Source organism: Aquila chrysaetos, chromosome 9, assembly GCF_900496995.4.
Source record: "Aquila chrysaetos chrysaetos chromosome 9, bAquChr1.4, whole genome shotgun sequence".
Taxonomy (NCBI): Eukaryota; Metazoa; Chordata; class Aves; order Accipitriformes; family Accipitridae; genus Aquila; species Aquila chrysaetos.
In genome coordinates, this window is record NC_044012.1 from 28,525,605 (window position 1) to 28,790,928 (window position 265,324).

Sequence of the window (265,324 nt, forward strand, 5' to 3'; positions counted from 1 at the left end):
AAGCTAATACCTTTGGGATTCGGTTACCAGTGACTTTAAAAAGACCTGCATCATTACAGAGAAGATAATTCACTAGCTACTGCTTACACTGCAAATTAACTGTAATTGGTCTTTAGATAGAAATAGAAAACTTTTATCATTGAATCTTTCATCTTTTTAACATCCCACTATTGTTAGATTACATTTTTTAACTGCTTTGGTTGGATCCTTTCCCTGGGTTCTGACTATGCCCTGCTTTCTAATGAGATCTTAATTTTGAGCTCACTCATTTGAAGTCAACGTTTGAGCTGATGGCCCGTGTGTTCATCATTTTATTGCAGAAAGCTTTCTGAAGTTTCAGACCCTTATGTTTTTTCTATGAGATAGTAAGTTTGTGAGGTGTTATTAAATTCCACAAAGGTAAAGTGGCATCCAGTTTTCACTTAGACAAGAAATTGTTATTTCTTTACTATGTATTCTTCACAGCACGAGAGCCTCCAGCATAATCTGCTTGACTGTTCATTTCAACAGGCATGGGTCTCCAGCATTTAGAAGGCTTCAGTTTGGATGCTGGTTGTACAAATGCAATGAGGAGGCAAAGGATGAGCCCAGCAGTGCCTGGTAAGAGCAGTGCCATCAGTGCCCAGTGTCACTACCTGAAATCTGCAGAGGTGTAACGTGGAACCCCACTTACCCCTGAGCAGCTGTTACTGAGGCTGCCGCCACCTTTGGGAGATGGTCTTCCACCTTCATGCCAGTACAACGATTTCGGAGTTGTACTCCCCGCGAAGATGGGGCTCCGAAGTGCTCGTGGGGGCCGCGTCAGCTGAAGAGGCAGGCAGCTTGCTTTTTTTGTGTGGCCCTCGTGGAGGCCGGGGTCGCCCTCGGCCCCGCCAGGCCCCTGAGCGCCCGGACCTCCGGCAGAGAGGCGCAGGCTGCCTCGGCGGGAGCGGGGCACAGCAGAAGGACCCGCCTCGGGCGGGAGGCCGCCGCCGGCGCGGGAAGGCCAGGCTCCAGCCGCAGGACGTCCGGCGCAGGGCCGCGCCGGAGCGGGCCTGGCGCCGTCGGGCGGGGGGTGTCCGGGGTCCGACCGGAGCCCAGCCCCGGGGGCGGGGCCGGGGGCAGTGCGGTTCCCTCAGAGCCGGGCCCGGAACGTGGCGCCGTGGGCCGGGCGGCCGGAGCGGGATCGGCCCGGCGGGGGGCGGTGGCGGCCCCCTGAGGAGGAGGAGGAGGAGGAGGGGGAGGAGGAGGAGGAGGAGGGGGAGGAGGAGGGGGAGGAGCCGGAGCCGGAGCGCGATGGAGCAACAGGCGCTGCCGCCCGCCCCGCCGGGGGCCGTAGCGGGGGGCCGGGCTCGGCGGCGGCGGGAGCGGAACGCGGAGCCTCCCCGGGTGAGTTGACGCCAGACGGGCGGTGTGCTGTAGCGGCCCCCGGCCCGGCGGCTCTTTCCCGCCTCCTCGGCTGCCGGGCCGGGCGCGATCTCTGCCCGTGGGCGTCGGAGGGAAGTTGCGGGGCGCGGGCGGGCCGCTGCCCTAGCCCGGAGGGGGAGCCCGCGGCGCCCGGGGAGGGCGCAGGCCCCGCGGCCGGCGGCGAGGCGAGGTGAGGTGAGGTGAGGTGGGGTGAGGGGCAGGGCGGTGGTGGGGCAGCTCACCTGGCGGGCCGGGGGAAGCGGCGGCGGTCGGCGGGTGCCCGGCGGGACTCCGGGGCCGCCAGGCCTCGGGTGCAGCCGCGGTCGCCTGGCCGAGCGCTCGGCTCCCTTCGCGCTGGGCTCTTTGACGGGGCTGAGAGCGGCGGCGCCTTCCTGGAAGCCTCCGCCGCGGCCGGCAGGCCCGGGCCAGCCGCCCGCCCAGCCCCACCGCCGGCGGGCCCGGCGGGGCGCGGCGCTGCGGGCGGGGAAGGTCGGCCGTCCGGCGGTCCTGCCCGAGGGCCGGCGGTCGCTGTGGTGTCTGTGCGCGGTCCGCAGCAGCGGGGGAAGGCGCGACCGCGGCTGTGGGTGAACAGCCGAAGCTGTCGTCGCCCGGGGACAGTTACTTCCACGGACGCGTTTCAGCCCGCAGTTCGCTGGAGCGGTCACCCTTACGCAGGAGAGAGGACAGGCATCAGCGTGACAATTGTGTTCTCTCTGGGCTCCTGGATGAGCAAAAGCTAAGCTTACCGCGTTAAAATTTCTAAACCTTTTTGGTAAGTGTGTCAGATGTACTTTGTATCACTGCAGAGTTTGTTACCCTGTTGGAACTAACAGTACAGACATACCTTTTCAAGCAGACTGTACCTCTGCTGGGCATGCCAGCCATTGAAAAGGTTGTCAGTAACTCGATTTTAAGAGCCCTGTTACTGACAGATTTTGGAATCAGGAGACTGGATTCAGTCAGTGCATCTTGGATGACAGCAAATGTCGTTAATGCGGCTCTGGCGATTAAGGATGAGATGTGTTATCCCTCTCTCAGCAGCCCATGCTCCTATAGTTTGATGTTGCAGCCATAGGGATGTCCCTGGTTGTCCCCAGTAAATGCAGATTTGAAATGGCTAGGTGTCTATGCCTTCTTGTCCTTCCTCCTCTTCTTTCCTTGGAGCTGTTCATGTTTATTTTTGGATGTCTAATTTTTCTTGGAGGTTTGCACAATCTTAGACAATGTCATCCCTCTTGTGCTTTCTTCTGGTGTTGAACAAGAGCTCTTCAGGTGCTAGTGAAACACTTTATAGGTTATTTGAGAACAGTTTTTTGATAAATGAATGAGAGGGTATGCCTTGAACATTGAAAGATTATTGTCAGCATTAGGGTTGGTGGAAATCTTCCCTTTTTTGGGGAGGGGGGGTTGTCTGATCTAAACACACAGGCATGTGGTTTTTTGAAGTCCTAGGTCACACTAATATATGAGACTACTGATTATTATTAGTGATATCATCATTTATTATTATTATTACTGATACTCTGTACTACCTAAATCTTAATTTTCAAGACATGAAATCTACTGCTGCAACAGCATCAGTCTATGTATATATTTCTGCTGGATATTGATCAAGTCTTGTTTTCTGGCTGCTTCAGTGTATCACATTATCCCCCTCTTGACTGAAGTTAAAAACCTCTTCCCTGTCCATTGTGTATCCTTCCCTCCTTGCCTGGATACCAGTTACTCCCGTTCCCACTGGACAGGTCACTTAAGATGGGAATGCTGTAATGAAAGATTGCAGGTGAAGTACCTACCTCCCTGTGTATCAGTGAATGCTGTTACTGCCATTGTGCTGACAGACCTGCACTCCCAGATGGCACACATCCCTTCAGAGAAGACAACAGTTGTACTACAATAATTTAATGGTTTGTTGCAGACAACAAAATCCAGGGAGCATGTATACCTGCTGCCCTAACAAGTCTTTCTCAAGTGACTTTCCTGTTCAGACCTGGCTTTTGCTGTATTACTGATTTGTCAGTCGATGGTTATTGTGTCTGTCTGCGGCTAACTGACAGTTCAGAGGAAAAGGTTGGATTCCACATTGATAATTTATAATTTAATTATTATTCACAATAACTAAATCCAAGATTTTGTGCTCCCTTTAGCTTATACTAGATCTTTCTTTTATATTAATGGCAGATCTGTTGGATGGCAGTGGGAGCAAATGACTCTTTAGACTTAGGAGGTCAACTTTTATTTCTTTTCTATGTCTTGGTGCCATACTATCTCTTAATGAGAAAATGAGCTCCTTTCTGCTTTAATTTCTCATTCTTCTTCATCTCAATTTTTGCATTACTTTCCACTCCTTCTGTACCATTTTTTCACTCTGTTTCTCCTGTTCTTTAAGAATTTTGACTCTTTCATATTCTTCTTTGAAATGATTGACAGTAGCATACTGTATCTTGATGCTGAGGGACTGTTCCTGATCTATAAGGGCACTCTAATGAGATTAGCAAGGGCCTGGAAAATTTGAATTTCTGAGTTTGTTTTAGGCTTTCGGCATGCTCAGACACAAACTTGCATTTGCATTCATTAATTTACTTTTGAAGGTTATCTCTGAGACCAGTGAAGCTAGATTTTTGTTTTTCTGAGAAAAGGAAAAAGCTAAGTGTCTCCCGTTCAGTTTGAGTCTGTTTTGCAGGCTACATAAATGCATCACGCAAGGCATACGTGGCGTATGGCTTGTGTGTTTGATATCATTGTGCTAAAGTTTCAGTAAGTGTATGCCAAATTCCAGCTGCTCTTACAGTGGAAGTATTCTGAATACACAAAACTAAATAATCTATTTTTATCATATATAAATTAAAAAACACATTATGCAATATATATTACCTGTGTTTTTTTTCTAACTTCCAACTAACTTGCTGTCAGTGTTGTATGACTGTTGGTCTGTTTTAGGCATCTCTAATGTGTCTGTTATCATGGATCTAGCCATCTCTGGTACAAACATAACTTTTAGACAGAATCTTGTCTCTGTCTTTATTTAAAAATGAAAATCTTAAGAATTGAGGAGTATTTTATGTTTGCTTTCATTTGCTGTTAAATTATGATGAAAGCACTGTTCTTTATTTCAGAGTGAGTTTTTCTAAAAATTTAAATGTTCTTTACAGTACTTGAATTCAGTTAGAACTTACTGAACATTCAAGAGATGTATAATTTCAATTTCATGTTCAATAGACTTCTGTGAATTTCTTTAATGTTTTTAATTACTCTTTTTGAATCCATTATTACTATTGTAATTTGTAACACCTGGGATAATTCCGCATTTTAACTATACTGCATGTGTAAGGTTACTTCGGTTGGTTTTCTTTTATCTTCCACCTGTTTGATGCCTCTGTTTCTGTGAAATAGTGAATGTTTGTTCCCTTTACCTTCCCTGTGCTTTTCTTGACATTTATAGACCTTTGACTTACTCCCTTAAATTCTTTTCTAACTTTCATAGTCTATCTTAGTCTCTCTTTGGATGTGGAGGTCGATCCATATCTGGTTATCTGTAACCCATCTCTTACCTTTTCTACTTGGGTATCTTTATGTGCTTGTGTGGTGGTGGTGGGAACAAAACTGATCATGGTATTTAAAATGCGCTTCCTGTTGTAGATTTTTAGAATGGCATAATTGTTTATTGTTTCTTCTTTCCAAAAGATTCCTATTCTTTTATTTGTCTCTTTGACTGTTCAGAGCATGGAGACTGTTTCCAGGAGAATTTCTCCAAGGACTCTAAAATGTCTTTTGTGAGGGGTAAGGGTATGTTTGGGGCCAGTTATTGTGATAACAATGAAGGATTTCCCGCCCCCCCCCCCCCCCAATCACTTTGCATTTAGTGACATTGAGTGTTATCTGCTATTTATTTCCCAGAATATACTGAATATTCTTCTGTGCTCTAGGCAGTTAGTTTTATATTTGACTATCACTTTGCTTCATTAGCGTACAGTTTCAGTAGCTCACCTGCATACTGCACAAAGCAGTGTGCCTTAGGTCTGTGGGAAGCCCAGAAAGTTGTATGCCACAGTCAGAAAATGAGAAAGACAAATGTGTTGCCAATGTCTTGAATTAATTAGGCAAATTTGCCCAGAAATTTGTGAGTGACGCCCACAGGCATGAAGTCTCCTGTCTTCTCTCTTGCTAATGTCCTTGCCAATATAACTTTGTATATGTTTCCTAGTCTGATGGATGATATGACTGTGATCAAGAAACACCAGCAGACACCTGAGAAAGAGCCTGTGGGATATCATTTTAGAGTTTAGATAAATCGTCTTCAGCTGTTAGGTGGTTAATCCTTTAGAGTAAGGTAAAACCCGTCCTTTACCCTGAACATGCCTGACCAGTTGTGTGTCGGGGAAAATCCCTCTTAATAAGCCCTACATGTAACTGACTGAAGCTTTGAAACATTAACCTGCTTCCAATTTTCTCAGAAGTTCATGGAAGAAGGGTTTAATTATATCTAATAAAGAGTATATATAACGGAAAATAGAGTAATCCTGTGTTGAGAGACTGCTCACCTTATAAAAAGGACCATAATTTTTATTATCTTCTAGTACAATGTTGCCCAGAAGGATCAAAGACCTCATGGACCCAAGCGCTCATATGAGGAGACACCTAGTCTCAGTGAGCTTCCAGTTTGATCTGAGGTGCAATGTAACCAATAGGTATAGCAATCAGAAAACCAGGAGAGGGAGAGCAACAGTAACACAGGGTGGCTTATGCATGACTGAAGAGCTTTTATAAAAAGTTATATATAGAAAGATTGTCATGGTCTCTTTTGGCTATCTCCTTATTCATTGCCGGTTGGTGTAATATCATTACTTGAGGTGCTTTTTAAGGAAGGACTGAGAAGAGCTTTGAGGTCACCAATTTGAGGAAAGTGGGAATAAAGAATTTACAGTAACTTGATGCTCATACCTTTTCAATTTCTGTAAATAATTACATTAGGCACTAGATATATGAAAAGATTGCATTACATACATGATCCAAATAGTATTTTACAGTGTGTTTGCAGTAACAACAGGTTAGTTTCTCAATAGTATTTAAAAATAACATCTGTACACCTTAGTTCTTTCTTGGTTTTGGAATACTTACTTGAAAACAGAATTTTGTTTCTTAACTGAAGTATTTTGCAAAAGTATACGTGAGAGCATAATTTGGTCTGCATAATCTTTAGTTTTTAAAATTATGTATGAACCAAAAAGTGCTGTTTAAATTTAGCTGTGGATTGCATAGTTGTTACAATTTTTAGCAACATGTAGCATAGCTCAAATTAGAGTGGATCTAACTGATGTTATAATTGCAGATCTCTCCAAGTTGGTATTGGAAGCTCACAGTTGCTTCTCATTTGTAGAAAATTCTTTAGAAAATACATCTTTTTCTTTAGAAAATTTTGTATAAGCTCCAGTTAAAAAAAAAAACAACAAACATTTCCTTTCTGTTGTGAAGTTCATATTTAAAATATTTTGGTATCCAATTACAGTGAAAAACCAACATAAAATATTTGCAGAACAATATACTCCAGAAGCCTACATATATTGGATTAGGAAATTTACTAAAATGTGGTTGGTTTTTTTATAGAATAGTGCTGTAAGTTATGTTTTTATGTTCAAGGTATTTATTCCTTTTGATTTATTTATGCTTTTAGATAAGTTTTAGCTTTTTATGATATAAAAATAGATTTCCATGAACATCTAAAAATCCCTTCTAGAATTGTATTTAAAAATTTGGAAGTTTGACTTCTATTTTACCTATTGCTTTGTGAAAATCTAACTTGTTGGGGTTTTTTCCCTATAATGTAGATTTACCAGAGGAAATTAAAACCCTGTCTGTCAGAATAATATTTACTGATGCGTGTAGGAGTACTTTAGACTAAAGCAGATGTCAGGTTAGATACCCTGATAATTAACAGAGTAAATGCTAGACTTTAAAAAATGCAGGACATTGAAAATGACAGAAGCAACAGAATTTTATAGGATTTCCTTCATATTGCTTCTGCTAGATGGAAGGTAACTTTAGCAGTATGTCTGTTGGGTGGTGGCAGTGTTCTCGTTTTCATTGAGGCATCAAAATTGCATCGGCAGATTTGAGCCGGCAGTCCACAGAGCGAGTGTGTGTCTCCAGGGACCGTTCTGTAACTGACCATCGAGTAGTGCTTCTCTCATTCACTTACAGGTTTAAGGGGGGGGATAGTCTGAATCATTGTCCAGTTTACTGGTGTCCTGCTTATGGGGTGTATATATTATGCTGCTGAGATTTAAGGAAGTGTTTTCTTGTATCTGTGAAGATGTACTCCCAGTAATACTTCATAACAATTTGTGAACACAAAATACAGCTTAGAAAAATCTAGCAGCCTGGATAGCTGTTGTGCACATCCTGCAGTGGCTTAAACTTTCAGTTTCAGTGGCCTTTCATTTCTTTCCACACTATTTCTATTAAAATTCTGTTCCCACTGGGTGAAAGTTGCATGTGGCTTGGCAGGGTTTCATGGCTATTCAGAAGAGTAGCACAGACTAGCTGAAGTGCTAGCTGCTAGGAGCATGGAGGTTAGGGGGAGAAACCTCATATTCTTTATCTGTTCTTGGACTGTTGTTGAAGACAGTTTCTATTACAGAAAAACAATAATACCCCAGAATATGGAGTGAAAAAAACATAAAGCCATTTTACAGGTTAAAATACAAGATGTTGTATAGAAGTTTTCATAGAAAGAGAAGCTCAGCTACAGATTTAAGCTGATTTTGGAAACCCATATTTAGAATTAGTAACTGTCACTTTATTTCAGAATCCATTTGGAATACCAGTTTTTCTGCTTTCCTCTTTCTTTTAATTTTTTTCCTCTTTCTGCTGTTTCATTGAGTATCTTGAGCTATTTAGATATTTTAAAATATAAAAATGCTACATATCACACGTATTTTTTTTTGAAAGTTGTAAAGGATTTTTTTAAAAAGGTGTCTTAATTATGGACTTGTCACCCAAGACATCATCTATATAAGCCATATTTATTTGAATAGTGTATCATTAAGTAAGATGGATTACATACAAACTAAGAAGCTCTGAGGTATAAGATTTGTTGTTCTTTGATCAAGCATTCTCTTCATGCTGTTGTACCACATTGTTTTCCCTTGTCCTCTTGTCTTGGAGCAGAATTTGGATTTGCTGTTCTCTGTTCTCACTCATCTTACTGGAACTCAATGGGAATCTGCTCCCTACCATTTTCCAGATAGCGATGTGCTCAGACAGTCAGATCTTTCAGCGTGTATGGGCACTTACTTTATTTGCTAATGTTCTATCTCTATAGAGGACTAAGTTTAACAAGCTTGATCTTGGAAGATAAACATTCTTGTAATGTAGGTTTTTCTGTGTGTTTAACTTAGTGTTTGCTTTGAGGGGTTGGGAGTTTGTTCTTGAAAAGAAAAAGACCGAAGAAAATTGTGTGTGTTTTTAACACTCACCTTGAATAGTCAGTCAGGTTGAATCTTGAGCACCTTCTGCAAGAGGAGGAGGCTTTTTCACCAGTGAAGGGAATTAATTGCTGAGTCTAATCTGAAGCAGATACTGTGGGAGCTTCTGTCTTATGTGACTTCTTTAGTAGGAGCTGGTTTCTGGTGCCCTATGCTGGTTTGCAGAAGTGATGCTGAGAAGCTTATGCCATCTTCTTTATTAGAAATACATGAGCTCCTACATTAAATTGTCTGTTAGATCCTCTTCTGCTCTTCATTAGAATCTTTTTTGTTCCAGTGCACTGAGGAACTTTGGCTTCTTCTTTAGCTTTGGTTTAGTACATACGAGTACTTTCTATAACAAAGTGTTAGGCAGCCTAAAAATGTGCATTGCCATCACCTTCCATTATATTAGTAGGAGAAGAGCAGTCATGACTGGAAAGCGGGGATGGCTTTTTAATGAGTACTTTTTGAGTGTTGGTACTGTCAAAACAATCTTTTTTTATTTGTGGTCGGAGTGCCAAAGTGACTCAGTTTTGTTCTGTGGTTCTTTCTTTTACCTAATGGTGTTTTACTGCCTTACATAATTCTCATGATAGCAGGAATTAAATAATAACATATTCCAGAAATTACCATCATAGTTTCCTTTAAAATAGTTTCTTTTTTTTCATGAGATTATTTAGCTTCACAGGATATTAGAGGCAGAAACCACTCCACTTGGACTGAGAGCATGTCTCCTCATGGATTCTCCTCGTTGTTACAGACTCACAGTATGATTCTGGGAAGATCATTAACAGCTTTGTGTTTCATTTGTTCGTGCACAATAAACAGACAGAAAAGACAGCTGTCATTCAACTTGTGCATTCTTTAGTCTCACTAGTGCTCCTTGAGATTGTGCCTGATGAGACATGCCCTTGCAGAGGCCTCTCTACCTAGTGCTCAGTAACTCTTGGTAAGCTTCTGAAGGCTTCCAGGCAAGCAGCTTCTGTCATTGCAGCAACATCGGCCTCTGCGGTCAGGTGGAGGGAATGGGACAGATGCCACCCGCTGCTGGCGGCACTGAGCCAGAGGTGGGTTCTTCAGCATGACACTGGTTGTGCTTTCACTGCCAGGCTGAGCCTCCAGCTGGAGGTAGTTACAGCCATAGCTGTTAAGGAATCTATGTCTTGAAGTATTTATCTTTGAAGTAACATAAGTTCATGAGTAGTTCTGGTACTCCTGCATCTGGAAGATGCAGTTATTTGCTCTGATTATGATAAACGAATGGAAACTGCACAACATTGGGTATTTTTCATTGTCCTTGATGCAACCCAATCACCAGGAAATACAATGAGAGAGAGACAGGGGCCACCTTTAAAAATATGTCTGAGAAACTGGAGTAGTTTATTTGATATGTTGTACCCTTAAACATGGCATTGTTCAACAAAAGAACTGTGGTGTTGTACGAACAACAGGAGCAGCATTTAAGCTAGAGATCACCTCAGCTGAATCTGTTGTGTACTGTTACTGATAGGTTGAGCTCAACAGTTCAAAATAGTAAGTTCTGGAAGCAAAATTGTTTCCTTTGCAGTCTGCACTAGACACTGTAATAAAGGAGGAACCCGAAGACAATATTTGGGCTTTCTGCTGAGAGATTAATGTTTTCTAATCTGGTTATGTTTGTGACTAACTGATCAGATTAATTTATTCCAGTGTGTGCCCTGCTTCTTTTACTCTTAATGTTGACGGGAGTTGGCTGTATTTAACATATCACAATGAATTAAGTCACTTAGTGCTCAATGCAGCCAGTTTCGTTAAGGGAAGTTATAGTTGCAGTTGATTATTTAAGTTAAGGTAGCTATATAGTTTTTAAGAATTTGAAACATGTATGTACTCTGCCAAGATAATATCACCGATCTGTCTTAATACCAGTTCTCATGGAGTTCAGATATTCTCAGTGGAGCCCTTCCACCTTTAGAGTTGACAAAAATCTCTATGATGACTATGACAAAACATTTTTTCATGACCAATGTACTTACAAATGAATGCTATATAGTATGGCCACCTGGGAGGAAGTTGCAGTGACAATGTAGGTCTTATGACCAGACAGGAGAACAAAACAAATACGTTTTTTTGATCCTGTAACTGTGGTGCAAACAAAATATCATGTAGTTTAGAAACCAGGGAGAGAATCTTGCTTCAGTTCTAACTATGGAAGATGTCAAAAGAGAAGATACCTGTATCTTTTTCTTAGTGTGCTGTTCTGTTCCTTCTGATAGATTGACTTGGTCCTTGTGATCAATTAAGTGCATCATATAAATATTATCCATACTAGCTGTGCCAGAAATCTGAATTGTGCCGCCTGACCTACCTGTACTTAAATAAGTTGAATTTGCACTGCAGAAGTTTATTTTGCTTATGGAAATCTCAAGTTTTGTCAGAATTGTAGCAGGAAGTTATTGAAGCTAAGAACATAGCAGGATTCCAAAATGTTGTACTAGTACATGTACTTGTACATAGATTAAAGCAAACTCTATTGCTATTGTAGCTGACAGCTTTGAAAAGGTGGCATTTTAAATTGTGCGGGGGTGAGTGTGTGTTTGTGGGGTTGTTTGCTTGCTTGTTAACACAGTTTCCAAGGGTCATGGGTCAGGATGATCTCTGACTTCACAAACAGAGTATCACGGGAGTCCTTGCACTGGGTCTGTTGTTCACCCTCTGACGGTCACCCTGTGTTTGCCCTCTAATACTTTTCTTAATTTATGATTGTTCATTTCCTCAGATCCTTCTGAAAAATTATATATGAGAGTTCTTTAGACTGTTATCCCTGCATTTCCTTGAGTATTGCATGAAAATTCAGCTGCTTTCAGAAATTTTTGACATGTTTGAACTCATTTTAGGTCCCAGGTAAAGGTTATACCTTTTTTTTTTTTTGAGCAGAATATTGCTCAGGTTAAAATATTCCACGCTTCTTATATACAATGAGCATTTCTGTAAGACTGCATTGGATTTTCTTGCCTGTAGTGACTCTGAAGTGTTGGTTCTAAGTTGCATAAAATCAAGTTTTCCACTCTTCTGGTGATTTCCAGGAACAAAGGCTAGTGTGGAAATAAGAGCAGTGTGAAAATTCATTAGTTGCTCTGACTTTAATGGTTGGAAAAATTACACAGCAGTTTTTACGTTTGCCCACTGAGAAGAATCTTGCACAATGTCAGTGGGTGTGTTAACTTCAGCAGGTTTCAGGAGTAGGCAGAAATGTAAGTTCTTGGAATTAAAGAAGCTACTCAAACTACAGAGGAAAAAAGTAGGTGAAGATGAGAAGAAATGTGAGAAGAATGGTATTTCCTTTGGCTGCTTCTATCTTCCTACAGCAAATCAACTCCACATGTGAATCATGGTATCTCTGGGTAGTTACCTGTGCTGTCCCTGGCACTTGGGTACTCACCAACCCCATTTCCTTACTGTACCTCCAGCCATTTATGACCTTGTGGTGACTAATTAGCTTTGTCAAGGTTTCCTGATCTTTATGTTTGAACATCTACTCCTGTAATAGCTGCTGAATCTTCATATTGTGTTCTTGCAGCTTCTCAGGTCATGGCAGACTGACCACATGATGAAGTTTATGGTCAAATCCACACAAATGTGTGAGTTATCGCACTGCTTGGCATAAAGCAACGTGTTCAGCTTTAACTTTTGGGCTGTTGCTCCAAGTAGAGCAATTTTCCTGCCAGTACTTGAGAATATACGAAGTTGCTGTTTGTAAACTTGATTGGTAGCAAAGTAGTATGCCAGTGCATTTAAAGATGTACTGCATATAGAATGAATTTTCAAGGATGCAGAATTTTGCTTTTTATAGTGCTGTTCATAATAGTTATTATTATTATTATTATTATTTAAGCTACATATTAGCTTCTATTAGCAGGATTTCTATATAAAGGGCAACTACACAGATGACAGGAACATGTTTTTTGGTTTGGTCTACTGTAGACAGGACAAGAAACAGTACATTTACTGATAAAAGAGAATCTGAGGTACGTATCAGGGAAAATATTTTAATGATGAAAATCATGAAGCAGTGTAATGAGATTGCCCGAGTAGAACATGGAGTCTCCTTCAGTAGAGAAGTTTAGCAACAGTTTGCACAAACACCTGTCAGAAAAAAATTGGTATAATCAGAAGGAAAATAAGAGATCAGTAGTTTCTAATTTGATGCTTTTCTACTGTTGTTGACTTCAGAAACAAACAAAAAAAAGAAAAGTCTATAGACCATACTGATGCTTGAGACAGGATGTCAGTTTGCAGCTTGCTTCCCTTTCCACCTAAAAATATGCCTCAGCTTGCTCTGGTAATGTATTTAAGCCCTGCAATTGTTGTGTTGTGGTAACAATATATGATATTCTTAACCTTTTTCAGTCTGTAGGACTAAAAATGGATGACACCAATCTCAATTATAGTAGTCTAAGCCTTTAATGAATATTTCTAAGTACCTTGTATGTTACCATGTGTACCTCTTGCCAAATATGATTACTGCAGAATTCACAACTGCCTTGTAATCAGAGTTGTACAAAGATATTTTTGCTGAGATTTTGAGGGTCCTTGAGAAAGAGTACGGTACACGTGACAAAAACAGTTACTGACTGCAAATGACTGGCTGAGGAAAATAAGGAACATAGAATTTAAATGAGGAGAAAGGGTGTACCAGAATGAATGGAACTAGGACTTCCTACAGCTCACTTTAAATAATAATCTTCATAATTAGAAGGCATAAACCTGTTTTTCTTTGTTATTTTGTATTGCCTGAAGTTGACAATTGGGGAACGTGGCTCTCTGCCAATGATGACTGTTCTGTTGCTAAAATAAATTGTGTGCCCCACTAATTTTTGTGAGTATACCCAGTTCCAGAGTCATCTTTCTCTTCCCATTTATGAATAGTTTCCAGCCTGCAGGTGACTGGATATAGAGGTTTGTGAGCAGATGTACCAGTGCAAGTTCTTTGGTTTGAAGAGAATTTATACACTCTTCCATTGTCTGTGCACGCACGTCCTTCTGTGTGATCTATGTGTCCAACTTCGGATATACAGGCATCATCTTCACATTCACACCTGCCACCTATTCAGAAAAACTTCCTTACCTGGTGACTATGCTTTGTGTTGTAGAATCAAATAGTATGGCCCAGGAGGAAAAACTTGTGAATGTGTGGAGTGCAGCATACTAAAATAGACTACAACTAGTCTTATACCTGAAGAAGGCAGTGTGTCTTCTGGAAGACATCCTTCATAGGGAATGATATGTTTTATAAGGCTCTTTTGTGTTACTTCTGTATGCCCCAAGAAGTCAATAGATAAACAATTTACTTTTTTAAGAATCTGATTCTGAAATAATAATTTGTTCTGCAGTAACACTGGTGGCTTTAATTTTTGCTGTACAGTTTCTAATATTTTGATTTATTACTTTTTTTTTTTCTTTTTTGAGTAGCATTTCTTAACACTAACATATAATTCCCCCCCCCCCCCCCCCCCAGATTTCTTTCTTTGGATCAAAATCTTTTGGAAGAAGAAGTCCTGACAGTCCCATGTTGAGCAAAGCTGAATTTGTTGAAAAAGTTCGCCAGAGCAATCAGGCTTGCCATGATGGCGATTTTCATACAGCAATCGTGTTGTACAATGAGGCTTTGGGAGTTGATCCTCAGAACTGCATTCTCTACAGTAATCGTTCAGCAGCCTACATGAAAATCCAACAGTATGACAAGGCCCTGGATGATGCAATCAAAGCACGACTTCTAAATCCCAAATGGCCAAAGGTAAGAAAGTATATTTGTCTTCTGGGGAAAGAGTAACTCCTTTGGGATTATTATTCACATATGTAACACCTAATGTAAACAAGTGCATATATTTCTGTACTAAAGTCTGTTTTTGCTAAAAGCTCCAGATAATAATATCTTTTGTGTTTTAAAAGTTTTTTTACTTCAATTTCCTGTTGGGTATTAAACTGTTTTCTGTGTAAACATACTTTTCCCCAATGGGGATGTGGTACTATTTTACTAGTTTAAACCAGCATGGTTTCTGGGTTGTGAAGACCAGACATCTCTCTTAATGTTAAACTTAGTCAGCATTCAGTAGCATCCAGGAACATTTTCTTGCAGAACTTCTTGAGAGGTAGCATGGAGAGTCTTACTAGTAATGGAGTAATAAGGCCTTTCAAAATAGTGCTCAAAGAGTATTTCTCTCTAGTATATTTTGGATAAACATTTGAAGAAATGTGTATCTTAGCATTCTTGGTAAGATCTGACTATGCAAGGAAACATTTGTAAAGAGTAAATGGTGTTGGTTACCTGTTTCTTCTGGGGTTGCTTCCCACTAGCTGCAATTGATTGCTTCAGTAACTGACTCACCCTTGGCTAGCCCAGGGCCAGCCCTTTACATGCTAATCAATTTTAATAGCATCTGCTCCAGATTCCATTTCTGCCAATCCCTCACACAGTCTTACTAGCTACTTTAGCTAAAGATGGAATTTAAGAGCAGATTCATCACCCAGGTTCCTGTCCATAGAAATTACGGCAGGTCAGCTGGACTCCGAAGTTAAGTTTGAAGTTAAGTTTCCTTTTATTTCAAAGCAGATCACTATAAGTCTTGTGTCGTGTTTTTCAGTTGTTTATTGGCTTTTCTAAAAGCCTTATCATATGCTTGTTTAAGACTTTGTTAATTACTTTACCCATACTCTAAGCACAAATCCAAAGTCTGCTCGTTATCAGCTCCGTGTGTTGAGATTGTGCTGTATACCTTTAAATCAACATTGCCTGCTCTCCCTTTCCTCATTGGTCATTCCCTGTATCTTGTCTGGATATTTAGTAGTCCGTTAACTAAAAACATGAGGATTAGTCTAGTGGCCAACTGCTTAGCAGTTACATTTCCAAACTCCCCATCATTTCATTTGCTGTGCTGCAGTAAGTAGACACACTGTTTTTTTCATGCCTGCATAGTATATTTCCATATAGAAAGTGGAAGCTGTTGTATAAAAAAAAATTTATAAAATAGTGTTCTTTCCACTCAGAACACAGGATGTTTGCCCTAGATACATGTATATGGTTTGAGGATTCAGTGCTGTGAAAGCTTCTGCTGTTTCTGCAGCTCCTGAGACATCACCTTGCTAACTGAGGTATGTGTCTGCTCATTCCACCTCAGAAGGAATGATAGGGATTGCAAGATCTGAGTAAGTTTGAAGGCAGAAGACTGGTGGTATCTCTCCATCAGTACAATCTGTGTGCACAATGTCACTTTCATCTCAGCCTTCAATCTTGTGCAAGCCGTGACAGCTTGTCTACCAGACTGCTGGGCATGTCTTCCTTTGGTAATTCTCTCATTCTCTCACCAGGAGAGAGAGAATCCTGCAGGTATTTTAATTTGATGCATCTTTCTGAAGGAAAAGAGCCTGACTTTTCTTCCCTGCCCCCGAGTCAAAATTTGGTGTCTTAACTCTGGAATTTCTGGAGTCAAGAAACTGCAATTTTACAGAAACTTTCTCACTTCAAGTTTTTCTCTTTAGTGAGACCAGAAAACTGCTTTAGAAAAATTTTATTGAAAGTGTTTTCTAAAGCTCTACCCACTTATAATCACAAAAGGAAGACCATGGGCCAGGGGAGATCCTTCCCTTTTGTTGAAGCTATTTTTTGGAATTGCCATCTTGAATTGCAGCATTTAAATTATTGTTCTATTTTCACATTTTATTTTCACACTTAATTTTGGTACTTTCTTTTTCTTTTAACTTTTGTACTGCTGTTTAATCTTTCTTAAAGAGCTTTAATGTGTTCTCCCTGTTATTTTTTACTAAGCCTGTCTGCAATTTACTGTTTGTATCAGTCCACATTAGAAAGAAAGTCCTGCTTTGGCAGGAAGATGATTTATAAGCTTGTAAGCTTTTGTTTGCTTATTGGTTTTTTTGTTGGTTTTTTTTTGTCATTAACTTCTGTCTTGTATTACCAAATGTCATAAAAGATTTTGCATAGATTTGTGCGAAGGACTGTGTTTAAAAAAAGAAAATTGCATGCATTATTGTCATTAAACTCTTGATTTCCAGGTCAGTTGTCTGAATGCAGCGAGTTAAAGAGTATAAAAGCAAGGGTGCTTAGTTTTGTATCCTGTTTCTAAGAAGTCTGGAAGTGATTTACTATAGAGCTCACTTAGATGAAAAGTTATGAAAAGACTTCGTAAAAGAATACTTTTAAAATGCCAGTCACAGATAGAAGTATAACAAGACCTTTGCAATGAATCATTGGAATAGATTTGTGGATCAAAATAGAAAATAAGATGGAATAGAAGATTTACTAGCCAAAAGGCTAGCTGTGTTAAATGAAGGCATTATTATCAATCTGTTAAATACAGAAATAATAGACTATGTATTGATGCAGTACTAAGTGGAATAGTTTAAAAAAAACAACAACAAAAAACATTTTTAGTAATTGTCCTAGTTTCAGCTGGAATAGAGTTAACTGTCTTCCTAGTAGCTGGTACGGTGCTATGTTTTGAGTTCAGTATGAGAAGAATGTTGATAACACCGATGTTTTCAGTTGCTGCTAGTAGTGTTTAGACTAATGTCAAGGATTTTTCAGCTTCTCATGCCCAGCCAGCGAGAAAGCTGGAGGGGCACAAGAAGTTGGCACAGGACACAGCCAGGGCACCTGACCCAAACTGGCCAACAGGGTATTCCATACCATGTGACGTCCCATCCAGTATAGGAACTGGGAAGTGGGGGCGGGGAATCGCCGCTCGGGGACTAGCTGGGTGCCGGTCGGTGGGTGGTGAGCAATTGCACTGCGCATCATTTGTACATTCCAATCCTTTCATTATTGCTGTTGTCATTTTATTAGTGTTATCATTATCATTATTCGTTTCTTCTTTTCAGTTCTATTAAACTGTTCTTATCTCAACCCGTGGATTTGCTTCTTTTCCCGATTTTCTCCCCCATCCCACTGGGTGGGGGGGGAGTGAGTGAGCGGCTGCGTGGTGCTTAGTTGCTGGCTGGGGTTAAACCACGACAGTCCATTTTGGCGCCCAACGTGGGGCACGAAGGGTTGAGATAACGACAAACCTGACCAGAGCTCGTTAAAACAAAATTGTTATAAGCATTCATTATATTGGTCTAATAGTCGCTGGTCATTATGTTGATTTATGTGTTAGAGTTGTTGCTCTGGTTTTTAAAGTTCTGTTATGTATCACCTCGCTTGCTGTATGTAGTCCCTCTTCTGCTGCTTATCATCCGTGGGAGGTGGATTAAGGTTTTCGCTTTGATGTGTTGTATAACACTGGTTTATGGTATGATAAAGTCATCAGTTGTGGAATTAATCCGGTATTTGCACTCAGCATTGTCACCTTTATACGGCGGGAGCCATCTGTGGGAAACTATTAATAATTATACCATTTACCTTTCCTCCTTGGAAAACCAGTCTATGAGTGGGATACCTTTCTTCCCCTCTCCTTTCTCCTTCAGTCCAGTTACAATGGTGTTTGGGAATTTTGAAAAATTTGAATACTCTTGGGATGTTGATACCAGCACGGTCCTAGCCCTATTGCTGGGAATTAGCATGCTCCTGAATGTGGTTCAGCTCTTGTTTAAGGTTAAACAACTATTTAAGAAGATCACCCAGAGGTCTGCCCCGAGGCTGGATAATTATGAGTGGCAGGGTGTGTGGGGTAGTATGGGCAAGTACTTAGAAAAGTGGGCACCTCCAATGTTTTGGAAATTCACCCCTGAACAAGTGCAGAATCCAGAAGAACTAGTAAAATATTTGGAAAAGGTATGCTGTCACCCCGGCAGCTCCAGAGAGATACAAATCACTGCAACGTGCTGGGGCCTGGCCCATGCCTATCGAGCCCTGTTCGACACAACTCAGCACCCTCAAGGGGAAGAGAAGGTCTCTGGACCTAACAACAAAATGATGAGCATTGTGGCCACCCAGACCTTGGTGACAGGCACCGTGACCCCTCCAGCCCTGGCAACGAGAACTGTGGCTACCCAAACATCAGCAACAGGCACTGCAGCCCCTCCAGCCGTGGCAACGAGCACTGCTGCTGCCCAAACCTTGGCGACAGACGCTGCGGTTATCCACAACCCGGCGAGCGATACTGCAACTGAACCAGCGGATCAACCTGCACCAGTATCGGTTGCCCCCGTACAGAAAAAGAAATATACAAAAAAATCAGCTCGCTTAGCAAAGGATGAAGGTGAACCAGGGTCATCACGGGAACAGGAGGAAGAGGCAGAACCAGAGGTAATAACCCGGTCCCTATCCTTGAGTGAACTGCGGGATATGCAAAAAGATTTTGGCCGCCGTATAGGTGAGCATATTATCACCTGGCTACTCCGATGCTGGGACAATGGGGCTAATAGCTTGGAATTAGAAGGTAGGGAAGCCAAGCAGCTGGGATCACTTGCCAGGGAAGGTGGCATTGACAAGGCAATTGGAAGAGGTACACAAGCCATCAGCCTCTGGAGGCGACTCTTGTCAAGTGTGAAGGAAAGGTACCCCTTTAAGGAAGATGTTATATGTCAATCAAGCAAGTGGACCACCATGGAAAAAGGTATCCAATATCTGAGGGAATTAGCTGTGCTAGAGACGATTCATCATGACCCGGACAACCCACAATTACCCAAAGATCCAGATGAAGTCCAATGCACACGACCCATGTGGCGGAAATTTGTACGGAGCGCACCATCGTCCTATGCCAACTCACTGGCAATAATGACCTGGAAAGACGAAGAGGCACCGACAGTGGATGAAGTGGCTCGCCAACTCCGTCAATACGAAGAAAATCTCTCCTCCTCCCTACAAGCCTGCATTTCGGCTGTGGAGAAGCTGTCCGAGGATTTCCAACAATTCAAAGAGGATATGTCCTATTGCCCACCTGTAAGGACCAATGTCTCAGCTATTAGGAGTGAGCGCTCCTCTGCCCAAGAGAGAGAATATAGAAGGTACACACCGCGAGGTGCCCTGTGGTTTTACCTATGTGATCATGGAGAGGACATGAGGAAATGGGATGGAAAACCTACCTCGGTCCTAAATGCACGGGTACGTGAGCTGCAAGGAAAAACCACCACAAAAGGGGATTCTACTAGGAAAAATGCTGCTCCAGTTTCCAAACAGAGTAGAAGGGCTGATCTTATTTCTGATCCTCTTGAAGGGACTTCTGAGCCAATTTTATGAGAAGTGAATACCGGATACTCTGGCCAGAATTAGAGGGGCCCTGCCTCCAGCCAGGTGGAGGAAAGGGATAACCGGGTCTATTGGACTGTGTGGATTCGATGGCCTGGCACATTAGACCCACAGGAGTACAAGGCTCTAGTAGACACCGGCGCACAGTGCACTCTAATGCCATCAAGTTATAAAGGGGCAGAACCCATCTGTATTTCTGGTGTGACAGGGGGATCCCAAGAGTTAACTGTATTGGAAGCTGAAGTAAGCCTAACTGGGAATGAATGGCAGAAACACCCCATTGTGACTGGTCCGGAGGCTCCGTGTATCCTTGGCATAGACTATCTCAGGAGAGGGTATTTTAAGGACCCGAAGGGGTATCGATGGGCTTTTGGTATAGCTGCATTGGAGACAGAGGGCACTGAACAGCTGTCTACCCTGCCTGGTCTCTCTCAAGACCCTTCGATTGTGGGGTTGCTGAGGGTTGAAGAACAACAAGTGCCAATTGCTACCACGACGGTGCACCGGCGGCAATATCGCACCAACCGAGACTCTCTGATTCCCATCCACAAGTTGATTCGCCAACTGGAGAGCCAAGGAGTGATCAGCAAAACTCGCTCACCCTTTAATAGTCCCATATGGCCAGTGCGAAAGTCTAACGGGGAGTGGAGACTAACAGTTGACTATCGTGGCCTGAATGAAGTTACGCCACCGCTGAGTGCTGCCGTTCCAGATATGCTAGAACTTCAATACGAACTAGAGTCAAAGGCAGCCAAGTGGTATGCCACAATTGACATTGCTAATGCATTTTTCTCAATCCCTCTGGCAGCAGAGTGTCGTCCACAGTTTGCCTTTACTTGGAGGGGTGTCCAGTACACTTGGAATCGATTGCCCCAGGGGTGGAAACACAGCCCCACCATTTGCCATGGACTAATCCAGACTGCACTGGAAAAAGGTGAAGCTCCGGAACACCTGCAGTACATTGATGACATCATTGTATGGGGCAACACGGCAGAAGAAGTCTTTGAGAAAGGGAAGAAAATAATCCAAATCCTTCTGAATGCCGGTTTTGCCATAAAAGAAAGTAAAGTCAAGGGACCCGCACAGGAGATCCAGTTTTTAGGAATAAAATGGCAAGATGGACGTCGTCAGATCCCAATGGAAGTGATCAACAAAATAGCAGCTATGTCTCCACCGACTAATAAAAAAGAAACACAGGCTTTCTTAGGTGTTGTGGGTTTTTGGAGAATGCATATTCCAAATTACAGTCTGATTGTAAGCCCTCTCTATCAAGTGACCCGGAAGAAGAATGATTTTAAATGGGGCCCTGAGCAACAGCAAGCCTTTGAACAAATTAAACGGGAGATTGTTCATGCAGTAGCCCTTGGACCAGTCCGGGCAGGACAAGATGTTAAAAATGTGCTCTATACTGCAGCCGGGGAGAATGGACCTACCTGGAGCCTCTGGCAGAAAGCACCCGGGGAGACCTGAGGTCGACCCCTGGGGTTTTGGAGTCAAGGATACAGAGGATCCGAGGCTCGCTATACTCCAACTGAAAAAGAGATATTGGCAGCATATGAAGGAGTTCGAGCTGCCTCAGAAGTGGTTGGTACTGAAACACAGCTCCTCTTAGCACCCCGACTGCCAGTGCTGGGCTGGATGTTCAAAGGGGGGGTCTCCTCTACAAATCACGCGACTGATGCCACGTGGAGTAAGTGGATTGCACTGATCACACAACGGGCTCGCATAGGAAACCCCAGTCACCCAGGAATTTTAGAAGTGATCACGGACTGGCCAGAAGGCAAAGATTTTGGAATGTCGCCAGAGGAGGAGGTAACGCGTGCTGAAGAAGCCCCGCTGTATAATAAACTGCCAGAAAATGAGAGGCAATATGCTCTGTTCACTGATGGGTCCTGTCGCATTGTGGGAAAGCATCGGAGGTGGAAGGCTGCTGTATGGAGTCCTACACGACAATTCGCAGAAACTGCTGAAGGAGAAGGTGAATCGAGTCAGTTTGCAGAGGTGAAAGCCATCCAGCTAGCGTTAGACATTGCTGAAAGAGAAAAGTGGCCAGTGCTCTATCTCTATACTGACTCATGGATGGTGGCAAATGCCCTGTGGGGGTGGTTACAGCAATGGAAGCAGAGCAACTGGCAGCGCAGAGGTAGACCCATTTGGGCTGCCACACTGTGGCAAGATACTGCGTCCTGGCTAGAGAATCTGGTTGTAAAAGTACATCATGTAGATGCTCACATACCCAAGAGTCGAGCCACTGAAGAACATCAAAATAACCAACAAGTGGATCAGGCTGCCAAGATTGAAGTGGCTCAGGTGGATCTGGACTGGCAACATAAGGGTGAGCTATTTATGGCTCGATGGGCCCATGATGCTTCAGGCCATCAGGGAAGAGATGCAACATATAGATGGGCTCGTGACCGAGGGGTGGACTTGACCATGGACACTATTGCACAGGTTATCCGTGAATGTGAAACATGTGCTGCAATTAAGCAAGCCAAACGGTTAAAACCCCTGTGGTATGGAGGACGATGGCTGAAATATAAATTTGGGGAAGCCTGGCAGATTGACTATATCACACTTCCACAAATTCGCCAAGGCAAGCGCTATGTGCTCACAATGGTGGAAACAACCACCGGATGGCTGGAAACATATTCTGTACCCCATGCCACCGCCTGGAACACTATCTTGGGCCTTGAAAAGCAGGTCTTGTGGCGACATGGCACCCCAGAGAGAATTGAGTCAGACAACGGGACTCATTTCCGAAACAACCTCATAGACACCTGGGCCAAAGAGCATGGCATTGAGTGGGTGTATCACATCCCCTATCATGCACCGGCCTCTGGGAAAGTTGAGCGATACAATGGACTGTTAAAGACTACATTGAGAGCAATGGGGGGTGGAACTTTCAAACATTGGGATACACATTTAGCAAAAGCCACCTGGTTAGTCAACACCAGAGGATCTGCCAATCGGGGTGGCCCTGCCCAGTCAGAATTTTTACGTACTGTAGAAGGGGATAAAGTCCCTGTAGTGCACACAAAAAATATGTTAGGGAAGACAGTCTGGGTTACTCCTGCCTCAGGCAAAGGTAAACCCATTCGTGGGATTGCTTTTGCTCAAGGGCCTGGGTGCACTTGGTGGGTGATGCGAAAAGATGGGGAAGTTCGATGTGTGCCTCAAGGGGATTTAATTTTAGGTGAGAATAGCCAGAATTAACCTGTATGATATTAGTTGCTATATAACCCTGCTACTGTATGTTATCATTACTATAATTGTTATATGCTATATCCATAGTACTATAGTAAGAATCACTTAGATCAAACAAGAAAAACTGTGATAAAACTGAATGAAACGCAGTAGTGATGGAACCAGAACTGACTCCAGCATGCAACAATCCAACGGTGCACACCATCCTCCTGCTGCGTCCAATGTCAACTGCTCGTCACACTGCACTGAAGCCCAACTCTGCTCTACCGACTGAGAGGACTTTGCACCATTCCTCCTGCCCAGAAAGACTGGTATGACAGATGGAGCCTAGAGTCAGGAACTAAATAAACTCAACGAACATTTAATGAACATAACACATAAACTAAAGGGATGATATCTCTGTGTATGTATACATATATATATATCATTGTTCATATGTCTCAAAGGGATGGAAAAGCTGATAATGACTGACCAGGATGTAACTAAAGGTATGGGAACTGAGCATGACGTCAATGGTATAGAATAAGGGGTGGATACTGTCCTAGTTTCAGCTGGAATAGAGTTAACTGTCTTCCTAGTAGCTGGTACGGTGCTATGTTTTGAGTTCAGTATGAGAAGAATGTTGATAACACCGATGTTTTCAGTTGCTGCTAGTAGTGTTTAGACTAATGTCAAGGATTTTTCAGCTTCTCATGCCTAGCCAGCGAGAAAGCTGGAGGGGCACAAGAAGTTGGCACAGGACACAGCCAGGGCACCTGACCCAAACTGGCCAACAGGGTATTCCATACCATGTGACGTCCCATCCAGTATAGGAACTGGGAAGTGGGGGCGGGGAATCGCCGCTTGGGGACTAGCTGGGTGCCGGTCGGTGGGTGGTGAGCAATTACACTGCGCATCATTTGTACATTCCAATCCTTTCATTATTGCTGTTGTCATTTTATTAGTGTTATCATTATCATTATTCGTTTCTTCTTTTCAGTTCTATTAAACTGTTCTTATCTCAACCCGTGGATTTGCTTCTTTTCCCGATTTTCTCCCCCATCCCACTGGGTGGGGGGGGAGTGAGTGAGCGGCTGCGTGGTGCTTAGTTGCTGGCTGGGGTTAAACCACGACAGTAATGGAAAAAATGAGGCTTTTTTTCAGGTAGACTATATTATTGAGTTAAAAACATGAAAGAACTCTGTTTTGATTCTAGTTCTGCTATTAAATGTCCACCTGACCTTGAGCAAACTTTGTTTATTCTTTTTTTACAAAAAGGTGAGGAGTCACTTTTACAGAAGATTTTGAGCCTTATTGGTGGAAAATGTAGTGGAAGACTGTGGTGGGTTGACCCTGGCTGGACGCCAGGTGCCCACCAAAGCCGTTCTATCACTCCCCCTCCTCAGCTGGACAGGGGAGAGAAAATATAACAAAGAGCTTGTGGGTTGAGATAAGGACAGGAGAGATCACTCACCAATTACCGTCATGGGCAAAACGGACTCAGCTTGGGGAAAATTAACTCAATTTATTCCAAATCAACCAGAGTAGGGTAATGAGAAATAAAACCAAATCTCAGAACACCTTCTCTCCACCCCTCCCTTCTTCCCGGGCACAACTTCACTCCCGGATTCTCTACCAACCCCCCCAGCGGCACAGGGGGACGGGGAATGGGGTTTACGGTCAGTTCATCACACGTTATTTTCTGCTGCTTCATCCTCCTCAGGGGGAGGACTCATCACACTCTTCCCCTGCTCCAGCGTGGGGTCCCTCCCACGGGAGACAGTCCTCCACGAACTTCTCCAACGTGGGTCCTTCCCATGGGCTGCAGTTCTTCACGAACTGCTCCAGCATGGGTCCTTTCCACGGCGTGCAGTCCTTCAGGAGCACACTGCTCCAGCGTGGGTCCCCCACAGGGTCACAAGTCCTGCCAGAAAACCTGCTCCGTGGGCTCTTCTCTCCACAGATCCGCAGGTCCTGCCAGGAGCCTGCTCCAGCGCGGGCTTCCCACGGGGTCACAGCCTCCTTCGGGAACCCAGCTGCTCCAGTGTGGGGTCCTCCATGGGCTGCAGGTGGATATCTGCTCCACCGTGGACCTCCATGGACTGCAGGGGGACAGCCTGCCTCACCATGGTCTTCACCACAGGCTGCAGGGGAATCTCTGCTCCGGCGCTTGGAGCATCTCCTCCCCCTCCTTCTTCACTGACCTTGGTGTCTGCAGGGTTGTTTCTCTTACATGTTCTCACTCCTCTCTCCAGCTGCCCTTTTCCGTCTGTCCCAACTTTTTTTCCTTCTTAAAAATGTTATCACAGAGGCGTTACCACTATCGTTGATTGGCTTGGCCTTGGCCAGCGGTGGGTCCGTCTTAGAGCCAGCTGGTATTGGCTCTCTCGAACACAGGGGAAGCTTCCAGCAGCTTCTTACAGAAGCCACCCCTGTAACCCCCTCTGCTACCAAAACCTTGCCACACAAAGCCAATACAAAGACCTACATGTTATTATGATGACATAGCATCTGTTCTTGCTTTATTGGTTAAATCAATGTGTAAAGGATATCTTGCTCTGTGATACGAAATGTTTATATACTTAGAAAGTTACTATCAGTTATAAATAGAAGAGTCAAAGTAGATTTTGCAGGCTTTCTGTCCTGTATAAAGCTCATCCTCAGTCCCTGTTTGTATTTTTCCTTTTATCTTTTCACAGTGGTATGTTTAGTTTGTCAGATTTTCAGTGTCTCACACACTCTCCTCTTTTCTCCCAAACTACCAGAATCTCATTTGGAACCCTATCTTCTGGTTTTTAATTTTAATGACTGAGTGTCTTTTTGTTATTCTAGATTTGTTCCTACAATATATACTTTCTAAAATAAGTGAGTACCAGTAAAAAAAAGAAGTTCTGTTTTTCTTCAGCTGTATGTGGTACATCAGTGGGCATTATGCTTTTATAAAAAAAATATTCTAATTGACATGAGAAACAAAGCCAAAATTGAGCTCCTTTAGAACATTCCTATTTATACATTCTTGAGTGGCACCCTAATAAGAGAATATGTAGATGAATCAGAGCTGCTGTCTTGCAGCAGAAGTACTGTATGTCTACAGTTGATATTCAAGAAAAACATGCTTCTCTCCCTACCCTAGCACCATCACTAAAAAAAAAAAAAAATAATCTGAATTTTGGACATTTTCTGAACAAATTCCAAATGTTAAAGCATATTTTTCTGGCATCTATTTGACCTGAAGTGAAAAACATTATTTATAATAACTGCTGTTATTATAAACTTGTGCTGTAAAATAGTATAGACTTGGTTCACGATCTATGCTGGTCCTGACGCCATTTGTTAGATGACTTGTGTATTGATTCCACTGCTTCTTCCTGCTGTTCCAGCCCAAAGTTGGCTGATTGTATTTGTTTAGTGTTTTCCATGGCCATCAGCCAATAGTGTCCCACAGGTCCACTGCCAGCTGAACTTGAAACTTGGTGCGTCCCTCATGACAGAGCCATGAAATGGATTTGCCTCTTGCCGCCTGACCATTGGAAGGCAAGCATTTCCACGCTGCAGCACCAGCCAGTTCCCTTCAGTCTTGGAGCCCCCAGTTCATGGCTTTGAAGCCAAGCTCTTAGCAGAATTGAGGAATAAATCATGTGCACACAAGTATTTAGAATTGTTGGGTTTAAGCCTAATGAGTTTTGCAAGGGTTATATAATCATGTACATGATAGAAGCAGCTAGTTTAACTTTCAGAGACTGTAATGAGGTGTCCTGTGAATCATCAGATCATCCTGCATCATTTTATGGTAGCAGCTGAGTCTCAGTCATGTCCTCTGACAGTAGATGTATTTCAAGTCTGATCTGCAATGAGAGCTGATCTTGTATTGTCATGGTTCTTTTAAGCTTTTGCATGTAGGAACAGTTTGTGATTTCACTTGGGCCAGAGGTACAGTAATGGCATAAACATGAAATCCCTTCAAGGCCTTTCATTAGCTGGATTGAAGGTCAATAAGGTGTTGAACAGGAAATTATTTGTAGAGTTCAGAATTTGACTGCACTGTCTGCCTTCCTTTACACAGTTATGATAGAAGTCTCATAAAACTGGCTTGGCAGGGAGTGCATCTTGGCTTTTGAAAAGGAGCCATCATGCTACTCCAGTAATTGAGATAATGAAAACCCACAGCTGAATGGATTATTTTTTTATCGTCTGTGTGTTGATTCCATCTGGAATTGTGATTTTCACACTCTTTTACATAGTACTTCCCTTTTGCTTTGAATTGTTGTTTCCACAGAAATCATCTGTGATGACTTAGTTTTTAGAAGAAAATGAAAAATTTTGCCAAGCTTTGTCATTAATTTGGCTGCTCCACAATGAGGGTGACTGTTGGCTTAAGACATCTGTATCTACAAATTGAGGCCTGTTGCTGCCACTACATCTTCATTCAGTCTCATGAATTTGTGTTAGTTTGGTAAGGACTAGTTGCTTTAGCTGCTGAATCTCACTGTGCAAGTCTCATCCCAGGAGGAGTTCTCCATTAAATGTTCCTTTTAAAGCCTTCAGCCCTCTCTGTCTTGTTTCCTCCATTGTGGATTTGTTAATGTCTCTTAACATGCCCTTTCTTGTTGTTGGTGAGTGTCCATTTTTTCCCAGTTTCCCTGATTCTCCAAGTAACTTATTTAATAAATCAGCTTTTTTGTCTTAGACACCTAAATAATGTTTTCTTTCTTTCATATATCCACGATGAGCAAGGGTGTACTGGGAGCTGAAGTTAGGGAAAGTATGTGTCTTAAGGTAGAATGGGAATTGAAACTTATTTTTAGGATTTTTTGGTATGGTTTTTATGCTGAATGTCATTAGAAAGTTTACCTTTTATTCCTGAAAATGCCATGATACTTTTCAGCAGGTTGTTTTGTAAGAGGACAACATCATTGTATAGCTATGCCGATGAGAACCACTTCAGTGATAAAAAGCTAGGTGAACAGGCTTAAAATTCCTATTGGTGACAGAACAGAGTTTACTGCTAGAATAAATTCTATCTCCACACTTGCAATTATTTAACAGTGTGTTGCAAGGAGCCACCCAGAGACGTGAGCCGAGTAACAACTGGACACCGATACGGTTAAGGTTGTTCTCCCTTTATTGCCCAAATAGCGTGCTTATATACTTTATTAAGCAGAGCATCAGCTGTCCATGCGCCATAAGCTAAAACACCACTGGTCAATGTCTTTCTATCACGCTCCCGGCTCATCCTCCTGTTGGCTGCTCAAGCCTCTTCACGAGGTGTCCCGCGGTTGCTTATCTCATTCTTCGGCATCCAGGAGTTACTTGTCAGGCCCTTCTTATCTTCCTTTTCCCAGCGTACAAGGACACAGCATCCTTCTCCATTTCAGCACTTTGTATGTTTATGCTTCATTCTTGCTCAGCCAAGAACTCCCCAACAACATTGTAACTAAATTGACATTTCAATTAAAATATTAGCTAGGATGAATGGAACTGAAATACTGAAGTCTTTTGGTGATACTTTCCTGTTTAAAAATAATTCATGTTAATTCTGTTTCCATAAAATATCAGTAAGGGCAAAGAAAGGGATCAGTATCTAGAAAGCTCATTTGAATGTCCACTTAAAAGTGCAAGCCTAGTAACTTTGAAAACCACACCTATTAGCTAAGCTCTACTAATTTTTGGAGCTGTTAACAGAGACAGAGTGAAATTCTTTCTGCTTTCAACATACGAACTATAGCAACTGTCCTAGTGTGATTAACAATAAGTCAGTGCATAAGATAAATGCTAATTACATGTAATTCTTTTACCAGTATGAGATGGCTATTTATCTGCTTGTAGGGGATAATGAATTCTGCATGTCTCTAGACTGAACTGTATGTTACTTTTTTTTTTTTTTTTGGCATTTCCATGGAACAGTGACAGAAAACAGCAGTGCAGCATAGGGATTTTGGTGCTTACAGTAACTGGAGCTCTTGGGTTACTCTTCTTTCTTTATGGAGAAAGCACAGAGGAGCATTTGTTTCATTTTTATTTAGTTGAAGGACACAAATATAAGTGAGTTTTCTGACTGAACTGGAAAACACCTTCTGCTCAGATGAGGCAGAGGGGACGTTAGACCCCATCCTGGCTACTGGCTATTTTTTTTGTCCCTCTTCCCATTTTACTGACAGATAAATAGGGTAGTTACCCACCCCGATTACTTTGTGAAACGCAAGTCCTCTGTTGGGTGGTAACAATGGGAATGCTTGGTAGCGTTAGTGTCTTCCTCAACTGTTTCTGATTACTGGAGCCATGCTTATCGAAAAGAAATGCTTTGGAAATCACAGCAGAGGTGGGAAATCCTGGAAGGGAGGCAGCTTAAGTTTGAGTGGTATGTTTTCCTAATTTTCAACATTTACGTTTTCTAAAACGTGTATTTGTATTTTTATTACACAATTCTAATTTTAGCTAGAACAAGGAAAGGTGTACTTTGGGGACTAATTAACTAGTCTGATATGTTTTGAACACAGAAATTTTGGGTTGGATTGGATATCTGATATCAGAAAATATGCAGTGGTGTTTATAAACTTATTACAGGTCTAGATGGTTGGTTGTTAGTCAAGCTCGGTTTGCAGACCTATCCCTACGTAATACATGGATTATTTTGTGTGTGTGTGTGTGTGTAACTTGTCAGTGTGAGACAACAGGAGGGCAATGTCTAAAGTTGAACACTTATGTTGCATATTTCAATATCAGAGCTGCTTTATAGTTTTTTTTTAATAATGATTTGATTTTTATTGATAGAACATAACTGGGAAAATTGAAACTTATGCATACAAAATCTAAGCAATTTTATTAATTAGCCAGAAGAGGGAGCTTAACAGGTATAGCTGGTATTTTGTTTGAAAAGCCTGCGTTTTAAATACAGAACCCAGTTTCCTTTTACTTAGGAAGTTGAAAAATTAATTTGAATCCAAGTTTTCTGAGATTTAAGCTACTAGATGTAAATTTCTTTTTTTCTTTTCCTCCTTTATCTTGGGTATGCAATTTGTTAATTCTTACATTCTTTTTCTTTTTTTTTTTTTTTATCATGTGCATTTACAGTGCTAATGGGGAATATCACAATCTTTCATGTGTTTGAAATAAATGTATTTTCACTCTCTAACCAGGCCAATGCATTAAGCTGATCCTTTCTTCAGAGGATGGCAAACAAAACCAAAAAGTATTGTGAAATAAAGCTGTGAAATGAGACAGTGTAGAAAGTAAGAAAGTTGTTCTTGCTTTCATGCTTTCAAAGACAATTGTCTATCACTTTGAATTTTCATACAGCTTAAATTTTCATACATCTTACATTAATTTTCATACAGCTCATATTTCCAGTTAAGGCCTTGAGTTAATTTAAGTTCTGATCCCCCATCCTCTTCCCTCCAGCCCAGTTCTCTCAAGATACTTGTTTTAATTTTTTTTTTTTTTTTCTTTTGAATTCTGCAAATCTGAGCCATGTTCCTTTAAAGTAACATAACTTTGTTTCCCTTTTTTCTGCACTGGGGCACACTAGTGTACTGTATCCCCAAATGAGCTCCTCTTACAGGTGTGTGCTCCCACTGCAGTTACTGTCTTGTGAACTTAATTTAAAAAAAAAAGGCTGGATTATGAAAACCCGTGGCTGAAAGTCATCCTCTTAACATGGCTCCCCTCTTCACCCCAAAATCTGTCTTTAAAGCATTAATTCATGTTGAGTACTAAGCAAGTGTATTTATACAAATACATCTGCTTATCTACAGCAACTTTAAACCAAACATGAACAATGAGAAAATGATTGAAGTAAGAAATGTTCTGATCTGTTGCACATCAAAATAATTTATTGTGGGTGTTGTGTGACTGTAGCATGTTTATTACAACAGAATATAAAACTTTGTAGTGTTTGTCTGAGAGGGTTGGCTTCTATGTCCTGCTATTTAAAAAATATTTTGTGTACATATTACTGAGAAATGCAAAGATAACAGTATTTCAGGAATTAAATTGCGTTTTGGGAATACCCTACAGGCAAATCACATCAGGCTCATTTTTTTCTTTGATTTCCTACCAAACAGTTTTTGTTTTGCTGTTGATCAGGCTCTAGAAAATTTTTATTCAGTTTCTCTTCACAGCTGTGCAGCCTGAGCATCTTAGGCATGGTAAATGAAAATGGAGGGATATATATTCTGTGACTCTGACACTTGAACAGTCTCTTCTTGGTTCTTGCTGATTTTGAAATACAGGGTTTTTTAACCCTCACATTATAGAAAAAATATGCTGTGGCTTAAATGGTTTAAATTTGAGCCAAATTCTGTGCTAAAATGTAGATTTCACTAACAGTTGCAGATGTATACTAATCGGGCCTCAAGTACAGATAGACACTGGTCTTAGTGCTATGATAGCTAACACAAAGGTGCAAAAGGCCTGCTGCTAGTAAGAAAACAAAAATACTTACGTAAGGTGTGTTTTTTCACTAATCCCAAATAAAACCATTTCACTGCATGTTGTAGGGTTAGCTTTGGAGAGTCTCTGAAGACTTGCAGCATACTTACAGTTTGCCCTGTGCCTAACCAGACTTTTGTTGGATTTTGACTACTTGTTACTAATGGATGCTATAGGCAAACAAGTATGTTGAAAAGTACCACATAATTTTTGTATTTTTGGGATGATTTTCTATAGCTTCTGCAAGATGCTTATTTAAAACTGTTTATACTTACATGCCAAATTTTTCCAAATGTAATGCAACTATAAATGGAAGTATTTTGCTTTCTTGAACCTGGGTAGCCTTTCTAGATCTGGGTAGCCCTAGATTTAGCTGTGGGGACTTCCTTTCAAACATTGCAAAAACATTAATTTCATAATCTAACTAAAAATCTTTAGTTGCCGTCAATGTTTTTATCACTGATTTTTATTATTTTAAATGGATGGGCTGGAAAAACTGGGCAAATTGTATAGGAAGAACTGTGAGTTGCTCCAGAAAAAGAAATGCAGAGTGAATAAAGGAGGGTAGACAGCAACAGGAGTCAAAAATAGCAGCTGTTCTGCATATGCCAAGTTTCTACTTTCTCAGCAAGACCAGCTAAAACCTAAAGAATAACTGAAAGTATCTTCATATACCCTCTCTTTCTCATTAATTCTGGTGGTGATAGCTCTTTTTTCTTACAGAAGCAAGACCCACTCTGTGGTGGTAGTTTTCCAGAGCCTCTGGGGCAGTATTTTCCCTTGTTCTCATGCTGCTGTTCTCCCTATCTTGCTCCTGAAACCCCTGACGCACACACACGTGCATATGCTGCTTGATTCTCTCTCTTTCTCTCTTTACTCTTTCACTTACCCCTAAAATTCTCAGCCTTCTTTGTGTCACGCAGTCACTTATTGGCCAATTGATTGTTAGAGAATTAGCTAATGTTTTGCAGATATCTCCCATTTGGCTTTTGTGCAACTGGTGTAGGAACATCCACCTGCAGTTTTCATATTCGTTGTCAAACTAAACTGAAGTAGGTGGGGAACTTGGCAAAATATGGCGTGCAGATCTTGGCCTTTGATAACCTTTTGTGGTAGTGAAATTGTCAGAAACATAGCAGCCTGAGCGCGCCTCTAAAAATATATGAAGCATGGCTTGAGTGATCCAGCGTGCCTCTTTGAAAGTACCATGCTGTTTAAAACAGTGCTGTTTTGAATCTTCTATAAATGCTGAAGAAACATGGGGCACGTGCGAAGGTAACGCTTAAAATATTTTTTTCCAAAATATTCAAAGAAAAGCTTGAAGACAAATTTTTTTCTGATATTCAAAGAGGCTGTGCTGGTTTGGGCTGGGATAGAGTTAATTTTCTTCCCAGTAGCTGGTATGGGGCTATGTTTTGGATTTGTGCTGAAAACAGTGTTGATAACACAGGGATGTGTTAGTTATCGCTGAGCAGTGCTTACATAGAGTCAAGGGCTGTTCTGCTTCTCACCCCACCCCACCAGCGAGGAGGCTGGGAGGGCACAAGGAGTTGGGAGAGGACACACCCGGGACAGCTGACCAAAGGGATATCCCATAAGCTCAGCATATAAAGCTGGGGGAAGAAGGAGGAAGGGGGTGACGTTTGGAGTGATGGTGTTTTATCTTCCCAAGTCACCGTTATGCATGATGGAGCCCTGCTTTGCTGGAGATGGCTGAATACCTGCCTGCCAATGGGAAGTGCTGAATGAATTCCTAGGTTTGCTTTGCTTGTGTGCGCAGCTTTTGCTTTATCTGTGAAACTGCCTTTATCTCAATGCATGAGTTTTCTCACTTTTTACCCTTCTGATTCTCTCCCCCATCCCACTGTGAGGGAGGTGAGTGAGTGGCTGCGTGGTGCTTCGTTGCCAGCTGGGGTTAAACCACGACAGTGGCAATATTAAGTATGGTAAAAAGACCCATTATCATCAAAGATTTGTGTTCTGGCCTTCAAATGGACATAAAGTTTTGGAAATCCTCTTCTTCAGTTCAGTTACACTCCAAATGTCTGGGTCTGCACCTGTCAAAAATTCTTCAGATCCAACAGTTGCTTGGGTGTATTTGTTATATTTTATTGACTGGGCTTGACTGCGTCAGTCCAAGTACACAAGTGTACATACTCAACCTGTGTCCTGTGTTCATTGTTTTTGCTCTGCTAGACCCAGATACATAAAATAGTGTTTATCATATCTGTGGTCTCTGTTTAAATGAAAGATGCAGTCCTGTACAGTACGTTCTGCTGTACTTCTCAGATATTTTTACTTGAATCTGTATAATATCAAATAGATATATTAAATACTACAGTTTTTGTTTGGTAGAGCAACATTTTGGTGTTTATGTCTTCATATTTTTAAAAAAAAAAAAAAAGGAAAAAGGAATTTTTCATTAACCCTCCCCAAATCTTCCTTTCCCTAGCTGCTGTTTCTAATAACCCCTGTGGGAGGCTGGTTCCAATCTTCACATTCTCTGAGAATTTATGAAGCATTTTCTCAGTTCAGAGTTTCTTTGGGGGATGGGGAATGACAATGTCTTAGAGAAAAAAAACTTTCTAGTATTACAGAATTGCAGCATTGCTGAGGTTGGAAGGGACCTGTGGAGATTGACTACTCTAGCACCCCCTGCTCAAAGCAGGGTCAGCTAGATCAGGTTGTGTAGGATGTTGTAGCAAGACACCTAAATTATACAGAACAGCTCATTCTTATAATACAATAATAAAGCGGTATCTGAACAAATGGAAAGGTGACATATTTAAAATGGGTGCAAAGAAATATTATTTTCAGATAATCTGTTCTTGGTCTGTGGGAGTTGATTATCACAGTGTATTATTGAAACCATTAGTGCAGCCATACTTTAAAAGGACTGGAAACTTCCAGATTATGAGAGTATCAGAATCACAAACAAGTTCAGGATGGAATAGATGGATGAGAAATAAGCTTTAATTTCTGGGGAGGAGTCACTCATGAGTGCAAATTTTTTGGAGGAGAGTGAAGGCTAACTTGTATTTTCAGATTTCTGTTTCCTGTGTCATTCTCAGATGCCTCCATTGCAGACAGCTATTGGCAGGGACTAGCCTGGGTGGCACACTGATCTTACCCATCACTTGAGTTCCTAATGGTGTGTTTCAGTCTGTGCTAGGATGAAAACATTAAAGACTTGTAAGGTGAGGAGCAAACACTTCATTTGTTATATTAAGATGTGGTGGCTGAGATGCACTTTGTCTGAATCACATAGACATTTCCTCAGGCTTATAAGAACCAGGGTTTTGGGTGTTGTACTGCTTTTTTTGAAAACTTGTCTTTTATTCTTTTGCACTGAAATCTGAATTTGGTCTTCTTGATGAATGCCTAGATGGTTTGTTATTACATCAGCCAAACGTGCAGAAGGATGCCGAGACTGAGTACCTCTGGAGCCCCAGGAGCCGTCGGCACTCGCCTTGCCTGCTGGGGGGCTCCGGCCGTTTGGGACACAGCAGCCTCGTGTCCCCGGGGTGCCTGCTCTGGCTGCCTGGCCCCACGGCTCTGGTCATGGATGGCTGCGCTGCACTCGTCTGCGATTGGGAGTTTCGCTCTGCGTTTTGAGACCGCATCCGATGTATACTTAAGTATAATCACTCAGGAATTTGCTGCAAGTTTAAGTACTGCGACTGCTGCTGTAGCAAGCAATACAGGGATTTCCTGACCCTCTGCTTGGGCAATGCTTGATTTCCACAGTCTGAGTCACACAGAAATTGTCAGGGATGGTTTTGTCTTTAGAATTTGTCATGTTTAACTTTCTGCTTGGTTTTTTTGTTGATGACACTAAACCAAACTTACCAAACAAACCAAGCAAACTTTTTTGTCTAGTATGCACTTTGCAAGCCTCCAGATGTACACAGTCTAGAAGATACTCATACCAAAAGAATCATTCTGTAAAGTAACTTTAAAACAAAAACATCAACAGCAATGAAAGTATGGCATGCACAAGAGTTTAATAGTAAATGTTATTGTAGCATTGTCTAAGTATTGTGGAATTTTCTAACTGCAGAAGAGTTTTCTGCCTTTGACCAGCTGGGAAAGGAGATGTTCAAAAACCTTTCTATAATAGGAAAGTAGCAGCCTTGGAGGCATATGTGGGGATTTGATTAAGATAACCTGTGTCCAAGTGTCAGCACAGGAGGTAATACAACGTAGTGATGAGAGTATCTTTTCCTTTGGTTTTCTAAGTGCCTAACAGGAAAAAAAAGCTGGCTTTATTTAAAATAAATGTCTGAGCATTTGCATCATTCCAGTTCTCAGGCTACTGGAAAAGATTACGAACATGTGGCAGAAGAAGAATAAATTCATATGTGTCTTTATACCTAATTGGGGAGAACAGGAGGAGGTTTTAATGCTAACATTGCATGTAATACTGAGGAAAGATTACTCTCCTAACTTCTGCTACCAACTGATTAGCCTCTGTGACTTCAAGTTCTTCAGAAGTACAGAAAAGTTTTAGGTTTCCAATACCTTACACAGGGCAAAAAAGTAATTTAAGATACTTATTCTGTCTTTACCGTGTTAATGTGTGAACTTCTTAGTACTGAAAAACTTGAGTAATTAATAATTGAGCTTATCATGATGATTTATTTTCTTGGAGAATAAGTGTTTTGTCTTGACTGAGAAGGTTTGGGCCTAATTTTTGAAATTTCAATAAGGATCTTGTTTGTCTTATTTCTGGGGAGAAATAATTTTGACTAATTCACAAAAATAACTATAAACCTTGTTTTGGTTACAAGATGCCACAGATGGCCGTTTATAGTTTTATGTAACAGCTGTTGCCTATCTGCAGTTTTTATGGCATGCACAGGTTTATCACTGCTGCTTCCCATTGGCACAGGCCAGCGCAGCATATTTGGTTTTGTACCTTAGGATGTTGCCCCAGCTTTGCAGGCTCTCCACTCTCCATGAGGCTGGAGAGACTAGAGATATCTGATATGACTTATTGATGTGTTTTTTTTTTATAGCTTTCACCAGAAAATACGAAGACTTGTTCTTGGACTCTGGTCAAGTTTCTGCAGAATAGTTAGTAGTAACAATATTGGGCAGACAGCTTGTCAGAAGTCAAAAGACCACTTCCCATGCTGTTCCTTTTCTTGCTTTAGATATTCAGCTAGCTCTGCTAGTGTCAGTGGATACATGGGATTTTTTTCCAAGTACTAGGCTTGATTGCTGTTGCCTTACATCAGTTTCCTACTAGCATAAATCAGAGCATGAGCTTTACCACCAAATGGGTGCTGTTCACTCTAGCTTGCATGAAGACTCCTTTTTGTAACCTTTCTTACAGGCGAAGCTCAAAGCCTTTAAGCAACTTCATGTGTTTAATAAGAAATAATTCTGACTAAATCCGATTGTTAGACTTATTTTACTTGAGGAACGCTAGCTACTTCATAAGAACCTTTGACAAGTAACATTATGCAAAGTGATTCATAGGTAAATATTGAAGAGCCGTGTCCAGCCACATGTGGTTAGTTGTGAAATGTATGTGATGTAGAAACTCATATTTGTGTTTCATGGCAGTTCTTAGGTATGTGATATCAGAGGTGTTTCCATACATCACTATAGTTCTCATCATCTTGCAATGTGCCTTTTGGGGGTTTTTTAGGGGCGGGTTTTTTGAGTATCCAGTCTTCAAATATGCAATATTCTCTGAATTTTTTTTTTCTCCTGTTCCAGCTGATGCTATTACAAATTCAGCAATGATGACTTTGTCACCCTGAAGTCTTTACTGATTTCAGTTTTCCAAATCAGCACTTTGAACTACTTGGAATAAAAAGGTAAAGAATCAAGGCTAGACCTGATATAGAGAGTAAATTGAGGCAGATTATAAAACTGCTACCTAATAGAAATTATAACCTAACTCCAGCAAGAGCATGGATATTATTTACTTTTTTGGGTCATCAGTACAGTTATACAAGGATAATTTGTGAACTTATACAGAAGAATTAAAAAAGATACCTGATAATCTTTTGGAAACTGTACTTTCCCTGCTCTTGATTGGCATTTTCTTTTTTATCCTGCTGTCTTTCCTTGAATCAGAAAGAAAATCCCAGTGATAGAAGACTTTCTGCCATTTAATATAAAGAGATGTACTCATGGTAGTTGCTAGTAAAATCCTGACAAGTTTTAAAAACTCTCTTGAAATATGTCTGAGCAGTTGAACAGATGAAAGACTCTACTGGTACAGAGGGCACATTAGTTCTGGATTATCAACAAGTCACTGTGAAGGACAAGTAGGCTGATTTGTTCCACTGGGTCCTGGTACAGAAATGGAGACTGAGGGAACATCTTCAGTAATGATTCTGTTTTGACATGTGACAGACACTGAGCTTTTAACTTTGTGTTCGTGGGTTTTATTTTCGTTAGAAATGTGGATTATTCTGTTGAGCCCAAAGAAAGAGAAGCCACCAAATAGGTAGCTGTCATAAGTGAAGAACTGGTTTTGGAGCTTGGTTTCTGAATATTGAGTGACAAAGGTGGTGTGGGACTGAAAAGGAGCACATCAAATAATTTAATGCAGTCCCATTTAGACAATTGTCATACAGTCCTTTTTCATAAATTGATCAAGCTCTATTTTAAAACAAGGTGGGTTTTTAAATTCCTATTCTTCGAATTGGAGGTTGTTTTAGTATTTTAGTACTCTAATGGAAGTAGGTTGTCAGACAGCTGTAAATGGTATACAGACATATTTATTTTGTAGGGTTTTAAGTTAGTTTGAAATCCCTAATTATGGAGCTTGTAAAACCAGAACTTCTGTTAAACAGGTGATGTTTAATTTATTTGAAGTTTACCTGAGAGATTGCATAGTGAAATGAAGCAGGTGATGCAGATAGCAAGCAGCCTCCTCTGGTTAATATAAGATCTTTTTACATACAAAAGGAAAGCCAAATGTGACCTGAGCAAACTGTATCACATTCAATTTAAAATACTTTCATAGCAAGGTAACTCGTTTAGCAGTAACTAGATAATAGTTTTGATTGCATGAGAAAACAGGCCCCTTCACAGGTGGCACCAGTTTGACCAGGCCCTTGAGAAGAGGTCTAGTGATTTTAAAAAACATACAAAACAACCAAACGAAACCAAACCTCCCAATTTCTTTCTGAGCATTGTGCAAAAAACAGGAGTTAATTGAACCTTGACCAAATTAAGAAATGTGTTAATTTCCTCAATTTTAATAAGTAACCATGCCTTTTTGCTTCTTTATATAGCTTGTAGTGGCTGTGTTTGTCTTGTTACTTAGCATGGTTAACTTCTATATTGCTTTGAGGTGTTTGGCAAACATTTTGTACCGTCTGAGCTCAAAAATATTGAGACTATGCTCCCCAGCCCACCCTCAGATGTTGTGAGGAGAAAAATCTCTGGTCTTGAGTGATAATCAACAAGTATGAATGTAAATGTGGACTATGCCTAGTGGAATTCTATTTAAGAACTAAATAACCTCTTTTAATCTAAGATTTGGTCTTTGGGAGAGAGCAGGCAGTATTTGGGTGAGAATAGTTAACTGGTTTTTTGCATTGATTTATGGTCTTAATCTCCCTACAGAAAAGTTATTCATTAACAGGAGATGAAATGACTTTGTCACATGTAGCAGTGCTACATATCAAGGTGCCGCGATTAGATCACTGGTCGGCCCGGACCAGGGAAGAGACAGATAACACACATGGTGTGAGTGCCAACTCCGTCCTTTATTGCGCAGTTAATTCCTTTTATACTAGCAACAGTAGGTGGGATTACTGATATGTCATAGGGAGGCGACGACTAGCCTTCTACCTTTCCGTGACATCGCGAGATCTTCCGAATGCTGTACCCTACATCTCCCCCTCCTCATGTCCAACTAGCTCCCATTGGTTACACACACTATTCATGCACTGTCCACGCGTCCAGTTGCACTCAATGATTGGCTGCATCAACACTGCACACGCGCATAAACATAAAATATAATTGGTCATACTAACTAAACATACAAGACTTATCTCAGTCTAATTGGTCAAGATAAACTGCCGAATTGAGGTTGGTTGTGCCAAGTTCTCTTTATCGTGGAATATGCACCTGTGTTTTTCTAATTGGTATCTTTCTTATTTTTGTCTTCTTGTTTATTCTGTTCAAGGCCTTCTAAAGGCATCTGGAATGCTCTTGTGACCGTTAGCTGAAAATGTTCCCACAACAATTCCCCCTCCCTTTTTCTATAAAAAGAGCATTAGCAGATCTAGTCACCACCATCCGCGAACTCAGCTCAGCAATCGGTAGGTGCCAGCTTTACGTGGGCGTCCCCACAGAGGCAACAATGGCCTTGCCGTACACCAGCCCGATGCTCTTCGGAGAATCCCGGTATTTGTACATTTGCAGAGGAACAGATTTTAGCATGCGTGGCCAGCGGGTGCCAAAATTTGCCTCAGTTGAAACATAGGGAGCCTATGGCACATGCGGTCGCTGGCCAGACGTGCCGCACGAGTCATAGCCATCGTGTCTATTGGTTCACGGGCTTAGTGATGTGGTTGCAGTGCACAGAGAATCTTGACCTGTTATGTCGGCTAAGGTGACCTACAAGATATATGAACACAATTAATTAAACACAGTAAAAGCAACATTATACCTAATAAAATACACAAGAATAAAAGAAACCCCGATTTTTAACAAAGATACAAACCAACTCCTAAGTCCCCATCCCGCAGCTAAATGTTCTAAGCCGAAATGACAGTTTTCTTAATTGCTATAAAGGTCTTGCAGCGCCTTCTTGCTTCTGCAGTTCTGTTATCTTGTTTATTAATTGCTCCAGCGTCAGAAATTTGTAGCAGATACCCAAGACGTCACAAGCCAGGAAAGGATAACAGCAATCTGTAAAGAAAAACACTCAAACACTACAAGGTAAGGGCAGGACGAACCATACGACTAGGGACCCATTTCAGTAGCCCTTCAGGTGTCTGTACACAGGCGTACCCCCACCCGAGGCAACGCAGCTCAAACGGTCCGTCCCATTGGCGTGTCTGGGGATCACGCACACGGACCAACGGGTAGGGACCTTTCTCTTCCGTACTCGTAAAATGTCGTTGCGCCGTCATCTGGTCCAGGTCCCCCCGAATTGTCTGATTTAATGAAGTTAACGCAGTTAACAGGAGACGCTGTGTACGGAGAACAGGTGAATTATCCCGTAAGCAGGAGGGCTCCGCCTGGTCCCCCTCCCTAAGATGATTTAGCAGGGTCTTTAAGGTTCGATGTGCTCATTCTACAATGGCCTGGCCGGTGCTGTTATAAGGAATGCCATGTACAAGGGCTATACCCCAGATTGCACAAAATCGTTTCACCTTTTCCGCAGTATAAGCTGTACCATTATCCATCTTGATCTGTCGTGGAATCCCCAGCTGGGCTATGCAAGCACGCCAGTGTTGTACAACCGCCAAGCTATTCTGCTTCCTGTGCGCTGTAGCGAGAATATATTTACTATAGGTGTCTACGGTAACATGCAAATACTGTAGTGGCTTAAAGGGAGCGTACTCCGGTCCACTCATGTTGACTGCGGGCTACTTATGCTAACTCTAAATAATCAGGCTCAAAGAAATGTTCCCCCATTTTCTATGAAATCTCCCACAATTTGCCCTTTTCTTTTTCTTTTTTTTTTTTTTTTCCGTGCAAGATTCCCTTTATTTCACAAAAGAATCCAACTTATATATGTTTCAACAAAGATCCAGAAAGTACTAATGACTCACAGCCAATACTACTAGCACAGGAGGGCATATCTGACCCAGCTGGGATGTTTGCCAGTCCTCAGAACAGTTAAAGATAAAAACATTCCATAGACATACTCGTGACTGTCTTCAGCCACATCTTCCCAGGCCTACACAAGGCCATCCTCCAACCTGACCTTGTAAAACTAGTTCTTCAAGGCTTGGCAAACATGCAGCACAACAAATTCTAACGGTCACTCTTGAAAACAAATGCCAGGTGTTCCAAGCTGCTCCCACATCGCCCCCTTTTTTGTTTAGGAACATCAGATTCATGAGGAAGGCAGCGAGGACTCTAGCTTCGAACTGACGCAATCCTCGTACTGCTCCTCAGGTGATTCTGATTGCTGCAAACACACAAATTATTAATAATTCTCCAATAGCAATATAAATTCAGATACACAAATTTAAACCTTCAAATCATGTTTTTGGATTTAAGCATTCAACAGTATTAGACAATTCTTTGAAAAACACCTTATTCTGCTAATTTCGTATATTTCCCATTTGATCTTGTAATATCTGTGCAAGGTCTTAGGTCTCTCCTGCAATATTAGTAGCAAATGCACCTTGCAAATGTGCCTTCACCTAATTCCAATCACATACACTTTCATTCCCTTGTAAAGGAGTTACACAGAGCCCTTGTTTTTGAAATTCCCAATTGCAATGTAATTTCATTCTATTTTATAATGCATTTTGTCTATGTGATGGGTTGATCCTGGCTGGACACCAGTTACCTACCGTAGCTATCCTATCAGTCTCTCCTCCACAGCTGGACAGGGGAATGGGAAATGAGGTTTTGCGGTTAGTTCATCACACATTATCTCTGTCACTTCATCCTCCTCAGTGGCAGCACTCATCACACTCTTCCCCTGTTCCAGCGTGGGATCTCTCCCACAGGAGACAGTCCTCCACGAAGATCTTCAGCATGGGTCCCCTCCATGGTGTGCAGTCCTTCAGGAGCACACTGTTCCAGTGTGGACCTCCATAGACCGCAGGGGAACGACCCGTCTCACCATGGTCTTCACCACGGGCTGCAGGGGAATCTCTGCTCCGGCGCCTGGAGCATCTCCTCCCCCTCCTTCTGCACTGACCTTGGTGTCTGCAGGGTTATTTCTCTTAGATGTTCTCACTCTTCAGCTGCCATGTCTGTGTGTTCCGCAACCGCATCTCTCTTCCCCCTCTCCAGCCATTTGTTTTCATTAATCTTTTTTTTCCTGTCTCTTCCTCTCTCTCTCTTTTTTTTTTTTTTGAGTGCCAAGTTACATGAAATGCTTTTGCAATCATACGTTCAACTATTTTATGATACGTGGTACAATCATTACAACAGCTAATATTACAATTAAAATAACTAAGCCATGCATAAGCAAATCTTTTAATCATCCCATAATTCTCAAACTTGTTAGCCATCCATTTAAAGCTGTGTCAGTTATCGTGAGCCTTTTACTGTGAATCATATTAATATCGGGTGTTAGTAACGTAAGTCGTCCGAGGCTACGTGGCCTCCCGTTAAGTTTCAATGGAATTCCTCTCCCACGCTCTATCTCCACAAATTAAAAACATCCCCGTAGGTAAAGCAGCTGGAATAGAAAAAAGAGTGTGATATTCTGGAATAGATATAGTTACACCAAGCTGTAGCATTTCTATATACAGGCAAAATAGCATTTATATTCTGACCCTTTCGAGTGGTGTTATGGGTGTAATTAAACATCACACAGGGATTCATGATGACTGATCCTAAGAACTCTAACTCTTGAGGTTCTTGCATTTCTTGAGGCAGGTGTGCATACAACAGGAAAAGTAAACATGGTATCTCCTTGCCGTAGAGCTTTTCCTCGACAGCGTTGCGTCAAACTATGTGTATTTTTTCCCATATTATTAAGTGAATCGTCATGGATTAGACAGAGGCACAGAGTTAGAGGGATTAGCAGGAGAAGGAGATACAGGCAGTGCAGCAAAGCCAGGTTCCGTTGTAAGTTCTGCAGATCCTGGAGAGGGAGTACCAGGCGATTGGGGTGGGGGGGTGGGGGACGGCGGCGGCACTGCAGCGGTCCCGGCCGCGCAGAAGCCGTGGGAGGCAGCGGCGGGACGGCCGCGGCAGGCGGCGGTGGAGGTAATGAGGGATATAAATCCGGCTCTTTTTCAGAGTCCACCCTGCCTGATACAAAAGAATTATTATCAGAATCAGAATCCTGCTCATTAGCGGCCTGCTTACAGACTGCCTCCTCAAAAGCAGTATCAGGTTGTACCCGCCTGCAAAACTTGTTGCAAGGCCGCCACTATCGGACGCGCTTCCCGGTGTTGCTCTCTCTCCAGTACATGGCGTATCATGTTACCTAGGGACGAACCCGCTGGCAAATGAGAGACAAGCGCTGCGCTCTGTGGGTTAGCTTGAGCCCTAGCACATTCAAGCACCATCGCCTCTTTAGCCGCCTCCGGGAGGTTTGCCGCCTACACAGCAAGCTGAAGCCGATCTAAAAAGGCAGTAAACCTCTCGGCAATCCCCTGCGGAACTTTCACGCAAGGGGGGTCCGCTCTATCCATGGCCGCGACACGCCCAAGTGCGGCCAAGGCAGTTGTTGCAACTGCCGTAAAGTCACGCCCGCGTATGCCCTGTGCCTGAGGCGTTGCAAATCGTCCCTCCCCCATGAGCTGCCGAACCACCCGCCGCAACTCCTCTCGTGGATACTGGGGGGGGGGGGCGCATCAGGTCCTGCTGGTGCCGCCTCTGCAGGAAAAACCTCCGTCTCCGCCGCACCCTCCGTGCCCATGTCCGCAAAGACGGACCACTCTGCGAGCCCCGCTCCACGGCCGCCCGCTCCGTCTGAGTCCGACCCGCTGTTCCCGAGGGCACTGTCCCCGCTGTCCCCGAGGGCACTGTCCCCGCTGCTCCCGAGGCGGCGCTGCACCCGCAGACGCAGCAGCTCGCGCCGCCAACCAGCACGCCTCAGCCTCCCGTCCCGCCGCGACCACCTGCTCCACCTTCCCCCAACTCTGCGATCGTTCAGCAGCTCCGCACTCGGATCGGAGCAAGGACTCCCGAATCTCTCCCCAATTTGGGGGGCTCAAAACTCATCTAGGAAACTCAATGTCCCCCCGGCGCAGCATCCATTGGATGCATTCGCCCGTGGGGCCCCTCCTAATCGAACCGCGGGCACCCACCTCATCAGCTAACACCTTTAATACCTTAATCACTTGCGCAAGCTCCATCGTCGCCTGTGCGACCGATCACGTCGGGGTCACCACTATGTAGCAGTGCTACATATCAAGGTGCCGCAATTAGATCACTGGTCGGCCCGGACCAGGGAAGAGACAGATAACACACATGGTGTGAGTGCCAACTCCGTCCTGTATTGCGCAGTTAACTCCTTTTATACTAACAACAGTAGGTGGGATTACTGATATGTCATAGGGAGGCGACGACTAGCCTTCTACCTTTCCGTGACATCGCGAGATCTTCCGAACGCTGTACCCTACAGTCAGACTTGAATACATTTGGCTAATAGGACATTCACAACCAAAGTCTAACATGGAAGCAAGAACCACAAAGATGAATGTTTTCAGCACTCTGAGGGTACCTTGATTTTATTTTATTTCTTTGTTCTATGTGAGTAGAAGGATGCTGACTGAACAATTTAGTAACACTGTGCTATTTGAAGCCCCAGGTACTGGTGTTTGCATAGCAGTGTTCCCTGAAGAGCACAATAGGTTACTGAATGAGAGGGAGCCAAGCTGGCTAACAGACTTGAAAATCAGGGTTCAACAGTGGTCTGTGATTATGTGCAACTGTTTCAGCCACAGAGCAGGTAAAAATGTTATTTCTTAAAACAGGGACACTTTTTCATATCAAACTGTTTTTGAGCTGCAACACCTTTTAGAGAAAAGGTGAATAGTCTGGAGAATTGAGTTGATGCAAAAGGAATGCCCTGTGCATATGTAATCTAAAAGTAACTAGAATGAATTACTACCACTTTTCATCAGGTGCAAATTTCTCTTATGATCTTTGTCTATCTTGTCCACTTCATTTAAAAATGTGGCTTTGTATATGTAGATGGAGAAGAAATCTGAAAGAACAAAAAGAAGGGGGGATTTTGAGCCATGAGGCCTTTGGGTATTTGAAATGCAGGAGCAGTTTAGATGTTGTCATGTAGCTGTAGGGGAATTCAACAAAATAGCTTGGACTGGTATTTTTGTGAAGTGACTCCAGCTGTTAGTCATGTGACTAGTCCTTTTAAAAGGAAAAGGGACATTTGCTCATCCTTTTGTACTTCTACTGACTGCTTGGATATCTTTATAAACGTACGTTCCTGTGCCGTAGCAATCTGTAACAATCTAGAAGTTTCTCAATGAATTGCGAATGCCCACCCTCAGTTGCATGTAAAACTTTTGAGCAAAGAATGTGACTTGACCACGTAACTTTTTTCATGAATAGGCCTCTTGTTTTTAATTTGATGAGCAAGGAACTTTCCAGTCCTGTCCTCCAGCTTACAATCTGTCTTTAATTTGCAGAAAGATGCATTCCAGTGTTTCAGGCATAAAACTGTTTAACAGATTTTTTTGGCTTTGCTAGGACTTGCTGTGTTATGTTATCCTGAGATTTGTGCATTTGTTTCTATCTTTTCATCTTGCAGAATCACAGCATAGTTGAAGTTGGATGGGACTTCTGGAGATCATGTAGTGCAGCCTCCACTGCTGAAAGCAGGGTCAGCTAGAGCAGGTTGTCCATGACCTTGTCTACTCCGGTTTTGGATATCTCCAAGGATGGAGAGTCTACGACCTCTCTGGGCAACCTGTTCCAGTGTTTGACCACCCTCACCAAAAAGTTTCTTCTCATGTTTAAATGGAATTTCTTGTATTACAATTTGTGCCCATTGCCTCTTGTCCATTCACGGGATACCACTGAGAAGAGCCTGGTTCCGTTCTTTTATTGTCTCCCATCAGGCATTCATACACGTTAGTAAGACCCCACTCCACTGAAACCTTCCCTTCTCCAGGTTAAACAACTGAAGGTGTCTCAGCCTCTGCTCGTATGACTGATGCTTCAATCCCTTAATCATCTTTGTGACCTTTTCGTTGACTTGGTCCAGTCTGTCCCTCTCTTGTATTGGGGAGCCCAGAACTGGTCATAGCACTCAAGATATGTTTTTCTCTTTTATTCTCATTATATATAAATTTACTTGTTAGGGGGTTTTGTTGCTGTTGTTTTCAGTGCCTTCTTCCCATCTCTTCCCTTTTCTCCTCTTCTTTTTTTTTTTTTTTTTTTTCCTGGTAGAGTCAAGCTCAACCATGTACCAAAGTGAGCATCACTAATCCAGTGGCAGAAGAATGCTCTGTTTCTTTGCCTATTTACTTATATTAAGATGCTTTTACTTGCCTTTTTTTCTTTCTTTCTTTTTGGTCTGTGTTGGGGTGGATCTGCAAATTAATAGAGTGTGTTGTTTATTGTGATTAAGGGACTGCAGTTGTCTCAACTTTCTGTACCCTCCCTCCTCCTTAATGCTGCTTTGTGATAATACTCTTGAATATAATGGCAAGTTCATGTACCCTTTATAGTAGGATGTGTACATCATTTTCTCCCTGCATTTCATGTAACACATTCTTATTGTCTGTAAAGTGGCTGGGGTAGTTCTGTTCTCATTTTACCAGTTGGGAATAGAGAGAGGGAGAGTATTCATTCTGTTGTTTAGCGATAACTTGTGTTAGTGCCAAGCCATGTTGTTGCATCCATGTAACATGGTCTTGCTAGTGTGGATCTGAAAGCAGCACAGCTGCATGACTGCAGTGCTGTAACATGAGCTAATATATCTGGCCTTGAGCATTACATCACATTGATGTGGCTATGTTGCTCTTGGTTCTGGACCTAGGATAGCTGGACACACTTTAAGCATTTTCAAAGGTCAGGCAGGGAGTCTGTGAAATACTAAGTTTAACCCAGATCCTAGTCACAGGATCATCCTTTTCTCTGTGTCAAGTGTTTTTCTAATTAGATATTTAAATAATGAGTATCATGTAGTGTTTTGACAGCTTTATGGAGTTAACATTTTTCCTAACACTTAAGTTCACTGCAGAAGTATTCCATTACCTCCTCAGCACCAGAAGTGATGATTATGGTATTGCTAGGGGAAAGCTGTTGTGCAGATATACTGTATAGGTGCTCCTTTCCCTAAATTCTTAAAATCATAGAGCAGCAGCAGTAAAACATTGGAACAGTGGGTGGGAGGGACAACGGACAGATAACACTATAGTTATGTCATCCTAAAAAAAAAAAAATAATCTTTTCCCACATAATTGTCATCTTTCTGAGACGAATATACAGGAAAAACTGCTCCTTTGTAAGAAATCAGCTTACTGCCTTAGAATTTGAAAACCTTACAGAGGTACTTGAGTCTCAGCATGCAACAAATCAACACAAAATTTCGAAGCGTTTACTGTAGGCTTTCATTATTCCTTTCTGCATTTTCTGGAACCTGTTTGTATAGAGAAGAAAACAACTTAAAATTTTCTTTTATAGAATTGAACTGCAATTTTTCTGCTTAGTCTAAATGCTGTAGTGTAAATTCCTGTCCTAGTTTCAGCTGGGATAGAGGTAACTGTCTTCCTAGTAGCTGGTACAGTGCTATGTTTTGAGTTCAGTATGTGAAGAATGTTGATAACACTGATGTTTTCAGTTGTTGCTAAGAAGTGTTTAGACTAATGTCAAGGATTTCTCAGCTTCTCATGCCCAGCCAGCGAGAAAGCTGGAGGGGCACAAGAAGTTGGCACAGGACACAGCCAGGGCACCTGACCCAAACTGGCCAACAGGGTATTCCATACCATGTGATGTCCCATCTAGTGTAGGAACTGGGAAGTGGGGGCGGGGAATCGCCGCTCGGGGGACTAGCGGGGTGTCGGTCGGTGGGTGGTGAGCAATTGCACTGCGCATCATTTGTACATTCCAATCCTTTCATTATTGCTGTTGTCATTTTATTAGTGTTATCATTATCATTATTAGTTTCTTCTTTTCTGTTCTATTAAACCGTTCTTATCTCAACCCGTGGGTTTTGCTTCTTTTTCCCGATTTTCTCCCCCATCCCACTGGGTGGGGGGGGAGTGAGTGAGCGGCTGCGTGGTGCTTAGTTGCCGGCTGGTGTTAAACCACAACAATTCCTCTTCTGGAAGGTGATAGTTTTTTACTCCACAGTTTTCTTCTTGCTGGAACTAGTTATACTAATGTTTAGGAATGGTATAGTGCTTTTTGTTTCTCATACATCTGAATATCCAATGCACAAATGCAGAAATAATTCTGAATTTCAGAAATTAAGCTTGATCTGCAAGGGTGGCAGTTAAGGAAAAGTATCTTGCTACCTGCTCATTTAGAGTCAAGCACGTAGCCACCAGATACCATTTTAAGAGATTTGGATTGTCTTCATCTACTTACATAATACTGGATTTTGTACCCAGTAGTTTTAGACTAAAGCTTTAGCATGTCTTTTTACCTCTTTTTCTCACTTCTGCAGACCCTGAGGAGTTAGTTGCCAGATGACTTTTCTGATCAGTTTTCAGCTCTTCAGTGATTTCTTTTTTCAATTTGCTTATTTTTAAAAATGAGATATTTATTCCTCATTTTTTCTCAGCATACAAGGATTGAGTTTCCTCATCTTGGACATTAATTTCTTTCTTAATATTATCATAATGGTGACCCACAGTCTGAAGTTGAGGAATTGTGAAGAATTATAACGAACAAAGCACACATAAGAGGGCGCTCTGTGCTTAGGTATTTCAGAAGTAGGGACTAGGATCTAATTTAAATTATATATAGATACTAGCATTATTCTAAAAAGTATTTAATTAATTTTTTTTCAAAGTCCATACTGTTCATACTGCCTTTTCTTTTTCTGTGACATCAAACTGGATATGGCTGGCACGAGAGTGCTAATAAATCAGGCTCCCTGAGATTGTAATTTGTATCACTGATGCAGAGCAATGGAAGGAGAGCAACTATGTCTTACACGTGCTTTCTAGAATGGTTTGCTTTACATTATGTGTACACATTTGTTTTTCCTTGCATTTTTGTTTGCTCTATTTTTTGTTAACATATAGTGTCTGTAAGCCCCTTACTCCCCTTTGTTGTTCCTTTTGCTACATTTATGTTGCTGCTTTGATTAATCAAATCACAAACTGTGCCTCAGATTTTTTTTTTCGTTCTGCAGCAAATAGTCCTATTTTTGTTAGGTGTTTAGCATCCTGAATTTATACCAACTCTCCAAATTTGTCATGTAGTTCTGGCTGCCCAAGGGTTAGAATTTGAGCAGCACAAGGGAGAGTGTCTTAGACATTGTGGATTAAAAGGACTGCAGTGAGACTTTCTATTTTTTTGAGAGCTACCAATAGGTGGCTGTATGGCAATAAAGAACAGGAGGGGATTCTAGGATGCTGGGCCTGGATTCTTCTGTTAATAGACAAGAATGCCCTTGGAAACCCGCATTTCTTGTTTGGGTATACAGTCTGATACATCACGGCATGTCTGGACATCACTGGATCCTCATCACAGACCTGCAACCTCAACCAGTCTCAGAGGAAATTAAATGAAATGGACAGTTTGGGAGAACAAGTAGACAAGAGAAAATATTAAAATGGAGAAAGCAGAAAATCACCTTGACTAACATGTCAGTAGGAAACACTTAAGTATACCATTTACACAGTATACTGCACTGTGCCAAGATCAAGAAAACCCAACTAATTAGAGGTGGGGCTTGCTAAGAGCTACATAACAACTGAAAGTATGTGCATGGCTTAACAGTTTTGCCTTACTGGCCTTTCAGCATGCACCAGGGGTTTATTCAGGTAACATTATTCCTACCATCTCACTTCCCTGTAGCCAAGTAGGATGTGAAGTATACGTGATAATGTAAAGGTAGGACATGCAGCACAGGGGTACTTGCCGCATTAAGCATTTTCCAAGTCAAAAGCATGATGACAGTTCAAACTAATGAAAACAGGGAAGAAATTTGTAGCAATTATTATTATTTCTATAAATCCACTGTTCTCTCAAAGTCACTGCTCTCCATTTGTTTCTGAGAGTGCTAAGCTCTCAGCCCCTCGTCTGAACTTTTAGACAAAGCAGATGACATATCCCTTTTGCCACAAGCTTCTTTGTACATGATTTCTCCTTTGCTCCAAAGGGCAAATTATAAAGCCCTTTCTGTTATATGGAACAACAGAAATAAATTACTAATAGTTTGGCTATTACCCACTAATAGAGAATTTATCCCTGACATTTAAAAAAAAAAAAGTTGAACAATACTGTCATTCCTGTCATATGGTGAATAGACACTCTAGTTTCGATTTTATTTTCTGGATTTAAGTTAATTTTGAACTCTTTCCTTCTCCCTTCACTTTGGAATGTCAAGTTTGTATCCTGGAAGTCAAATAACTGAATTTCTCTAGAAGTGATTGCAAGTCTGTTATAAGATCCCAAACATGAAACACAAGATTTGTAAGCTCTTCACTGCAGTTATTTTTGTAACTTCTGATGACTTTTCCAGAAGTTGGCACTGGTATGCAAATTCCTGTATAGCTTTTTTTCATTCTAAAGCAGTTGAAGAGCCAGCTCATAGAAACAATAGATCATATGAATATCCATGTATATAAAAAAGTATAACAAAGGCATCCTTTTTGTTAGTGTTCCAGTATTTGAGAATACTCTCACCAAAGTGTGTATCTGATGGATTTTCTTAGTCTTGCATTCAACATTGGTAAGAGTCCTGTTCAATGTGCTTGATAGGCCTGTAACTGAAAACTATTCCGTTAGTTTTTCTTGTGTTAGAACTAATACAGTGCAGTCATGTGTTAGACAGACCTCTGCTCACCTCCCCTAGTGGAAAACCTATTTTTTATTTGGACAAATGTTAAATTTATGGGTTTATGATGCATTTTTAATGGACTTCTTCAAAAATGTATACCAAACCCTAGTTACTCTGGATGCTAACAGAGAGAGAATGTACTTTGACAAAACCTTTGTTAATAGAAGCTCATCTCATAAGTGAAGTGGAAGGGAACCTTCTTGAAACACTGCATTAAATACATACTTTGGGCATAATTTTCCATCCTTTTTGAGTGAAAAAGGAGATGTAATCTTTGCCATGGGTTATGTAGTCTGTATTTTACTCATTGTGGCTATCTGCTTGCAGGCTTTTGTCCTTCACAAACAAAACACAAAAACCAGTGCAAGATCTAGCAGAAAGGGGAATGTAAGTTATTATACAAAATATTTAAGCAAGATGATTTTATAAACTCACATACTCACAAGCACTAAGGCACAGGTATCCAAGTTGTCTGTCCACCATCACTTTTGTGCAACAGGGAGGACAAAGCATGCTGGCTGTCTAGTCCTTACTATGTCTCTTGGGTCCCTCTCAATTGGCAGCAATGAACGAGTCTTTGGACAGATCGTTTTATATGCCTTCGAAGTCAATGGTTGTTATGGTGTGGTCCTTTGCTTCAAACTCTTACTTGCTTCAAACTCTTACTTGCTTCATTTTCCATAAATCTTAGGCAAAATTGCTTTTCATTGTCTTGTTTCCATGTTCATTTGAAATATATGTCTGATTTTCTGGGGGGCTAATAGGAGAAGGAATGGCATATGTGATGTGCTGCAAATTCATTGTTTTCCTCGTGCTGTTAAAGTACAGGGTCTTGTGCTGATAAGTCATCTGTGCTGTGGTGTGGTTAGAGTATAGACTTTGTGGTCATAATACAATGTATTCCTCGATGTTAGTGCTAGGAGAAGTAACAGAAAATGGTGTTCTTCTTTATTATCAATGCTATTCTTCTACCCCTTGTTCTGCTGTTTCTCCCAAAGCTTTTGTGTATGCACATTTCTATTCATATCAAATTCCTGCTAATGTTAATAACTTTGTTACAAACCTCTGCAATGAGTGGTTATGGCTGTATCTTTATGTAAAATTGTTGTATAGTGTGAAATGCCCAATATTCAGCTTACTGAATATTCTTAACTTCTTTGTTGACCTTGCTTATGCTGCTGTTTGATGTTTAGCTGAAGTTATGCTGTGTCTTTCAGGTGCTAGAGAGAGGTCCAAAATGAAGGTCATAAAACAAAGTAGAAGACAAACAGGACAATTTACTTTTATATCACACAGCGTGTGTCTGTTTCAAAAGCAGTCCTTCATGATTATTCTGACTGCAAGACAATAGGCCTTTGTATGATCATAGCAAGACTAGGTACAGCTAGCAGAGAGGTATGTTTAAAGTCCTGCTGACAACACAGGAAGCATGACTGTCAATACCGTCATCGGTTCAATCTAAACTCCTCTTTGTAGGATTTATTTTGTCATCTTCAATTTTCATTCTGTTTAAAAAAGAACAAATAATGTTAATAACATGAACAACTTTTGCAGTATATTATAGGGTGGTCAATGAAGAGTGGAAAAAGTCGCCTTCTGTCTCTTTGAATGCTCTATTCCCTTCAGCTACTAGATGGTGAATATCAACTCTTCTTCCATAAGAACTGCCATGTGGGATCAGACTGAATGTTCACATTATGGAGTTTAAGCACTGGTAGGTATGAGACATTTAAGGAAACAGGATGTGCGGAGTGAACATTTTCCTAGCAAACATTTCTACTTAATAGCTGTTAAAGAGATTCAGTGGCTTTCTGACCTAGAGGTTGCATCTGAGCTGTTGTATTTTCATTAGCGCTGATGGACTTCTCCTCAAGAATTTAATCATTTCTGAGCACATTTGTCCTATAGAACCATAACGCTTCGTAGAATTTAGTTTCATAATTTTTCTAAGTGTTGTGTGAAAAAAATAATTAAACATGGTTTTTATTTTTGTTATCATGGTAACTTTCAGGTTGTGTTTTGCTGGACAGCTCCCCCATGAATTGGGTAGAGTATCGATGGGTCCTGCCTGTGTCACTCAGTTGGACTTTTGGAATAATTCAAGACAGCAATTCTGGACAGATTCTTGTATTTTTATTTTTTTGTTATTGTTTCTCAGATCATAATTCAATCCGCTTTGGCACAAAATAAAAAATAATGGTCCTCCTTTGCTTTTCTTTTACCAGATGGGTAGGAACTAGAAAACAAACAATCTAATATTAGATTCCATTGTAAATGTAAACTTCAGCCTCCCTCAGTTATCACACAGGGATACATGTAAGCTTCTCGACGATCTCTTGTTTTTCATGGCTTGGGCATCTTGTTTTTGCCTCTGATAGTTCTTCTGCAGTGAGCCATAGTGTTATTGGAGGTTTGTAGTCACTAATAGCAATTTATTTTAATGACAGTTTCCCTGAATCCTCTTCCATGCCTTTAGATATATGTGTCAAGCTTCAAGGCCTCTTACTCATTTAAATCTTTGCTAGGAACATGGAATAGTAGTTTCACTCTGGAGAATTCGGATGTGCTACATGCTCATGTTTATTTTATGTCAATACATTTTGTTAAGTTACCATTGTTACCAGTGTGTTCAAGGAAATTACTTTTTATTGTGAGTATGGTGGATATGAAATGCATGCAACTGTATTTCAGGGAGTAAATTTTTCATATTATAGCCCACGGGTACTAAATAAAAAATGTCAGCTTCTTGGATTTCGTTGCACTATAAAAGTGTGCTTAGAAATAATGGATTCTGTTACTGTTTGGGAAAGGACAGCTATAGCACTGAACCCTCCTAGGTTTAAAAGCAGAAAATATGTGCACTTAACTGCAGAGGGAAATGTTTGGTATTGCAATATACAATCATTAAGGCTTTGGAAAGCTGTAACAGAATAGGGAATGCAGCAGAAAAGGAATGTGAATAAGAGGAGTGTGTATAGTAAACATAGCTTTTTAAAGAGCCTAAATTAATGTTCCAGAGAATAAAAAATAAATCAGTTGCCTGTATGATTTCATGCCCTCCCACATTTGTTCTGCTTTGTCTCACACTTGGGCTACATTGAAGAATGTGCCGATTCTGAAGTCTGTATAGAGAGGAGGAGTAAGCATCGGAGCTATTAGTTAATGATCCAAAACAGCAACTCAGTTCTGGCTCAGAAACATCCATTGTCTCTTATGCTTTCACACAATTTCTCCTCCCAGGTACTAATGCTTTTTTTTTCCTCTTTCTTCCTGTCTCTCCACACAAAATTGTGCTTAAACTAGACAAAAGAAATCACTGAAAAGTAATTTTTATTGTTGGTAATTTAGACTGCTCACTACTGTTAAGTACAGTGATAATTCATTTCTGGAGTTATAAATATTTTTATGCATTTGTAAATATGTTGCACTTGTGTTGGTTTTGGTGCTTAATAAAATAGGGAAATTAAAAATTTGTATGAAAATAACCATCTGTGTTTCACTAATCAAAAATTTACTGTAGCTTCTGTGAATTCATGTTTTATAAAATCACACTGTAGAACAGAAAGAATCAACTTGAATGTAGCAGATCTACAAATCTTCGTTCTATTAATCTGAGAAATGAAGACAGTTTTTCCAGTAAGTGTGGTGAGCTAGCTGATCATTCAAATGCTGAGGCCTCTGAAGGGGCTTTTATGTTCATTTAGCTTAATTTTTTGCATTTTATCACAGTAAAGATAAAGAAGGTGGTATTTATGTTTTACTTTAGGTGCCTCTGAGAATGTCTACATATTGCTACAAACTCCCCAAATCCTAACAGTACAACATACAGAAAGTTTGTTACCTAATTATTTCCTTTGCTTTGGCAAACACCCCAGTCCCTCAATGTCTGAATGAAACCCTAGCCTCTTCAGCTGAATTGAGAAAAAATTATAATTGGCAACCAGTGTACTTGTTAGGCCTAGTTTCTTCTTTCAGAAGAAACTGCAGAAGTGAACAGCAGCATTCTTCAAATATTCACACTTCAAATATTGTGTAGCCTTCAGGTTCAGTCTAAGACTATATTTGAGAAACTCAAAGTTGTATGGGAACTTCATCTACTGTCTTTTAATAAGGTGGCAATAATAAAGATTGAAAAACACATACCCTTTGTGATCAAGAGGTACAAGGACTTTATTGCTGGTAATACACAGGACCCAGGCACAAGAAAATTTTGTTAGTCTTGGAATATTTCCCAACTGCTAAACATCTAAAAACATTTGAACAATATCTAACAGGTTTTTATTTTACTTGAAAATAAATACAGGATATGAATATTTCTCTAGTAATGTAGAGAAAGCTAAATTTGCAGTCAAGAATTTGATCAGATGTCCAAAACAACTGGCTTTTAAAAACTAAGGCACCCCCAATCACTTGCACCAACAAAAGTTGTTTTGTTTTTTATTCCCCCCCTCACAAAAATTAACCATCTGCTCATTAGATGTGTTACAAATGGAGGAGTCAAAATGGAACTGGTCTGCCTTGCAGCTTTTTGGCAGATGCTGAGAGACGTTAAGTAGGGTTTAGTAGTACTTTTCAATAATAATAAGTGGTATAGATAGGCCTGTATCAGAAATAACATAACCATGTGAGAACTATTTACTTTCCAACAATGCCTATACTGCACACATAGCAAGTTCAATAGCCAGCAAGGAGGCCTCTACCACATGTTGCAGGCATGCTAAATACTGAAAACCATTGGAAGACTATTATGAAACTTCTATCGTTCACACTGATAAAAAACTCAATCTTCTGTGAACTTCAAGTCTACGTTCTGTGTTACTTGTAATGTAGAATCACAGAATGGCTTGGGTTGGAAGGGACCTTTAAAGATCATCAAGTCCAAACATATACTACCAAAAGCAAATGTGTAGTGTAGAGGCTTTGTGTCTGTATGAGGTGTACAATTTTTGGAACAAGCTAGTCTGCCTCAGATGTGGAGGAGATTTTATAACTGAAAATTTTTCATTTCAGTGCCTGACTGGGAAGTGGGCCGAGACCTATGCATTCAGTACACAATTTGCTGGCTGTAATGATTGAGGAGCATATGGGCGGTGCATTCTGGTGCCTAACGTTTCGTGGCTAAACCCTTGTTGGGGGCATCTTACAACTACAGAAAGTGACAGCTTTCAAGATACTGCCAATAAACTTTAGGCAGCTGTAGGTTAACCTGCAGTCTGCTTTCCAAATATGCTTCAGATATCTTTAATAGTCAAATATCTCTTCAAGATGTTCTGAAAAGTAAAAATTGAGGAAATACATTTTCAACTCTAGATTTTTGTTATTGTTGTAACTGTGAGTGAACTGAGGGAACCAGCTGATGCATTTCAAAGGATTAATTGAGAATTTTTTAAATTACTTTGATTGGACATGATTATAAACTTAGGTGGGAAATAAGAATCCTGTGAAGATTCCAGTTTTTATGTAACTAAATAGTAGTTGATGCTCAATAACCAGTAGCACTCAGAACATTGAGACTATTCTGAAAGATAAATATGCTAAATAAAACTGACCTTGATTTTGAAATGAACAAGGGTAATAGAGAAGGTGATGAATTAAGATTATCTTCTATTGAGCTGGTACCTACACTGTCCACAGCTGTCACAGTGATAGTCAAGCATATGGTGAAGGAGAATACCTCTTCAGGCACGTGGAGAAAAGTGAGTGGACACAACTATTAAATGATGGCCTTGTTAGCCCCCTCTATTTTGCTGTAGCCATTCCAACAGGGAAATTAATCATGTTGGGCTATGCCTCAATCTAGGGTTGCTGCATTGCATTCTAATTAAACACATTAGTTCTCCATCTCTAAGATCAACAGCTTTTCTTTAAACCTTCTATAAAGGCTCTGTCAGGAGTAACTTGCCATGCAAACAGACACAGAACTGAAATTCAGGAAGACAAATTCTGTTCCTCCGACATGTTTTCCTTTTTTCCTTGAATTGCTGGTACAAGTGAGGAAGGACCAGAAATATTCAGAACTCCCCGAAGTGTTGTTAAAACAAACCCTGTAATAGTAAGTCTAGGAGTGCAAGGTTGACCGTTGGGACCTCTTCCTTGTTTTGGTGTCTTTTAAATCTGGTATTTCTAAGGTCTTTCACTTTATCTGCAGTTGGGATTCTCTTTGTATAATGTGTTTGCTTCCCCACCAAAAGTAAAATAGAAAATACATAATCACTGGAGTATCATATGTGACAATTAATTAATCTGAGATTTTTCTGATTGAAGAGGTAGTATAAACAAAACATGTATATTTGAATGTGGAAAGCACCACATAGTTATAAATAAATAGCATATCTTTATGAATATAAAGCAAATTATTTAGTTTAAACACTGGTCATCACTGGAAAAAATACTAAAATAATCGTCCATTATGTGGCATAATACTGGGTGAAAAGGAACTTTGCAAGGTGAATCTGTATGGTCAGCTTAAATTATAAGCTGGTCAGTGGATAGTGGATCCGTTTAAAGTAGTTATTAAAAGTGCGTGGAAATCTGTTTCATCTGAATGTTTTGTCATTTCCAAACAATCCAAAGAAACCATTTACTCTTTCATATTGTTACTGTGGTTATTCATCAGTACATGGCATGATTTGGTGCCTAGGGATATCCTCCGCAGAGTGCAGCAGTTGGTAAAAGAGCTTCTGCGTGGTACGTTTTCCAATCAAAAAGAAATTTTGGAAGAAGCAGAAATGATTGCTTCTACCAATTTTTAATTTCTTAAATGCCACCCAAGCAAAGTTTAAAAAGAGGTTGAACCAACCTCTGTTAAATACAGTTCAGGCCTTGGTGATGATATCTTTGCACAACAGGATTAGATAGATAGCCTCTTGAAGTCAATTTCAGAAATATTTTTCTATTATTTTTACTTTTTCTACCTGTTCTGTATTCTAATTGACAATCTTTTTATGTTATGTTTCTTAAAATGATGTATTTTTTATCATCTCTTGAGTTTGTTTTACTTGCACAAAACTTGATTGCCTGCTGTAGCCAGTGGGCTCTGTACTGCTTGGTGGAAAGGAGTAATTACTCTAAGCCTTGAATTTATACTTATATCAATGCATCCTATGAAGAGATTTGCCCTTTTCTGCTATTATATCACATAGTTAATAATCAATCTGCTATATTTCCTTGTTTTAAGTTTTCAGTTAGTACTGCTGCATAGTCAGCTGTTTGTTGTATTTTTATTTACAATTTTTTTTCTTCATGGAAATGTTTTGTCTTTTATTACATTTTGTTGATTGTTTTTAATAGCAATTTATCATTTTATTAAAAATATCCTCTATTCTGACCTTGTCTCTGGTAAGGCTTTTAGTTTCACCTAGCTTGTCATACTTCACAAATTCATAAAAATACCCTCCATTTCATCATGTAAGCTATTTGAGTATGTATTGATTAATTACTGATCAAGTGTAAACCTCTTCACTTCTCATTGGTACTTATTTCCAGTTTGATAGTGGACCATTTCTGGATAACTATCTGCCTGCAATTTACCAAGCTTCTTTCATTGTGCTGTTCGACCATGTTTCTTTTGCATGTGACACGTCTACAGCGAAAGTGCAACACCTACTGCAGTTTTCTTATCCACAATGTGGTTACCATGTTAAAGGAAGAAATTAGTTTAGATTGAGATTTTTGCTGGATAAAAAACCCAAACACTTGTTGGCTATGTGTTAAGCTTGTCATGATGTTTTCCATATCCTTACAATTTGTAAGATTTCTTGTTCCAGTGTTCTTCTAGGAATTAATGTTAATCCCACTGTCTTTCAGGAATACTTAAAGCTGTCTGCAAATTGCTCTTAGGCTGCTTGTCTGTTCTATCTACATTGTTAATTTGGATTTCATCAGGCCCAACTACTCTGGAAACACTGGACTTAACTAATTGCTCTTAAACCTGTTTTTTGCCTATTTTAGCCAGGGTTGTTGGCATTAACGGTGTCTCTACAGCTGACCTTTTAAAGAGTAGTCTGAAGCAACTGTCAGGAGCTACAATTAATAAGTACAACTGACTGCTGCCAAATGCAGCAGTTGAAGCTTGGAAGCCTTTTAGTTACAGTAGGAAATAAGAAAAAATTGCCTTTTCATTTAGAGGCGGGGTGACTTGAAATCATGCAAATGCCCTCATTTTTCTGTTCTGGAACATTAGACTGATATCTGGAAATGCTTTGGTGGCAAAAAAAGGAGTTTTCAACAGAATCGCTGTATCTAGAAATATAAGTAGTGTCTTGGGAAAAATGGATTTATGGGCTGCTGTTGCCTTGAGCCAACATGCTTGTTAATTTGTGATAGATCTAGCTTCTAGTTTTTGTCATATTTCTGTGGGTAACCTTTGAGTGACCCTTGACTGATGAGTGAGTTGGCTCTGTTGCACATGAAACTATTTTGCATGAGAGGAAAACTGAATTTTTCGTTTTAAAACCTCAATCTCTTGCAATTTTTCTGCACCTTTTGAGCTGCTTTAGAGTTGACAATTAAACCAATTGGAGTGGAATCAGACCTGGAAACTGTGATTTTCACCTCTGTGAGAGAAATTATTGCAGGGAAATCTTACAACCTTGGTTATCTCTCATCATTATTTTGTCACCAGTTGCAGTATCTGTATATGTATTTCCTTTTGACTGACTGTTTTGGGATTGATAAAAGGAGATAGATAAAGCAGAGAGCCAGTTTGGGCAAATTCCAGAATTTCTGTGGTAGTGGGAGATAGTATGTGTATACAGAGGTAGACAAACAGATCATTCATTATCCGAAACTGGTATCAGTTCTTAATTGCTAAAAAGTATTAATGTGAGAAATACAGCTAGTAAAACAGCTAGAGGTGGTCCATGTTGCCTCCGTTGCTATCCTGGCAACTCAGTGTCTCACAAGGAGTGGTAAGTCCCTGCTAGTTTCTTCTACTTACCTGAGAGGAAAACAAGAAAATCAGAATGGCACCCCAGGCCTGAGCACTGAAAACTGCACAATGTTCTGCATTTATAGCACTTGAGAGCTTGTCATTCAAGCAAGTGGTTTCCACCGTCTTCTTTTCGTTTGGTCTCAAATTTCGTCTTAGCTTTGCTCAGATGCTGTTATTGGAACACTGACTGCTCTTTTCAAAAATTTCTGGCTCATATCAAACTTTCCTCAATTACCTAGAGCTGCTATCTTCATTTCATGAGAGTCTAGACTATGATGACTATCGACTTCTATCTGTCAGTCTGAGAACTCTAGCAGATTTGAAAGACCAAGCTCCTTTCCTGGGTCTAGTGATGGGATTTATCTTCCTTCTCATTTGACTGAGGTCAAGGCTCATGTTTCTGCTATAGGAAATGAGCACCTTAAGAAAAAGGCAGTGTTGAGATGACATATGCTAGTGCATGTATGCACTCTTACTTAAAGTTTTCAGGCAGTTTTATAAAATGGCATGATAAATAAAACTGTCTTTCAATATGTGCTTTTCCTCTTTCTTTTGCAGTGAGAGTGGAAAAGCTTCAAAAAATGCATGTGTTTTTGTGTCTGTGTGTGTGAATACATACGTGTATATATAGTATCCTTCAGTGTCTGCAAAAATGATATGAAGTAAAACAGAGGAAATGTAAGTGATAAATAGCTATGAATTACTGGCTTTAGATGTCCTTCAAGTGATCTTGATCTCATGGATAATAAGCACAAAGTACAAACTTTCCAAATAATACATTGCACACAGTTTACATATCGTGGAATATGTACACTTTAGAGAGTAACTGATATTCTAACTTGTACTGCAGGTCCTTAGGATATTGTATTGTTCAGGGAACTCTTCAAACACAATGGAAATGCTAAAGTAGGAAAACAGATATTTTCCAATGTAAGGTGTTGCTAACATCTTCCTCCTTCTAGCAAAGTTATTACCAGTTGCAAACCAGAGTTTGCTCTTTGCTTTTGGCTGTGGTAGACTGTTTTCTAAACTTGAAGCTATATTTCCGTGTGTTCCGAGTTCTTTAAACTCAATCAATCCTCATATTATGTTGTAGCTTGTCCTAGTTTCAGCTGGGATAGAGGTAACTGTCTTCCTAGTAGCTGGTACAGTGCTATGTTTTGAGTTCAGTATGTGAAGAATGTTGATAACACTGATGTTTTCAGTTGTTGCTAAGAAGTGTTTAGACTAATGTCAAGGATTTCTCAGCTTCTCATGCCCAGCCAGCGAGAAAGCTGGAGGGGCACAAGAAGTTGGCACAGGACACAGCCAGGGCACCTGACCCAAACTGGCCAACAGGGTATTCCATACCATGTGATATCCCATCTAGTGTAGGAACTGGGAAGTTCGGGCGGGGAATCGCCGCTCGGGGGACTAGCTGGGTGCTGGTCGGTGGGTGGTGAGCAATTGCACTGCGCATCATTTGTACATTCCAGTCTTTTCATTATTGCTGTTGTCATTTTATTAGTGTTATCATTATCATTATTAGTTTCTTCTTTTCTGTTCTATTAAACCGTTCTTATCTCAACCCGTGGGTTTTGCTTCTTTTTCCCGATTTTCTCCCCCATCCCACTGGGTGGGGGGGGAGTGAGTGAGCGGCTGCGTGGTGCTTAGTTGCTGGCTAGGGTTAAACCACGACATAGCTCAAGAATAAAGAAGGAATAAATAACAGTTTGCTTTAGTTTCTGTACTGTACTCACTGATGGTGTCAGCTTAAAAAGCAGAATTAAATATTTGTTTGCATTCACTGTCTATTGCCCATCTTTCCCAACTACCCCAAACAAAAAAAACCCACAAGCTCAGCCAGAGGTCTGTAATGTCTTGGGGTAGAATTTGGAGGGGCAAGAGGTTTGGTGCAGAGTATGGAATAGGAGGAAGAAATTGTCACTTTTTGAGATAAAACAGTAAATTTGAAGATTGCTCAAGTTTCTCAAATCTTTTGGCTGGTGCCAGTATTCGTGAGCTACAGGTGGCAAGAAGAAAAGTGGGCAGTAGCCAGCTTAAATTTCTGTGACCCTGAATTGGATCCTCCTTGGAACTTGGGCAGATTCAGAGTGGTGACACTTTGCTAAAAGGGAAAATAAAAAGAGAGATATAAGAAGGAAACTTGAGAAAGACTGACTCTCAAAACTAGCAGCAGTTAGGGTACACACCACTGATTATAAATATGTATTTATTGAGAGAGAGACTGAATCTTATAGCCTTCTGATTAGGACCTTCACCAGAGATGTTGGAGATGCATTTTTCAAATTATTTCTCCTCCTTTCTTTTCCCAATTTTCTAGGTGAATTCTTTAAATATTGGGTTATTGGATCTCTTGGTACCTTTTTGTCTCCTTTCATCTTCCTGGCTGTGAAAAAATTCCTTTATTAATTTTGCATTGAAACAGTTAGTTCAATGAAAAACTAAAGTTCATAAGGGAGTGTTTTCAATCTATAATGACTTCAATGAAAAAATCTTTTGACTGGCTCTATTATCCATCTGTTTCAAGGGTTAAAAGAACAAAATCTTGAACAGTGGCAGGACTAGATTCAAGATGTGACTATTAAAAAGGTACTCTCTAATAGCGACAGAATTCAGCATCCTTGTAGCTAGAATAAACAAAAATTGATCACTGTAATGGTGAACTTAGAAGAAGAAAACAACATCAAAAAGAGAAGGCTGGTGGACAGACAATTTAATGAATGACTGGGTGGTAAAATTTTAGGGCATTGAATGCTGGTAAGCACAAAGTAATGCTTGTGGGGAAAAAAAAACAACCCTGACTGTACAAACATTATGGCAGGCTTTTAAGCTGGCTGTCGCCACATGTCTCTCAGGTGGGAGATATGCCTGAAGTCCGTATGGATGGTTCCCCAAAAATCCAGTTAATGCCTGACCAGCAGTTATCCCACTTCCCTGCCCTTCTAACCTCCCTACCCCCAGATGGAATCTCAGGAATAACTGGAAAAAAAGAGAGGACAAAACTATGGTGTTTCTGTCATCTCGAATGCTTTGAATGCTGTATCTGTCCATTTAAAAAAAAAGATATATTAGAGCTAGAAGTAATACAGTGGAAAGTATATCAAGGGTGTAGAAAGGCTTTCATGTAGGGAGATCCTAAATAGACTTGGACTGTTCAGCTCAGAAAAAAGGTAACTCGGATAATCTGAAAAAGGTCTATGAACTCATCAATGTGTAGACAATAAAAATAAGAAATTATTATTTGGAGTTTTTCATAATACAAGAAGAATAAGGCACTTAATGAAATTATTTAAAACAAATTAAATCTAATTCTATCATAGCATTCGAGATATTTTTCTGATAACCTATTCAAAGTCAGAGACTGGAGGACAGCTAGTTAGAGGAAACAGGCAATGAGGGTTCAAAGTCAGGATAGCTCAAGTGGTGAATGAAAGAGAATGTCTCTATCAATTACTTGCATATGATAAATGATGTAATGGCAGAATCTCAGTGCTGTAATTAGCTTTCAGGTTGCATGTGTGGAAAATATGGTGGTTTTTTCCACACACAACTTAATTGCACAGTGGGAAATGCTAACATAGGATATTGTAGAAGCCTGCAGAAGTATTTGGGTTCCACTATTAATTAGATAAATTCATAGATGAGAAGACTATTGAAGAGCATGATACATAACTGCCCAAATGTATCTTAGAAAGTCTCAAAAATAAGAGGTTGCCAGGAGCTGGAGGTGTGTGTTGCAAAGGGTTGCATTATAGTTGCCTTGATTTGTAGGCATCTTCAAGTCACCACTATCAGAGATAAGCTACTGAGATGGATAGGCTTTGGTCTAGCCCTGCAGCGGTTCTTGAGTTCAGGGCTTTCCACATCACAAATAAGCAAGTAAGTCATGGGCCTTTGATCTTGGCATCTGTCTGCCTTTCTTTAAAAGGTTTTGAAAGATTTAGTTATGACTAAACACAAACATTTTTCAGAGAATAGAATTATTTTTCTTCAGATTTGCTCTACGAGGTAAAACCTATTTTCTTAAGCGCATTAGAGAGCTTCCTTGCTGCTGAGACAATGAGAAGTAATGAGTATCACACAAGGTGAGCCATTGATCTCATCTCCAGAGAACAGTGAATCTGTACTGCATCGCCTACTATTACTGATAGCAAAGAAAAACAAATATAGGTTATTTTGGAAATTCATATTTTCCAGTTTTCAGGTTGTTAAAGAGTTAAAACCCTACTGTGAATAAAAGGAAAAAGGCATGTTCTGTTCAGAGAAGTTACATCCTTGTGCAAAGAGAAAATGTTTACAGGCAGGATAAAATATAAGTAATTTAGGAATGATTTGAAAACTGTTTTCAAGTAGATGGGAAGTAGAATGGGTGTGAGTAGGAGAGAACACAGCACAACAGATGAAGCATTAAATAAGGTTTTGCAAGGCGAAAACCTTTTGGGTTGGTAGTTAGCCCTTTTTCCCCATGGGGATTCTGAGGCTCTGTTTTGGTGGTCTACAGTAGAAACCGAGCCTTGGCAAGCTGAAGAGTGCATGATGTCATTGGATGCATAACATATGCATGGAGAGCTAGTAAATGCTGTTCACACTGCAGTGCGTTGCCAGATGTGTGTGCTGGAACACACTTTGAAAAATGGAAAAACCATCTTTATAAAGATACTAAAAAATGATATAAGAATGTCCTGTACTGAGCCTGGTCTCAGCCACAGTACCTGCTGAGTACAAATACACTCTGTGGTGTTTCTTACTCCTAAATCCCAGATTTCTTCTCTCAGGAGCAGTCCGTATAGAAGGCATTATTCAGCATTTTTCTGTTGCTCAGAGGTGAGCTCTGAGAAGCTCCTATTTTATCCAGAAAATGTATCTAGAGCTTCTTATTATGAATTATTTGCAGCAGATGAGAATCAAAAGAATCCATTCACTCCAGTTTCCACTTTGCTTTTACTTCCTGTTACGAATGGTCACACCATCATTACAGCAGAAGCTTTTGGTGCCAGCCACTGTTCCCTTTACTGATGCACAGCTCTCTCTACAGATTAACGTGCTTCCAGGGATTATTTGAATCTTTTACTCAACAGTGCTTCACATGCAATAAAACCAAAGGTGGGTTCACGTTTTTCTGTACTTCAGGGTGAAAATACAATTTTGTTCTAGATTTTGAGGTCAACTAAGAATATTTGTATTCAGTACAGTGTATGTTACCTGGTCATCACTATATAGAAAGTTAAATTTAGCTTTGCTTCTCCTGTCTTTTGCATAGGCTCTGAGAGATTAAAAGGAGGAGGGGGGCTGCTGGAAGGCAGCAACTGGAGAATGCCTACAGAAAGTCAGAAATTCCTTATCCAAATGGGGCAGTGTTTCAAGCTTGAGATATTTTTTTCTGTTTTGTATATTTGTGCTATTTTTTAAGTTTACTGATGATTTTTTCTGCTAAAAGGATTATTGCTAATTAATGTTATTGTAATCTTGTTGGTCTGTATACAAGACTACAAACAAGTCTCCTATAATAGTTACACAGGTAAATTGCCACTCTGGAATCTTTGGAACTGTGCCATTTTTGAAAGGTCTCTCTAAGACGTACTCTGATCATTGCCTCAGAGGAATGTGAAATCTGTGACTTGCTGGAACATTCGTATTTTATACTCGTTGACTAGAAATAGTTCTGCTGAGTTTTGAGACTGTGCACCACAAAAGGGATCCGCTTCCTTCTGTTTGGGATGCCTGAGCATGTCTGTCATGCAAATGGTAACTAGCGGCAGACAGACAGACTGTGTCAGCAGTATGCATTGGTGCTTGCGAGCTTGATAATTAAGGAGGCAAATTATGTTCTGTGCTGTTTTAATAAGAAAGAACACAGTCCTGTAAATATCACTATGCTTGGATAGACATGATAAATGCTCCCAGACTTCAGATTCCAAGGCATAAACTTTTAACAAGTGGCATCAGAAAGGAGTTTTCTTCCTCATATCTAAGATACACGATTTGCTATATTCTTCATTCTGTAGAAGAAAGATCTGCAAGAGGTATGTTTCCAGACTGATCAGACTGATTTTGTCTGCTATGATCTAGAAGGATCAAGACCAAGCAAACTAAATGACTGATTTAATAGGCCAGGCTATCAGATTTAGGGAACAATTTGTCTAATGTGGTATGTGGTTCCTGTAACAGCCCAATTCAGTCCAGCAACAAGAACTCCCTCTTCTTTTTTTTTTTTTTTTTTTTTTAATTGAGGCTGCAATGATTTGGAATAAACCACTGTAAAACTGTTTTTAGTTTTAGGACTTTAAAGTTATGCTTGTTAGGCCTAAGCCTTTACACAGGTTAATTAGAAGGGATTTTTAACCAGAAGGATAATAGTAAACTTCTCTTAAGTGTAAATAAATGAGCTTATTGGCAGTACTTTACCTGAATTATGATACAGAATGGTGATTGGGTAGTGATGTGGAAAGCTGACAGTCACTCCATTGCTGAAAGCCTGCTACGTTGTCATGTAGAACAGAGTAAAAGTCTGTGACCAGGCAGAGAGAATATATCAAACTAATTTGTCTCTCTTTTGTCTGTCATAGCTTGTATATGCAGCACAAAAGAAGGCATCATATGTAACAGTGAAATTCAAGATCTGTAGGGCCTTTTCTATCTCCCCTAGATCTTAACAGTTCACAAAGTTTTCAGGTCATTCTTGCCCTTTCTTATTTTTGCTTATGCCAGTCAAGTAATTCCTTCCAATACTTGCTCTTTTAATATTTCTGACACACATTTAATACCTGCTGTCAGAGCTATTGCGTATCAGGTTAAAGATACTTGCCACAATCTTTTTTCCATATATAATTCCTTCATTACATTTTCAAGTTCTAATTGCATTTTCTGTGCTGCTTCTGGATTATCAGTAACTTGCTGGTGAAGTGCTTGGAAATGAGTGCAATAGGAGAGGAATAGTGAAGCTGCCTTACAACCAGAATAAAATGTTATTACGATCATCCCATCCATAATAGAATATATGTAGTAAAGAACTAAAATGGTTTGTTTTGCAGCCATGCTGCATTCATACACCCGATTGGTTAACTTTCGGTTATAATTCTTACCTCTCTTTCAGTTCCCAGTTGCTCTGCAGTTGGTTCTGCCATTGAGTATCAAGGTTTAATTGGTTTGCATTAGCAGAATTTTTGATGCTAAACTGCTGATGAAGTGATTTACACGTGGCCAGAAAAGAATTTTTTTCAGAAGTGACCAAAAAGGTCATTATATTATTTCCATTTTTATTCCTTTATTCCTTTTTCATTTGCTCATACTGACTGTGTTCAGCAATTCTTTGAACTGGATAAAGCCTTTGTTTCTGTGCATACTAATGGTGAAGTCATATGAGCCTGGAAGCACCAGTCATTAAAACAGTTACTTCTGTCTAACTGTATGATTATGTGAATTAAAGAAAAGAAACAGTATAAGGAATTTTACCATTAATATGCTTGCTGACTCTGGAAGGGAAATATGGCCATGTTTCCTCCCACTAATACGCTGTCTTCAAAGGGAAAAAAATTCTTTGCCTTGAGTTAGTCATACTTTTATAAAGTCCAGGAGCATAAACCAGATCTTTTTTTAATGGCGAGACTAATTTTAAAGGTCAGTCTGTAAACTTAGCAAATACAACAAATTATTGATGCCTTCAAGTCTAATGACTGAACTTTATTTGTAATGGCATGGTTTGAAAAGACCACTTCCAACTACTGATCTGCATTACAATGTGCTCTATATTATCATGGTACAAACTCAGAGTGATTGATTTGTTTTAACATAAAGATTAAAAAAAGGAAGTTTCAGGTTGGTTGGATGTCTGAGGGGATTGGTAATGTATTATATGGATTTAGACTCACAGGTCACTGGTTTGAAACAGTGTAAGTTTGTGAAAAATTGCTAATTGCTTGGTGGAATGGAGGTGCTGGTCTGTTCAGATAGCATTTGCATGAGAGAAACTGCATCTTTAATTGACATTAAGCAGTTCTGGCTGATAGTCAAAGCAGAGGTCATACCTGAATGGCTTGTGGGGCCTGAGCATCAAATTCTGCTATGGATGCAAGCAGCAGTCCTTACTCTGAGGATTTTAGACATGTCAGCAGTGGTGTTGTGGGGAAGCATACAACATTACTCGTTCTTTTCTGTCTGCTCTGTGAATGTGCAAATAGCCTCTGTTTCAGGGGTATCCACTGATAATCTCACTTTGTAAAATGCCAAAATCTGTGCTGGAGAAAAAGGAAGGGAAAATGAGAACAGGTGGCTCTTCAAGACTGAGTTTGTGCCTTTGGGTCTGCTGTGGGATGACCCCTTGTAATAGATTACCCCTTGTAATAAATCTTTAGTAAGAAAAGAGGCTAACTGCAAAAATAGATTATGAAGTAAACTTCTGTTTACATAATCTTTTAATTGGATGGTTTAATTTCTTTTCTTTAAAAAGTATTTAAAATTGATCTTTTATCATCAGTATCCACTTTCATGTAGATGCAGATTGAATATTTTCTTATTTTTGGTTCTTGAAAATAGCTCATCCCTCAGCTTTCCTGTCAGGCTTGGATGGAAATTGCTGCTTGGTTGGCTCCTTCTGTTTCTCCATGTAGAAAAAATTTAGTACCTCTCTAAGCCTTATGTTCTTTCAGTGTTGGATGCTTGAACACACGAAGTTAAATGAAGCAGCTATGTTCTTCTGTATTTTTAGGCTGGAGCCTTGGTTGGAGCCAACAGCTGCCCTAGTTATCCTTAAATACTCTTACAACTTTATGCTGAAAAATGTCATTGCAAGTCAGGTTCTGAATAAGTGTTTTGTGATGTAGTAGCGTGCTGGCCTCTCCATTGTAGAACAAAGCTGACTGAGTCTTGCCTTGGTCACTGGCAGGTTCTTAAGTTCTTATTTTGATGAACTCTCCTAAGCTTACTGTCCAAAGTAGTGAAGCTAAATAAAACTGCATCAGAAACTCTTCCATCATGGTGGTGTGAAGTAGGCTAGACTACGTCTATGTCTACTCATCTGATAGAGATACCTAGGCTCTGTGAGACTTGAGGGTGTGCTGCACCCCATAGGATTAGGCATGTCTGCTCACTGTGGACAGATTGTGAAAAGATCTGGGCTCACAGCAGTGACAGTAATGAGGACAATATAAGTTAAACCTCCAAATGGATATGCTTCTCCAACAGCAAGTTGGACTAGATGATTGTTGTCGGTCCCTTCCAACTGGAACTATTCTATTCTGTTCTAAGAATCTTAGATGTAACTCCTCAGAGCCCAAATTGTCCCTGCTCCAATGATTTCAGTGATGCTGTATAGTTTTACAGCACCTCAAGTTGTTTCCCACTTCTAAAATGGTTATCTCCGACATGGCAATGACAAGTTATTCTCCACGTTAACTGTAGCCTGAAGACAGAACTGCTGTTTGAACATCTTTCTGAGGATTTATTTGATTTTTTTTGAGGCCTCATTGGCTGTGTATCTTCAGACACTTTGTCATTGTACAGAAGTTCAGTTTATTTCTTTCTTCCCTTCCTGTAATGCTGTAACAGTGAAAAGGGCTGCTGTATAGCTTCAGCATACTGTGGTTTGGGGAAAAGATGATACTGCATATGGATGAATTGTGTCACATCTCTTATTCATACAGTCCCAACTGAATATGTGAACAGACACAAACGAAATTCCTGTTCCACATTTTACAAGAAAGTTCAGCAGTAGAACTGTCTATCATTGTAAATCAGTAAGAGAAGACTCCTTAGAGAGTTATAAGTGCTGTTTCTGACTGTTACAGGATCTTTTGTTGAGTTTCTCAAGGCTCAGGAGTCGGACAGCTGGTGTAACGTACCTACATTTCCACTATGTGGAAGAGAAATTTTGAATAGACAAAACAGATCTTTTACAGTACAATAGTTTTATTGTGTAGCCCTTTCAGAGGAAACTAAAAAAGAATTTTAAATTAAACCTTTCCTTTCTTTAAATTTAGAAAGTATGTTCTGTGTCCTGAAAAGCAGGACAAATTTAATATGCAGAGTATGTCACAAAACTCTGTAACTTCCTCCCCCCATTTCCTGTTCCAAAGAAACCTGTGAGCTCGAGAAAAGGTATTTGTTAAAGCAGTTTGTGTTTTTTCTTTTTTGATAAGTACTGTAGATTTCTGATAGACAGACTGTTCTTACGGAAGAATCACCACCACTTAGCACCACCTGACTTTGCTTCTTGGGGCTCTTGGCAAATGAGACAATTCATTTCACTATGCAGCTAGTGCGTTTCTTACATGAAATTAATTAACAGTTTGTCTTTCTCCCCCACCTCTATTTTTGTGACTAGTCTCTTCAAATTATCCTTTTACTGTCCTTCCTAGCTTTTAATACTTCATAAACTTTTTTAAAGCTTCCTCTGTTCTGAAATGCTGATAAGTGAACACAGTATTTTTGTTCTGTAGTGTTGCTTCTTTCTGTATAATTACCTGTGTCTTGCTTGGTAACATGCCAAGGTTCAATATTTGGGATTATATGCTGACAGTTTGACTCATTTAATTTATTTTATCTTTCAGTTTCTTTGTATCATTTTCAGGTGTGCCTAGAGTCCACCTCTTTGGGAGCAGTGTCTGTGTGAGAGTGTGATTTCAAACCGTAATTGAAATTTTTCACATTTAGAATGCTATTAGGGCTTGGGAGTTTGTTCCGATTCTTCTAGTATATTGATGGATCTGTTTCCATGGTGCTGGTATTTCTTTAAAGGTACCACAGCTGTCCACTTTCCTGCTTGGTGTTATTTCATATTCAGACACAGAATTCCTTCATTTCAACACAAACCTTTCTTTTAAATGATTGCCTCTTCCAGCAAATGATTGTCTCAGACCTTTAGTCCAAGCAGCATCATACTGGGAAGAGTAAGATTGTTTTCAATCTCACTACTGTCTGCATATAAGAAAATTTAAATTGCAGCTGGATTCCTTGGAAAGAATTCACACAAGTATGATTAAGGTGCACTATGAGGAGCAGGAAAGGGGGCTTATCTGGATCTTGGGGAAAAAAAGCAGTATTTTGGTGTTTATGAATTGGCAGGAACCTGATAACGTTGTAAGTGTATCCAGAAAAAGGTCTAATTTATATAGTCTTCTCCACTAAATTAGTGAAAGTCTCCCATTTTGGAATAGTAAGAGCTTCTTTGAGACTGCTATGCCCACTGGGGATTCCATTCTGGCTCCTGAGTAATAATCAGAGCACTGTGGGATAACAATACGTACACACACACACACACACATATACATATATATATGTGTGTGTGTGTGTACACACACACACACACAAAAGAAAGCAGTGCTTCATCCTGGAAGAGAAACTGAATACTTCCAGGCATTGAGAGTGCTCTGAGCAGAAGGCTTGGAAGTTTAATAAATTTGTTTAATATTCTCTGGCTATTTTGCTAAAAACGCAGAGCACTTTTCTAAATATCGCTGTGCTGCAACGATTCTCACTGTAGATTTTGAGACCCTGTTGACCAGGTAAATGGAACACCGCAAGAGCTCTGAAGGCCTGTACATAATACGCTGCTGCCAGACCGTTTCTTACAAACAGTTGCTTGAATGCTGTTTTGAGCAGTGTAATTTAAATAGAACTGCAACTCAGATGATCCAAATATAAATCTATGCTTGGAACAACGCATTCCATGTGAACGTGTTTTGTACAGGTGCAATGAGTTTGTTCTATAACGATGGCACTAGCCTGTTAAATTTAACAAGCCATAAACCAGATTTCTTTTTCCAGTGATCAGGAGATAACCATGTTTGGTAAAATTCCTATACCTTGCACAAGAATTCTCCTGCAGAGTTGAACAGAGGTAGATTCAGAACAATTAGGTGCCTGCAGTACTCTGGAATAAATAGGCAGCAGTGACAAAGGTGTGTGCCCAAAATCAGGTCTAATAAAGCTTTTCTTGAGGGCTAGACACCTCTAGGGTAGGACAAGAGACCCTAAAGTTTAAACAACTCCCCTGCCCCCAAGAGCCCCCAAAACCAAGACTCAAACCCCCACAAGTCCTAATGGCTAGCTCTTTCTGACGCATTACAGAAGCATGTCCCTGTTGTTGATGGTCTGTGATCTATTGGGTATCATACACTTCTGTGCAACAGTCATGGAAACGATAAACAGGCTACTTCTAAACATTTTGAATCCTTTATGGCAGTCATCAAATTAAACGATGTTTCTGTTTATTCCCTTATGGTATTAAAAAAATTATAGCTAATTATGTAGCATTTACATACTACCTATATAGTTAGCAATTACTGTTTGTCTTGTGGGTTATGTGTGCTTAGTATGGTACCTGGTCGCTATTTTATTATTTAAGTGGTAAGAGGATGCTTTTACCTACCTGGTTCAGTTGTGTTATGAACACCTTATAAAGCTTGCTCCAAGAGAAGAAAGTTTAGGTTGTGTGTATCAGAGAAATGCAAAACAGACTAAACTGGATTTTTAAAACTGTGTGGTCTTTGAGTGGTCTTGCTGACATCTTACAAAAGGCACCAGTGCAAAGCACATCTTACTGATCTTGCTTGTGAGTTTAGTGAAAATGTTAGTGCTTAAAGTGATCCAGAAAATGTGGTTTATCCAGGTAATAGAATGCAGACCCAATCTGTAAATGCATTCACAGTGTTTTCTAGACAAGAAGTGATGGTTCATTCTTTTGAATAACTCGTTTTCTCTGTGTGTTTGTTATTGGTGCTGCTAGTGGTGTATGGATGGCTCTTCTGCCACCTGCAGCAGTGCCTGAAGCAGACACATTCTTCTTATTCTTAAGGTGCATTTTATTGCTGGGTGCTGCTGTTTGTTAATTTTATGTTTGATTAGAAGTAGCAGGGGTGACCTACTGAGGTTTTCTAGCACTTCAAAAAACTTTCTTGCAAATTTCTTTTGAAGTGCTCGTAACACTTGCTCATTTTGGTAGTATATGAATACCTGAAGGGAGGGTGCAAAGGGGATGGAGCCAGGCTCTCCCCAGTGGTGCCCAGGGACAGGACCAGAGGCAATGGGCACAAACCGACACACAGTAGGTTCCCTCTGAACATCAGGAAACACTTTTTCACTGTGAAGTGTGACCACTGGCGCAGGGTGCCCAGGGAGGTGGTGGAGACTCCCTCCCTGAAGACAGTCAAAAGCGGCCTGGGCACAGTCCTGGCAGCTGGCTTGGGGTGGCCTCGCTTGAGCAGGGGGTTGGACAAGGTGACCTCCAGAGCCCCCTTCCCATCTCAACTGTCCTGGAATTCTGTGGTGTATCGCCTACAGACAAACTGCAGCCTGCAAGGTTCCCACAAAATGGTCCAAGTGCTAAAGGAAAGTATGCTTTCTGTTTTAGCCACGTCTGTTTTCATTCTTAAACTTGTATTTTTCAGTAAACGGTGATGGTTTAAGCTGCTGGTGGTTAAAAGGCAGGTCCTGCAGAATGGCTGGAGTTGCTTGGCAATGAGCGGGAGGAGGGAGGGAGGTGAGAAAGAAAGAGCGGCTTCCGAATATATCAACAACAGCATCCCCTCTGAAATCACTGGCATGTGACACAGGAGAGTTTTCTCAAAGACCTACAGCATTTGGGAACATTTCTTGGGGATGTGAGGGAATATTGTGAATATTGGAACATGGAATGAAACTGTGGTTGCCTTTGAATTCTGCTACTTACAGTCAAAAATATTTATTTCTAAATTTTCCATTCACGAGGTCCCATTCCCCTCTCCGACTGACAGTACTCCCTGTGTATTCCCCAGTCTCATCGTTGTTCGTGGCTCCACAGCATTGCTCCCAGTTCTTTGGAGTCCATCAGCGCTGCTGTTTAATTGGGTGGATGAGGTGTTGTGGAGTGCTGTGACGCACGGGTGTAAGGACAGGTACCCACACACGGATGAGGGCACGCAGACACGCACACGTGTGCACGTCCTCTTTTCTCTCCCTCTCCGACGTGTTGCTCTTTCCCATGTGTGCTCTTTCTCTCCTGCTCTTTACTCCTCCTCCTCCTGCCCCCTTGCCCTGCAGCCCCTTTGTTTCTGGCAAGAGAAGCAAGAGAACTAGCCTGCGAGTTGAATCTGCTTCCTTTGGGGTTTTTATTGAGTTGTTTAAACTTGTACAGTAGGAAAGATCCCTTGGAACTGAACTATGTAGGGACAGGATGCTTCTGCCTTTTCCAGTGAGGGAAAGCCCCTGCTGCCCATGTCTGCTTTGGAATAGCAATGCAGATTTGACCAGAAGCCTCATCTGTGTGTGAAGTCAAGCTGTATTTGTCAAGTTTTTTGATCAAATTAGCAGTGTCACTAAAGAAACAACTAATTTTCTTGAAAGCTGGTTCTTACTACCAGTCTCCTCCTCTCAGGTGTTCATTTGTTCTTTTCTGTGCTAAGAGCCACTTGCCAGTCCTTTTAGCGTAACCAGCTAGAAGCAGACCTACATAACTTGCGGGTGTTAGGGAAAAAAAAAAGAAAACTGAAGTCAGCAAGAGGTGTACAAGAATCTCAGTTGTAAGGGCAGAAAGACAAAAGCTCTTAAAGCTGGGTAGCACTTTTCACCTGCAGTTTGGTCAGATTACCCATGTATCCATAGAATTAGAAAATGTGCTTTCGGGAAATGTGGGAAAGAAGAGCCTAAACTGATTACAAGTCTCAGAGCATCCTAGTAAATAATGACATGAGGTGAGAAAGTCCAAAGGGTCATGGAAAAATGGTTGGTTTTACTACAATGAATAGTGACAGACATTTCCATCAGTTTATATTCTCAGGATAAAGATGGGCAAGGAGAAAGATGGAGTGAGATGATCCTACTGGCATGAATGTACAGACTGGGCTGCCTGGATTTTCTCCTTGCTTAGAAAGAATCTAAATGTTACAACTTCGGTCATGAAATTTCCTACTTTGATATTAACTGCTTGGCTGGAATTACAGGAATGACTTAGTGTCACTCCACTTCTGTTATGGGCATGCATAGGGCCATCCTGTACTAGTTGCAATCAGTTAATTTCCAGCATGCCCAGATAATAATACTTTCCTTCCCTTAATGTCTCTTCTTGGCTCTCTGTGTAATATTTTGGATTCTTCCAAAAAAGTACTGTTCTTAAAGATTTGGAATGTGCCTGTTGCGTAGTTAGTTCTACCACTAATAAACAATAAATAACATGCCCTGAAAAATAAGGCACAGTTTCAGTGCTCTGAGGTAGAAGGAGGTTTCCCCCCCCTCAACCTCAAGTTACACTCCTTTAAAATCTGCAGGAATACCCTTGCAGAGAGGGTGACTGAACCCGTCCTCTGGAGGACACCAGTCCCTCTGTGTGCAGCAAGTGGCATTGTCCTGGCGTGGTGCAGGTGTTAGGTAGTTACAGGTGATTTATTTGGCTCTTTGAATTTCTTACTTGAGACAGCAGATGGTGATGGAAGTCAGCAAGGGAAGACTGGGAGGAGACCCTGCTCTGGGAGAGGATACAGCAAAAAGGATACTTTTTGGTAAATCTTTGCCTCCCGAGTATTGCTTTGACCCACATCTTGACTGAATTACACTTGTCTCCATAGCAGCAGTAATTGTGCTTCCTACGGAAAAAGGGAGGGGGAAGTCATAATTAGAAGCAGGTCCCAAACATGATGTTTTCTGCTCAGAATCATGTAATGAAAGAGCTGAAGCTTCTTAAGCCAGTAACAGAGTCACAATCAACAGTTTGAAAGCAAACACCTTCCTTGGTAAGATACAGTTAAAATTTAGGATGTATTTGCTATCCAATGAACTACAGAAATACATGTTTTGCCATAAGACTATCGCATAAATATTTCACAGGCACAACATTACATTTAAATAATGCTTCTCTTGATGAATACAGTCACTAGCCAGAAAATTTCTATTTGTGACTGAAACTTTCATCCTTAGGCTTCTTGATCTGGAAGTTCCCCATCTCTGTCTTGCAGGTTGCTGTATATAATTAGCTTTTCCCTTGCAAATAAAAAAAGTATTTGCCCCCCCATATTGATTTCTGAATGTTTTATAATATCAACCTAAGTGTTTGCCCATGAAGAATCAGAGTGCCATCTCCATACGAGTTTAGTTACTTCTTCCCAGTGTTTTGTTGCTGTTGGTCCCTGCTGCAGATGAGTTTGAATGGTTATTCTGTTAATATTAGATTTGCCCTTGTGTGGACAGAATTCTTTCTAGTTCCTCATGTGGAGACCTGGAAAGCACTTCTGTGTTCTACATGCATCTTCCTTATTGAAGTGTTGGACATTGAGCGTACTGGTTTTGGTGGGGATGGAGTTGATTTTCTTCATAGCAGGCCATACGGTGCTTTGTTTTAGATTTGTGACCAAAACAGTGTTGATAACGCACAAATGTTTTAGCTATTGCTGAACTGTGCCTACACAGCATCAAAGCCTTCTCTCTTTCTCACTCTGTGATAGTGCTTGTTTCCTTGCACCTTTTCTATATTATAGGTATAAATGTGCATGCATAAATGCTTAGTCATAATGGAGGTGCCAACAGAGACTCTCTAGCTATGCTGTGAAGGGAGAGGTGATGAAATGGGGTAGTATGCTGTTCTTTTTTGTTGTTGTTTTTCCTTTTCTTTTCTTCTACAAGGCATGGAGTAGGGCTCATGTGGAATATGAAAGGATGGCATAGAGAACAATGCAGTGTGTCACCATTTATTTCCCAAAGCGTGTGAAATGGATGGAGTTTTATCACATGACTTGGGTCCATTAATTAAGAGAACTGCCTAATTTTAGGGCAAAAGCCCCAAATGAGGTAGAAAATACGGACATGCATTTGCATGCCCTCCAAAGATGAGTGGGTTTTGGTGGGTTTATTTTCCATGTGCATTCCTAGCTTAACCACCTCTGCACTGTAGGCAAAGCTTTGGTGGGAATACTTGCTGCCTCCCATGTTTCTGCTTGTCAGTGTTCTGTGTTACAGAACCATAGAATCACAGAATGGTTTGGGTTGGAAGGGACCTTTGAAGGTCATCTAGTCTACCACCCTGGTATTAGGCAAATACCACTCCAAGCTAGATTTGCTTTCTGAAGAAAATGAGTGCCTGGAAGCCAGGGTGATGAACCACAAGGAGCAAAACATGCAATGCAGTGTCCTGTGTTCCCTGTGACGACCACAGAAGAGATACCTGTGTGAAAGTCCATTCCTTAAGTCCTAGCTCAGGTATCAGTACTTGAGAGGGGACTCTGTATCACAACAAGTTTAGCCCTAATCTTGTCTTAACCTTTTGATCATTTCATGATGATCCACTGAATAATTTGTGATTAGTAACAGGCACCTACATCCGTCAGATAATTTGGCCTGTGTGACCACCTCCCTCTCCTGCCCCTCCAGCTTCATGAATTCAGTTGCCAGTAATAAATGCTGCAGGCTTTTTCCTTATCTTCAGTTCATTTCAGTTCTGCATCTCTTTATATGCTACAACTCTAATTAGTCTTAAGCAACCAGTTTTTCTCAGCTGCTTCTCCTGTCAGAAGTGGTATTTTCCAGATAAGTATATCCTTGTTTTTCAAAGCCCTCTCCTTGGTTTTTCAGCCTGGATTATACCTCTGTGAAAAGAGCTTTTTCTGCTTGACTAAACAAAGTATTTTCTGAAGTGATTTTCAGTCTTTTGAAGAGAGTCAGCTGCTGAGATGTGAACCCCAGGTAACCTAATAATTAAAATAATCCATGCTACTGCTATACAGCATAGAGCAATCAATCTTTATTATCAAGAGAACAGGGAAAAATGCTATAGTCTAATAGCAAAATGCAACAGGAACAAAAAGTAGATGGACCAGAAGACCAGCATAATATGCAAAAACTCTGTAGGACCTTTAATTGCTTTCCTAGCTTGCTGTATTCTTGCCCTTTACTGTGCACTCTCTGTGATGCATGTACTACGATAATGCTAAGTGACCCCAGCACCTTTAGTTGAACTTTGTACTTCTCACTTCCTATATAAGAAAGGAATGGTAGATCATGTGCCCACAGCACCTTTAGTGTGGAAGTTGGAAGTAAATTTTGATTGTAAGTTGCATGAGAACTTGCCATAAATTAACATCTAGAGATGAGTTAGCATTTGCTGATTTCTGGTAACCTAGAGAAGCGAGATTCTTTTCAGAACTCCAATACTCCAATTACTACACTTCAAGGTAGTTCTCTTCTCCCAGACTAGGAGAATTTTCTGAAATACTTTCTCCCTTTCATAGTCCACACTTGCTTAGCAGCTGCAGTAGCTCAGATCTAGCGTGCTGTAATCTGATCTTCAAACGATTGCAAGGTCCCGTATTTGCATTCAGTGTGTTAGTTTGAGGCAGACAAATCAATAGACACAGAATCATTGTAATGAATTGAAAGCTGCTTTAATAAATTCAGAAATAAAAGGATTTGATTTTATTTATGCTTCATGAATTTGCCAAGAGACTTGGCTATTAGGACCTACTCCCCTCTTGCTGGGTTGGTGTATTGTTAACTGTTAAAATGCTGGCATCCTTCAGACTACCAGTTCAGTGAGTTCACAGGAAAGTGTACATCATAAGATAAGTTGTTACTCTAAATCTTGATGTACCTCATGAATACTGTCCAATTTAGCTGCTTGCTAAAATGTTGAATGACACAATAAACTGAATCCTCATATACTTTGGATAGCCTAACTTGCAGTCTGCTCACCAAGCCATCTCCAACAGGACTTTTTTTCTACTTGCAGTATATGTGATTGCTTCCAGGTGATGCACTTAGGTTGAGTAGAGGGAATTTCAAGGTGTAACAAAGGTATAAGAACTTAAAGTTACTGAAAATGAAGGGTTATGCAAGAAAGGAGATAGTACATCAAATAGTTCTAGGTTCTTGCCAAGGATTAATTTGAAAAATACACTTTAAAAGATTTTTTTTCATTGAGTTGTAAGATTGAGATCTAATATCAGATATGTCTTAATAACACACAGCTTTCTTTTATGTTAGTTAACCTCTTTAGGAGGAAAGGAACAGGTATTTGGCACAATAGACTGGACTGTCAGATCCACAGTCCAAATTTAAAAAATACCAGTAAATCAGGGAAAGAAAAAAAAGAAAAAGGTATTAGTGTAGCCAGTCATTTTTGCTGGATGGTTTTGTGCCAACCAGCCAAAATGCTGACCATTATTCACTTCTAAATATTGGAAGGAATAAAATATGTTTATTCCTTACTGATGTATGTTTGGAAGAGAAAACTCTGTTCACTGGGCACTCCTGTCACAGTGTCCAGAGGTCTGGACCATTCACTCAGAATGGATTCATAATGCTGTTCCTTACAGAGAAGAGATGTCAGTGACCTGTGACAGCTCTGTGAATGAGGCATAATCCTGTATGGCAAATGATGGCACATGGCTCTCCAGACAAAAGCAGTATTTTGAGCCAGGGATGCTGGGGAGGGGAGCTGATTGTTACTTTTCAGCCATTTCGCCTTTAATCAACTGAGAGGCATTTAACTTTGATGGACCAACATTCTCTTCTGCTTTGTATTCATATTATTACACAACTTGTCCACTGATTCTGACTGAACTTTACAAAGCACTAGCACTGGAATTTTCTCAGCTTTGCTGATTACTGGAGAAAATGAGTTGTTTCACTTTGAAATGGACATGACGATTCCGTTCTCATGATGGAGGAGATGGAAGCTGCCAGCATAAGAGGATGGTTTCAGCATTTTCTGACAATTGAATCAGTACATACTGAGTGGCTTCCAACCTGGGAAGAGAATTGGGGACCTTAAAAACAAAACAAAACAAAAAATCATACTGCATTTCCTTTAATCTTAAAGAAGTCAGATAACCCTCTGACTTTGAAAGAGTGAAGAGCATTTGCCATTTCCTTCAGATACCAGGCATTTATACTGCCTTTGTTCTGGATGTTTGCTATGGCTTTGAAAATAGTGCCCACATTATTTCTTTTTTCAACAGCAGAAAAAAAAAGAAGTTTAAATATAGCAGAAATGCTAATCACTGGAGTAAGAATTAAGATTAGGAGTGAACCAGCTCACTCCCTTTTGTGACAGGTGTATATGCACAGCTTCTGCTTTGCTTCCTGTTAATTATCTTTACTCAGGAAGAATTTCAAAAACCTCCTGTTGATCGTGTCAAAACAACACATTTTGCAATCTGTCCTTGAATTAAATTAAGCTTCTTTCTGACAGCATCATAGTAAATGGCATTGTCTGATTCTGAGCGCTTATTTTCTTTACTGAAGTACTGACTTCGCCATTTACAGAACTCTTCAGAATTGTCACTGCTAGTTTTTAAAGTTATGGAAATGAATGAGTCTCAGGGCACACTGGCTCTACTGTTAGTATAATAGAGGGCATGCCTCCATGATATGCTAGCTCTGATGAGTAAAACCAGATGGAGTTCCTTTTCTGCACTGCCACACCTGTTCTTTTCTGTCCCTACTCCTTTTCAAAGCTTTATTTTTCACTTGCATCTGCTTGGCGATTTAATTTAGCACACTGCCACAAGTACCGTCAGTAATGAAGGTGTGTGAACAGAAACACAGAACTGAGAGCAGGTGTTTGGGGGTAGTGCAGGACAAGATGGGAACTATTGAAGGTGGCTTTGCAACTGAGGCTGATGTGTTCTGCAACTGTTGCCTGAGCTTTGTCTTCGTTCCAGAATACATGCTGTCACTGTGGAAGGGATGCAACCTCTGACCACAGGGGCTCCGAGTTGAAACACCCCATATGAGTTAGCTGCTCTTGCCTCCATGCGATCTGAGGCACATCATCCTTCAGGACTGCGGAACTGCAGTGAAAAGCAGCTGACTGTTTTATTTCCAAGGGACCTAGCAGTGAATATGTGTTGATCTATGTTTTGATACTACATTTGCCATTAAATTTATTGTTTACCTCTGAGGTGCTGCACCCTTGGTCATTCAGCATAGCAATGAAAACTATGACTCTGCACCATTTCAGTAATATAAAACCCAGTTAAATTGTGTTGTGTTCATGTTACTAAGGATTTTTAACTCTCCCGAGACTCTCTGTTCATTTTTTAGAGACTTGTCTCAGAACAGTACCAAGAGCTCAGGCTAAAGCTTTGCGATTTTAGCATAACCTGCTTCTCAGAGATTGCCAGGTTGCTTAAGCTGCCCAGCTTTACCTTCTGTCTGCAGCATTGTTGTCGGTGAGGAAAGCACAGCAGAACAAACACTCCAACCACAAGATAAAGCTGAAACCATGCAGAAATTCCAGTAATAAACTTCTGGTTAAATTTCTTGAACAAGCAAATGAGAGGTAAGATGCTGCACCTCTCCAGCGTTCTGCCTTGTGTGTTCTGTCCTTCACAAGGAACACTGCATTTACTGCATTTCACCTGTGGCCTCTGTGCCACCATCTCAGGTCAGCTGGAGGCACCGATTGACTGAGGACCTGGGGGAGGGTCAGGCTGTTAAAGCAAAGCCAAGTCATACTTGACCCTGTGAAGCAAATGAATGGGACAATGACATGGACCTTCTTCTGTGTGATCCTCTCGCAGGAACGAATTGCTCCCTTTTTTTTTGCAGGTCTTGGCCGCTTTCTTGGAAGAACACTAATGAGAGAGTAAAACATTAGGTTGCAGGTTTCAGCAAGTGGGAGTTTTTGGGTGACCCACTTTAATATAAATTTCTATGAGAAGTTTATTCTGCTTTATTTACTGGGGAAAGAAAACACAGAGCAGATTTCTCTTTGACTAGAGAAAAATTTCAGTAAAATAAATAATGCTATTACCAGGGAGAAAAGCCAGAGCTTCTTAGGATCAAATCAGATCCTACATCCTACAGCAGGATGTTGGTAAGAATGCACTTTATGGGCCACATTTTAAATCTTGCATCTTTTTTAGCCAGATAAAACAAAGCTTGGTATTGAGACATTGTCTGGATTGTCTTCAATCTAACAAGTTTTACAGGTGCTGTATAACAGCAGTATACTGTAACAGTAGTATGTGGCAGTTCTTGGACTTGATGTAATGATTCTATTCTATTCTTGTCTAGACCGTGCTTTTGCCATGAAAGGTTGGACCAGATGATCCTTGAGGTCCCTTCCAACCTGGTATTCTATGATTGATTCTATGATTCAAGAACTTACAGTTTCTCAATTCGATGGATATAAAAGATGTATTAAGAATTTTGCTTTAGGTCCCAGTGAATTCTGCACAGGTGCTGGGATCGGTATGTCTCCTTTGGCTTTCTTCTACTATTAACAATCCCAGTGCTTCAGCCACGGGGAGGTAAAGCTGGGATTTCCCTCAGTGCATGTGACACAACCCGGGATGAGCGGAAGAAAGAGGTGCAATGAATTGGAAACTACATGGGAAAATCCAGTTTCACCCTAGTTTATCCCTTTCCCTTGGATGTGAGCTCAAAGATCAGAACAGGCTGCTCTCCCCAAAATGTCCCCTGCGGTCTGCTCTATAGGTCGTTATTTTATACTGTGGTGCCAAGCACCGCAGCAGTTCGGTCTTGTCATCCCTTAGTCCCTTCAGCTTTACTACAGGGTGGGATTTCTAACTCTTCTGTTGACGATCTCCACCTTTCGAGTATTGCCTCGAAGTATTTCCAAGAACCGGAACGCTCTTTCCTCTGGTGAACCCTGAGCTTTTGCATTTTGCAGCATCGTAAGTAAACCACATTCTGGACTGCTTTGAAGCGACGTCTTGGCTTCTACTCTGGGAAAAAAGGGTAGCTGTGAAAGAGAGCAGTGTTCTTTTGCTTCTTTTACCTGTAGGAGAGCGGGGTGCAAAGGGGTTTGACACCACACGGGTGCTGCCTGTGCTCAGAAGAAGGCGAATCTCTTGGGCTAGGTTTTGTTTGCAATTTTTGTCGTGGCAAGACCACATGAGAAGAGTCGAAGCCCGCTGGCTTTGCTGACTGATCCGAGGCCCTGCGCTTTAACTCCTCTTTAGCAAACGAGGGTGTCCCCGAGCCTAGGCTGCAAGCGCTTGACGTGCCGCCCCAGCTGCCTGTCTGAAGCCGACCGCCGCAGGGCGAGGCGGCTACGCGCCCGCCTTCCCGCGCCTCTGCAGACCCGCCGTTCGCCCCCGGCACCCCCCGGAGCCGCGCGGGGGAGGCGCCGCGACGGGCCGGCGGCGGGCTGAGGCCTTCCGGCGCTCCTGGCCGGCGGCGGAGCGGCGGCGGGGGGGGGAGGGCGGCGGCGGCGGGCGGCGGCTCTGGGTGCCGCGGCCGCCTTCCAGTCCGGAGGCCCGCGCTCGCGTCTCGGCTCCGCGGCGGCCTTGGCGCCCGGGCGCGGGCGGCTCCGGCTGCGGCGCGGGGCGGGGCGGGGGGCGGGGCGGGGGCGGTGGCAGGACCCGGGGGCTCCCGGCCGGCGCGGCGGGCTCTGCCGGCGCCCGCGCCCCTCTCTGCCTCCGTGCGCGGCGGAACGGCGCGCGCGCGCGGCGGGCCGGGGCCGGGTCTCGGCGCAGGGCGGCCGCGCGCCATGTGCCCGGGAGCTGCGGCTCCCTGCGGGCCGCGGGCGTGAGGCGGTGCTGGCGGGGCGCGGCGGAACGCAGCGGCGGAGCTGGCCGCCGCCGGCTAAGGAGAGCCCCGCTCCCATGGCCCGCGCGGCGGGGCCGGCTCCTCTCCCGCGGGCGCGGCGGGGCGCGGCGCGGGCCTCGCGGCGGGGCCGGGCAGCATGACCGCGGGCTGCCGCCCCGCTGCGCTCGCCGCCAGCACCCAAGCGCGACCTTGATGCTCCGCGTCCCCGCTCTACAAATATGATGAAATGGCAGCCCCGGAAGAAGGTGGGTGACGAGGAGGAGCCGGGCCCGCCGCCGGCTCCCCCGGCGCGGGCCGGCCCGGCAGCCGCGGGCGGAGTGGCGGGGCCGGCCCACGGTCCGGGTCCCGGGTCACCGCCCCGGCCGTCGCGGGCGGCGTCGCGAACTTTTCTTTGCAATCCGGCGGTCGTCGCGCCCCGTCCCCGGGACGCCGAGAGGAAGCGGCCGCCGTCCGTGGGGTGGGGCGCGGCGCCCGGCCCGGCCCGGCCCCGCCGAGGGGCCCGATCCGGGCCGCGGGGCTGCCGTCCTCTCCGTCTGGCCCGGCCCGGCGTTTGGGCCGTTTCCTAATATGGCTGCTTGGCGGGAGCAGCGCGCACCGCGCCCGATCGCGGCGGGGCCGGCGGCACGAGGCGCCCCTGGCGGGGCCGCCCTTTGTCGGGCGCTGCCTCGCTCGCGCCCGGCGGCGTCCGCCGCTTGCCGGTGCGGCGGGGCGCTGGCGCGGGCCGGCCCGCACGCCGCGTCCCTGCGGTCGTTCCAGAGGTTCGAGGCCCGGCAGGACCTTCTCGTTCCAGCGGGCTTGGCAGTGCTTTTTATTGGCATTCTTCTCGGGGAAAATCGAGCAGACTGAGTGTGCTGTGCCGCCCCTCCTCAGCAGTGACCCCTCGCTCCTGGCAGCTGTGCACTATTAGACTTTTTATTCCCCCCCCCCCCCCCTTTTTTTTTTTTCTTTTGGAAAAACGTGCTCGAACCAGCAGGGCTCCTTCTTTCTTTGTAGCATGATGTGTGATACTGTGTTTTACATCAGGGGAGAAATAGAAATCATATGTGAAATGCATGAGAGCATCTCTCGCTTTGAGTGCTAGGCACTGAAATAAATGGTGCTTCAGAACATCCTGATTGGAGTGTGTACTGCCACCGCATCTCTGGGTAATCCGTCAGGCTTTGTGTCACTGATACTTCGGCTCTTTTCAGCTGTTCTGAAGCTGTGCCTTTAATTTTTTCGCGCAGGCAATTGCTTCTAGTGACAGTTCTTTCAAATCATTTTGTCTTCAGCAGGATAAACAGATGATGGTCAAGCTTGATGCTCCCATCATCTGTGCGTTTTTCAAGCCCCTTTGTGCCTCCTTTCAAACTGGTTTTAAGATATCTACAAGCTATAGATTTTTAAAATGTCTGTTTTTACTGTTTCCAACTAAATGTGCAGTCAGTCCTGTGGTTATGGCTATGGAAACCCCTCCAGGCCATGGTTACAGCAGTATTGACTGAACCACTGAAATATTATTCTTGGCTGCTGGCTGGACTCCTCGGCTCTGGAAGATTCCGTTTCAAGTGTCAGGATTCACTCTGCAGTATTGGCTCACCCGCTTGTGCTTAAATCACAATGTCAGATGGTTATTTTTTTTCTCTGCATTATCATCTATGTCCAAATGGTGTTGATTTTGGGTAACCATGTTTGATTGTGTAGAGGGTACTGAAAGATAGCTGAACTCATCTGAACTGTTGAGCTTCTTACTAGTCTGAGCAAAAAAATGATTCCTGCTCCTGCTATGATGTGATGGAAACTATGTTCATGTTGGAATAGGTTCAGTTTTCAACTGTAGTACCAGTAAAATCTCAGCAGAGGTTATTTTGTCAGTGCTGCCAGCATACTCACGTGAGTGTAGCCAGGATTTCTGCTGGCCTGGCCTGAGTGCCTTTGTAGTGTTGCAGTCATGTGCTTTACAGAGCAGTTTCAAGAAAATGACTCATGCAAACTGCTTGAGAAGGCACTGCTGCTCTGTTTCTTAATGGGACACAAAATGAGAAAGACTAGCTAGTGTTCCTGTAGCCCTTGCTTTTTTATAGCTGTTGGTTGTTTCTGAAAGTGACTTTTGAGAAGTCATTTGCCTGCCTCTTCCCTGTTAAAATATTCAAATATGAGAGCTGTCAATACAAAAGCTGACTGTGTGTGCTGCTGTACTGAATGAGGAGTCTTGTTTGATTTATATATTTGTACTCGTGTTCTTTTGCTTTACCCGTTTTTTTATTATTATTAAATGTTCAAGGTGTTTTGTTCATTGAGGGATTTTTGCTTTTATGACTGTTAAATGGTGCAGCATAGGATCACATGCAGTTTTTTAGTCCTGTTTGTAAACGTGGAGTAAGCTCCTTTGTTTGGTGATGCTAAGGTACAGCTATCACCCATAGCATGTAAGGCATTGTCTTGCCTTCAGCTAATGAAAAAAAGAGTTTGCATGTAACTGAAATTTTTCTTTTCTGTTGTAAACCATGTATATTTCTCTTAAGTTTAGAAAATTACTGTTGCTTACTAAATTTTTCCACAAGCACCAGAACTAATAAAGACTCTTTTCCTGTGGAGTTCTGCGACTTGCCTCTGACTCCATTTCCCTTCAGGTTCCCCCTGCGTCTCTGTCTAGCAGGTGGCTGGTGCAGAGCAGGGTTCATGTTGGTGGCCTAGGTGACCACTGCCACTGGAATATGTTTCTCTGGCAAAGGGTCAGCGGGCCCAAAAGCTGTCAGAGCTGGGGTGGGGGACAGGTGGGTTGCCAGTGTGTTGTGTAAGCCTGTTTCCTTGGGAAGCCAGGCTTAAATTCCAGCATGAGATGTCCAGTGCATTTAGGGTGAGTAGAACTGCACTGACAAACTCTCAGGAGGCTAGTAATTAAATTATACATGATCTGGATACAGATTTGGCTGATATGTTATACTGATTATATTCTTTGAAAAGCATAAAATTAGCCACGTTAATATGTTGAGTGGCTCAGGCTGCAGGAATTATATCTTTCCTTCCAGTCCGTCCCTTATCACAACCTCTTTTTGAAGCTTCCTTTGGCTTGAGGGTATGATTTGCTGGAAGGATGAGTGTGCCACGTGTACTGTCCTGGGGATGCTCGCTCTGTTGGCTCCCTGGTGAATGAACTGGTTTGCGCTGTGGTGCTTTTTGCTGGATCTCATCGCTCAGGACTTGCCTCAGGCTGCTCTGACCTGTCGTTGGCTAGGGTTTGCTGCAGCCTCTTGGCTGAGGGAAGAAGAGAATGGCTTCATTGGTGGTGTGTTCTTGTTTGCTAATGCATATTCTTTTATCTGTGAATAAAAATAATAAAAAAGCCATTATACTTGTGATCGCACAGTGGGATACTGGAGTTCAGGTGAGAGAGCACTCCTTCAAAATTACTACAGCCAGCAAGTTGAAAAAAGTGGCGCTTCAAATTTATTGAATGTACCTTGACTGTTATGCGGGAGCAATGTGGTAAATTTTGTATGCTGAAGAGGCCTGATAACAGAAACTGTTTTAGATACTAAAAAAAAAATTGCACATAGGAGTCATTTGCTACTTAGTTACGATGACTAAATGCTGGACAAAACCTGAAATCACTGACTGGGTCAGGTGCAGATTTCATGAGGGATTCAATAAATCATTAATAACAGCACAATGAACTGCAATAGCCCTTTGGATGGATGGAAAAGTTATGTATATGTATATTTACCAAGAGCATTTCAGTAAGAGGATTCATTCATATATACTAACTCCTCTATAAACAAATAGCTTTTTCAGTTTTCCTGCAGTACAGAAAAAAATAGGGTCTTATAAATTCATGCAAATCTCATTTTATTTCTGCCATAACTTAGTGTCTTTGAGACGGGCATTGGTTTTTTGAAGCCTGGATCTATAGGATTATGATACCTCTAAGTCCTCTGTTAGGATTTTAAATACATGCTCAAGACTGTAACAGTGCATTTCATCTTGGTCACTGTCGTTTTTAAAAAGCATAACAGTAGGATCCAAAAGCTCAGACTTTTTTTTTTTTCCCCTTCTTCTTTTTTTAGGTTTCCTTTTAGCCTGTAACTGTGCTCCACACTTCATGGCTTCATCTATCCATGCTGCTACTTAATCTGGGCATACATGTCCACTTCTGCATGGATGGAGAGGAACCATTGAAGTGGCGTCTGAATACAAGGTGTTAGGCTTCATGAGACAGTCTCTATTAATTTCATTAGAAACAATGGAATATCTTTTTTGTGACCTTATTCTTGTCAATAATGGTGCTTGCGTGGCCTATTATGCAGAAGCACTGCTGGGAAAATATGGTGAATGCAATCTGTATTGTATCACTTGTAAAATGTCACAGGTTGTAGAGTTCTTTTCCATAGGGAACTGAATGGGCTGATTCCCAGGCGGACTGCTTGTATAAAAGTAACCTTTTGCCTCTGTGTTGCGGGCTGAAATGAGTTGTGCTACAGAACAGAAAAGGACTGAGAAATACTTGCAAGACAATGATAATTTCTGCAAAGGAGCATGAGCTTAGTTGACCCTTGGGTTCCTTTCTCTACAGATTAGTAGGTTACGGGCAGTAGTGGGATCAGTTGCATCAGGATTTACCAATGTGATAAGTGCTCTGATTTTTGCAAGCTGGAAAATCAAATCTGTTTTTCAGAATTCTGCTCATACTAGGTGAAAATAAGCAAATTGTTTGGGTTCTTTAATATTTTTTTTTCTCTCCCCGCCCCCCCCCCCCCCCCCCCCCCCCCCCCCCCCCCACCTTCCTACCCCTGCTTCTTCGCCCTGGTTTTATAACTGGCAGTTACCAGAGGGTGCTTAAAAGCATTCACGGTAAGCTTTCCTATCTTATATTTCTTAAGAGGCTTTTAGATCTAAATCTACCCTCTTACATGCCTAAATAAACAAAAATGGATAGTATTCCTGACCTGTTAAATATTGTAGATCTTTTCCATTTAAGGCTGTACAGTACTTGGCTCTGGAATGATGTTATGCCTGAATTCATAGCAATCTGAGCTGGTAATCCATCTTTCTGCAGAGTGATAGAGCGCTGTCCTGCTTTCCTCTAACAGCAACCTGGAATGAAGAAGCTTCTTCCAAAGCTGTCAGGTCTAAGGAGGTGTAAGCTCTGCAGTTGAGCTTAGCTGCCCATCACAGGGCTTTGCTTTTTGGACTTCTCAGGGTAAATGTTATCTCCAAACCTTTACAAGCTTTGACTGCAGGAGGCCTGCTTGCTAAAGACTTCTGAAGGTTGTAGCCTTGGGGTGGATTTTTTTGTTTTGTTGTTTTTTTGTTTATTTGTAGTTTTGAAGGAGAAAGCCCTGAGAAGAAAAGGCTAAGAGGAGGTCTTTCTGTTGTATGAGCAGGAAGAGGCACCTAACGAGGGGGTGTAGAGGAAATTGAGAGTCTCTCCTCAGGGGTGGAAGAGGCAGATGAGAGGCAATGGATGCAGCTCTGAATATAGGAAATTCTGACTAGGTACAAGGAGAAAATGTTTTACCATGAAGGTTGTCAAATATTGGAACAAGGTTATATCTAACTTCAGCACATTACTAGCAAAGTTATCGCTGCTTAAGTTTACATTTTTGTTCATTTATACCATTTAGTAGCCTGCGTTGCCTGAATATACCCTTTGTTCAGCGGTGATTATGCTGTGGGTCCTGGATGCTTCAGTGGAGGATGGGTGAGAGGGAGAGAGCTTGCCAGTGCTCTATTCTGTTAGTGAAGTGGTTTGTGCAGTAGTAAATGAGACTTCTGAAAGAGCACAGAATTTCAAAACAAAAAAATTAATATTCAGCAATTGATTTGTTGTTTTGTTCTCGATTCATGTAAGTGTTGTTCTTTTGTGGTGTGGTATGTGGATGAGCCGTGACAGGTTTCAGTAATCTCCGTTTTGAACAGGAGGGGAGAATATGAGGGTACATCCCTAAGACAAAAGCTGGCTAGGCAGGAACAGGGCTTAGTGTGGTGTCTCTGCTGATCTGCATATTTCCAGACCTGGTAGAAAAACTGTGAAGTCCTGATCAGTCTTGCCTTGTACCCCACACATTCTGATGGGATGTAACGTGCAATTTGTAACTACAGTGTATTATCCAAGGCTTCTAATATATGATAGAGTTTCGCTTATCTTCTCTTGACAGACTTTCAGTCTCATAGGTGTAATAAGAGATGTGATACCTGCTTGGTTTTGCAAACTCTCTTTCTGTACTGTGAACATAGTAAAGACCCAGCAATTTTTGAGGGGACAGCCCCCAAACACATTATCATTTTTTCCTTTGCTATCAGATTGCTGTTGCCTTTTGTCATCTCTCGTACTTGTGTTTCAGGGTCTTGTGCTGTATGGATTACTGACTTCCACTTGTCTGTGAATATTTAGGGTCTTTCAATGTGGTAAAGATCAGCCCTTCTATAATACTATTTAACTGGTGGGTAGAGCATGAGCTCTAATAACCTTTGTTTGAAAACCAATGGTCTAAAATGCTTGGAAGATGCTATGCTATGAGCAAGCTCAATCCATCACTGATTTTTCAGGTACTGCAGAAGTTTAGTGAACACTACCTCTTGTCATGGACTTAGAGTAGGCTCCATTTTGCTGTACTGCTGGAACCCCAGTCTGTGTCCCAGCAGCATAGGATTAGGAGTAAAATATATATGGGGATATTATATGGCAACAGAGATGTGCAGAGGCAGCAGCAGTCCAGCAGACTGTTCCCATGGTTGGTGACAAGATAGGTGGGATTGAACATGTTTGCTTATGAAAAATAGTGAATAACTGACAGTACGTTTTTCTGATTGCACAAGAACAACAAATACAAAGCTTAGTTTCTTGTAACCTCTGGTATTTTGTTTGAGTTTATACAGTTTTTACAAATACTGCAGCAGCTGTTGCCATACTTGTCCTTATTGCCCGAAAAGAATGCACATCAAAATGCTGTCTTTGAACCTTCGATTTACTCAGCAGAAAAGAACTGCATTGTCCAATGCAGTATAATAAGTGATCTTCCTTTGACTTAATCTGTGGATGTGGTTTATTCCTCCTCTTTTCTGCATGCACTTTTAAAAGCCTGTATCTTTTAGGCTTTCATAATAACCTAATGATAGGGTCATCAGATAGGTATTGGTGATCCTTGTTATTATCAAAGATAGATGCATATTCTGGCAAAGCAGAACTGTGGGTTAATGAACGTGATGACATACAATTCACAAGAAACAATTCCTCCTGTATTTCCTAAATGGAGCATTTGATAGGAATACTCTTTGCAGTAAGTGCTGTACTGGAGAATTTCAGACTAGAAGATAATTACTTGTAATTATGGAAGTTTCTGCAAGGGAAATTGTCTTAATTTGTTCCCGTTAAGAAATGGAATTGCTCTAGTTGCAGCATTTGAATCCTTTTATGAGATTAATGCAATCTTCCTTCATTACTGTGAATGGGCTTTGTAACCTTCTGGTATATCTAAAATCACCCCTTTAATCCTGCTCATCCGTTTGAATTTCTACTAAAACTTAGTTTGGTTTAGAAGAAAAATCAACAACATGCACAAAGCTGGTCTTAAGATGGGTCTGTTATTTCAAGAGCTCACCAAAGAGGTTAAAAATGAGCATACAGAAGCACAAGAAGAAAGTTTTATGTGGGTGAAGGTGAAAGCAGAGGATGTAACACTCAGCAAAGGTAAGAACTTACTACTTATAGCAAAGGTGCAAGACATACACATTGTACATGTGTGTTCTGGTAATCGTGGATGTCAAAGTGCAGTTTGTGTGCTGTGTGTGTAAGAAGCCTTTTCAATGCAGGGCAAACTGGAGAAGGTCGTAACAAAGTAAACAAATGGGGCAAGGAAGTGGGTGTGACCAGTCAGTCTTTCTAGGTCAGTGCAACCTGTTCTTCCCCTGCTTCAAGAGGATGTGAACTCTTTCTGCCTGCTTGCAAAATTAGATGTCATTCAGATGTAATTCAGATGTAATCAGCATGGTGCTGTGCTCACATACATGCAGCCTGCCTCTCAGCAAGGCTGACAGTCCTTGCCTGGCACTGCGTTACAGAGCTTCCATTTACATAAAGGCTGATGTCTCTGTCCTCTTTTGTAGAGAGCCAAACTTGTGTCAAATTTGCTTTGTAGACACGGCTCTGCATGGTTTGTTACCTTGCTGTATTTGTATAACTTGATCAGATTTCTGTATTTGAATTGAACACGGGAAAAGAATTTAATGATTTAGAGTCTTTCTGACAAGTTTGAATGTCACTTCTCAATGTTACGTGGAAAAAATGGAGTCCTCAGCTGCCAAATGAAGTTAGCACTTTTTAGTGTATTTGTAATATTCTTCTCTGTGCTACTTTATTTAAGCAGAAGTTTATCCCCTTGTCCTGGTTTTGGCTGGGACAGAGTTAAGTTTTCTTCCTAGTAGCTGGTACAGTGCTGTATTTTGGATTTAGTGTGAGAAATGTTGATAACACACTCATGTTTTAGTTGTTGCTAAGTAGTGCTTATCCTAAGTCAAGGATTTTTCAGTTTCTCGTGCTCTGCCAGTGAGGAGGTGCACAAGAAGCGGGCAGGGACATATCCAGGACAGCTGACCCAAACTAGCCAAAGGGATATTCCGTACCATAGGATGTCATGCTCAGTTATATGAACTGGGGGAGTTGGCCGGGAGGGCTGGATCGCCCCTCGGGGACTGACTGGGCATTGGTCAGCGAGTGGTGAGCAATTGCATTGTGTATCACTTGTCTTTTGTGGGTTTTAGCTCTCATTGTTATCTTCCTTTTCATATTATTATTACTATTACTATTATTATTCTTCAATTATTATTATTATTTCAATTATTAAAACTGTTCTTATGTCAACCACAAGTTTTACTTCCCTCCCCTCCTGATTCTCCTCCCCATCCCACCACGGGGGGAGGAGCAAGTGAGCAGCAGTGTGGTGCTTAGTTGCCGGTTAGGGTTAAACCGCAACACCCCTGCTCTGGTTAATGGACCTCGTTGTAGGGATTCCTGGGTCAATTTGTAAGAACAGCAGCAGCTTGTATTGCTAAGTATATTTAGCTGGAAACTTGGAATATTGGTTTGACAGGAACAGCTAAGCACACAAATCTGACAAAATACAGACAAAGTGAAATTGTACAGTTTATTGATGCAGGTTGGATGGGCTGGTTCAGCCATAGAGTATTTGGGAAGGAGAGCACATGTGGAGGAGTGGAAAAGGATTCCTTACGTGAGGTGAACAAGATGGTCCAAAGCTAGGCTGGAGAAATGCCTAGTGCAGGATAACAGCAGAAGCCCAGGATGGCTGGGATTTTTTGCTGGGATGCTGGCTTAAAACGGTTTGGAGTGATGAATAGGGAAATGTTCTCTGATTGCTTTCTCCTGTGCTGAGGAAACCAGGGCTTTATAAATAATAAAATACCTGACTGCGTCATCAGATGACGGAATCATCTTTGAGACTATTACTCTTTGGTTAGCCACAGTTAAAAATGGTGGCAGCATTCACCCTGGAATATTTATTGAAGCTGTACGGATTGTGCTGTCAGCATAGCTCAGATTCATTCCCCAAAGGCCAGGCTGTGTGTCTTGAGCTGATCTAGATGAAGGAATGAACAACGCTGCTGTCATCCTGCGCCTCGGCTGCGCAGCACCCCTCGCCCCAGGGCTGGCACTGCTGCTCACGCCGCAAGCTGCTCCGGTGGCTGGGCTGTCTGGGAGCCGACCCATGGAGAGTGAGTTTGGCGTTAAGGGGCTCGGCTCCCTTGGCAGCTCGTCACGCTCCAAGGGGGGAGCAGAGCTCTGCTGCCCTGGCCCAGCCCGCAGGAGAAGCAGCTGCTGGCTCTGGTGGTGCTGTGCCGCTGGAGGCCCAAGCCTTGGTGTTGCTGTTGGGATTCTCTTTTTTTTTTCTTTTTTTTTTTTTTTTTTTTGACAACAAGTAGTAAGTCATGTTTTCAAAACTTTCTTTGTTCCTTTATATGGAAATGCGACTCTTCCTGTCAAAGTTGCTTATTGTTTATTTTATTTTTATTATTTACTAGCTTGCTACATTTAATGGAGTAAATGAGGATTGTGAGATGAACCTAATTGTGACAGCTTATTGCAGACTATGTCTACATGCCTTTCCTGGGAGCATGAAGAATTCAGTGACTTCAGCTATTTTAATAACCCAGATCTAGGCTTGTTTAGTTTCTTGCCCGATATACACTGCTTTGGGACAGAATTATACAGCTGAGATGGGAATGTTGATGGGATAGCCTAGTCTGAAACTCTGGAATCAGAATTAAGTTTTGTGGCTTTAGTTGCAAATAATTTCGGTCCTTTTAGTGGAAAATAGTTTGTAAAAGCACTTCTTGCAGTTAGTGCACAAATTGGTTGAATCTCTCCAGGACACAAACTGTTGTTTGGCCTGCTATTGACACGATAGAGCAGTTGGGTATTACACTAGTGAATCTAGCTGAGCTGGAGCTGATGCCTGAAGAAGTAGGTGGGTGTCTCCCACTGGGCTCTGGGGAGGCTGGGTACCTTGGGTTGCAGTGTTGGGTCCAAACGGGCTGTTTACATCTCCCTGGTCAGCTGAAGATGTTAAGGCAGAGACACCCAGACACAAACCAGCTTGTGTTCAGCTCAGTACTAGCCAGTGCAGACTTAGGCTGGCTCCCGGCAGGCGGAGGAAGAGTCTTTGCTGCGCTGCTGTAGGGGAGCCTCAAGTGCAGGGATACTCAGCGTGGCTGAATGCCAGCCTGCCTTGGGTCTTGCTTGGGTAGAGGTCTGTATCTGCCGCACCTCTGGGCACATGTCTTGCTTGGAGGAGGCAGGCTTTTCAGCCTGGGTTCTGTGGTGTAAAAGTGGCTGAGCAGCCCTGGGAGGTAAGCGAGCTGCTTGGGGCTTGTCAGTTGAGGAGTTTCTCTCAGACAGCTCTGCTGGTCCAGGACCCAGATAAAATTGTGCAGTTCTGGGAGCTGCTGCCTCCTTAAATTAATTCAGATGCTATGTATTTGTAGCATGCCAAAATATATTTTGAACTAAACTGCCATCAGAGTGATAAAACAATTGTCTGATCTCATGGTAAACTATGCTGTTTTTCTTTCAGAATTTTTTGTGTTTTTCTTTTTACCTTGTCATTATTATTGTCTTTTCTGTTATGATTATCTTGTAACCTGCCAGGTGATGATATCAGCTCATCTACTTTGAAACCCAAGTCTGGAATGAAAGGAAAGGTAATTCCATTGATACTCTGCCAAGTATCCACATTTCCCTGACAAACCTGCTGTCTTGTAACTTCCTTCAGCAAACACCACTAAGGCAGACTATCCATAGGCCTCCCATGTGGATGACTGTAAGGGGCTCGCAGTTCTGCCTTAAAGTGGAATCACACGTAAGCAGCCATGAATTAACCTCCGTAAAACATTCTACTATTTTTACTCTTAAGTGGCAGGAAGGAGAGACTTAGAAGGCCGATACATAAAATATCCAGCTGTGTTATTCATGTTAATTAGGACTTTACAGAGACTGTTACGACTTAGCACCATCCCATTTTCCATAGAAATGTTAATCTGTTATAGTTGGAGAGCCCTTTCATGAATTTCTGGGTTCTGAATTTTAGCTTTTGCTCAGATGCAGACCCATACCTGGCATATTTGGGCAGAGAAAACCCATGGCCAGTCTGCTGCAAGGTGGAATGCATACCACAGGGTCTTCTCTCCCCAGACTTGCTAGTTTCTTGGCATGCCCTCCTGGCGGTGGGAGTTCTGGTTTCCTAATTACACCTGTGAAGTACCAAGGGGCCATAAAGCCAGGAGTTTTGGCACAGTGGGGACTTTCTTAGCTATGAAGACAAAGCCACAAAGTCTTACCATAACAGACACTGGAGTTACAGGACTTTGAAAAGCAACAGGCTTTTGAACATAGCTTCCATCGTTACAATCTTATCACGCCGGTAAGCTTTGGTTGGTCGGAGTCCTGCAGCCAGCCAGCCAGACCTCTCATAACCAAATTGGTTCTGTGTTTAGAAAAGCAGTTTTCTTTTAAAACTCTGCCTCTGTTCTTGCTATTATCTTCTAGATAGGAAGTTTTGCAAAATAAATGGCCACTGTTACAGCCAGCTATTGTTGAATTAGATTGGGCTCTTTTTCTGCTAATGGTCCTCTTTACCCTGTCACAGGCTTCTAGGCCTGTGTAAGGTGTCAGGCTCTTGCTATAAAATGGATGCTGTAGACAACAGTTGCCATCATGGTTGACATTCATAGAGTAAAATGAGATTCATAATTAGGCTCAGACCCCAGGACTATTTCAGGGACATGAAACAGCAAATAGCTTTTTGTAGACTAAAGGATGACTCATAGGCTTCTAGACATGTTAACAAGAAGGTTCAATGCCTTCTTCCCCACCTCAAGAGTCCTGATAATGACAGCATGAACTGTGACCAGAGCAGAGGCTAGCAACAAAACTCAGCCCACGTGGGGCGGATGAAGCTTTGCATATCAGCCAGTAGAAAAGGAGGGAGAATCTTTTGTACCAGACTTCTCATTTTATGAGGTTCTATTAAAGTTTAATCTATTTCTTCAGCAGAATCACTTAAATGTATTATAGGAAATTCCTTGCTGTCTCCAAAAGGGACGTGTCCCAGTTTGCTGTGGATGTCTGTAAAAATTATGTTTGTCAGAGAAATTCCTTGCTCTCTTACGGAGAGGCTTTAAGATTGTTCTGTCTCAATGTGCTTGGGTACTAAAAAAATCTGGCCGGATTTTTGAACAGTTTTGTTTGCTTATAGATTTATATCCATTGGAAATTGAGGGTAGCTTGAACAATCTGGACATAGACTGCATCTTGGTATTTTCTGTAATTGCTGATGTGATAATCAAACTCCTTGTAGCAGAGGTAGTTGCATATACAGCAAAGGTAGTGTCCTAGGTTGTTTACAGAGCTTTCTGCATTTTCAATTGGTTATTTTGTTCTTATGCCTCCCCTTCTGCCCCCCCATAATCATTTCAGCATCGCACCATGGATCTGTCTCGGCTGGACCTGAGTACATGAATGAAGAAAGAAGTAGCTTGAGGCTAATAGACAAAGGGGAAGTGAATTAGATGACCTTGTTAGGTCTCTTCCAACCCGAGTTGTTCTACAGTTTTATGAAATAAAGGCACACAGATGGAGAAGGTGAATTGGAACTTTCCAGAGGAGGTATGTGGTTGGGACCTGCAGGCAGGTTCCAGTCTCTACACCTGCATTGTACAGGCCTAGTTGTGAAAGCTGGGCTGGGCAGGATGCACCACCTGTAGTCCCTGCTTTATACTTAGATTGTAGAAGACTGCGTAAGGCAGATTTGTGCTATGGTCTTTTGCCATGTTGCCCAACTTTGTCTAGTTAGCCTTTTATGTTCTGTGGACCCTACCTGGCAGCCTGATCTCACAGAAGCTTGGTAGATGGGGTCACACAACCTCTAGCCCCCCTGGGAAAGGGTTGAGCAAAGCAGAGCTCTGTCCTTAGACAGTCTTTTCCTGTCTACTTTTCATCCATTTTAACTGATACACTTTTACTTAATGGCAGTTTACTTCCTGCCACTGAAGAAAGTCTTACTGGGATGCAGTTCTTGACCATGACACTGTTCTGCTTCTATATTGTGATCTTCCCTGTGTCCTGGGTGTTTTCTCTTAAGCCACAAGTGATGTATGTCTACTACTGCTTTGTGTGTATGTTCAGTGCTAGGAGTAACAGGGCCGTTTTTTGTTGTGCCTTATGCAGTATTGCACTATTAATAAACCAGTGGGGCAGAAAGCAGCTGAAGAGTGTGCAGCAGGAGTTGTATTGGAGAAGTCACAGTCATTCTCCTTTCAGCTGAATCTCCATTGTGAGGGTGAGGCTCATCAGCTGTGGGTTTTTTGTTGCTGTTGCATTTAAACAAAGAACAGGGCTGCATCAAGAGAAGCACAGCCAGCAGGTCAAGGGAGGTGATTCTCCCCCTCTACTTCTCTCATGAGACCCCACCTGCAGTACTGTGTCCAGCACTGGGGCCCCCAGCATAAGAAGGACGTGGACCTTGTGAGCTGGTCCAGAGGAGGGCCACGAAGATGAACAGAGGGCTGGAGCACCTCTCCCATGAAGACAGGCTGAGAGAGTTGGGGTTGTTCAGCCTGGAGAAGAGAAGGCTCCAGGCAGACCTTAGAGCAGCCTTCCAGTACTTAAAGGGGGCCTATAGGAAAGCTGGAGAGGGACGTCTTACAAGGGCATGTAGTGATACGACAAGGGGTAATGGCTTTAAACTGAAAGAGGGTAGATTTAGATTAGCTGTAAGGAAGAAGTTCTTCACTGGAACAGGTTGCCCAGAGAAGCTGTGGATGCCCCATCCCTGGAAGTGTTCAAGGCCAGGTTGGATGGGGCTTTGAGCAACCTGGTCTAGTGGAAGGTGACCCTGCCCATGGCAGGGGGGTTGGAACTAGATGATCTTTAAGGTCCCTTCCAACCCAAACCATTCTATGATTGTATGAACGGTTTCCTTCATGTGTAAGAATACTCTCTGCCCTCAGAGGTATTAATTTTGGACAGCAGTCCACGCAAATTACCTCTGACACTTGGACCACTAGCTTCTTGTTAGCATAGCCGCTCTTCTTGAAAAGTCTGGGGGTAAACCTTGTTTGATGTAGAAAGAGCTGAGAAATTATTTTGAAGTAATATTTAACTTCCATCAGGGATTTTCTGAGATCAGATCAATGCAGGTCAAATTAAAGAGAGGAAGAAAATACCTTCCTTTCAGGAAGTAAAGTAGCTCCCTCAGTAAGTATTCCTATCCAGCTTCTGTTTTCTTCAGTATGCCACCAATTACTACGACACAGTAAAGAATAGATTTCTTAGGTTGTATGAAAAGCAGATTGAGCTATAGGGTATTTTGCAGTGAAGAAACGTGCTTGAAAGTGAGCCAAAAGCTGTAATTTCCCTTTTCATCCATTAAAAAGTGCATTAACACTGTCAATCAGCAGGCCTCAGAGGTTAGGCAAATACGGTTAGCATCTGCCAATAAAATCAAAGATTTAACACATCTCGGTATCAAAGTTACATTAAAGAGAGAAATTTGCCATATGGGCATAAGCCCTAGCTGTGCTTCAGCTCTGATGACTCTGAATAAGTACCTGATACTTTGAAATCTGCAGTGTTCCATTGTTTAAAAACAGCGTGACGTGCTCTGCAGTGTTGGGGAGGAGGTCCAGCACTTCTTTGTGTCATGCTTTTTTCTGTCATATTGAACGTTGGTAAGGCCAACTATTAGAATTAGCAAAATCTTTCAGCGTTGGGTCACAGTGTGTCACGCATCTTAATGCAGCTGGTTGTATGATGATGAGTTTTTTGAGTACAGGTGTCACTTATTTTTTTTTTTCTTAAACATTTATTCTGTGCTTTGTGTAGCTGGTGGAAATTAAAACCATTTTGTGGGTTCTGTGTGTTGCTTTCCTTGCTCATTGGCATCATCTTCTGAGTAATTAGCAGCAGCAATTTGAGCCCAGTGGTCCAATCTAAAACTCATCTGAGTTAGCAGAGAAATTCCCATCATCTTCGATAGCTGTTGCATCTGGGTCTGCCCTACCATTTTTGTTCCAGGACTGCTGAAGACATTAGTGTTGAATAGTATATGTTCTTTTTCTGACATTGTAGATTAAGCTTAGGGCCTTGTCATACCTTGCCTTTACTGTCCTTTAAGAAAGAAGCGGGGGGGGGGGGGGTGGGGGTGTTGTGTTTGTTTGGGTTTTTCGTTTTGTTTTGTTTTTAAATACACTCCTACAGAAGTCTTCTGAGTCTATAGAAACATCTGTTTTCCCTCCACCCTGTCCCCCCCTCCCCTGCCCCACTTTTTAAAAAGCTAGTGTCTTGTGAGACTTTTAGGATAATGGAAATTTTGTACAGTTCAATAATTCAAAAGAGCTCACTTGATGTTCTGTTATGGGATGATACACAAACTTGGGGAGCATAACATTCTTACAATTATAATTTAGAGAGTTAAGGTAAGAAGGGATAGACTATTCACACTGTAAATTAATTTCAAGAGTAGTTACTGTTTTGATTGTTGTATACTGTTTGGTATCTGTTTCAATGCTGAGGAAATAGACAAGATTTCAAGCCTTTTTTAACAGTTTAAGCACTGACACTTTTCTCTCTCTCCCAGTTGACTGGATATTGCATTAAGAATGTTGAAGCCCTTGCACCCTTGTTTTTATGCAAAAGTGTTTTCTGAACCTGGTGATCTCCATATTGTACATTACTCAAATTTCCTACAAGCTAATCAAGAACTTCTGGGGTAATCATGATTCTTTAGCAGTTGTGAATTTTCCCAATGACTTTGGGGATGTGCTGGGCATTCAGGATGGCAAGTATTACCACCTAGGTCAGGAAGCTCTGGAGAGCTGTGCCTTTTTTGAGTGTTTTCCCATTTTGGCTTTGAAGCTGGGTTGTTTCATTTGTCCTGCTCGGGGAATAAGACATCTATATCTTACCAAATAAAATAGTAAGCATGCTACAGCACTTGTGAGTTATAAGCAATTCAGCTGTTTTAAATGTAAATGGTGTAGTATTATATACTTGATTTGTTATAGCTTCCTAATTCTGCCTGCCTCAGCACTTTCTTGGCAGTTAATTGCATCACGGCTTAGAGAAGTATTCCATAAGCTGCTGAAGACAGCTTTGCTGAAGTCTGACATGGTTTCTTCCTTGATTACACAGAAAATGCACACTCTGGGATAATTAGTAAGGAGGTGCTCCAGTGGCCCAGTTACTGTCCTCTGCAGCCTTTGTCCTGTGAAGTCCTTTCTCCCCAAAGTTTGGAGGTCTGTTGTTTTGGACGTGGATGTGTGCAGTGGTTAGAATGAACAGACCTATGTTTTGGCAGGTAAAGAAATGTAGGGAAAGACTTAATATTTTGCACAGGCACTCAGTGAGAGAGATGTAAAGTTCCCCAAAGCTGCAGTTGTTCTGGACTTCTGTTTGATCCCAAAGGGGTGGCTTTTGAAGCTTACACTTTGTGCTCTGATGTGCTCAGTAGCATGTAAGTTCACTGCCCGTGTTTGACTGTACTTAACTGCACAAATACCAAGTAGTAAGGCTGATGGTAAAGCCATTCACATGCTAAATGATCTACAGAGATGATAGTTGGCACAAGTAAACTAACTGGGTGTCTGGGTTTTTTGTTTGTTTTTTGATGTATGTCATGAAAAACACAGCATTCATGCTGTAGTTCATAGGTGAGCTACGTGCTGAGGAGGATAGTTAGTGTGGTTGTGTTGGTTTGGCATAGGGCTGTGTGCTGGGCTTGGCTCTGATGGAATATGGTGCTATTTTGGATTTGTGATCAGAACAGTGTTGGTTACCAACAGTAACCAATGTTTTGGCTACTGCTAAACAGTGCTTGTGCAGCATCAAGGCCTTCTCTGTTTCTTGCTTTGCCCCTGGGGTGGACTGGGGGCTGGGAGGGGACACAGCTGACCCAAATCGACTGAAGGGATGTTCCATGCCATATGACATCGTGCTTGGCGATGGAAACTGAGGGGAGGGCTTTTTTGGGGAAGGTAGCCATTGCTCAGAGACTGGCTGGGCATCGGTTGGCTTGTGGGAGGTGGTGAGTGATTGCCTTTGCATTGCTTGTTTTTTGTTTTCTTTCTCTTTCCTTTGCTTATTAAACTATTTTTATCTTGACCTATGAGTCTTCTTGCCTTTGCTCTTCTCTCTCCTGTCCCACTCATGGGGTGAGTGGGTGAGCATCTGTGTTGTACTTAGCTGCTGGCCAGGATCAACCCAATGCAGGTTGTCAGTGGTTTCTCAGGGAACACGGGTAGTGCGTAGTCTTTGCAGGTTCCTTGGGTGCCCAGTGTAATGCAGCTTGTCATAAGCAGGGAGTTACTCCCTTCTTTCCATTCATGTCCTCTCCTGCCATGACATGATCAAACAAGTGAGAATTGACAGTTTGGATTGCAAGGCGTGATCCTTGTTGGAGCAGTTACCCACTAGCAGGGGTCTTGCCTCCTAGGATGTTTTGGTTGCAGTGTCAGACTATAGCATCATGCATGATTCTTGACTTACAGTTGGGCAGAGCTGACAGGATTATATGGAGTGACCTGGTGAACAGAAGCTATTTTGGGCTGAAGGCAGTTGTGCTTATGACTCCCATCTTGGTGTTTGGCACTTCTGCTGACTCCACAAAAAAGGCTCCAGATGCTGTGTGCTTGGATGCTGAAGAGTTTGTGTTGTGAAGTCACTTGCCACCTAACTGTTTTCCTGAGATAAGGCAGAACAAGGGCTCATGACTGAAAGTTTCATTTCAAATAGAAAAATGTACAGTTTTAGCCATAAAGAAGTATTTGAACAAGTTCTGTAGGGATGTGGCTTGTTCTTCTGTGCTTGGTGACTTTGCATCAAAAGTATTTTTCTAGAAGGAGTGTGGGAGCTAAGCAAAGTGTCATGGTGCTTTGGCAGGTGGTTCTGGCCTGCCTTGCACAGGGGTTGGGCTGGAGGCCATAACCAGCCCTTCTGGCTCAGGAGGTGAAATTCGCTGGAGCTTTGGTGTCAACCTTTCAGGGCAGTCTGAAAGGCTGACAAATGTTACTGTGATTGGCACCCAGGGAAGGAATGTGAACCAGACTGGTCATCTGTCATCTGGTCTCCAGCAAAGTGGAAGAGCTCTCCCTGGGAAGTTAATGATGGCAGCTGCCTCTACCCATGTCAAACTGACATGGGTAGAGTAGCCAGCTGGTGTGGGGAAGCATGTTGCTGAGGACAGCCATGTGCTTCATTAGTCTGGTGACTAATAAGCAGTTTTTGTAAGAAGAGAATCTAATATGTGATACGTAAGTGAAGAAGGAAGGCAGGGTAAATTCCTTACAATTCTGCTAAAGAGCAGTCCAATGCTCTTCCTATTACTAATTTCTTGATACCATTGTGATTGTAACTGGCTAGTTACATTCATGCGTAAGTTTGAGACTCCTGGATACAGGTTGAATAATTGTCATTTTATTCTCCTGTTTTTCCAGACTCCACACTACAGAAGCATTGGCAACTGTTGTGTCTTCTGGGTGCCACTGTCTATAAGATGCTTGGCAGTCCTACTGAAAAGTGGGTGCAGAATAAGTTGCAGGGGCTACCTGGTCAGGACTGACAGCTCTTTAGCTTGCTTTCCTGTTATTTCTTCATATTCTAGTTCTGCTGTTGAGGAAGACCATCTGGGATAAGTCTCAAAGGAAGTACTTAAAGCTGAGCCTTTTGGAGTCTCTTCTTACGCCCCCCCCCCAAAAAAAAAATCCAGCAGGCATGACAACTTCTAGTTACTTGTGAAAAGTGCAAGGCACTATATTACTATTTGATTCCAGTTATACAACCATATTTTTGCATTATAATCTCATAACTAAGCATTCTCATCAGTGCGAGGGTATGGATTATTACAGAATTTCATATATGGCTCGTGCATTGAGCTGTGTTCTTTGTCAAGGTGACAATGTTCCTGATACTCCTAAAACTGTGTTTTGAAAGTACTGGACCCCTGGCATCTTCAGCATTTTTCTCATTTCTGTGGTTCAGCATCCCTCTGAATAGGTCATCTTTGGGCTCTCACAATCCTGACTGGCTCTATACATGGCTTTAAAAAGCAGGAAAGCACCAAACTAACAATTAGTGCAGGCTGGAGAGTTGCTCTGTGTAGCTGTTTGTCTGATGTGAAATAATGCATTAGTGGGAAATTTTCCTAAGGGAAATTATACTGAGAGATGCAGGTGGACCGTGTGTCTCTGTCTCCTTGAGAAGATACGTCTTCTGAGGCATAATTAAAATTCTTTCCAATTATTCTCACAACACACAGTGAATGGGTAAGTGTGACAGTTGAATGACAAGCATTTATGCAGACTAGGACAGGCAGAGTGGGTGAATTTAGTTTTTTGACTAAAACTTTTGTTATGAGCTGAACTCATAGTTGTTATGATACAGACATGAAGTTGAATCTGCCATTCTAGATGCTGATTTCTTTTTTTCCTGCTTCCCGTTGTATGTAGCAAACTTTTACTAGCTCAGACTTTCTTCCCAAGTCCTACACCACACAGTGGTTGTGCAGCTGAAGCTAAAGTGATGGTCTATGGCACACCCCACTTAGTTTAGGGAGAAGGTATATGGCTTCTGATGTGGCAAGACAGCTACAGTTCAGTTAGTCTTCACACGGAGGCTTTGACTGCATGAGTCAGTCCCCTGTTTGCTTAGAACATCTAAACCCTTAAGGCTTAAAAGACTGATGACCTGCCAGGTACAACATTTATTTCTTAAATAGGTTAATAGATTTTCTAGTTTTAACCGTAATCTTATCCCATTAATCATCTCAGCATTGACTGATTAATGTTTTTATCCCTATAAGCAGTTAAAACTAGGATTCACCCCATTATAGATGTTCATATTAGCTACATTAACCCTTACCCTCTTTGTAGACTTGTGTTCCACTGCAGCATAAGTGACCCCAGTTCTTGCAGGTATCTCCAGAGACATTATTAGCAAGACTATTCAAAACTTTATGGTCCTGCTAGTGGTTGACCTATCCACTTTTGTGCAAAATCTAGGTCTTCCATAGTAAATCTTAGAAAACCCAGACCCCATCCCAGGATAATCTATGCCATGTACACAGATGTACTAGTTCATCCCTTTAGAGCTAGAATACGTCTAGTGCCATTTGTACCAAGTGTCAAAACGATAATTATCTTAATGTCAAGCTGTATCCCAGGTCTGTCTGGGTCTTTGGTAATCAGCAAAGGTATACAAGGAGGTGTCTCCACTCACCTCTGTATTTGCTGCTGTTCCACTCACAGTGTCCAGTTGGGTCCATTTGAGAAATGCAGGTTCCAGTGGAACCCAAGCATTTCCTTGCCTGATACTTTCTTTGGAAAATAATGTTCTCATTTGAATCCTTTGAGGTGTTCAGCCCAGACTTGTTGGGCTGTTTGGATGCAGACAGCACTGAAGCTCTTGACTTGCGCAAAAGATCACTTAAAGCTGCATTAAAATCACTTGTCCCTGACTCACCTGAACCTGTTCAAGGGGTTCTTATCCTAGGGCTTTTACGCTACAGCCCTGCACCTAGTTTTCCTCTGTTGTGCCTCTATCTGAAGGGAAAGGTCTGAGGTGCTGAGGCTCACAAACTGGCTTTGTTATGGACCGAGTTCCAGAAGGGTTTTCATTTCTGTTTATCTCAAGTCATTCATTTAGAAACACAGAAGGGAGAGAGGCAGACTGCTGCAGCTGGAGTGTTTGTTGTTTAGTCCCCCAGTCCTCCTGTGATTAGACCCATCCTTTTTCAGGCAGCAGTTTCACTGCAGCCTTTGCTGCCATGGAGACACATCACCAGTGGCCATTAAACTGGCACTGAGATGGTGGCTCCTGCTGCTGTGATTCCTATTGTGCTTCTGTCAGCTTTTTTCTGGTTTGAATCCTGCTTTGATGAATTCCATCTCCTCTGTGCTCATAACACAGTACCTTGTGCCCTTTTAGGCATATAGCAGTTGGATGTAACGCTTTGTGGCCCAACAGAAGCTGACTCTCTCTTACTTTGATACTATTTAATCATTGAAATGTGGCATTTTGAGCTGTTTCTGCCATCTGTTTTTTGTATAAGGCTTCTCCTGGCTTTCACAAGATATGTGAGAAGGCAGGAGATCTGCATCCTACCCAGAGTTGAAGTGGTGGTGTGCACATGGGATCCAGCTGTGAGAGGGTAACCGATCAGATTGGTGTACATGTAATTCCAGTATGATTAGGGACCCAGTGTAATCCCTGTGCATAAAATGGGAAGTTTTCTGCAACAGGCAGAGTCCTGGGGGTCCTGATAAAGGTACCTTCCTTTGTCAGAAATTTGTTCTCTTAACTGTAGTGAAGAATACGCTAATCAGGCAGCATATCTGTGGAAAGAATTTAAAGGGTATTTACTTACTGGTTGTCAAATTAGAGTCAATTTGACATAGATTATTTATGTGCTCACTAGAAAATGCGCTAAGGGAAGTTGTCTAAAGTATTGAGGACTGGTGCTGTGCAGCAAAGAGTATACAAGGAATTAGAGGGACCAGCAGAGGGGTTGTATAAACACTTTGACTTGTGTAAAAGCTAGGAGAGGATTGTGATCCTCTGAGCCTCAGGAACAGTGAACTATGAACATGGAAAATACCACCGAGAGAGGCTGTTCATAAAGTTTTATTAAGTTGGTTTTGTTCTTCAGTGACCATAGAGTCTCAAGACTTAGTTTACTTATCATAGAATCACAGAATTATAGAATAATTTGGGTTGGAAGGGACCTTTAAAGGTCATCTAGTCCAACCCCCCTTTCTTTTGGTCAGACTTAGAGTGTGCAGGGCATGTGACTTGGCTGTGTTAGTTAACCAGCCACTAGTTACCTAGCCAATAGCTCGTTATTGGCTGCGCTGCATGAAGCATGGATGGTTCATTGTGTCCTTTCTAATGAAGCAGATGGAGTATCAAAGCTGTCACTGTCTAGTTCTGAAATGTTGGTAGCAATGCCATGCACTATTTTATCTGCAATGCCTTTGGGTGCCAAGTCCACAGTCTCCAGTATTGCCTCTGCAGGCACTCATTCTGAGGAATTTCTGAAGGCTGCAGGTAAGTTATATTTAGCATGACTGTGATGAGACAACTGAAATAATTTGCAAGTCTGATATTTGGGGACACCAGAAAGCTTGCGCACCAACTGAATGCACTTCCATGTAGATGTGAGATATACAACAAGAGAGTTAGAATGGTTTAGTGGTGAATTATCTGGTGGTGATAAGAATAGGGAGAACTCAGATTTTGCTGTAGTTCAAATGGATACAGGACCAGTGCCGATAGATTTCTAATCAGGGAGAGATTAATGTAAAATAGTTGGAAGAATCCTTAAGTCAAAGCAGAAATACTGAGCAAAGTTAGAGTCCTTTATTGGATGGCTTAGAGTTGTCTCGTGTTTTGTACTGGTATATAGCAAACAGGCTTTGGTGCTCTTGTGCAATATGAAAACTTGTTCAGCAGTCAGATATCTGTCATGATGCAGAGCATGTTTGGAATAGTCTGCCCCAGTCAGTGCTTAAAGCCATGAAGTATGCACTGAAAATGCCAGCTTGCTTGCAGACTATACTTTCAGGTTGAGCAGATAGATGCTGCTAGCACTCTTGTGGGGTATCCATTTCTCGGGGATGGTTTCCATGCCAGAAGGGCCAGCACAGATGTTGTGCTCTTGATGAAGTCAGTGAACCAGACCCAGATTTTGTGCATGTGTTTGTGTGACCTGGATCAGTTCCCCTCTCAATTTATTAGTCATTTGTACATTTGAATTTGGCTATGGGAAATTGATCCTAAGCAAGCTAGGCAGCCTGGCACTGAAATGAGGCAAGCTTCATGCCCTTTGGCCCTTCAGGTAGGCCTAAATGTCTTTGTAGCCTGACTACACTATGTGGTGTCCCTAATATAACTGCTGGTTTCTACATAAGGTCTTTCTTTACTGTGAGATTCCCTGCATCAGGATTAACTTCTGATTAGCAGTCTTAGGTCTCTTGGGTACTGACACTAGTAAAACCACCTCTCTGAAGCGATCAGTGCTTATATCCTGCTGCTTTGTCCTGCTCTTGAGACGAGTTGTGCTGAAGGGAGACAAAAGGAGCCACAGCTTTATCTGGTTCCGTTGTTTAATTCATTTCATTCTTTTTCCTCCGCATCCCAAATTTGGCTGTGCAGCATGTTTGATGTTTTTCCTCCATCTCCTTCGCAGCCTGTCTGCTAAAGCCAAGGGGTGACTGTAACAAAACATAAGATTGGTTGGGGCGGCTGAGAAGCTTGTGTCCCTGCTTTTGTCTGTGCCAGGTTGAGAGAAAAGGCAGGAGCTGGAGCTGTTGTAGCATTGCTGCAGTGTGGTTACAGTGAAAGTGCATGAAAGTAGCATATGGAACACAAACTTGTTCTTAATTTGTGCAAAGAAGTTGTCTGTAGATCCCCTCCATTTGTCTCATAGGTGGTAGAGGAAGAAACTCATAATAAAAGGAGGAAAACTGCAGAAAATCTAAAGATCTTCTTACAACATGAAGACGTGCTACTGACTGCAGTCAGCCAGTAAACTACTGATTAAATTAAAGTTTAAAAAAAAAAAGATAGCTTTTAAAACACAAAAGTCAGAAATAGGCATCAGGAAAATAAATTTTAAAAATTAGGGTGTCATGTTTTGGGGGAGAGATTTATTTAATATTTTTTTCTAACTTGAGGGCAGTGTCCAGACTGCAATGGGTAAAGTTAGAGCTTGTTACTTAACTGTCTTTTAGATGTTATTGAACTGACCTTACCAAGTTGTGTGTATAGCATCTCTAGTTTCTTTTCTTCATGGTTAATGTTATACTTGCTACTTGTGCCTTGTGTTTGTCTTCTGTCTAGATCAATATGCAAGAGGTGTTTTTAGAAGGGAAGTACTAGGCTTCTTTCTCAGCTATACCAGCTAGTATATGCTAATACATGGGTTTTGTCAGCTACCCTACTGTAAATATGTATTTTTTTTATTTTTTTTTTAAGTATGGCTTTAACTCAATTAACAACAAATCTATACATTTGGAAACTTTTCAAAACTGGACTTGAATTATGGCACTGGTAGGTCATGCCTAGTCTCTGGAAGCCCTTGGGCCGACTGGGGTCTTTGGTGGAAGTGTTAATAGTACCTCTTCCTTTGGTGGGCTGCCAGGCACTTTATTGGTACGAGCAGGGTTCATATCACTTGCCACTGAAATGCGGCCGCTCCAAGATGGCATGTGGTAATTGTTAAAAAACTCTCAGGCGCTGTGGGCAAAATCCCAGTGCTTACTCTGTACACCATTTAACTGGTGTATTTATCATGAAGCTGCTAGGTGAACTGTGGTTTCGTAAGATCCTGGGACTGTCACCCTAGCTTTTTCAGAGCATCCAGCAGACAACTGTGGCTGTTTCTTAAATGTGGCTTTTACGCACACAAAGTCCTGATGGCTGTATAAAGTGCTGATCAGTTAATTGTTTTAATTTTCATTGTGTTTTCTTTCAGCTTCTGGCACCTCTAGTGTTCATGAGACAATTCCGTCTTTGTTTCAGTGTTGCAGTTTAATGCTTGGCGACTGGTGACAGTGCTATGCACGGGGCTTGTGAAGTCTCTCTGAATTAGTTTGCTCCCATCTGTGTGAAGAACTGAAGCCAAAAGCCTCTCCTTTCAGAGGATTAGAATCACATCATTACTGGAGGGAGTTCAGAGAAGAGTCAAAAAAGTTATTAGGGGCCTGGAGGGACTGATGTATGAGGAAAGATCAAAGGCGCTAAATTTGTATCATTTGGATAACTGACAGTGAACAGGAAACATGAAAGGCTGTGATTATTGAATGTGTATAAACAGGGAGGGGTCGGGGAGAGATTATTCAGGGTGGGATGATGGGGGCAATGGTGCTACATTAGCAAGGGGGAAACAGCTGTTAAATAGGGAAATTTCCCAACAATAAGATAAGTTAGGGTATTTAGTTGTCTCTTGCTATAAATCCAATTACTTAAGCTACTGCTTTTTAATTTACTGATGAACACACATAAAATCTTGCAGATAGACATAGAAGTATAAAGCTAAGATTGGTGCAGGAATGACTATATGGTTGTATGTGTCTTTGGCCTTGGTGGCTGTGTCTGCAAGGTCTAGCATCTGATTTAGGTGGAACTCACTGAACAGAGCAGGTAGGACATTGTGAGAAGCAGGCCTTTCCTGGCTTTTTCATCAGGATTAACATAACTAGGCTGATGGAGGTCACCTGTCTGTACTGTTTGTCCCTCTGCAGTTATCTGGGATTTCAAAAGATAAGTACTGCACAGGGTCAGTAGGTGAGTTGCTTTGATTCAGAAGTTTGGACTACAGCCTAGATATTAAAGTAAGATCTAGGACTTTACTTTCAGAATTAGCAATTGCAGGAATTAGTGATATTTTAGATAATGTTTCCAGGATGCTGCTTTAAAAGTATACCTTCTGCCAGGCATCCCATGCTCTTGCATCTCATGGCAGTTAATATTCATACCTCTTACACTGAATCACATTCTCAGCAACCTGTACATGAGTCTGAGTCTGGGCTTCTGTATGAGCTGATTGGTTATCTTTTCTACTGATGTTAATATCTTAATAAATGCAAAACACATTTTGGAAATTGCAGACTTAAGTTCCAGCTGAATCTTTGCCTTCAAGCTAAAATCTATTTTAACTGAAATGGTGGCTCTATGGGGTCTTTTGGGCTGACTTGAACGTTTTCTTTCCCAGCTGGTTATAGTACAAAAGCCTGGGAGCAGAGTTGTGTGTCATCACTAACTCTGCATTTTCTATCCCATTGTTAATTTAATGCAAATCTTTTACATTACTCTGGCATATCTTTGCCAGTAGAAACCGCCATAGCACTAATTTTTCCTGTCTAGCTGGGAATAATAAATCTTCATTTTGAGGAGATTACAGTGCTCTGGACAAGTACGTTTCATGTGATGGGTAAAATAGGATTAAACCTATGAGAAGTTCAGTGAAACAGTGAGCTGATTATTATCAAACTGCAGTTACAGGTGTGTGAGCCCACACATGCACATGTTCAGACCAGCGTGGTGTATCAGTGCCTTCTCAAGTACTAATGCTTATTTCTGTTTGCAGAAGTAGGCAAATCACTGAGGGGAGTGAGCGAGCAGCTGGGTGGGCTGAGCTGCCCACTGGGGTTAAACCACACCACCAGCCTTGCAAGACAGGGCGTAGCAGATAGAGCCAGAATACTTGGCTTACAACTCCACTTTGGTGTTACTTCAAGTTCTCAAATCCCAGAGTTGCTTTAGAAGTTTGCTGCCTGCCTGCGTGGAGAGGGCCCCGGGCTTGTTGCTGGCATGCCAACGGTATTGCTCCTCTGTGAACTTGTCCAGTCCTTGTCCTTGTGTTGTATAATCCTCTGACTCCTGTGCAGTGAGAATAGTGCAGGTCGCTTTCACCTCTGGGCCCACTAAATTCTCCTTACCCAGCCAATGCCTAAATCTTTCCAGTGGTCATCCTCGCCTGCGCTGCCTGGATACCCTGTGGCCTTTGCAGGCTGAGTGACAGCCACAGTCTGCTCCGTCACTCACCCTCAGCAGCCTGCGCTCAGCTCGTATGTGGTCCAGCACTAGCCAGGAGGAACTTGGGAATGAGTAATGCATGCCTCTGATGTGAAGGGAGCACATAGCAGGCTATGTAAGGAGTGCTTGTGTGTGTAAAAGAGAGGATCAATGTATATATGTAGGATGAGGACATGTGTATTTAAAAGCAATGGGGATAATGTAGTCCCTTGCTATTGTGTGTTTCAGAGCAGAGGCTTATTGATTCAGGTGCCTGAAATAGTGATGCTTTGAAGCAGAATTTCCTTTGGGAACAGTCGTGTGAAAGGGCAGAGGGGAGATGATTAAAATTTAAACCTTCAGACCCTGCTGAATTACTTTTTTCTTTTTTTTGAATGAGACTGTATTACTGAAGGAACAAACATTTAGAGCTACCCAAATCTCTATTTAACTACTGCATCCCCATCTAGGATACATTAGTGATAAGAGGTTGCAGGGTTAAAATGCTGTGTATGGCATGAAAATGCCTGCTGTTGGGAGACTACTGTGTTTGCTGTGTATAGAACAGATGTTCTTGTTGAGGATGTGGTGGCTGTTGGCTGCTTTTCCACTGGATTACTATACCAAATCTCCCAGTTGTTTATGAAATGCAGAGTCACAAAATTACATGTCAACATCATTGTTTGATATGCCACTTTTCTAAGCTTTCCATCTCCCCAAAGGAAGATCTGTTGTGTGAGAAGTCTGCCTAGTAACTGAACTTTGCTGATACTAATGTAGGACAACAGTCAGTGTTTGGCTAGCAAGAAGGCAGTCTTCTCATGGTGAGCAGGTTTTTCCAGACATTAAATTTTTCAGGATTTTATAGAATCATAAAGTGGTTTGGGTTGGAAGGGACCTTAAAGATCATTGAGTTCCAACCCCCCTGCCATGGGCAGGGTCACCTTCCACTAGACCAGGTTGCTCAAAGCCCCATCCAACCTGGCCTTGAACACTTCCAGGGATGGGGCATCCACAACCTCTCTGGGCAACCTGTTCCAGTGAAGAACTTCTTCCTTACAGCTAATCTAAATCTACCCTCTTTCAGTTTAAAGCCATTACCCCTTGTCCTATCACTACATGCCCTTGTAAAAAGTCCCTCTCTGGCTTTCTTGTAGGCCCCTTTTAACAGAAAGTTTTTGTTTCCTTTTTTTCATGGAGAGACTTCTAACACAATGTCAGAATGCAAATACCAAGATGTTTCTCAAAATAATTTTGTCCTGGTCAGGCTTAAGAGGCTCCAGGTTCAAAGTAGTTGTCCTGAAGAGATTGTAGATGATTTCCTGATCTAGTAATGTGCGTTTGACTTATTTTCTGATTGCAGGCTCTCTTTTGTGAAAACTATCATATTGCTCACTTCTCAGAGATTAGCTGTGTGTTTGCAATTTTTCCACAGTAGCATAAATGTGCAGAATCTGTGTATTTGGTCCCATTGAGGAATGACTCTAGCACATTTCTTATCAAATGATAATTATAATTTTTGTGTTACATATAAAATTAGAACATCTGATAGTGAATGTCCTAGAAGATATTTATAACAACGCTCTATATTATTTTCAGTCTGTAGGGTTGTGTGTTCATTCCTTGCAGATCCTGTGTCTTCCCTGTATTTTTATGCACAGAGATTGATCAGGAAAAGCTTGCAGAATTGTGCATTCCTGAATATATTTGTTGAGAAGTATCTTGTGGCAGTGAACCATTTCTAATGCTGCCATGCTGCTGCAGATCCCATTGCACAATGTCATTAATAGTCAAAGAACTCCCTTAAAACCAAGCAAAGATTTTACAACGTGCAGTGGTTCTGGTCTTTATTACTCTGTTAATTATGTTGTGCTTGCTAACAAACTATTGTTTCTGCTTTCTGTGAAGTAAAAGGAATTGCAGTAAAGCAGAGTAGGTTGCTGTCCTTGCCAGTACAATGATGGTAAGCATTGTAATATTGACAGCGATGCTAATGTCTGAGCACAGAGGAGTTTACTGCAATGACCTTCTGCTACCTGGGTCCCTGGATTGCAATTCCAGCTGGGGATTCAAATTTGATGACCGTGTGGCAGATCTTGCTTCCAGCAACACACAGGCTCTTCATCTTCTTGACAAGAGGGAACATGTTTAAGCTGTTTCTCCTGCATGAGTCAGTGCTGCACTTCCAGTACATGTCTTTGGCTGTGCAGAAAGGTAGACAATGGAGGGGATAAGGAGATGTCGAAGGCAGGCTGCAGTGTCTAGAACTGGCTCTTTGTGCTGCAGTGTGCAGGGTGTGAAGCGCTGTTTGCTGTGTTCTCTGGTGGCACCGGTGCGCTGGTACGTCTTGAGGCAAGCACAGACTCATCCTGCCTGTGATCTCTGCTGGAAATAAGCCTAGCAGAAATACGGACTCTCTTAGTTTGGTCTTGGTGCTATGCAGCTGTGGTTGTTTAGGTTTTTTCCAGCTTACAGACCAGAAAGAACAAGCTCTTGCTACCTGCAGCATGAGATATAAACACACCCATGAGTACACAGCTGGTGGGTGAGTGGTCTCACAAAAATAGGGTCCTGGCATCTTTCGGAGGGTGGGAAACTGCTACTGTTTCTTTCCCTCTGTTTTTTTGGTCATTTGTATTGTGTACGTAATGAACACTGAAGCCTGGAATTTCCTCTGTGAGGGAAGAGGCAGCAAGCAAAAGTTTGTATTTATGATGCTAAAGGGACATCCTGTTTTGTTACTTGTTCAACTCTGGTTACATAGTCCATGCTGGACAAGATACGGAGCATGATGTGCCTCAAATCTGACTCTAAAGAGTAAAAGACTAGCAGGATCGATAGAAGGGAATTGAAAACAAACTGAGGAGTATGTAAAACCTGAAGGCTGCTGGATCAAACAGTCCTTTGCATAATAGGAAATGCCAGAGCTTATTTATAGTGGTGTGGTGGGTTGACCCTGGCTGGATGCCAGGTGCCCACCAAAGCCGCTTTATCACTCCTCTCCTCAGCTGGACAGGGGAGAGAAAAAAAAATATAACAAAAGGCTTGTGGGTTGAGATAAGGACAAGGGAGATCACTCACCAGTTACCGTCATGGGCGAAACAGACTCGACTTGGGGACATTAGTTTTATTTATTACTAATCAAATCAGAGTAGGATAATGAGAAATAAAACCAAATCTTAAAACCACCTTCCCCACCACTCCCTCCCTCCTTCCCGGGCTCAACTCCACTCCTGATTTTCTCTACCTCTTCCCTGCCAGCAGCAGAGGGGGATGGGGATGGGGGTTGTGGTCAGTTCATCACCCATTGTCTCTGCTGCTCCTTCCTCCTCAGGGAGAGGACTCCTCACCTTCTTCCCCTGTTCCAGTGTGGGGTTGTGAGACAGTCCTCTACGAACTTCTCCAACATGAGTCCTTCCCACGGGCTGCAGTTCTTCAGGCACAGACTGCTCCAGCGTGGGTCCCCTGTGGGGTCACAAGTCCTGCCAGCAAACCTGCTCCAGCATGGGCTCCTCTCTCCACGGGGCCACAGGTCCTGCCAGGAGCCTGCTTCAGCGCGGGCTTCCCATGGGGTCACAGCCTCCTTCGGGCATCCCCTTGCTCCGGTGTGGACTCCTCCCCAGGCTGCAGGTGGGTATCTGCTCCACCGTGGACCTCCATGGGCTGCAGGGGGACAGCCTGCCTCACCATGGTCTTCCCCACAGGCCGCAGGGGAATGTCTGCAGGGGAATGTCTGCTCCGGTGCCTGGAGGATCTCCTCCCCCTCCTTCTTCACTGACCTGGGGGTCTGCAGGGTTGGTTCTCTCACATATCTCACTCCTCTCTCCTGGCTGCAGTTTCTGTTGCCCAGGTTTTTTTTTCCCCCCTTCTTAAATCTGTCATCGCAGAGGCACTACCACCGTCGCTGATGAGCTCGGCCTTGGCCAGCAGCAGGGTCCGTCTTGGGGCTGGCTGGCCCTGGCTCTGTCAGACACAGGGGCAGCTTCTCACAGAAGCCACCCCTGTAGCTCCCCTGCTACCAAAACTTTGCCACACAAACCCAAGACAAGTGGCTTGTTGGGATGTTTTGGGTGGTTTGGTGGTTGCTTCTTTTTTTGGTGTGGGTTTTTTTTTTGTTTGTTTGTTTGTTTGTTTTTTTACAGTTGGCTGGGAGAAGGGGATGTGTTGATACTACTAAGGAAAGAGACAATGTATACATGGAAGGCCTGAATTCTGGTTGCCAGTACACCTTTATTTTTTGCCATTTTTTTACATTTTGAATTTGATTTTTTTTAAAAAATTAGTATTTTAATACTGTTTAAATTTACTTTGCTAGCGTAACTCAAATGATGTGTTTAAAAAAAATAAAAACAGCAAAACCCACCCAAAACCAGACAACATCCCCCCTACATCTTGCAGCACTGAGGTGAAAAAATACCTGTAAGGGACTTGGATGATTAGGTAACTGCTGAACTGTACCAAGACTCTCCCAAGTATAAGGTATGCAGATTGGCCGAATGTATTTCTGACATCCTTGCTTATTTTCAGATTCTGGTTCCAAATTTTGGGGGAGGCAGAGGGAAAATAAATAGCTGGGTTTTTCAAATTTTTTTAAACTCAAAGGAAAAAAAATCCCCACAATTCTGCTCAGAGAAATGGCTGTACCATTTAGCACTTTTTTTAGGTGACTAGTCTCATGTCGATAACCAGTATGGGAGATTTCAACTGTATCCGTTTGGCAAAATTTTGTAAGTGGCAGAAAATGGGCATCATGTAATGGAAGATGACAGGTAGCCTTAAGTCTAGGATATGCTGTCTGGTCTGGCTATGACACATAGTTTTGCATTTGCACCTTGCTGGTGTGTTTGGGATAGGTGTTTTTGTCAGATAGTAATTTTTACTTGCATATTTTTCCTGGTACCCTCAGAGGTGGGAGCAGAAGGCTGTGTTTCCCAGTATCCTATGTGGTAGTTTGGTTTCTTTGGTGGTTTTGTTTCGTTTTGTTTCCATTCCAAAATTGCTGTTTCTAGTCGACTTCTACAGTGGAGGTTTGAGAAGTGAAAATGTATATGCTCAGAGTCTAGGCTGAGAGATACCAACTGGTTCACAGGTCCATCAGCTTCTGCATAGTTTAGATTCCAACAGGAGCAAAAGCATGTATAAAAATATTTTTTAAAAAAATCTTGATCCTTAGCCACCCCATCTCTTGCATGTTTAATTTAGCTTTTCCTTCGTCTGGTTTCTGAGTACAGAACTGGAGCCAAAATAGTCCCTTTGAATCATATGATAAAATTGTCTTTTTTGCCCACAAGGCTGTTAAACTGGAAGGAGCAGAGCATGGCTGAAATTTATAACCTGTGACTCTCTTCACTGAAAACTGTAATTTTCAAAGCAAATCTCTGCAAGGGGACTGAGTTACTTTGATTTCTCGTGCAGTATAAATGATGTTCCTTTTGGTTTACATCAAACAGAGCTGCCATTGCTTACTGATCTAATGGAAGCTATGGTAATTGCTTTTGTACGTTCCATTTATAGAGCAAACTTCTATGACTAAATTTAATTACTTACAGCTGAATCCAGTCAAAGTAATAAGTTCAAAATAACCTCTGTCATGCTGCAGTGGAAGCTCCCAGAAAAAGGCACTTCCTAATTGTTTCATTTTTCAATTAAGAGAAAGAGTTTTTAGCTTTCATGTATTTATTGTCTGGTTAAATGAAGAATGTACCTCTGTAGAACTCTCCTACGTAATGCCATGAGCCATGATGAAACTCCTGTCTCCCGCTTAACAGCACTTAAAGCGTGTCCTTACGCATGGGTCTTCCATTATTTGCAAAGAATGGTAGGTATTATTCTCTGCAGATCTGCTCAGCTGCAGTACAGAGAGAAGTGACTTGGCCAAGATCACATCAAGCCAGTGGTCTGCGAGATCCAACATTGCCGTCTGTAAGGAAACCACATGGATTTCCTGTGCTTAACACTTGTTTGGTTGTCTGAGTCCCTGATTGTGAGATCTGGTTGCCTAATGTGAGAGAGAGATGTCTCCAGCTACTGAGGTAGTGTCTTGCTATGCCTCTGTTTAAAGCAACTCTTGTCTCGGAGAAACTCTTGCTTTCAATCTCTCTTGAGTTCCTGGGCATCATTGGTACACCCTTAATCTTCAGCATGTTGTAGCATACAGGTGTGGACAGCTGTGCTACTGAAGAAACATAGAGCATTAAAACTTCAAAAAGAGTTAAGAATACAGGAAAGAAATAATGTAGTGCATTCTCATTTCCAGGTTGTACCAAGTCACAAATAGGTGAAGTGTGGGGAGGTGCTTTGAGGACAATCACTACATGCTTGCCCTGTTCCTCCCATGGAATCCACTGCTGGCTTCTGCCAGAAGCACATACAGGTCTGGAGGGACCTTTTGTCAGATCCACTGTGGTGGTTGTGATCTTGCATAGTGATTTCCTTGTTGACACATGGCACCTTTAACAAAGACCTTGTCCTCGTTTCGGTTGGGATAGAGTTAATTTTCTTTCTAGTAGCTGTATAGTGTTATGTTTTGGATTTAGTATGAGAAGAATGTTGATAACACACTGATGTTTTTCAGTTGTTGCTAAGTAGTGTTTAGACTAAGTCAAGGATTTTTCAGCTTCTCATGCCCAGCCAGCAAGAAGGCTGGAGGGGCACAAGAAGTTGGGAGGGGACACAGCCGGGACAGCTGACCCAAACTGGCCAAAGGGCTATTCCATACCATGTGACGTCATGCCCAGTATATAAACTGGGGGGAGTTGGCCGGGGGGTGGGGGATTGCTGCTCAGGAACTAGCTGGGCGTCAGTTGGCAAGTGGTGAGCAATTGCATTGTGCATCGCTTGTTTTGTATATTTCCTTTATTTTATTATTATTATTGTCATTTTATTAGTGTTATCATTATCATTATTAGTTTCCTCTTCTCTGTTCTATTAAACTGTTCTTATCTCAACCCACAAGTTCTACTTTTTTTTTTTTTCCCCAACTCTCTCCCCCATCCCACTGTGTGTGTGTGGAAGTGAGTGAGCGGCTGCGTGATGCTTGGTTGCTGGCTGGGGTTAAACCACGACAGACCTTCACTTCATTATGCAAGAATTAAATGAAAGACTGCTTAACTCATCTGCAGAAAAACTGCTGCAGGACAGTACAGGGACATAGTGACCCTGGTGCAAGTGTAGCAATTACGCCTTTTCTTATGTCTGTTTTTATACTGGTGTACATACACAAAGCTGAGTTTTCTGATGTTAATGTGATGTTAGCATGATTGATCTGCATGCAGCTGGATGTCTTTTTCTGTTACATATGTTTGAGCGCATGTGTGCACACTTAAATTTGATTTTTTCATTCATTCCTTGTCTTTTGCCTTTGTCTGACACGTTGTCATTTAAATGACCAAATCTTTCCAGACTCTTAATTCTCACTTTACATTTCTTTAAAAAATGTTTCATCTCCCTTTTTAGCACCGAGGCATTGTTCGAATCTTCTCTGTATTGAGTTACTGAAGATCACCGGGGCACAGTCCCACTTTATCAGTGATGGCATCTAGGAGCCTTTGAACTGAATGCAGATTGCTCCAGGTTGTGGGTCAGGACTGTTCAGAGTGCATGTGGACATTCCCTTTTTACAGCAAGGGTTTTGGCTTCTCTTCACAAACAGTGAATTCTGCTTACTCTCCAGCTGTAGGTATTTGGGCACTTGATGCTTTCTTCAGCATTATTATAACTATCTTGATGATCATAAGTAATTGTTGAGTGTTGTTGGTCAGATCCTGCATGCAGCTTACAGACCTCAGATGGTAACTGGGAGCCAGAGCTTAAAGCAGTGATGAGTACAGAACTTGGTGTGTAACTCACCTTACTGAAGTGAAGCTGCAAAGAATTAGTCCTAATAGAATCAGAATCCTTTGCAGTGTGACTGTTCTGCACTGCAGCCATGTTCAGTTGCTTTGTATTAGCAGTATATAGCAGAGCTGGGCTGATTGCAAGGTCTGTGGAAGCATTCTGAATGTGTCAAGTTTTGAGAAAGAAAAGGAGCTTCTGCTAAATGATGGTGCAGAATCAAAGATTATCAGTTAGCATAGCAGACCAAGAGGTCTCATATGGAAGAATTTGTTGTATCTTACAAATGAATAGACATAACTAATACCTTATGAAATTTACTGCAAATCTCTATAAATTTTTTCATTTAAATGATAAAGAGATTTTTAAGAGAAACAATAGAAAGCATTTGTTATCATCAAAGTCAAAAGAACGTGTGCACAGTGTAGTTGCATTACTTCTTCCCCCCTCCCCCCCCCCCTCAAATAATCTGATACTTTACAAAACTAATGTGAGCATAGGTGGAAAGGGAAATTCATTAGTGAGCGCTTGCCTTTTCTGTGGGGAAAGCTACAAGCGTGCAGCTCTGCTTCTGATATGGTGCTCTCTCCTCCCAGGGAGATGCTCAGGGGAATAGCTCAGCTGAGAAGAATTCTTCTGTCATGTAAAGGATGAACTAGGAGGTAATTACTCATGCTACCAGGTCAGTTAGTATTGATGGGGGCTGCTTCAAGACTGTAACATGTGGATAAGTCCTTGGCGGTTGAGAATTGACTTAAATCCTGCAAGCTTTGTTGTGTGTGTTAAGTGCCTGGGTATTCATATTATCTAAAGCAGATTTCTAGGAAAGCAGATTTCCAGGACAGATTGAGCTGTACTCTTTGACCCTATCACGGGTGGTTGAGTGTGGTAGTTGTGGGATTTCCCTTGGAAATACTGGGATTTCTACCTGCTGCCATACAGCTCTTGGTTAAACAGACCAGGTGTGGATTGCTGCTCATGTGCTTGCCCATCAGTGAATGCTAAAAACGTGAAAAAATTAAAACTAAACCAATAAAATCAGCTGTTAAAATCTGAGTGCACATAAATACCTGGCAAGTTCCAGATGATGGCTAGACAAAGGCTATGCAGTGCTCATTGTACTAGAATTAATATTTCAGTGGGGTCTTTGTCCTCATTCACACTTTCTTGGCTTGGTATATTACCTGTTTTTTTCACATACAATTAGGTACCAAGTTCTGCTGTGCTGGACACTGCCTGTTCTGCTGAGTGAGTAGTATATAATATCCTAGAGCTATGACTGGGGACTTCTAGATATGACAGACAGTAACAGTTTTTCTGCTATTGTTCATTTTGGATGCTGGGAAGAACATGCATAATCAAATAAAGTGGGCGTCTTTGCCAGAGCTGCAAATGCTGTACTTCAGGCAGTTGCAGCAGAACTGGGAAACTGATGTGGAATTCTAATAAAACTGCATGCATGAGTTTGTTCTCACAATTTTTTGTCTGTCAGGCTGCAACACTGTATGCAGTGTTTCTGTTTGGCAGCACTCGATGTGAGAACTCAGCGGATCTGCGAAAGGTTTGTTCTGTTGCCTCACAGAGCAGTTTGGTGGAGACAGCTCGTGTCAGTGTGCAGCTGAAGGATGGGCTCAGATACAGCACAGCAGACGCTACTTTGCGAAGCCAGGAGCCCACAGGGAGTATTCCAAATTAAAAGAAGCAGATTCATAGTTTATATTGTCAGTCATGTTTATTTTTCCCCAAATATACTGACCTTCCTATTTAACAAGGCCATGAAATCAGGTTCCTGGGATGAGTGTCTCTGTTAGCTGTATGAGAGAGAGTGCTTTAGAGCAGAAGGACGGGGCTGACTCCTTTGGCTTGATTTCTCCCCCCCCCCCCCCCCCTCCCCATGCCATGGCTGATACAACTGGTAGGGGACCATAAACTAGGGTGAGGCTCTGGGTTCAAATTGGATGAGCACAGGTCTGGGTGACGGGGTGGTAAATGCCAGCCTGGAGCCAGCTCAGCATAGGTTAGCTTCCTGCTCTCTTGCTGCTGAGGAGCAGCACCAGGACGAGGTGGTGTTGGGCAGCACTGAAGCAGGTTCAGAGCCTGTGGGGCCTCATGCACATGGCATGACTGCTGGGTCTACATGTGTTTATCTGAGCTTAGTGTTTGGAAGGATGAATGGGTTGAATTTCCATTACCTCTACCCTCTGGACCCTGCACATTAGTCTGTTCAGACCCATTCAAGTGTCTTGAAGTGTGTTGGAACATCGTTAGCTGTGAGTGAACAGCTGCTGACCCAGTATTGACACAAGGATAAATTATTCAGTGTGTCTTATTTGGGAATTCAAAGGCTTTGTGATGAAACCTACAAAACTGTATTATGTCTCTGACATTCTGAGGTTTCATTATTGTGTCTTCAATTATTCACTAAGCCTGCTTGTTCACCTCCTGGCACCTTGATGGAGTTGCAGGCTGGTGGCAAGCAGCAGACAGTGCTTTCTGCTCTTTGTTGTTGTGGCTTTTTCTTGGTACCTTGTGGAGAAAATTTTCCTGTTGCTTACTGTCTTAAACCTCTTGCCCAAGGGTATTCAAATTTTTATAGTTCACATAAAGTGAAGAGGCCACAGCCGTCCCTATTGTCTGACGATTTCCTCAGAAAACTGTAATTATTACTAACTTTCTGTTTCCCTAGAGATACATTTTAGTTTTCACCATGGCTGCATTTATTCTGCAAGAATGCTGCAGTGAAACAGCAGCATACTGTTTTTCAGAAAATCTCCTGTGGAAATGCCAAAATAGAGGCCAGTGGAAGAGGAAGTTGCAAGAAGTAGTTAACAAAGGGTTTATCCTCAGGGGCACTGCTGATGAGGTCTCTGCAGGTGGTGTGTGCCTTGCACTTGAGGGCCTGCTTGGTTTCTGCCTGTCCTGAGGGACTCCTGGTTGAAGCAAGAGCCAGTTGTGCAGCGGACGTTACTGCGAGGTGTTTAGTTGCTGAACACCGAACAGATCCTCGCTACCGAAAACCTCACGCTGTTGGTTTTGTAGGGGCAGTTGCTGTGTCTGTTAGTCAGGAGAGAATGAATGCTTGAGATCGTTCTGCTGTTGAGTGGCTTCAGTAAACTGGGACTTATGGTCCTCTGGCCCGGCTTTGGCCTTGGGGAAGGGCGGCGCTTGGCTTTCTCCTTCAGCGTTCCTGAGTCCATGCTTCTAGAGATGCATGACCTCTCTTTGCTGGGCACATCCCGCCGTATTTGTACATAGGGAAGCTTTTCTACCACGCAGCACCTGCCTGCATCAGAGTCCAAGTGTAATGAAGTGCTGTTAGCTGGAAGTAACTGTGACACAGGAATGTTTCTCTTGGTTTTGGTGTATTTGTATTGGCATAATTTTCAGTTTCTGTACAGTCCTGGCATTACAAGCAACTATGAGAAGACAGTCCCTTCTTTCACGCTCTGCGCCTTTTGGACTTCTCTTGACCTAAGTTTTGCTCCTTCCTCTGCCTGCCATGAGGCCCCTTGTTCTGGGAAGAGCGCGTTTGTTAATAGAAAGAACCAAGTGTGCACTTTGTCCCTTCTCTCTAAGAAACTTCCAGCCATGCACCCTGTACTCAAGCCTGTCCCTTGCACTGTTGCACGTTGCAGGGGTTAGCTGATGATTGTTGCAGACTGGGAGTGACTTGGTGCCGGTCGCAGAAGAGAAAAGATGTGCGTAGGGCAGACCTCATGTCCTTTAGCTGTGCAGGCAACTTGCTGTCTTCAAGGGACAGAGTAGTCGCAAGACAACTGTTAAAGTTCAAATTGTTAGTCTTCACTGGCTAGAGATGTTTTTTAAAGAATGTCACAGAATTCACTGGGGGATCTGCTTTCCAAAGAGACTCCAGACTCTGGTTGCAAGTCTTAAATAAGAGTGTGATAACACAAGAATTTGAGCATGTGCACTTAGGGATAGAGGCCTGATCTGAATGGAGTCATCCACTGATAATTTTCTCAGGAGTCCAGACGTATGCTCTGCAAGCAGGAAAGCTCCAGCATCGTGAGAGCCACTAGTACCCACCAGCCCCGCTTGAGGCTGCAGCAGCGGCCATTGCAAAGAGCTCATTCCAGCTCTTCTTCCACTGAGTGTGTCCCAACAGAGGCAGCACTAAGGTATGTGCTGTGTTCTGGTGTGTGGAAGTTTTAGCGCGTGGTGGATAATTTTAGAAAAGAGAACCAACAATATTACGAACTCACCACCTGACAAAGGGGAAATTTTTCCTATGGACGTCTTCATTTCTCCTGGGGTTCCTTGGGATGGAAAGTCTGAATAAGGGCTGGAGTCTCCATACCAAGGCATGCCAAATGCCTCAGAGTTTAGAATATTTTCTTCCAAGCCAGGACTTCACAGAAGTAATGGAGTTCACAGGATATGTGAGAAAGACCAAAACTTGTCTACACAGACGTAGCTTTTGCTTTCTTTGTCACCACTTGGATAATTTCAGCCAAATGAGGAATGGAGGGAACTTGTGGGGAAGGAGCAGAGCCTGCCCTTTACTGGCTTGCCCTGGGCAAAGAGCTTGGGCATGGTTGTCATTAGAGAGCATGCAGCCTCTTAAATTCAGGTATGTTCTGTAATAAAATGTTCTCTCCTGCCCACCCCAGTTATTTGAGTTAAATACAGTTGTAACTTGAAGGTACAAGATGTTGGAATAAGGTTTTCCAGGTGATGCTGCCTAGAGCAGCTTTCTGTCCATGGAAAAGAAACAGGGAGTGCCTCTGCACTGAAAAGCTGTTTGCATCCTCCACAGATGAAACCTTGCTCCTACACTCTTATTGCTTTTTGCTGATGCTTTTGGGTTTACAACAGACGCATTCAAGAAGTAGCGATAATAAGGGATTTGGGAAGGAAGGCACTTTTGTGGGACTGAAACAAATCTAGTGAGTTCAATAGCTGTTGGAGATGCAGCCAGTACTCTTGCTGTTCTCCTTGCCTGTAGGAATAGATGCTGCTAACTGGCATTTGTAATTTCAGGTGTTAATTTCCACATGATGAATAAAAGAAGATGAATCACTTTGTTTTCTGGTAGTCCAGTGCAGGCAATGGGATGTTTTGTGTTCCTAGAGCATAGACCCATGCTAGCAAGGGAGATTGTCCTGTCTCAGGGTTACGAAGCTGAGCACAGAAATGGGCACTCTTCTACTGCTTTGTTGCATACCTTCTCCAAAGGCATGAGTGGATCAGTCTGGTAGGTTGTTCGTGTCATGGCTGTTGTAAGCAGCAATATGAGACCTCCGGGGATCACAGTGGAAAACATAAGTTTCATGCTGGTTCCCACTGTCTCAGGTCAGTGCTGATGTGTGGGAGAAGGAATAGTCCACAGTCCCTTAGCCGTTCTGCCCTCAGTATGGCTTCTCTGTGCAAAGGATTTTACAGTGTATTGGAGCATGAAAATTGCTATTTTTGGACCTACCTGTTGCAGCCCCAGTGAAGAATGACACCTATTCTGGAGTCAGTCCAAATACTGTTCTAACAATAAAACAGAGAAGTGGTAGGGCAACTGAAATGAAGCAGATGTTTAGCAGGGAAATAATTTACAATTGGCCAGTTTGATGGTACCTCTTGACCCTTTCAGGGCTGTTCAATAAAACTAGCAGTTTCCATAGCAACTACTAAATTACTTGGTGCTTCAGAGATCTGTGATAAAGGAGGCGAGTCATAATAAGGAAACATGGTGTTGCTGTTTCTCCCCTTTGCATTACAAGAGTAATGATCTGGCAAAACTTGCTAAATGTGATGGCCCTCCTGAAGAATTTTTCCCACGTTCACCTTCGCCAGAGATTTATATATTTAGTACTTCTGCAAACTTGATTTTTCCCCTTTCCCCCATCATCAGCTTTGTCCTTCTTGGCAGCCGGTGCTGACTGAGCGCAGACGGGGGGTGGGACGGGACAGGGGACTGTGAGCCAAGAGGCAGGAATTCGTGTCTGCAATAGATGTGGCTGGGCTTCTTTGTCACAGTCCCTCCTAAGCACGAGGCCCTTCTCCAAGGGGTATGGACCAGCTCCATCCTGCAGGGTACACTGCAGCCACCTGGGTGTGAATACGTTGCAAGTCAGTGTTATCCTGCGCCTTTACTACTGTGTATTTCACCTTTCTTTTGTCTTCTATTTTGATGGCTCTTGGGGATTGTACTGTTCTGATATTTTTTTCTTCTTCACTTTTTTCTATTCTGAGATAGGGATGTAGCTCAAGATCAGGGCAGTCTTTAGAATGGACCCATGGAGATGTATGCTAGGGAAGTGGCTTCAGGGCTTGTTTACGACAAAGCCCAGCATAATTCTGGAGGCTCTCAAGGTGTGTTCCAGCATGCTTGCACCTCTACGAATATTTGGTTGTATGCAGAGCTGTTGCTTCAGTGGAATGTGTCTCGTATGTTGGGAAAACCATCTGTGTTAAAATCCTGAAATGCCTGTTTAAAATACTGTAATGCTCTAGTTCTTTTGACATTCAAATTGCTGTTTACATTTGATGCTGATCAAAGTTTACCTGACTTTCAGCAGTTATGGAGGTTTTGAGTCATTTGGATAAAATATATCGGTGAGGTAAGTGACCTGATTCTCTAAACCCCCCCCTCCCCTCTTTTTATACAAACTTAGAACTGTGGCAGCTTTAATGAAATCTCAGAGGATTTGTGCTGGATCTTTTCACTCTGCCATTGACTGCTACACCTAATATCCATCCACCTCTCTCTTAACAATCCTGAAGCAAATACTTCCAGGTGAAAATGAGGAGCAAACTTGCTGGATGACCTCAGAAGTCCCCCGTGGTCCTTCAGTGATTGCTTGGACACTGTAACTTGGCAGGAGGTCGGAAGGAGTCTGCATAAGACACTTTGGGGATGCCAGTGAACACATGCTTCATGGAAGTGCTGAGCTGTCACCTCTCCTTCACATCTGATTTAGATTTCCAGATGGGAAAGGAAAGATTCAGGAAGATGACATTTGATTTCCCAGTGTTCATTTAAGCCACAAAGTTGTGGTGTTGAAACCATAAGCTGATCGCAGCATATGTAATTAGTAATCTTAATTTTCTTATGAGCCAACTTCGAACAGATCATCTTTTATGTGTCTGAATTAAGTTTGTAAGGTAATTGGCAGATAACCGTTTGCTACATGATATGGCCAGATCAGTCATGTAGTTGAAAGGAAGGCTGAGCCGCTGCTGTGTTAGTTTGTGCAGGTGGTTCAGTATCCTGAACTAATTTTGAGCCCTATCCTTTTGCCACAGACAAAGGAAAACTTCAAAGCTGTGGAGATCCATTGTTCTACTTTCCCGCAGTCCATCTAGGCAGTCTTCTGTTTTGTAACACTTCAGTATAACCATACCAAAGTGTCTTACCAACATTTTTAATCTACTTCCTATTGTTTGTATCTGTCTCATTGCCTGACCTTTGCCGTACATGATGCTATGGTACTTCTGGAAAGTCTGCTCTTATAGTCTAAATGTACTTTCACAAAGTTATACTGATTTCGTCACTTATGTTGAAACAAAACCTTGTGATCTTGAACAAATCTGTTGATGGAAGAGATGCCTGGAGATAGAAGCTTCGTGCAGAAATGATCTCCGTTAGAAGTCCTTTTGAGTGCACCAGAGACCCGGCAGAGCTGGAGCTGTGTGTGGGCTGTCGCTCCCCTCCGCAGCCTTCCTGCCTCCTGAGCACGTAACTGTGCCGTTTTCATGCACTCATCAGGTTAGCTGGTTCAGCACTGTACCTGTTTGGTGGGTAACAATAGCTTCCACCATTGACTAAGAAACAAATTATGACTGTTGTGCAGATCCAGGTACACACCTACCCTGGTTGAGCAGGTGTTGTTACTTGAGTCACTAATTGTCTTGTCACTCAGAAGTGATTATTTTCAGTAGTGCTTGATGGACTCAATAAAATGAAGGGTTTTTTGGAGCTGAAGTTTCTGCTTTTGCTCAGAGCCTTTTAAGAGCTGCCCATTGCTGAGTCCAGACTCCTGGGTCCTTTCTGCAGAGATGCTCATTTGCTTTTTGCAGTCTGGCTGTGTCACTTCCCCTGGCCAAAAGTTGCTTGTTCATTCTTTGAATGGAAATCAAAATACCTGAAATGACTTTGTGGTTGGGCTTGAATCTAAATGGTAGAGCATGTAAGGAAGAAGGTAAGGGACACTTGGCTGATCTTCCTTTTTGGAATGGTTAGCCATTACAGCTGTTAGACGTAAGCACGCTCAGGTTCAGAGATTAGAGCTGAAATCACTAAGGAGGAGAAGGCTGACAGAAAGCATATGTTTTATTGGTTATTGGACTCAAAATTGGAGATGGCACTTTCTAACTCCAAATTGCTGGTATGCAAGTCACCGTCTCTGCCTTCCAGCTGTCTTGATTTTGGTGAATTCCATTTTATCTCAGGTTACTTCAGTAAGCACAAATGCATGCATTTCCAAAACAACCCTAAATGGTTTTCAGAATGCCAGCAATCAAACAGCAGCTGGAAACAGGCCAATGTACCACAGGTAATAGAGAAGTGCAAGACACAGAGGGGTTTTGCAGACGGAGAGTGAAGCCAAGAGGGTCCAGTCTTCAGGGCGGAGGGAGAGTGCCTGGATTTGGAGAAAACCGAAAGTGTGGAGGTAGTTTTGAGAGACTGGACTGCCAGGACCCACTGCCATGCAGATGAGCTGGGGGTAGCAGGACATGTCCTGCTGGGGAATGGGGATGGGGGAGGAAGCCAGTGGCCAAGCAGTTGGCTGTGGTTTTGGGTAAGATGGTCTGTCGATGGCTTCCATCTAGGTAGCCTAAGCACTGCCTCGGGGGTGACAGGTATTGTAATAAATTTGTCTCTCTTCTGGTAATTTAGGTACCATTGCATAGGATATACTCACCTGCAGGGTGTCTGGCATCTGCATACTGTGAGACTGAAAGGAGGCTTTGCTGTCAGATGCTTGCCAGTATTTTCCCATGAGAGTGCCACTTGAGTGTGTTGTCCTGTGGTTTGTGTGCTGTGGGAGCCCAGTGCTCCGTTGGGTGGTAACTGTGTGCTGCACCTTGGCTGGATGTGCAGATGTGCCATTAATGTTGTCTGCTGGAGTTGCTGGCCTAGAAAGAACAGAGTAATGCTGACAACAACCACCATAGTATTATTCTTATGTCCAGATGTCAGGATTTTGGTCATCTTCTGTAGTCTCACTGCAAGATGGCAATTACAAATCATTGTACAATGTTAGTTTAATCAGCAGTCGCACAGCTGGGAAAAGACCTCTTGTCTTAACTGTGAATCCAGATCACCTGTGTCAGGACTGTCTGTCCAGTCCATGAGTGCTGCACTAGCTAACATGGATCTTTGAAATATCCCCTGCTGGATTTGCTGTGAATGCCAAGCGTCATGACTGTGGGCTGACCAGATGCTTTAATGTCTCATTTCTGGATCTTATTGTGGGTTTTCAGTGTGATCCACCTAAACTTGCACAGCCTGCCAGCATGCAAAATGGAGAAATGCTGAAGGGGGGGCAGTCATTTGAGCTGCTACTCAGATGAGTAATTTGAAGTGAGACAATGAAACTCTGTGCTGGAACGCTCAAGCTGAATAGCAAAAAGTTCTTCTGGTGGATGTCTTCCAGTTTAGGACATGATTTTTATTATTCCCTCTTTTCTTCCCTTTGTACTGCTTTTTTATTTGTTTTTGCTTTTAAGGGTGTAAGAACAAATAGTAGCATATGTTTGTATATTCTTGAGCTCTGCAAAGGTTCTCAACACTTTCAGCATTGTTAGAATTGGGAGGATTGTGTGCAGATGTACACTGGCAGTTAAATATCAAATGTTAATACAATTTAAATCATGGTACGGTGCTGAAACTAAACAAAGCACTAGGTAACACGGTCTTAAAAACAGTCCTGCCACTGCCCTAAACTTCACTGAGAAGCAGCCTACAGGTGTCATCTAATCCATTTATTTTAAGTTTTGTGTAATTCTGTATCTATTAAATCTCTAATAATATCTTACCAAGATTGGTGTTACTTCTGAGCAGGGTGAAAGGTGGATTATCTTTTCTTCTGCAGTTTCTAAAGCAAATTGTTTAGCCAGTAATTGAGCAGAACTTTGTCCCTGTTGACTTGTGGAGGAATTCTAGAAGATGCTGTACTTGCAACTGTGCCTGTCAGCCTTAAACACAAGAGGCTGGTTGTGCTTTCCCTGTGCTGTATTTGGGCATCAACAGACTGGTTGTTACTTGTCAAGAGCACTTTTCTCCACTCATGGCTAGTACTTGCTATTAAATAAGCTGAATTTAATTTAAAAATTAAATAAATTATTAAGAGCTGTGGCTGATAAAGATATGAAGATTGTCTGTGACCACGCACTGTTGTGAAAGGTGGGGGATGCTCTCTGAAGAGGGGATCTAGATTGTAGCTGCTGTTTCTAGAGCGAGCCTGAAGTGGGCAAGAATGGAGCAAAAACAATAAGCTGTGTGAAAAGCTGGGCTGTTAACTTTAACTAAGCAAAGTTTGACTCTTTATTACTGATGATTCCATTTAATTCAGGTGGGCACTACTGGAGGTAGTGGAAGCACAATCAATAGGAATAATTAAATGCTCTTTGGATAAAACAAGGCATGGTATTTTACACCCCCCATCCTGTTTTTCTGTATAGGCTCAGTGGGGCTTAGAGGAAATTTCCATTTCTTGAGTAGTGAGTTCCTGTAAGAGACACCTTGGAAACTGGTAGAAGATAAAGAAGCTGTGCTGCAAAGACAATAAGTTTGTCAGATCTCTGCTTGTGTTCTTTAGGGCAGGCTGACGGTAGTGGTTCAGGTGCCAGCTGAGTATACAGACCGTGAAGGAAAATTGTTATCTAGGGCGCAACCTTAACTTGTGAAAGGAAGAGTTCAGTTCATGTGGACAGCAAGCAGTATTTATGCATGTGCTGCATGTGTTCTGAATTAAAGCACATTCTTCCCTCTCCTCACATTCCTGAAATCCCACAGCCGAGATTTGTCCTGTATTTTTCTCTAAAATTTGGCTGTAAAGCAGTTACAAGGGGAGAGGAAAGATTCAACCTGGTGCTTGGCCCCAAGAAGCCGTAGCGGCTGTTCCCACATTTTCCTCCTTTTTGTTGGTCATGCGTGTTGTATTCGTCACTGCTGGCCCGGCTCCTGTGGGCGGCAGTGAGGGGGCTGGCTGGTGGGCGCGGAGCAGTCCTGTGCGGGGCAGTGGGTCTGTCTGTCCAGGAGGTGTTCCACAGGCTTGGAACAGGCCACTTAAATGCATCATAGATTATTCGTGCTATTTTTGGCATCATGTCCTGATCTGGCAAACCAAGGGAACATTGTGGAAGAAGCATTTTCGATGTATTTGCCTTTCCTGTCCAGATAGCTGGTTGTCCAGAGTCCGAAGCTGACATGAATATAAAGGTGTTTTGAATTTCCTCCCCTGTGTACAATGGGAGTCTTTGTCTAAGGCTGAGGCATTTTTTTCAAGTTTTCCATGTTTGTTTGACAGTAATTTTCTGCTCCAAGTTCTTCTGATGCCGTTCCAGTTTCGTTCTTCTATTTCCATTATCCAGTTACAAACCAGCCAGCAATTCATTATGTAAATGAGTCTCTGAATGTGAAGTTTGATGACATAATTATCAGATGAGCTCTAGCAAGGCGGTATGGGCACAGAAAGGCAGTGCGGTGTTGCTGTGTACAATGGCAGAGGGACCACCTGCAGAAAGGGGGCTGTGCAGAGAAGGGAAGAGGTGCAGGAGCCCCTGGGCATCCAGGGGGCAGGGGGGGGGCCTGACCCTTGGCAGATGGAGATCCCAAAGCTGGGATAGTCTTTGTCACTGTGTTCCTTGTGGGCAGTGTGCAGCCAGCAGGATCTCTGCTGGAGTGCTTGCAGAGGAACAGCTGCGCATGTGTTGTCTGCTGTGCATAAAACTCTGGAGAGGGTTACCCTGCTTCAGAGAGAACAGGAGGGCTCCCGGTTTTCTGCCTGGCTATCTCAATGTGTCCTAAGACAGCCAGGTGACAGTACTCTGTCAGAGGGCTCCTACATGCCAGTTAATCCCTCAGTTCTAGCTGTTTTAAAATATTTATAAACAGTATACCATCCTGCCCAGTAAAGAGTATAATATGGGCTACTGTTAGAAGAATGCTTGTACCCTGGTACTAAATCATATTCCAGAAACATGAGCTCATGCTTCAGACTTACAAGAGACCGTGGTAAGACAGGACTGAACTCCTGTGGCTGCTGCTTCCCTCTGACTCTTGCAAGCATTGCGTGTGAGACATGCTAAGGATCTGAACGATTTATTGCCATGGATTCTACTGGGAAAAATGCTATGAGCCCAAAGAGTTGTAAGAGAGCCTATAGATGCCAGTACAGCATGAGTATTTGCCTAGATCACTGGTCCAAAAAATTAAAGTATATTTTGATACTTACCCAGTAAGAAAAGCATTGAGTTGTCTTGGGCTTCCTTTACTGGCCTTGGTTTTATTTAACAGAATCCTGGGAAACATAGAGCTCCCATTCATAGTCATATGTTCTCTTTCTTTGTATTATATTTTTATCTTCGTTGTATGTTTTGTATTAATTATAAACCAATTACTATTGCTCTGCCTGAAACAGTCCTTGCATATTGATAATAGAAGGGTTAATAAAAGTTTCAGAACTCCTCTTGATACTGGCCATTTTAATGATGGTCTTTAAATTCTAATCCAGTTTCAGACTGCATGTGAAAATCCAATATTCAGGATCTAGACAGTTACCTACATGGGATCTCAGACGATGAGGATCAAAAAACTGACAAGCATGTTTCTATTTGCATTGCCTGGACACTGCAGCAATCAGTCCAGTGGCAACTCCTAGTAGGACAAATAGAAATTCTCCTTGTGCATTAAATGGGCTGTAATAAACACAGGTGAAAAATACTAGCCTGTACAGAAACTACAGTGGTCAATAAATTGAGCAGAACAAATAGGACTCGTGTTTAGGATTACAGAAAGAAATTATGCCTGGTTAGGCAGACATTGACTCTGCCGCAGCCCAGCCATCATCCACCTCCATAAAACTGGAGCGTCCGATTAGGAAGGTCTTCTTTTGCGTTCTTCTCTTGTTCATACAACAGTTCTAGAATGAAGTTCAGGGTAGAGAAAAGCACTAAAAACTATATTTTTGCCATGAAAACATGGCACGTTCTGAAAAGCATGGGGCAAAAAGGCAAGTCTGAAAAAATGGGCAGGGGGACACAATCTGAATGAGGTGGGAAGACCTGTTACCTTTTGGATGGGTTCTGTGCTGGGAGCGATGCAACTTCAGATCGCTGGCGTTCTGTACTTGGAGTTGCTATATGAGCAGCCTCTGTTACAGGGCCAATTTTCTGCATGGCTTTGAAGTCTCAAGTGCCAAACATATTTTGCAAGTTAATTAGTTAGAATAACTTATTTTTGCTTCCAGAATATCAACAGTGCTTTCAGTGGTATTATGGATAAAAAGCACTAATTTCTCCCTGTCCTCCTTCCCAGGCCATCTCCACTTGGCTGTATGAAATCTGTAAACTGGCTGAAGTGAGGCTAGTTGTCCAGTGGACTAAAAAATGAATGACTGTATGAGACCTCAGTATGGTCTGATTTCCCAGAACTAAAGACACATAGGTGCATGCATAGGAGTACTTGCTGACAACCTCTCTAATTTAGTATCGTTGACCTGATAAGATCTGCTGTTTGGTAGGGCTGCCTTTTACCTTTTAATCCTCTTCCCTTCCCAGAAGGCTCCTGCCAGTAGTGCCGTATCCCGCTCTCCCAGTTCTTACTTCAGGGGCTGGCAGTGGAGAGGTCAGTAGATGTGCTGTGCAGCACCTAGTCGGCTCTGGCTGGAAGGTTAGGTGCAGGTGCTGTTAACCCATGGCACGCCAGTGAATCTGGAGATAAGAATGGCAGAGCATGTGTTCAATCATGCAAACACAAAGAGAGGAGAAAATAGTTCCCATTGAGGGAGATGTAGCTAGTGCCAAATTCCAGCTGAGAGTGAGACTTTCCTTTTGCACAGTGCCTTGTTCCTGGAAAGTATGATGCAGAGACTGCAAAAATGAAAAAGATGGTTCCAGCTCTTTGTATTACATTGAGGATGCAAGGAGCCATGGGTTAGAAAACACCTGCTGTTCATTTATCTTGTCTTTAGCAAAACATTATTCTCTTGTTGCTTTAATCTTCCTAAAAGGAATCAATAGTTCTTTCTTACCTGGGATCACTGGAAAATTAATGTAACTTTTACTGTAGAGTGAGTACTCTTTTATCTTCACATAGTGTGATTAAAAATGTAAAGTTCACTGAAGCGTAGGAAGGCTCTGTCTGTGTTGGGACTGGAAAGCTGCTCCTTGTCTCATTTCTTCAGCTGCAGCTGCTGGCTCCCTGCCTTTCCTTTTCCTCTCCTTTTCCAAAGGGTGATTCTCACCATTTCCTCTTTGCAGATTTTTTCCCTTGATACGGTGTCTTCATTCCAATGCTAAACTAACTTGTGAATGCCTCTTGGGGAGGAAATAGGTGATGTGAGTGCTTTTTATTTATTTTGTTAAAGGTCTTTGGGGAACACAATGTGTGGAGAGTGTTCTGTATAGGCTGGAAACTGGAGGAGAAAGGAAGGAAGGGGGGGAAAAATGGCCAAAATCTTCCTTTCAGTTACGATTAATAGGTTTTTCTTTTGGACTCTGAATGCTGTGTTTGTATTCAAATTAAGTGGTTTCCAGGGGGGACTTCCAGGAATAGATGTGGGGAGTGGATAAAAACACTTTCCAGAAAGGACATTGGAAATGCGTGGTACTGAATTGCATGCTGTTTGTGAATCTCGTCCCTGTCTGTCTGTCTTCTGTCATCTGGAGCCTGTAGTGTCTCCTTTCTATGCAGAGCTCAGGGGATGAGGACTCTGTTTTCTCAGTGTTTGAGATGTGCTCAGTGTTCCACAAAAGCCACAGGGTCAGATGGGCAGGTGCTAGAAACCAGTGTCCCTGCTGCAGCCACTGGTGCATCCTGGCTAGGCAGGGCCTTTCTCTTGTGGTGGAGGTTGTGGAGTTCTTGGGCAGGCAATGGTGAGCAAAACAGGCCTGGTACTCCTCTGCAAAGTGCTCTGAGATCCTTTTTTTTTTTTTTTTTTTTTTTTTTTCTTCTTCTCCCCTCTTGTGATATTGCATCTGTGGTGTATTTTCTCCTGGGGGAACTGATGTTCACTTGGATTTCTGTATGAGAACTGGAAGTAGGGCAGAGGCTTCACCTGTGTTTTGTCTGGCTTGCTTTTTCTCCATTTTCCTTCATGGGAGACATGAAAGCTAGTTGTTGCCACACCTGTAGTTGAAGAGTATGTTACTTCTTGCCCTACAGCCTTTGTGTGTATGGGATGGGATGGGAGAGAGAACTGCACTACGTGGTCCCTTCAGAAACTTGGAAAAAAAAGCCATGGCACTCCTGTCTTTTGTAGGCTGTGGGAGGCTTGTCTGCATTGCCTGTAGCATCCACCTCCCTCCTGCCTTTTCCTTGAAACCCTGTATACAAGTGAATTTTGGGTTTCTGGGTTTAGCTGACTTGTTGTGGTGGTGAGGAAGCCGCGTATTCGCTGATGTGCCATCCGTCCTGGTAGTATGCATTTTGAGAGAGGAGATGGCAGGCTTCTACCTTCCTGTAAAGCTTGAGATCTTGGAGACGCCTACATGCAACATGAAGTTTTGTTGCTGGCTGCTGTGTATTTTTACCCTCATCCTTGGTAATTGAATCAGGCAGGCACATTTGTCCTGGACCAGCCTTGTTGGCTGGAAAGGTCCCCATCAGAGACATGCTGCATCAAACTGCCTTCTGTCATCAGGTGGTAAAGAAAGTAATTAAATGATAATTCTGGGGAAAAAGGACTTAAAAGTGTACGCCATGATTTAGGTGACAGCTCGCTTGCTGTTGGGAGGACTCATGCTTGATGGCCACTGCATATTGTTAGTTCTTTGTATTTTCTTTGATTTAAAGCTTCATGCTAGTAATCTAATTAACATTGAATTGGGTTTCTGGTACAGTAGCTTGTTTGGTTCAATAAGAACACATTTATACTAAAGGTTAATGAAAAGAATTTTGCTTTCATTGAATTAATTAAAAGTGGTTCTACAATCAAGACTTACTAATGGAAAAGAGATTAAATATTCATGTCTATAAATTTCTCATGTAATTTCTGATTTTCCTTAATCTCTGCCTCCCTGGATTGTATTCTGAAAGTGTCTGAAAGCTCTAATGAAACACCAGTTTGGATATTAATTGGAGATTTATCCTGTTTAAGTAAAAAAACTTCCATAGGTGTATACTTAATGTATCTTGAGTACAGGTTTCTATTACAGATGGAGTGAAATAGTGATGAGGTCTTATCCATGAAAGCACTACTAGGAGCCAATCTCAAGGAGCAGTATTATGTTCTTAAAGCACTTTTTAAGAAATTCAAATGATGTTTTATCTTCTGTTCTGACAGCTTTATTTGTGCTATTGAAAGAGGTTTGAATGAACCAAAAGTGCAGCAAAGTTTGCATCAGAAAGGTATTAGCTGGACATGAAGATAAAACCTGAATAACGGGCATCAAAGGTGCTTAAAGATTCAACACCTTTTTATAACATAGTGTCCAGATATATGTGCTACAAATATACCCTAGTACTTTGAATAAATACTGGATTGTGATTTCTGTGATCTCTTACCCAGTAGATCTCAAGGAAGTTCTGGATACCCTTCGAGCCGGGGCTTTGCCATTGCTTTATGCGTGAGCAGAACATGTTCCTGCAGTTCTTGCTTTGTGTGTAGGTTCCTGGTTTCACAGTTTAAGGATATGCGGAAGCTCTGCTTGGAAATGCTTTGCAGCTGCATATTGATGTTGTTGCTGATGTAGAAATGGAAATACATGGTTACAAGAGACTTAGGTTACTTTGAAGGTATTGCACATTCCCATGAATGGTTTCCTTGGAAAGGAAGGAACAAAAGAAAAATGCACGTGTAAACTCTGAATTATGAGTGTCTTGCCTCAATCTAAGAAGTGCATCTATGTATATACACACACACATGTATATATGTGTGTATTATATATAACTGTATATATACTGCACCCAACAAGTGGGACAATGCTGGGCAGTGTCTGCTTTAGGGGATGTGTGTGGAGAAAGAAGGTTCAGCTCCTGTCTGGATCTTTGCATTGTATTTCATTGCAACTTGAGCTTTCAGTACATTTTGGTCTCTACTAGTGCTAGATGTTTATATTGGACTCATTGGCAAGAACTGATGAGAAAGGAATCAAGTCATTTGTATGCTGTGTGAGCCAAGAGAACAGAAATGTAGGTCTTGAGAATGAGCATTTGGTTATAAGTAGTTAAGAATAACTAATTGGCTGAGTCCAAGGGGAAAGCTTTGCCTTAAAAGAGTAATTACCATCCCTGGTCGGCAGAACAGTTCAGAGGCCTTGGAAAGGTTGAGAAAGTTGTTGCACCGAGAGGATAAGCAGCTGGGTGGCAGTCACAAACCAAACTGTGGCGTTTTTCTAATTATAGCCAGTGTGACCAAAGAAGCTAGAATGTGATCGTGTAGCTCAGTGTCCACCAGCATGAGGTCACAGGCAGATTTGTTATTGGTGACTTCTACGAATTAAGTAATTGGTATTTCATCTTTCCTTTGGCTTTTCAGGCATACTTCCGACAGGGTGTGGCCCTTCAGTATCTTGGACGTCATGCAGATGCACTGGCAGCGTTTGCGTCAGGACTGGCTCAGGATCCCAAGAGTCTTCAGCTTCTGGTTGGCATGGTCGAGGCCGCCATGAAATCTCCCATGCGAGGTAAGCACCAGGAGATTTTGTCAAGGATGGCAATCTGCTGCTGAGGTACTTGGAGGCAGTCGTTTCAGTCTATGGCTGACTCTGCCAGCATCTGAGGGGGAGAGAACCTGGAGGCCTGAAGGGAAAGACTTCAGGATTTGTCTTCTCTGCTGAGTCAGAGAAGGGAGCCTTAAGTTGGAGGAGGAACAAAAAAATACTCTTCTGATTCAGTGGGACAGCAAGATGGTGATAGCCAGCTCGAGAGGCAGTGGACATGAATCAGACTGGTGTTGTGCAGCAGTTCCAATGAAGTCCTTGCTCATTTGTCTTTTGTCCAGTATTGGTGCAGAATGAGAGGTGTGCGCTACTCTGGTCCTGGCTTTATTATTACTTGGAACAACTTCCCAGCACGAAGCCTGGTGCTTGGCTATTGGGAACAGGGAGTCTTAAATGCTCCAGGCCAGAGTTTGCCCAGAAGAGCACGTCAGCAGCTTTTCCATGGTACTCATGTCTTTCAAAACACAGCGTTCCAGAAGGCAAAAAAGGCTGCTCTGCTAATTCACTTGTATTCAGGAAGAGTGTTGAAATCACATGGACCTTGAAGCCGTATTAGCTGTACAGCGTTTTGCTTCTCTTTCATAATGTCCCCATTTCCAGGATTTTCCTCTCTAGAGGAAGGAGGTAGTCTCCTCTTTGCTTTGTTTCTCTTCCAAGCTTTGTGTTGCAATGTCCTTATGCTATTTCCCAGGAGGGAACATGGCAATTCTCATCCTCAAGAGATGCTGCTGGGGGCCCCAGGGCTTAGGGGCCAAGAAGCGCTGAAATGAAAAAATGTTCCTGTTGGTTCTTCCTTTTTTACAGTGTTTTTCTCCGTCCTCTAAAATGAATTCATCTGGAAGTTTCTGTTCTATATAGCAGTTGCCTTGTGAAGTAATTTCATTTGGTACCCAAAGGTACTGTGGCTGCTGCTTAGAATGCAGGTGATATGGTATTTCTATGTAAGCATCCCCAAATTCGGCTGATCTCTCTGTCCTATTGCACTGCAGCTGTATATTTATGTTGCTGCTCCCTACTGTGCTTCTCAGTGTTGCTGCTTTCCAGTTGGTATCCTCCCGCTGACTGGTTTCACAGATTTTAGATCAGCCTTTCTTATAAAGTACTAGTTTTACTTTGAGAGTGTGTATACTGTACCACTGTAATGACTATTCAGAGTCGCAGTCCCACTGTGCTAGGCACTCTGCAAGCACTTAAGTAGTTGTTATGTGTTGTTCTGGTCCCCTTTCTGTAAGCTCATGGTCTAGGAGAGATGTAAAAGATCTCTCCAGGTGTTACCTCTGGTGTAAAGCCAGTCCCTTGTAACTTGATTCCACTAGGATAATAGATTGTTTGAAGCCATGGATAGACTGATATGAGTGGTAGCTTCCAGCATAGTTGCATTCAGAGAAAGAAGAGGAGCAACCGGAAAGGCAAAAGGGTTGTGTCAGTGATGTGCTAAAGATTATTAAATGCAGTCAGTGGGGGATTCGGGGGGCGTGGGTCCACAGTACGTAGAGATGAAGGTGAAACTCCCTTACCCAATAACTGAATCACTGTTGCTGCATCTTTCACCTGGTTGTGGCTATGTTTCTTCCCTGACACGTACAAGAGCACTAATGAACCCCACGTCTGCCCTTCTGTTACCATGCTTGTTCTCCCTTTCCTACTGGACTTGAAGGTTATCAGAAGCACTTCCCTTGTGTTTTCCTTTTTCTTCCTTTCTCCTTGTCTGTACCGGTCTCTGTCCCTATGTTTGCCTGGATTACCTGGCTAGAATTCTAAGTAAGCTTCTTAAGACAGGAACTGAGTTTGTATCTGCTTTTGCAGTGATAAGCATGATAAGTGGTGGCATGTTACAGCAACTATTTCTGTCCTCTTATGTCTGCATTTAATCCCAGGATCTAATTGGATGTTGGTAACTGGCATCGTGTTCACACTGTTTGCATCTTCAGGGAAGTGTTAACATCCTCTTCTGTCGTTGTTTATACACTTGGTGATTGTAGAGAGGCAGAAATGATGAAAAAAGGGAGCAAGTGGCTTCCTGAGATTGCTGTGGTAGGGTTGATTCAGGTGAGAGCATCTAATCAAGAAATGCCACTTGGTCAGCAAATTCTGGAGTCATGTCATACTGATGTCCTTAATGAAACATGTAGCCAAGATGTTTTATCGTCTGAATGATGGAAGCAGTTAGACCAATTATAAGTAGTCTGGCAGCTCCAGTGCTGTCATTATGCGGGAGTACCTTCTCCTGCATAAGAAGGAGCAGCTTCCTTCTGCAGTTTTCGTCACCTCTCTTGGCACATACTGTGTGCTGTGGTATCTGGACAGGCACAGATTTTGCAGACGTTCAGCTTGAAAGTTTGTGCTGAGGGAGCAGAAACTGCAGTCCTGTTATACACTGCTGGTGGCCCATTTCCAGTTTCCTACAAAACTCTGCAGGTGTTTTCTCTATTCCTTCTGCCGTTAGACCAGTCTTCAGAGCTCAGTATGAGACTGCTCTGCATGCTTGTGCTGTTTTAATGAAGTGCTTTCTGCAATGAAAACATCGGCTTGCTAGTTGATCTATCTTGATGTACTAGGTATTAGATGATGCATTTGAGCCCTAAGTTCCTGTAATAAATCTTGGTTTGATTTGGGCAGTCTGGCCCTTAACTCGCATGTCATTTGGTTACCAAAAAAGGAAGATAAGTTGTGAAGGTGATTTCTAGGTGCAAATAACTTGGCTTGTTGAGTAACTCTGCCTTCGTTTTTGTATTTCAGGGTCCCTGGAGCCCACCTATCAACAACTGCAGAAGATGAAGCTGGACAAGAGCCCCTTTGTTGTGGTGTCTGTGATTGGCCAGGAACTTCTGACTGCGGGCCACCATGGGGCCTCTGTGGTGGTGCTAGAAGCTGCTCTGAAGATTGGCACTTGCAGCCTAAAGCTGCGGGGATCAGTGTTCTCTGCACTGAGCAGTGCGTACTGGTCCCTCGGGAATACAGAGAAAAGCACTGGATACATGCAGCAGGACTTGGATGTAGCCAAGACTTTAGGTAAGAGTTCTCCTTTCACTCGCTTGAGTGCTGGATTGGTACAAATGGAACAAATTAACAGCTGTGTTAATGGTCAGCATCTCTGTAATGCTCAGGTTTCTGTGGGATTTCACGAGCTGCTAAATCAAATCTGAAATTTCTGAAATGTGCAAACTACAGGCTTGTGCAGCCCTGTTTACCTATGTGTGCAAGGGTGTAGATGATCAATGAACATGCTAAGGTTTTACAGGGTCCTCTAATTTTCTGGTGTCATGTATGTGGGAACTGGTCTTATACCCTGTGTAGGCTTGGGCTCAAAACTTTATAATAAGTCTTAAATGAAGCAATCTGTTTTTTCAATAATTTGATGGAAAACGGTGCTCAGTCTGAGCTTCTGAGGCAGTTGTCAGGGAAGGAACAAATCGGGAGACAATGGATGAACAAGAGTGTTTAAAAAATAAACAGATTGGAAAATCTCTCTTGTGTACAGTATATCCTGCACAACATTGAGAGCTTTCAAGCTTTCATGGTGCTGTAGGAGAGGAGACAGTATGTGAGATGGAAAGGCATAACCTTACAGAAGTGGAGAGGACAGTGATTGAGGGGTCCCGCTAGGAGAGTTCACTGAAAGTATAGAGACTACTGTCTTGAAGACAGTAGTGGATGTGCTTTGTGGCTGAGCTGAGCTGTGCTGCAGAATTGCTTTCTGGAGAAAGCTGACATGCTCTTTGCTTGTTTTAAGCCTGGGCCATTGACTTACTTTCACAAACAAATCGCTAATGTCAAGCAAGGAGTAAACATGGAAGAATGGGAAATTGCCAAGTGTTAGGCCAAAGAAGAAATTTAGAACAATTCTAAAAATAAGGTTGATAGTTATTGTAGAAGTTTCTGAAGGCCAGCTAAGAGGACAGTTTTGGCTGTGTATTAAACATAAGGATAAGTTTGTTCTGATGCTGGTTCTGACACTGGAGCATTACTTGTACAGCATGTTCCAGTCTTTCTGCTGGACACTTCCAGTGATGCCTTTGTTAGCTAACCTTTGTTTTGTTTGCATGTGACTCAGGTGACCAGACGGGAGAATGCCGAGCTCATGGAAATCTGGGCTCCGCATTCTTCTCCAAAGGAAATTACCGGGAGGCCCTTACTAACCACAGACATCAGCTGGTGCTCGCCATGAAACTCAAGGACAGAGAGGTAGGAAGCTTATTAAATAGACTGAATTGGGAGTCAGCACTGCGTGGTTTTCTGGAGAGATACAAACATGTGAAGAAGCCTTGTCTGTCTGCCCATTTTATTCTGAGAATTTGGAAGCTACATGATTTCTCTTCACAGCTGTTCACTTGCCTTTTGTTAAGGAAATTGTTTGTACCAGTAGCTACAGTATGTGAGTTGAAGTGGCAGGATGCTTGGTTTGTCCTTTTGCCTCCCCCTGCCTCTAGTCTCCATGTGTCTCTGAGCCTCCCTCTCCCTTCCTGTTCATTTGGCACACAGTACATAGGCTCTAGGGTCTGAGGGTAGAAGCTACTGCTGAGCAGGTATCAATACAACATCTCTGCAGTTTGGTCCTGGCTGCCATCAGCTCTTGTTTTACCTGTGATACAGGTGCTACTGATTCGAACTCTATTAGGGTGCGTCCTATGTTGTGCCTTTTCCAGACAAGTAATGAGCTAGCTCCTTGTCCTGAATGTTCACATAGAATACGCTTTGTTTTTAAAAAGTAGTGAAAAGAAAAAGAATCCATGCAAATCTGAAAATACAGTGTGTAAAGTGTAGGGGTTTCTTGGCCTGGATCTGGTTTGCCTTGACCATTTACCATTCAGCTCTCGAGGTGTTAGGCTGGGCTCCCTGCCAGTGCAGGGAAGCGTGCTGCATGGACTGAAGAGTCTGTCCCAAAAGATTTCTACCGAAAGTTCACTGTAAGGACAGAATCATAATTTTAGTGCAAGTTACAGATACAAAGGCTATTCCTCCCCCTGTCAGTGGATTCCCCTCTACTGTGAATGGGAAAACGGAGGGCTTGTGGGTTGCATGGCAGGTGAATGGAGTGGCTAGAGGCAACAGGGCAGGTGTGAATTCATGTAAACACAGGTAGTTCTGGGGAGATCTAAAAACTGGGTGAGATCAGTTTCCCATTGATAAGTTGTTGAAAAGATCCATTTGAATTAGCCGAGTGCTTTACTGAAGTGTTATTTTATAAGTTTTAATAGGCTTTAAAGTGAAAGAGGGTAGATTTAGATTAGATGTAAGGAAGAAGTTCTTCATTGTGAGGTGGTGAGGCACTGGAACAGGTTGTGGATGACCTATCCCTGGAAGCGTTCGAGGCCAAGTTGGATGGGGCTTTGAGCAACCTGGTCTAGTGGAAGGTGTCCCTGCCCATGGCTGGGGGGTTGGAACTAGATGATCTTTAAGATCCCTTCCAACCCAAACCATTCTATGATTCTAAATTAAATATCAAGTAAGTCTTGGAGAGATGCATCTTTCAGTAGGTTGTGGAAGGACTGTGACTGGGGGAGGGACCTGCTAGATATTCTCATGATTATTTTACCAGCTGGAAAACCTCCTGAATCAATCCTGATTGTCTTGTTTCTCTTCATGCAGAGCAGAAAAGCTGTTACTCATCATTGTTTTTATAGTTTTCTTGATAAGGGGTCCCTGTTCCTGCTAAGAGTCTAATCTACGTAGCTGCTCCTCCTCTGTGGTGTTTCTCTAAGCAGCAGATCCCCCTGTTGTGGGGAGGGGGCTGAAGTAAATAGCAGGAAACTCACTGTGCTAGCGTGTGCTGCGAGCGCAGCAGCTCGTGTGCCCCAGAGCCCCTGGGCTGGTGCATTTCACTGACTTCAGGCTGCTGATCTAAACAGACCCCAACAGTCGATCTGGGAGGAATCCAGGGAATGAAGGCTAATCGTGATAGTTCTTAGTTTATGACACATCTGGGCACATAATTAACAGTTATTGACAATAAATGACTACTTGGTTTAGCAAGAAAGCTGAGCTTCTTGGATTTCCTGTAGGATGTAACCACAGGAAATTAATTTGGCACTTTCTGATGACATCATCTTGACCACAGAGCTTCCTCTGAACAAAAAGCTGTTTTTCTTGGCTTCCTTTGCAGACATTTTTATAATGCAAATGTTATAAAGTTGCAGTAGTGCTGATGTGAATTCCACCAGAAGGGAATTTGGTGTGTGACTGTAGTGAGGTAATTGTTTTACCTCCAACTGTACAGAGAATTGGTGCAGAAGGTAAAAAGTGCTCCTTTGTATGGGATACTACTATCCTCGGAGGGACCATTGGGTTCTGAGGCTGCTGAAGCAAATGTTTGTACCAGGGGCTTCTGCTGGATTGTGTCACCCATAAACAGAGGAGGAAGTTGCAGAGGGTCTGGCTGTAGCATTCAGGTCTGTCTTCCCCCACACAAGCCTGGAGAAGGGAAACTTTGTCAGCTGAGTAGGGAATCATATAAGCTGCTCAGATGGACTGAAGATTTTAAACATTTTTCTCTGGCACAGGAAGTCTGTGCAGCTCCTGTTACAAGCGTGGTATCATTCTGAGCACAGTCCGTACGTCCAGACAGGTCATCTGCTCTTTGCAGTCACAATGTGGGGAAAAGTTCAGGCTGTTTTGTCATACTTGTGCTCAGAGAGAGAATGGAGCAGAAGTCGCTGCAATTTGGCATACCTCTAGTGTCTCCAAGACAGACCTTGGGGTATTGAATATACATGTGGTTTTGGTCTATGCAGATAAGTAAGAAGACTGGTTCTTAGCAAGGTGCTGTAATGGGCACCATGAAGTAGCCATTTCCAGTGTCATTTCAGTGCTTTCCATCAGTTAAGTGACAGGTTGGATTTTTTGACCAGCTGCAGTGGCTGGTCAAGAAATTCATATGAGCTAATTCTGTGAGATTGTTTCTGAAAGAATTAGCAGACTTAAAAGTACAGTTGATTCAGGAGACTAGAAATCATAAGGGACTTGGTCTTTCTTTCCATGAATTCTTTGGTTCCTGTGGAGCTTTGCAGATGGTCAGTAGGATACCATCCTAAAAAGGATGACAACAGAAGTGAGGTGCAGTAGAAAAGAGGAGGGTAGGCAGGACCATCTGGAAGGACAGTTGCCTCTGTTCTGATGGAGGTGAGTGCGGGAGTTCAGCTCTGAGATTGTTTGGATGCAATTAAAGAGGAAATAGCAGCACAGCTTGGTAGTCTGTCATTTCTCTGTGAAGATTAACCAGAGCAGATTTCAGCGTGGGCTGTCTTGGCCTGCTGCAGACCCTGGGAATGTACTCAAGTTGAGAATCCCGATGAAGTCTACACTGCTGCTCTTTTTACAATGATGTCTCCTGTAGTAGCTGAAGTGAAGCTGATGTGGATATACCTATCCATGCTTCAGCCATGCCACTGGTGGCAGGGTGGGCATCACTGAACTGTGTCTTTATGGCTCCTAGGTAGACAGCACAAGGTTTGACCATACCTTCCTAAGTCAGTGGGATGCTGCATACCTTGTTTGATCACAGAGCGACCACAGGGGCTGGTGGCTGGCAGGACCGTAGCTCTGTGCGTGGCTGCGCATTAGGGAACTCACCTTTGGGCAGCTCCATTAGCACTAGCTCCAACTAAGACCCACTTAATTCATGCAAAGAGGTGGAAATAAAAAACTTTTAGGCTGGTGGGGCCCCTAGGTACAGGCTTGTCTTTTCCTTTCTTGTTCAGAGCCAGCTGCAGGCTGTTAGAGTTTAACCACTCCTGTCCTGAAATAATGGCATGCTGTCCGGCACAGGGGTTAGTGCTTCTGAGCAGGGATGAGAGGATCCACTCTCTAAGCCAGCCTGGCTATGGTGGAGTGAAATGTTGACTTGGTTTCCTTGCTGCTTGATGATGCACGGATAAAGAGTTACAGCCCTGTCCTACACTGGCAGTAGCCTCACATTCTTGTGACGTATACCATACTTTCTGTTACTGAAATGTCAGTGCACATTGTCTGTTGCTTAATGTGCTGAGGAAAGTACATACTGGTAGGTTGGGCTGCAGCTCTTTTTTCCAGTTTTCCTTTTTTCCAGACCCGTGAAAGGTCTGGGAATTTCACAAAAAGAGGTTCCCTAAACCAGCAGCCAAGGTACTCGTGATATGCAGGAGGAAGAGTGACAGATCATGTTAAGAGGGAAGACTGGGGTTACATTATTTTAGCTCATTGTCTTTTGTCCGTCACAGAAGCTGGCTCTGATGAGCATCAGAAGCTTGCAGTCTGTGAGTTTTTCCTTGGAGAGGACTAAGGCCTGCAGTTACACTAGTACAGAATTTCTGATAGAAGAGTCATTTTTCTGCCAGCCAATGGAGTTACAATAGGGAGGTCACCTCTGCCAAGTCAAAAAACACTCAAGATTAAATATACAGGACAGGGCTCAGCCATGACAACATGGCTAAGTGCTAATGACTGAAGGTATCTCTGCTCAGAGCAGGGAACAAATCAAACCGATGCTTTGTAGAGGAGATGGTGGGGCAGAAGATCAGATTCAGTAATTATTTAAAGTCCGGATAGAAGATAAACTCTAATGAATTCCTATGTTTTCATATAAAAGACTTTGTACGTGTGAATAGGATGGAGCAGGGTGGCAAGGCAAGGTTTCACTTAAAGGATCAAGTTAACCTTTAGTGTAACTCGCTGAGTTGAACTTGACACTGAACTTAAAATCTGTGTCCTGTGATCACCTCCCAGGAAAAACAGGTGGTGAATTTAATCGCCTAGACTGCCTGTTTCCTGATCAATGCAAGACATTATTACATCTTAGGAGTAGTACTACAAGGTCATTTGTCTTTCAAGAACCTAAGGATGCCAGAGAAGCCATGCCCTTCAAATCATAAATTGCAGAAGTTCTGTTTTCAAATTCGTTGGCCTGGTTCCTTAATGGCAGGCTTCAAGGTGTGACAGCTAAATACTCGGTCTGACCGTGTCTTTGCTGCAAGAAACCAGTTGGGGATATCGAGGATAGAGTCAGGTGTTGCCTCTCATGCAGAGTTTTGGCTGAGACTGGTCTGTCTGCACCACTGCAAAGGCAGAAGACCAGGAGTTCACTTCACTGTCTCGGGGCAAAAACAGTTTGTGTCTTGCCTCTGTTGGGGTTTATAAGATAGCTAGTGCATGTGAGTTGTCTTGCAGTACAAATCTATCCATTTTTAATAACGGAGGTGCAGAATGTCTGTACTATATTTTTGAAGTAATTATTTTGTTTCTAACACCAGGTAACCTGATCTTCTGAAAGCTATCAGGTAACCCATGTAGTGTGTGTTGATGCCACATCACAAGCTGTGATTTAGACAAGGGTAATGCAACTAATGAGTTATGCCAGGGTCAGAGGAAAGGTTGGAGTCAAAAAATAAATATGAAAACTTTCAATGCCTGTAACACTAGTCTCCCGTGTTCGTGTTCATCTCTAGCTGCTCTGCAGGTGTGCAGAACTGTCTTGTATTATGAATTCTGTAAAACCAGAGTGCCAAGGTGGAGCTAACGATGGGTGATCTCTCAGGATGGGTTGGAGTGGCCCTTTTTAATGGCCATTTGGAAGGACCTGTGTTCCTTCCAAAGCATTTCATTTGGAAAAGTACTACCTGGGGGAGTGTTTTGAAGCTGTGAGGACTGACAAGCAGAAGTGGAAAGGGAAAAGAAAGCTGTGGAGCCCTTCCTCGGGTTCAGCGTCCAAACCCTCACATAGGCTGTGCTTGAATCTTGTCTTGCAGAGGCCACTGATACTGCAGGGACTCCGCAATATAATAGCTCCCCTCTCCTGGGCCATCAGACGCCTTTTATTACAGTCCCCCATTCAAAAATAGCAGGGCAGTAAGGCAAAATCATAAAGTAACCATAATAAAATTAATGCTTGTGTGAAAGTGCATTGCCAGCACTATGCTTTTGGGGAGGATGATGTTGCCAGAAGGCCACTGGGTGCTGGCAGCTCCTGTGTGTTGGCTGGCTGGCAGGTTTGGAGCCGGACTGGGCCTTTCGTTAAAGATGCAGCATCCCTCTTTGCTAGGTGGGAATAAAAAGAAGGCATTGGGTGAGGATTGTTTGCACCCTTGAACTCTCCCTGGGGCTAGGATGAAGATGCAGCTGAACAACTCGAATCTGTTTCCTGCTGCCCCTTTTCTCAGGGAGCGTGACTGTGGGAAGGGTGGTGGGGCCTGGAGGAGAGCAGAGGACAGACTGATGGACTTTCAGCACTAGCTTGCCCTTGTGTTGACTCAGGATGCCCAACAGCATGCAGCAATCATTCTTGGCCTGGTTTTGAAGGGATTTTCCCCCAGCTCCCCTCTAGAAGCAGGTGTTTCTGGAAGGAAGAGGTGCAGAACTGGCTAGGGCTCAGTGCCCTCTTGTTACTGCCTGCTTGTTTCTATGGCCACTGGCTGCTGCACTTAGGTATTTCCATGAGCATATGTGGCTCTGAGAATTGTCTGCAGCAGGTGGGTATGCTCAGTAATAGGATTGATGAACTAGATTTTACTGTCTCAAGATGGTTTTTAAAAACGATGGCAAGTGTAAGGCAGAGTTCATGTTTGCAGCTTCAGCAGATTTTTTTCAGAAAGGTTGACTGCAGGAAAAAGGGATGATGAAGATGCTAATTAGAACTGGGTGGCTAAGTGGCACAGAAGAAAGGTGTTTATTATGCAGGCTTATATGGGGTTTCTGTGTCACCCTGCTCTTGCATAGGTATGAAAGTTCTTGTTGGTAGAGGAAACATCAAAATGCAGAAATTCCCACTATAAAGAGAAACCATGGGCTTGAAGCCGAGGGGACTCAAGAAGCCAGTTAGGTGCTACACTTCCTACTGCAGAGAAAGCACTGGCATGGAGCTGACTGTGATGAGAGGCCTTTGCTGGCAGGAGAGGACTGTCACGTTGGAAGGTTGTCAGGGACAACCGTCTGCTGTGCATCTCTGGAGGTGGAGCGCTAGTGAAATATGATTGCTGTGACAGACATAACCAGGGTCTGGATTCAGTTGGGAATTTGCAGATTCTGCAACTGTCTGAACATACGTTGTGTGCAGCTCAGCTGCTGGTGAGTGTTTAGCTTTGCAATTCTACTAGTTTTCCCCAGTTCCCTTTAAAGCATGCCGGAGCCAGCAATGAAACACAGCATAAAGCTCCTACATTTTGTAAACTACAGCTACTTACTGTCAGGCTGTGCAAGTCAAAGATCAAATTTCACTTTCTTATTCCCAGAAGGAGATGCAGAAGGAAAGATAGGTCATTCCTTTCTACTGAAATCTGTAAATTCTGTAAAGCCAAGGTTTTCTGCCCCTTCCTGAAGGGAAGGGGAAATGCTTTCCAGGTGTCCTTCCTGCCGTGCTTTGTCTGTACAAGCCACATCTTCAGTAAATAGCAAAGCCGTTAAGTATTTAGCCTTTTGCCTGAACTCCTTGTGTGCATTATGGTACAGGGCAAAAGAATATTTTTTTTCCGTGTTCCTTGCCAGTCATTTTAGACATATGTATTCTGCTGAGTTAAATAAGGAAAAAGACTGGAACACAGTCTGAGTTAGAAGTGGCACAACTGTCCTTCAGGAGCGACTCTTCATTCTTCGTAAAACATGATGTGTAGGGCCCTCCAGTGTGCCCTGAACCTTGCCTGCAGTGCTCTGAGCTACCCCCTTCTGGGATGGTGCAAAGGCTGGGGTGCTGCCGATGCTGTAAACTGGTCACCCTTGGCACTGCAAGCTGAACGGCTCCAAGCAAATGTGGCGGGGTGGTATCAGCTCTGGCTCCTGCTTAAGCAAGGTGTGTATGCCCCTAGATGAACTTCTTTCTGAATGAATGGCACAGGAGCTTGTCCAAAATGTGGAGTGCCTCCCTGGTTGCCTGCCCACATCCCTTCCTGGCCCAGAATGATTTCTGTGTTTGGACTGTGCTGGCAGCCACAGGGCTCCTGCCAGAGGTGAAATAACAACTGTTTGTGCTTCAATTGCAAGGGTCCCTGTGCTTGCAGTTGTGCTGCAGATTTGGCTGGAAGCATGAATCTGTGCAACCCTTCCTCTCTGGAGAAACCATCGTAGGGCATGTCAGCATGGAGTGAGCTCATCAGAACATGTGCAGCTGATTAGCTGTGGGCCAGGTTCCCCTCCTGATACCTTGTCAGGCATCCAGAGTCCTTCCACAGCTGTGTAGACTTCCCCCAGTTCACACTGCTGCAGCGTGTCACTGAGATTGAAGCTAGAGTAAGAGGTCATGCTCAATAGTGAGCACAGCTTTTCCTCACCACAGTGCCAGTGGCTGACCTTGTAGCTGGGATGCGAGCAGCCTGCATGTTCCGGCACGTGGCTGCACTGTGCCGCATCCTTGCAGAGTCAGTCGTGCTGCTCTGCTGTCACCCAACTCTGTCATTGCAGTTCTCCCCGGAGCAAGCCTAGTCACTTCACAGAGAGTTGCTCTTCCAGCTGTGATCAGCTTTCTCAGTCCCATTGCAGCTAATTGGCCCCTGAGAGAGAGGAGCCTGTGCATTGCATTTTTGGAGCATGCAGGGGTCTGTCTTTTCAGGGCACACATAGCTGGCACCCTGGTATGTGCCAGGTCCCAGGAGACATCTGTGGCTGCCAAGGGTACATTGTTGAGCAGAAATGGTTCAGACTGTGCGATGAGATTCTGGAAAAAGCATTTTTCTGACTTGATACTGGTAACAGCATGCCTGTACCAAAAACCTGGACTAGCTAGCATATAGCAAATAGAAGTGCACTCATCTCTGTACTGCCATGTACATTCAGGAAGCAAAGAGATATTTCTGTGGTACAGAACATTTTCTGAATTAATTTGTTGTTCTTCAGTGTCCATATTGCTTGTGATCAATCCAGTCCATTTGTAACATAAATGTTCAGTTATGTGATGAACAGCTCTTAAGTATGGGTTGGGGCTGATTCAGACTCCGCTGAGTTATGTGGCACTTCCGCCTCTATAGCTATGTGATGTAGTGAACTGTTGATGAAAGCGTCTTGTTACACATGCTACATGCTATATTTGTATGGAGAAGGCCAGGAGAACAACTGGAGAAGAGCACAATCCACCCAAAAGGGCCTGTGGGGACAATAAAGCAGCCAGAAACACTGGCCCTTTGCTTCCAGAGAGGGTGGTGAACCTCCCTGTCCTTTACCTGTACAGGCTGGAGAGATGTTGTGTAGGAGGTGGTGGAAGGCTGTTTGTTGTTACTGACTTAGTCCCTGCAGTCATATCTGAGCTGTCTGGCTTCTGTTGTGTGGCGGTACACCACGCTGTACCTTGTCTTGGCTTGGCATGGTTCGGCCCATCCTGGAAGGCTTCATGAGATACGAGCTCATTGAAGGTGGGCTAGAGTCCTGTAGCCCATCTTTCTTGCATGTCTTTTGGGACGGGCTGGTCTGTTACTACCCCATTCTGCTTTGCAGTCACAGCCCAAGCTTAATGTGCATGAAACATTGCACGTGTGTGTGATTTTCTTACAGTTGTTGATAATTTTTAAGAGAATTTGAGAAGTATATGCAGTGAGGTAAAGACACTTCTGGTTAGCTAACATGTGCTTGCGAAATTGCATTTATATTAGGTTCTGATTTCTGTAGCACATCTTTGGGGAAATAGAAAGCACACCCAGACCTTCCATACTGCATAGCGAAACAGGCTCTTTCTGTGTCTGTGTGTTCTTCCTGAGCAGTATCTTAACTGTTGCCAAGAAACCCCTTCTGTTTACCCTTCTGCTTGTGTATTGTTAGTTACTTGGGTGCACAGCAGTGGGCTAGGTGCTGTTCCTGTTCTATGCAGAATTTAGCTTTGCATGGGTTATCATTCATAGCAGTGATCCTTTTCCATTGCATTCAAGTGGCTTTCAGGTATTTTAAAATATAATTCCTCATAGGGCCAACTTTGTCTCTTTTCAGTGAAAATCCTGAAGCGATCATCACCTGGTCACTTGTTTCCTCGTTTGTGCTTCATTTATCGTCAGTCTCAGATGGAGTGCTAAGAATCAAATTCATTTATTAACCACAGCTTGAGGGAGCCCACAGCGGTTTCTCGGCCCGTGGCATTTGTGTGGGACTCATCCATATGAAGAGGTGTCTGTCCCTGGGGCTGCCAAATTTTTCAGAAGGAAAAATCTGAAAATCTTATGACCGCAGTTATTTTGTTTTGTTTGCAAACAGTCTGGAAAATGAGGACAGGATATAAATACCTCACAAATGAGAACTGGAAAGAGTCTTCAGACTAAAGCAATTTGTCGTGCATGAAAACATTGACTAAGATGTCAGAAACGGGCTGTGGAGGCAAAAGTAGGAAAGTGGTACTTGCTGCAGTAAGTGACAGAGCTTTGCAGAAAATGAGCAGAAAAGGTATTTGTTTCTCTGCTTTTCTATTTTCTGTCCCTTTTCCTCTTCTGTAGTGAAGCCACTACTTCAAAATAATTTATTACGTAGTCGTCTGCCAGAAGTGGCTTATCTGCTGCCTGTAGCAGCATGAACGGGAAAGACTTAAGAGGAGAATATACCTTATGCCTTATAGCTTTATCACATCTGACTGGAGTTCCAGAAGTAAGGAACAGGCCGAGGAGGGCTTTGCTAATTGATAATCTATATTAGTGGTTAATGCAGCCACTGCTAATAGAAGTGCAGAAATGACAAGTTCAGGGTGTGACTGCTGCTACTGTATTAAACAGCAAATAGCTTTCACTTCTTGAGCTTTTTCAGGAGAAGAGATTGGAAACGACGCGGGAGCTTTTGTTAAGAACTTAAGTGTGTCTCTGTTACTGATACCACAAGAACATCAAGAGACCACAGCCCATTGCATAAGCACTGTGCGTATATATTGCAGAGATGGTAACTTGGCAGGAGCGTCCTCCTATTCTTGTGTCAAAAAAACCCCAGTATCTTATCAAAAAGGTCAAGCAGCGAAAAGATAAATGGGTGACTGTGGTGCATCTATGTTCATAAACATTTTTAGCACATGGGATTACCTCTTCATTCTTGTTTTTCCATTATGCCTTCTGTTTTTCTCTGGGGTTCTTTTAGGGGATCTTTTGAGTCCTGGGGATACTTTCAAGAAATTGAAACAAGCTGGGTTTTGATTCAGCCTCTGCGTGAGAAACAGCTTTCCAAATCCCATGACACTTTACACAGGATTTACAAACAACAGAATGGTTGATCAGGCTGCTAACCACTCAAGCAAAAGACTGCTCCCAATCTCTGCTCTCCAAAGAGGTGAGAGACCAACCTCAGTTCCTAGGAACTCAGTGGAAAATTACTTGCAGAAAGCAGAAACGTAAAAAGATCAGGCCCTTGCAGTTTGTGGACTGGATACTTGCAGAAAGGGTCACTTTTCCTTCGAAAGTTGTTGTCTAGTCTGAGCCCTTGTACAAAGCCTAGCATCACATAGCCTTCTTGCTGATCTCAAGCTGGTTTTAACATGTATTTTCATTATTACTGGGAGGGAAGCTGCCAAGAGTCACTCACTGCCCAGTGTGCAGCTTCAGCCCACAGTCTCCCAGTCCTGTGCTGTCAGAAATGGGTAAGGTCCAGATGCACCGTTGGCTGGATTGGCAGCAGTTTCCTGACTGGCAGCTGAAGTGGTGGAGGGGCCCAGCAGGATTTCCAGGGATCAGCCAGGAGGCTGAGCTGAAGGAGGAGGGAGCTCCATAGGGCATCCCAGCACATGTGCCTGATCGTTACTATGTTGACACTTGTTGTGGCTTGAGTGTTTTTTATTTTACAAGACATATGCCCTTTACACCAAAAGCAGTGTTGTCATCTTCAGGACTGCGTAGGACCAAAGAGTTTCCTTGCTTACCAGGAGACCGGCACTGATACTTTCCTAGCTTTTTGAGGAGGCGTTTGCAGATTCTTCTCCATGTCTTCCGGAACCGTTGCTGATTTTGTGCGAGGCTTGAGGGTGATCTGATTTATACAACTGAAACCTCAATACTGGCCACTTGCTTGGAGGACCTGGCTGAGCAGATCAGGGTAGGACAGGTGTGCTGAATCCCTCTGTGGAGGGCTGCTGAAGGAGGAGTGTGAAGCAGCCAGTACAGAATTAGGTGAGGGTGGGGCAGGTTGGTTTTCCAGATTTCCTAACAGGACAGAAGCTTTATTTTTACCCCTACTGCCCTTGAAGTCTCAGGTTCTGCAGGTGTTGTGATTTCAGCTTAATAAGAACTTGTGAGAGATTTGACTCAGTCTGCAGAATGTCTTCCTGGACACTTCCTGCACGATTGTTCAATTCACTAAAGTTTGGCCTTTGTCTGGCCCAGATGTTTGGCTCTTTTGTTGGGTGTACAAAGCTACAGACATACACTTTCCAGTTCATATTGTTCCTGTGTATACTTATAGTTCAAACAGCTGGTCTTTGAGGGGCCTCTGATTAACCACTGGGATTCAAAAATCTGACCTGTGATGTAGGTATACATTGAAACCCTCATTAAAAAGTGCGGTGCTATCCTTTGCCTCATTGATTGCAGCCTTTCATTGCAGACAGTAGCCTTGCTTCATTAGGGATCCAGGGCAAACTCCCTCATACCCTGGAGGAAGGCTTACTTTCCTGGAGGAAGGCCAAGTACCAGCTGCGAAGAAAACACTTGCCATATGAGTTCATTTGAGGATTCTGGGTCTTCTAGGGCACTAGCGCTGCATTACATCTTAGACTGAATTACCTGCATGGCTGAGAGGATGAGTTCAGTGATGTGAGCAACCATAGTGCTTGAGCATCAAGTGGTTGGATTTGTATAAGAGAGCATAAATTCTTTGCCTTTCTCTTTCTGTCTTTAGCAACTCTTTTTAGAGAAGGTTAGCTTGACTGGATTCATACAGGTTTGTCCAGTTCAAATGTGATAGGATTAAGCAGAACAAAGGGAAATCTGACCAGTGCAGGAAACTTGGGAATGCACTAAAAGGCCATATGCTTTGTTTTGTTGGGACTTGTGACTCAAAAGGGAAATGTAATACTTCCTGAGGACCTCCTTTAAATGTCCCCACTTGACCTCCACAGCACATGGATTTTAGCTGAAAGAAATGCAGTCTTCTGGTTTTACTTACCTCTCACAGTATCTGCAAAACCTAGCACTCTGCTGAGGCCTGTACCTGATTGCAGTAAAAGAAATGCAGCAGAAAGCTTGTGTAAGAGCTGCAACTTGGGTATCAGCGCTCTTTGGGTTTTCAGAAGGCCCACCTCAGCCAAGGCTTTCCCAAATTCAGTTTCCAGTGAAGTAGTATCCAGCTTTATGAGCAAGAGTAGTGTTAGGATTGGCACAGGTCAGCACGCCACTGTAGGAGTTAGAGATTTCTTTGCCTGCACAAAGAGCTTCTCTGGGTTCTGTGAGATCCAAGTTTGTAACGTGCTGGCTTATTCTTCCAGGACTGACTTTGACCAGGGCATGAGTCACTCCTCAGTGTCACCACCTCAGAGAAGCTTGTGGTTTTAAACAAGGGCTTCTTTTCTTACATCATCACTAAAAATGTCAAGTCAGCAATCGTCCCTGAAGTGATTTCACACAGGAGCCTTTTAGACTATGTCCAGAAAGCTACCCAATTTTGGCTACTTGGGATAAAGATATGTGAACCCCAGGTGATGCTTAGACTTGATGCTGAGGTCTACTTTGTAGTGTTCCTGGGCTGGTGTATTTTGCGTGACTTCCTTTTCTTTGTGGAATGAGAATTCAGTGCTGCAGAGCCCACCCCAGAAAAGCAGCACACTCCTCCTGGGTATCTGGCCTTTGCACAGTGAGTGATGTTGCACTGGCTCATGCAGTGAATGTGAACAGCCTTTTTGGTATGAGTGACAAGCAGTTTTAAGAAATGGGTGTAGGTGTGGACTAGTTGCTGCTCCTGCTTTCCAGGAAAATGCTGCTAACTTGGTCAAAAATATTTGCAGTTCTGTTAAGGGAGTAACTCAGGTTTGGTTTTGCAAGCCTTCTAGGCAGAACTGCACACCTACCTCCTAAATTATAATGGAGGAGATTGAGTAAATGGATTTTACACTCTAACTGTTATTTTGATCTCCACATGAGCAGCTGAAAGTCAGTGTTCCCTCTGTACCCTTTGGTTTCAGGAAGATGACCGATTATGAATAACCTGACAGTCGAGCCATGGTGCTGTTCAGGCTTGCCTGGATTCACATAATTTGTCTGATCCTTTTGTGATGAAACACGAAGAATAATCAGTCCTCTAGAACGTTGTCATTTCCCTGAACAAGTAAGGAATGAGAGGGCTGGGAGTGGATTGTAAGCACAGCCCATGGCAGCCTCTGTCACAAGCAGCAAGTCCTTGACACCTGCAGAGCTATGGATTTAATCCATTAATCAAGAGGGGACTGGAGCTATCTCTTCCTGCTGTATATTTTGAGTTTTTCTATTGTGTCATCAATTCCTGGTTATTCCCTTTCAGTTAGCAGTAGTTACGACGTTCCTTCCAGGCATTCAGATACTAGTGCTTCTGTTCCATGGCTTTGGCTTCTTTGGGGTTTGCTTTTTGGTAGTTTCTGTGTAAAAGACTTGAGACCTTCTACAAATAAATTGGATTTGACAAGGATATTGATTCCAGTGTTTGGTTTTTGGTTTTTTTTCACCAGGAAATAATTACCTAAACGCAAATCTATTCCTTCTTTCTGTGTACAGATAATGTACAGGAGAAGAATATTGCCTGCTGCTTCCTTTCTTTCAAAACATGCCACATAAAGGAAAAAGCTGGATGTGGTACTGGCATATCAGCCTCACCTTTGAGGGAGGAAGAAAGGTCAACTTTGAATGTTGATCAGGCACCTACTGTATTTGGGTGTGAAACTTGCGTTAGTGCGTAAATCAGTAGATCTCCAAGCCTAGTTATGAAATAATGGTGGATTCTGAGGAAATGATAAAGGGGCTTAATAGAAGTGGAGATAAAGTGCAATTTAGAGCCACTGGATCATTTTGGTAGGTCCTGAAAGTGCTCATCCCCTGTTATGCTACTGTCCTGCTTGTGTGCACAGCAGTTACATAGCCCATACCTATAAAACAAACAGACCTTACATAGAGAAAGAGCTAAATGCTTACACAGTGTTAGTTACTGTAAGCTAACCTCTGTACTTCCTATATGGAAAAGTTACACTGATGTCAGATACAGTGAGATTTTAGTCTTTATGGTGAAGCCAGCAGAACTCATCCTGTTAATGTTTTCAGATTTAAGTATTTCTGTGTGTGTGTGTGTGTGTGTGTGTGTGTGTTCAGAAACAATCTGTTGACGCTGCCTTCCCCTCACCACCCCCAAAATACACTCAGTGAACCAGGAAACTTTTGCTTGCATTCAAGAGCAAGAGCTGGTTCTCAAAAAGAGCGTACTGCTGACTGTCCTGAGTACAGATGTTATGAATATGCATGGCTGATCTTTTGGATACAGCTCCACTGCATCATGTAGGATCAGGCACTGCTGTTACCCCTTGCCCAGAGGGAGAATGGAAGTGGAGGGAAGCAGCATGCAAGAGCATTCTGCAGTCAGGCTTTTGAATTTCACAAATGCTTAGTCCATGCCAGTTATTTCCCCACCTCGGCTGTAAAAGCTCAATTTCTGATCAATCCCAATTGGTGTCTGTGTTTGGGGGTTAAAGCTACCTTAATAGTAGGATACCAGGCAGAGCATTTTCACCTTGCCCATTTTAGGATTATTATACAGTGTTCTCATTTAAGGAGGCTGTGCATTCAGTTAAAGAGTTGTTTAAATGTAACATAATTGGGAAATGACCATTCTCTGGCAGGGGTGAAATATCTAACACATGTCTCCAAGTCACTAGGTCCCTATTAGTTGTCATTCTGTGATGCACATCTGCTTAACATCAGACTCTACCTTATTCAGCTGAAAAAAATAAGCTGGCTGTTGCTCCCAAGAAAAAGAGAGCAATTAGAAACCTTTTTCAGAACTCCCTTCTGTGCCTCAGCTCAGTGGCAGAAGAATCTGCTTTCTATTAAAGTGATAAATAGCATAATTGGAGGTGTAAGCAACTCCCACTGTAAAATTTGTCTTTGTCAGATATATAAAGCATTGATTTTCTTTGTTTGCTGATGCAAAACTCCACTGGTATGAAGCCGTAGCCTCCCATCACCCTGCTACCAAGCAGAGGTTTGTGCTAGCACAGCTGGAGTCTGTTTCACATGTGTCAACTTTGTTCTCTCACTGCAACGTTTTGACTCCTGCCAGTGCATATGGGAATACCCCTACCCTGTTGGCCCAACGTGTGAGCCACTTAAGAGTTCCTGGTGGATCCTATTACGCGGAGGATTTTATTAAGTATACAGTGATGAATTTATCTTCTGGAATCCTATTACTAACCCTCTGAAGTGAGTCATTGGTGTCCCCCAGAAGATGTAATCACCAAATTGTTTCTAAACACTGCTTTAATGTCAAGCTCCACAGTCTTTCCACTGATTGCCCCCATGAGCATATAGAGAGTACTGAATAGTTATCTTGCTGGAGAAGAGATGCTGCATGAAACCAGCCCCGGGGAAGCCAGACTTGCCATAGGCACTGCTCATGCAGACTCCAAGATGATTGGGAAGTGCTTCTCTCGGATCAGTTAACAGTAGAAGCTGCTGCAGAATAAAACGTGTGGGGACCATTGGTGTGAAGGCCATGGCAGAGGGTAGAGGCAGCCTTTCCTGCCTTTGTCTAGCTGTCTATGTGAGCAACAGCCAAGCCTCTGGAACAGCCCCAGCTTTCTAATCAAGTCGGGCTATTTCTTGTCAGCTCTTTACCCTTCATTTTCCATTTCTCTTTTTGTCTCTTTCTACTTATTTTTCTTTTCTGCTTCTCTTGTCCTCCTCCCACATTCTGGTTTGGACGATCCAGCCCTGGGCACTCAGATATGTAAGCCAAGTCTTTTTGCATGCCGTAAGAACAGTTGCCAAGCTTGTACCCTTCATTCTAGGTCTTTTACTGTGAGCCTGGAAATGCTGTTGGGCAAAGGGATTAGGAGCCCTGAGAATAAACATTTCCAGCCACACAGATTTTGCATCCTATGATCCGCTTCCCAGTCTAGGAGACCTCCTAAAGAGGTCTTCCCATGTACAGTATGAGCAGTCTCTGCATCTGTCAAGTTTCTCTTGTGCACAGAAAGTCTGAGATCTGCTGCTTTCCATTTATGCCTCTTTTCCCTAGCTGTGGCCCATTAACATCATCTGAGTCTGCCTAGGTGGCTCTTTGCCACAGCTCATCTTATTCAGCAATCTGCATGCATAAATGTCCACTTTTTTTTTTTTTTTTTTTTTTTTTAGCAGCCCCAGGAGACACCAGCTTTCACTGACGCCTTGTTTTCCAGAAAGACACTTCCATTGTCTCCCCAGCTATATCAGAAGTGGTGGTAGTGGCCTGTCTTTCAAAATCAATGAGGCTGCTAAATCAGTTCTGCTGGTTGTGTTGTGCTGGGTTTTAACTTTGCCCAAAACAGCCTACTGGTTTGTTCCATGCAGCAGTGAATGTTTTGCTCACCAGCAAGATGAAAGGAGCTCCGATACACATTGAAGACTGTAAGATGGGCCCCATGCAGTATTTTGGTCTGGGCTTCTGCAAGATGTCTGCATGTATCTATTTTTTTCCACTTTTTTTCCTAGTGAGATTGCAAATGACTCAATACTATGTATATATTAATCTTCATGAAGATTTGTGTAAAAAGTATTAAAATTCAGAGCAAAAATTTTCATGTTTGTTTTGTAGCAGCCTCAAAACAGGCCCCCTCAGACCCTCTTTTAGATAAGAGCCTTTGCTCACCAGTGTCAGCCAAAAAATTACTTCACTGTGCTGCTCGAGAGTCTGTCCAGGGCTGAGCCACCCTGATGCCATGGCAAGTCTGACCAAGACGGGGCAGGGTCTCCTCCAAGCTCTGCCTGCTGCTGCATGTGCGGAGGCAGCTGGTCCTGCCTGCGCAGCCCAGCTGATCACGGCAGCACCGAGGAGGGGCTGGGACCTCTACCAGTGCCTGCCCTCCAGGAGCAAGGAGCTGCGGCCCTCTCAGTACAGGTCCAGGTCCCTTCCTGAGGCATTGCCGTCCGGTTGGGTGCCTGTCCTGTGGCGGCCAGCTGGATGCCAGGTCTAGCTGGTGACGTGGAGTTTTCCAGTGGGATGAGGAGTTGTGGGAGGAAGGAATGAAGTGAAGGTGGCAATGCTCTGCAGGGTGTCCTGCAGAGGTAAGTTTTGGAGTGCATATGCCTTTGGTCCCTGATACTCTGAGCCAAGTGCCTATGCTTCTGCAGAGGCTGTAAATAATTTATTTCTGGAGGGTTTAGCTGGTTTTCACACCACCTGTGGTGCTTGCTGTTGGAGAAACACCTTCCAAGCCCGAGAAACCATTTGACCATGTGGCAGCATGTTCAGTAGCTTTGTCCCCAGCCTGTAACTATGTCACTGAAGAGTTGCTGCTAGCTGCTCCCCTCTCTGGTCTGTGGTAATTACGGCAGCAAAAGCAACTTATTTCTAGTTCATTATACCATGTATTGGCAGCATGAAATCCCGTGTTGCTTCACCATCTGTGGGACTGAGCCCAAGGCTTTCCCGTCCTGCTGTCATGGAGTGCTACCACGGCCTTGCAGGGATGCTACAGGGCTTCCTAATGGTGGCTGCTGCTCTGCCACTGCTGTTCTTGCATTGTCCCTTGTATTGAATGAAGTTCATCTGCAGCACTAAGTGAAAAAAATTAAGACACTTTGAATTCTGGCAGTTCTTCCATTATAATTAAGCTGTCTGAAAGGATGCCTCAGGGAGAGCAAATGCAGCTTGGCTATTTACGGAGCTGGCTAAGGGAGAGCTTCCTTAAAACTTCTCTATCTTATGACCTATAAATTGTATTTAATAGCTAATCTGTCACCTCAGGTTCTTGTATCAGAAAAGATAGTTTCCCTATTAATTTGACTCAGCACAGCATATTTACAGTTCCTCAGTGTGGAAATACTAGTCTGTTAATGCTGCTGCCTCTTACTCTCTGCCTCTTGCCCTGGCCCATAGATCTTCCTGACTTAGCATTACTCTTCCTATCGTGATACAATTTCAGTAAAAATAATCTTTAGGAAGGTTTCTGCTGCCACTGTTTTTGAAAGTCATGAAAGGCTCATTTCTTCAGGGGCGTAATTTCAATAGCAAAATGTGGTTCCAGCTGAGAGGTGCTGAGCCAGCTCTCTTCTTCTGATTTGCTTTCTTTTTATATCTAATCTCTAGATAGCATGGTCAGGAAGAGGTTAATCATTTGCCTTGGAGAAGGGAATTAAAATCCTCCATCTGTGGGGCATAGCCAGTCTGCAGGTGGGAGCCAAGCAGGAATATACCAGTTCATCAAGGTGAGGCGAGTGTCCAGGGTGAGGGAAAGCTCCCTAACTTGTGTAGCTTCTGGGGGCAGATGTACGACTTCACAGGGAAAAGGTGGCAGGACTTCCTGGTCCGATGCTGGGTGGGTTGGAGAGGTTCATCATGGCCACTCTGGGCACTGATGGGAAGCCACCACTGTCCCTTAGCTACTCCAGCTGCTTAATTTAAGCAAGTGTTTTTCTTCCAACCTTGATGTCAGTGTGCATTTCTGTGCGCTTGTAGTGTGGAAGAAGCAGCTGCTTAGAACAGTTAAAAGAGGTGGGCTTGAATCTGCAAAGTCTTAGGTGAATTTAACCCCAGAGGTCCGCTTGCTGTATGAACCTTGCTGCGGAGTTGTGGTCTGAATCACGTCTCATGCGTGCAGAGCAAGAAACTCAGTTTTTACAGCTCGCCTTGCATTCTCTGGGGGTTAGTCTGGTGTCTTTATCAGTGGTGTTGCACTGAAGCCTTTCTCCAGCTCTGTGGTGTCCAAGCTGGTTGGCATGACCTGTGAGGTGCTTTCGGTTGCACGCCTTGCACTTACCATGTGGAATGCCATTTCACGGAAGAGATCTTGGTGTTGTGCCTAGGGATACTGTGCCCAGAACACTAAAGTGTGCTTGCTCCTTAAACAGAAAGCACCAATATCAGCGGCATTGGAGGGCCATCCAAGTCATAGCAAGAGGGGAGTAGCAAAATAAAATAAAAGTATGCCACACATGTGGCTCCAGTGGTTGAGCAAAGCAAAAACAGAGGGAGCATACCTTTCTTCCTGGAACAGCTGAAGGGGCCCCACCTACTTGCAGCCTGATGGTGCGGCGAGCTGCTCTTCCCCCCCATCACACCACTCATTGTAAAGATCATGCCTATTAGGAGATAGGAAATTTGAACAGGTGATCAGGGAGCTCAGAATTCACTGCATGAACAAGAACACTAGCCTGTGGGAGCGCATAGCCAAGGATAGGAAAAGGGTGAGGCTGCCTCTTTGTTGGTAGCACAGGGCTACGCCATTTCAAACAGCAAGGACAAGTGTCCTGAGATGCTGTGTCACCATCTCAGACGGAAGGGTGGGCTGGATATTTCCTGAGCTAGGGTGCTAGGGAGGGGTGAAACCGGTCTCTCTGCAGTCACTCACCCTGACTGCTCCTTTCTGGAGGTTTGGAAAAGATGGCTGTCATGAAACTGGGTCACAGCAGCAGCTGATTAGCAAAGGAGATGCACATGCAGGGACCACGGAGGACTCGGGGTCAGGGCTTTGTAGTGAACAGCCACGCTGAGGCAGCAGATGTGCGTTAGGCAGAAGGCACATACCCCTGCTCTTGGCTCCTTGCCCTGCTGTCTGGCTGTGTATGCTCTGGCTCTGCCAGGTGGAAGGAAGGCCTGCATCCTGGTAGATGCAGTGGTCGAAAGAATCTTGATTCTCAGATAATTTGTCTTGTTAAATACAGCTGTTTCTCAGTGGTAAGAACTCAGGTTTTCAAATAGCTATATTTATTTAAGATGTCCCCAGGGGACAGAGGGTCCAGCTGCTGAAATACTGTTGTCTTTGCTGCAGTCCCAAGGTGGTTCGGGGCTCAATAACAAGTGATGTTGTGCTAGAAGGACCCTGATGCCGCACAGTAAGAACTGTGCTCTTGGGAACATGGTATGATTGGCTAGGCAGAAGTACGTGAAGATGTTGGTGACTGCACTCTGGCCTACTGGTATTGCAAAATAAGCAGCAGAAGCACTTCCCTTCTCCCAGCTGAGTTCTGGCTGCCAGTGTAAGTTTTCCAGCAGCAGCTATTCAATGACTGTTTAGCCTGGAAAGAAGAGACTGCAGAGTCCTCATGGTGGCTCAACCTGCAGCATGGTTATGTCAAGTTACACATTCTGCTACTGATCTCTGACGGTGCTTTGGCATCAGCCTGCAGAGTCTCAGCAGTCTGTTGCTTTGATGTGAGCTTACTGGGTGGAGGGTGGAACAGAGCAAGCATTTGTTTGTAAAGTTCTCTGCAGGTGAATATCATTGTTTGTCTGCTTTCTTAAGAGCTGCTATGCACAGGATCATTGGCTGTGTTAGCAGGACTTGGTGTAGCTGTTAAAGTAGTTATGAGAGGTGACCTGAGGTGTGGCTGCCTACAGAAGTGCTGCTCTGGGAGACAGCTCAGGCTGGTCCTGGAGGGCAGTTTTCTGCAGCGATCACTTTCTGTGTTTCCTCAGTGGTCTCTGCATCTTTGCAGTGCCATACTTCCCCTCTACCAGGTACACACACACACTGTATGCTTCAGAGAAAGAGATAATCCTAGCCCTGTTTTCCCGAGTCAACCTCGTTCCTGCTGCCTCCACCTGAGCTGCCCTGAGGGGTGTAGAAGAACTGCAGAGAGTAGGTTTTCTAGCTGGTAGTCACATTCTTTCTCCAGAGTGGCCTTTTGTGGCTTTGATTTCTAGGACTGGGGCCATCTGACTTGTTTTCATGAATACTTGTACTTATTTTTTCTCTCTTATCCCTGCAGGCAGCGTCCTCAGCACTGAGCAGTCTGGGCCATGTGTACACAGCCATTGGGGACTACCCAAATGCACTGGCTAGCCACAAGCAGTGTGTCCTCCTTGCAAAGCAGTCCAAAGATGAGCTCTCTGAGGCGCGGGAGCTGGGCAACATGGGAGCAGTGTACATTGCAATGGGGGATTTTGAAAATGCAGTGCAGTGCCATGAGCAACATCTTAAGATCGCCAAGGAGCTGGGGAACAAGCGGGAGGAAGCTCGAGCCTACAGCAACCTAGGCAGTGCTTACCACTACCGGAGAAATTTCGACAAAGCTATGTCCTACCACAATTATGTGTTGGAGTTGGCCCAGGAGCTGGCTGAGAAGGCCATTGAGATGCGAGCTTATGCTGGCTTGGGCCATGCAGCTAGATGTATGCAAGACCTGGAGAGGGCTAAGCAGTACCATGAAGAACAGTTGCACATCGCTGAGAGCCTGCAGGACCGAGCTGCTGAAGGCAGAGCCTCCTCCAATCTAGGTAAGGCCCTGACATGGAGCAGAATTTGTCAGGGAATGCCGTGACTGTCAGAGCTGCTGCCAGGATACAGGAGGTTTTCTGTATGCTATTGTCTTAAGTACCCCAGTTTCACCAGGCTGTCTTCATAAATTAAACAGGCACTTGGCAGATTGTGTGCTGATGTAATGTATCCCATGTTCAATTATTAACCTGCTCAGAAAGACACCAGAAAGCACAAGCTCATGGCAAAAGGGAAATGAAAAGGTAAAGTCCATTTGAAGAGCTATTTAGGTGTCAGAAATAAGTGTAAGTCTTGCACCAGGGCAGGAAGTGACCTGGTTTATTACCTGGCCATTTCTTTGGGAGCTTGTCAGCTGGAAATGTCAATGTGTTGCTGCCTTGTAAGTTGGGAGACACATGGGTCAAATCCTAAGTTTGTTTTCAGAATGTACCCATTAAAATAATAGAATGTGGGAGTCTTGTGTTCTTCTAAGGAGAGAATTGGCATCCTGCTGGCAGACTGGGAAGGACTGAATTACATCAGAGTGAAGTCCATTCCTGCTGCTTCTTCACAGTGACAGATGTGGAAGCGAACAAACATGGATTTCCATCTCTGCCATGGGATGTGGCGTTTGTGCTGCTGATGTTCCAGCTGTCATTAAGGATGTGTTCTCAGCTGGCTGGGAGTGGCAGAACAGGGCTGTTGCTGGTATAACAAAATATGTGTTTGCTGGCAGCCCCTGAATCTCAGCTCTTGCAGGCTGCCCCACGCTGTAAATTAGCTTCTGTTTCTGCTTGGCAGTTGGCACTTGGTTCATTTGTAGATGCTAATTGTACTCTGATGTTATCAACAGCAGGTAATTGAAAAGGGCTTGATGAATTACTTAATTTCTCTTAATAGCTAAGTCTTCAGAGGCTGAATAAAGAAGATAAGGTGAGCTGGAGAAAACGAAACAGTCCTAGCTTTCTAATTATTGTTGCGAATCTCCTCCTCTACACAAATTGGGCAGATGTGTGAGGCAAAAATAGGTTTGTGAGGCAAAAGCGCTTGTGGCATGCGTAGCATTAGAGACCAGTGAGCATTGATAACATTTCTGTTGGTATGGCAGAGCACCCAACAGGCAAAAGGGCTGGGGGGATGAAGCCTTGCATCTGGCTTCCTCTAACCTATGTAAGGGCTTTTGCAGAGAACAATAGCAGATGCATCTAGCAAAGCACAAACTACATCGGCCATCTCTGCTGCCAGCATGGGACTGGTCTTGGGGAGATGCAGAGATGTGAGGGATCCACCAGTCTGTGGCAGGGATAGAGGGGCCCATGTGGAGGAATGGGACCTTGGGTTGTCCAGGCAGGGAGCAGGGCGAGGTGTAAGCTCTGGGTCCTTGGTGGGGGAGACGGAGACGTTGTCCTTGGCTATGCTTGGGGAACACACTGGTTTCCCAGCTCATGGTTGGGACTGAGGGAAAGTTCCTCTTGCTGTGAAGCTTAACTTAATGCATTTTGTTTCCGGTGGAAGCTGAACAGGGGGTGTGCAGGCTGTTCTGATGGTGTAGTTACTGGGAGATGGCACGGCTGTGTTCAGCCATGAGCACCTATAAAATGGGGGTGGGTGTGCTCTGAGCAGCACTAGCAAACATCCAGAGATCAGAACTACTTTCGTTTGCCTCCTCTCCAAAGCACTTGCTGCTTTCTGGAGAATTGCCCCAGTTCTTTCTGAGCAAATCCAGGAAACTGAGGAAATGCAGTCTCGGGAAATGGAAGCTGTCACTTGGTTTTGTTTTTCTTCCCTACATCAGTGTGGTGATGAGCCATCGTGGGTTTTCTGTATTGTCTCCTGTTTTCGTGAGCCCTTTGCCATTGGGCAGACCACAGCTCTTTTGCTAGAAGAAAGAGCTTAATTCAAGTTCTGTAGGATTTCTTCTAATTGCCTGTATGTTCAATGTAGTCTGTCTCTGTCTTACTCAGCATCACAAAAAACCCCCAACAAACTGGTACAGAAATGGTGAGACAAGATGGGTGTAGCAATATGCTGCAAGTGCTGATAGTCGCTGTAGTTGCTTTGCCTCATCCCAGAATGAAACAAACGCTGCTGCAAAAGAAAGCAACTTGCTCTTGTTCCTCAACCTTCACAGTACTCACTTGCAGTTTAAAGTCTCTCACCGTTTTGCTGGCTCAAAATTAGTCAAGTTGGGACTAGAAAATTCATCTAAATACCATTATTAATCTGCTTTCAGCATGTAATTCCAGAAATTTTTGTAAAAATACTCAACCAATCAAACAAAAAACCAACCAAGGAAAGAGCTTTGGTGCAGCAGAGAATGTTTTTCTTGTGTTGGATTTAAGCCTAAATATAACTTCTGGTTGGTATGCTGACTCAGCCACTCTACACTTTGTATTAGAATAGTTTTCCTAGCTTCTGAGTGCAGGATCTCACGTTTCAGCTGTTATTTGGCTATATTTTTATGTCTTCTCTGTCAGAGTTAAGTTATACTGGAGGAAGAGAACATGCAGTTCTTGTTGAGAAAGTCTATTGCTGCTGTTTAAAATGCATCCAGTACCAATTAAAAAGTCAAGTCTTAATTGTCTTTTTCATCTAATCCACATGCAAAACAAAACCTCATCAAAATAACCATGCTGACAGGCAAAAAAATGTAACTAAATGTGTGTTTCCAAGCCAGAATGTTAAGAGTTGGCCTCTTCGGTGAAGCAGCAGACATTTTCTGTTTGCGTTTCACTGATGTAGATGGAAAGCTCTCTTAAGTATGCTATCTAATGCTGAGCAAGACAGACATGGAATATAACATAGCCCAGCTGCTGTAGTGCTTTGCAGGGAGATATAATGCGCTCTGTGACTCAGTAAGCAGAAGATAATGGACTGAGGGCAAGTCACAAGTTATCAAGCCCTTCACAACAGAGAGATGTGGCGTTTAACCAGAAGTCTCAGATTGTCAACCTCTGCAAAGCAGATGGTGTTTCCAAATGCCAAGGCTCCATGTAGAGAGCTGGCTTTCCAGCCTCTGCAGCTCTTAAGGGTTCCCATTGCCACGGAGAGAGGACACTTCAGATTATTAATAAAACACAGTTTCAAGTCTCTCCCTTGGTGCTTAGCATCTCTTTGCAGTTACAAGAGAACTTCTATGCCTGCCTATCTTCATGTGCTTGTCATGTTGTCCAAAGGTGCCAGGTATTTTCTTTTGAAGCGTTTTTGCAGTTAGGATCAAAAAATGATGGTTATGTTTGGCCATCTCTTCCCCAGTTGCTGAAAGACTAGCTAACTTGCCCAAGACCCTTTTCCCTCATCTCCGACCTCTCACAGGCGCGCTTATCCAGCCAGCTGCATTGCAGCAGAGCATGCATCAGAGGATGATGCTGTTAGGCTCTGCTGTCTGCACCAAGGAGGGGGCTGGGACATGGGTGAGCTTCAGAACGAGGTTTGCTGTTTCAACTTTCAGCATGTTTGCATTTCATTCTGAAAGAGCAGGTTCAGTCAAGAGTGATGTTACCTCAGTCTAAGCTGGAGGCCATGGTGCAGCTGTGACCCCATCACGACGCAGAGGTTTGTTCTGCACTGGCTAATGCTAGTGGGAGACTGGAGGTCCCTTTAACTGTCATAATCACTTGCTGGGCTCCAGCACAGGAGCTGCAAAGACTGTTCCAAAGTTCGTCTGACACATTCTCTCTCCTCTTACAATTTGTTGCCTGAACTGGAAAAATCGGTGATTTGCATAGGCAGAATGTAGCTTTTATGGTGATTTTTCTGATGTCATACAGGTTTCTACCCAGTTCTAACTGTATTCATCATTAAGGAAAGAAAGCTTGTGGATTAATGTAATTTGTGCCATTTTTGGTGCTTTATACTGTATAAGGTAGTAAAGGCTTTCTCTGGCCGTCTCCCCTCACGTCTGCTGGGTTCCTGTCTTGGGTCTGTTCTACTGCATCCTTCGTGTACTATTACAGAACATAGTCTAGCTGCCTGACCATAAGACGTATCTTTTATTTTGAAGTCAGTAATTATAGCTGTAAGAATGAGTCAGAATGCTGATGTTTTGAAGTGACAGTGTATTTCTGGATCCTTCTTCCTTAAGTGCCACAACAGATGGGTGACAGCTCGAGCAAACAGCTCGAGGAGAGCACAGCTTTGTTCTCTGTTATGCTGCTTGGTTTTGTCCTGGATATCTCCTGGTAAACATTTGCTCACTGTTTTTCTCCTTTCTTGGCAGTAAAGAGGCTGACTAAAACCTTTAGAACTGTGAAGGCTTCATCTCCCATCCATCTACGAACCTCATTTTTGTCTGTTGAGGAATGCACAAAGAGAGAATATATTTGGTAGGTGATGATTTTGGAGTCTGAGTCAGAACCTTTCCTTCCTGGGCCGTCCTTTGTAATTACCCCTGGCAAATGATCAAATGTACCAGGAGGTGCTGTGTGGGGTCTCTTACCAGGTTCCTCTTTTCCCAAGAGCAACCTTAATTTTTTAGATTAAATTCTGGGAATTTGCTCGAGCAGGGCTTGTGACAGAGAGCAGCCTTTTTGGTGGACATAGTATCCAGGGTGAAAATCCATCCAGGGTAAAACCCCATCCATAGCCTCTCCATAGCGTGGCAGCACTGGCTGTTTCAGTAACCTGTTGCCCTAATCTCTAGTATGAATTTTACTTCTCTGGCAGCTGTTTGCCTTTCAAAGCCATGCTCTGTGTCTGACTTGCTATTGTCCTCTCCCACTTTCCTTTTCCTTCATGCAGGACAGGAGAGGTTTGTGTCCTGAGGCAGGAATTCCTATTATCTCCAGCCCCACGTACCCCTTTTCTTATCTATCCTCAGGTATAGTATGAAGTGGCAGTGGGAGAGAGTCTGGGTTGGGTCAGTGTCCCTGACACTCTCTCCATTGTGAGTTCCTCCATGTTGAGGAAGAGAGGTAATTACAGTGAGCATAGGACTTCTCACTAGCACCCTCATCTTTCATCCACCACTCCTGTGGACACAGCGTCTGAGTTGTCAATGGCATTTTAATGGTGACCACTATGCACTGACTTTTCCTCACAGTGAAGTGGAGTTTCTTCAGAGTGCTTAAGCTTTGAGGCTGAGCTGTGGCATCCTATCTGCTCACTAGGGCCTCCTAAATTACCTTGGATACCAAAGATTTTTCCCTCTCTGTCAAGTCAGCTGAGTGCCAAAATAATCTCCAGCACTAACAGAAATGTTGATCCAATGATCCAATGAGTATAAGAGGGCTGAGGTGGAAAAGTAAGGAGAGGAACTTTGTGACGGCAGTAGGATTCACATCTTAAGGCTGATGATCCATGGGTGGCCAGAGGAACATCAGCCTGATCGAGCATCTTGTGCTCTGCACACAGCAGTGGTCTGGCCTGAGGACTGTAACAGCTAATAGATACACTAGTACAAGAGCTATTTAGAAGGATTTGGGGGGCACAAGAGAAATTGTAAGCTGAAGGATGGATTTCACACCAAGCTCCTGACGGTATCTCTTAATGCATTTTTTTAATGTACTAGGTGCTAAAAGCAGGAATTTGCATTCCACACTGCTCCCAACACCTCTTGCAGAGAGCAGCTTTGCAGATGTTTTTCTCAGCCTAAATTTTCCCATCTCAGTGCCATGTGCACAACAGAAGCACCAAACCACAGGCCAGACCTGCTTGGGTGTCATCTTGGTATCTAAGGTATCAACTTGGAAACTGATCTAGATTTGGGGAGATGGATGTTAAATAAAGTATTTATTGCATGTTCCACGAGCAGAATCCCTTGCAGCCCAAAGTGAGCTTCTCTCTTCCCTAAGAGGCATCTGGTCTGTTTCTTGCAGTTGTTTTGTTGCCAAAGGTTGCAGCTAAGGAGCTTGCATCATGCAGTACATGGGAAAGAATGTGAAACAGCTCACACTTGACATGGCTCACAGATAAAACATACATGAAACTAGTAGCAAGGTGTAGAGTCATCATCGCCTGAGAGCAAGGCATGTGTCTGCAGTCCAGGGCCAAGGTTGTCTCTGGCTTTGACAGTAATTTTAGGTGTATAGCTGAGGATAGACTGAGGATGGGAAAACACAGTTGCCATTTGATGGGAGGGAGGCAGAGCAGTATGCTGGAAATTAGGGCAGGGATGGCAGCGTGTACAGAAAGGATGATGGGAACCCACTGAGTAGCAGCAAGACAGCAGGGGAGTGAACTAGGTGATTGCTCTTGTTTCCAGGCGCTAGGGCAGCAAGGCTCTGTAGGTGTTAGCAACCAGTCTGTGGTGCCCGTGCATCTCTGGCAGACTATGTCCCTGTAGTCTCTCTGTAAGATCTAGGTGGTTGTGTGTTTCCGGCCATGTGGTGGGAAAGGTCTGCATGCCATTCTGAGTTCCTCCAGGTGTCTGACTTTACAGCCAGTCTTCCTTCTGCCTGTCCTGTTACTCTGTGTATCAGGCTGTTGGCATCTGCAAACCTCAGGCAGTTGTGGCTGATAGCTCCTGGCAGTGTCCTGGTGACATTTTTCCTACTCTGTTCCTTGAGAAGTAAGGCTATGTTTTATTTCTCAGCATGACACTCTTGGCATTAATGAAGCATTAGGAAATGATCTATGAATGTGCTTTTTTTTATAGAGAGGCTCGCTGATGAGTTCATTCACATCCTGCAGCAGCCACTTCTGCCTGGGGTATTATGGGTGATGTCATGATTTGGTGGTATAAGCATTTTTGGGAAGGTGGCCTAAGAGCTAATGGTATGTGTGCTGTGCAGCACCATGGCAGCGCAAGCTGCAACTCATGGGGGCAAACAATGTGTTTTTGAGGCAGCGTGTGCTCCAACAGTAAGGGATGTCCATGTTCCCAGTGTAATTCGTTGGCCCATGAGTGGTTGTTGCTGGCCTCAGGTACTCTCCCAGAAAAGCTGTAGAGGCTCAGAGTTACCAGGGGAATCAATGATTAAACTGAGAGACATGGAAGATGCCTCCTGTGGCATTGAATCCAGTCTCCTGTTATTGCACATACCGTGTAATACAAATACCATGATTCATAAACTAACCATGTGCCATTTTAACAGTACTGTTTTGTTTGTGTCACTATCCTACTATAGGGCTGTTCTGGAGCCTTGACACTCTGGTGGTGAATATAATTTCTAGGGTTGATGCCCCTCTGTGATTACAGCAGCATTGGTCTGTAAATTGATTAGCTCTCCTGTGTCTAACAGGAATTGCATTTATCTTTCTTTACTAGAAATACATCAATTCACTGGATAGCTCCTTCTCTTCTCACTTCCAGATGATGACTCCCTGCCCTTGTAGTCTTGAAGTCCATGTCTTCACATAGTTTACTGCTGATTTTCATCACCCCATTCTTGTTGCTCTGGTACATACGGTTGTCCAGTCCTTTCTCCATAATAATCCCATCCTTCTCTGTGTCAGCAGTGCTTTTTAACTGGGTTTCATTGGTACATCTTGAGCAGCGCTCAATTCCTTTGTGCCAAAGTCACCACTAAAAATTTTTAATAATTTTTTTGTCCTCTTTTCTGCTTTCTGACTCTTAATTAGGAGGAATCTCATCAAAGAACAAGTTATCTAGGCAGTCAGCTGAACTCAAATTTGCTTTTAACCTGTTTTCTGGCCTCTCTCACCCTTTTACGCTCACTTCAAGCTGAGTGCTTTCCTACACCTGATTCCTCAGAGGAGGTGGTGAGTGCTGCTGGTGGAGAGCAAGGGCATGTCTTGTCGCCTTGAGGAGTCTGTCCGGTTAGCAGTAAGAGATTAGGAAGAGCTTGGTCATCCCCTTATTCTGGAAACCCTGTGTTTTCAGGGGTGGTTTTCAATGAGCCATGTGTTTAGCTTTCTCACAGATGGGGCCTGCTGCGTTGCGTCTCGCTGGGCAGGGCCTGGCTGCCCATGCCAGAGCCAAAGCACCCTGAGGTGCTGGCTGGTAGGGACACAGCGTTCAGGAGACGGGGCTGGGAGCGCGGGCTCCTTGGGGCAGCGCTGGTTCTGCCTGCTTCCAGCTCAGACACCTCTTGTTGTTTCCAGGGGAGGGATTTAGCTAATTCCATCTTTTTTAGTTTCTGAAGCAATGGGACGCTTTCACAGAGACTGTTTTTTGCAGTTTCTAAGTTACATAGCTTTGTGTCCAATCCAATTCCACCTTGTAATTACTTTGTGGGTTTTTGCAGAAATCGGTGGTCTTTCCTGTGAGCATTCTACTGTGTGCGGCAGTGCGGCTGTCCTCTGAGCCCCAGCACTGGCCATGTCTCCAGATAGGAGATGGAGGGCCAAAATATATTCACGTGGGGTCATTCAGCTTAGTTCATCCCATCCTTGCTGCCACCACCTTCCCTTGTCATACCAGAGGGAAACATCAGCATGCATCAGCCAGAGATGCAATAGCTCACACTGATCAATTAGAGCCACAGGCTCATTGGAGCTGAGGAAGGATTTGGCCAGGAGCTGGACTAAGGTACCAGGGAGCCAGTCCCTCCTGCCATGAGCACTAGCTTTGATCATGATTGCAGTGCAGGGGGAGAGAAACAAACTGTCATCAGCAGCCAAGCGTTTGCTGTTTTGATCCTGTTTTGTTCTGCCCATGGTTTCTAAATTGCCTTCTGAAGCCTCATGTTAGTAGGAAAGTGAGCAGTATTTTTTAATGACTTGTTTTGATAGAAATACAGGTAATCCAGCCGGAATACTTCATGCTGATGTAATGGAACTTGGGTTTTCAATCCTACATGAGTTTAAAAAATGAATCTGTGAGGTCCAAATTGCCTTGGGAAAGCAAATTTCAGCCCTCATGTTCCAGGCTCATTTGTAAAGCCTCTGTCTTCAAATTTCTCTTTAAAAGTACAAACCAAGAGGAGGAGGATGTGCGGGGCCTGATCACAGTGTGCTGCGCTTCCCAGTGGCTGGGGAGGGCAGCTGCCTCCTGACCCTCCACATCTCTTCCCCCTCAACACGTTGGTTGTGATATGGAGATGGAAACTGGAAGCTGTTTTCTTTTAGGGGCAGGGAAAAGACCTGAAGTTGTCTCCAGGTATCAAGTAACTGTGATGAATCTGGAGGATCTGTGTTTGCAGGGCCTCCTTCAGTGGCTCCTGGATCTCCAGGCCTGTTCACAAGTGTTTGCAAAAGAGCCACATGTATTATTAGCACAGAGTTTAATTAAAGCATAAGTTGTAACATTAGCAGTTTCAGAGCTCCTGTTCCCATGTCTCATAACAAGTACAAGATGATTTGACTGAAATGGGAAAAGCAAATGCAAATGCTTTCTCAGTCAGTGTGTTGAGTATGAGCTCTGGATTCACCAGGTATTGCTGATGAAAAAAAAAAAGTAGCATAATTAAAAAAGAAAATGGGCATTTTGTAAGGCCAAACTGTCCAGTTGTTGTGGTGAATGTGTGCTTTATGTATAATATAAAACCTTCCCCAGGCTTTCCCTGTTAGGAGCGAGGAAGCAGTTCATTTGAGAAGGGACAGCCAGGGATGCATCAGGGTGCTGTGGGGAAGGGATGGGGTTGCCTGTTGCAGAGAGCCTGGGGAAAGGGCCAGGCTATGAGCTGCCAAGGGCTGGGCTGCAGGAAGTCCTGGCATGGCAAAGGTGTTGCAGAAGGGTTAGCACGGAGGAATGTTTTTGTTGAGCCCATTTCCATTATTTTTCAGGAATCATTCACCAGATGAAAGGTGACTATGACACTGCACTGCGGCTGCATAAGACACATCTGTCCATAGCTCAGGAGCTAAGTGATTATGCCGCCCAGGGCCGGGCCTATGGCAACATGGGCAACGCTTATAACGCTCTCGGCATGTATGATCAGGCTGTCAAGTACCATCGGCAGGAGCTGCAGATTTCTATGGAAGTAAATGACCGTGCCTCTCAGGCATCTACACACGGGAACTTAGCAGTTGCCTATCAAGCGCTGGGTGCTCATGACCGTGCTCTGCAGCACTACCAAAATCATCTCAGCATTGCCCGGGAGCTGCGAGACATCCAGAGTGAAGCACGGGCCCTCAGCAATTTGGGCAACTTCCACTGCTCACGAGGAGAGTACGTGCAGGCAGCCCCTTACTATGAGCAGTACCTGCGCTTGTCCCCAGAGCTGCAGGACATGGAAGGGGAAGGGAAAGTTTGCCATAACCTTGGCTATGCCCATTACTGCCTTGGGAACTACGAGGAAGCTGTTAAGTACTATGAGCAGGATCTTGCCTTAGCAAAAGATCTTCATGACAAGCTGAGCCAAGCTAAAGCCTATTGCAACCTGGGCCTGGCCTTCAAAGCCTTGATGGACTTCAGCAAAGCAGAGGAGTGTCAAAAGTACCTGTTGTCCCTGGCCCAGTCTCTGAACAATTCCCAGGCCAAATTCCGAGCTCTGGGAAACTTGGGGGATATTTTTGTCTGTAAAAAAGATGTAAATGGTGCAATAAAATTTTATGAGCAGCAATTGAGCTTAGCCCATCATGTTAAAGACAGGAGGCTGGAAGCCAGTGCCTATGCAGCCTTGGGCTCTGCATACAGAATGATACAGAAGTGTGACAAGGCTCTAGGTTACCACACACAGGAGCTGGAGGTGTACCAGGAGCTGGGAGATATGCCGGGTGAATGCAGAGCACATGGTCACCTTGCTGCAGTGTACATGTCACTTGGGAAGTACACCATGGCCTTCAAGTGTTACGAAGAACAGCTGGAGCTTGGACAGAAGCTGAAGGACCCCAGCATAGAAGCCCAAGTCTATGGTAACATGGGCATTACCAAGATGAACATGAATGTCATGGAGGAAGCTATTGGCTACTTTGAACAGCAGCTGGCCATGCTGCAGCAGCTCAGTGGAAATGAATCTGTGCTAGATCGGGGCCGAGCATATGGGAATCTGGGAGATTGTTATGAGGCTCTGGGAGATTTTGAGGAAGCTATAAAGTATTATGAACAGTACCTGTCTGTGGCTCAAAGCTTGAACCGTATGCAAGATCAGGCAAAGGCCTACCGGGGCTTGGGCAATGGGCACAGGTAAGGAGCACTGCATGTGTATTCTAATGACAGATAGTAAAGTACAAGTACAAACAGAGGCATTGTGTTACTGATGGGGTGTGTTCGTGTGGCCATTGTACACATGCACGGGGATGTGGCATAGAAGCGAGTAACAGAGTCCTCTGGGTGCTGAGGACTGTGCTACTGGCTCAAATAAGGAAGCTGATGTTGCTCTGCCCTGAGAGGAAGAGAAGTTTATAGGGTTGGTTCAAGAAGGAGGTTGATTCAAAGGGGCCAGGGATGTCTCCTGGGGGGAGCATTTGTCTCTGCCTGAAAGGTTTGAGCTGGCCTCTAGAGGAAATGACAAAACATCTTCTTTCAAGAAAATACTGGCAAAATAAATGCTGCTGTTTTCTTCCCTTCTAGGGCTATGGGAAGTTTGCAGCAGGCTCTGGTGTGCTTTGAGAAGAGGCTTGTGGTGGCACATGAGCTGGGGGAGGCATTTAACAAAGCCCAGGCCTACGGGGAGCTGGGGAGCCTGCACAGTCAGCTGGGGAACTACGAACAAGCCATTTCTTGCCTGGAGCGCCAGCTGAACATTGCTCGAGAGATGAAGGACCGAGCTCTGGAGAGCGATGCTGCCTGTGGCCTTGGTGGGGTCTACCAGCAGATGGGAGAGTACGACACAGCCCTGCAGTATCACCAGCTAGATCTGCAGATTGCAGAGGAGACCAACAACCCCACTTGCCAAGGCCGAGCCTACGGGAACCTGGGCCTGACCTACGAGTCCTTGGGCACCTATGAGAGGGCAGTAGTTTATCAGGAGCAGCACCTCAGCATTGCAGCACAAATGAATGACCTTGTAGCTAAAACTGTGTCTTACAGCAGTCTGGGCAGGACTCATCATGCCTTGCAGAACTACTCTCAGGCTGTGATGTACCTGCAGGAAGGTAAGAGGCTGAATTATGCAACACAGCATGTAGTGGTAGGTGTGGGGGGATAGGAGGAAAGCCTGAAGACATGGAGAGAAGTGAGGCACTGTGAGTGTGACACTGAGAGGATGTGTTTGACAGTGGCCTTAGATGCAAAAGCTCTTGCAGACATCCCTAGCTACCGTTGAGCATCTGTCTGAGTAGCTGTCCAAGCAAGCTGTTACGGTGAGCATGCCATGTCAGTCAGAATCTTCCTGGCATCCTGTAGACAAAGCATTGCAAAGCACAAGGAGTGCCTTCCTGGGGGCATCTCAGCTAGCTCTGAGCTTGAATCCAGACTGCACCTGGCAGACTCTTTATAAAGCTTGTTTGTGCCTGAGCCTAGAAGGTGTAAACCTTCTCTATAAATAGCATTGCGTACCAGGAACTGGCTCTGGGAAAACCACGTCAGGTCGTGAAGGATCTCTCTGATCCTGAGAGCAGGTCTCAAACTGATGTGTGCCTTGCTGATAGCCACGTGGCTTTTCCTTCTGCATTCAAGTGGGAGTGAGACCAGGTGGGTGAATGTCCTCTAAGCTGTGAGTGAAAACAAACTGTGTTTGACAGGGAGGTGAGGGAGGTTCAGCCCTCAGTGTCCAGAAGCCATCTGCTGCTGCTGAGTGCCAGGGCCAATGCTGGCTTGTGAGTTGTGCTCCTGCAAGGGATTCTAGCATGCAAGCAGCATCTGTTCAAGGTGGTGGCTCTCTGACAGAGGAGATGAGCAACGTAGCTGGAGTGTATGAAGCTGGAAGCTGAAGGATTAATTATGTCAGTTAGTCTGTTTTTCCTGAAACTGACCTTGGCAGGGTTCCAGTATGCTGAGGAATTTAATCAAGTTGGAAGGGGAGAAATAAAATACAGCTCCTTCTCCTGGTGTGACACAGAATTCCTGAAAAGCCTGCAAATGCTAGCTGCTGCTGAGCTGCATGGTCATGGCCAGGGCCCCCACTCCCCAGTCTGTGGGAAACCTGAGGTGCCTAAGAGGAGGTGTCCCTGTTGTCAGCAGGGCCCATGGAGGCAAGAGGTTTGGAGCATGGTGGAAGGGGGGAGGGCACAGAAGGTGCTGCTGGAAGTGAAATGAGTTCCAGGTTGTTCACACCAGGACCCTGCCCTCTGCTCTGGCTCAACACATAAACCATGCAGAGCCTCCCAGAAGGCTGGGAAGAGCTGGTGGGAAACAAGCCAGCAATGTGGCATGTCTTGTTGAGGCACCTCTCACGCTGGTGCCAGTTTGATGTCAGCAGCTGCCCAGCGCTGGCGCTGCCCTGCTTGGCGTCCCACCGCTCGGCATCTCCATGGCTGTCTCTGCCTGCTGCAGGAGCCCTGGGGGCCCGGGGCCCACCTGAGCCAACAGCCTGCCAGGCTGCTGAGACAGAAGTGCTCCACTGGGCTGCCAAAGCCCCTTCTCCCCTTTGGCCCTCTCTCACTCTGACTCCTTTTCAGGACTGAGGCTGGCAGAGCAGCTGGGACGCAGAGAAGATGAAGCCAAAATCCGCCATGGCCTCGGCCTCTCCCTCTGGGCGAGTGGGAACCTGGAGGAGTCCCAGCACCAGGTATACCGTGGTCAGGGTAGGAAATGTCTGGTGCATCCTGGGGAGGGTGTGTAAAGCACTGAGCCGGCTCAGGCCCATGTGCCTTACTGCTGCATCCAAAGTCACCTCCCCTCTGCCAGAGATGCTGCCATTCTGAGGGGCTGTCTAAGGCAGACCTCCCATGTATGTTGGCCCTGGATCCTCCTGCTCTTCCAGCCACTGCTTTGTGCTGTGTCTGTAAGGAAGTCACCACGGCTCTTTTCCCTCCCAGCTGTACCGGGCCTCGGCACTGTTTGAAACCATCCGACATGAGGTGCAGCTGAGCACAGATTACAAGCTGTCACTCTTCGACCTGCAGACATCCTCCTATCAGGCCCTGCAGCGAGTACTTGTCAGTCTCGGTAAGAGATGCCATTGTGTGCTCAGTCTGAACTCCAAGCTCATGCCAAGAGTTCAGCTGAATTTGTGGGGAGGCAGTTCATGATACATACTTCACTCCTCATCTGTCCAACACAGCACAGCATTTCTTTGCCAGGACAGAAATAAGGATGTCCTGCTTTGGGTTTCAGGCACCTTTGGATCTTCTTTCTTGCTTCCTCCATTCATTTGTCTTTCTGTGGCTCACTTTCCCATACATGGTGTTATTGCATGCAGCCAAGATGATCTGTGGGACTGTATTCCAGAGCAGAGACTACTCTTCCCAGAAATAAATGCTGTGACCCTGCTTCCCCAGGTTTTAGTTTAGGTTGGGATAGCAGCTGTCCCTCTTCTGCACGTTGTGCTGCAAACCATGCTGGTGTCAGGTCTGAGAGATGGCTTTGTCTTTTCAGGTCACCATGATGAAGCATTGGCAGTAGCAGAGAGAGGACGAACGAGGGCATTTGCTGACCTGCTTGTAGAACGTCAGACTGGGCAGCAGGACTCTGATCCATATTCTCCAGTGACCATTGACCAGGTCCTGGAGACAGTGAATGGCCAAAGGGGACTTGTTCTCTACTACTCACTGGCTGCAGGTTATCTGTACAGCTGGCTGCTGGCTCCTGGGGCAGGTGAGGTCCTTTTTGGAGATGAGAGCATGTAAACAAGCCTTACACAGGGAGAATTGTACCATTTGTAGCTGGGAATGAATCTGGGACCAGAGTGAACGTATGAGGGAATCCTTGCCATCTAGTACCTTAAAGCTGAATAGACTGAAAATTGTGGCCACAGCAATAATGACATAGAAGTGCTTATTCAGGGCTTTGATGTTCACCTGGAGATGGAAATGTTTCACATGTTTAATATTTCCATTTTTCAACCTCCAATCTGTATATATATCCCACAGGGCAGAGCAGAGCAGTAATGAGATTCCAAGTATGTTGGCTCTGTGAGAATCTTCTGTGCATAAGAATCCCTACTTTAATGACATTTCTGTGCTTTATCCTTCCAAAAGCTTTTGACATTTATTCATCGAAGTGGATTGCAGAAAACAGAAGGGCGTCCCCGCTTCCTGATATGCCATTGAACTGCCTGATCCTCTGAATTCTCCTCATATGAATGTGGAAACACTTACCACAGAGGAGCAAGGAGGATTAATTTGAAGAGGATTGCTTTTTGCAGACAGCTGTTGTTCATTATCTAATAAAGCGATGAGTGTAAATTTTCATGAGTTCTTTCTGGATATAATTTAATAATTGCAGCTCTTCACCATGACAAAGCTAAAGAGATAAAAAGCACTATTTAGATAGCACCAAAAATGCTTCGGGAAGGGAAGCAAACATTCACACATCCCTGACTTCAGATGGAATGACAGTGATTGGAAGATAGGCTTTTTAGGGGCGTTTTGCAATGTTGCATGTGTAAGTGGAGGATGGTGCTGTCCTGCTATGCATCCAGTCACTAATTGGCTCTTCAGGCCTGTAGTTTGCACAGTAAAATGCCAGTAATTCTATAGTATTAATATCAAGCTGAGCTTACTAAAATTATGTGGATCAGAAGTGTAGGGTTTGCTGCTAGGCTTCATGACCTGTCTCCTTGCCCAAACTGGATCTTGTAGGAAAGTAGTTGCACTCTTCAAGTACCTGGGTTTGTGACTGTGTCCCTGAAGGCCCTGTCAGGTGTAGGGAAGGAGAGGGACTGTGGTGCTTCAAGGGTTCCACTTGAGTAGCTTTGCTGGGGAGCTCTTCAGTAGTGACTCCACCCCAGCCACAGTGACCTCATGTTTCGTTAGTGCTGACGGACAGAGTAGCTTCAGTGGCAGCCCCAGATCCTTATTATCCCACTGAGATGGTACCCATAGAGCCTCTCCACTGATTCTGTTATTTGCTGCTGTTGCTGCAGAAGGAGTTGCTTTATTCTTTATCCCTCCTCTTCTTAACTGGTTTAATAATTTATACTGTCAAGGCAAACAGGGCATCCAGAGCAGCCTTTTACTGTTGATCACAGGCTATAGAATTAATTATGAGGGATGTGCCAGTTGAGTGGAGGAAGGTTTTATCTGCAGTAATAGTTGAATTCTTAACAAAACAGTGAGTGTCCTTTATCTGGTTTACCCATTGTGAAATGCTATCTTTTAATATTTTACTATGCATTAATCCGTCTTTTTCTTTCTTTGTATATAATGTGTTTTCATGCATATGAGTGAAATGAAAAATCTTCGTGTGATGTGAGGAGGTTCTGCTGTAGTAATAACACCCTTGTTCAGCATTTGAGCCTTGTGTGTTCAATTTATGTGATTAGAGCCTATTAATACGTATTTTTCATGTGCATCTATTGAAATGCGAATTACTCTGGTAGGTGCTTGTATGAAAGATCTGTTTTATAATTTATATGAGAGTGCTGCAATAGCAAATGCATTCTGAGCATCTCATAAAAGCACTGCTCTGCCTTTGTACCTTTGAGCCATCATCTGCAAAGTACAAAGCCAGATTTTAAAAGCAAGGCTGTAATATAGAATGCTGGAAGAGCCCTGTGGAGACATGGCATGGAATGCTTTGCCCCAGTTGTACTGGAAATGCCAAATGCTAAGGGCTGTGCTACCTCCCTAGGCAGTTGCTGGCAGCACTATTCCTGCCCTACAGAAATAACCTCGTGATTCTGGTGCCTTGCAGGAATTCTGAAATTTCATGAGTATTATCTGGGTGACAGCCTGACAGAAAATGCTGGGGACTTCCATGAAGCCAACAGCATGACCCTGCAAACAATAACAAACTCTGCGCTGGAACAGTACATCTCAAGTGTGCGGGAGGCTCTGGGTGTGGATTCCTACTATACCCGGTAAGTTGGGGAGGGGGAAGTCTAACATCCTGGTTCCTGCTCTCCCACCTGAAAGCAATTTATAACAATCTTAACAATGTATAAGAGGGATGAGTTAATCAGCCAAGAAGTCTGAGAACTGAGAGTTAGAGCAGGGGCAAATTTTCACTGCAGCAACAAAAAGATTGCTTTATTTTTGTATCTATGGCTGTTTTTCTGCCAAATAACTCTGTATGCACATGCAAATAAGGTTTGAACCTATAGGCCGGGTAATGAATCTGTATTGATTGGATGAGGAGGCAGGTGCTGTGTCTGACTGTATATGGGCAGATTCCATCCTACTCACAGTTTCCCATGTAATTAATTCCCTTTCAAAGGTTTAGTTATGAAAAACTGCAAATAACAGAGGAATTCCATCCCCCCTCCAAATATGTTCCCATGTGGCTATAGCTGAGTAAATAATTTACAGTGAATTAATCCGTCTGATAAATTTCAGCAAAGAGAGAGGAACCTTACTCCAGTCCATTACTCAGATAGATCTCACAACTATGTTGCCTCATTTTTTTTTTATCCTATGGGTTTATCACAAGTCAAGGTTTTTTGCTTATTTGTACTCAATCTCATGATCTCTCGTGGTATTTGGTTTGATTTATGGATTGGATGAGTATGAATATAGTTTCTATGCTGATACTTACAAGCAGTTTTTCTCTGAATGCTTCAATCTGAAAAGCAGAGTTGGGGTTGTCCCTGTTATTGTATGTTCTTTGTGAATGAAGCGTACAGGGTAAAGGATGTGGCGACAATTTAGCTTGCTGTTATAAATGAACGTTGCCATGTAGTCATAAATTGCTTTACTTCAGATGGGTTAGTAACACACCGGCAGTTTGCAGGTCTAGTTTACTCCTAGTGCAAAGGGGACTTAAATGTATGTGTTGGCTGATTTGTTAAGCAGCCCCCAAAACTGGTGTGAGTGGAGGCACTGGCTCTTCTAGGTTACACTGTGTTCTAGTCGTTTTTTTAAACCATTTTGTGTTTTTCTGCAACACCAAGATTTGAGTGAAACACTCTTGAGTCACCGAGGCTGTGGACAAATGTCCTTTTCCTCACCCAGTTTTGATGGTGAAAGCACCCAGCCCCCTGAGCCGTTAGCAGCTTGTGTTAGAGGCTGCCACCCTGCAGATTGCTTTCTGTTCATGAAGTGCAGTCTGCAGGGGCAGTGCACACCCGAACCTGTTGTTCCAGGTAACGATGTTGGCCAAGAAAGAGAAAATGATGGCACTGATCCTCAAATCAATTTGTGCTCAGGGTTCTGCGGACAACTGGGAAACTCTTCAGCTCTCCTAATTAATCCTTGTTCATCTTTTGTAATAGCTACCATAGGCAGCAAATGTAGTTGCATAGCTGACACCACAGTGGCATTAGAGCATTGCTGTGCAGAAAGCAGCAGTAAAACGAAGCTGTGCTTTGTAGTCTGCTCACCAGCAGTGTCCTCAGCTTCCTCCCCTTGATGCACACACCTTAATCGGACAGGACGGGAATTTTCCGTCAGATCAAAATAAGGACATAACCCCAGGCCTGAAGTTTCCCATTAGGTGTTTCAACTATGTGGAATGATACCAGATTTCCTAGTTGCTTTCCCCAGGTCTTGCTCCAGTCTCTCACAGACAAATTAATCCTCCCTTTGGGGTAGTGGGAACACGACACTTGGTTGCCTTATGTCCCCAGTACCAGTAATGAAATTGGGTTATTGGGTTTGAAACTCTGAGAGGGCTGCGGACATGCGCTCAGCACAGATGGTGAGGCCCTCTGTGCTTTTTCCTTCACGGGAGCATCGGGTGCTGGAAGGGAGTTGGAAGCCATCAGAGGTTCTGGACTCAGGCCTGGTAGATTGCTTTTGTCATTTTCACTGATTTCAAAGTAAATTAAAGAATGTGTCTATGCTAGGATGCTGAATGTGTCCTGAAAGGTTTGCATGGCAGAATGGGCTCAGGTTGTGGTGACATATTATCCTGGTTTTACCTTTCTTTAGGGAACTGGAGAGAAAGCCCTGCCTAAGATTTTATTCACACCTCCCCTGAAAAAATACTGGATTTGTGAAGGTTTGGGGAAAGGCATCTCTGTCTAATAAATTGGTGGTGCACAGTGCCAGGCTTATCTTTGCTTCTCAGTGCTCTGGCATTGCTAGTCCGGGGAATGCACACGCTGGGGTCCCCAGCCTGGCCTCCTGCTCCTGGAGCCTGATTCTGGGCTTGGGCCAGCTTAAGGAGTTGTTTCAAAGAGCCCCTGCCAAGCTGCTTAGTATAAGCACTGGGTTGCAAGTCAGGAATCGGTGCTACGCACTTTGTGTGCACACTCTGAGGCCTGGCCAAGCCTTGCTGCTGTTGTCCAGCTTCTCTGAGAGAGGCAGCAGCTCTCCCGCCTTAGGCTGCTGCTAGAGATGTGAGCTGGGACAATTGCAGCGATGAAATGGTGTTGTGTCTCTGGCTTACCCTCTGTCAGGAGGGCTGTTGAGCCCTCTGGCCTGGGGCTGTCTGCTCTGCTCTTGGGCTGGAAGCATTTCCCTTCTGTGATAACCCACTTCTCTGGCAGGACTGTGAAGGCTTTAGGGCCTATCTGGTTTGGGTGTGGGGACAGGACTAGTGCTGCCGTGACAGTGGCAAACAGCTGTGTGTGCGTACACCTTTTCGGTGGTTCCTTGGGGAAGAGCCTGAGATGCAGATACCCAGCTCTCCCCTTACAACGCAGGCTGCGCCTGGGGAACACAGCCGGCATTTCCAGTCTGGGCTGTGCAAGGGCTTAAATAGCAGAAAGTTTGAACAGAAATAATGTGTTCCCATTGAAGCATACAAAATGCTGAAAAGCAGCCATTATTCCTGCTTGTCCAGGAACATTGAGTTAAAAGAATTGTGACACTTTTAAAACTGAAAAGAAAAAAATCTGCAAAATGACACTGGCTGGGCCTAGCATGATTTCAGCTCAGAGTCGTTAGCCAAGAAAGCTCATTAAAATAAAATAAAAAAGGACAAAAAAAAAAATCAAGGATCTGTGTATCGGTGCACTGCTTGGAAGATTCTTGGCAGCTGGCTAAACATTTATATGCAATTTATGAAGGGAATTTATTTCCCAATAATTGTCTATGTTTGCATAATGCCTTCAGGCCTGAGCACTGTTACTGGCATTATATCCAACTTTGATAGAGTAGTTTGTTACCTGTGCTACCAGAAAAGAGCTTGTCCAGAACACTGCCAGCTTGAGAGGAGATCTCAGGATTTTTTGCTGTGTTTTAAGTCAGTTGGATTTTTTGTTTTTTTATTTTAACAGGGTGGCTGTTGTGGCAGTCTCCTAAAAAACACAAGATGCTTTTTCCTATCTTCTAGTGGAAATCTGCCCCCAAAACTGCCAGTCAGCTGCTACATAAATTACTTGTGGGTTTCTGCAATCCCGTGACATTGTTTTAGACACCCCTGTTATCATTAAAATTAACTTAATCTTGTAAGAGCTAAACAAGTTGTACAGTCCCAGAGTCTTCATGCAGTGACAAACTGAAGACAGATCAAAATCTCCGAGATGCTGCTTCAGAGCCCTGAAACCTCGCAGTCCATAACCCATGGCATTTTCTTAAGAGGTGTGGACAGCAGAATAAAAGCAGATTTGTGGCCATATTTGACCTGGCCAGGTTGCAAAGAAGGAAAGTAAACCTCTCCCCAAAGCAGAAGAACCTAAAATGAGCCATGCATTGGTCTCCCAGACGAAAGAGGAAAGTTAATAAGAAAGAGGCGAAAGAGATGTCCGAGTTGAGATTGACAATGTGTATCTAGAAGAAAACTTGTCTGCTTCACTGCCCTAGTCTCCAAGGAGGAAAGCAATGTCAGAGTGATCCATGTGGTTTTGCAGCTAGGAGATAGATAAAGGCATGGGGTCTGAGGTTTAATTTCTCTTCTGAGGGTTTTTGTTCCCTTGGGGTAGCTGCATGATTTTCTTTTCCTTTCTGGTTCTTCTCCTGCTATCTATAAACATTTTTGTAACCACAACACCGATTATCCATAAGCGATGATATAAGATACAAAACAAATTGAAAAAAATCTATGCTACTATTCTGAAAACTTCTGCTAAACATGGTGTTTGATCCTGTTTATCTGAGCACGACATTGGAGTCTGGAAGTTCCTTCAGAGGGTCACTGAGCATTTAGTATTGCCATTGGGGGAGGACAAGCTTTAGTCATCCGGTGAGATGAGGAATTCAAGGATGCAGTCTGGCTAATGCAGACCTTGTAAGTGTTACTGAAATACTGGCAGTATCTGTAACAGATTTTGAGCATGAACAGGTGAGTTGCTGCTATTGGTAGCCAAAATGGTGGATCTGGCACAGTGGGCCTATGGTCAGCAATCATTTTGGACTTACATTAGGACCCGTTCTTTGTCCTGAACTCAATCTGAGCTTGCCATTTTGTGAAATTACCCACCAACCTCACAAGGGCATTGGCAGAATTGTGTCTGCTGAGTGCTGTGAACAACACATGCTCTTGAGATGGGTACGTGCTTAACTCATAATGTTGAGACAGTTGGAAACCAGAAGTAGTAGTGACAGCCAACTCATCTCCAGTGATCCCCACATCTGTGTGTATTGGATTTACAGTTGTGTCACATTTGGATGCCTTTCGGGTTTGTACTTTCTGAAAAGGTGCAAAACCTTTTATGGTTGTAAAGGTGGCTTTCTGAACGGAAACATTTTTACAGCTGATTGGATTATTCATTTCACTGTGAGCAGTAACAAACTGCTTGTTAGTCTAGGGTTTTTGTTAAGTACTCTGAGAAAGAGCAAAGGGTCTCTCAGCCAGCTGAGTACTTGAAACATAAGGGAACAGACATACACAGAGGAGTAGCTTCATTCAAATTAAAGCTCTGAGAAGCCACAAGCACGTAAGCACTGCTATCCAAATGATCATAATCATGAAATTATTGCCAACATATATATGGTACATTTAAGAAGTGGCCTGTCTTTGGTGGTGGTAGTGTCTGGGGTTTTGGGGTTCTTACACAAAATCTGTTCTGAGACTTCTGCTTCTGTTAGCTTCAGTCACACCTTCCGAATTACGGGTTTCAAGTCTTGCTTGAAAATGAGTTGCGTGATTCCCATTAAAGGAAATGTCAGAAGTTACTCCCTCCAGCCTTCATGTTTTGTGAGTTTTGCAAATGTGACAATCTGAAGTGGATGTTGACACTTCATCCGGTTCTGTCTTGTGTGTGCACATGGACCATGAGCTCTCTGTTCTTTCTGGGAGAATAGAGTCAATCCCTTCAAGGTGTGTATACTGACAGGAAGGACAAGAGGGAAATAAAAACTAGACTGAATTGGTTCCATCTACCCTTCTCTTAAAGCATCAGGGTTGTGTGATTCAGAAGGTTACATCTATCTCCATATGTTGATGGTTGAATCTTACCTTGTTGATATGCATATACACAACTGAAATCTGCAGTTATGCCTCATGCAACAGATTTGCAGATACTGTTTTCAGTTCCATTAACCATTTGTCACCACAGATTCTCCTCCTGGCAAAGGAAGTCCTTTAGTCTTTAGGTTCTGGAATGAGGTTTTAATTTACTGTGATGTCAGCTTCCTCCTCCTTTCGTGGTGATGGTAGTGGTATGTTTTTGGTTAAGCATTCTGGGTTTAATGCTTGTCTCTGAGATCATTGGGCTGGTGTGGTACGATCACAGGCAGAAACTCTTTCCCCACTTCAAAATCATATGCAGGGAATTAAACAAACAAATCTTGTCTGTTCCATGTGGGTGAACGTCATGCTCTGCTTTTGAAACTCTTTCCCCACATGGATCGAGTGCTTCCCTACAGCATTGCTGACTGCCACCATGCTCCAGCACACCGGACCCCCAGGAGAAGCTGTCATCTGCAGTCCCTGGAACCTGTTCTCTGCCTGTCAGCAAGAACAGAGGGATTTAAATACATATAGCACACATGTGAAAACTTTTGTTTGACTCCGACTTTTCAGTTCATAGCTTGCTTAAGTGCACTGCAGTTGTATGCTTTTGTGTTCAAATTTAAGTGCCATTGCCTTCCATAATGCTGTAAGCATGTTTATAGGTACTGTTGCATCTCCAGGGTGGCACATCTTCCCATTTTCTGCTCCTGAAGAGCAAGATATGCTGTCATGGGATGTGTCATCGGAATTTTGCTGTAGTGGTGTTCAGTTCTGCACTGCAGCCTTCGCTTTCTGCTAGAAATGGTTCCTTTCAGCTGGTCTAATTAAGCTGACAAATAATGCCTACATGAAAAAAAAATAAAGTGTGAGGGACTTTAAAGTCTGCTTGAACTTGTATTGGGACAGACTCCTTTCTCTTTAGGGAGAACATGTGGCTTGCTCTCTTGAGTTCATGAACTCAAGATTTTTGCCTCTTTAAGGAGCTCCAAATACTCATTGTGAGTGTTACTCAAAACTGTGCCAGGACTCAAAACTGAGCATGCCTGCAGCTGGAGGAAAAACATACAGGAGGCAGCTGTTCACAACCTTTTCTTTTCCCTTTTTCTCCTCTCCTTTTTTTTTGTTTTTTTTCCCCCTTGGCTGTTGTTCATCTAGCCCCATTTCAGTGTTCATGAAGTGACTGTCTTTTGTCAGGACTTACTCTTTCAGGTTATTAAATTATATTGACCTGGAAGTACGCTTACAAGATATCCTGTGGTCCATACAGTAACATAGGGACAGCACTAGTTGCCTGCACAAGTACGTGTTGTGCGTTAATTTAATTCATGTGCTCTTTATTGGAAAATGTGCCCTTGAAGAAAGGCTCCAAGTTGTCAGGGACCCAAAAGGAAACAGAAATGAGATGCAGGGTGGCTTCAGCAGGTAGCCTAGCAGGTTTAGCTTAAGTGTACAAATTCCAAGGTTTGTGATGCACCATATAATATGCAAATTATTTATTAGATTAAAGGGAGGGGGGTGTTAAAAATGCACATACAATAGTTGTGTTTGCCTTCAGCTTTTAGAAAGAAGAGAAAATGCTAACAGCAATTTGACAGAAAATCTACACTGAGATGATAATTTAGATGTTATTGTCAGGAGATGGAAAATTTAGAAATTTTGGGCTCTATTTCTCTCTGTATTGCTGCTGTCCTAGTGGCATTGATAGAGTAATTTTTTTTTCTCTGCGCTTTCCCTGTTTGTATAACAGGAGCAGCAACACAGCTCCCTTTTTTATGTTGCGCTTTGCCAGTGAAGGAAGCATACAGAGCTTGGAGTTGTTATTGTGGAAATCTGAAAAGGATGCACTAGCACATGTTCTTAGGCAAATCAAGGGCTAAATTGCTGTTTCCTGCAGATCTCAGCTTTTCTGTGTTGTGCTACAGCTTCAAAAGTCCATACCTGCAGTGAATGGGAATTTGGGTCCTGTATTTCCATCAATGTGTGCCACTCTTTAAACCTTGAAGCATGCCCAGGAGAAGAGGAGGGAATGGGGTTGTTACTCTCTTGTATGCCTAACAGCAGGGGGTGATGCAATCCAGGGAACATTCGACTTCAGCATTTGGTTGAGGTTGTGTCTGAAAAACATTTTCTCTCAAACTGGCTGAGCATTTGTCACAAAGCTGTTCCTCTGTCTTGCATGAGTGACTCCTTCACCCTGCTGTTCCCCCTGCAGAGCCTGTGCCAGTAGTGAGACTGAGAGTGAAGCTGGGGATATCATGGACCAACAGTTTGAGGAAATGAATAACAAGCTGAACTCAATGACGGATCCAACTGGCTTCCTGAGGATGGTCAGCAGGAACAACCTCTTGAACAGGTGAGAACACAGCACTGCACTGTGGGGTTCAGCAAGCAGAATGAGATGTCTTGGTGTCGGGCTTCTCTCTAAATTACAAGTTTAGGGTACAGCTGATGCTATTGCTCATGGTCTCCCTATTGCCCCGAGTTGTGGGGGCACAGAGCAGCAAACTGATCCTGTCCTTTACAGTTGCAGTAACCATCCATTCTTCACAGCATGGATGTATGGGGGGAACATGAGGCACCTCTCTTAGGAATAAGGTCCGTAAGTTAGTACTGTGCAGCACTCTGCCCTTCTGAGTGGAAGGACTCGTAGGCATTTCCCTTCTGTCCTTTTCTTCTATGTTCATGTGGTGCAGTGAAAATTTCTCCCTCCATCAGGAGAGCTCTGCATCTTGCTCCTGATGGGATTGAGAATCCCTTACCGCCTAGTGTGTCACATGTGCGTCCAGCCCGGGAGCTTCGGGTGCCTGGTGGCTTCCACAGATAGGTGGCCTATTGGAGGTTGGTTTTGTTCTACAGTCTCAAGTGTTGGATGCAAGGGACAAAGAAGCCATGCCAGGTCCTGGAAGGGCATGGAGTCCTATTGCTTCCTTCTCTAGAAATAGAAATTTTCAGCAGGAAGGAGGCAGGACAGGGACTGAAAGCGTCATTGTGCCTCGTGGGAGAGAGGACCCCAGGCACAGGCAGACTCCTAGATAGGACTATGTATTTCACTTAAGAACTCAGTAGCTTGGTTTGGCGGGGTGGCATCTTCATTGCATTTCTAGGTGAATTTGATAGCTTAAAGTGATAGCCAGCAAGGACTTGTCAGCAATTGTTAACTGATAACTCTGACCTGAGGGGCAGCCATTTCGAATTTGCTCTTCTGGCCAAGCACTGTTTGTGACTATCTGAACAATTGCAGGGGAACTCTGTTTTGTCCCTGCTGTCTGTGAGGTGCAGAGCTTGGAGCTCTTTGCTACATACTTATTATGGAAATACTTGTTTTTGTTCATCTTAACTGTTGTACTAATTAGCTGGGAATAAGCTGCATTTCCAGAGTGACAGGACTGTGCGCTAGCTGCACCGTCTCCACTAATTTTCTGCCTCTTACAACTTGCTCAGGTCTCAGTCTTTCACACTACTGTGCTGATTAGGGCAAGCATTCGAAACAAAAATTGAAGACAGAATTTTTCCAATGTTACCACTCCCCCAGTGGAGAGGGGCTGCATGATGCAACCCAGGGTTTCTGGCTAGATCTGTGCTACAGCATGGATTGTGAGCACAGAATACCCCAGGCCTTTCTCAGCTGGAAAAGAAAATGCTATCAGCCTGAAGTGTTGTGAGCCATCACTGGAGCTTGTGAGCTGTAACAGCATCCCCATGAAACTGGGAGCTGCCTGTTGGCACCAACAACTGGCCTGTTTTTCTTTCCAGAATCCACATGCGTATCTGTTCAAGCTGCTGCATTGATGATGAACTATGAGTACTTGCTAGGTTTGGATCAAACAGACAGATACCCAGAATCACTGAGATGTTTTGCTAGTTCATCAGGCTTAGAAGGACAGGAGAATGCCCCTCTGATTACAGGGGAAAAATATGATCCAATTCTGCTCCAGGGAATGTTAATCCACAGAATCACTGCAGAGGCCAACCATCCAGCATCTATGTCTTTCTGCTCCATAGGAGCTAAGTGCATTACTTTGAACCCCCATCCAGGAGCTTATCTCAGGTGCCTTGTCAGGTAACTAGTTTGCAGCTTTTAGGAGAATGGGATGGGGCAACTTGGGCACTTAACTAAAAGCACCCTCACAAGGGCATCAGGAGGAGCACTGGAAGCAGCCATGTCTTTGATGTTCTCGCCATGAGCAGTGAGATGAAGAGAATGAGAAGACGCTGCTGTATGGCCTGCCGGCCTGCCCACCTTTTGTCTGCAGATGGGGGCATACCAGCGGGCTCTAGTGGCAGAGCTAACACTGCCACATCTGTTTGCACCTGGCTTGCTGAGCCCTGAATTCAGGGTAGATGCTGTGGTCCTGCCCAAGCCTTTGAATACCTCCTGTACTTAACGTCTGCTCCAGTCCCACAGGTGATCAAACTGGAGGCTACAGAGTCTAGAAGGGCACTGTAGAAAGCATTAGCTGGCCTCTTGCTATACTGTGTGGTTCTTTATAATTAAGCTGTGTAGAGAGTCATGTGGCTCACGGCATGCAGCACACCAAGCTTGGGACAACAAGGAGATATCCTTGCAAGAGCCCTGAAGCTTCAGGAAAGAAGCAGATGAAAATCTGCATGGAAGAGAGCAGATTAAGAAATAAAATGGGAGCAGGCGGCATTTTTATGCACTGGCCTAGAGCTCTAACAAGAAACTGTGAGCTCTTAGACTTTGGTTAAGCAACAGAATTGAATGGTTAGCTAGAGCACAAGCTGTGATCTTGCAGCTCCAGACTCCAGCTCACCTCCTCTGTGCAATGGCTTTTCTGCCAGCTAGTGCTGGAGTGAGTTCATGTAGCTGTAGGTCAATGCTGAGTGGACTGTTGCTGCTGTAGTGCTTCAGAGGATGGTAAAATTTTGCCTCACAGGCAGTGATTGAAGGTGTGGCATCTGTTTGCTTTGGCTTCTGTACTGTAGGGGACAAAGAGAAGTAAGGCCTGCTGGAGCTGAGAATAAGAGCTTGTCTTCCCTACTGCCAAGGCAGGCCCTGCATTCCTCATGTGGGGCCTGAATGCATGTTCACATCTTGTGCTTGAATGTTGGAGATCCTCAAAGGAGTTTGCATGGCTTGGGGCCAGTGCAAGTTCCCTCACACACAGGAATTGCACATGCTGTTAAGGTCCTATGTTAGAAAATTAGGCCCTGGAGATGCTGGGACTGTTTGGAGCCATCCAGTCTCCATGTCTGGCAACAAGCAGGTGACTGAAAGGAAGCCCTTGGTTTGGGATGGGTGCCCTCTGGCTGCTGTCATCAGGTAACCTGGTTTTTAAGCAGAGAATAGTATGGTTTTTTGGCAGTTCTGCTTAGAAAAGCAAAAATGCGGGGGTTTAGCAGTTAACTTAAGGAACTTCTGAGAAGAAATGGACTTTGGAGGAGAAAGAAGCACTGAAGGGACGCTGCAGTGATCTCAGTATTGGGCAATAGCTGTCTAAGCTGTAGATGCCACTGATACAACCCCCAAGACAGTCCCAGTTGCTCACATCTTATGCAGCTTCTGTTTTCTCTGTTCCTTAGGGCTCTTAGACTTTTGTTGGGTTTCCAGATTAAAATCTGATTTCCTCCCTGCTAGTCGTCTTCTGCTCCAGCAAGGGACTTGATCACTGCCCTGTACCTGAATATAGCTCCCCCACCTTTTCTTTGGCCTCTCCACCATCATGGGGATACAGTTTGTCCTCCTTCCATGTACCTGCAGAAAGAATGAGAATCAGCCCTGATGCTGCTCAAAGGGTAAAATATACTTCCCTGAGGTCAATTTTTGCAATGCAGCATGGTGAGAATTTGTAAAAGGCTAAATGGGAGGTAAGGAGCAATATAACTTGAGATGTGAATTCACTTCCACCAAGGCCATTGCTATCTCCCAGCTCCCCTTACAATTGCAAAGAGCTTGGGTTTTTTTCAGCAGAGTCAGCATGCTCAGGGTCCATGGCCAGTCCTACAAGCATAGTTGGAGATTTTCAGAGCAAGTTCAGTGCCCCAATAAGAGTAAAGTCTCTATGAATCCAGCCAGAGGAATCTAGCAGAAGGTGCTTACAATTCACATGGAGCCTCAGCAGCAGTAAAAATGTGGCTATCGCCAAGATACTGTTTCATCTCGTTTTGCTCAGGGTTTCATCCTGGTGACCATCATGTGATGTCTGAGCGTAGATCTCCTCTCCTCTTGGTGTGGCACCCTGCTTTTGTGTTGATTTTGACCCTCTTGGCTGTGCTTACGTCATCGCACAGTGAGGACCAGCTGCTCACTAATGGATGGGGAGCCAGGAACTAGGTGCAGCAGCAGAGCCTGTGGGGCAGAGGCCACACCAGCAGGACCCCATCCAACCGTACCCAGTGAAGTGAGCAGGGCAGACCTGGGAATGGCAGGCAGAGCCAGCCGAGAGTTTGGATCATCAGGCAAGTGCCTGGTGATGAGGCAGGTCTGAGGTCAAGCCAGGTGTGCAGGTGTCCCAAGTCAGGATCAAGTCTGGTGGTGGTAACTGGGGTCAGGCACAGCCCACTAATGGCTGTGTGGGTCCATCGGGAGGGGCAGTCTGAGGGGATGTTAGTAGCAGGTCAGGCTCTGGATCAGCAGGGTTCATGGGCAGGCGCAGGCAGGGCTGTGATGGAGCTGGGGACAAGCATACCTGCAGCATAGCTGAAGCAGAGACCAAAGGCCCAGGCCCCAGCTTAAATGGAGCTCCAGGGCTCATGGGCAGGGCATGTTGGTGGAGGCCCCAGTTCAGGCTGGTCAGGGTCATTAAAGCCTATTAATACCCTCAGGGACCTGACAGTTTGCCCTGGAGAACCATGCAGCTGACCCCCTCTGGAGCAGAGGGGTGGGGGTGTACCAGGGATACTGGCTGTCCCACGATGAAGCAGGGTCTTTGGAAGGCAGATAGGAAAGCAGTGGCTGGAGAGTCTCTTATCTGTCTGGTTCTCTACCATATGGGGTGCAGTGCTGTAGCTGCCCGAGTACAGACCACACACGCAGAGAGTGCTGGGTGGTCTGTGGGTTTTGTGCAACCACTGGTGGGTTCTGGAGATAATTACGGGTCCTTGAAAGCATCCACAGGGAGCTCATATCTGAATGTTGTCTGGAGCTTCCCACAGCTGGGTATTGTGAGTGTGTCAAGGCCCTGAATGTGGATTCGGGACTGCATCTCTAGGAAGAGTCTTTTTGAGGCAGGGTTGCAGAATGACAGGCCTGATGGATATCCATTGTCCTGAGGCTGTCAGACCACTGCAGCAGTAAGCCTGACTCCCAGCCCTCCTGCCTGAATGGCTGTGCTTGGTGATGAGTAGTATTTGACTTGTCCAGAGTCCTAATGGGTGCCAAGGCAAGAGCAGCTCTGTGCTGATTCTGGTAGGAACCCCTCCTTCCTGCCCAGCCCAGCCACATTCATCCTTGGCAAGCAGAGCAAGGCTCTGTGAGGCTGGTGGTAGGCCAAATCAGTCTGAGCTCAAGGCTTGCGTGACACGGGCTTTCACCCCCTTTCTCTGAGGCTGTGATGGGGTCATTGCTTTGTTCTTGCATCTCCAAGACAAAGGGCGGGAGCAGAGTTAATGCTAATACATGCAGGCAGTCCTGAGTCCCAGTTTGTGCTGTTTCCTCTGCTTGCTGCAGGTCATGCTGCCTTATACAAAGGGTTATAAAAAAGGAGCACTGCGGAGTCTGTGCAGAGGCTTCCAAATGGGAGATTTTACTGTTCCAGAAATCAGGGGACCCCTCGACATTGCAAAAGCAAGGTAGAAATAATCGGTGCAGCATCCCAGAAGCTAGTACTGGCACTCTGTAGAAGGGGTGTTTGGCCAAAAGATTCAGAAGTCTCTGTCTTGTCACATTGAAATCACCTGGACTCAGATGCCTGACAAGCCACCTGGAGAGCCATTTGTTTGCACTGGTTTGGGAGGAAAGGGAATGGGCTGGCTAGGGCTCCAGGTCTGCTGTGCCTGCTACAAAAGATCTCTGTCCATCCTCCCCCTATGGATTTTTCTCACTCTTCTTTGTGTACACAAACACACAGGCAAGAGATTTGAAAGATTTATGATACTCTCTTGCTTTTATTCTAATAAAAAGCAATCTGAGTTGTGAAGGAATAAATCTGGAGCTGCTTGGCTGTGAAACCAAGATGAAGGAGGCTCTGCTGATTAGAGTAATCAAGACCCTATTCCTTGCAATAAATTAGTGTGTTAAAATCGCTTAATACAGAAGGTGAGGCTGGCGAGTGCCACCTGCTGGCAAATAACTGCTTCTTGGAAAGGTCAGGGCTGTTGTGCTTGGAGTAAAGCCCTACATGCTCACTGGTTCCTAGATGAGCAGTGGGGTATCCCTACCCTTCTAGACTGCTATATCAGGCAGGATATACTAAAGGGATGTGCTTTGAGCACAGGGTTCAGGGCACTAGAAATGTGTGAGATTGGGAAAGCACAGTTTTTATTTTCTGATCTGCTTTTCAAATCTGTGCTACACAAAGTATGGAAACAGCTGAGCACTGCAGAGTGTGCTTGGCTGACTCAGCTGCTGCAGTGAAGCTAGGCAGAGGGGTCCAGAGGGGAGCAGACAGTGCTGAGTCCATGCTGATCGTGCAATGAACTTGGTATTGCACAAGTCACCTAGTCAAGTTTTCAGCAGCTGAGCAGCAACAGCGTACACGTACTTGCACCAGAATCTCTGCATCAGAGAGCATGGGCAGTTGGACACCAGGCTTCCATTTGCATTCTTAAATTAATCCTGTTGGCCCATAAGATGTAAATTCCTTGTTAGTGGGGAGCATGCGTGGTAGCATCAGTTTTTCTTTAGAGAATAGGTTTTAGACATGATGTGAACTGGGTCTGGAGACTGGTTGCAGCAACTGAGGAGAGAAAGAGAGGAGAGAAAGAAATTTTCTGAATCTGTCTGTTGGTATGTGTCAGAAAAGGTCAGGGGTATGTCTCAGGCCTGTGGTTTGTCAGTGGTAGAAGGAGTGCACTTGAGTGCAAGATTTTTGCATTTCTTGTCTTTTCCTGCATGTTGGCTTAATCTGGTACTTTGAAGAGACACTGTGCCTATATGTGTGTGTGTATATGTATCTGCTATAGGCATATATATATGTGCATACATATGAATATATATACCTGTAGCAAATACACAGTCAACTGTTAATATATCTCATTGATTAATGTATCTGTTGGATGCTGAGTTTTCTTTTGATTTCCTGGATGTGCAAGTACTTCATGCATTTATTTCTTTTCTGTGTTGATAGCCAAGAATCGATCCAGGCAAGAGGTAAAAATAAGGAACAGAGACAAGGCATTTCTTCAGAGTAAACGTCCTTAAAAAAAGGACATTGCAGACTAGTGTCCTGAAAAAGCATGTGAGTTTGGTCATGAATCAGGAAACTATAGCTGCTTTGCTGTTGTGTAAATTGGCAAAGGCACATAGCATTAGAAGGTGTCTGAGAGGCAAAACAGTGCTGTGCTCCATAGAGACCAAGAATGGAGGGAGGCTTTCTCTGCACTGCAGCATCAAAGTATGATCTGGACTGGGATTCCATGGAACCCTCCATCAAATGCATTTGGCACCTTGAGGACAACGAGGCATGTGTTGCCTCATGGGTGGCCTTTTATACTTGAAATTGTTGTGTTTATTACTGGACAGCCCCAGTAGTGACTCTGGTTACACTTCAGACCTTGCACAACCATTACTGTTCAATGTCTTATTTCCCTCCCTGCCTTTTCTTTAAGGCCCACCTGTTAAAACTTTCTGGAAAGTTACCCTTTTCACATAAAATGGTTGATCATGGCACCAAGCCAAGGATAACCTTTCTGGGGAGCACAGCTGCTGGATTAGTGAAACCAGAATCAGGCAACATCATTTCCTCAACAGGGTGATAACTTTTTGTAGCCATGCTATCTCAGTCTCCTCAAGAGTGATGGTGTTTGGTGGCTGGTAATGTCAGGAGAGCACGTGCAGAGCTTTCTCTGTGGGGATGTCAGAAATGGGCTCCAGGTCAGCTCTTGTATCTGACACTTCATGGAGCCGTTCAGAGGAGTGGCAGCAAGTGCAGGCGTTAACTTCATGTCTTGTTGTTTGCCTGTTGTCATATTTCCTTTTGGTACCATGCTAGATTAGTTGGTGCAAAACCCAAGTGCAAATCTTCCTGTGACTGTAGTCAATTGTTAATGGGTCTCATGTTTGCCCACACACAACAGCTGTACATATGTATGGAGTAAAAACTGTGAACAGCACTTCAGGCACTTGAGTTTGTAGAGAAGCTCCACAGCAATGTAATATGCTGTCTGCAACTGATTCACCCTGCCATTAATGTCATTGTTCATTGCGGTGTGAAGCTGAATGGGAGAATAAAGCCCTGCCAGGAAGCATCTTACAGAACAGAGTCCTCTGGGTGGACAGGGACTGGCTCATTGTCAGTGTTAATGAAGTCAGGGCAACCTGTAGTGGACCTCAGATTTCTGCAACCAATCTCTCACTTGCCTTTTGCCCACAGGAGCTGTCAGAGCATGACCAGTCTGTTCAGCAGTACCATGTCTCCTGTTAAGGATGGAACATCATCTCTTCCAAGGAGGCAGACTTCCTTCACCAAACCCCCACTCCGTGCGCTCTACGACTTACTGATAGGACCTATGGAAGGAGTAAGCCTTTGGCGCGGACAAATGCAGAGATTCATTTACCAAAATCCCCTGTCGATGTGGGAAAGCAAGAATAGGGAGCTTGGGGATTGTATCTGAAGCGTGGTGGTTTTCACTTGGTCTTCCCAGATGGTGAGACTGGGTGTGCTAGGAGGTGGAAACAAGGGATGTTGCTGTTGATACCACTTCTAGTCAGCTGCCAAAGTATAACGCTTTTCATGAACCTAAGCAGGAAGTGTATCCTTAATTCACTAATACTAATTGGCAAACTCAGCAGCTCTGTCTAGGGACAAACAGGTCAGGGGATAGAAAAAGCAGTATTGGGAACCTGGCAGCACCACTGCCCCACCCTGTGCCTCCTGCTGCCACACAGTGCAGCGCTGGCAGCCAGCTGCAGCCAGACAAGCTGGGCCTTGCTCTCTCTCCATCCCAGGGATTGGTGCTTTTGCAATGAGATGGACGTGCTCCTGGTAGGTGCCAGCAGCAGCGGGTGGGAGCTGCTGCTGGGGCTGGTCAGGTGCTGGGCAGCCTGCTTGGTTCACTGCTGGTGTCGCAGCGCTCAGCCCATTCAGGGCCCTGCTCTGTGCATGGGGTGGAGGGCACAGGTCCCCACGTTGTCCCATGCTGGTGGATCACGGGATGAATGCAGAAGCAAAAGGAAACTGCATGGCGCAGTGTCCTGCGGCAGCCCTGGCCAGCCCATGTGGGAGGCCAGGAGTGGCAGCGCAGCCCCTGGTTCCAGTCTCACGGAGCAATGGCAGGATAAATTAAAAAGTCCTGTCTGTGTCGCACGGTATCTCTAGCTAGAAGAGGTAAAGTCACTCAGTCAAGAATTAGTCTTTTCTCAATTTGTATCCAGATGAATGAACAGATCAAAATGTCAGGATTCTGTCACATGAGAGGGAAAACCAGCTCTACCTTGGCTTACTTTAAAGGCTGTTCAGACGCTTTAATCTTGTCTGCAGAAGTCACCTCTGTTGCAGAGGCATAACCTTTGTGAGCCTGAGCCTTTGTTAGCTCTGTCAGCCTGCCATCCCGCAGTTACACCATGGATCTTGGAGAGCTGGGCTTTCTGCTCTAGAGGCAGCACGTGCATCCTCTTTGCAGGGCGAGGAGGTCAGCCCTGCTTATGGGTTTTCTTTGTCATCTTCTACAACATTCTTGAGAAACCTTCACCTGGGAGTTTAACGCCTGCCTACGCCTAGTGTAAATAGGTAAGACAGGCCGGGAGGAAATCCTTATGGGGAACCCCAGGAGTCTGCTGCTTCTTCCTGGTGAGGACGCACTGTGGTTGGGCACTGTTTGGCAGGTTTGGGTGTCTGAGACCCAAAGCTGGCTCCAGTAAGGTACTGTAGGGCTTTCAGAGAGCACAGAATTAGTAGATACAGGGCCTCTTTCTAAGAAGATGCAATTCAGGTCTTGTGTTTGGTTTGGCAGTCTCACTGTAATGGAAACTTCCAATTATAGCGACACTAGCTGCAAGAGAGGGACCCATCCAGGCCAGCAGCTGTCAGCTGGCCTAACCCAGCACAGCCATGCTCCCTGCGAGTGACGGACCAGAGACTTTTACACCATCATGACAAATCACTAGGGTAGCCGGTATCGTTGCTTTGAAGTAGAGTACACATTCCTGTGCTTGGCAGTTCATGCTTTTCTCCTTCTCACTGAAGAGATTCTTTTTTGTTAGAACTCATCCTAAAATTAATTCTTGGAGACATACGAAACGCGAATGATCCTCATAGTTTTATTTCTGTTTCTGTAATGCACATACAGCCATCATGAGAAAAAAAATATTAAACTCTAGGGGTTTTACATACAAATTATTAAAAACTCTGCTAGGCACATGTCACTACAGCTCAGATGCTCTGATTGTGTTGCTGACAGCTAAAGCTCCTGGAGCAGTAAGTAAAATGGAAATATGTATTAAAAAACCAAACAAACAACAACAAAAAAAATTCTGGAAGGCAACAACTGCTCTGGTGGGAAGCTGCTGCTTTTCAACTTGGGCTTTGCAGAAAGAGGCACAGCTGAATGGAGGCTGGTAAATTTAGCTGCAGAGCACGTGTGGTCGTTCACCCCAGACAGTGAGTGCCAAGGAGGCCCCCGCAGGCACTGCTGGGGTTGTAAACAGCATGTCAGGAGGGAGTGGAGGGGGTTTGCAGGAAGGCTCCCAAGTCTGCTGTGTGTCAGCAGATGCTCTGCATCTCTGTTTGCAGTCTGTGGGGCAGAGTGATCTCCAGAGCTGTAAGGAGGACAGGAGAAACGGCAAGAGGTCAGCAACTATTTTTAACTCCTTTTAAATGAAAATTTTCTTACCCTTCAGCAGTTTTGTTCCCACTTCAAATGGCAAGAAGCCTTTAAAAGCACCTCGCTGTATCTCTTCAGTTTTCTACTGTTTGACATTCTCCCTCATAGCTGACCTATTTTTTGGTATTTCTGACGTGCTCCAGGCTCCCTTTGGAGGAGACTGCTGAACTGATTTTACTATTTCTTTACTAATGTTCAGTCATCTTTGCTGCTGCCTGAGAACTAAAGCTTGAGACTGACTGCAAATTCCTGTTAGTGTTTGATTGCTAGTGAGAGGGCATCAGTGTATCTCAAATTAATTGTCAGCTGTCAGTGCATCACAGTGCAGTCTGGAAGTCTGCTCCAGACAGACCCTGAGCAAGATGGAGAGGAAGAATTGTGTGTTAGGACCAGGGTGCATTTGTCTGAGTTCTATATATAAAACTTCACACAAGTAGTAATATTCACCTTCAAAATGCACAATATCCCTTTCTTTTCTGTTGCGCTGTCTGATTATCCAACGTGTCTGCGCTTCAGGATTTTGACATTACTTTTGCACCCCTCTTGTTTCAACAGTCTGTGTGTTTCCATTAGACTTTTCATAGTAGTAGTTCACTGTTGGCAGTGAAAGAAAGAAGATTCTTCTCTTCCCTGTTAAATGGGGACTCAACTGAAATAAGCATGCTCTAAAGCAGGGATGTTAAAGGGACTAATGTTTGATAAATAACAGAAGGGAGTTAGAACATGGATGTTATTTCTTCCAAGAAGAATGTACCTAGCCAGCACCTCAGAGGTTTTGGTGGTTATTATTTATGAAATGTAAGCCACGTGTTTGAAAAATATACCTGCTTTACTGCTGTTCTGTTGAAGCCCTACAGTTCGCATCAGGAAGAGATAATGTTTGGAGGCATCGGAAGCTAGTTCAGAAATCCACTTGGAATGGAGTCAGGCAGGTTTGTCTTCATTTGCTGAGCAGCCTGAGTAGCTGTTTTTCTCCTGTCAAAACAGATGTTTGCTACATCTGATGGCAATTAAAATGGCTGAAAATGAAAATTCTCAGAAGAACTGAGAACCTAGTATGCAGAACTAGATCCTTGTCTCTGTCCTGCAGTGAACACTGCAAAGTTAGCTTGCCTTTGGTAACATCAAGCAGTCTAGACAGAAACAGAACAACACTAGTTGAACTGGTTATCTCCAAAACTATGTCAAGTTAAGGACTTGGTCTCATCCAAGCTTGTGCTAAAAGTTCCATCTTCAGATGAATGGTTTATTTGCTAGGCCAAGCCGTGGCTGCTGGTCTAGCTTAAAGGTGTAGAACTGCTTAGAAATTTACTGCCACTTTGCATGAGAGTCCTTTAGACTTTTTTTGTGTGTGTGCTGCAAGTGTTTAAGCTGGAGCAAATTTCAGTGCTTTGAAGTTACACTTGCCTGGGGTGATAAGTAATTATTTTTACAATACACTAGATAAATAAGAGTGAAATTCCCACAGTTACATGGGACCAGGAGCGGTTGCCACTTTTTGTGCCCAGCTGCGTGTTCCTGGTTCATTAATCTCTCTGCCTCATTTCTCCATCCATAATGTACTTTCTGTTTAGACCTATTTGTGACTCTGGGCTGATTACAATGTCAGTTGTCTTGAAGCACAGGTCATAGACACAATCTGTCTGTAGATTGTTTCCTCTTACATAGGAAATTGCTACTTTAAAATTCAGTATCAGAAAGAATATTCTCTTTCAAAGGGTAAGGTGATGATAATATTGACAATACATAGGTGGTTGGGCTTAACAAAGATTTTACGCTGGAGCGGAAGGAGTTGCTGTACTGTGGTGAGGCTGGGCCCCAGCACGCTTGCTGAGGCCGGCTGTGACAACCGAAATCCATACAGCGTGTCAGCACACTCAAGGCTCGTTCATCTGAATAGGATGGATTGTGTGCAGGTGAGCAACAGTCCAGCTGTATAGATCTGCCCAATGCCAATGTGCATTCACCTGTCACTACGCCTGTGTTCACCTGGAGCGTAATTCTGATGCAGATATTTCCAAACCTAACATGGGGTCAGACTAGAGCCTGATGCTTGGAAAGTGCAGGCTGGGGCACTGATGGAGTGAAAGGGCCAAACTGATTCTCCCTCATTTCTTTTCAGGGTTTGATGCATTCCAGTGGGCCTGTTGGTCGCCACCGCCAGCTGATACTGGTTCTGGAGGGAGAACTGTACCTCATTCCTTTTGCTCTCCTGAAGGGCAGTTCCTCCAATGAGTACCTCTATGAGCGCTTCAGCCTCATTGCAGTGCCATCCATCCAGTCGCTGAATCCCAGCTCCAAGGTCTGACATTGCCTTATAAAACCTCTCTCTCATAGAACCTCTCCTGTGGAGTGCAGGTTCCTATACATGCTAGAAAAGCAGCAGCTCTGTCCTGCTACTCCAGACACAAGAATAGAAACCATAAATGTACCACCCTCCCGAAGCACTCCCAGTTCTAATGAGCACGTTGAGCACCACAGCTGTGAAGTAGATTCTGATATAGTTCCTGCTGCAAAAAATCCCAACCCCAGGCATGCCAGGAAGAACAAGAGGAATGGATCATTTGGATATCCTCGGGTAAAGGATAGCATGTCCTGGGGTGTGGAACTACATGGCAGACTGCAGAAATGTAGGTGTTTGTGATCTATACTGAGCTTCCTTGGCAAGCTGACTGTCCTATCACATTTCTGGTATGTTTACCTACATTTTAGCTTTCTGTGTGGGAAAGGCCACTAATGTCTCATGATGCTGAAGCTATAAGGCAAAGCGAATACCACAGGCAAATCCAGCAGAATTATCTTTTGCTGATGTTTTGCATCAGCATTTCTAAGGCCCAGGTCTCCAGGGAGAATCCCCCAAGTCACATCTGTTCTTGCTGCGTGTCTTGGCTTGCACTGGGTTAAACGCACTCACTGGAACAGCAAAAGGCTCTGAACCTTGTCAGCATTACTGCTGCGGGAATGAGGCTTTTCTGTTCAGTATCAGGCCCCAGTAATCAGTTGCATGCAGCACCATGCTGCTGGCAGTGGTGATACTGATCCTTGAAATACAGGTGTGAGAAACCGGTTAGTGAGTGATTATAGTCTTCCCATAAGGTGGGATCTTCTTTTTGCTTTTAGCTCTGCTACAGCCCTCAAAGGGACCTGGGCTGTCTGTTGCTTTCTGTTCTTACTATCTGTTCACCCAAGATGTGGGGATAGAAATCATGACTGGATTCAAGTGGAGATGTTCCTTGGAATAATTAAATGGAAGAAACTAAAGAAATGCAAAGTTTTTTTGTAATTATGACAACCAAACTTCTGTTTAGAGCCAAAGAGACAGGATATTTTATTACCAGCACCATAACAAACAGATCTTTGAACCCCATTTTCTCTTTCTCTTTTTCTCTGTAGTCCCATGTGAGGAAGAATACTCCTACTTACTCCAGTTCTACCTCAATGGCAGCTGTCATAGGAAATCCCAAGCTCCCTTCAGCAGTTATGGACAGGTGGCTATGGGGACCTATGCCCTCTGCAGAAGAGGAAGCATATATGGTATCTGAGTTACTTGGCTGCCAGCCCTTAGTTAGCAGTGCAGCAACAAAAGAGAGGGTCATGAGTGCCCTCACTCAGGCAGAATGTGTCCATTTTGCAACCCATGTCTCCTGGAAACTGGCTGCTTTGGTCCTGACACCCAACACTGACAGCAATCCAGCCAGCAGCAAGAGTTCTTTTGGAAACCCCTACACAATCCCAGAATCCCTTCGGATGCAGGATGATGCCAGTGATGTGGAAAGCATCTCAGACTGCCCTCCTCTTCAGGAGTTTCTGCTTACAGCAGCTGATGTCCTGGATCTACGGCTTCCTGTCAAATTAGTGGTTCTTGGCTCTTACCAAGAATCCAACAGCAAAGTCACTGCTGATGGAGTCATTGGCTTGACAAGAGCATTCCTGGCTGCTGGGGCTCAGTGTGTCCTAGTGTCACTCTGGCCTGTTCCTGTGGCTGCTTCCAAAATGTTTGTGCATGCCTTCTATTCCTCCCTCTTAAATGGGATGAAAGCCAGTGCAGCCCTTGGAGAAGCAATGAAAACTGTACAGAGCAGCAAGCAGTTCTCCCATCCATCCAACTGGGCAGGTAGGAAGAATCTGCTTTTTGACAAACAAGACGGGGTTTCTACAAAGCACTCCTATGCCAAATGGAGTTAAGCAAGGAGCAGTGCTAGCAGGTAGTTAGGAGTAGCATGTGCCCTGTGGTCTCGCAAGATTCAGCCCCTGTGTTTCAGACCCTGATTCAGCTGGGTGTGACTGAATGTCAGTGTCATGGAAAACATCAGTATTTCACTGTGTATAGTAAGTGGGTTATGAATTTGATAGAATATAAAGCAATTGTGAGATGAAGTGTGTTTCATCACAATAGTTTCATGACTGGAAAGAAAAAAGGTGCAGTACAATAACTCGTTCCCTATGTTTGAAGTCTGTAGGGTGACATTTCTTGTGTACTTGAGATGGAGCTAGCTGGAGCAAATTGACAGAACCTTCTCACTGAGAATTTAGTGAAACTCTAATAAGGAGGCAAGAATAGTACTTCTGCAGCAGCAACCAGTAGCTATGATTTGTGTGACGTAATCCTTGTAGTGCTTACTCCTTTGGTCCTCTTAGGAGAAAGGTTTCCCTTGCTTCCACTGGAAATTTCTCAGCAGTGTAAGCCCTGTGGTGGAGTGCTGGTGCTTGCTCCCTTTCAATTAGATAAGTGAGTTGAGATTCAGAACGACAGTGTCTTGGAGTTCAACAGTGTTGTTACAGGGATATGTACAAATAACATGCTTTTTTTTTTCCCCGCACAAGTCCTGGTTTTTGAAAGCTGCAGGCATTCCCCAAATGGATTTTTTTGCACAGGCACCAGTACCGTGTTTTTTAGATCAGGTAACTCTTGTTGAGTATGGCTCTGATGTAAACTGTATGTAGCTGGAGGAGCAGGAAACTCACTAGAGCTTGTTAAAATGAGCACTTGGAGTTAGTCTTACTGATCACGTTTCAGGCACATTGAGTCCAACGTTAGGACATGATTCAGACAATACCAGATGGGAGCTGAGTTTAGGTTACAGTCCACAGTTCAGTTTATATTTTATTTCCCTTCCAAGATTTTTCTGTGTCAAAAGGAAAGAGCATTTAAAAAAAAAAAAAAAGTGACCGCTTCCTAGGCAAAACAAAATGATTGTGGACATGGGTGCTTGGCATCACCACCAGTTAGAGGCTTCCAGCTACTCAGGCTGTCTTAGTACTGCCCCTTCCATGGTATGTAAGCAAGTTCATAACACACAATCCCTGACTTTCACCTTTAACTCTTGATGGTGAGTCTTGGCTAGAGCACCAGAGTGAGGATGGGCAGCTGCATACCTCACTGCAATGGATGAGAAGGGACAGACAGAGGTCCTTGTGCTGACATTTGGAGAATCTAGCATTTAGATGGTGCATAAGCCAAGACAGGTTTCTGACTGAGACAGGGAAAGTTCTCAGTTTTCCAAGTTCTGTTTCTGCAAGCACTGTTTAGCATCTATTGATTTCCACTGCTGTAAAGGAGACATGGAGCATGCTAGGACAAGTTTAGCTGCAATACAGTGTTTTTCCGCTTGCTTGAACAGGAAAACACTGTTGTTTTAATAGAGGAGGACAGTAAGAAGCATCTAGAAGCTCTCTGGAGGTTCAGTCTGTGTCACTGGGCAGGGAGTGGGCAGCTGCTCTGGGGAAAGAATATCACGCTGCAGGGTGCAGTAAACCATCATTCCATTAGTCTGAGAGGGCAGAGGATATCTGCTTCTGTTTTGAACATTTTCTATAATAAAAGGAGATTAAGTGTCTCTTATTCTGAATCCTGCAGGCTTTGTGCTTATTGGGAGTGATATGAAGCTGAACAGCCCTTCTTCACTAGTAGGACAGGCCCTGATTGAGATTCTGCAGCACCCTGAAAGGGCACGAGATGCTCTGCGCGTCCTGCTACATCTGGTAAGAGAAAGGAAACACTACCGCACCCAGCAGGCACAGGGAGGGGCATTGCAGCTCATGTAGTTGTGAGATAGTTACCTGTGCATATGCATCTGTAAATGATGAATGGGAAGAGAAACATCCTGATGTGTAGCTGGTCCTGCTCGAATATATACCTTCAACCCTTCTCCCTTACCATAAGGTACTCTCTTGTAAAAACTCTGTGTCAGTGTGAAAAGACTGAGACACCTGACGAAGTGTCCAGAGCAAAAAGAGGCAAAGTAAGCGACATCTTACATTGTATTGTGACAAAATCCTCCCCAGACCCATCTGGTTTGCATTAGCTGTTGAATTGGGTCTCTGCTTTAAAAATGAGATAATCATTGGGGTTAATTGTTTCTACAAGAAAATGGCTATAAGCGTTGCAGTCATGGAGATGCAGAGCACAGTGACTGCTATCTCTTTGCATACTTGGAAGATAGGAGGCACTTTTGTCCCCATATATGCCAGCAGCCTGTTGTGGGGAGCAGCAGGACTGAAGCCAAACTGCCAGCTGGCTGGAATAATCTCTCATGACTTCTAATACTTGTCTTTCCAATGTGTCTTCTGTGGTTCCACAGGAATGTGGAGTATCCATAGGATGATGGAAACCTGTGAATATTGCTAGTCATCCCAGTTGCTGGGTTTTGTGGACACATGTCTCTCTTTACTGTTTACCATATAGCTGCAGACTCTTGCCTGGTAATAAGCAGTGTACGTGAGAGACTGGAACCTGAACATGAGTCATCTTTTGGGGAGAAGTGCAGCTGCCAGGCTTAAAGGAAACTATCACAATCAAACTGGTACTTAGTTTCCTGTGGCATTACTTTCCCCAGCATCCCAGAGAATATTGACATTCATCATAGTGATTTTACAGCTGTGAGTGCCGAGTTACTAGAGCCTCTGTTTTCAAGGGCACTAACATTCTCCCGTGTAAGACTGGCCAAGTTCAACATTGGGTTTGCTGTCTCTTGACCTGCTGTTCCTGCCTCTTCACTGTGTTAAAAGAGGCAGTTAGTAAAAATCTCTTATAAAATAAGCTAATGCTGTATTTTCCCCAAAGGTGGAGAAATCGTTGCAGCGAATCCAGAATGGGCAACACAACTCCATGTATACCTCCCAACAAAGCGTGGAGAATAAAGTTGGTGGCATTCCAGGCTGGCAGGCACTACTCACTGCGGTAGGATTTCGCTTGGACCCTCCAGCCAGTGGCCTCCCAGCGGCCGTGTTCTTCCCAACCTCTGACCCTGGTGACCGGCTACAGCAGTGCAGCACCACCATACAGTCCCTCCTAGGTAAGAAGCAGGCCAGCTATGGGCTCTGTCCAAACAGACATCAACCTTTCCCTACCTTTCTTTGATGCAAGCCTGTAAAACAGTGATGTTTTACATCAGTGAAATAAAAGTATTTAACAGGGTAGAAGTTCTAGAGGTAAATGTTTACTGAAAATTTTGTCATAGATGGAAATCATTTACCATTAGGTCCAGTATCTGAGAAGCATGATTTGACTATTCCTTTCTCCCAGCTCTTAGTCAGAAAATGCATAATCAGATGCAAAGTGGGAAAACCTTTTGCTTTCTGGAAATTGCTGCTGCGTCCAGAACTGTTCAGTGATGTGGAGGAGAGGTTTTAGGAATTGACCAAGTTGGTGTTCTGTTCAGGTTGTTGCATTTCTAGCAGTCAAGAAACAGCTACTGAACAATCCCTGTTTCTGCTGATGTTTTTCAGGTTTGCCTAACCCTGCACTTCAGGCACTTTGTAAACTTATCACAGCTTCAGAAACAGGAGAACAGCTTATCAACAGGGTGAGTTGGGAGGTTTTCCTCCAGTACCAGTTTCCAAAAGGTTCTTCCCCGGTCAGTAAATGCAGAAATGCACAGAATGGTTTATGCCCTGGTTTGTCAACCCAGAGCTTGCTAGGAGACTTGCGCTTTGAAATTCCAAACTTGCCCGTTTGTGTGAATGAAAGTGTGTGTCCAGAAGAGAAAAATGCAGGTATGTTGCTGGGCTGCATGGCCTTGGGTCTCTCTGTTCAGTGACGTAAGTGAAAACATGATACCTACTGCAGTGAGGGGGAAGCAAAATATGGGAAATGACTGGCAGAATCACTAATCACTGTTTGGCCATCCTGTCTAGGGCCTGTGTTGGCTGGACTTTGTCCACTGTAATTACAAAAGTCTCAAGGTATAGCTGACTTTGGGCAATGCAAGATCTGTCAGAAGACTTACTGAGCCTGTGCTTCTCGTGGTGTGCATGCTCATAGCTCTGCTGAAAGGATTCACAGTCTTTAAGAGAAAGGCAGTGCCACCTGTGGCTAAGGGACTCCTCCTCCCTGCTCCCCCCAATCTCCTTCATGTTCCTCTGCCTCCCCAGTCTTTCTAGCATGCCTAGCCTAACCTAACCTTTCTCTGTGCCGCCAGCCTGGCTGGCTTTCCATTACATGTTTGTTACTGTCTTGATTGCTCCTCTAATGACGTTTATCTTGATCATTTGCCTGCTTTAGTAAATTAACACACTGCACATAGTGAATGGGCGTATAGCTCACTTTCTTTTCCCCTTTCCCCATGCAAAAGTGTTCTAGGGACGTACCATGGTGGGTAGCTGGGATTATCTCTGTGTAGCTTCAGAGGACTCCCCTTCATTCTGTCATGTTGAGTCTCTCTGCACAAAATGCAAAATAAGAGCCCCAGCTTTGCTGTTACCCACTAAGAAGTCTGCTTTGTCAATCCATTAGACTGAGTCTGCTTCAAGGAAAGGGTTTCTTGTTATGATCTACAGTAGCGCATGAGATATTTCTAATGGCTTGTCCTTTATGGCATTTTGCTTTCTTGCCTTGGCTCTTTTATCAGTGCCTGAGACTTGTGTGGCTGAATAGCGGCATTATTTTTCCCTCATTGCCGCCAGAGGGAGGCCTGGAGTCGAAGGGATGTGATGAGTAGAAGACACTATTTCGATAGATCGGAATGTGTTACAGTGTCCATAAGATTACTTCATGATTGTCTTCTTGCCTCAGATAATTAAATCACCCAAGGAAAAACATTCAGGTGGCTATACACAACTAACAAAAGATGCACTTGCCATTTCCTCAGCTGCCCCATGCAATAAATATTGGCAGAGGTATTGCATTGTTTTTGCAAATGTTCTTCTGTAGCCCAAACCCTGGGCAGAATTTCCTTTTGCACAATAGTCTATCCAGTTACAAGTTAGGGTTTTTCAATGTAGCTCTCCCTTCCTGTGCGGTTACTTGCTTTTTTCCCCTCCTTCCTCTCAGCAGTTCAGTTGGTGACCAGCTAAGGCTCTGCCTGTCCCAAAGGAGAGAAGACTTTGTTCAAAACTGAAGTGTAATGACAGTTATCGCTTACTGTCTTTCCCGTATGGGTGATAGGTGTCATAAGGGAGCAGGTGCTCTTGGCATTAGTGAAGCAGCAAGGCAGGGAGCCTGATCTTTTGCTCTGGATAGAAAATGCTTATTTTTAGTGCAAAACAGAAGGCAGGAACCACAAAAGAGAGAGCTTCAGTACTAGCACATGTGCAAGGAAAAGTTAGGGGTTGCTGACTGCATTAAGTGCCAATAACATATCCCAGAGAAAACAAGAGAAGAGCTTGTTTTATGTTCAGCCTTCTGCCAGGACGTGGGTTGGCCTGAGTATCTGCCTGCTCAGTGTCTGAGTTGATTGTAATGAGCTGGGCACTCCCAGATTCCAGCTGCCTGTTCCCACGCTGTTGGACTCTTGATTCACAGCTCAAGCCATTTCTATTGCTCCCTTCTTTCTCTGGATGGAGCATCTTGCAGTCAGGATGCTGGTTTGCATGTGGATGTGTCACTGCAGGGTTCCCGATCACAGGCATTTTGTAGCACAGAATAACCTGTGTTCTTTCTTTCTTTTCTCCTCTCTTTTCCTTTCTGGTTATCTGCTGCCCGAAGGCTGTTAAAAATATGGTGGGAATGGTGAGTATTACATGCACTGGGGAATGACACTGCTGTGCAGGCTAAAATGCCTTGGTCGCTGCAGACCCATTTCCCTGTGCTGCATAGTGTCTTCAACCCACTTTCAGGCCTGGAATTTGCTCCACAGTGCTACTGTGGAAAAAAGACTGTGTAAGCTTTTGTGGGTTGTAAGAGATGGGTGGTCCTGAGGTTAGCTGGTCCCTGATTAATGACTTTCCATCCTTCCTGCCCTGGCTATGTTTTTGAATTACATGGGATCCTGGTACCTTAATTTGTGTCAGATCTTCATAAACACATTTTTTCTCTACTTTGCTACTCCTGTCCCTTGGGCACAGTTGAGAAACTTCTTTCCTGGAGGCCATGGAGGTGTTAGGAAAGTCTTCCATGGTTTCATATGACTTGTTTTACCCAGTTAAATGCTGCAAATGAGTTTCTTGGGATTTGCATAAGGAGTATGGCTCATATTTCTGTGAGCAGCCCCAAAGTATCTCTTTCCTTTTCTTTCACTTCACAGATTTTCCTGCTGTACTTCCTTCTTGCTCAATTTCCACTGGCCACATCCCCCAACCCTCACCCCTGTTCTGTCCCTACCTTTGCTGCTGTTCAAGTTTGTCCATTATTGCTGTCCCTGGACTGTCCCTCTGCCCAGACCTTTTTGTCTCACTGTTCTGTTCAGGAGCAGCAGCTGAATATAAGGGTGTACAGGGAAAGGGGTGTTTGCAGTGCATTTCCTTAGCTGTGACTGTCAGAAAAGCAGTGATGTGATTTGTAAGGAATGGCTAATGTTCGTATTATTATCTTCAGCTGCATCAAGTCCTGGTTCAACTTCAGGCAGGCGAGAAGGAGCAAGATTTCTCTTCTGCACCAATCCAGGTTTCCATCAGTGTCCAACTCTGGAGGCTACCTGGCTGTCATGAGTTTCTGGCAGCTCTAGGTAGGAAAACACTTCTTTCCATTGTCTTTCTAAAACTATTGTTGGTGTCTTATATGGTGGCTTGAAGTAGTGTCAGTTTGGACACTCAGTTGGAGTGATTTGTTCATGTGTATGTGTTCAGAATCCAGCACCATAAAGCTCCCAAGACCTGCTGGAGAAGGCGTACTAAATACTAATAAAAACAAACCCACAAACTGTACATTGTAGGTGAAGAGTCATCATTCCAGGATGCTGCAGGACCTCCTATATCTTTGTTCTGTTTGTGTTATAAATGAGATCACACTTGTTTAAGACATTGGATCTTTCAATGAGGCATGATTTTCTGCTCCATATTCCACTACAGGTTTTGACCTTTGTGAAGTTGGCCAAGAAGAGGTGATTCTGAAAACTGGGAAACAAGCTAATAGGAGGACCATGCACTTTGCTCTACAATCCTTGCTGGCACTTTTTGGTAAAGCTACTTAGAGTAGTTTTTGCTCCTATATCATCTGATGACTTGATCAGAATGGCTCCTATTGAAATCTCGCACTCTTACCTTTTGCAGAGATCGTACATACATTATCACACATGTGTCATACAGACCATACATCCTGCAACAGATGCAGCAAATGTTATTTTTATATGGGAAACAAACAGTAAGACTTGGCTGAGGCCAAAGCTGGGAATAGAGTCCAGCAACTAGAGGATGTATGACTCACTCTTGGTTTTGAGATATTAAATGATAATGAATTGACAAGTTTCCTCTGGGATACCTGGACTGAGGTTCCTGCCTGTGCATTTCCTGGGCTGTGCACGCTTTTTTTTTCTCACCTAAGTAGTAGTTGGGATTTTTTGAAGTAGCATAGAGTCTTGGTGCCTGTTTTGTAGCATTTCCTCTTAATTCTGATAGAACGTTACCTGGTTTTGTTTGATTTTACTGTGTATCTAGGGACATGTTTGTACTTTTTTTTTTCTTTTTTAGATTCTACAGAGCTGCCTAAGCGCCTTAGCCTGGACAGTTCCTCATCACTAGAGTCACTGGCTTCTGCTCAGTCTATTTCCAACCCTGTACCCCAGTATCAAAACCCTCCGTTCTCTCCTACTTGTCCAGACAGCATTGCATCAGATGCCATTTCTGTGTATAGCCTGAGCTCCATTGCTTCTTCCATGAGTTTTGTTTCCAAGCCAGAGAGCATGACAGATGGTGTGGCACACAGAGGACGCCAGGACAATGAGAGGCCCAAGAACATCTATCCACTTAGGTCTGCAGTACAGACCCAGTTGTCACTGCAAACCAGCACTGTAGCCAGCAAAGATGAGGAAGAGTATGAAGGTTTTTCTATAATCAGCAACGAGCCTTTGGCCAGTTACCAAGAAAACATAAAACCAGGATTTTCCCCTGATAACAAACAGCCCCAAACTGGTCAGACTGGAGGCATTAAAGAGTCTGTCAACTCCAAAGGGAGCATAAGTACCCCAAATTCTCCTGTTAAAATGACTCTCATTCCCAGTCCAAATTCACCTTTCCAGAAAGTTGGGAAACTTGCAAGTTCTGATACTGGGGAATCTGACCAGTCTAGCACTGAGACAGACAGCACTGTCAAATCCCAGGAGGACAGTAATCCAAAGCTTGATCCACAAGAGTTGGCCCAAAAAATTCTGGAGGAAACTCAGAGTCACCTCATTGCTGTTGAACGTCTTCAGAGAAGCAGCAGCCAAATAAGCAAGAGCAACAATTCAGATGATGGGGCTTCCACCCCAGCAGGTGTGTCTGCATTCAGGTCTTCAGAGACCAGTGCATTCAGTCGGCCAATCAGCTCTAGTCAGAAGAATCAGTCTTCACCTCTTGCAATTAAACCAAAGCCTCCAACAAGGAGTTCATCCCTTCAGAAAGTGAGTTCTGGCTATAACAGCCCTACGACATCGGAGATGTCAAACAAAGGCGGCACAGCCCAATATAGTGGGCAGCCATCTCCAAGTTGTGATTCACATGGGTCCTTAACTGAGCAGCCTCACTTTAAACTCAAGTACCCCAGCTCTCCCTACAGTGCTCATATTTCTAAATCGCCCAGAAATATCTCTCCAAGCTCAGGGCATCAGTCTCCTGGTGGCAGCACTCCATCTCCTGCCCTTTCTTATTCCTCAGCTGGTTCTGCTCGCTCAAGTCCAGCTGATGCCCCAGACATAGACAAATTAAAAATGGCTGCCATTGATGAAAAAGTGCAAGCAATTCACAACTTAAAGATGTTCTGGCAAAGCACTCCCCATCACTCCACTGGCCCAATAAAGATTCTCCGAGGAGCTCCTGGAACAATGACTTCTAAGAAAGATGTCCTCAGCTTGCTTAATTTATCTCCACGGCACAGCAAAGAAGAAAGTGCAGATAAGCTGGAATTAAAGGACCTGTCTATTGAGCAACACCTTGCTTCTCCACAAAAGAACCCTCCAAACGGACACAGGTGCCCTGAAACTACAAATGCAGTGACATCAACTCATTCTCCACCTTCCAGTAGCACACCAGGAACCACACGCCCCTTGAGGCTGCCATCTGGGAATGGTTATAAATTTTTGTCACCGGGAAGATTTTTTCCTTCCTCCAAATGTTGAAATGTCTTGAGTACCAGCTGCTGACTTACAGTCTTGTTGAAGTATTTGCTTTTGCCCACTTGCCTTTATCAATACGGACCCATTATCTAAGAAGCCGTGGTCATACCCACAGTTGGCAATGCACAGGAATGTGACAGATTGGGCCTGTCTGTCACTGCGTAGGAACATGGGCCTTACACAGATGGGTTTTAGTTTCCCTTATCAGGACCTTGGCCAGATTCACTTGATAACAGGTTCTATGTAGTGTTCAGTATTTGCAGCAACAGGTCCAATGAATCTAGTTGTCTGTTCATAAAATACTAGCTTTTAAACCACCTACTTGTATTTCTTAACCTAACAGGAGGTTTTACAGCTGGCTTTTTATTCAGAAATTAGACATATCAGGGATTGGAGAGGGAAGTGAGAGGAGGCAGAACTTTCATATATACCGCAAAGAAAGTATGCATAAATTTCTGCCTGGAGAGGTACAAGCCATTTATTTGATTGCTTTCAAAGGCTGACAGAGAGGACGAGATAACATACCTCTAGATATCTCTGCCAAGTTAGCCAAACACAAGAAATTGCTGGCAATGAAACTCCATACCAGCATGATACTGGCAGTTCTCTTGCATCATTTAGAGTCCGGTGAAACAAAGACGAGAGGACAGAGGTGCCCCATTCTAAAACCTGCATCTCGAGTAACTCTTTTCTGGAAGGAGACCTTTCAGGTGATGTTTTGCTGGTTGGTCTGCTCAAAAAGAATGTTTGGGGCATAACAAGCAAGGTGAGCGTCAGTGTGAGGTAGTGAACGAGTGTCAGAGAGCCAAGTTCTCGTTTTGTTGAATGCTCTGATCTTTCTGGCACACAGCGTTATGAAGGTGAAATTTTTATCTTGGCAAGTATTTGAGCAGCACAGATGTCTTCTGTCTGCTAAGTGTGCACAGAAAAGGGGTTACAGACACTGAAACTCAGAACATTATTTTACAGTTCCACAGTAGGCAGGAATGTGACTTCAGTGTATGTGGTTTAGAAATCACCTGACCAAATAAATCCTTCGCTGATCCTGCCAAATCATTCCACATAGCTCATCACGGGCAGGTCTGCAAACCTCTCCCATGCAGTGGAAGCAAGTTTCTTTTGGAGCAAGTATACCAACCTAAGCAGATGTCAGTGCAGTCAGAGCACATACATGAGGCAACAAGCAGAGTGGCTGTGTGCAGAACCTATGCACCCTCTGATTCGTGGAGAAAAGAACCAAGAGCACCCCTGGGGTGATGTGTAAAGTAAGCTTTCCTAGTCTAGATGGTCTTCAGGTGTTACGGATCAAGTTGAAGATTATTTCTTTTAAGCGGCTATTGAATGCAGTGATATAATCAGAATCAAAATGGTAATTTACATGCACTGAAAACTGTGGGCATGTGGTAGCATTAACTCAGCCACACAGCACACTGAGATCCAAGCAAAGTATTTCACAGGCCATGTGCTATGAAGTCGGAGCACTGGATCACCAAGGCTATTGGTTTCTATTCTGCACTCCCAAAATCTGCTGAGTGACTGAAGGCTAATTAATCACTTCACCTCTCCGTGCCTCGTCTTCCCTTTCTATCTAAATGGGGATAGTAATACTTACCTACCTACCTCACAGAGGTGTTGTGAGGCTTAATTAGTTAGGCCCTGAGTTTTAGCTGGATCTTAAGTCGACTTCCAGTCTTGCAACTGACTACCTGAATGGTGAGTGCAGTCAGCTCTGTAAACTTATTAGGGGCACATTGCTGATGCAGATAATTGTTGCACTTATCATGTCTGGATGCTCTTCATGAAAATACAGATCTGATCATTTGTGATTTTCTTAGGGATCTTGGAGGAAAAGCATGATAGCAGGACAGAGGATTCAATTCTGATACCGGAATATAAAATTACTTAGGCTCAGCTTACTCATGGTGCATATATCAAATGCTTGCTTTGAGTATACTCGAGAATCCACTGGTTTGGGGAGAATGTTTTCCTTTTTGCCATTACAAGAAATTAACACAAGCACTAAAGGCAAAGAATAATAGGGCTGTGTTGTTACAGTCAGCTAACAAGGGATGGATGATCACAAAATTTTCGGTGCAGAAAGACAAAAAGAGTAGTTACTCATCTACTCATATTATGCAATGTAGCAAAACAGTTGAGTAAATCTGTTCAACTCATATGACGCAAGTTATTTGTCTGCACATTACATCGTTCTGTGATGGTTTGGTGCTAGATACCATCTTCTCATCATTTGGCAGGAAAAATTAGAACAGTGGGCCAAAATGAATCAGTACAGTGTCTACCCATCATGTAGACAGTGATATTGCTGATCATGCAACTTGCTGTGGTCACAAGACTGCTGAGAGACTTCATGTGACCTACTCTGTTTCTAACCAGCGTAAGTGTTTTAAAACGACATCCCAGGAACATCCAGGATGGAAGTGGGCAGCTTTTTGTTTATAGCAACAGCAAATACTCCCTGTAGTGCTGCATAACATGCCAGAAATAAGCCTCTTCACTTGTAATTTACTTCCATAACTAAAGGATCTTTTAATCTGTAGAAATTATATATTGCCATTCTGGTACAACCCATTTTCATGCTGCCAGTAGGTTTCATGCTGGCTTAAAGTTTTCAGAAAGAGCTAAATCAGGGCCGGGGGCGGGGGGGGGAGGGGTAATGTCTGGTTCTTCTGTTGTTTTTTTAAGGAGGGGGGAGCATTAGAAACAGGAAAGGGTTCAGATGTAGGGGAAGTTAAGTATTTGGGAAATTGGTGTTGTATAAATATGGAAGGTGAGTGTCACTAGAACAAGTCCTTTGGGAAATGTGTTTCCATTGACTTCACACAGGGCAGTTCCATTGGCTTAATGCAAGCCATGAAGATGCATGCTTACTCATGGTTGGGAGACACTTCACACACCTTGTGCCTCACTCCTCCACCCCCTGAATGAGAAACAACCCCTTTGTGAGAAAAAAATAGTTTTATCAGGTTTGCCCAGTATGTGGAGAAATTCAGGAAATTAAAATAACATGTTCTCCGTTTGATATTAGAATTCCTTCTGTGGAGTTTAAATGCATTTGTCGTTGTTGTATTTGTGCATGGTACAAGTGACAACACTGCTTAATACAGTGAGCAATAAGAATTAGGTATTATCCACTTTCACATTAAACCTGCCACATGCAGCCATTCCCCAAGGCCATAGAATGTATTTTAGTTTGGTTTTACCCAGTATGTTTTACTGTGTGAGATTACAGATATTTTTTTTTATTGACTGTCTTTAGCTCCAACTAAATGGGAACAGTAAACAATCTCTCTGATCAAAATCCAGTTTAATTTGATTTTGTTGGTTAGCCTGTACTCTGGCCTGGTACTGATTTTCCATCTTTTTAATCATACCTTACTTAAACAAGGAAAAAGCATTGAAGGGGTGCTACACCCACGTACGTCACTAAAGGCCATATTTCCTTTCATTAGGTCAAACTCATTCTGTGAACATCTCTTTCAAGTTGCAGAATAGGTCCAGGTGCACAGAAGTATCTGTGAATCTGTTAAGAAACACCTGCAGTTTCAGGCTAGATGATAATAATGGATTTGAGCAGTTTCGCGTTCATTGTATTGCTGTGCTGTCCAGAAAGGCTGCAAATGTGCATGGAAAACTTGGCCCCTCAGTTGCAGAACTCCTTCAAAAGAGTGTTGAAGATGGTAACTCAGAGAGGATGTCAGCAAAGACTCTTCCAAGCAGCAGCCCTTTAGCGCTTGCTCTCCTTGTATGCAGTGTTAGCCACGTTTGGACTATAAGGACTTTCTTTGTAAATTAAAACTCTGTTTCCAGACAGCATTAAACTTTTTATACTATGAAATTTACCATGTAAAAAGATTTTCATATTTTTATTGAAATTGCTAAGGCATTTGGCCTTCTTTCTTTGTGATTTCAGTGTCTATTAAAGCATGAGTTCTATCAGTACTTTAGTCTCTTGGTCTAGGGTGATGTTGGGAAAGAATATGTTAGCACACTGCTCTCTGTCCTGACACCCAACTGGTTTCTAGTTGTTCCTCTAGCCTGCTCCTAAGAAGTGAAGAAGTCATGCATAAATCTGCATTCTGTGGCAAAGTATGACTAATGTACGGCAGCTGTCCTCAGCTTTCCCTGTGGAAGTGAGGGGTCATCAAGAACTTTCTCCTCTTTCTGTGGCAGAAGGTAGTGTTCCTGTTACAAAGGATGATTGGAAATTGCTTTTCCTTTTCCTAGCAGGTGGTGGAAGCGTCAATATTTGCTCGGTATTGGTCTCGTTGTAGTCGGCAGCAAAAGGACACATAGGGTTGGAAGGAGCTTCAAGGATCGCCCAGTCCCATCCCTCCACTGTGGAAGAACCAAGTGCTGAAGGTATGATACGTTTTCCCCATACTGATGCCAGTTGGAACTTGCTGACTTAAATCTTCCTTCTGCCCGCATGTGAAAGGTGCCCTTGTGCTTAGAGGAAGTGTTGGTGACCAGATAAAACTAAACAGAATTTGACTTTTATTTATGGTGTCGGAAGTTTCGATTGATGCCAGTCTCCCACTTGTGTAAATGCAGCCTCTGGCCATGTTGACATAACACACAAACCATATCCTTGGTCATGACACAGCAGGGTCTTACTGGCCTACAGTCTCCAGCCTCCCAGTCTTTGATCTGCTGAGAATGAGGTGATCTGAACCACATAAATCACTGCAATCTCCCTGGCATTAACTCTTTTGTAAGGGACCTTTCCTGGCATGCATCTGAAGTAGCTGATTCTCTGTATGTGAAAGCATGGATAGTGCAGCCCCCCAGCAAAGGTTTTATACGTGGCTGCCTCAGCTTAGTCATGCCCTTATGATTACTTACAGCCTGGTGACACATCCAGTGTAAATCAGTAGGCAGCTGGTGTGGATGCCTTAGCTTCTCCTGTCATTGTTACTAAGATAATGTCACTGTATGGCCGAGATGCAAGAAAGTCCTGTTCCTTTCAGAGACATGCTTCTAGAACAGCAAGTGTGGGAAGGTTCGGCACTGCTAAAACAAGAGGGGAGTTGTCTTAAAGCCTGACCTTGAACATTTTTGTATCGAATACTTAATATGCAAGTGTATATCAGGTACAGGCTGGAGCATTTTGTGAGTGTCAATACACACATTCTTACTGTGTGTTGATCTACACTACCAGTAGCGTATACCTGCATATGCCCTTTTCTGCGGCCCTGCTGATCTTGGCTCCCAGCTGGATGCAGCCTTTGCTTCTCACTGAGGATGGTCATGGACTTCTTTGCAGATGCTCCAGCTCTAGTTCTGTTTTATTACTTTCCCCAGATGGCCTCGCTTTCTTGTTATTTTCTAATGTACTCTCCAAAGAGAAGAACTTTTTTATCCCAGTCAGAAAGAGTACCAGCTGCCTTCTGTTACATGATGACATCATTTACATGTGGTTTTATTGGTAAATGACTGTGGCTGGTATTTCAGTGGACTCCAAGAAAGCTGTTCCACAGGGAACTGCAGCAATTGCCACTTGTACAAACCAGAAGCATACAGGAGATTGCGCTCTCCTTAGCAAGTCTCTCCCACGTCCTCCTCTGAGAAGCCCTTGGAGAGGGACATTTGTTTTCCAGTGGCTGGCAGCAACCTCTGAGAAATGTCCACCACAAATGTCTTTTCTGCTCTTGGATAGTCCTCAGACTTCCAGTGCTTTGTGGCTGAGAGAGAGCTGGCGGAGGAGCACAGGCATTGCTGCTCCTGCATGTGGCCAGAACATGCAGGTATACCTAAAAGATACTCTGAGGTGCAAGGGGGAAAAGGCCAACTCTGCGGGTTAGGCATGTGGGCACCCACTGCACAGGAGCTGGCAGATCAAATGGGAGAACTCCAGTTACATGGAAATGTCAGAGCCAGGGTATGCTGACCTCACCTCCACTGTTCTTGAATCACATGGCAATACAGCCTGTGTGCTGAAGTGCACAACTTTGACCTTTTAGCATGAAAGAGAGAGTGTTTAAATATTAAAAAGCATGTTCCCATTTTCAGTTCATTATATGGAAATGTTGACCACAGTTACAAATCCCTTTCATCACAGAAGGAAGAATAGGGAAGGAAGGGCCTGGGAACTTGAAGGAAGGGAGTAGTTTTGTTTCAGAGAACCAGTGATGTCTCCTGCCTCGGCAGCACAGCGCTGCAGCTTCTGCCTTCTCACCCTGCTGGCCGAGTGCAGCTAATTCTCCTGCTGCGATCAGTGGGAAGGTGTCAGAGCAAGAGCAAAGACTGCACTACAGCACAGTGCTGGAGACCGGAAGAGGGTCAAAGGAACTTGAGAAGCAGGCATGTTCCCCAAGGTCCCTTAAAAGTCATGCACAGACCTAGAGCAGTCTCCTAACAACTCTACAGAGACACGAAATTAGGGGTAGCACAGCCCTGCCCGGGGACCCAGCTCATGGTCTGACAGACCATGGCCCAGTGACCCTCCAACAGGTCCCCTTGCAGAGTTCCTGAAACAGCGCTCTTGTGTTTTACTGCCACCATCCCACTTCACGTGCACGCAAACCTGTGTTCAGGCAGCAAGACGTGTCACCAGGCTCGACCTCTGACAAAAGCCAGGAGTCACTGATGGGCAACCACACTGGCAGTATTAGTTCTTTATGCAGGGCAAGCCTAGGCTGGAGGAATCCCATGAAGAACAGTTTGCTGGGGAGGCATCCCTTCCACAAGCAGAGACCGTGGTGAAACTATGGGCTGGTCTGAAGTGGTGTGTCTGTGTGCAGGGTCTGGAATCAGCAGGATGCAGCTACTCAGATGATACTATCGTGTGTGGTATAACCTAGATCTAAACAAAGAGAATAAGGGGTTTGGGGAGAGCACACATTGCAGCTGGCTGAGTAAACAAAAGACAAATGTTGTCCATATGGGGAAGGAGTAGCAGCAGGGGACTGCACTCAGCCAGGATTTTGAAAAACCAAATAAAGGAAAACACTGAGTGCTTGAGAACTTTGGGAAGCAGATGCTTAAAGCCCCACCACTGTGCCCTGGCACAGCCCTTTGTAATTTCTTTGCCTCAGACTGAGCCAGTGCAGGCATAAGTCAGAGCGGCAGTTTCCATAGCATCTGTCTTTCATATTGCAAGATGCTTGAATGAAAATATGTTTTCATAAGGCAGAGCCTATTGGGTATTTTCTTGGAAGACACTTACCTGTGGGAAGGTCATTTGGCAACATTTCATTTTCCTATCTGTGAATTTCTGCTCTCCTTTAGTGGAGTTGATGTGTAAATGCGTCACTAGTTCTAGCTACTGGCAAATGGAATTTGGGGAAGATGGCTTCTCAAAGAAAAGGGTAGGCAAGGGTGAGCCTGGAAGTGGGGTCAGTAGTCACTTCTGGGGCAAAGGATGCAATTCAGAAACACGGGAACACTGGTGTTGTGCTGAGACTGATGCTCAAACAGGAGACCGAAATTCAACAAGGTGCAAAAATCTGCCTTAGCCAGTTTTGGACACCAACAGTTACCCAGAATTAAAATGCAGTAGCTACCTATAAATGAAGATTGTGCGGTTTAGCTTCCTGTGGGTTGAGAGCTGACACAAATTTCCATTTAAAAGGATACCTTTCTTTTGTTAGCCGTAGGGCAGCATTATTCACAATGAAAATCTCTGCAAGTGTAAATGCTGTGAACTGTTCCACAGCCAAACATTTTTCCATTTTTTGAGAAGGAATCATTTCTGCAGGAGGGTGAAACTGCAAAGTTTCACCCTCCCCTTTGTCAGATCTTGAAATGTTTTTTTTTTTTCTTTCCAGTTTACCTAGCCCTATATTTGTGCGAGCATTTCAAACACAGTAAAGCAAAAGTGGCTAGTCTGCATAGCTATGAAGAAAAATCTGAAAAAAAAACCAGAAAGCTAATGCTCACAAACTAGAAAGCAAATAAATATATTTAGAATACATTATTTTAAGTAAATCCTGTAGTTTTACCTGAACTACTATTTTTGGGTGCCCCGAAACAGAAATATTGTTACCCAGCTGCTTTGTTCTCAGGGCATCATTTTGCCACAGGATAAACTTTAGTCACTATGGAAGCAACGATAAAGCTGAGTACAACATACAGAAGCAACTTGGGGAAACTTGACCCATGTTGTCCTTCCTACGCCCTGTGTTGAAGAGCCAGGTATGTCACAGTGGTTTGGCAGTGGCTTTGAGAGTAAGCAGGGCTGGGTCCTTGTTCCAGGGATAACGTCTCTCTGCAAGACACAGTCCTGGATTCTCTTAATTCTGCTGTGCTCCAGCTCTGAACAGCTGAGTTACAATCAGTTTTTATCATTTGCTTCTCATTCCAGGTCTCTTAAGCTTCACCATTCATGGATATTTATAAAAACCTTCCAGCAGGTTTATCTTCATCACTCACTGGCACCTGTGTTGTCTGTCTCCTTCATTTTCCTGTTTTCACTCTGGAATTCAATCCTGCACATCTCCGTAGTACCTGAGAGACTCCTGCGTAAAGATTTGTTGCTACTAGAGAAATCCCTGTTTGAACACACCGAAGGTCTGCGTATTTCCCTTTTTGGATTAAATGCCTAGAGTAAAGGTTTAGTTAGCTTGCCTCCCCTCCCCACCAAGTTTTTCTCTTGCCCCTACTCTGCTCTCTCATTGTTGTATTAATAGAAATGTGTTGGATTAAAAGGGAGCTGGGAGATGTGATGCTCCTTCACCCTCTAGTGAAAGTGTGTCCCACCCCTCTGCCCCCCAGCCAGGTAATCTTCCGCCACATGCCGTCATAAATTGAGTAGTGTCAGCTGCCTGGTGCAGAGGGACTTGGCACCAGCACCCCCCTGAGATACGAAGGCAATTTCTCTCCTCGAGGACTAGTGTTACAGGTTCTTTACAGGCTCAAGGAGCTTCACTGGGTATTCTACTCTTGGGGCTGACTTCAGCCTTCTCTCAGTACCTCTAAGACTTGTAGGCTCTTTTCATTTTTTTATTTTTTTTTTTAATGAAAGCTGATGGTCTAATGTCACCAGCAGGTTTGTGGGACCAGAGGGTGCAGGTGGGTCTGAGCCCAGTAACGGCTGAGTCTTGTTCTTTGTTGTATGTATGTATGTCAGTTTGGTGATTAATTTCTGGTGACCTTGTTATCTGTGAACTTGATAAAGGATAAAAGAAATTCTCCCACAAGAGGGCAGCACTGGACACAGCAATTGTGGCTGCTTGTTACACCCTTTAATGAAACAGTGAGTGTCTCCCTTTGTGGAGGCACTAGCACTTCTGTTACTGGTTTATTTATTGTGTTTTCATTTGTGTGGCAGAACAGGGGCAGTCCAGAGGTAACGTAACAGCAATCCGCAAGAAAAGGATTTGGCCTGAAACACACTGCATACAGAAATTTTAGCTCCCCCCCCCCCCCCGCAAAAGAAAAGAGCTCTGGTAGCGTTGCTAGCCGCGGAGCAACGACAGCGCTGGCAGTGAAACGTGGACGGTGGCGTCGTCAGCTCAGCGACGCCGTCGCGGCGGCGAAGATGCACAGCCTGCGCTGCGGGAGAGAGCAGGGTCGGGCCCAGCTCCCAGCCGGTCGCCCCCTTTCCCAGGACTTCCCCCGTGCGGGGCGGGGGGGGGTGGTAGTGGTGAAATGAACCAACGTTTCAGGTTCTCTTTTCCCACGGGCGGGGCTCCTGCACCGGGAGTCGTGTCGCCTCACCAGGCGCTTCCTTCAGCTGGACAGCGCGGCACAAGCGGTGACGCCTCATCGCAAGGACCGCGGTCGGTTTTCAGCAGAGCGTCGGGGCTGCGCGTAGCGGCGGGGCCGAGATGCCGAGCCCAGCGGGCGTGACCGCGACGGTACCCGCAGTACCAGCCGCGCGTTTTCCCGGGGCCGCGGGCGGTTTACGCGAGAGCGAGCGCGCCAGCCGCCGCGCGGTGCCTCCTCGGGCCGCTCCAGCCCCTACACCGGCAGCGCGCCGCCGGCACGGCCCCGCTCCTCGGCTTCCCCGGGGCGGGCAGCTGCGGGGGGCGCCCGGCAGGCACGGCGGGTGCCGCGGCCCCGCTCCCCCGCGCCAGGGCCCCTCCCGCCGGGGGCGCTGGCTCGGGCGGGGCTACGCGGGGGGGCCCCGGGCCCCGGCCCGCTGTGTGACCGGGTGCTGCCCGTCCTCCTTCGCCGAGGGACCGGGCCGCGCCGCAGCACCTCCAGCCGCGCGGAGCGATGACGTCGCCGCGCGGGCACGCGAGTCGAGGGCGGCACCGGGACGGAGCCGGGCGGGTGGCGCGCCCCGATGATTGGCTGCCTACGGGTGAGGTGGGGTGCTCGCGGGAGCTGCGCGCCCTCGGATTGGTGGCGGCCGGCGCAGGCGCGGTGTGCCGGCGTGCGCTCGCGTCAGGAGCGGGCGCGGGGACGCACGGCGCGGCGGGATTGGGCGTGCCGGCCCGTGGGGGCGGGGCCTCCCCGGAAGCGCGCAGTGCAGCGTGGGCAGGCGGTGCCGCCCGCGCGTGCGCAGTGCGGGCCTGCGAGGGAAAGATGGTGCTGATCAAGGAATTGTGAGTTGGGGAGGAGGTGGCGGCGGCGGCTGCAGCTGCCGCCGCCTCGGGGCCTGGACCGGCGCGGCGGGCAGCCCCCGCGCCCCTTCCTTCCTTCCATCCCTCCCTCCCTTCCTCCCTTCCTGCCGGGCCCGGCCGCCGCCGGGCGGGGCGGGGCCCGGCCCGGCCCGGCCCGCGCCCCACTGGGCCTCCCTCGGCTCCGCTGCGCGGGGCGCCGGCAGCGCCCGACCCTCCGCCCCGGCCGCTGCCTGCGGGCGGGCGGGGACTCCAGGGTCTGCGGTGTCCGGCGGCCGAGCGGGGGCGGTGGGCGCGTCCCGGGACGCCGCCGCGCGGCGCGGGGAGCGGCTCGGCTGGGGGCCGGGAGCTGGGAGCGCCGCCGGCCCGGGGCGCGGATCTGCTTTGTGCTTCTCTGCCGTTTCCGTGCGCTGGTGCTCCGCGCCCACGTCCCGCGCTTCAGCTTCGAGCTGCCACTTGACGCCAAGTGAAGGTGCCATCGACTTCACAGGCACTCACGCGTGTGCGTGCAGTCGAGTGATGCCGAGGGGTGACCCCCGCCCCGGAGCCAGTGAGCTGTGTCCCCGCAGAACGGGTTTCTCGAATTCCTCCCTTGGGGCTAATGCTTTACCAAGGCGGTGATGTCTGTGTGCCCCTGCAACACTGACGGACGTTGCAGGGAGTGCTATATCTCGGGTGCTTTGGAACGGGGACCCCTGCTCTGCTTAGCAGGGAACTCGAGTGGCAGTGGTGACAGTCCTGGAGCGGTGTCGGTGTCCATCGCTCTGCAGTTACCTGTGCCGGGGGTGCTGGGAACGCTGTGTCGTTGGGTAGATCTTTCCCGTAAGGTCTTTTGCTAGCAAACCACCAGGCAGTTTGTTCCTCCCTCCCACCCCTTTGGCTTTATAGTACCTCACTGTCTAGTAATATGTAGTCTCTGCTGTAGTAGTAAAGGCAATGTGCAGGTTCCAAATAATTCAAAATAATAAATAGCAGCAAATGTGTTTGTTAGGTTCCAAACAGGCTTCCAAGGATACTTCAAAGATGTACCTAAATTTCAGAGAGTAGGTGCAAACTGACAGGACTGAGGTACCAGCGCTATATCTGGCAGCGCAGCATGCAGAACCAAGTGTCCTGCTCTTCTTGCATTTTAGCAAGACCTTGCATCGGTCTTTGCAGGAGAAGTTGTCTCTCTTGCATTTCCTACAAGATAATGGTGCGCTGTGTACTTTAGAAGTTCTCATCAGATTTCTTTGCTACTCAGCTCTTTTGAATTATTGCATTTTTTGTCATCATTCTTAAGTTCAAAAAAACCTGTTCCTTACAATTCTTTCCTTTAATTCCTCACCTTTCCTTGTACCTGTATGCTTGCTGTGTTTTACTGATTATACTCCTATTTTACATATTGCCCTGTTAAAGACTAAAGCTGAAGTTGCCCAAAAATGCCTTATACTGCCTTGCAAGCCACAGATCTGTCCTCTCCAAGTATTCAGTCAGGATCTGCTAATGGCAAGACAAGTGTCTTCTGTCTTCATTGGTCTTGCTAGCCAGCTTTAAAAACAGTTTAAGGACTTTTTATCAGGTAAAATGAGATATAATTTATTGTGGCTGCCATTTGGTCATTCTGTGTTCGGATGCAAGTTCTGCTTTCAGCCTGACACTTGCCAATGTTAGAGGCTGATAATGTTTTTCTCAGTTTCTCTCTGAAGGTTTTACAGTTTAAATAAAGCTATTTCAGCGAGGCACATAGTAGACTAAAATAGGAAAATCGTTATCCAGTAAGGGGTAAAGAAGTAGTTGCATGGAAGTTGAAAGACTGAATTTGATCCTCAGGGATGATCGTTTCTGTCTTCTCAAGGTTGCTGAATTTTCTGCCATGTGGGGGGGGGTACAAGGCACTCAAGCTGCTGAAGTAATTTTCATAGTAGTGCCTAAACAAAAACATGTCAAACTTACTGTTCACAAAGTGCGGACACAGCAGGGGGTAGCAAGAGTTGAATCAGCTAATGATAACTTTCTTCCTCTCTAGAACAGTGGACAGACTTAACTTACATTTGTGCTTTCAGGATGATTATGTTGCATTGAATCTTAATGGCCATAAGGTTTTCAGTAGAATCATACAATCATAGAATCATTTAGGTTGGAAAAGACCTTCAAGATCATCGAGTCCAACCATCACCATGCCCACTAAACCATGTCCTGAAGTACCCTGTCCACTCGCTTTTTGAATACCTCCAGGGATGGTGACTCAACCACTTCCCTGGGCAGCCCATTCCAATGTTTGACAACGCTCTCAGTAAAAAAAATTTTCCTAATATCTAACCTAAATCTCCCTTGCCTCAACTTGAGGCCATTTCCTCTTGTCCTGTCTCCAGCCACCTGACAGAAGAGACCAACACCCACCTCACTACAACCCCCTTTCAGGTAGTTGTAGAGAGCTATACGGTGTCCCCTCAGCCTCCTCTTTTCTAGACTAAACAGACCCAGTTCCCTCAGCCGCTCCTCATAAGACTTATGCTGGAGGCCCCTCACCAACTTGGTTGCCCTTCTCTGGACATGTTCCAATGTCTTTCTCGTAGTGAGGGGCCCAAAACTGCACACAGTACTCGAGGTGCGGCCTCCCCAGTGCCGAGTACAGGGGAACAATCACCTCCCTGCTCCTGCTGGCTACACTATTTCTGATACAGGCCAGGATGCCGTTGGCCTTCTTGGCCACCTGGGCACACTGCTGGCTCATATTCAGTAAAGGAGCTAACATCACTTAAAAGCTATAGTAACAATGCAGTTGTTCTATGATATTGTTTTGCAACAACAATGATTTGTATCGTCTTTGTCCATTTTATTACATAAGGTGAAACTGAAAAATACTGTCTGTGCAGTGTACTGTTGCTGTGAAAAATCAACTTCTGCATCCCCTGACGTTGCTGTTAACTGTACAGTGTATTGTATTAGAACTAAACTGTTTGCGTAAAATGCACTTGCTTCTGCCACTTAAACGGGATATGAGCTGTGGTTGCTTTTTTAAATGATTCATAACTGCTGTAATTGCCAAAATTCATTTGTAGGCTCTGAGAGCCTGTGCATTAGTCCTTTTAAATTGTACAGACGGGACTGCTTACTGTGTAACGTGAAAAAAGCTCACACCTCAAAGTTTAAAGAAATTCAGCACAATACAAAGTTATGGCAGAGCTGGAAGTAGATCTTAGATTTCCTGGCTCTTCTCTGCAGCTTCTAATGGTCTTAACCCCTTTTTTTTTAACTTTTGTAATGTATCCATTGTTGATTTTTACTTGAATTTGTTGCATTGCATCCATGCAACCTTACTGTCACAGAGCATTTCTAAAAAGAAAACTTGAATTAACCGTTTTAACACTTCCTTCTTGAATGTCTTTGTTACAGTTTATATGTTATCTGCAGATGAAGCCTAATTATTCATTTTGTTGAATTTGCTCTTTTCCTCTTTCAGCCGAGTGGTTTTACCTTGCTCAGTGCAAGAGGTATGTCCTCATCCAACCTGCTTTTGTTTTGGGGTGATGGGTGGGAAGATGTGTCTTAATTTAAATCTGACTAGCCTGGATCCAAATGTTTCCTGTGCTGTGTGCCCAGCAGTCTGCCACAGGTAAGTTACCACATGTGTAAGCCACCAGTTGAGCAGAGTTAAACTCTTGCAGATTAGTGGATTTCAAAGGAGGCAAATGCCTGTCAGGCAGAGAACCTTTAGTTGTTTTTGAGCCACTCCACAGCTTACAAGCAAGAAAGGAAAGTTGTGAAATTCTGCACTGCAGCAGAATTTTCCTGCTGATCAAGGCATTGAGTGACTCCAAGTCTTCTCCTAAAGGCAAAGGTAGGAATCATCTTCCAAGATCTGAAGCCAGCTATTTAAATGGTACTGAGATACATTTAAGTGAAAGTCCTGGTAGGATGTCCGTATATACTTCTGAGGGAAAATGTTACGCTTTCTTTCTTCTGCAGTTTGCATTTTGAGTCCTGTGAGGGCAGTATCTAGTTGGTTAAAAGTATGAATTTGGGAGGCTCAGAGCTGGAAAGCAGTCACTTCAAAATCTGTAAACTAAAAATTATATTTCTTTTATACAATTAAGAACAACATATATACTTTGCTTTTAGGATGAGAAAAATGAAGAATAATGCATTTGGTATACTATACGAAAGTGTTGCATTAATATGAAACAAGCTGATTATAGACCTGGTGCTTGTGATCTACAGATAGATTTTGCCAGCAGATTGTCATACTTTACTAGATGTTTTTTATATGGTGTATTTTACTTCCCTGATAATTTTGCTTGTACTACCACATTTTCACTGGAAACAGCTAAATTTTTGTATGCATTAAAAGTTTTGGCTAACTTTAAAATTGAAATTTTACTTCTCTTAACTTTTTAGTATCAAGTTGGGCAACTTTATTCTGTGGCAGAAGCTAGCAAAAATGAAACAGGAGGCGGTGAAGGAATTCAAGTCTTAAAAAATGAGCCTTATGAAAAGGATGGCGAGAAGGGACAATATACTCACAAAATCTATCATTTAAAGAGGTGAGAAAAACATTGATACATGTTATGGTCAGTTGATATTGAGTGAGAAATGTTTAAAAGTGAGGGCAGCCTTCCATTGCTTACTATTCTGGGGTACTTACTTGTATTTTTCTACCACTCTCTAATTTGCTGAATTGTGCACGAATGCTCTGGTGAGTGAGAAAACATGTGAAATACAGTGGATTTTAAATATGTGGGACAGAGTAATGGAGAACCGTGCAAAATGTCCAATCTGTGAATAGGCAAATGCATCTCTAAGTAAGAATAATTTGAATGCTTAGTAGATAGCTGAAGTGATGGGTTGGTATCACAGATGCTTTGTAAGATAGCCCAAAAGACAGGAGTGTTGATATAGAAGGATAGAGAAAAGGAGAATGGTTATTGCATTATAAAGGAAGAATGTTTTTATATGATTTGGTATTTAAGAAAGAGTTCTTATTGGCTGAATGCTCTTTAAAAACACTTTATAAGGCATCACACAAGTTCTTGTGGTGTGGTAGGGTAATGTTTTTCTGAGAGAGAATGAGTAAGGTAAAGAATATTTTCAGAAGTTACATGCATTTCACAGTGGGTAAGACCTGGCTTATTTGGAAAACTGACCCAAAAGGGGTCTGAACATTTAGAGATTAACAGTCGATGTTACTCCAGAGGGCTGCAGTACCATAAAGGCAGCCACATTGTTAGGATTTGTAATATGTTGTGAAGTTGTGAGGATTAGTATTCCAAATGTTTATAATTGGGGAAAAAAGGTCTAGAAAGTTGAAGAATTGAGTATGTTTACACTTGGCTACCTGTGGGAGAAGCAGAAAGACGACATGGGAAATAAATACTGTACAGCAGTACTGTTCAAAAGCATCTGAATGTTTAGTGTCTCAGCTATGCGAAAGTAAACATGAAGGCAAACTTTCTTCAGGGCTCTGTTATGCAGGATTGTTGCATGCAAGGTATGGATCGTAATTAATTTTAGTTGGCTTTGGGCATTGGACTTTCAGATGTGCACAAACTAGAGAGAGACTACAGGGTAGAAAGTAAGCATGGGCAGTATGACTCGTGTGGAAGAGCCGAAAGAATTGTGTTTGCTTGTTCTAGAAAGAGAGAAGTCCCAGATAAATGGGACATAAGGTTCCTGTGATGTAAAAAGGAATCATCAGTTGTCTTTTTCCCTTGAAACTAAAAGAAAAAAGGACAGGAACTTATTCACCATCCTTGGAGAAAAATTGAGGATGGAACGCTTACATAGATTGAACTCTGTCTGTCCCTTATGCACATGTGTACACATAGTTTGTTCAAACTCGCCTACTTAAGGGCGCCAGCCTCAAGTATCCTCCTAGGTAATACCAAATTTCTCTTGTATCAGATTTTGTTACTTTTGTCCCAAGCGTCCAATTTTTGGCAACTGTCATGGGCACCCTGTTGGACTAAAGCGGACAATTATTATCAGAGGTGGTAATTCTGCTGCTTATGGTGAGCTGCAGTTTTCCTCTTCAGGCATGGTTGAAATAGCTGAATGGCCTTCCATCTAGGCTGCAGGCCAGCCAAGTTACAAGCTTGCTCACTGATGAACCTGCAGTTTTGCTAGAGAGTTTGGAGGTAGCATGTCTTGGGCAGCGGTCTCCCTCAACACTTGTCTTTGCTGTCCTTCAAAAGAAAGCACAGCTTTCATTGTGATCATAGTGCTTCCAAAATTATTTCTAGCTCACTCTCAATTATCTGATTATTACCTTCCCTGGGTTTTTTCTTCATTATTTTGTGATCAGTAACGTTGCTAGAGTTCCAACATATTTAACTGTGGGTAACTTGTGCATCATAACCTTTAAGGTGCTTAGGTAGAATGTGCCTTTCTTATTAGCATGGAAGATATCAGTGAGGAATTTCAGCTGGCAGAAATTTAAAAAATGTTTTCAATGTTTGTTTTTCACAGTAAAGTTCCTGGTTTTGTAAGGATGATTGCTCCAGAAGGCTCCCTGGTGTTCCATGAGAAGGCTTGGAATGCGTATCCCTACTGTAGAACAAGTAGGTCTCCTGTCGTGTGTTTTGCTGTCAGTGTTCAGTTGAGGGATGGTCTTAAATGGTTTAGGAGAAAAGAGGATGCCATCAAGTGGAAAATATATTTCAAATTTTAATGTTGTGTTTGTGAGATCTCCTCTTCTGAAAATGAGAGGTGCTTCTGAAGAGCAACCTTGAGGTACTAGTTACTGGTTCCTCCAGAGTCTTAGTATCCAGTGTCCCTAGGGTAAGACTGAAGAGGTGATTCTCTTAAGGTCTAGAACAGAGAGTTTGAAAGGAATTTAATTCTTCATAGTCTGTTAGAATAAGGTGATTGCTTTATTTGAATACTTTTAATTGCGTAGGTTCTAAGAGTAGGCTCTATTTCTTTTGTGTTTCTGTTGAATACTTTGAAATATCTTATAACAAACTTCTAAGGTTAAGGCCAGCAAGTCAAAGTCTGCTGAACTCTGCTGACTTGATGCACACAAATGCTGTTAGACTAATTTTGAATGTTTCTTACACTGTGAAGCAATCATTTTATGCGAGACTTTTCAGAAAGAATTGTATCTAATAACACTTTGTGTTTCCTTTTCATTTTCATTGCATGTGTTTCCAATGACCAGTTGTGACAGTGAGTATTTGAATTACTATCAGTCCTGTGTTGGGTTTTTCTAAATATATTTTATCTGTTATTACTGCTACGGTTGACTGTGACTCTAGCAAGCTAGCTCCAACCTTTTATATATGCCTTGCGAGGGTTCCTGGCATAGAGCTCCTTTTTACTTCATTTGTCTGCACATGGCTATAATTAGAACTATAATTTGTCAGAGAAATGTTTTCATTTTTTATATCTTCTTTTATGCTTTTACTTACCATTACAGCAGCATAATATCTGTCCTGGTAAGACATAAGGCTAAAAAAGGGGGGGGGGGGGGGGGGGGGTGAAGAAAAAAAATCCGAATCAGGGGTTTCTACACTCTTGAATGCAGGAAGAGCAATGAAATAAAATCAGTCCCTAACTGTCCGAAATCCCATTTCTGTAAAGTGAAATCCTGCCTCAGTTAAAATGGGTTAACTGAGAATCTAAATGGATCATCATAGCTGGGGGCTTGGGGTTTTCTGGTTTTTATTTAAGATGCATGGGAAAGAGATCATTAAGACTTTATTTCCCTGTGTATATATTTTGGTGACCTGTTTAAGGAAGCTTATAAGTTTAATGTTAAATTGCTTTATCTGCTCACTTGCAAACTTGATTTAGATTGTCACTAGGTGGATGCAGCATAAGGAGTAACAAATCAGTTTGTGAACTGTTTAGCTTGACTCATCATGATACACGCGCACACTGGTATATGCTTTCTTACTTCTGAAATTGGAAGCGTTCTGTGCTAGTCTTTAGACATACAATTCAGTGGTAGCTGGACCTTTATTATCATAGTTGTGCTATACAGTAACATCTAATGTTTATTATCTATTACCCCTGCCTCAGAATAGTCTCATTTATTAAAAATTTCAAGCAAATGTATTTTAGGGTTTTTTTGTCTTAACTGCAGTATTCATAATTTGAAAATTACTTGAACATAGAGGTAAAGAATTTCAGGGTTGAGGAAGGAGGGTAAATGACAGTATTATTTCTATTTGTATGCAAGAGTTAGAGATGGATTTCTCAAACATAACTGGTTTTAATTTAGTACTTACTGCCGTAGCTGATACTTAAGATTTAGATACTAGTTATCTCACTGTACCTATTTCTGCATGTAGGTAAGGGGGCTGTTTCTTTTATATTTAATTTTATAATTTATAATTAATATAATTTAATTTTATAATTTAGAATGTGTTGCTAGTCAAGGCTTTGTAGTGACTTATATGTAAATACCATTTATCTAAACTTTAAGCACAGAGGTGTAATCAGACTCATGCTTTTTGATTTAATTCTTACAGAATGAATATATGAAAGATGACTTCTTCATAAAAATTGAGACCTGGCATAAACCAGATCTGGGGACATCAGAGAATGTGAGTTGGGATTTGGATACCAAGCATTAGTAATATTTTCAACATGTAGTCATCCAGATAAAGTATTCTATACCTGGTAGTGGTGGATAATTACTGCATAAAGTCAAAGCCCTACCAGTGATAATGTAAAACAAAGAAAGCATTATTCAAATCCTTCTAACGTGGTCAGCTATCTTACCTAATGAGATGCAAGAACAAGAAAAGTTTTTTATTTTTTGTGTTGAGGCCAATGCAGATGCTTGATTCTCGCTCAAATATTTAAATAGATTTTCAGTAAGTTCTTTTTAATTTCATGTTCTTTTACCTTAGACATGCTAGTGCTACTTAGGCTGACAAGTTTGTTTGAAAACAGGTTTCACAAGGCTATTGGAGTTTATCTGCATACGCTTCTGTAGAGTTATGTATCGAAGCAGCTTCTGCAAATTTTCCAGGCTGGCAATACTCTTGTTTTCCTCTCTAAACAGTTGATTTGGTTCACAGGTCTCTTCAGCAGTTTTTTTACTATAGTGACAAACATATCCATAAACCATTCACAAAGGAACAGTTGTCAGTATATTTTCAGTGCTTGGATGAACTGTAGCAATGGATATGCTACAGAGAAGGACAATATTTCTTGGACAGCTCTGCTTGCTGTAATTGTAAGTTTAGGTATGCCTGACAGACTACAGGTGTGAAGCTGATTACATCTTTAGACCTTTATATACCTTCATATGACACACACTTCATCTGGTCTGTATTAAAGGCAGCCCTATGATTTAGGGAACCTACTAGATTTAGTCAGGTTATTGAAACCTGCCATATTTGCACTTTAGAATTTGTGCAGCTCCTTTCTAGATCAAAAAGCTCATGCAGATTACCAAATGAGTAATGTTTCTAATTAGAGCTTGATTTCATTAGCACTAACGAATGTGATGGAAGAATACAGCTTAATCTTAAATCCAGGTTTCCTGAATGCACAAGAAGTGAAGGCTTTGTGCTGGTTTAAAATTGGTTAGTGAGTGAATTTGAACTGTAACTGTGGAGATTATTCCTTTTTAGAAAGGCAGAGGAAGAAAGGATAGGTTTTGAGAACACTGCCTTTATGAAGGCCAGAAAAAATCCATGGCACGCGTACGTACTGCATAATGTACATCGCTGTGTAAGGTGACAGCATGGAAATCATTCCTTTTTCTCTTTTTGCAGGTGCACAATTTAGATCCAAACACATGGAAGACTGTTGAAATTGTCCATATTGACATTGCAGATAGAACTCAAGTAGAACCAGGAGTAAGTAAATGCTCTGCTATTGGGATATGGATGTAGCATGCAGCTAATTCTATTGATGCTTTGTGTTAATTGTGAATAAACTAAAATGGTATGGCATTTACCCAACAGATAAATGAAAATTGTCTTGAATAGAATCATTCATTCCGAACTTCCACACTTAGTAAATGCATTTACAACTCCCGTCTACTGAATTTGACTTCTAGTTGCACAACTTAGACATGAAGGGCAACAGGCTTTTGGCACAAGTGTAGTTTTTGCTTTTAATTGTAGATAAAGTAATTGATTTGGTCAAGCAAGCATTTATGTGCTCACCGTGGTGCGTGAGACCAAGTGCAAGAATCTATCCCAGCTGTCCTGCATGACAGAGCACAGTGTCTCCACCAAGCTACTCCTGTGCTTCTGCTGCTACTTCTTGGTTACAAATTCTTTAAATTAAATTCTGTCCCTCCACACATCCTTCACTCTGGGGTTATGGCAATCTCAAGAGGATCAATCAGGTTTTGCCATTGAAATCTAGACCTGGTTTTTTTGTTTTTAAACTTTGTTCATCAGAGTAGTTCTCAAGACATGAACTGCTCATCTCTTCCAAAAGCTGTGGGATTACTTTTTCTGTTTCATCTTTAGTGGTTGACAAACATAAGTGTCCTGGATACACCCAGAAGTCTATGCATAGGAGTCTGTGGTCTTTTCCCTGAGAACTTTAAGCTTAGTATCTTGATATAAGAAGCAAAAATTTAGAAGGACAGATTTTATTAGTAAGACTATGTGGTTACTCACTGAATTTGTACACAGAGCATGGGTGTAAACTTGGAAGGAGTGTCTTCACCAGGATTGTGTGGAGTCTTATCTTGCTTACATGTGTGATGAAAGTAGGCAGCGAGATGAAGAAGTAAGTTTAGCAAAGTTTAGTGCTGGGCATGCACACTTTCAACTTGCCTTTTCAATAGGTCTTTGCACAGAAAAGACAGTACTATCCTGAATGTGATTGTATCAAATTCTACTGAAATAAATACATGAAAGGGTTTCTAGTTAAGCTTTATCTGCCATGTTGAGATTTTGCTGACAGGACAACACTTAATATTTGTAATAGTTCCCATTCTTTTCCCCTGTATTGTCAGTTTTTTGTTAACCAGCTTGTTGTCATATGTTTGGGTTGGAAGGGACCTTCAGAGATCATCTAGTCCAATCCCTTTGCCATGGGTAGGGATATCTTTCACTACATGAGGTTGCTCAAAGGCCCATCCAACTTGACCTTGAACACTTCCAGGGATAGGGCATCCACAACAAATCTAGGCAACTTGTTCCAGTGCCTCACTACCATCACCATAAAAAAAAATTCTTGCTTATGTCCAATCTAAATCTACCCTCTCAGTTTAAAACTGTTGCTCTTGTACTGTCACTACAGGCCTTGGTAAAGTCTTTCTCTATCTTTCTTATAAGCCCCCTTTATATATTGAAAGGCTGCAGTGAGATCTTCCTGGAACCTTCATGTCTCCAGGCTGAACAACCCCAACTCTCTCAGCCTTTCTGCACAGCAGTGGTGTTCCAGCCCTCAGATTTTCATGGCCCTCCTCTGGACCCACTCTAACAGGTCCGTCCGTGTCTGTCTTGTGCTGGGGACCCCAGAGCTGGATGCAGTACTGCAGGTGGGGTCTCACCAGAGCGGAGCAGAGGGGCAGAACGCCCTCCCTCGACCTGCTGGCCACGCTGCTTTTGGTGCAGCCCAGGATATGGTTGGCTTTCTGGGCTGTGAGCGCATGTTGCTGGCTCATGTCCAATTTTTCATAGTGTGTATGATTAATCTGCGGAAGAAGGTAGGACGTTGATTTTAGATGCTACTTTATGCAACTTTAGAGGGCAGCTTCACTGTACTTATTTATGTGCCCTCCTTACTTCCTTGTTTTTACTGCTGTTGCTTTCTACACATCTGGGCTTGTCTGGTTTGTTTAATTCTAGCAGCTGGACTGTTCTATGTCTAATCATTAATTTTGGGTAGTAGGAAAATGGTATGCACTAATATTGACAGCAATTTGTGTTCACACAATAAATTTTATTATCTCGATTTTGTGCAAGGAGACTTTCTTTATACTATTTAATTGTTACTTTCTGAAAATAAATACTTGGATATCCGGCATTGTGGGGAGAGGATCCCTTTGCAGGAAAGTAGAGGAAGGAGGGGAAAGGCTGTGGTGTGTGAAGGGGAAAGGTTTCGCTTCATAAATTTCCATTTGCATTACCAACATAGGTGTATAACCTGCACTGTTGCTTAACTAATGTTTAACAGATAATCTGTGGATTTACATGTGTGAAAATACATTGTTTGGAGAAGCTCCCTGTAAACCAAATTAAATGTGTCTTGCCTATTTTAATGCAGCGAGGAAGCGTTTTGCTGCCCCTTGTTCTTTCAGACATTCCATATGACCTTAGAGCTGACCTGGCAGGTAAATGTATGTTGTGCATTCCCTATTCCGTGCCTGGAATTGTGGCAGACAACTACAATGCTGTCATCTGTCAGAGTGCTTGCTTGACCACAGTATGTGTAAACAAAGAGTTGTGCTTATTACTGTGTGTTGAACTTAAGTATTTATTCTGTTTGAAGTACTCTTAGTGAGCAGCACTGCTCATGCTGTATGCCCTCTTGCACTATTGGATTACATGGCCTGCCTTTGATATTGCCAGTTTCCTTTGTACTGAAGACTGACAGATGGTGGTATGCTAAAACAAGTTATATTTTTGGCTCGGGACAAAGATCCATCTAACCCAGTATCCTGTTAGTGGCCAGTAGCAGATACTTGTGGAAGGATAAGAAACTTGGGAAGTATATCCTAGAAGCTGGGAGATGCATATCTCTGAAAGATCAATCTATATTTAAAGGACTTCCAGAGCTACTGGTTGTATCTGGCCTGTTGTGTTTATTAGCCACTTATATGCCCATGAGCGCATCTAATCCATTTTTAACCCATTTATACTTTTGATCTTTATGACATCATGAATACTGTAAGTACTAGATGGTATGGAGATATTTTCTTTTTGCCTGACTAATAATTTAATTAATTTGTTGGGGGTGGTGATGTTTCCTGTTTATATTTTCTGTATAATTTATCTTACAGATTTTGATCATATTTTCTTTTTCTTCCCCTACCTCCTCTTTAGCATATCTTTCCAAGCTGAGGGTCCTTATCTTTAAGTCCATCTCCATGTAGAAGCCATTTCATGTGTGGAAGTCGTTGGAACTATTTTCAGTGCATTATCCTCTTTTTTCCTTTTTTTTCTTTTGTATATTTGACCTACAGAGTATCAAAACTATGAGTGCAGAGTGGTTTAATCCAGAGTCTTAAGTCTCTTCTGATGTTTCTACATTCTCTTTCTTTTTTGGTAACTTCTAACACCATTTGCGCTTTTAGCAAATATTTCAAGAAAATATTTTCAAATTCAAACTCACAGTGTAGCCCGTTGTTGTGTAGGAATACCTGGGACTAATTTTCACCATGTGATTCAAATTTTCAATTCCATTTCATCTCCCAGAAATTCAGTTTTGCGAAGTCCTGACTTCATTAAATAAAAGCTGACATTGTACTCAAACTCTTATGCAAACTTTGATAACTCTGGTTATCTGTAGGCTGACACCCTTTCCACTCTACTTGTTTGCCCCCTTTCCTAGACAGTTAAGGATTAGTTAGCAGAAATTCTTTGGGACCCACTCTTCTGTTATGAAAATTTGCAGTTTCTGGCCTTTGATTTCTCTCTCGTTACTGCTTATGACTCCATGAGAGAGACTTTCCATTTATGCTAATATGTTTATGAATGTTAGGTAATGGAACTCGAGGAATTTTTTTGGGAAGTTTGGCTACATCATAGTAACAAAATTGCCGTGATCTACATGCTTACTTTATGCCTTCGGAGAAGGCTGCTTGTTTTGGAAAGTATATGTCCCCTGTGAAAGCATTAGCTGTTCTCCATGTATTCTATTTGTCCAGAGGTTCTTTTCCTACAGTTTCTTTGTCTTTGTTCAGTGATATTAGAGCAGCCATTAGTTCACTCTGTTGGGTAGTTTCTGAAATCATGTGCATTGTATGGCTTCTTTTTTTGTTGTTATGATGCTTGTTGTTCGGGAATTACATTTCTAAGTGGCTGGGTGTGGGGTTTTTTTTTGGTATGCTCATTTTTTTTAGGGAAAAGGAATAGTCAGTGTTTCCAAAGGAAACACGTTTTTGCACGTGTTTATTTGCAGGTTTATTTTCTCAGTCATAGTTTTGCCTGGAAAAGCAACTCAAATGTACTGTCTTGGATAACAGTATGACTGAAAGAATGGAACTATGGTTATAAGATCCAGCTATTTTGATAAAAGTTTTCATATATTCAAGATTTATCCTTTTGTTCAGTGAATGAACCTTGTCCAGCCCATTGTAGTGTAGCAGTTACTTTAGTTTCAGAGCTATAATCAGCATAAATATAAAAATAGTAAATTTCTTTTAAGATACTAATGGCATGCATATGCTAACTCATGCTCGTTTAAGTATGTATAGAAATAATTTGGCCGACATCTGTGGCTTTCTTTAGATATAAAATTAACCCTGCCCTCTCTTAATCATCTCCAGCATACAATCTATGTAGCTTTATGTGATTTGTATATAAAAATCACTTCCCAGGAGAGTAAGACTTTTTATAAAGAGTAAGCAGAAGTGAACACTCAATTAACATCAGAAGAGGCTACATTTTTTGAAACGATTTGTAAGAGAGTGTAGTGAAAACAAACAAATTGAAATCAGGTTTATAGCTATTTTTGTACAATGAAGAAATTAAATGTCTTGTTCTAGGTTGTAGTGGATCTTCATTATATTACTTGAAACAAAGTTCTAAAAATACAATTTTATACAAATCAGTCAAATTACTTACTGTGTGCCTTGAGATATCCCTTGTTCTACAGTTTGAAGAAATATAATGGAGTATAGGAAATGCTCTTCTTTTGTACTCTGTAAAAGAGTGTTAAAAGATTCTTGAGTGCAAGAGCTGTTTTCCTGATAGATGGATCTCTCCCATTTCGGACTTAAAGTCCATATTATTAGCCCAGAAGCTTAGTATTATCATGCGTTTATCTAAGTCATAAAGTTGACTCTGTGTATTAGCAAAAGGATCAGAATATACCTCTTAGTTTCTTTTAAAAATCAAGAAAATTTATTTTTGAAGAAGCATGGGAAAGCCCTATCAACTTAAATGGGATTTTGTTGGACTTCAGTTCTGCGGGGCTGTTTCATTTTGATGTCCAGCTGAGGCAGGTATGTGAATATGGGCTGCTACTGGTGCTCAGCTGGTGGATGATAACTAGATGACTTTGGATCATGCGGTCATGTCTTTATTCAGCAGTTGTTTCTCAAGTCTTGTGAAGCTCCACTGTCAAACTGCCTTAGGTGTTTACAGTTGAGCCTACAAAATTACTGTGTTTTGAAGAATGCTACAATGGCTACGGGAATGGAGCGGTCAGTCTTTTTATTTAGCTGCTGCTAAAGAAAGCCCATTGACTTGCAATACTTGGGATTGTGGATCCTGTATTGTCCTTGACTTGTTTAAAAATACATTAGTGATCAGGATTCAAGCATCAAAAATGACAGTCTGGTGCTCGGAGCACTCCCTGAAAGTGACCCTATAGATGTGTCCCTGGTCACTAGGGCTCTTTGAGATGCCAGTATTCAGAGATATGTGGAAAACAGACTGACTGCTACAGACCTGACTTTTCACCTGGAAGTGTGTTTTCCTTGGGCATTTGTATTTTCAAAAAAAGCTTGTCTGAATTACTGAGTTTGAATAGATGAACTGTTCAACCTCCATCAGTACTTCTTTAGAATAAAGATGCAAATGATTAAGTGTTTGCCCAGGGGATTGTTAGATGGCCTTGTTACTTTCTGCCAATCTTCAGCCTGCTTACAGAAACAGCCTTTCTTCATATTGTGATGTTATTTACTGGTTTAGAAAATAGAATAACTTGTACACGCGCTGAATTTTGCTTAATTCCTTCAGTAGCCTGTGGCTTGCTCTTTTAAGTATGTATCTTAAACTGCGTGTCCCATGGAACAACCTATGTATGTACAAATAGGACTTATTTCTAGTTTACTAGTGTTTTTCTCCCCTCTTTCTCTTTTCTGTCCCCTCAGGCTTTTTTTCATACTGTCCTGGGTGCTTATAAATCTTCGTATCTTCCAGACTGTCTTATAAAACAGTCTCTTTCATGGAGACCTTTAACTTTTAGTACATAGGACAACACTGCAGTGTACGTCTGTGCTAATTTAACAAGGTTGATTTTATTTTTCGTTTGAACCTTGGCAATCTTTCAAAGGTGATTTCAGGGAACTGTTCACCTGGTAGCTGTCCTGTAGCTACAGGACTCTTCAGGAGATGGGAATGACTGTTAAGACATTTGTTATTAAAAGCCATTTAGCTAAACCTACCCAAAATACGTGAACGCTTTTCTTGCATATCAGTTCAGTGTACAGTAGTGCTGGTCATTGTTTCAGTTATGAGACATGGAAATCATGCACTGAGTTGGGAATATGACATACTTTGATCAAACTGATTTTGATCTTTTATTGTGCTGTGAAAGAGTCTTCAGAGCTATGGATCATACTGGAGAAAAGAGCTAGTATGCGTTTCCTTCCGCAGTCATCTTTATGTGTGTTTTCTCCTAAATAACACTGATAGTATGTATGTTCTCCTGTTTAAAAAGCTAATGCAATATTGAGTTGAAAAGCCAGAAATTGTGTCCACCTGCCTAGTTAGTCTTATGCCACTCGCTGTTCGGGAAGGTTTTTTCATGAATTTGCACATAAGACATCAGACTTGTATCATTTTTATGTTAGGTTCTAAAAGTTTTCTTAAAATCATTCTGTCCTGTAGGTATGCTTTGAGTTTTATACTACTTGATAGAGTGAACTATGAGCTATCAGGAGTTCCGTGACTACTTCTAGCAGGTCTTATAAATGAGAATGAGAATTGTAAAGAAACACCCGGATTCTGAGTTTGTTGCAATTATTACTTTATTGTATGTGGTTCACAGTCTCTCCAAATAATTTGTAACAGTTTGTTGCATTCATGCATATTATTTTGAGATTTTGAGCAGAAACTGCCTATGAAATGATATTTGTGTATTTCTTTGAAATGGTTTTTAGCTCCTTTATATTGTTATGCTGCTGCATAACGATGTTTTGCCTGTCTAGCTTTCAAGAGGGCTTCAGGGTTTTTTAGCTGTAATACTTGTTCCAACAGCCACCTGTTTTTCTTTCTAAGAAGGACTTGTTGCTGTCAGGAGTTGAGCTCTTGCTGCACAGATATTTTCCTTAAACTCTGCAAAGAACTGTTGTTTATTTGTACTTTGTCTCTAGTCCAGTTTTCTTCCTTGCATGCTGGTAGGGTTTGTGTGTTGGGAAGAGTTCCTACAATGCTCTCTTGTCCATCTAGACTTCAATCTAGACAGGGGTTTTTTTCTGTCCTTAGCAGGATTTGGGTTAACTGAGTCCTGAAAGGTCCTGGTTCAAAGCTTCTGTATGTGGTCTCTGGCATAGAAAACTTTACCAATCTTCGAAGCTGATTTTGTCCTGGGTCTTACAAGCTAGTATAAAGGTACAGTCTAGTTACAAGTAATGTCACCTAGTCAAAATATGTGCACTTCATAATCTTACACAGAGTGATTTGTCTAGTCTCCTGTGGATTTTTCTTTCTGGCATTGACATTTTCAGACTGGACCACAACAGTGTGCTTTTTCCAGTAGTGATCAGCACTGGGTGTTAAGGAAGGTAAAAACCTCCACTCTGCTGCTTACTCCCCCTGCTTCACACGTGGAACGGGTGTAGGAAGGGCTAGTTAGGTAGCAATTACATTCATTGTTTTCTAACTGGAACCAAAGGCAAATAATATAAACATAACAATTACCATATATAAATAATATTTCTATAATATCATGTAAAATAATAAGTATATGACTAATAAAATGTAAATAATATAATAAATTATAATATTATTATAATAATATAATTATATAATAATTATAATAATAAATAATATTATAAACAAATTCACCATCCCTGCAATACTATATTATTATTACTATTATTATCTTTCCACTTAGGGAAAAGCTGTTCTGCTTTCTACCTTTTTATGCATTTTGGTGCCTCCACATGTTAGTGCAGCCCAGATTGTTTCATGGGTCAGAAAATTGTTCAAAATAGTCTAATTCCCTGTACTGCCTTTCTTAAAAGTATAACATTGACTAATAAATTATGGTTTATTTTTCTGTTTTAATTGTAAGGGTTGCACTTAATTTGAGATGGTTGTTGTTAAAATGAAGTGGTTCGCTACGTTCTCTATATTGGCGCTTTCCATGGTAAATCCAGTGCTGATGAGCTGTGTTGTCTGGTGTAATCTTTCTCTTTGACAGTTATGTAGAGAAATCTCTGCAGAGTGTGCCATTGTAAAGAAACAGTCCAAATTACTTCCTACTCTTCATGAGGATGCACTACTGTAGCTTTAGTAAGGAGGGAAAACTGCAGCTTATCTGTCCTTCTAGTGAACAGTTTGGAGAAAAAGTTTTATGGCCTAGAAACATGTCACTGTTGCAGCACAAACACATGGGCTCAGCCAAGCACTGCCTATCAGAAGGGAGTTCATGTTCCTTCAGCAAAAAATTTTCAAAAAATCCCTCCCTTCTAAAAGATGCTTGTGCTTTCTTTCTTTCTTGGTCATTATTGACCACTGATGGCAGTATTCTGCCTGTATTTGTGTTGAAAGTCGTTTAAAATTTTTGTTTTGGATTGCTGACAATTTTATATGGTTATGGTTTTCAGCTTCTCCTAGTTCCAGTCCCTACCTACATATATTCCCTCTCTGGTTTTACAGATTTCCATATTTTATCCCTCTCAGTCATGTCTTTTCCAGGCTGAAGATTCATGGTCTACTTTCTTTGTTATTTGAATGGAATTGGTTCTGTAATTAATCATTCTTGCTGTCTTCTGTATCTCTTCCATTTCTAATGTATTCTTCTAGAGAAGAGGGTAGCAAAAATTAATGTAATATTCAAAATACAGATGTACCACAGAATTTTAGTGTCATAAGATATTTTGTGTTATATGTTCTCTCCGGGTTTTCTAATATTCCAGTATATTACATACATTGGGCTCATTTTGGTATTGTCCTTCTATTGCTTTTAAGTTTGGTCTGTTGTGCTCTGTAGTGATCCATGGAAGCGCGACAGCAATCTCTTTATAATTATTGCACTTTAATCTTTTTTCCCTCTGAAGAAAGCACAGAGATATTCTAACTATGAGAACATCCTAAATGTGATGATGTCATACAATGCTGCGAGACTGTGCTTACAGCTGGGACAGCAGGCCAGGCAGCTTCCTCTGGGTATTGCTAGTGCAAATGAAGTATATGGTATGGATATCCATATGCCCTACGCCACTATGGTATGAGCTCTACATTGGCAGGGTATTCAGACAATCAAAGTAAGAAATTCAGGGTAATCTCAATGCAGTACCTGATTTTATTTACAAAACTGGCACTAAAATATGGAAACTCTTGTATTTTGTGGTTCTGTTTAGCACATCGCTACCCCAAAACAGTAGCAATACTCGTGCCAGGAATTAGTTATCTAGAACAAAATCTTTATTGGAAAATTGTTTATCCATTGCTATAGCTTTATCCTTTTCTCAGTGTCTTCCATCCAGTGTTTGAGTGAAATTGTTAAAAGGCAGTCATAATCAGTAATTTAAAACATAAATATATTTCTGTGAAAATATTCTGCTGTAGTATTTACATATATTTCTTAAAGGTGATTTGCTTGTAAAGAAAATGTCTTTTTTTTTTCCACCCAAGGATTGAAGGAAAAAAAAAAGGCGTATCACATTCAGCCTCCAGAATATGCAGGACCTGAGGATTCGAGTAGGTTGCAGCTGTCTTCACCCACAGTAGCTGGAAATAAGTAATGGAGATGAGAAGTCTACAGCTGGTGGCAAGCACTGTAAATTGTGTGCCCTCTGCTTGCCTCCCCCATTGGTTTCCTGGAGGAGATAGACTGCAAGCAAAGCCAGCAGGCTGTCTTGCTCAGTGCTATTGCTCACATGCGGCAGTAATTGAGAGTTAGGGCTGTATACTGCATGCTGAAGCTATCATACATGAAGGAATATGTTTGCTCTTTTTGATGTCTGTAAAAAGGACATGTGCTTTATTCCAGTAAAATCATAAATAAGTGGGTTTTTACTAAAATTCAGTTGACAAATATTGCTATTAGTCTTTCTGCAATTATAATAACTTGAGTGGACTTACATTTAAGTGTTGTTGAATTTACATGTTAATGTACTGTGCTTATGCTGATTCCTCAAATTGTCCCTGTGAGGTAAATAAAGTATTATCTTAGCATCTGTGGGAGCACCCTGCTAAAGTTGGCTGGCTATTATGTGGGTTCTTTAAATAAACATATTGTTTCAGTTTAGCAGGAAGAATAGAGGAAAATACTATTTTGTGGAAGTTCATAAAACATACTGATTAGCAATATGATTGAATGTCGTGACTTGCTTAGATGTTTCTAGGAAATACTTGCTCAATTCTTAAAGTATATATTTGAACGCTTAATATGGAAGTTTATCTGAATAACTAGTTAATGGTTTATAGATATGTTAATTACAGAATGGCTGAAGGTTTCTTCAGCCTATTTTAATACATAGTGTAAGTAGGTACAATAAAAGAACTGGGAACAATGAGAAGAAATTGGGGAGAAGAAAGTATCAGAGAATAACAGCTGATTTTTCTGTAAGTGAAATCAGATTCCTCTGAGAGGACCTCCTGGATTTTCCAGTTCCATCTAGCTTGCAAAAAGTGCATTGTAAATGTCAAAATGGTTATGAAAGCATTAATAACTAATTTGTGTAGCCTTGCCTGTGGATTTGGAATTTCAGTCTAGAAGTAGCCTTTGTTCCTCTGTGCCAATGGAATAATCTAGATTTGAAAACTGGCATGTTACATGTCATATTCAGTACTTCTGACAGCTGAAACAATTAATTCATGTAATAGTTCCTCCACTGTATATGCAGTAGGACCATCTGTTGAATTCAGGTTACATGAGTTAAACATGAAAAACAGAAATGGAGCTGTTTTGGGAGGGCTGAGGAAACTTGGTTGGAATTCTTTTGTGTAGATTGTTTTTCCCAGGTTCATTTGGGATTTTCCTAGTGAATAAATATGGGGAATAAATATGAAATCCCTTCAGAAGAATGGGAGTGGGAAATACTTTTGCACAGTTTTCATTAGTCAGTAATTCACAGGGTACAACTGAGGCCAAGAATAAAAGTGGAGAGGAATACCCAATTATATGATCCTCTATAAAGGAAGAGTTTATATCCTTTACAGAAAAAAAACCCACAGAATAGGGAAGACCAAACTGTTCACTGCTTGGAGTGATAGCTCTGTCTTGGATTATTTGCATCCTTCCATGAAGCGTCTGTTACTGGCCACTAAGAATATTAGATTAGAGTGGTCTTCTGTATAACTCCATCTGACAATTCCTGCTCGATAATGTTACAGTGTTTGGGTTTATTTTACACGTGCTTATGTTCATGCTTTTGTCTACAAGAACCTTGTAACGCTCTTGTCTAGGGAAACCAGTTCTCCAAAATACACTACTTCTGCAGCAGAGATGTAATTAGGTGATTTAGTATGTCTCAGAAGAAACATCGATATTTCAGTTTTAATATTCAAAGAGCCATTTTTTAAATGTATGTCTATCTTGCTGCTGATAGTATTTAATTTTTAATGTAGGGGAATGCATTAGAAAGGTAAAGGTTTAGTTTTAATTCACTTTAGAAGCAGTTTACAAATGTGATTCCTTGTGACCTCTCTCTGATGCAGGACTGGGGGGAAATGCCAGTAGCTACTTTTCTGGTGGTATTTCTTTTACTCCATGTTCTGCAAATTTTGTCCTCATTGAAATCTGTTTTTAAAAGGAGTTTTTTTAAACTCTGCTAAACTTTCTTGGGCTTTTCTGTAGCACCCACCAAGCATTTATTCTACTTTAAAGCAACTTAAACTTTTACAGTTCTCCTTGGTTGCTCGAGTGTAATGGTATTCTTAGGTTGATGTTTTTCATACATTGTTGAAGCCTTATGTGTTCTCAGTTACTGAGGTCAGTGTTTTTAATCCTTTCCTAATTTCCAAAGTAGCATCTTTATCAAATAATAATTTTCATACCCCTCATCAGTAAAATTAAGTAAATCTGTATGTTGGAAGCATTTGTCATTTTCAACTCTATTATAGATACTAGCTTTTTTCCCTGCTGTATATGACTTGGTAAGCAGTGATGTCCATTGTAAAGCGGTGCCACTCAGACTGCTGCCTTGTGCCCTCTCTGTACTTAGCCTGGTGATATCTCACAGACTTGAGATTACGCAGTTTCTAATTTTGCAAGTTAGCTCACTTATGCTGCCCTCCCTTTTTGTTCTGTGGAACAGAGCAAAAAGAGGTCCCCTTTTTGGACATATGTTGCAGCTTGGAAAATGTTAGCACACTAGTTTCTGTATTATTGCTTTCTCTTCCTCTCAAAAGTTTACAGAACAGGTAGGATAGTGTTTGTCACACAGTGCACAGCACAAGAAAATTCTGACCTAGAAGGCAGTCCTGGCATGCTATTGTAGTATAAACATAATGAGCACCACTGGTGATATGCAGTGAATGAGCGGGTGTGATGGAGTATTCAATACAAACTTAAGTCAGCCTAACAAATGTGCTTCACCTGTCCTGCTCCAGACCACTCAGGAGAATCAATTTGGTAGTCTTGAACAGAAGCTTAATACAGTGGGATATTGAATCTGGTTTGGTTTGGTTTTTTTTCCTGACTCTCGGGGTTTTTTTATATTATAGGACTACAAAGCTGATGAAGACCCTGCGTTATTCCAGTCAGTTAAGACGAAGAGAGGACCTTTGGGGCCAAATTGGAAGGTACTAAGAACTGATGTTACAACCTTATGAAGTCTTTATCAGGAGGAAAAAAAAAAGCTCATTGTTCCTTAGAGACTAGCCCTAGCAATGTTAGTCTTAAAATGGAGGGCAGAAATTGAATACTATTATTTTTTGTATTCAGTTTAAATTCCAGATGTGTTAGTAAGTAAAGGTACTGTCTGCTACTTGTTTAACATCACTAAACCCAAAGCTATGCAAATTAAATTGGATGAACTTTATCCTTACTCAGGATTGACATCTGAATATACACTATGATGAATTCCACGGAAGTCATCAGCCTGCTGTGGTAGCCACTGGAGGTGACTTAAAATGCAAAAAAATTAGTTGGAAACTTGCTTATATTTAAATGGTTTTAACTGTGTATTTCTTAGAGCAGGGTAAAAGATAGTACATGTGTATGTTTTATTTAGAATTACCATAAAACTAGCAGAAGATAGCGGCAACTAAATCTAAGCCTGTCTTCACCTTGCCATATTGAATATCTAGGTATTTTTCACTTGTATGGAGTGTATACAAAATACACGACAACCTGCAGTATTTCATCATAAATATTTTCCCTCAGTGAGATAACACACCCTGTTTGCATTTGTGCATGTGTGTGTGCATGCATGCACAGATGCATCTACCATGTTCTTCAAGTTTTCAGTCTGGCGTATGTAATCTGAGTTGGTTTGGGAAATCAATTTTCCACATTCTTTGGTCATTTACCAATTCTTATGTGGCTGTCAGTATGACTGCAGTGTGAAAGCTTAGCACTTAGTCCCATCCAGGATGAATTTGCTTTGCTTAGATACTCAACTACAGGAAAGTCGTGCGTGAGAACTGACTCCTTAGTAGGCAGCATGAGTACTGGTGCTGCAGTGTCAGAATACATATATGTCACCCATATATACCTTTGCCTGTATACTTTTCTTAACAATTTAGCCTGAACAGTTGCTGCATACATAAAGATGGTCCTATCTTGAAATAACTTTTCTTAGAATCTGTTGCCTGAGGTCCTCTTCCATTTCCTCCAGAACCTTGCTTGATTCAAATTCAGAAACAAGTTTCCTGTGGACCCACATGTACCACATGGAACCCAACAACACCTGAGCAGCAACGCAAAACTTGCCAGCACATCCCTGCCCCAGTCACAAAGCACATCCTTCCACAGACAGCTATCAAAATTCATGTATATATGCCCATCCCAGAAAGAAATACACTTTGTCTGCTACACCAGATATCTTCATAGAAACTAACTGCTGTATACCGGAATGAATATACAGGCAATCTGTCACGAATAGGCCCCTAGTTACCAATTAATATAGTTTTTCACTTTTGTCATTACCATAAATGAAATGTTTCATTGACAGTAGCATAATTTTACTTCTTGTGTTTAGTGTGTACTGTGATGAATTATGCTTAAGTAAAATGCTGAGGTTTTTTTGAATGTATTGCAAATGGTGCCCCAGTTTCTTAAATTTTCTTGTAAAAGCATTCAGTCTTTCATTACCCAAAAAAGTTCTAAATACAGCATGAATGTTTCTGTCGAATACAGTGTGAAGAGCTTCCTGTGAGAGGTGTGAATTTTCTTCTAGTTCGTTACTTTAGATGTCACCATTAGTTATTTTACCACTAGTTTTTGCAAAGCAGCAAGATAAGCATCAAATATTTGAGTAGGATGCATTGGACCAGCAAGCTCTTGGTCTCTAATTTCCTATAACTGACCACCATGTCTGACAGAGCAGAGTCCCCATTTCGCACTATGTAGTACCACACTTGTTCTCAGCTGGCCTGAGACCATAAATCAAAGCAGCCTGAATTTGAGGACTTAAGGTGTCTCTTGTCTCACTGTGGAATGAGCTGTAGTTCCAGGGACACGTTTGTGCAGCACTGACCATTCACTCCTCTACTTTTGTACGTGCTGGTACAGTGGTTTTAATGCTGCATGGCAATTAACCTAGGGAAAAAAATAAGGAACCAGGTTTTTGTGAGAGGACAGGCAACAATACGGCAACATAGGGAACCATAACAGGACCATTGAGAGTTTCAGCAGAGCGGAAAGGGTGTGTGCTACTGAAGCTGACACTTCACTGCCATTATGCTGCATTACCAGAAGAAACGCTTGCGAAGCTACCTCGTGGGTGCTCCACATATTTCAGTTCGTCTTAATGAGAGCCGAGGATGCAGTCGATGTATACCACTGACCTAAGTGGTGTTGTCAAAGCTGTTCCCGTCATCTTTTCAACATGATGAAAGTTCATCCTGTGACAGTCCGATTGTACAGACACAAAAATAACGTGAAATTCCATCTGAACACCAGAAAACACTTTTTTGTGGTGAGGGTGGTCAAATACTTGAACAGGTTGCCCAGAGAGGTGGTAGAGTCTCCATGAAGATACTCAAAACCTGACTGGACACAGTCCTGGCAACCTGCTGTAGGTGACCCTTCCTGAGCAGGGCTCCTGCACCCGGTGATCAGAGAAGGTCCCCTCCAACCTCAGTGATGCCATGATTTTGCAATCTACATATATCTACACAGCCTTAATTCTTCCCTTTGTGTGTACAAAGACAGAAGATAGTTCTGCTTCAGAAAGTTTCTGAGCTTCTAAGTAACTGGAGATTGGTAGAGTTTCTAAGTGAATTACCAATATTTTCTTCATTGGGTTTTATATATTTGTGTAGGTTTCTGCCATTAGCTACCGTCAAAATACTGAGCCAGGTAAACCTTTGGTCTGACTTGTGGGTTTGTCCTGGGCCCGAGCATTAGCTGGAATCTCCTGGAAAAATTAACATATTGTGTGTTTTGAGGTGACGATGAGGGGATGCATGTATTCAAACTCCCATTATTGTAATACTCTTTCTATCTGGGCTAAGTATTCTTGCTAGCAGGGTAAAATTGTTGCAGGGATTATTTTTGTAAACTGTGCTGAAAATGTGCATCCTGCCTTAGGTGTTTGTTGTTCCTTCCTGCTCAGGAAGGAAGCAGGAGGCTGATGCAGGAATGGCCTGTTTGGGCCTGTGTGACCCAAAGAAAGTGAGGAGTTGCTGGTTTGTTTTTTAAAAACGGCTGTAAAATGAGGAGAAGAACTTTGAATGCCTGGAACTGGTGGCACTGAGTTTGTATGTTCCATTTAGTTCTGTCCTTTTACTAATGCCTGGACATAGACTTCTGCTGTTTGGAACATCAAACAACAGCAGCACTTTGTTTTTTGCTTGTGAATAGAACATCAGTCTTCTGAGGATAATTGGTGTTCATTTCAGTGCTCTCTGGTGATGAGTATTTGTGATAAAAATTCTTCGTTAAATAAATATGAATTATTCACCAAGATTTTTATATGTTAGATATATACCACAGTAAATATTTTTTACTGTGTGCATGACCAACGGGAGTTGTCCATTTCACGGTTAAAAGAAATCCAGCTTAAATGTGCCGTAAAGTATTTCTACTTAGAAGTTTGTTGCAGATATAAAGACTAAAAATCTGTGAACTTCTTACAGTAATTGCTTGTTATTCAAGCCTAACACACAGGGGTTTGGATTTATTTTTTTTTTTAAAGCAACTATCAGCTTCCTTTTGGGGGTTGAGGTTTTTTTTTTTCCTTTCTTATTTTTCCTTCCTCTTTTACAAGGCTTAGAGTAACCTAACATGCTTTGTTAAACTAAAAACATGATACGGTCTCTTGGATTACATGAATTTGACTGCATGAATTGTAGGAAAATCACTGTGTATGATGTTACAGGTACTTCAAAATTGTTTGGATGTAGGAACTATAACAGAAACAGAGGAATTGTAGGAAACGGTGGTGGGCGTCTCCTGAGTTTCCCTCAGTTCATTCTTCTGGGGATCCTTCTTTTGCATGAAGTCCTTGAGCTGGAGCTGCTTCCAAGCAGTCTTTGATGTGGAGTTTTAGTTGGTCTTATGGCTGCCTGTTGCCATTGATGATAAAGGAGCTCTCTCCCTGTTTTTCTCATAGTAGCAGTCAGAAGGTCTGCAATTCATTATGCAAAAATGAATATGTAAGTTATGCCCCACAACTAGAAATTACCTCTGTACCTGGGTAAAGACATACCCTTCTGGCATTATCTGCAGGAGAGGGATGTGAGGAAGAGGGGTGAGCATGCCAGTGTCTGTATGGGTAGAGCAGAACTGCAATAAGCTCAAATTTTATGCTTTTGTGAGAAGCAAACTTGAGGGGTGATTATGTGCTTTTTGTTACCTCAATCTTTTTTAGTATGTGTTTTCCACCATTGTACTGAGCAACTTGGTACAACACAGATTATAATTGCCTTTGTGCAATAGACCGAAAAGTAAAAAATAATTTGGTGCTAGCTGTTGTAATCAAGCTTCATTGTCCTTTCAGAATGTCAGAAAGTATACTACAGTGGAAATCGTGAAAATGAAATCCATGTTAAGACTAAGATTTATAGTATATGTTTGCAACATGGATGGAATTGTGTTACAGATTTAACCTGATTGTTTGTTAATCCCTGTTACCCCATGTTCATAGTACAGTGCTAAGTATTTACTAATACTTAGAATTCTAAGTATTATTATAACTCTAATAATACTTAGAATTATAATTTATAATTTACTTAATTTACTATAAATTAACAATATAATTTCTAATTCTAATAGAATACTTAGAATTATAATTTCTAATAAATGTATTAAATTGACTGAAGTAAATTTTTAAAAAATTAAAAATTCCTTCCCATTATCCGTAAACAGAAAGAGCTAGCAACTGACGAAGAGTGTCCTAAAATGTGTGCTTACAAGTTGGTGACTATCAAATTTAAATGGTGGGGACTGCAGAACAAAGTTGAAAACTTTATACAAAAGGTAAGTGCTTCTCCCTTGCAGGGATGTTGCTGGGGACGTGGGGTTGGAGGTGGGCAGGTAAGTAGGCAGGGTGGTTCTGTGTTGATGTGGGGGTTTTTGAGGAGAAACAGTGGTGAATTTTCCTGTTGCTCACAGTCAAGCAATTTCTGTTATTTTCTTCAGCAAGTACAACCATTCATGTCTTGATCTACTAGCAATGGTGTTTCACTGGTGTTACTAGAATAACTTTCTAAGTTAAAAAAGCAAAGGTATAAGCAAAGAGTCTGTGGTCACGTAGGTTTAACACTTGATTTTGTAACCAACAACACTTGGCAGGAAGAGAGTTCTTTGATTCTTTTTTTTCTCTTAGGTTGAAAGTGGCAAAAAATGTGTGCTAATGTTTCTCTAGTATTTTATGTTCTAGTTTTCTTGTGAAACTCTTCTTGTGTTTCTGCTAATTCTAAATATTTGATTTTTTTTTTTTTTTTTTAATTATTGCTTGCAAAACCAGGTGTGACGCAGGTAGAATCCAATGCACTAGGATTTAGTTGGCAATTGTGGTGTTTTGTCAATTTGTGTTTGCATTTTATTTTGTTACTGCTGTATTATCAGAATTTGAATTATAAAATATTTTTGAAAGTATGACTAAACATTTAGAACGTAAACTTAGTATAGGCAAAGTGTTTAATCTAGACCATCATGCCAGTTCCTTCCAATCCAGAGAAAATGTGCTGTAACAGTGAGTTAACCAAAACATGATATTCTATTACCAATTAGCCATGGTGTTTCCTCACAGACAACCAATGCCAGACCTTTTTCATTGTGGTAGCCAGGGCTTTTAGCTCTGAATGGACCACACAGCTAACTGCATTAAATGCTTATGAATTTCAATAAATGTGATAGCAAAAGAGAAAAGCTTCAAACAATAGTAACTGAAAATGAGATGGAGACATAGTTTGTGATGGCCACAGTACAAAGTAAGGGTAAGGTGACATTGAACACTGTCTTTAGACTGGTGGTGGTTTTGAGAAGGAGTTGCCCATCACACATTTCAAACTGAACACTGTTAGGGAATAAGCTGAGCAGAAGAGCCAAGACATGATTCTATGGTCTGATGAGGAGTATTTGAAGATAGGAAATTTTTTTTTTTTTTTTTTAACCTTGCTTTACCTGAAGCTGATTCTTTAGAGGAAGTTACCTCTGCCTGCTAGTTGTCAAGAATCGTATGTTAGATTTGATCAGCATTGTTTTTGAGGCCATTCGGCAGCTTGAGCAATGCAAAATCTGGGAGCAGATGAACAAGACGTGAACTTTAGGTGGCAACCTAGGTAACTGAATAGATGGAGAAGTCAGTTTTAGTAGTAAAATAGATTTTTGTATTGTATATACATGACTACTTTTATCAGAGCAGTCGGAAGCAATACTGGTAATTCTGCAAATTGAATGATTTATATGATGCATCTTTCATTCAAGTCCCCATTATAAAAATTGGGATTGCAGGGCACTAGAGGTGGACTGAGCTGGCAAGTTGCAGTTCTTCAACATAACACAGTTGCGTTTGGGGGATGGCAGGTGTTTTGAAATGTGAAACCTACCAATTTAAGTAGAAGAGGTACAGTGAAAATATTCTTACTGTGATTGATTATATGTGTACTTTAATGAAAGGGCTGTGGAATCCTTAGCTGGAATACTTATACTCTCAATGTTTTTGTACCTTTGAAATTGCATGTCAGATATTACTGGGATGCCAATTTGGTACAAATTGCAAGCGTGCCATCTTTGGAGTCAGAAGTACTCCCTTTTTGCTGCATTCTGGTTTTAGAAATTGGCCGTTCTTGGTTTTTATTAACAGTAAGCACAGAACCTGCAACAGTTCTGTCTTAGATTTTTGTACACTTCATGCTAAATGTTCTAGCTGTTGTGATGCTATATTTATTCTGTCTAGTGCTATCTTGGAGCTAGAACAGATTTTAGAAAGATTCTTCAGCATTTTCAAGTAACATGAATTGCTGAACTTTCTGGAAACTTTTTTTTGATAGTGAAATTTGTTCATTTTTTTCCATGTTAAAGCATGTGAGAAATGAGATGGCTTTAAATTGGATTCAGGAATGTGAGGGGGCTGAACCTGTAGCAGTGTGAAACAGCATGCACCTAGAGATTATAACTTTTCAAATTGAACAGCTGCAATCACTTCACCAGTCTTTGGCAATATGTAGGCCTATTATCTAATTTTTCTTTATCTTCTTAAAGCAAGAAAAAAGGATATTTACCAACTTTCATCGCCAGCTGTTCTGTTGGATTGACAAGTGGATTGATCTGACTATGGAAGACATTAGGAGAATGGAGGATGAAACCCAAAAGGAGCTGGAAGCGGTGAGAACAGGTTTTTTTAAGGTTGATGTTCGTGTGCTATCTATCTGTAGATTTATCTATTCGGGAATCGATGCAAGTTATGTTGTGTGCATGCCCTTATGTGTGTTTGGGCAATTGCTGATGAACATTACAGCCCCTTTAGTGATTGTCCTGTGCAGACCCATGCACTTAAAGCTTCTGCATACTGTGTTGTGTCAAGCTGGAAGTGGCTGTAAGGTAAATATATCTGATGTCACTAAATCCAGAATGTCTGCCCTGACCACCTCTTTATTTATGGTAACATACCCATTGCACAAAGTCCCATTCAGTGCCTGTTTACCACTTGTCAGTTAGAATTCAGAGCTGTCATCTTGCTTTTCCATCGTGTGTCTTGCTTTTTTTTGTTTCTAATCATCATTAGCTCTGATTACTTTTTCTCTTCAAACATGTCTTCAGACAAGTTTCTATAAATCACATGACAGCTGTTCAACTCATGCTGATCAGCACACCAAAACCGAGAATTCTACTTGCAAAAAGGAAATAAGTAAAATTAACGGGCTTGAGATAGTTTCAATTTTCATGCTTTAGTGGCTGTGAGGACCAAATACATATAGCCTGATCTGTCTTTGGACTGATGCCTAGAAGGAAACTCATCCATAGGGCACATTCTGTACTCTGTCCTTTGAGAGGTAGAGGAACAGCACAGGCTAGACAGGAAGCCTTCTTCTGTAGTGTCTTTCCAGAGCATGACCTTTGGCATGGACCTTTCTCATTTTAAATCATGCTGGTTTTTTAAGTTCTTTGCAGTCTTTGGATTTGCAATTCTGTCCCCTTCCTGTTTTGCTGGTTGCTTTATGCCCCAAACCCATTCAGCTTGTCACTTTCCTTCCATTGTCTTGGTTCTTTCAAGACACAATGTGTCTTCAGCTATAACTTGCTTTTTTGCATGGTTTAACTCATTTCAGGTGCCAGACATATTTAAACAGATTGCCTTGTGCTTTAGACCTACTGCTGACAGTGGCTAGTGTTGTTTGTGGCTAGCACATCTTTTCTTTTAGTATCAAAACTAGCTGTAGCTCCTCCGTCCCCACTTGTTATGCTCTCCATGTTCGGACTTTATGAATGGTGTGGAACCATCTTGCATTGTGTAGAGATGTTTTCTGGATTTGGAATAAGTGTTTCTTCAGTATTCTGTGTGTTAATAGGTAGATGTTCTGAGCTGGTAAAACCAAACTTTCTCTTCAAATAAGCCAAAGGGTTTGTCTGTTTTGGCAGTTCCCAGAATATGCTTTGGAAAAGAATGATGTTCGCTCAGTCTTGCAAACATTGTGCTCTCTCATTGGCATTTGGATATTTTTGATTATGGCAGGTTCTCTCAAATCATGTGGATTTCTTCTTTAATTCTGTTTTATGCCAGAACCTATTCTTAGAGCCACCTATTCCTAGGTGTCTGTGAAGGAGGAAGAGTAACTACTTTCCTCTCTGTAACTGATTTTTGTCAGAAGGGTTCTCTTTTGCACACCCATAGTTCTTTATTTGGAATGAAACGGACTTCATCCAATTTCTCTGAGAAGGGATAGTGACAGTGTGAGGAGTGCATACAAGGTATGTATTGGAGAGAGTAAGCAGCACTTGACACATCTGTGTGCATGAGAAAATTTCCCTTTTGTGTCACTGTGGATGTTTGTCATCTTGTAGACAAAGTTCTGTTTCACATTTCTTGCTGGTAAGTAATTTCTTTTCAATTTTTTTTGCAAAATATTTGCTGCTTTTTAGTTCTTACCTTAAGGAAAACCCAGATCACATGTTTCTGGGTCTAACATTTACCCTCATTCTTAAATATAAAATGTATTTACTTAATATTTTCTTGTTTTCAAATAGCTTGTTGTGTAAGACATTAGCATCAGGAATTTAAGTGTATTGCTTGTTGAAAAAAGTCAGTTTTTCACGAAAGAAATGTCTTGATTAGTTACACTAACACAGCTTTTCTATGTGTATTGTGAAATGTGAGAGGAGTGGGGACCTACTGTTAAAATATTTTGGTTTTTCTCAACTGTTATAATAGGGGTATCTACAAACACCTATAAATGATGCAATTTCAAGGTTTTTGTGGTGAAGTGCGTTATTGGAGAATAACTTAAAGGCAAAAATGTCACTGCCAAATAAAATATGAATGCTAATTTTACCCCAAATGATTTGGTTTTATGTTTCATATTCAACTATTTCATCCATTGTGCTAAATAGTAACTTTCATTAAATCCCAAGTATGCCACAAAACACTTGTTTTATGGCCAGGACCTCTGGGAAGCAAGCGCTTAGTGATAAGGTGCTTAATATGACAAGAATATCTCATGCTTCTATCCCTGCAGAGAAGTAGTCAGCTTTTTTGACGGTGTTGCACTATGTAGTTCTTTGATGCTTAAAGAACTACAGAAAGCAAGCCTAGCAATATTGGCAGCATTACATTTTCTTACATACATTGCTTTCTTTTGCTGTTCCCTTTCTCATTAACACCCTTTCTTCTTCCTGGTGTGAGCTAATCTTTCTCTTTGGATTCTGTGCATATTTCAGTTGTTTTGTTGGTCCTGTTCTTCATCGTAAGTTGATTTTTATAGTCAGGATCTCTGCTTTTGTTACTTTTTTGTTACTTTCTGAATCTTCATCAGTGTTCTTCCAGAGTTTCTCTATCCCAGCTCATCCTTTCTTCACTGTTTATCTTTCACTTAGTGGTTTATGTATCTGACTCCTGGAGATGAGGAGCACCTGTGCTTTGTTAAATACACATCAGCTAATCAGTGCATAGTAGAAAAGCATCCGACCCTGCCAAAGCACTGTGACCAACCTACCTCATGTCTTTGTGAGGGTAGAAATGCCACATCGGATATTTTGAGCAGTGTTGCTCTGTGCTGAAGCGTCATGGGCTGTTAAAATTTAAGAAGCATCGTTTACAGCTGCTGTACAGTTCCCAGGCTTCCTCACCAAAAAGAAATACTGTACACCCCGTCTCCAAAAACGCTCAGCTCTAGCTGAGGCTGGTTCTGCTCCTGGCCAGGGAAAAGCAGTCCTGGTCATGTAGGTTGTTACTTCTCTCTTACTAACGAACAGCACAATAGGTTCTTTATGTGGTAGCTCACAGTTTTATTTTACGTTTAGATGCGTAAGAAGGGTTCCGTTCGAGGCACTTTGGCTGCTGACGTCTAGAGGAGTTCTCTGTAGGTTCTGAGGCAAATCAAGCTGTGTAAGTCAACTGCTGGAGGGAAAAGGAGAAAAGTGATTAATGTTCTGATGGATGGGAATTGCTGGCAGAAATCATCTAAATGGACATATATCCAGATAACACTTCTGGGCCTTGCCTCCCTCCTGTTTGACAACCTTGTGGTGATCAGCAGTTGGGAGATGACCCTTAGTATCCAGGGTATATAAGAGACCTTCTCCAGAGACAGGCACTGTCATAGGCTGGGCAGGTGCTCGGTCTGGTGGCAGAATGCCTGAGGTACTGGCCACGTAACCTGGTTCTTTGTGCTTATCTAGTACAGAAGCCCAAAGTGCGTGACCTGTTGTCATCACTGTGCTGGCACTGAGCTCCTAAGCCTGCAAGTAGTCTTTTTGGCACAAATCAGAAAAGTCGTCGAGCATCATTTTGCTACACGATTAGTCCACATAATTTAGGGAAGCTGTGGGCTGTCATCTTGAAAGCGTAAGTTCTTGAAATCCAGTTCCACACAGATTCTTATAAATACTAAACAGTGTTAAAACTGTTACTGCGGGAAACAGGTTGTCCAAGAGTTGCAAGCTTTTGAGTATTTGTGTCCAGTACTTTAATGTTGGTGTTTCCCCCTGTGACTGTTTTAATACTGCAGATGGGATCCCCAGCCAAAGCAGTTTTAAAAGTCTTCTGATTAGTGTGAGGCTCCTCAGAGACCGGAGCTGCTGTCCACCAGTGAGGACAGCACCCAAATTAAGATTCCCTAACAAGTCTTGCATTGCTTTGGTATGATTTGCTCAGTCCTGGTGATGTTTTGACTGCCCTGCCCTATTTTTCTTGGAGATTAATAAAACTGCCTATTTGGAACTTACTGTTTGAGGAAACTGTTAATGCTTAATTGTGTATTTTCTTTCTCTGCAGTTACGTAATCAAGGCCAAGTCAGAGGAACAAGTGCTGCCAATGATGAATGATGATGGATTTAACCGTCACATGCAGTGTTGATATACAAATGTGTGTGTGGATGCATGATTATTTGTATATAATTATATATACGCACATGCATACTGAAGGGGGTTGTTACAGTGTCTCCAGGGTACTATACCTGTCCTCAGCAAAGATTCAAAGGAAACTGCTTTCATTATGTATACCTGAAGCAAATAAAAATCAACTGAGTAGTGTCATTTAAAGGATGAATTAACTGCAGAATTATGCTAACTGGTATGTTTCATGAATGTCAATACTGGACCAATTTATTCCCTACTTGTTTTTTTCCTGTCTTGAGTCGCTCTGCTAGAACTTGCCCATATCTCATTGTAAAGAAAGAGATTCGAATAAGTTCATTTCAGTTTTGTCTTCCCTATGTGATTATTTTTGGAATAGGAACAATGAATGTATTTATAGCTATTTATTTCTGGATTGTCATTATCCTATAGTCAAATCAAAAAAAAAAATTCTATTAGTAGAAACTGGAAGACTTTTACTGTTAAATAAGTTTAACCCAAACTTTACCCATTCACTGATTTAAAAGAAAAAAAATAATGTTTTATTGGACTTTTGTACATTGAAATGCTAATGTTTTTTTCTTCATTAAAATTGGCAAGATTAAGGAAAAATGGCTTGTGATTTATAAAATAATTGCAACCTGAAATTTTCCAGAAGCTGGCTTTTTAGACAAAGATACTGACAATACTTGTAGAATATTTCAAGTATATCTTAGGCTGTGCAGTGAAAGTGAAGAGGGATGGTAGCCCTTCCCTAAAGTAATACTTCTTGTTAATGAAATCACTATTTTCCAGAGTTTCACTTTGGAAGCTATGCAAATGGTCTTGTTTTCACACACATAACGCAATGGAATATAATTGTGACTTTAGCTCTTTTCATGTTGAAAATACACTTTAAAAGAGATGTATACTTTCAGATATGATGAAAGTTTAAATTGTAGCATCTGACGTATTTCTCTGATATTTGTTAGGAGTAGACACGTAAAAGAAAAGATGGTATAATAAAGACCTCTTGTAGATAACTCTTAAATAGGGAAAATGTCTTCAGCATTTTTTAAGGAAATATTCAGAGCGTATCATATATTATCAAAATGCTTGCTAGATCAGAAACAAATTATTTTAAAAACAGAAGTTAGATAAAGTTCTATTAATGCCTGGTTTCCTCCCAGCATCCCCAGAAACCTCGGTGGGGCAAGCCTTGCTTAAGCTTCCATCTTCAGAATCTCACATACATCCAAGTAATTTGGAATCATTTTGGACCTACTATGCTTACAAAAGGAGCAATCTGATTTCCATTCCAAGCAGTGGCAAAATTTTCCTAAGCTTCCAGGGTGGGCCAGCTCTGCTGTACGACTTGCCCTGCCGGTGTGCCTGTCTGCTGCGAGTGCCAGGCACTGACACGTCTGCCAGCGTGTGGGCGTTTGTACCTCTCTCCTGTGTAATTGCACCCTCCTACCTTCCGTGCTGCAAAATTAATTTTTTTTTTTTTTTTTTTTTTTGGATTAGCAGTTAAATGGTTATTTGTCCTCTGTACGATCAGGAGGTTGGTTTTGTAAATATGCAGAGACACATGCGCGCACATAGACACACGCATATGATTTTAGAAGTTTTTGCAGCCAGGAGTGCTGCTGTGCACCTGGGAACCCAAGGGCTCCATTCTCTTCAGTGCTGGAATACAAGTCCTGCTGTCATTAATGTGAGTTGTAATGCAAACTGATGGAAAGGGACCCTACAACTTTCATGGTTTTGGACTAGTTGTGAAAATTTGAGAGAATCTTGTAGTGAATGTAAAATGTTTAGTTTACTTTGGCAGTCTCTGGTGTGACCTACAGTAAAACAGTCAATGAAATTTAATTAAATAAATTTGAACATAAAATGCTCTGTCTCTTGTCTTAGGTATTAGTATTTGTAGTTTGGTAATGAGCTGGCATTTAGTTTTATTGAGCTGTACAAGAAGGTTGGAAGTCCTCTGAGGATGCGCTGCAGTGGTTATGAGCTCTAACCTGTGTTTGAATTTTAGTAGCAATCAGGGGGAGGGAAGGCCTTGTTTGGATTTTTGTTTTCTTTTAGGATTTCAAGCTGAGCAATACATACTTAGCTGGAACCTTGCCACTCTCTAGAGTAGGAAGATGTTTTGCTTTTGTTGCGTATTGTGGCTGCTTACCTTGATGTGCCAGGCTGACCATTTTGCAGACTCTTGCGTTTGATGCTCGTGGTCTACAGTGGCTGTCTGGTGTGTGGCTGTCTTCGTGTGTTACAGCTGCTGATGATTCTGCATCTTGCCTATGGGAGGAAGGGATCCACCCTACTGGGCAGAGAGGATGAGGTGGTGTAAGGAGGAGGCTGCAGCATTGCTGAGTTGTCATTAGGAATGGAGGCGTGGAAGTCGCCCTGCCTGGTGCAGAGGCTGACTTCCAAAAGCATGGCTCCTTCAGACTGGAGTAGTGAACAACTGCTCTTGCAGAACACCTGAGGAAGAGGCATGTAAACTTGCAGGTCTCCTGGCAAGGATGTCTGAGAAACCTTTTAAGCTGGGGTGAGATGAGTATAGAATATGTATGTGTGGGGTGTGGGGGAGCAGTTGGGCAATTTAGTCTGGTGTCAGTGATATGCAAAGCTTCAGAACAGACTTCTGGAGAAATAATTAGAAATGGAGTAAGAAAGACAAAATTAACAGGCAGCTGCAAGTAGGTTGCACCGGATGATTGCGTTATGTACCAGAGCAGTTGCAGTGCTCCTCAGAAGAATGAAGAGATGTGTTAGACTGGGAGAGGTGAAGTCCAGACGGGAGAAGGGCGTTATGGATGGAGGGTGTCCCCTGAGCAGTGCACGGTGCCGAGGATGCTGATGAGGGCAGTGGTGTCCCTCCCCAGCTGGTCCCATTCTCTCTGTCGTCATTGCTCTCACCTGTGAAGGGGCTTCGCAGCTGCCTCTGCTTCCCAGACTGCTGGCTTCCAGGCCTGTGTGGGGAGAGCAGTGGAGGCAGCTGCCCAAGTCGAGAGGGGCTTGTGGAGGAGTTTGTGTTTTTGCCCGGCAGTGCTGGCCTTCCCTGGCTGTGTCACTGATGGGATGTGTCTCCTGGTAAGTTAGCTGGCCTCAAGATGAGGAGCAGAAGCTTGCTAATGCTGATTAAAACCATTGTCCCATGGATGAGAAATCTAGAAATGGACCGAGGGCTGCCAGTCTGCTGAAGCTGCTGGATTTCAGAAAGCATTTGTGATTTTGAAATTATTTTTTTTAAAAATACATAGTCACTGTTAGGTAGCGTGGGGTCCTTTTGCTCCCTGATCAGGCCCCAGTAAGTGCTGCAAGAGCTGTGGAGTGGAAGAAGAGGAGATTTTGTGCATGGTACATACTGGACACAAGCTTGCCTCTCGGTGCCCTGTGGGAAGCTGGGTCTGGCCTCCCCTCCCTGGCTTCAGCTTTCTTATAATGGAGCATCCTAGTAACAATCTAGTCTTTATTTCAAGAATTTAAAAATAACATAACTGCTGGAGTGAGGAAGAGGTGATCAGAACTGTGGCAGGAAAAATACTCTGTTCAGTCATACAACTGATAAATTACAGAAAGGCTTGAGAGTAAAGGCTGCTTATTGCAAGGCATCTTTGCAGTTTTTACAATAGTGTAACTTTTCCTCTTGGGTCCCAATTTTCAGCACTTCCCGATGAAAGTTTGAGTTAAACTGGCATCTGTGTTGCTGCTTGGAATTGTCTGTAACAAGGCTTTACTCCTATATTTTTGTCCCCTCTTCTCAGCGCTTGTCACGCGTTGAGCTATTGCTGACAAGGTAGCTGGTACTGGGTTTACTGCCTGTCCCTGCGACTGGGTACGCTCAGGGTTTGCTCCTGAGCGGAGAGCCTGCTGCATGCCTGGAGAGCAGCCAAGGGATGCGGAGCACAGTGGGGGCAGCTGGAGCAGGAGCTGTGGTCGCCCCTGAGCACAGGGACTTACGGAGGATGTGTGTTATGGGATGCTGGAAGTGATTTCCAGCAATGCTTTAGTCCAGAGAGATACTGCAGAGACACAGCATTTCTCTACAGCAGTGGGTGTGAGGGGCAGAGGGTCTCGCGCTAAGGCTGGGTCCATGCGGGAAGTGGGCTGGCACCCTCAGTGGCTGGAGGCTGGCTCTGGGGAAGAGCAGCACCTGCAGCAAGAAAACAGTTTAGACTGGCGAGTTGGTTTTCTACTTTCAGCAGCAAGTGTGTCAGCAGGAAGGATGCTCATTTTATCTGAACAAAAGTCAAAGGGCTGCATAGCAAATGGAAGGAAGACGCATACGCCTCCATCCCCCGTCTGGCGTTGGAAACTGTAGCCGGCACTAGCTAAAGCTCCTGGAGGCTGGCAGCAAGGCAGGAGAGGGTGGGTGGAGAACCCCTCAATCGGGGCACCTGGGCAATTCGCAGCTGCTGCTCGGTATCTGGGGAGCAGGAACTTGTGAGGGGGGGTGTTGGTGCATGTCTCGGTGGTACCGAGGGCGGTGGGGGGAACAGGAGGGAGGCTTGGGCCGTGACCCCCACCAGCAAGCGGGGCTGCCTTCTGCTGAGGGGGCAGGGGGAGGGTGGCTGCATGCCAGGCTGCCCCGCTCGAGGAGAGCGGGTTTGACACTGATTCCCAGCCTGGCCTGGAAGGGCCCTGCCTGGTCTGGGCTTGGTAACCCCACGACTGCTGCCTCCAGGGCGCTTTTTTTTGGGGGCAGATGCGTGGCAATGGGCAGAGTTGTTCGCATGTTTTTTTTCTTGGCTCAGAGCAAGGAAATGCGACTTTCTCAGGGTGTTTCTGAATATGTAATACAAAGCCTGACACACAATATAAACTGAGCAGTGCCACTCTGCTCTGTATTCGGCTCTGCGTGCAGTCCTCTCGGGATATGTGGGAAGAGTTTCCCGCCAACGTGTTTTCAGACCAGTCTCTGGACTGATGCTACTGTGCGAAATCAGTTCTCTAAGGGGCTGTTCGGCGCGGCTGAGCCCTCGTAGCTGCATTAACTGCCCTCCCGTGTGAGCACGGCTCTGACTCTCCATGGGCAGATTTCTGCCTGCTAAGGTTGTGTAATCGCCTGCTATAAATTGAAACTTGTATGGCTCCTTTTGGTAAATGCAAAATTGAATTATTTTTTTTTTACTACACAGCTTGTTTAGCTTCCAGATGGCAAACCAACATGAAGTAATGGAAGTGCAACGTAGTTTTGTTATAATGGATATGTAAACATGATATTTATTCACTGCAATAGACTGCTGTGAACCATATTCCAGCAGTAACCTTTTAAATCCATCACTTGGCTGCACATAAGTGTGGTCTAAAAGGGACTTGTGAAGAATTTTTTCTTTTCTGGAGGATTTTTTTAATCATTGAAAAGAAAAGGAAATGTTTTCCATCTTTTGCCTTCATGTGTGGACTGGGAAATGTCAGAAAAAAATCTGCCGAGATCTGTGTTTTGGGATTTCAGGTGTTTTGGGTTTTTCTACCCTAACTCCTTTCACTGCACTTAGCTTTCTGAGCAGTCTGAAAATGTCTCTGATAACACAACTTACTATTAATTTCCCAAAACTCGGTTGATTTAGCCGTATTTAGGAGCGACATCATGTACTTGAAAGTGCTCTTGCTCCTCTGTGTCACACGCCGCTGGCAGGAGTGAGCATGGTCAGGTCCTCAGCCGTTCCCACCGTTCTGGGACACCTGACCTCAGCATCACCCATTTCACTGTGTCTGTCACCGCCAAATCTGCGTTTCCAGAGGCGAGTGCTCATGTGTAAAGCGTAGCTGTTCTTCCTCTTCACTCTGTGGAACAACTCTTCCACTGTTTCTGTGAATAAATGGGTCAGGCTTTGCAGCCTGCTTCCCTTTTCACATAGGTGCTAAGGGCACCGAGGTGATCTCCCTACACAACCCAAGTCTGCTCTGGTCTCTGTGAAGACTGGAGGGGCTTACTGCCACGTTACTCAGGAGCCATGTCATTTCTCCCTGTTTTTAGCATCTTTTTAAAAAAAAAAAAAAAAAAAAAAAAAAAAGCCAGGTGACACCCTTGTTCTTGTTGGCAGCTGCTGTGTCTCCTGCAGTGAAATGACGTGACACCATCTCTTCCTTTGGCCACTACATTTATTTGGCAGGATCCCAGGTCAGGCACAGTTTGCACAGAAGGAACTACTGGCATCCAGCTTTCATGCAGATGGTGGTAGATGCTTTTGGTCTGATGCTGATGCTTCATGTCTGCAGTAACTACTAAAGCAACTGCAAAGCAAGAGAACTGAGTTAATGTTCTCATCAAATTCTTAATCAAAGTGAACACTGAGCCCCTCTGAACATTACTTCAGCGAGGCCAGTCCTCAGTGTCAACAAGTGCTTTGGCAGAAACAGCTGACGTTATTTTTGACGTGCCCTTGCAAAACCGCTAGCTACACGCTATCTTTGCTTACAGCTCTGGGCCTTAACCCTGACCTGGCACTGTGGTGAAAAACAGACACAGGAGGGACAGGGATGCAGATGTGAAACACCAAGCTGACAAATTCTAAGCAAGAAAGAAAACCCCCAGCATTTAATTCAACTTCAGCAGAAAACAGCTCCAAGTGAGCCGCTGCCTTCTGGCTGCCCCTGCCCAGACCTGGCTGCCCCTTCCCCGTGTCCCCATCTCATGTGCTGTAGGTCTAACAGCACATTGGCACTTTGTGCAGCCCCGCTTGTTCCCTACCCTCTCGGGGTCTGTCTGCGCTGGACAGCTCAGCCCACAGTCACAGGGCAACACTGGCGTTCGAGCTGAGCTGCCTGCCTTTGCCAGAGGAATCAAGGGATAGCGCAGAAAGTCTATTTACACAGAGTCCATGGCGAAGGAGGTTTCTGCTGTTTAGAGGCTCCAGAGAGGAGAGGGACTGTGAGCCCTCAGGAGGTGGGCCAGGAGCAGGGGACAACTGCTGGGCTGCTGTGTCAGCAAGTCTTCCTTTAAAATTTATTTTATAAAGCTTTTTCCCAGGTACTGTGAATTTGTGTTTCAGAGGAAAACTTGATTTTCCTGTACGAGGCAAGAGTCCTGGCTGGTCACCTCTGGAAGATGCAGCAAAGCCCCTGAGAGGTGAGGGCAGGTATTAGAGCCCTTTTGTTTCTTTGTCTGTTCACCTGTTTGTGTTAGAGGACCTTTTCTCAGTCTCCTGAACCAGCAACAGAGTCTTTGAGCAACTGTAAATGCTTTTAAAACTGTCCCTTAACTTTGTGTTAATTTTGGCTACAAGGAAAAAATGGAAACATGCTAAAAGGACTAAATATAACTAAAGGAGGTGTCTATTTATAGCAGTTCAACACATTTGTTTCTCTTAGGATGCTAGACCACACAAAAGTGTACAAACAAACACATCTGAGAGATACACAATAGACAAGGCAGACCAGAGGAGGTTTCTGCATGCGGACATGTGCCAGCATGGGAGCACGAGTGCAGGGAATGCTGGCATTGCAGAGGGACCTGGCCTGGCTGTTGCCCTTTCCTGCAATGGCAGAAATCTCTCCAATGATTTAATGAGGATTATTTAACCACCCGCTGAAATGCAGTTGTTCTGGCTGGACTCTCACAGGCCATGTGCAACACTCAGTGTAAGGAGAAAAAATAGCTGTAAAGGATTTTGTGTTGCAAATAGCACTTCTAAAAACTGAAATGAATTCAGTTCCTGTTGTGCTTACACTACTGCTCCACAGGGCAAAATCCTGCTCCAGAACAGTTTTGCAGGACTGAAAGACCAAATCCTGCCCCTGTCCCTGCTAAATGGGACTGGAACAGCTTCACCAGAGAGGTTTGTGTGGTTCCCTTAAATATTGGTGAACTGTGCTAAAACCATTTGTGCCCCAGGTTGGTAGCTTCAGCAAACGAGCTTGCTGGCAGGAAATAATGAGCTGTTAGCTTTGATGCTGTGGCTGTGCGGGTCCGGACAGGGCGGGCTGCACCAGCCAAGTGGGCACTTGGTCCAGCCCAGCCAGCACCGCAAGGGTCAGCACTTGCGATCAACGGCTTGGGATGGAGATATTTAAAAACTTGCCTGTATTCAGTGAACAACAGGGATGAACGTCAGAGAAGGTGACGGCCTGTTTGTAGGCAGAGGTGAAAGTTCCTGCCAGCAGCACGGCCGGCCCTGTTCCTGACGTGGGGCTGCTCCTGCAGCTGTGGATGATACTGGTCTAAAACGTTATCTTGCCACATGCAGGTTCTGTTTTCTATGTCGTTGTTGAATTTGTACTTGCAACACCTCAGCACACTGCTATTATCTGCCAGCAAAAGTGGAGTATTAATATTGCTCCTGTCACTCAAAACCTTCATGTTTGCAGCACCTGAACTTGTGACTGGCAGCAGGCTGGCACCGACACGCACCTCAGGATGGTCACAGTGTGTCGAACGGGCAGATAAACCTGTGTTGGGTCTGGCGGTGATGTACAAGAGGTTCCATCTCTTTGCTTTGCATCCTTTGAACCCCAGAGCTGCTGAGCAGCGTTGCCATTCCTACTTTGTTTTTAACTGTGCCTGACAGATGGATTTTAACATCGTGACCTCTCCTCAAAGAGCTGGACTAAGCAAGTGCTTCACTTTAAATATTGAAATAGTACAATTATGCTTGTCAGGAAGAATAAAATAGCTTTGTACCTTTGCAAGACACTTGCAAACTGTCTGTCACAGTGCTTGGCTCAGCAGACGTTGGTTGTGACACAGCACACCAGCTCCCCGCGCTCTCCTGGGGCGAGAAGGTGTTAAAGGAGGAGCGGGTTGTGCTGAGGATTAATCAAGGCAGTGATATGGGATGCTGACTAAAGCCTGAGGTCTGCAGGTGCACCCTGATAGGGAGCAGGCACATGGGGCTGAGCTGGCACTGCAGAGCAGAGCAGGGAGGTCCCGGGGGGTTTGTGCTCTTGGGGGGCTGCAGCCCCAGAGGCAGTGGGCTGTGCTGGCCCTGTTGGCAGGAGGATGGGTTTCTGCAGAGCAAGCTGCTACAGAGGATCCGTGGGAATAAAGCCCTGTTTGTGTCGGGAAGCCTGCAGAGAGCTCTATTGCCTGCCACGTGAACCGGCATCGCAGTCTGAAGGCACACACGAGACGTGTTGCAGTCACCAGTGCCCAAAGGATGCAGGTGCAATCCAAACCAGTCTTAAGTGACACTGACCACCACGTGTTAAATTTTGGTGCTGTCATCTGCACTTGACAGTCGTGATTTTAGAAGACAGGCTGGTGTTCGTGTAGGTGTGCTTGGGGAAAGGTTTCAGCACCAGGTGGGTGTGTGATGCCAGTGGCTGCCAGCCAGGCTCTGTCCCACCACAAACAGCAGGAACAGCTCGTTAGCTGATGCCAGATTCCTCCGGTCTCGGCTCCTTTTGATTGCCATCACTGTTTAACATTAACTGATTTCAGCATCTTCCTTCTGTTCCAGCATGCTGAACAAGTGAGTGCTGCTGAGACACTGTGCAGCCCTTTCCCACTCCAGGGTCCCTTCTGCTGCACAGGGACTGGTATTTCTTAGA

General features: G+C 43.2%; 2 protein-coding genes across 8 annotated transcripts; both read left to right on the forward strand.

The window, feature by feature from the left end:
* The first annotated feature begins 1,303 nt into the window (after window positions 1-1,303).
* TTC28 (tetratricopeptide repeat domain 28) lies at window positions 1,304-215,125 on the forward strand. 6 transcript variants are annotated; one of them, XM_030025985.2, is made up of 23 exons: window positions 1,304-1,368; window positions 14,350-14,628; window positions 136,215-136,362; window positions 139,138-139,410; window positions 140,453-140,583; window positions 162,165-162,672; window positions 172,280-173,621; window positions 174,009-174,532; window positions 175,997-176,106; window positions 176,357-176,486; window positions 176,916-177,134; window positions 179,175-179,340; window positions 186,970-187,110; window positions 195,251-195,395; window positions 199,822-200,001; window positions 201,093-201,813; window positions 203,557-203,681; window positions 204,763-204,994; window positions 205,428-205,504; window positions 207,625-207,648; window positions 208,453-208,582; window positions 208,926-209,033; window positions 209,544-215,125. In XM_030025985.2, exons 2-23 carry the CDS (start codon window positions 14,401-14,403, stop codon window positions 211,166-211,168), a joined length of 7,287 nt encoding a protein of 2,428 aa, XP_029881845.1. In that variant the 5' UTR covers window positions 1,304-1,368; window positions 14,350-14,400; the 3' UTR covers window positions 211,169-215,125. The 6 variants fall into 6 exon arrangements, with proteins under 6 accessions (XP_029881845.1, XP_040982237.1, XP_029881847.1 ...); XM_030025987.2 differs by lacking the exons at window positions 1,304-1,368; window positions 14,350-14,628 and adding an exon at window positions 83,522-83,908; XM_030025989.2 differs by lacking the exons at window positions 1,304-1,368; window positions 14,350-14,628 and adding an exon at window positions 91,312-91,332.
* Window positions 215,126-221,567: 6,442 nt separating this feature from the next.
* Window positions 221,568-257,717, forward strand: PITPNB (phosphatidylinositol transfer protein beta). Of its 2 annotated transcripts, XM_030026030.2 has the most exons (12): window positions 221,568-221,676; window positions 225,137-225,167; window positions 226,072-226,217; window positions 228,139-228,230; window positions 228,830-228,837; window positions 230,145-230,219; window positions 231,402-231,485; window positions 244,383-244,460; window positions 249,193-249,303; window positions 251,533-251,655; window positions 254,788-254,872; window positions 255,761-257,717. In XM_030026030.2, exons 1-11 carry the CDS (start codon window positions 221,657-221,659, stop codon window positions 254,833-254,835), a joined length of 816 nt encoding a protein of 271 aa, XP_029881890.1. In that variant the 5' UTR covers window positions 221,568-221,656; the 3' UTR covers window positions 254,836-254,872; window positions 255,761-257,717. The 2 variants fall into 2 exon arrangements, with proteins under 2 accessions (XP_029881890.1, XP_029881889.1); XM_030026029.2 differs by lacking the exon at window positions 254,788-254,872 and having other exon boundaries at window positions 221,569-221,676.
* The last annotated feature ends 7,607 nt before the right edge of the window (window positions 257,718-265,324 follow it).

Coding starts and splice junctions, on each gene's coding strand:
- TTC28 (XM_030025985.2), top strand. CDS start 14,401: ATGTTGAGCAAAGCTGAATTTGTTGAAAAAGTTCGCCAGAGCAATCAG. Junction 176,107..176,356: donor TGGAGGAGTCCCAGCACCAG/GTATACCGTGGT, acceptor TTTCCCTCCCAG/CTGTACCGGGCCTCGGCACT. Junction 176,487..176,915: donor GCGAGTACTTGTCAGTCTCG/GTAAGAGATGCC, acceptor TTGTCTTTTCAG/GTCACCATGATGAAGCATTG.
- PITPNB (XM_030026029.2), top strand. CDS start 221,657: ATGGTGCTGATCAAGGAATT. Junction 225,168..226,071: donor TACCTTGCTCAGTGCAAGAG/GTATGTCCTCAT, acceptor TTAACTTTTTAG/TATCAAGTTGGGCAACTTTA. Junction 251,656..255,760: donor CCCAAAAGGAGCTGGAAGCG/GTGAGAACAGGT, acceptor CTTTCTCTGCAG/TTACGTAATCAAGGCCAAGT.